Below are 288358 nucleotides of genomic sequence, written 5' to 3'. Positions count from 1 at the left end.
CAGTTGTCCCAGTGGAGAATTGGTGGTGTAGAAGTGTCCAGAGGAGAGTTGTGTCGTGGAGAGTTGTCCAGCAGCGGAGAGTTGGTGGTGGAGAGTTGTCCTAAGCCTTCTGCTGAGGAGCAGTGCTAACATCTGCTTGAATGACAAGTTCTCTATACCTTCTAACTAAAGAATTTCATTCTATTAACTTGAATTTCAAAATGATATTAAGAAAAAGGGTAATTTAAAGGTGTCTTGCAGATATTGGTCTATAAGCACGTGTTTCTGAAAACATACCTTTTTCTTACTTGTGGCACTCATCCTGGCGTCTGTAATGGATTCAACTGCAGTGTTATAGACCTGATAATGCACATTTTTACCGTCTTCCGGGGATATAACTATATTATTCAATGTGTCTAATACATGCAACTGAAAATGGGAATTAAGTTAATATTTAAAGAATGGAATCTTGAAATCATATATTTCCCTAGAAATGGTACTTATGACTAAGTTAATTTGCCTGGGAATTGCCACTTTCCCTTTATAAGTTGTAGCCCATGGCATTTACATGATGCAACATTTTTGTTGCATTAATGCAGCACTAACACAAAGTAAGACTTCAACATTCAAGATTAAATAAACTTTCCATGGCAAGATCAGTCCTAAACATCCAGCAACAGTTCACAAAAATCGTGTATGTTTTTATTCTGTCCTCAGATTTAACACAATAAACCTGGAGAAAATCTCTTAAATTTATAATTGGTCCACTTAAAATGTAAAACGAGAAGAGATAATATATGACCATCTATTTGAACTGCTGGGCTTTCTGGTCTTAGAAAAGGGAACTGAAGAAACTGTTCTCTGAATATTATATTAGTACTACTGGTTGATCAAAATCTATTCTAAATTTTCCATTAGTATTCACACTAGTCACTGTTTGGCTCTTGATTGCCAGGCTGGCATTTGAGCTGAGAGTTCTGTGGTATTTCCCACTACGCTTCCCTGGCCAACAGTGGTATTTGCTGTGCCTTATATTGTAATCTCTCTTTTTCCATGTAAACAAAAAAACCAACCAACCAAACATCTCCTTTTTAGTGATTCCGCCTTTGTGTTCCCAAGCAGAGAAAGAAATTCTTATTTTCTCTTTACTGGATCTTTAAGATAATGGTGTAAATGTTTCCCATCTTATCTGCTTATTTGCTGCTCCCTTTAGTTTCAGGATGAAATGAATGAAAATCTGCCTGCAAATACTTTATAAGAAAGTGAAGTTTTCTGCACAGAAACGTGCTCTCTATGTATGGTAGGATGAAGATGATAACCTCATCTTACAGGAGCTTACTCCTGTATTCTAGCTCCTAAAGGAAGTAAGAGTCACACAACCCATTTCTGATGTGTTTCTTTTCAGGTCAGGAAGCAGCAAGAGCAGGCTTCTCTGCAAGGGGAGGTGAGCTGAAGTTGACAGCAAGGCAGGTAAGCAGCAAGAGCAGGCTGCTCTGCAAGGGGAGGTGAGCTGAAGTTGACAGCAAGGCAGGTACAGTGCCATGACTTCACCCACAAGGGCTGCAGTTCCCTGAGTACCTGAACAAAAAGATCAGAGATGGTCTGGTGATGTTAGTCAGGGTCAGCCAACGGTTGAGTGGTTGTCAAACAAGCACATAATGATGAGGTGGGTCATGACATCAAGCCAGAAAACAGGTTTACCTGCAACATAGCTCTCCAAGGTAGAAGCTTAAAGGCCTCAGCTTACATGTAGCTCTCAAGCAAAGTGGGAGTGTGAGGCTTCTCACAACTCTTTCTCATACTGCTCTCTTCCCTGCAGCCTAATCACAGAGCTGTATTATACAAAAAATTATCTTGAACACAGGCAGTGAAACCTCTGAGCTGGGAAGAGGTAGGGGGGCAGAGCTTGAGGAGTCTTTTGGTGCACATAGGACCCTGACATTTCTAGATGGCTGCCTCCCTCTTTTGTCTCACCAGTTCTCTGAATACCAGTCAGCTAGTTCAGTAGTTTTCTTCCCCAGTCAATCTCCCAATACTGTCCTAGTGCCAGTCAATTGTATGAGCTCATGATAAGAAGGAAAGAAGAATGACTGCAACACTGGGGGCTTTATCGTACCCCATCTTCTCTTTCTTTCCACATCTTCATCAGGTATGGAGAATGAAAAATTTCTGGATGTTAGAAAAAGTTCAAAGGTAGACAAACAAACTGTCTGAACTTCCAAGATAGAGCTTATACACGTTTGACAAATAAGGTTGGGTTCAGCTTTTACACTGTAGTAGTGTTTCAACATTTTTGAACCAGCTGGTTACTATGAAGCGTATTTCAAGTGGAACCAGCTAAATGGGTGCTAGTTTTTTTAAAAAAATATCTATTCCAGATGCCAATATCTTTAAAAATAATTCAGGCTAATCAGATTAGATCAATCAACTATAACAGAATTAAAATATTGATAAAAATATTTCTAAAAAGAATTATCTTACTATTGCTTAAAGAAGCAGATTATCTTTTTACAAGCTTCCTCAAATTTTAGATGCACTTACAAGGGGATTTTTTATTTGTTTGTTTGGTTTTTGATGGATAAAATGCTAGGTTTCTCACGATGGAAAGATATGGAGTAGGTAGATTTATACTCCACTACAACAGTGACACCTATGCTTTGCACAGCATTTTAGGTGTATCACTCTGAATATTCTATTTTACTTTTAAGCAGTTAATTCCCTATGTAGATTTGACAGGTTTTTTGATAACTGGAAATTGCATCACACTCTTTCTGATCATGGATTAATAAGGAAAAAAATGAACTTGAATATATCCTGCAAAAATAAGATTTTTTTTTTAATATTGTCAATTCCTATCAAGTAAAGTAAACTTTCTATTGATAAATAGTACACTTGCTGCATTGTATGAGACTGGATAGTCACAGTGTAAGTGGTCCGACTCATGTTCATTAAAATATGGATCTAGTTCACGCACAGACTTCCTCTGGTGTCCTTTAATTGACATTTGAGTTTAAATTTAACTGCCAGAAATCATCCCACTCATTGAATAAAGCTGGCAATGCTGTAAAGAACTGTGACCTCAGATCCTAAGTCATACGGAAATTGCTTTGGACTGCAGTTATTCGTGTAAAAAAACAATACAGCAGAACTGACTGAACTGTTCACTGGCATGCACTGAGCCTCGAGAGATACTTTCACTTGCAAATGTTTACTGAACTATGTATTACACTCAACAGTGAAAGAATTCCTTTCTTCTGGTTAATTTTTGCCATACTACACTCTTATCCCCAGTCCTCAAAGAAACAAAACAGGCAAATCTCAGTAATTTCAAGCCCTGGTAAGAACACTGAAATCTTAATCAAGTGAATAAATAGATATGAATATGAGCCTTTCAGGTCTCTCTCATAAACACCCACTAGAAATCAGCACAACAGAGGAGTAGAAATGAGAAGGCATTTTAAAGTAATGACCTTCAGGGAAAAAAGACTGATGGTTGGAAAAAGTCAGAGAAAACATATTTCTGAATAAAATGAAAAATAGACAATACTTTATTGTGTAAGAATCACATAACTCGTAGTACCAAGTACTTTTGGAAAAATAATAGCTAAATACTGAGGTATACATGAAACATTCATTGATAAAAACTGGAAGAGATGTTTTATGTCCAAAATTAAGGGTAAAGAAAAATAAAAGTAGAGCCATAAAAGGCAGAGGAGATGCAATTCAGGGAACGCTGATAATCTGTGCACAGTAATACCATGTACCTGAAATTTGCTATGTACAGATACAGCATTACATTTATCTAGTATTAGTACAGACCCAGTATGGATGGTTCAGCATTATCATCAGTAAAATCAGAGCTAAAAAAAGCGCAGTGTTTTCTAAAACAAAAACACCACCAAAAAACCCAACAAAACCATCCATTTTCTAGACTATCCATTCATAATTTGGCATAATAATGAATAGTGTGGATTATTTTTATTGAATTTGAAGTGTTTATATGTGCTCTTTAAGACTAGTCAAATCTACTTAGTGCTTAACAGTGTTTAATCCACTTTGCAATCTTCCGTATTAATGATTTTCACTTTATGCTGTTGTCACTCAACTGACTTTGGGGTTGACAGCTGTGCCTATCAGACATCTCAGATAGCCATTCTATCTTGAAAATACTCCTGAGGGCTTCAAGATTGCATTCATAATCCAAGATACAGAATCTTAAATTAGGCATGCAATTACCATGCTTGTGGGCCCAACTAGCTTTGTTTGAGCCGCTTACCCAATTTTTCCCCCTATATTTACAATTCTAATTGTAAAGCCACTTTACTATTTTTATGAAATTAGTGAGTTAACAGTGCTCTTGACCAATACTGCCTTTATTTCTTCATATGATACTAGCATTTTTCAGATAGAATTAGCCTTGTGTACTGGAGTTCACTGCATATGAAGTCGGTGATCTTAAGTATATCAGTAACATTTCACAGAATCACAGAATCTTAGGGGTTGGAAGAGACCTTGAAAGACCATCTAGTCCAACCCACCTGCCAGGCAGGATCACCTAGAGCACATCACACAGGAACATGTCCAGGCAGGTTTTGAATGTCTCCAGAGGAGACTCCACAACCTCTCTAGGCAGCCTGTTCCAGTGCTCTGTCACTCTCACAATAAAGAAGTTTTTTCTGATGTTTCATATTTAAATAACCTCCTCCTTATTATGTGAAGGAAAAGAAAAATTATACATCATAGAAAAGTAAAAGAAATGGTTTATTTTTATAAATCCACTAAATCTTCAGGCAGTACCTCCAAATTTGTCATGGCTTACCATACACTTGAAAGTCTAAGAATTCTGCAATACTTAAGTAGAATGTGCTTGTTTCTAATGACAGACATTTAAGGCTGTTTACCTGCTCTCATCCAAGACATCCCAAAGGGTTGAAATGGCCCATGTTGCATGAGCCCATGGAAATGTCAGCAGGTGTGGTAGGTTGACCCCAGCCAGCAGGCAAGCACCCACGTAGTCGCTTGCTCACTCCCAACCCCCAGCAGGACGGGGGAGAGAATAGGAAGAGCATAAGTGAGAAAATTCGTGGGCTGAGATAACGACAGTTTAATAAGTGAAAGAAAGAGAAAAATCAATTGATGCAAAGGCAATTACTCAGCACCTCCCACAACCAGACTAACACTGAGCTGGTGTCCAAGCAACAGCCTTCTTGGAAGACAAAATGTCCCTCCTTCCTCCTCTACCTCCAGTTTTTATCATGGAGAAGGTAGTTAAATGATATAGAAAATATTCATAGAATCATAGAATGGTTTGGGTTGGAAAGGATCTTAAAGTTCATCTAGTTCCAGTGGCCCTGGATGAGCAGGGGCACCTCTCACTAGACCAGGTTGCTCAAGCCCCATCCAACCTGCACTTGAACACTTTCAGGGATAGGGCTTCCACAACTTCCCTGGGCGACCTGTTCTGACCTCACCACCTTCACACCAAAGAATTTCTTACAAATATCTAAACTAAATCTACTCTTTTCTGTTTAAAGCCATTCCTTTTGCTCTATCACTACATGTCCTCCTAAAAAGCCCCTCCCCAGCTTTCCTGTAGGCCCCTTCAGGTACTGGCAGGCCACTAAAAGGTCTCCCTGGAGCCTTCTCTTTTCCAGGCTGAATAGCCTCAGCTGTCTCAGACTCTTTCATAAAAGAGGTGCTCCAGCCCTCTGATCATCTTTGTAACCTTCCTCTGGACTTGCTCCAACATCTCCATGTCCTTTTAATGCTGGGGTTTCTTTGGCCAGTTTGGATTAGCTGAGTCTCATCCCAGCTTCTTGCCCATCTCCACCCAAATCACTGTGGGAAGCAGAGTGCTGATACAAAAAACATTGGTGTACAAATATTGTTTTAGCCACAAAATGAAAATACAGCACCCAAAGGGCTACTATGAAGAAATTTCCCTGGGCTGCCAGTGGATGAACTCAAGTGACCCCAAGGTGCTGTTGGATGACCTCAAGTGACCCCAAGGTGCTGGTGGATGACCTCAAATAACCCCGGGGTACTGTTGGATGACCTCAAGTGACCCCGTGGCGCCGGTGGGTGACCTCTAGTGACCCCAAATCCTAATTGATGACCTCTAGTAACCCCAGACTGAAATTTTGGGGTAAAATTGACCTCTAGTAACCCCAAAAATGACAATTGATGACCTCTAGTAAGCCCATATGCTAACTGACGAGCTCTAGTAACCCCAAATGCTAATTGATGACCTCTAGTATCCCCAGACTGAAATTTTGGGGTAAAGTTGACCTCTAGTAACCCCACGATGTCAGTTGACGACCTCTAGTAACCCCAAAATGGCAATTGATGACCTCTAGTAATCCACCGGCACCTCGGGGTCATGTGAGGTCATCCACTGGCAACCCAGAGTCACTCTATCCCCACCAGACTCAGCAGAGCTGGGAGTGTGGTGTTTTGTTTTTGGTTTTTTGTTTGTTTGTTTGTTTGTTTGTTTTGGTTTTTTGTTTTGTTTTGTTTTGTTTTGTTTTGTTTTGTTTAAACATCTCTCATGTAAAAAGGCCTGCTTCAATAGTAAGCTCCAGGCTATGAGGCTATATTCCAACCTTAAATATTCCTCAGCTGCAACAATGCATGCTAGAATGGGGCAAGAAATTGCCAGCGATGAGCAATGCAGTGAGAGGAAAACAGATACTGTTGCAGGATGAGAGCACTCAGAAAAAAATTGTTGAAATTGTTTGGTTTGTAGCAGTAGCTGTAATGATGTGGGAGGTAATAATTTTTCAATTTAAATGACATTTTGTACTTAGTAAGACATTCATTCATGGAATGTAATGCATTTTAAGAGCTGATTTTTTTAGGACAAGCCTTTATTTAACAAATATAAAACTAAACAAGTTGCTTATTTTTAAATATTGATGTTGTCACTATTACAGGAAACACTGAGTAAGAATTCACACATAGAAAGTGATATTTGAATGTGTCAGTTGAGTATCAAAACAGCTACCATGAGAAGTATCTCAGTTTGATAGGTTAAAGAGAAAGATGTAAAATAAATGATCTCATGATCTGGATTTAGGCCTTGGAGCAGGAATTACATCTCAGGTCTAATCACAGACTCCTTCAATTATCTCAAGGAGATCACAACTTCCCTCTTTGTTTCCCCACAGCTAACAAAGGATATCTCTCCCTACTCTATATGGATGTGCATATATTTTTTGAATAATGCTGATCCTGAGGACAGCTCTTTGGGCCTACTGTTTGCAGAGTAACAAGCATAGCAGCAGTACATTTTCTAGCCAAGTAAAAACTATTTTAAAGAGCTTTTTGAACAGTAGTAAAGGAAACTAATTAAAATACATCAGCCTGCCAACTTCCTTAAAAGATGTAGTCCAAGTCAAGTCAAAGTATTAAAGCAAATACTCTGAATGTGAATCTACTAGAATAGTTGAACTGTTTTTAAAATTCAAGGGTAATAAAGTATGAGTTAATTCCTACAGAACTAACTTGTTCCTGTAAACTCAATGCTTCCGTTTTCCCTTCAATGCCAATCCCACCTCATTATTCAAAGCCTGAAAGCAATTGTTATTTATATGCATAGGAGTCCCCACATAAGTCTGAAAACAGAAAATCTTACGCCAATCTTCTCTTACTCCATCTCTCACTATTCTACTACAGCTTCTCTTTGAATCTTGAACGCACCCCACTGGATACTGTGAACCAGAGAAGAGCCATGCATTACTTTTGGAGAGTGTAACTGGCATGAAGACAATTGGGCTGGGTCTATTCATGTTGTATAAGGCAAAGAAAGTTGGGTCCTTAGCATGTTGTCCAATGAGGAAAACAATGCTCTGTTTCTCAGTTCACATATGGAAAGCATTTCCATGAATAATATGAGTTAGGTGGGAAAAACCATTGAGATAAATACCCTTCTGTTATCTGACGTAATGGCAACCAATTAAACGTCTGTTCTTCTTATCTAATCTTTCAATTTTTTATTGGCATTTGGAGTGTTCCTGTCACCCAGATACCTCTGCTCTAAATATAGAATTGATACCTTCACAGAATGTACTCTGTAATCTGCCTTGTGTCATTACTGAATGTAGCTCCTTAATTAGCGCTATTGCGTCACAGGTTTTTGAGTGCACTGGATAAAATAATATTGACTGAAAATTCACACTAGACTTTCTGTTGAAATAATTTGATCTTTACATTTAACACTTTCTGAAATAATCTCTCCAGATGAATAAGTTGCTTTATACATACTAAATAGTTCTTTAGTTTTGTTTTGTTTTGCTTTGTTTCCTGTTATATTTATAACATTTCCATGCTCTTGGGAGTCATAAGGTCATCTGCACATAGAATGAAATTTGCAAACCCTTATTCAGGAGCACCAATAGGTAATGGAAGACCTATAACTCATATTTATCATTATTTACCTAATAGCATTTTGTGCAAAATTTTGTCAGTATCTAATAAATTGTTCAATGCCACTTGTAATACATAGAGTCAATTGCAATTTCTTAATCTATTTGTTTTGCTATTTGATTAAAGAAGTAATCAATTTGGTAATATTTTTCCTTAAGAAAATGAATTACTTTTATTGCTCATAATTCAATTAACAGTCACATTATTTTTCTCTTAATATTTGATTTTTCTTATAAATTAACATGGCATTAGATTACTTGGCAACAAGTGTCAGGATTACTGTATTTCCAACAAAACCACTCTAAACATGGATTAGCAAAGGAGGTTAACAGATGTCAAAAGCTATATTCTTTTTCATGCATTCTGAAGGCTTTATTTTTTTTCACACAGTTCCAGTTCTATGTACTCTAGTCTCTTCCCTCAAAGAGTACAAATCATTAAACCATCAGGAATTGTGAAAACAACTCAGTAACTAAATTCATTTAGCTACTTACTACCTCCACATTTGTCTACACAGCCGAGTTTTCCTACTTTTTACAGTTTGTCAGCATCTTAATGACTTGGTGACTCTTCTTGGTGATACTGGCCTTGCAATGAATTCCAGTAGAGGACTTAGAAACACAAAAGTTTTCAAGCCCATCCTAAATTAATATTAGATTTACATCTCTAGTACATTTTTCTCTGTGATATATTTTCAAAAACTTTCTTTGTATCCTTTAAACTCAGTATTAATTAATTTTACCTTGAGATATGACAGGAGACAGTTCAGCAGATACAGAACTAAATCAAGCCACATAATTCACATTCTGTTTTGGATAGTACTTCTGAGTGAAAAAAAAAAAAAAGGAAATGGAATGGAATGGGGAAAGGAAAGAAATGGGAAGGGGGAAGTAGAAGGGGAAAAAAGGATAAAGGAGAAGGAAGAAGGGAAAAGAGAAAAAGAAAAGGAAAGGGAAGGGGAGAGAAGGGAAGAGAAATGCAGAGTTCAGAATTGTAGCAAATGTTCTTGTTTCTACAACATCAATTAAACTGTTATATGTGAAATTTGGTGTGATCCACATTGTGATCAGTTGCATCAGTAAAGCACCAAACCTTATTTTGGACAGAATAGTAATAGAACAAAATGCAACTCTGTGGTAGCGTGAGTGGGCCTAACTATGCTCACTTTATCCTATCTAGGATTGAAAACATTTGCAAATATCAGGTACACCAAGGAAGCCACCACTACAATCTGTCTCTAGAAATCTACAGTGCATATTACAATACCACTTTGCTCTTTGTTCCCTATGCTGATTAGTTGAAACTGGCACAAATTATTACCTATATGATAGCACTAATTCTACCTTTTTGCCCATTTGTGTGTAGAAAGTCTATGGCTATCTTGTAACACAAACCAATCCACAACACTTTTACTACTACAGCAACCGTGATTTGCTATTGAGCCAGTTTTGCTCATCTTATAGGAGAGTAATCTGCAGAAAAAAATTAACTGTCACAGTCAGGTAGACCACATAGTTATGAAATATGTGACAGAGAAAATTCATACAACCAAACACTGCAAAGAGGCAACACAGGATTTTGGATTAAGTGCCTACATACTTTTTTCTTGTAAGGACAGATTAGCCTGTTACATCTGCTCTGATGCCCAGTGTAAATGCAAGAACATTCTTAGAACTAGAACCAAATAGGTACTAGAAATAGAATGGTCTAATATTACTTTTCATTTCAGAACATTTCGAACACGACTGCCTACTGACATGTTGAGTATAGGAAACTTTAGGAAATGCTTCTCCTGAGTCATCAGTTACTGTACTGCTTGCCATATGAGCTCCTGTTTTCTGTTAAGCCTACTTGCTGGGTAGCTTTAGAAACCAAATTAAGTAGTTCATTCCACTTGTATTTATGCAAGACTTGATTTTGAACCCAGTTTTCCAGATGCTGTGCATGAAATTCTCTTTGATTTTCTGACTTTTCTTCATTGTCCATGTATGTTCTTTAGGTGCTCCTGCTTTCTTAAATTTTTCAGTCTCAACAGAACTGTAGCCTATTAAAAGAACCACACCAAACAGTCCAATGGATGGGGCATTTGTCAGCCAGTGAGACACCAGAATTCATTTTTTTACAGTGTTAAAGACTGCCTGTGTGTCAGAACCAAAATTCAGCAGAGGACTTCAGTGCAGCCTTAGGCATCATGCCACTCTGCAAAATTCAGTGTTGCAAGTTCTAATTAATTCCATGTGAGTGACAAATTCTTCATCAGGAGAGAAGCAAGTACCACAGATATGTGACAAACTTCAGCCTTCTCCTAAACTTTAGTCAGATCTATGAGAAAATCTTCTCTGAGTGTCTTCTTGCCATGCCTACTTGTCTAGGAGACTTTAATGAACACTTTGATGATAGTGTAAGAATTCTGGGAACCTAAATGTTAGGTTTAGGTATCTAAAGTCTCCTTGTAATTAATACTGAGACTGTTGATCATATTCTATGTCTGAAAAATAATGCAGATACTTTTTCCAAATAATTTAGGATTATTTTAATGAAGTGTCCCTTGAATTATAATGAAAGCAAAAATATAACATATAAGATAGACTGACTATACAGTATGATTGTTTCAATCTAGAGACTTACATCCCCGCTAGATCCAAGCATCTTGGGTATGGAAAGTATCTGTACAGAAGGAATGTGTTTGTGTGTCCTGGTTCGAGCCAGGATGAAGCCAATTTCTTTTTACTGATTTTTTAATTCAGTTAACTATCTTTTAAGCAGCACACTTGCTGAAACTAGTAGCAAGTTTTCCAGCTAGTGGACTGATAACACCCAAATGTTTACACTTACTGCAAAGACACCAATGGCACTTTGGTCCACTCGTTGAATCTGCTACTTTGGACAGTAAAGGAGCAGAAGACTCATCTCTCTGGGTAAATAAGAATTGTAGGTAGAAACAGACTAGTCAGAATGCAAAATTGGCCAGACAAATTATTCCATACATATGTATGTGACTCTCGGTATAACTTCAGAGATCATGGAAGTCAAGCCTTTCTTTTTCTTTCCTTTTTTTTCAGTCTATGGTTGGTGTTCATCTGTCTGTCACCATTGATCCCTAGGCCCTTGCATTCCTGAACCTCATAACTCTCCTCTCAGCTCCTGTCTGCTCTGCTGCTCTCTCTGGCAGTGCTCCGGGACATTTCAAAACTGCTCACAGTTCAGGAGGGTGCCACGGGAGTTGCTGAGGGTGGGGGAAGGTGATAGCTGTTTTGCACATTCCTGCACATATTTGTATATAATTGTACATATTATTTTTTCTATTATTAGTATGTAATTAAAGCTTTCTAGTTTAGTTTCCAATCTGGAAAGTCTCTGTCCTTTCCCTCCCTAGGTGGAGGTGATCATGAGTTAAACCATGACAATATGTGTAGAAGTTAGGCTGAAGTCTATGTCACTATTTAATACACTGTTATGGTAACATACGACAGCTTGAACTACATGTTGAAACGAAAATACTAAGAGGCGCTTCTTAATTTGAAAATCTTAGTGCCATTGCGTTGCATTTCTAGACCTGAACAAATGTTATATTTAGACCTAAGACATAACAGGGTATGAATAGTTGCACACTAATTCACAACTAATGTGTTGCTGCGAATGAAGCTAAAGGCTGAGTGCAATCAACTCCACTCCATCAGTGCAACATTATTTCACACACCAGAAGATCGTATTGTATTTGTAAAAATAATATTTCAAAAGGTTACAGATTCTAAAAATATGTGGTAATGCAACCAGGGTCAACTTCCAATAATTCTTATCAAGCAACAGGCCGCTCTCTTATCTTTTCAAAATAATCACATATATCAGATAGAACTCGCACGAGGATTACACAAACCTAAGCAAATTCCTGATTTCAGTAATAACATTGCATGTAAGACCACTGAATACAGTTTACGGTCATACTTGGAAAAAAATAAAAGAAGGGTTATAGTTGTGCTACATATGTTCAGATAAACCGGTATAAATCAAACTTATGTACCACAATATTTTAAACAGAAATATTTGTGAAGGACACATCTATATATACTTCCAGACATTATGGACAATCCATCTTCCTCATATCTAGACCTAAGGAAAATTTTGGTTTTGTTTGGTATTTCATCTGTAACTTTTGAGATTAAATACCTGTGGACTTTCAGGACAGTGTTTACTTGCATCCTATGCTGTATTAATTAGGCTCTCCAAGCTAAATATTTTATGGGGATTAAATGTGTTTTTATGGAACCTAGTAGTACTTTCTAATAATGTTTAATAATAGAGTATGTATTGATTATAGCACTGTCAAGCATTTACACACTTCTAAACAGGTTTGCAGAATATTTTGATTCTTATTTACCCATGTCGAGGTTCCACTTACTGAACAGACCCGGAATTGGTAAAGAAGAAGCAGTGAGAGATCTTTTACCAAAGGATAGCTGGGGTTATGACTTTCCTGCAGCTGGAGAGCCTGTCTTCTCTTTCTTCTCTTTTATTGGGACTGACAAGACACAGGCTGTGGATGTGTTCCATTTGGAGGTCTGTCCGAAGAACTGGTAGCTCTGAAAAAATAGCCTATAGGGAGAGAAAAGATTTGAATAAGCTTAGGGTGCATCAATGATGAAGAAAGTAAAGGTTTGTAAAGTACAATTCGGCAATTAAATGGAGTTTTGAGACCTCAGAATGTAGCTTTATCCAGGAAAAGAAATGAGATACTTCAGGACTCATGTGAACATTTTTATCTGTTTCACTGCAGTACATTTGCACTTCAATATATTTTCAATGCAGATGAACATGAATCTCAGTACTAATGCAAAAAATTAATCCAATTTTTAATATTCCTTCTGAGCCTAAAAGATTCACACTGATAATTTAATTTTCACTAATAAACCTGTACCTGTTGAGAACTGTTTGAAAAATTTTTTTGTGTGTGTGTTGGAATTTCATTAAGACTACTGGGGAGATTTCTGATTTAAAACTAATAAGATTTCATTCTACAAGAGGAAAACGGCAAATTTTAAGCAGTTCTTATAAGGAATTTTGATTTATCAAAATTGAATTTTTACATTGAGTCTTCTCCACCACAATTCACATCTTTTAGAAGAGAAATATTTTATTATGGGCAGGGATTTACACTGGAAACACTCCACACAAAACCAGATTTATTTTGCTAAGTTTCTTTAATAAACTGAAACAAGTTCATATCAAACATAAAAAATTTAAGAAATTACTATAGTCTTTAAAGAATGAGACATAGTAGTAGAAAATAATGCTAAACAGAATGTTCTTGTGATAGCTTAAGTACTGTACTCACATTTGTGAAACTAAGGTTTCTTAAGTGCCTTTCAGTGTGATAAAGAAATCAGGTGTCCTACATAGTTTAAAAACGTCTTGGGTACAGAATAACTCACTCTATCCTCCATAAAAATGTTGTGTTCACTGTTAAATAGGTAGGAAATTCCTAAAGACAAACTATAGACAAAATTGTGTTAGTATTACACTAAGGAAAATTATTGCCTTGCTGACAAGAGAATAGATATGTCAGAAGATGGCAGAGCTGTGCCACATGAGTCAAAGGGCTGAGATGCTGTCTAGGGCCCTTGGTGAGTTAATATCAGGTCTCTTCAGAGATGAAAAATAATAATTAAACACTGCTTGTCAATTAATGCCAACTTAAAGAAATGTCCTACACTTAGATTAAGTGAGGAGATTGAGTTGCTTGAAAACAGCAAGAAAGGAGGAAGAAAAAGACTACAAAATAATGAAAGATGTAAGGTAAAAAGGGAAAACAATTAAACATACATGCACTTATGCAAAGTTGGAGCACTCATATTTCTAATTAGAATTTCAGTGCCAGAGCTCAATTTAACCTTAGGGAGTCTTTATAGTCATGTCAGTGTTGTGCACAGCACTCAATCTAATGCTGATATACCAGGTTACATTTTCATATCACATTTAGCAGAATGCTAATACTTACACATGAAACAAATATTTCACTTTTAAGGGGAATTTTGAGGATATTTGTAATATCTGCTTGTGAGAAGTGTCATACTCTGGAAACCTGAAAGCTGACAGTTAATTACTTTCTAATAACTTTTTCTCAATCTTATTCCATTAATGAATGCATGTAGTGGATTCCTACATTATTTTAACTGACAGTGACCTCATATTTTTGAGTTATTACACTGTGTTGGCACTACTTCAGAGGCAAGTTTTTGTCGGTATATAACATATCCAGAGAAAGAAGATACAAAACTACTCAAGCATTTAACAGGTGAAGAATGTGCCAAAGTGGAATAGCCATACTGATACTAGAATAACTGCACTTCAGTGTATATTCCAATCTCTGATGATGCCTGTGAACCTAAAGAGAGATGTTTTCTTTATTTTGAGTCTTATCTCACACTTAAACAGATGTGCCTCACATTGAAAGAGCAATCAGTAGAGCAGGAAGCTAATCAGAAAGACAAAAATGTTCTGGAAAATATTATGTTCCACAAAATATTCCTTAGAAGTTGTAGATAAAACTTTTATTAGCAGTTTTTAGGTCTGTCAGAAATCCATCTCTCATTCCTGAAATCTGTTTTCTTCAAAATACTTGAGAGAAACTTAAACATTTTAAATATAACAAAAAATGTACATTTCACAAATAGTATTTGGGTTTTATAATAATTTAGATTAACAACACCCTTACTCCCTCCTGTATAGTGTAATTTATCATGAATGCATCATTCCTGTTCAGCAAAATGTCTCCTAGTTACTTTTACTACTTAGACAAATTTTATTCAAGTTTCATGGATGGCAGCTAGGGATATGCTGGAAGGGTTAATTCTCCATCCCTCCACCAACAGACCTCAAAGGGGCATATGTGCTTTTGGTCATGTGATGCAATTACAGCTGACAGCCTGTCCTGCCCCTGAACAGCTGGGTCTGATCCTCAGATTAACATACTTAAAACAGTAAAATCTTTGTAAGTTGCAATAATTAAGAATGACAACACTTTCTAGAGTATATTCCGTATTCTTGCGGACCAGTAACTTTCATGAGAAATTACTGGCACATGCTCAGACAAAACAGAGAAAAGTAACTTGTGAAATACTTATTACCTGTAAATTTTATGCAAATATTTGCTTTGCAGTTTCATGTGTCTTTTTTTCCTATTGATAAAATTTTAAAATTACTCTTCTTTAAGCACCCGGAATGTTTACACGGTTCTTGCCCACTAACATCTGCTAAGCCTTCTTTTGCTCAAGAGGAATAATTCATGCTTCTTGAGTTTGCACACGTTTCCCATATGTCTAGAAAATCATATGCTCTCACTCTTTTCTTGTCAAAGGTTTTCATTCTCTGTACCTTTATCAAGGAAGAAAAACTGCAAAGGAACTTTTAATTTTACAAGTTTTTTACCAACTGCTTTACATTTTGAATCCTTACACACTTACAAAAGTTCCCACAGAAACCAGAAATAATTTTTCTCTACAATATGGGTGAATAAAATGCAAGTAAAAATGTATTTAAGAAATTTAGCAGAAACTTTTACTGATTTAGTTCTACCTCAGATTCTTAAGACTATATTTTGAGTGCTGTGTCAGGGGATTAATGAAAAAAAGGGAACTTTTATGACTTTCATAAAAAGTTTCAGATGCTAGCATACATACTTCTGTGGGTTCAATGTAGACATACCATGACTTTTCTGCCAAAGGTATGGTGGTAACATTAAAAACTCAAAAGATTTCTTTCATGCCCCTGGTCTGAAGATTTAAAATCAGCCATTTAGTGGCAGGGGACAGTCACTGGAAAGGGAAATACATCACCTGATGTTTGCATTGGAAGTGGTGTCACATGACTGGAAGACACATAATCAGTGCCCCTGACTGGCTGATTTTGAATGAATGAGCTTTTGAAATTCACCTCAACAAAAAGTGAAAAAAATACCATGTATGCTTTATTAAGTCAACAGTTTATTCAACAATAACAAGAGAAATGTAAAACCATAAGATGGTTACAATGGTTTAGCCAGGTATTATGTTCCAAACATGCAGGACTCATGATCATCACCATCATCAAGAGCAAACTGCAACACCGTTTGCTGGTCATAATTGCTCATTAATTGATTGTCTGGATTCTAATGCTTGCTGCTCTCTTTCATTAGTTCTGAATTGATTCTAACTGGCACTTGACCCATATACTACTGCTTTGAAGGTCAAGATCTGGACCACAGACCTTAAATTTTTGAAACAAGTGATAACTTCTATACATCAAGCTCAGATCAGAGGAAAAGTTATAATGCAGAAGCTCTAGTGAACTTATTTAGGCCCTAAATGATGAGAACAAAAAGTCATAAGTCATATGACTTTTCTTTTTTTGCAACTTTCAGTTTCCATGCAGTCAAGAAGTTACATGTGACTAGCTAGGTAGATGAGGTGAGAGCAACAGATATTGCTCTACCTAGACTTCAGTAGGCTTTTCTAAACTGTTTCCCTTAAGATCCTCATAGAGAAGCTGATGACATATGAGCTGGATGAGTAGACAGAGAGTTGGATTGAAAACTACCTAAGCAGATCGACCCAGAGGGTAAGAATCAGTGGTACAATGTCTTGTTGGAGGCCACTAACCACTGGCATACCTCAGGGGTCAATATTTGGTCTGATTCTTTTCAACATCTTCATTAATGATCTGGACGATGGGGCAGAGCGCACCCTTAGAAGGTTTGCTGATAACACAAAGCTGGGAGGAGTGCCTGATGCATCAGAGGGTTGTGCTGCCATTTAGAGGCACCTCAATAGGCTGGAGAAATAGGCTAACAGGAACCTTGTGCAGTTCCATGAAGGCAAGTGTGAAGTTCTGCACTTGAGGAGGAACAACCTCATGCATGAGTATTATGCTAGGGGCCAGGCAACTGGAACACAGCTTTGCAGAAAAGGATTTGGGGGTCCTAGTGAATACTAAGTTGAACATGAGCCAGCAATGTGCCCTTGAGGCAAAGATGGTTAATAGTACCCTGGGCTGCATTGGGGGGAGTGTTTCCAGCAGGCTGAGGGATGTGATCATTCCCCTTTATCAAAAAACGTTCAGGCCATCTCTTGATTATTTTGTCCAGTTCTGGTCTCCCAATTAAAAGAGAGACATGGAGTTACTGGAGACACTCCAGCAAAGGGTCATTAAGATGATTAGGGACCAGAGTACCTATCTTATGAGGAGAGGTGGAGATAGCTGGGACTGTTCAGCCTAGAGAAGAGAAGACTAGGAGGGATCTTGTCAATGTTTATAAATACCTGAAGGGAGACTGTAAAGAAGACAGTCAGGCTCTCTTCAGCAGTGTGTGATGACAGGGCAATGGGCTTGAACTGAAACACAAGAAGTTCCATATGAGCACAACAAAATGCTTCTTTCTACTGTAAGGGTGACTGGGCACTTATGCAGGTTGCCCATAGAAGCTGGTGAGTCTCCATTTGTGGAGATATTCAAAAGCTGTTTGGACATGGTCCTGGGTAACCTGCTGTACATATCTCTGCTTGAACATGGCAGTTGGACCAGATGACCTCCACAGGTCCCTTCCAACCTCAACCATTTTGTGATTCTGTGATTCTGTAACTCTATGATCTGACAGCTTCACTGCTACAATCTGCCTATTGTGTTTTCTGAGTGTACACACAATTTACTTCAGAAATAGCTTAAAAAAAACTGCTGTCAATACCTCAAGTATACCTAACTTCTGCTCCTAGAAGTCTGAGATCAGATTCTGTAAAACCAGGTCAACCTAGATACTTAGATGCATGACAGAAAAGTACTGGGATAACATGTTATTGTGACCATAAAGTCAAAAGATAATGTTCCTTTAATACATAGTTATGATCTCTATGCCTTTTAAAAGGAGTAAACCACAAATAACTTCTGACAACAAATAAGCAAGAGTAGGGGTTCAGAGTGAAGCTTAAGGTACTTAAATGATTTCACATTTATGAGACAAAAAAACCTGATGTTACTAACAGGTATTCCACCAAGAAGACTTCTGAAAAGCCTCTTCCTCTATAGTAACATTTTTTCCAACCAATGTATGATTTCTCAGGTTGCAATGAGTCATGTCATGTAACTGAATGTGTCATATCCAACTGCGATATGATGAGAAACAACATAACAAAAAGTGACAAGATTTAAGGTGACACATAAGAATGAAATGCTACAGTGGTAAACACCAGTTTTCAGCAGTTTGGTATGTCATGTTTTTTAAAAAGAACAACCTAACAGTATGGTTCTCATATAATAATCACAGCTCCTGACATACCGAATTATTTTGTTTTCAATATTTCATGTTTTCAGACACCCCAGTGGTTATTATCTTTTGATATTCAGTGGAAAGATGTATTTTGGGCTCAATTAACACTCATAGTCAAGAAAATTATCCATCAGTGTGAGTTTAAAACAAAGGTGTTTACTGTGATGAGCTGAAATTGGGAAAATCCTTTTAACCTATAATTGCAATTTATATTATTGATAAGGAGAACTGCTTAGAAGAATTAAGGCTGGAACTGAAAGGGAAAAGATATCTAGCCAGGAAGATGGGAAGGGAAAAAATTGACAAACTGGGCAGGACCAGCAGCTGGCTCGGAAATAAGTAGTTAATTCTCACCGTAGAAATTCTGATTTTGGAAGGCTTCAATATGGGTTTAGCTTTTTTTTGTTGTTCTTTTTACAGCATAAACCATTTTCATTACTTAGGTTTATTATTTAGGTTATATAGTAGGCAATAATATCACTGCTGATATGTCATACTGTGAAACAGTGCAGTTTAAATACCTACATATTTTATTTTAAAATTAATAAGGAAAGTGTTTCTGGATCAAAATTTATCCTGTCCATGTTTTACTGAGACAGTTTCTTTTAGAAATTAAAACTGTAAAAAAAAGACTTAAATTGAAAAATCAGCTCTAAATTATTCCTTCAAATTTGAATGGAATTTTCACAGTCATCTAGTTAATGACAGAGAAATCTTTGCAAACGCTGTCTATCCCATACTTGTCTTACAAATTTTTGATCACTTTAAAGAGTTATATGTTTCATTAACATGATATTTTAAAAAATAAATAATGATTTTCATTACATTTTATATTATCAGAAGCAAATAGTTTGGATTACTTGACTAGCTAGATCTTCAAATGTTAGTATGTCTAGTTCTCCATTGTTCCAAGATCAAGATTTCAAGTTCCCCAGTGTTATTAAGTTTGTCAGAACTAGAAGAAATTTCTAGTTCTCTCTATGAGATCCAAAATAGATAAGTCCTTCTTGTTTTGCAAAATAAAAGGCTATCAGCACTTGCTATCAGGGAGGAATATCAGCAAGAAACAACCAGGTGCTTCTGGAGCTAATTCTCAGGTGGTTATTACATTGAAGTCTAGGAGACTGCCTGACTGTAAAAGTCTTCAGTTGGTATCTCTGATATTATTGCTTTGGTACATGAAAGCTTCACATAGCAGACTTTCTGAAAATAAAACAAAACTACCACATTTTGGGGACCATGACTCTCTGGATAGGCAGGATGTCTAAAGCTATTTTCTGGAAGAGGAATATGCCTCTGGTAAGCTTTCCTGGATATCTTTAGCAGAAATCAAAATCTCCAGAGGTTGGACAGCAGTCACTGAAATTGCTATCAGTTAAAAGCCTTGTGAGCAGAAAAATGGTGTGAACATGAAGAAGAGAAAAAAGTATATGCCCAACAGTGCTCAGGAAGTGTGGGGTAGAAGAGTGGACAGTGAGATGGATTAAGAACTGGCTAAACAACAGAGCCCAGGGGGCTGAATGGTGCAGAATCCAGCTGGAGATCTGTAACCTGTGGAGTTCTCCAGGTATCAGTGCTGGGTCCAGTCCTGTTCAACATCTTCATCAACAACTTGAATGAGGGGACAGAGTGAATCCTCAGAAAGTTTGCTGATGATATGAAACTAGGAAGATTGGCTGATTCACCAGAAGGCTGTGTGGCCATTCAGCAACGTTTCATAGAATCATAGAATCCTAGGAGTTGGAAGGGACCTCAAAAGATCTTCTAGTCCAAGTCCCCTGCCAGAGCAGGGTCATCTAGAGTACATCACACAGGAACACATCCAGGTGGGTTTTGAATGTCTCCAGAGAAGGAGACTCCACAACCTCTCTGGGCAGCCTGTTCCAGTGCTCTATCACTCTCACTGTAAAAAAAATTTTCCTGATATTCACATTGAACCACCTATGCTCCAGTTTGCATCCATTACCCCTCGTCCTATCACTAGACATGACTGAAAAAAGCCTAAATCCATCTCCCTGACACTCACCCCTTACATATTTGTAAACACTGATGAGGTCACCCCTCAGTCTCCTTTTCTCCAAGCTAAAGAGACCCAGCTCCCTCAGCCTTTCCTCATAAGGGAGATGTTCCACTCCCTTAATCATCTTTGTGGCTCTGCGCTGGACTCTTTCAAGCAGTTCCCTGTCCTTCTTGAACTGAGGGGCCCAGAACTGGACACAATACTCCAGATGCGGCCTCACCAATGCACAATAGAGGGGGAGGAAAACCTCTCTTGACCAACTAACCACACCCTTTCTAATGCACCCCAAGATGCCATTGGCCTTCTTAGCCACAAGGGCACATTGCTGGCTCATGGTCATCCTCCTGTCTACCAGGACCCCCAGGTCCCTTTCACCTACACTGCTCTCCAGCAGGTCAGCCCCCAACCTGTAATGGTACATGGGGTTTCTCTTCCCCAAATGCAAAACTCTACACTTCCCCTTGTTGAACTTCATCAGGTTTCTCCCCGCCCAACTCTCCAGCCTGTCCAAGTCCCTCTGAATGGCAGCACAGCCCTCCAGTGTGTCAGCCACTCCTCCCAGCTTTGTGTCATCAGCAAACTTGCTGAGAGTACATTCTATACCCTCATCCAGGTCGTTGATGAAGATGTTGAACAACACCGGTCCCAGTACCAACCCCTGAGGGACTCCACTAGTCACAGGCCTCCAACTAGATTCTGCCCCATTGACTACAACTCTCTGACTTCTACCTTTCAACCAGTTCTTGATCCACCTCACTGCCTGATCATCAAACCCATACTTGATCAACTCATTTACAAGGATGCTGTGGGAGACGGTGTCAAATGCTTTACTGAAATCAAGATAGACCACATCTACCGCTCTACCATCATCTATCCACCTAGTAATTTCCTCATAGAAGGCTATGAGGTTAGTCAAACATGATTTACCCTTGATAAAACCATGCTGACTGCTCCTGATGACCCCCATGTCCTTGATATGCCTAGAGATAGCGACAAGAACAAGTTGTTCCATCACCTTTCCAGGGATGGAGGTGAGGCTGACCGGTCTATAGTTACCCGGGTCCTCCTTCTTGCCCTTCTTGTAGACTGGTGTGACATTTGCTATCCTCCAGTCCTCAGGCACCTCTCCTGTTACCCACGACTTGCCAAAGATGATGGAGAGTGGCCTAGCAATGACCTCCGCCAGCTCCCTCAGCACCCTTGGATGCATTCCATCTGGACCCATCGATTTATGGCTGTCCAGATTACTCAACTGATCCCTAACCCAATCCTCATCTATCATGTCAAACTCCTCCTCTATCTTGACTTCTTCTGGGGCTATATGAATCTGGGACTCATGGGGAAATCCTGCAGGAGTAAAGACAGAGGCAAAGAAGGCGTTCAGCACCTCTGCCTTCTTTATATCCTCTGTCACCAGGGCTCCCACCTCATTCATCAGAGGGCCAATATTGCCTTTAGTGTTACTTTTGTTAGCTATGTATTTGAAAACGCTCTTTCTATTATCCTTAACCTGGCTTGCAAGGTTAAGTTCCAAGGAGGCCTTAGCTTTCCTAATTGCCTCCCTACATTCTCTGACAACAGTCCTATATTCCTCCCAAGTGACCAGCCCCTCCTTCCATGATCTGTAGATTTTCTTTTTCCACTTGAGTTTGCCCAGCAGTTCCTTTTTTAACCATGCAGGTCTCGTAGCTCCCTTACTAGATTTCCTAACCATTGGGATGCTCTGATCCTGTGCTTGCAAGAAGTGGTCCCTGAATGTTGATCAGCTATCTTGAGCCCCTTTACCTTCTGGCACCTTGTCCCATGGGATTTCCCTTAACAGTTGATTAAGGAGGCCAAAGTTTGCCCTTCAGAGGTCCAGGGTTCTGGTCCTGCTGGGTATTCTGTTCCTTCCACACAGGATCCTGAACTCCACCATCTCATGATCACTGCAGCCAAGGCTGCCATTGATCACCACTGCTTCAACAAGGCCCTCCTTGTTGGTAAGTACAAGATCCAGCAACGCTCCTCTTCTAGTTGGCCTGTCCACCATTTGCATTAAGAAGTTATCATCAATGCACTGGAGGAACCTCCTAGACTGTGAAAGGCTGGCTGTGTAAGTCTTCCAGCAGATATCAGGGTAGTTAAAATCTCCCATAAGGACTAGGGACTGTAGTTGTGAGGCTGCTTTCAGCTGCCTGTAGAAAGCCTCATCAACTTCCTCATCTTGATCAGGAGGTCTGTAGTAGACCCCCACAACTGTATCACCCACACCAGCCTGCCCCTTAATTCTTACCCACAGACTTTCAACTTGCCCCTCATCAGCCCCTGCACAAAACTCAATACATTCTAGCTGCTGTCTCACATAAAGAGCAACTCCACCACCTCGCTTCCCCACCCTATCTTTCCTAAAAAGCACATAACCATCCATGGCCACATTCCAGTCATGTGACCTGTCCCACCATGTCTCTGTTATTGCTACCAGATCATAACCCTTAGACCGCACACAGACCTCTAACTCTTCCTGCTTATTCCCCATGCTGCGTGCATTGGTGTACAGGCATTTCAGGAAGCAAGCAGAGCACAGTGGTGGGACCAAAACCTCCTTAGACCACCTGCCTTCGGGCCCTGGTATGTTCCTCTTGGGCTTGTCCCTAACAGACCCAGTTTTCTCCCCTTCCCCCTTCACATCTAGTTTAAAGCTCTCTCAATGAGCCCTGCTAAATCCTGCCCCAAAAACCTCTTCCCCGTCTGGGACAGGTGCATCCCACCTGCCACCATCAGGCCAGGTGTCCCATACAGCAGCCCACGATTAAAAAAACCAAAACCCTGTCTTTGGCACCAGTCTCTTAGCCATTCATTGACCTGTAGCCTCTTCCTATTTACCTCCCCACCCATTCTTGCAGGAGGTATGGAGGCAAACACGACTTGCGCTCCAGACCCCCTAACTAGCCGTCCCAGGGCCCTGAAGTCTCTCTTCATTGCCCTTACATTTCTTGTAATAATTTCATCACTGCCAACCTGAAAAATCATCAGCAGGTCGTAATCAGAGGAATCTACTAGATTAGGGAGTTTCCATTTAACATCTCGAATCCGAGCCCCAGGGAGGCAACAGACCTCCCTGTGGGATGGGTCTGGTCGACAGATGGGCCCTTCTGTTCCCCTCAGAAGGGAGTCACCCACCACAATTACCCTTCTTTTCTTCCTGATTGAAGAAGTCCTAAGGACTCGGGGTGACTGATGAGTCCTAGGTACTTCGCTAGGTAAGTCTACCCCTCCAACTTCATTTTCCTGTCCCTGAATTTCCAAGGCCTCATATCTATTCTTCAAGGGCAATTGGGAGGGTGGAGGGGGTTGGGAGGGTTTTTTCTTGCCTCTCCGAGGTTGGACCTCCCTCCATTCCTTCATATCTCTTAAGTCCTCTTCTTCTGTCTGGTGACAGGAGGGGAGGGGATCCATCACTTTCTCAACCTCTTCCATCTGCCCCTGCCTCAGGGTACGACTCCACCAATCTATTTCACTCTCACATTCTCTAATGGTTCTTAATCTTTCAACCTCCTCTGTCAGTTCAACCACCTGCCTGAGGAGATCATTTACTTGCTCACACAGCACACATGTGGTGTCACTGACTCCCTCTGGTACCAGTGCCAGGCTCAGGCATTCACTGCAGCCAGAGACCTGCACAGCTGCGTGTCTGCTTGGAAGCTCCGTCTGGGTTCCCACATTCTTTTTCACTATGGTTTTTGGGCGCGTTGTGACCATGATCTATCTAGCTAGCTAGTTTACCTGTCCTGCTATGAGAAAGCCACCACTGCTCCCTGCCCGCCCTCGCGCCTGCCCTCTGGAGGCCGCTGCCGCTCCCTGCTCTGCGCTGCCGCGTGCTCGGAGGAGCTGCCAAATGGCCGCTTTTAAACCTGCCGCCGTTCTCGGCCGCACCCCCTGCACGTCAGCCTTCCTGCTCCTCGCAGGCTTCCCGCTCAGACTCGGGTCTCCTGGCTCTGCCCCGGCTTCACCGTCTCCGGGAAGCCCGGCTGCTTCTCAAATCCTCAGCAATTTAAAGGAACAGCTTTGGACTGGAGAACTGGGCAAAGAGGAACCTAATGAGGTTCAACAAGAATAAGTTTAGAAACCTGCACCTGGGAAAGAATAACTATATACACCAGTATAGATTAGGAGCTGACCTGCTAGAAAGCAGCTCCGTGGAGAAGGACCTTGGAATCCTGGTGGACAACAAGTTATCCATGGGGCAGCAATGTGCCCTTGTGTTCAAGAAAGCCAATGGTATGCTGGGGTGCAACTAAGAAGAGTGTGTCCAGCAGGTTGAGGGAGGTTCTCCTCCCCCTCTACTCTGCTCTAGTGAGACCCCACCTAGTGTATTGTGTCCAGTTCTGGGCTCCCCAGCTCAAGAGGGACAGGGATTTACTTGAGAGAGTCCAATGGTGGGCTACAAGGATGATTAAGGGACTGGAGCACCTGTCCTATGAGGAAAGGCTGAGAGACCTGGGGCTGTTTAGTCTAGAGAAGAGAAGACTGAGAGGGGATCTTGTTAATGTATATAAATATCTGAAAGGTGGCTGTCAAGAAGGAGGGGCCAGTCTCTTTTCAGTCATGCCCTGTGATAGTATGAGGGGCAACGGATGCAAAATAGAACACAGGAAGTTCCACCTCAACATGAGGAAAAACTTCTTTACTGTAAGGGTTACAGAAAACTGAAACAGGCTGCCCATAGAGGTTGTGGAGTCTTCTTCTCTGGAGCCTTTGAAGACCTGTCTGGATGCCTTTCTGGGTGACCTGCCCCTAGGTGGTCCTGCTCGGGCAGGGGGGTTGGACTCAATGATCTCCAGAGGTCCCTTTAAAACCCTACCATTCTGTGATTCTGTGAACAGGTTCACTGACAGTGACACTACAGTATCTCTGAGCAACCTGTTTTGCAAAAGAACCAGCTCTGCAGATATGTGATTGTTCTGAGGTGGTGAATGAGGCAGAGAAAAGATGCTTACTAAATGGTGAGAAAGATGCAGTATACAAGCAATACTGATTTAACTTGGGGAGTGTAGACATGCATGAGTTGGGCATGCTAATGACATCCATGTCCTTTAAAAGGATGGGTCAGAGCCTGTCACTCTTTAAACTGTGCTAGAGGGTGCTCATGCTGCAGGTCTAGATAGTTATTTACTTTGCAAATTACATCTCAAAGATGAGTGTTTTTGACTGAGATGCTGCTGCATGAGTTTACATGATTCTACCTGTGTTGGTTTATATATGTCATCTCATAATTCTGGAGATGTGTTTATTTTACTTAAAATATTGGTAATTTATGCTCACAGATGGACTGCAAAATATTTTCATACAAGGCAGCTGAATCTCAGTGGAACCTGGAGTTCTGGAAATCTCCTTCCAAAGTGGAATTTTCTGCTACTCAAGTGTAGGGAAAGCAAAAATGATTTTTCTCATTTCAGTAGTAAACACCCAAACTTCAGTATGATATGAGAGAGAACAAGGAAGTAAATATGGAAAATAATGTAAATGTTGTGATGTTTTCAAATTTGAGGTTAAGTAATTTCACTGTTATCTAAAATCCTGTTTCTCAGTCTGTGTTATATTTCCAAGTAAATCTATGAATCCTTCATAACTGATGAGTGTCGTAAAGCTGGACAGTGACCTCTATTTTTTGAAAAACTGAAAAAAATCTTCTCTCTTTCTGCATTTTTCGATTTTTATTTGTATTTATTAGTAGAATTACATGTAAGTACTAAGACAAAATTATTGTATTCTCTAAACCTTTATGTTTTCATTACATCTACAAAGAGAAAGAAACTGGGAAAATACCCATGAATCACAACTGCAATCTTCCCTGCATGCCTTGATGTCTCTGAAGATGATGAGTGTATTACCATCAGTGAACATTCACCTGTCTGTTTTTTCTGTCTATTTTGCATTGACAACAATATGAAAGCCCCAGGAAAGGATTCATTGCAGCAGAATAACTTACTCCCACATGATGCTTGGTAAAATGTGCAAAAGCGAAGTGACAAAAAAAGGAATTACTTCCAACTTCAGAAGAAAATAATGAAGCTTACTTTCATTATCAGAAAGGAGATAATGAAACCTTTGAACAACAACAATTATCAAGACACAAGCAATTGTTACTTAGATCTTGACTATAATTTTTCTCGTAGCAGATCACAAAATGCTTCAACAGTGTACCGAGTTTATAATAGACCTATATTATACAAGCCACAGAGGCTAGTAACAGTGCCTCACTGACAATCAAAGCAGAGAAATATTGTAAGCAGAAGTCCCTTGGGAACTTGAGCATTAGTAAACTGAGAAAATAATTCCTGGTGCATGTGGTCTTTAAAGTTCTGACATTACAATATTTGCCTGCAAAGAAAATAAATGCAGACTAAAACTTTGCCAGACTTAGAAAACAGAAAAACCTGTAAATACTATTATCCCTTCCTGTTACACATTCAGGAATTCTGAAGCTCTCTCAGGCTTATTATTGGAAGTGAAGTGCGTCAGAAAGATCAGCAATAGCTCTCACGTTTTCAGAAATATCTATCTCATACAGCTAGACAGTCACACATGCTAGCAACAGTATTACTGCTGTGATTACAATAAATTGAAATGCCACAGGTCACTAAGCCAAAAGGTATTAAAGCTTTTTTGCCCTTCATTTTGAATTTATGTCTTTAGGATAGACACATGCTAGAATGAAAATCTGACTGTGATCCACCAGTCTGTGAGCAATGTTTAGGTCTAAAAAAGATGTTCCATTTAGATGACACCATTTTCAAGTATGCACAGCGCCTACCACAGATGGAGAACTGCCATGGCAATAGCTCTCATCAGCTACAGCTTTCATTGCTGTCTCCTCATACTCATTGCCAGAATTGCTTCTGCTGACATAGTGCAGTTGTGTTGTTATTGCTGCTTTTCAGACTGATTTTGGAGTAAGAGCTCACATCAGAATATTTATTTAGTTTTCTTCTTGAGAAAAGGTCTAGCATGTGTTGTCAGTATCTGTTCGCTTCTTAAGAGGTTTTCCAAAGAATTATGGTAAGTTCTTTTATCTACTCATAATTTCCTTGAGCTGCCAGAAAGTCTTTGGCACTCTCCCAGAAGTATGCTTCCACAAGTTCTGTTAAGATGCTCAGAGCAGATTTGTCTACCTAGAGCAGAATATCAGAACATGAGCTGAAGTTGTACAGCTGATGTGGAAACAGTGAGCTACTGGCTCCTAAATATCAAAGTACACCAAATTTAAAAGCTCTGCAACAAAAGTCCAAGATAACTTATCTTTTCAACAGACTTATTAGGGAATATTTTACAACTTTCCTAAAGCTGTTCTGCCATGCAGGAAAGAATACAAACTTCCTACGTGTCTAAAGAGCATGGAAATGGGAGTGGGGTTCTCTGGCTGAGTGATTTGCTTGTGTGGGATGAAGGACTCTGGCACTTACAGTTAGCTCTCTGTATTTTCTATGGACCTGTCATTTATTAAAATGCATGGAAGAAAGGGGAATTAGCATACTATTTAAATTAATTTTAAATGGGAACTGAAGTTTCAGCATTAGTGCACTCACCATGAAAAAACTTAATTCAAGATCAGATATCAAATGATTAAGAGTTAAAAATATTATATATATTTTAACTTTGCAAAAAGCATATGTGGACATTCTCTGCTATCTTGGAATTTAAAATTCGATGCAACTACAGAAATATAAGACCATGAAATGGCCAGTTCCTTGATGGAATTTTATATACAGTTTTAGAATACTCTTAAAAGTCCTTGAAAAAGGAGAAAGAATTAAACACTTTCAAGAGATCTAGAAGGACACTTCTTAGAAGGGCTAATTTATCATTATCTTTTCCTGTCTTGCCCTTTCCACGCAGACAGGAAGAGAATACAGAATGAGGATGCGATCATTCTAAGTAACACTGCAGTATTGAAGCAAAACTGTTTATTGCCTGTATTTGCTCAGTCTGGGTAATAAAGTTAAACCAGTGATCAATAGAATTTCTGAGTTTAACCCAGCCATATGAGATTCAGAGGTAGTTCCTCAGCCAAGTCTGCTTTAAAGGAAAATTCTGTGCAGATGAGAGTACCATAATTAGTGCACTCTGTATGTGCCCATAACATCATGCAAATACTTAGGACTGATAAATTAGAATTCTTAATAATAAATTTGTCAAACAATATCTATACACAAGGGCTTATTCCAAATAAATATTTATTTATTTATTTGTTTGTTTGTTTGTTTATTTTCTGATGTTTTCTCTTCGAATTGAAATGCTGTAAAATACAGAAATTATGATCTCAGAAGGACTGCCAAAAGAGTATTGAGTCAAAACACTCCTAAATGACTGAAGAAAATGAAAATGAACCTTCTTTTAAATGATGCAAACACTTATGAACCCTTTAGTATCCTTCAGGAACAAATTTGCAAAATGTGGCTGTAATGTAATGTTCATTACAGGTCCCACTTTTATATAGGTTGATTTTGAGAAACATGTTTATAAACATGCTGCCACACTAAAAGGGAAGCCAGTACTAAGGACTGAAAATTCATACTAATTATTTAAAACATCAATTACAATGCGTAAGACATTGGTATTATGTCCAGTTCTTTGAGTGCTCTGCATTCTTCTAAATCTCTACTAGTACATTATTTATAATCTTGGGAAATGTTTAGAAAAAGATTAATCTGCAGGGACTTATTTATCTTTTTCATTTTATAACCTATAGTGAAAAGAATGTTTTTAAATAAGAAGTAATATACAAAGTCCTTTGTTGGTTGTCTTCTCATATTTCCTTAAGTGATTTAAATAATTGGGCTATTTTCTAACAAACTGTTTGAAGTGGTTAAAGCTCTCTGACATGTCATTCTTTTATTTTTTTCAAGATGATTTGCTTTCCTCTCTATTTCATGAGGTTTTCATTGTAGACTTACACTCGTAATGCAGACACATTTAGACAGTTCTTGGGTAACCTGTGTCTGACTCGTGGATGGGGAGTAAATCAGAAAATTCCAAGTGGAAGCTCTGGCTTAAAACAGTTAGAGAAATGTATCTTTATTTTTTGCCCTTTTAAAGATTATTCTAACTAGAAAAGGATAATATGTATTCTATAGTTTGTAGGAATATTTCTCAATTATGAATCAAGTTAAAACTGTAAGACCTGTTTTCATATGTTTAAACAGAAAGAATATAAATCTAATTTTGTCCACTCCTGCGATAATAGAGATTTTTTTTTTTCATTTTCTATTTCAACTGGATCGCCTAAGCATTTTTATGATTATATAAAACCTGAACTTTTCTCTTTGAGTCATGTACATAATTTTTAATCACTCACTGTAGCTCAGGCAAAAAAAGCAACAGCTTGTTACTTGTATGAGTCAGAATCTAAACAGAGATATTTAAAAATAATTTTGAAGATGTCTTATTAGCTAATTAGAATAGCAGTTGTAGAGAAGATACTAAATCTAATGCATTTCACTGAATCAGTTAATAAACAAAAACTGTAATTAAGTAGTATTTCCTATGCATTATTATGTTCCTAGAGATTCTCTAATATGGCCAAGCCAACCTAAGAATGCTGTCAAACAGATTTCAGATCTGAAATGATATGCTACAATCTTGCTCCAAAACAGGTTAGCTGCAACCATTTGTTCATCACTGGATTCAGGGTGAACTAATAGCCGACAATGGTCCAGAGCTCAGGCCTGACTGATTTCAGAAATCTACTTTCATATATTAGTTTTAGCATAACTTACAATGCTTGGCCATATACTCCTTAACATTGGTGAAGACTGCAAGATATTTCCTTTCCTCTAGAATGCTTAAGCTCAACAGTAAAGCAGTAAGGCCAGAGAGATTTCAGGGATAATTTAATAATATTCATAGACTACCTCTACGTCATAGTTCCATTAAGGTTCCAGACCTTTGGAGAAAAAAGATGACATGCATTTAGCTTTTATCTAAAATTTCCTGATCCAAACAGAATTCTGAAATAGTCACAGAAGAACCAGTAGAGAAACCAGCATAGGGAAAAAAAAGGAAAGACAAGCTAGTTACATTATAAATGTAAAATAATTTTGAGTTTTGAAAAGAGAGTTTGTAACAGTGTACAACAGTGATACCATCTGTGATCAGGGTGAATAGCACATACATTTCCAAGAAAAAGGACAAATTTATATTTAAAAAATCTCAAGGAGATGCTGACTGAGGTGTCAGTTATATTTAATATGCTACTGGCGAGGCCAAAGTTCAACTAATTTTAGACTACAGAAGCATCAGGAACATCTAACAACATTTGTCTGAACTTCTGTAAAGTGAAAAACAGCATTTGCAAAAAAAATAGCATAATTAGGAAAGCTATTTTAGATTAGAATACTACCTGTCACCGGGCATCTGTGGATATTAAACTGTTCCCAACATGTCATCTTTTGTGACTATGGCTTACGAAAACAGAAAATAATTAGGTTTTTTATCAGAGTTCATAAGTATTTAATCTTGCAAATATCTGGACTTCCTGGTCTTGTGCCTTGTGTTCAGTGACAGTGCTGCAGATGGTCTTGGTAACCTCACAGAGAAAGTTCTAACTGAGATCTTACTCTGATTCTTCAGATTCCTTCCCAAAGGCATACTAATGCTTATTATGAGAGCCTTTCAGTATCTCCCAAATGAAAGACAACATCATACATCAGCTGATCACAATAAAAATAAAACTGGACTCTCATTTTACTTATTTTTAGATAAAATTCTAAGACAGCATTTTGCAAGCTTCGATATTAGTAGAAATGGACATTACAGACAAGAAAAATGCTAACTCAATATCCATTTAAAAGAAAAATTACATTTACTTTAACAAACCTTACACAAATACTTAGAAGTGACAAAGCAAATAGGAAAAAAAAAATATCAACAGCTACTGAGGAAGACTCATAACTAAACTGAACTGACATAAAAGGACTGAGGGAATATTAGGGTAAACTTCTACAGTTTAGTAATTAATGATCATCATTGTTCATAACTTTCTTCCTTTTTCAAGGTTTGTTGTGAAGAAGGAAGATTTTTCAGTGCACAGAAATTAATATTTTAACCTTGGCATTACCTAGCCTTCAAATTCAGTCTGCATGATAGGAAAAACCAAGTAGAAAGTTCCTTGGCAAGTCAGTCTTTCTTTAAGCCGCAGTACAGGAGAGCTGAAGGAGAGCCACAAGGGTAAAAAGAAAATTGACCAGAAGTATGATTTATCAGTTAGGAATACAATCTAATCTGGTTGCAGTTACTTTCTAACTATATATTTAAATAACATGGCTTTGAGTTATCCTGGCCAAAGTTGATTCAGCATATTCATGTTAGAGGAAGTAGACCATAATTTCCAAGAAGAATCCCAAAAGCTTATCCTGCTCTTGTCCTCTCCCTGGATCTTTTTTATGTGTTCCCCAAAGAGTGGTCTCTCAAGGAGCCCCATGGTATCCAGCCACAGAACTCTTACTGACGAAGTGCTAGGACTGTGAAAACCACCCTCCCTCAAACTTATTGCCATCCAAAAAAAGGTCATGTTCCTCAAAGACAAAAAAGGTTGCATTTGAGAATACCACTGTGTAAATCAACTAATTAATAGCATCCCCAAACTACATAAAAGTAGACCACTCCAAAATATAACCATAGCTTTTCTTGGATATTTCAGAATTTCAGCTTGGACATACTGTCAGTCTTATATCTGTCACCACAACCTAGCCTATAATGTAGCTTTTTCAGCCCCTTTTTGAGGAACAGATTTTAAGTAATTTTATCAGTGAGCCTATCATATGACAGGAAATGTAGATTCCCTCAGTGATTTCCATCAAAATCCAAAGAATCACTGCTTTCTTTCACCAATACAACTTCATTTGGCATTACTGTAATTATTATTATAGTAATTTGAAAAATATCTATGAAGACCACAGATCAGTGCAGCTACTGCCATAAGATTATCAACAATCCAACTGAATCACATCAGATAAACTTGTTTCTTAGCTAAAAACTTATTTGTTTTGAAGATGCCCCAGCATTTTACAGCACATTCCCCAAGGGAGACAGCCAGCCCTTTTTAAGGAGCCATTTGAGTACAATGTAAGAATTTACATAAAAGAACCCCCAAACTCTGCTCTCATATATAATGGAAAAACAATTACAAGTATTCAATCTACCTTGGAATATGAACAGAAGGCCACACTTTGTATGTAAAGTCAGGAAGCCAGTTTCCATAATTTTCCATGCATAGGCAATGGAGAGAGCCTGGCCCCTTTGAGAATTCCTACCAGTCCACTGAGTTATCTTCTGAACTAGTATCTCTTACATTTGCTATGCACAGAACATATGGAAACTATAAGTAGCAATTTTGTCATCAGATGGTATAGCGTACCTGCCCTCTTCCAGATAAGTAAAGCCCATAGTGGTACGTTCTGGAGAACATTTCAGGCAGTGATGATTTCTAGTAATTGGCTTATTTCACTTTTGTCTGCAAACACACCTTGGAAGAGAGTGTTTGTCTCACAGTTATATTTCACTTAGAGGGCATAGATGGGACACTGCTACTACTATATAATTGCTCTTCAAAGGCTCATTACCTGTGGGTGCAAGGAAAAGCAACCCCAAGCCTAGTTTGTGACCCATGTCAGAGTAGTATTATCTAGACGTAAGGTTGTGATCTGTTTCAGAGAAAGGTTAATTTCAGTGTGATCTCTCTAACTCTGCAGATCCTGTGTTCACTGGACCAGTGAATTAAGACTTTTATATAAAGTGAATCCGTATTTGTACAGGGACAGCTTTTTCATGATTTAGGAAACCCAGGTAAGTATCCTTCATTCTTTGTTAATGTTTAAAAAACTAATTCAATATGACCTAAACTACCGTCTAGGTCAAGTTATTTTGCACAGAAGTTCTCTAGCTTCACATAGCTAATGTTTTTTAAATACAGCTGCTTTTGAAGCTATTAAATCTCAATGACTATGACTCTGGATATGTTCCTTTTCAAAGTTACCCATTTCTAATGCTTCATTTTTATTTAGAAAAAAAAACCACCAGAGACAATTATAGCAATAAAAAGAATTAATGGAAATTTTGTCTAAAAATAGCTGTAACCTGGAAAAGATGCAGTCATTTTGAAATTAAGGCAAACACGAGACATGACAAGATAATGGTGATAGATGATTCTCACCAACTACACAATAGGAGACAAGGATGGTGAGGTTCATAACAAGTAATACTGAAGTACGTTTTGTATCCTGTTTGCTTTCCTTCCAAAATCCTCACAGAAAAAAACAGAGTACTTAATTAATGAATGGTAAAGCAAGACAGAAGGATAACAATGCTACAAAATCATAACCAGTTTCTGACTGCCCTTTAGGGCAGGATTTTGTTCTTCAGTCTTTACTGATCAAATCCAGTAAATTATCATTATGTTAACTGCCCAGATTATTTTGAAGAGCTGTAAAGCAGAAACAAAACATAAAAAAAATATTTGGAGCTCCTCAGAAGATGTTTGTTGGGGAGATGCCATGCAGAGACTCAAAGCCTGAGACATTTAGGAAGCAAGATGTATTTCAGAAGAAGTAGTTTTATTAGTTGTAGTTTAACTCACCTGATAATTTTTTACCTAACTCATGAAATGTATATTCTCTTGCCTACTTATCTACAAACCCTCCTTCCTATATCTAGTACCCTAATACTGTTAGGGATTTGAAACTGTTGGGTTTTTTTGTTTATTTTGTTTTGTTGTGTTTTGTTTGTTTGTTTGTTTTTCAATTAATGAACACGAGAGGTCCTAAGTCTGTTATCCAGGTTTTTTCAGGTGGAAAAGCCTCCTTATGTTCCTCTGCCAGCATTGCCAATGAACAGGCTCATTCATAGTAACCCAGGACAAAGTGGGTTACTGAAAGAAATCTGTATAATCTTTCCTCAATTATTCAAGAACCAAGAGCACATCTTAATTTCACTTTTGGCACCTTCTTAGATGGTAACTCCTTCACACTCCTGCAACATCAGCAAGTGCAAAAGAAAGAGGGAGCTTACAGGCGTTTTTTTTATTTTGGTGGAAGGGCACCAAACCCTGGCAGTTTGGAGATGTTAGCTTTTTCCTATGGCTGCAGTTCTTGTAGTGTCTGGGACTGTACCTAATGTTCTGGAATGAACCCCAGCTCTTCTAATCTCTCAGGGTGATCCATGTGCACCAGAAGAGGTAATGAAGCACTTATCTGCAGGGTATGTATATAAAAATAAGGTAAAATAAGGTATTCCCAAAGGTAATGTCACTGCCTTATAGCCAAGTCTCAGAAATACTATTCCATACATCTGAAAAAACAAATACAATTGCAGAAAATTCTCCAAACATGGAAAACTGTGGAAATAATAACTCAATTTAGATAAGACTGTGATGACAAGGATTATATACACACCAATAAAGCCTCTATTGACTACACATTTCTGTCTGGAAAATGAATCTTAAGTTTTCTTTCTGCAATAACATACATTTGTATCTAGAATTTGTTCTTGACTTGGATTTTTTTTCAAATTAAACTAAAATTTTGCAATATTAATTCTCAGTGTCCTAAGGATTTGTATTTCTAGATGAAGTCAGTTACACTAGACATGTTACATGAAAAATGACAATGCTTTGACAAGAATATAAAATCAAGGTCAAATAATTATGTCTAAATTCACACATGAACATAGATGTATGTTTTGCTAATATTTACTTACATATATAAACAAATTTACTTATATATATTGAATCTGAACCTGCAAGTGCAATGCAAGCAGTCAAAACTCCCCATGAAAATATACAAAGATAAAAAATAAGCACAGCCTAAAAAAAAATATATATATAAAAAATTCCTGCTACTTTAATTATTATATAAGACATACATTGGGTTTTAGATTATACTGTACACATTGCAGCCAGATAGACTGAACCTAAAGTTTGTAAGATTTAATTTTCTGTTGCTATTAATGAATATTACAACAGCAGCTGCCCCCTGTGGCTCGGTATAAAAAGCAGTGTATATACCTAGCACAACATTTGCAGACCTCCTCAGTTTTGTGTTTTTAATGTGACGAAAAATTGTACAAGTAACAAAGGAAAAATGTCATGGTAACTAAAACATTTCCTATACATGTATTTTAGAGGGAAGCTAAATCAAAGGTCTTCAAAGAATTACTAGGGTTCTTTCTAGGAGGTTATTGACAAATATGTAGTTTGTCTTCTGAGTTTGTGCCTCTTTCACAGATTGGTGTATTTGTGATCCCACAGGCAGGAATAAGTGTCTGTAATTCATTTCTCCTTGTTAACTAGTGTGCTTTTGTGTGTGGGATGATTGACAGCAAACTCGGCTTAGTCCCAATGGATGAGCTTGTTAGCAAAACCCTAGCATCCTATCTCTAATAAAGCATATCAGCAGTACATTTTGTCCTATCTATTAGCCTCTCTGTTTCTTTTTTGTGAAAAGCTGAGTGTCCCTTTGAAGCAATGACAAATAAACCCCTGAACTGAAGTGCTAGGCTGCCTTATGGACAGCTGGATAGTAAATGTCACACCGTGTATAGAATGCCTATTATCAGAGTGAGCCATTTGTTCCATTCCTTTCAGTATCTTAATGTAATACAAAATTGCTAAATCAAGCCCCATGTCTGTGACAGAACATAATTAATGAGAAAGCAGGAGCCAATTCAACACTCTTTATTGGGACCTAATTGGCTCAGGCAACAGAGTTGTCACTCAACAAGAGACTTCCTTTAAAGCAATTTTGTTCTTGGTTGTATTACAGAGCCTATTAAATTGTCCCCTCCTTGATCACACAAAGAAGTATCTGCATGCAATAATTAGCTTTTCCAAGGGTTTTTTTTTTAACTCTTTCAATAATAGCACATTTTCAAGCACTGTTGGAGGAAACAGACAACACAGGGAGATGTGCAGCCTCTGGACTGAATCATTGTAGTGCATGGATTTTGTGAAAGCCTATGAGGAGTATATCAAAGCTACAGCTAATACATAATGGGGTGGCCTAACTTCAGAGCAGGTTGCAGGTCAAGCTGGGCATATAATATTTGCACTCTGTGCGAACTATTTAGCTAAAGGAGCAAGTGAAATTGTAGAGGTATGGGTTGTTTAACTGCGTGCTTCCTTTCTGACATAATATTAAAGATCACCATGAGGAATGAGAGGTCCTATTTCCCAGTGCCAGTACCTGGAACTTCCAATGCCAGGATGAGCAGCAGTTCATTTTAAGTAGCAATCAAAGCCTAGTAATCTTTTTCTTGCAAATGTCCATCAGAGCTTCATGGGCTGTGTCTTTTTCTTAATCAGTAGTTTGCTATGACAGAGTAAGCTGGCAAGTTCTTGCCAACCAAAGAACAAACTTCACATTTTGGAATTAAATAGTACTTAAATTGTACATAAGTAAGAAGGAAGTCCAGAATCTGCTTCTGTAATCTCCAAAATAAATCTCTATGACTAGGTAAAAGGTAACCTATTCAAAACTAAAATACATGACTTATCTCCTTGAAGTCCAGTGATTTATCACCACCAAAAAGGTTCAGATGTGTTCACATGTGCCTGTAGCTTGCAATATTTTCCAGCAAATTTCATCTGCAGATACTAGGCCTCATAAGAACTTATCTGAAAGCCAGATAACAAAAATGAAAGGGCCCTGAAACAGTTGAATATACCTGTGTTTAGAAAGGCTTATCGCAATGTCATAAGTTGAACTCTACATTTTCTGTTCAGTCCAAAATTAAAGCTAGTATTGCATGTTTTTCTTGAAATTGTGACATATTCTATTTGTTACAGTTTTCTGATAGCTGCACAGGACTCAGAATTCAGGGCACCTGTTGAAAGTTGTTTGGGAAATACAATGATAGAAAACTGTATTTTATTTGTTTATCTTTTAATAGATGTCTAATATTGCTGTATTAGGTGTTACTTTTTGAGAATCCTACATGAAAGAATCATATTTGATGTTTAAAAATCTGTAGATTTTAGTACTTCCCTCTTTTATTTCCCAAAGACTAAAATGATTGGACTGATCATATGGATAAGAGTGTGTTATCACATTATTGTTTTCTTGAAGGTAAAAATTCCAGAGATTTCAAAGGGAATGATAAAAACAGAACTGAAAGAGTGCAGAACATTGTGGGTTTTTTTCAAAATCCCCATGTTTAATGGCTCTTGGCATATGATATATCTGCAGTTATATTGGTTGTTATGAATGTATTTTGATTTGCATATTTTATGTAGCTTTTTAGTGGTACAAGTTCATTGACATCTACTCTAATATGGATGCAAACTACAGCATTTCTAATATTCACCCCTTTGAAGACTGAGCTATAATAGAATACATAAATATATAAAAAAATCTCTTTTTTCCCCCCAGATTTAATAAAGTGCAAGACAGTATCCTACATGCAAATGTTAATCAACAATGTCCTTTCCCAGCTGACTCATAAAGCCTATGAAAGCATATATTCTGAGCACGTTTTTATTAGCTTACTCAAGTAAAAAGTGAAAACCATTAAAAAACCTGATATAATCTGATTTTCTTTAATTAATAATTTACAATCAATATCATAAAAATACAATAGTATGTTATTAGTAACTCTATAGGGTCTAGAATACTGAAGGACACTGAAGAATTTTCAAGAATATGCCATAAGCATCTACTGAGAACATTTTTGACAAGGCAAATTAGAACGTTAAAAAAATAAACATTTAAACCGAAATAATGTAAAGACATTTACCAAACAAATATTATGTGGAAAAATAGCCACGAAGAAGATATTTTGGGGATATATTTAAAACAGCATGGATTTAAATGTTTTCTCAAATAAAACAGTTCTCTGATATTAAACTCTTACCCAAAAAATACTTGTCTTCGTAAGTGAATTGCCAAGCTTCTGTTGTTTTGGCCATCATAACTGTGTAACTTGAGTTAGATGCCATGCTGTTTGAATCTAACATAAGATCAAAAGGCTGCTTCTCCTTTTTCAGAAAAACTTGGGCTTCAGATATTGGTAACAGCCTCCTGATAATACATAGCCAGAAGTTATGTATCCCTGGGTGCTTGAAAGGTTGCTGTCACTGATGACACAAAAGTGAGGTCTAATCAAGAGAGAAATACAACATCATTTGGTTGTCATTGCAAACATAACTAGAATGTGTGAATCCAGGACTGTTGGTTATTAATATTTCAGTAACAGTAAAACAGACAATCCAGATTACTTATGAATTGTGTCTCCATTTACTGCATAAGGACATCTTGCATCTACATTAGCTGACAGTGGCTAGCAATAAGACAATTAGACATTTATTTTGTGTATTATACAAATAAAGTTATGATGATGCATAAAGAACATGGTTTAGGTCTTTAAGTTTTTCCTTCAAACATATGCAAGGACCCCATAACAGATGTCTCAGTAAGGACTGGTTTACGTAATGGCTTTGAACTGTTTCCTTGTTTTGATAAACAAAGGACTGTTATTACTAGTAAATCTGGCAGAAAAAAAGTCTGAGTCAGGACAGAAAACCTTCCATCATTTCTTTCTGTCTAGTATTATCCTGTAATAACCCACAATTTTACCCTGAGAAAATGATGACAAAATCTTCAGCATACAATCTTCCATGATATTATGAAAATGTCACATTTTTCATGTAAATACTATCTGCTTTCTTCATCTAATACACAAATGTAATAGTATGTGACCTAGTAGCTTTGTCCCCAGTGTCATAATTTTACGTAGGTCATTATATTCCAGAAACAAAAACACCGAACACTCTAAGCAATCTTGGATTTCTAGGCACTAACTCTGACGGAGTCTGCAACCTCTGAAGCTGTCATGCAACCAGACTTTTCTTCAGCACAAAGTATGATTAAAAGTAATAACACATGTCATACCACTGTGGCAATGCCAACACCGAGGATGCGTTTCTACAGAACAGATGGTACTTGCAATGCTAAGAAGTCTATTCTCTTCATTTTACCTCATTGTTGCTTGGCTTCTGTGCCTTCTCACACACGTCACACATTTGAAAGTGTGCACAATGTCCTCTTTCTAAAGGGCGTGAGCATATGAACTCATATAAACAAGATCAGAATGCAGATTAATTTATCTAGATCACAATTCAAAATAGGCTTAAAAGAAAATAATAATATTATGCTAGCAGATGAATTCCATAGCTATTATTTTAGAAACTAAGGAATTTGTAATTTTGCAAAGCTGGAAAAGGTAGTATTCATATAAAACATAACCAGGATCAGTTCACCTGCTATGTTACTGATACTAGTGTGAAGTATAGCAGTTTCTAGAAGTGCTGAGTAAACGAGATGGTATTTTAAGACTGAATATAATGAAGAATAATTTTAAATAAAAAAAGAAGCATGAGGCAGGCAAAATTCCAGCTGACCTTCATCCAAAATTGACAGTCTTGTGAAAAAATGGGACACTTAATGACTTTAAGAGTTTTCTAATTATCACAAACGTGCATGTCTAGTATGTCAGCAATTAACAGTATGATACCAAGACAAGAAGTTACATCTATAAGGAACCAGAGAAAAAAGCACCATTATATTCTGTAATCAACACCATATATGAAAGTCTTGATGTTTCTTTACAGATGTGTAATACCTCAAAATTAATGTTTCTGCAGATTTTGCAGATCACAAACTGAGGGAGAAAGGCTTCAACATGTACAGAAGGCAGAAAGTTCTTACTGACACTGTTCTGGACTATAGCTCAGTAGGTCTTGGTCTGGCTCCAACAGATACTGTTCTTCATGTTTATTTCTCAGCTGCACAAGAAGTGAGGTTTAGTCCATGAACGTAATACTCTCAGATATAGTACCAAGAAACAGTGAGAATTACAGACACTTCAGTGAGCCAACAGGAATGATCTCCTGTGGAGATACCAGAACTAGTCCATTAAGGAATGAGTCTATATATAGTGTAATAATAAAATGTGGTTGCTTTCTTGATCAGCAAGAGGATGAATAATGAATGGCACTGCATCCAGTTTACACATGCCTTTGGCAGCCTGAAAATGACACATGAGAAACTGGGCAATATTAACTGCCATGGTCTAACCATGTGTTATCTAAAAAAATTCTGACAGCCTGCTCAAACCTCTTGTATGGCTGCCTATGGGGTCCCCTATACTGGCAGATATGTAACATTCAGCATGAATAAAGACCTGGAAAAATGCTAGCATATGTAACATCTATCTTTTAATGTCATCTGCAACATTTTCTGTAGCTTCTTCTGCAATCAGTCTTTTCTGCAACCAGTCTAGTCTAAAAAAACCTGTTATAATAAATTGGTCATCCTGTTACGTCTGCCTATCTTGGTGACTAGATAGAGAAGACTGCTAATTGCATGGCATGTGATATGGTTTTCACAATGGCTGGTACAGCATAGTGATTCTCAAATCAAATATAAATAAGTTCCTTCATTTTTATTTCTGCTAATTAGCTTTGTTTTCTTTCTCTCTGATTCATATGCTCAGGAAGAAAATTTTTTTAAAATCACTAGTCTTCACTGGATTATGTCTGAAATGTATTTAGGAAACGAAGATGGAATGAATAATAAATTATTCTGCCCTTTCTTATCTACTCAGTTAAGGCATCTTAACAGTTGTGAATTTCTCTGCTCTCGCCAATAGATGCTGAAAGAATAGGTAGCAATTTGTATGAATATTTAAAGGAAAAAGAATAAATTTTTGTTGTTAATCAATTCAAAATTTTTGTTAAAGCATTCAGGCTTACTGCAGCCTATCTTAATCTTGAAGCTGTATATTACATGTTATGATCTTTGTAAATAGAAGGTGCTTTGTTTTGTTCACTCTCCATTGCCTTTCTTACTGAGACATTTTAAAGAGACTCTGCTGGGACCTGTTGGCAAATGCAAAGCATTATTGGTGATTCTTTTCTGTTAGATCCTTCCTATCAGACAGGGAACAAAAAATCATCATAGAAACATAAATAAAATGCATTCAAAAGCTGACATAGGCTTTGACTATGGTTTAAAAGTCTTCACACATCTCATCTGAGGAGAAATAGAATGACTGAGGCACTGTACTTCTTCAAGACTTTTGGGTACACATCTCATTTTGGCTCAGAATTCTATGTGAAATGTATTTTATCATCTCAACAGTTTTAAAAATAACTATGTAAACAGTTCATCCCCAGACAACACATAAGGCTTTATTTGGAGGAGAGAATTAGTATGATAAAGTTGACAATCACTCTTTATTCAGGATAGAAGCAGCAAGCTGTTACTACTTCTTTTTTGAACAAGAAACAAAAAAAAATTACACCTCACTGAGATAAAAGGCTGCTTAGACAGAGGAGCAAGGAGTTTCTTTGGTGCTAGTAAGTGGAAGTGGGTGTATCTGTGTACAAATCATCTCAGAAAAGATAAATAAAGTTGGAGAAACAGTTAAAATGCCATAGAGACATAAAACCACAGTGTCCCTGGGGCAAAAGAAAGAGCGGAAATGTCTCTGAGGGGAGGAATCCTGGGAAAGTGCTGAGAAATGTGAGAAGACAAATTGTCTCCAGTTACTTGATTCCTACTGTGTTTATATAAAGAAGATTTTGTAAATTCTTTTTAAATGATCAAGTTCTATCAAATAATTTTTCTCCTCTAACGGAAATAGTTCAAAGCATTCTATCTGCTTCTGACTTAAAATCAAAATGAGGCAATTGTTATTAGATTCTGTGTTGCTATTCCAGAAAAGCCATATATAAAACTACCTAGTGAAAACAGCCAGGGGACAGAGCCTAAGATAATCTCACTTATTTAAATATTTTAAAAATAATTACATTATAAAACTGAAAATTTCAAGGCCCACTTAATGATATTTGTGCTTATAGTTTTAATAAAGTGTATGTAAAATACCGAGCCAAGCCCCCAGACAGTTACTAGGTTTTGTGGATTTAGAAGCCATTATGAGAATAATTCCCATTATGCAATGGAAAGTATTAGAAAATAGTGTTTCCTATGATTTCTGATTAACTATTACTAAAAAACTCTAATGATATGTTTTTAAAGTTTTCAGCTGCCTTAGATTTTCCACTAAGTTTCCTCATTTCTTGAGTAAAGTGGAAGAAATAAATTCATTGGTAGAAACCAAATTAAAAAAATTTTTAGTCACACCAGAAATTTGATTTATATGGAAATGTGGTGCCTACACAGTCACCATCCTATATACAGATATGCACTTCAGTATTCTAAATACATGATGACTGAGATTTGTTGAGGTGACATTTTTATTTCATATTTACTTATTTTTGATTAAAATTAACTAGATCTGTGGTGCTATTAAATATGAAACATATAATACCCCATAGCTGGACTATTTTAGATTTCTCTGATGCAGGTCATATAGCCCATGGGGATGGGCTATGGATGGGGCTCTGATGAACTTGATCTAGTTTAAGATGTCCCTGCTCACTGCAAGGGAGTAATGGACTCTAATGGCCTCTTCCAACCAAGACCATTTTATGATTCTGTGATTCTATGGCACTAAAAACATAGCAAAGCTGAACATTATGTTTGTAACAGAATCCTGTCCACCAACCTTTAGTCCCACTGTCTGTGCTGATTGCTGTAGAAAGAAAAATATGCTCATTGAATTAAAAAAATCAGTATTTTTATTAAACCCTATTTCATTTATGCTTGAATTCACTTGCTTTGGAGTACTGTAGATCCTTACAATCAAGGGACTTCAGCTGCAGAGAAAACTGTAGAACCTTAGTCTAGGGTGACACTGATGCACTAACAGCATCAAGAGTTCCAAAGGCTGTTCTGTTTATTAGAGAGAGACTGAGAGATGTTTATAGTTTAGATAAAATAGGACAATACAGTTGGCAGACCACTGAATGTAATGTAGATGTGATACCTATATTATCAATATTAAATACATATACTCTTACAAATAAGTCATTCTAGTAGTACATTTTGCTGATGCCAGGTTAAAACTTTTCCACATTTATTTAAGTAGCAGCCAAAACAACTAAGTATTTTTTAAAATACTATGTCTTTCTCATTTTTTCTATTCTAGCATTCAAGATAACCGAACAGAAACCTCCAGATTTCTCTGTTTTTTAGAGTATCAGTACCAAAGAGAAAATGACTGTATGATGATTAAGAAAGATTACTACCTGCTCAGGTAAAAGAGTTTATGTAAAGAAATAATGCTTCAAATTTTTATAATGATTCTGGATACACTATTCTCAAATTTCTTAGTATAAATCAGGCTGTTACAAATATTTATATAGTTTTGATATGCAGTTATACAAACAATTATTATTTAAAGAGGCATGAGAATAAAAGAATTCAGAAAATAAACCAAGGAATGTTAAGTACTGCCACTTATGAAATCCACAAAGCAACTGAAATAAGTTTGTCATTAATTTCTCACTCTGTTGCCCTCAAATATTGCCTCTTTCATTTTATGTTTGCCACTCCTTTTATATACCACAGTTTGTCCTTATCTTCAATCTAAATTAAACTTAGGAGTTTACACTATCATAATGATGTGTAGAAGTACTACAAAGATGTACTTCCCAATCCATATAGAGACCCCGACAGCAAACATCTTGGCCCAAATTATGGCATTACAATATTTGCCATTCTGAACCGAAACAAGGAACATCAAGAGTTTCCTACCTTTCTTAGTATGCCACTAGAAAGAGTTAAAGTTTCTTACAGTGTCTTTGTATTTCTAGACCTTAAATTAGAATTTTCAAAGTAATAATTTTGCGTACTTTGTCACTTGACTGCATCATTTTCATCTGAAAAAGGACAGTGGTCCTCTTTAATAACTGATGCCAAAGCCACATAACTTTCAAGGGAGCCTTAGGAAGACTGGATTGGCAGCTCCTGAGACATTAGTTTATTCTTCCTCATACCATTAATTTACGCAGCCAATATGGTTTGAGACATGTAAATTAGCATCTAAGAAAGAAGATTAGCTGCTGAGATTACAAATGATCTCCTCTTAAAATTATTTAGTATTTTGTCTTAACTTTGGTTTTAGGCTCAGAAAAGTGAAGGTACAGATTTTTAATGTCTTTTTTTCAGATGGATGTCGATACTTCTTATAATAGGCCAAATTTTCTGAAAATTCTGATTTCCTGTGCAACTATATTAGGTGAAGGTTTAATGAGATGGACAGATGGAAGAACTAACAGAGCTGTAATCTGTCCTCTGTATAGTCACAGTGCACTGATTAGCACACTTTTCCCACAAGCGGTGAGTTCTTTTACCTCTTCCTTTTTAGGGCAGCTTCTTTCCCTATTTGGGACCAGTATCTATTGTCCTATTTATTACATTTCTGCTTATTTCCTACTAAAGAAGATAGTGGCATTTCAAAATTGTAAAATAAGATGGAAATAATAAGTACCATATTTCAGTTTTTACATTATCAGCTAAATAGGCGAAATATAATGCAAAAAAACTTCAACCTGGAAAAATCCAATTTCAAGGCCTCACTTCAAAAATCTTTCAAATATATCAATTTACAGTTTATGACCATCAATAAACAAATACTGCCACATTTTCTCAAAAAAATTATAAAGAGCATTTTGATGTGAACATGTGAGTCTTTAAGGCTGCTATAAGGTTCATCAGTTATCTGTTATAATGACACAATAAAGGTCATTAGTACTTTCATTACTATTTTTTACAGTGCAAGACAGAGTATCCTTGAAACCCTATCCGTTCTTCCAAACAGCTCTTTATCGGAAAAGACATTTATAAGTGCCATATCTGTGCTACCTGAACTTTGAGAAAACTATTTAATGCATTCCTGCTAGTCTGTAATAACAATATCACTTTCTAGAAAGCCTGCTGGGTTGAGTTGCAGGGCTCAAAATGGGCTGTTTCCTATTTGGTTCTAATCACCAGTGTAGTATTACATACACAGTCACTTTTATCTGAACATCTCTACTTCCAAAAATCTTTTATATAGTTCAACTCATTTCTGAAGTCCCAAGCATTTCCTGAAGCTATTTAATCTTTGAATTAATCACATTTCTTATTCACATCTACTTCAGACTTTGCAACATTGTCTGTTGAGGACAGTATTAAAATAAACGTCTGCCTTTATTTTCTGGTGGGAAAAATGAAAACAAAAGATAAAATACATAGTTTTATCTCAATGAATTTTTAACTTAACACAAAAAGAAAAAGCATAGATACTGAATAGGAATAATTATAACAGAATCCTGCTGCTATGGTATTAGCACCATGTTTTGAGACCAGACTTTATCACTGGATCTGCAGGAATTTCTGCAGTTCAAGCTAGGAAACCATAATATAACTGCTTAAGCAGCTGTAATGCTTAGATCCTGATTTAAGTTCCATTTCTCTTGGAAAGAAGTACTTTGTGTTTAAAGAATGAACAGAAAAATAGCGATGCAAGTGGAAGAAGAAATCAGTGAAGAATCCTAAAGTATACAGAATAAAGCTAGTAGTGTTACAATCCATTAACTATTTCATTTTGAGATTAATGCATTATGAAATATCTGTATCTGAATGACTGTGAGGAATAACAGATTTTTTTGAATAAGATACATCCTCATAGTAGAGACTAAGTAGAGGTAATAGAATTTACCTGGTCTTTTCTTACTGACTCATCTGGAATGGGTGACTTTAACCATCTTCTACTTATCTCAACAGTATTGCTGGAAAATTGTGACATTGATTGTGTGTCATCACTGCAGAGAAGAGAAAAAAATTATCATATGGATCCGTCAAAAATTACAAAGTGTTTGTAACAATACTTTAATCAACAATCAATGCTTTAATAATATATTCTTCTGTGTGTTATTTGAAGTAAACTGATCAGCCCTTGGCAAAAGAATTTGCACCTTCTAATCGTGGAGGTTAATCAAAATTGAAAGAATAAATTAAAGTGCATAAACACATGATAAAGAATTTTTTATGAGAGGATACACATGTTAAACAATTATTTTGTAATACGAAAAATGGTAACTCATACTGATTTTCTAAGCAAAACTCCCTACAATATTAAAGTTAGAACTACAGAACACTGGAAGAACAATGTGCCAACTTTCATGGAAAAAGTTTCAAATTAGTTGATTTTCATTCCTTTTTGCTTTAATGCGGTGCTTTTATGGGCCATGAAATTCCTTATTGAAGGGTTTCTTTAAATACATAATTAAATGCTCTATTCTCTCTTCAGAGAGATTCTCTACCAGCATTATTAATGAGTTCTGGAACAGCCCTGTAACAATTTTACTGAATCTACATGACAAAGAAAAATAATATCCTAAAGAAAAGGTCAGACTTTTTACAGACTTCTACTAAGTGGACAAAACCATTACAATAACATCAGTTTTTATTTACTCAGCTATAACAGCAAAAAAGTTTTGTTTGTTTGTTTGTTTGTTTTTAAAAAAGGAAACTAGCTGGTTACTGAAGACATTCCTACCACAGCCCCACCTGAAAGATGCTGCACTGAAGTACAAAGGCAAGAATTAAATGATGTCAGAAGATGATTTGCTACAGTACATAGCATAAGAGTTCTTGTCACAGTTCCCATCCATGGGAACTGAGACCTGTTGTGCTCTATAATTTGGCACTTTGGTTTTAAAAGAATTTTGTCCTTTCTGAGAATTGATTGATAGAAACACTGACACACTATCCAAGTTGAAAAACCCTTTCAAAAACATAGACTGGAGATTGCTCAATTAAGTGAGCTGTATTTTCAAAGCATGAATTTCTGCTGAAAAAATTCCTACTATGAAGAGGGAGTGAAGGTAAAATCAAAATATTGCAAATTACAGAGGCTGTTATGGAGCAGAAGATGACAGATCATTCTCTGCCAAGATGTGCCTCAGTTTTCACAAATCTTCCATCCCCATACTAAAAGTTATACTGATATCAGTTCAAGCTATGACCTAAATTTTGAGGGAACTGTATTGAACTCCACTGTGGGAGTCATTCTAGATTTCTAACTGTTTTGAAGAAAAATACACGGCCACTCTCTACAATATACAAATAGACCAGTTTCTCAGAAAAATGGATTTGTAATCTGACTCTGTTAGAAAGTCATATTTCTCAAAAAAATAGAATACATGTTTGCAGTTTGAGAGGATGACAGTAACAGTTTCTCTTGAATTTGGATGCTGCTAGGACATAAAACCATAAGCAGTTTTCCAGAAAAGCAAAAAAATCCTTTGTACACTTTATAATTTGTTGGGTTTTTTTGTTTGTTTGTTTGTTTTTTTAAATCAAACTGTCCCTCAGTTACCTTAATACAGAATTCAGCAAAGTAAGTGTCTTACCTGGAAGTATTAGATAAAAAGAAAGAGCTGGTCCAGTATAGAATCATAGAATCACTAAGGTTGGAAGGGTATTGGTTAAGTCAATATACAAAGGGACAGAATCACAGAACTGTAGCTTCTTCAGATTCTGTTAACCATTGCTAGACACTAGCTGAGTATAGTACCTGCATGGGTCTACAGTAAAGTCTGAGACTGTCTGTGTTTTACAAAACCCAAGAAATTGAAAGTATTAAAGGGAATCTGACTGCAAAAATTATTCCACCTGGTATTTACGAGGAAGGCACAACTCAAAAAAGGGTGTGCTACGAGAGAGACCATCACCAGAGAGAAAAGGTTAAGCAAGATTAACAACATAAAATGGTGGATAAACTGAAATCTATTTCAGTAACAGAAGAGCTTCAGTGTTCATGTTTGTCATAATCTGTTGAAGCATATAGCTACACTGGAAGGAGTAGGACATTAAATGGGTTGTACTGAGAGGCCAAGCTCCAATGCCCAGCTTTCTGGAACAATTACAAAAAAATGCATTTTCTAGAACAATTACTTGACTTGCCCTAGAACACTGCATTCATTGGAGGGTCATGCCTGAGTGTGTGATCATAATTAAGATTCTGCAAGGATGCATGGGCAGTAATTCCAAAATTAGTAACATTACCAAAGAAGTAACAGTAGCTGTTCTTTCTCTTGAAGAGTATCAGGATTAAGGAATGCAACTGGCCTTCAGTGATGATGCCAGTTCAGTAATTAATCTAATTGATTGGATCAAGAAATGCAATTGGCCTTCAGTAATCATAGAATCATAGAATCCTAGGGGTTGGAAGGGACCTCGAAAGATCATCTAGTCCAACCCCCCTGCCAGAGCAGGGTCACCTAGAGTACATCACACAGGAAGGCATCCAGGCGGGTTTTGAATGTCTCCAGTGAAGAAGACTCCACAACCTCTCTGGGCAGCCTGTTCCAGTGCTCTGTCACTCTCACAGTAAAAAATTTTTTTCTGGTATTCACCTTAAACCTCCTATGCTCCAATTTGTATCCATTACTCCTTGTCCTATCACTGGTCATCACTGAGAAAAGCTTAACTCCATCTTCTTGACACTCACCCTTTACGTATTTGTAAACATTGATGAGGTCACCCCTCAGTCTCCTTTTCTCCAAACTAAAGAGACCCAGCTCTCTCAGCCTTTCCTCATAAGGGAGATGTTCCACTCCCTTAATCATCTTTGTGGCTCTGCGCTGGACTCCTTCAAGCACTTTCCTGTCCTTCTTGAACTGAGGGGCCCAGAACTGGACACAATACTCCAGATGCGGCCTCACCAATGCACAATAGAGGGGGAGGAGAACCTCTCTTGACCTACTAACCACACCCTTTCTAATGCACCCCAGGATGCCATTGGCCTTCTTAGCCACAAGGGCACATTGCTGGCTCATGGTCATCCTCCTGTCCACCAGGACCCCCAGGTCCCTTTCTCCTACACTGCTCTCCAGCAGGTCAGCCCCCAGCCTGTACTGGTACATGGGGTTGTTCTTCCCCAAATGCAAAACTCTACACTTGCCCTTGTTGAACTTCATCAGGTTTCTCCCCGCCCAACTCTCCAGCCTGTCTAGGTCTCTCTGAATGGCAGCACAGCCTTCTGGTGTGTCAGCCACTCCTGCCAGCTTGGTGTCATCAGCAGACTTGCTGAGGGTACTTTCTGTACCCTCATCCAGGTCGTTGATGAAGATGTTGAACAATACCGGTCCCAGTACCAACCCCTGAGGGACTCCACTAGTCACAGGCCTCCAACTAGATTCTGCCCCATTGACTACAACTCTCTGGCTTCTTCCTTTCAACCAGTTCTTGATCCACCTCACTGCCTGATCATCAAACCCATACTTGATCAACTCATTTACAAGGATGCTGTGGGAGACGGTGTCAAATGCTTTACTGAAATCAAGATAGACCACATCTACCGCTCTACCATCATCTATCCACCTAGTATTTTTTTCATAGAAGGCTATAAGGTTAGTCAAACATGACTTACCCTTGGTAAAACCATGTTGACTGCTCTTGATGACCCCTATGTCCTTGATATGTCTAGAGATAGTGCCAAGGACAAGTTGTTCCATCACCTTTCCAGGGATGGAGGTGAGGCTGACCGGTCTATAGTTACCCGGGTCCTCCTTGTCCTTGCATCTGATTTCAGACCATAGGATATCTACTAAGACATTTTCATCTTCTTTTGTCTGTACCAGTACTAAACATTTCTGGCTAAATCAAGAATTTAATTTATCTTTCATGACTCTGAGATTAACATGCTTATAATAATCTTGGTTTTACACTAACAAAAACAGAGTGGCACATGATACTGGGAATAATGAAGGTTATGGTAGAAGATCCTAATATTATTTTACAAAAGGGGGGTAAAAGACAATGATGTAAGTACCAGATTTTCACTTTTGAAACTAGATTCAGACTCTTTCTAAGGTGAATATGATCTCATACTAATTTCCAACAGTTCTTATAAAAACCCCCACTATTCAGCTGGCATGATTTATTGTTGAAAAAGCCAGAGCTGACTAAAAGGGATAGCAGAGCTAGTATTCAGAAGTATTGGCAGGATGGCAGGAGAGTGCCTGCAATTGGCTTGAGACAGTGTTTTTCTTCAGTTTAATACCACAAAATTTAGTGTGATTATCTAACCTAAAGGAAATCCCATATAAATTTGGATTAGCACAACCCAAATGAATAAAACTGAAAATCTGCCAATCAACTATTAATAACTGTCAGACCTGGATAATAACCATTGTTAATAGTTTTCTCAGATTGTTTTGAGGAGACAGCATGTCACCAAACTTCTAGGTAAGGCTAGTTTACAAGCTAAACTAAATGGAAGGCTTTTTCAGTGGAAGCAACACACAATACTGTCATTATCAAAGCTCCATGTTTGGCAGAACAATCATTTTTCCCCTTGATCCTTCATTCTGGGATCTATAAGACCCTGCAATTTTCAGATAGCAATGGCACAAGATCAAGGTTATTACTATTTTTTTAAGATAGCACTTTTTAACAAAAGGAGAGAAGCACAGAAACAGCCAGGCAGCAGTTGCACATGTGGCATTCATGTTTTGTAATAATTTCAGTCTGAATCCTGCCAATATCACTTCATCTCAAGCCACTTGCTGGGACGCTGAGCACATCCATCCTCTCCTGTAGGCTTTATTTCTACCCAACAAAGAGACTATACTTGGCTCCAGAGACTGTTAGTCTTCAGTTTCATGGGCACAAAACCAGCTCAAAATCTAGTATGAATAGTGAATAGCAAAAAACCCAACACCCTTAACAGTGAGTAGCAGGCACAGTATCATGGAGGGCCTCTCCATTAGTAGAGAGCTGCTTTGTAAAAATAATCCTTGGCAGAACCAGAATTTGCTGCACATTTGAGAAAGGCAACTTTCTAGAAAGATTTCATGATTTTCCATAGTTTATTCCAAGTTTTTTCCCTAATATCCAATCTTTTTTAAGCACTGGCCGTATCACTGGCATCTTACAAAATTCCAGATGCTGCCTACAGTTAGCTTTGCTAGTACAATAGCTATAGTCATTAACATTTATAACATTTATAAAATGCAAAATAATATATCCGAATAGGAAAAGGCACTACTTTAGAGCTACTGCTGTTCTTAAAAAAGCCAGTATATATAAAGAAGTACAGATTTGTAAAAATTGTTCTGTGACAAAAGTGCAGGTACTGTGACTAAAATATGAATATAAAATACTTTAGAAGACATGTTAAACGTACTTTTTACTTTACATTTTGTATAGATTAGAGTTTATGCCTAATACTGCTGTTACTGGTATTGTCATACTATTGCTGGGGTTGCAGGACATTTTGTGACATGGAAGATGGGGGGTTTCATCCATGTAGACCATTAAAATCTTTACTTTTAGACTCACTGCATCAGACTTTTTTTCTTGCTGAGGTCATGTGTAATTTGAGGGTTGTTGTTAGACCACCCTAAACACAGTTGCCTGAATTTTTGTTGTACACAGGAACCAGCATGTGGTAGGACACCCTTCTGAAAGATCACACAGTGCAGATAAGAGGAAGCCTCTGTCAGGGCTCTGAGTGCCCAGTGGCCTTCATGGGCTTGACTAGACTCACCCGGGGTGTCCACCCACACTCTCTGTCCATGGGCCCAGCAGCTCTATTTCAATTCAGGCCTGTGCCTTCACTCCCTGCCTGAGCTGTGCTGTAGGACTGCTGGGCCTACCCTTGGAATGCTGGACTGTGTCCTCACCAGCCCTGATCCTGACATGTGGACTGGCTTCCTGGCTTGACCTTGGACCTGCCTTGTCAGCACACATTTACCTGGTGACCTTAGGCTCCAGCTGCCCTCTCTGGTTCTGCCCTGCATGCCCCGCTCCAGTTCCGCGAGGCTGGCCCCGGCTGGCGAGGCGCCGGCCCTGCCTGCTGTGGGACTGTGCTTGGCATCCTGCCCCAGAGGGACCGGCAGGCCTTGCTGCTCTCTGGTGGCCTCTGTTGTGGTGGTGCCTTTGGTACCCCTGGAGATACAGAAATTGGACAACAAAGAAGCCCTGTTTTTCAGTCAAGGTCCTTAAAGCGTACAGCTTCAGCAGTTTGGGCATTCTTTGGTCTTTAGGTACCACCACATATCACATGCTTCTGTAATACGTATAGTGAGCTGGAGTAGGAGGGTGATCTTCCCAGAGACAAAAACTTCACTAGTCCAATGCAAAGCTGTAATATAAATTCTCAAGAAATATTTCTCTCTCAAAAGAGCACCTTGGAGGAGGAGGCAACATTCTTCAATTTTAACAGAAGCTTGTCTTTGGTGTAATTACACTTATACTTTTTGCTCTATTCCCAGGAAGAACACCTGAAAGAAAAATACCTAAAAAAGAAGGAGTCATGTTGTGGTGTGTGTTAGGCTATGTCTACAGAACATATGGTGTGCATCAAGTTAGATCAGAATGTGCTTTGAGACATTAAAAAAACCCAAACCACTTCAAGACTTTACAATATACCCTTGCCTATAGTCAACACTTTCTAAGTTGAGAGTGCCAAACTGGACATCCCAGGAACTACTGCAGCAAGTATGGCACTCTCAGTACAATCTGGATGCAAATGACTCAGATAACTTCCAGCACTGTAGAAAAGAAAAGGTTACACATTTGTTTAAATTCATTCTTGGCTCCACAAATAATGTATTATCAGCATGCACTTCATCAGTACGCATATCCTTCTACTCAGGATATCCTTGCAGGGACATTTTGACGACATATCTCTTGCTGAAAGATTACTCAGTGAAAAACCTGTTACTACTTTTGTGTTCAGTGATACAATGCACTATGCTCAACACAATAATGGGCCATTTTATCTTGTTTCCTAAGATGCTTTGAACTGTAGGTAGAAACATCTCATTACAGCACTTGCTATGCTATATGTTAAGAAAGCAAAACTGTGATGTGTCTGCTGGAAAGCGGATTTTTCATTTTAGGTTTGTCCACTTCTTAAAGCACACTTAAAAGCCAAGATTTTTTCTTTCAAAATAACTTCAGTAACATGGTTGAAAGATTATACTTAAGCTTCTATCAATGAAAGCATGCATAGCTTATATGCAAGTACAATGCAGTTATGTTCCAGTTATATTTAATTTACTCCTAGACTTTAAGTTTCCTGCTATGCTTCTTATTATTCAAGTTATTGAGTAGCTAAAAGTGAAAGAAACTATTTTAACAATAATGGACCTTTATACTTCTAGTCCAAGATAAAACAAGATCTTTGAATGAGGAGGTTAATGAGGAATGTATATCAAATCAAAAATCACTCAGCCAATAATCCTGTGAAGTACAGTTTGTTTTAAGTATTCATTCTATGGTGTTTAGTCAGTTCCTTTGGTATGCAAAACAAATCAAAATGACATACGTACATACAGATTAGAGTGTAACTCATGAAGATATGGCTTTTTACAGCATGTAGGAAGTGAGTTTTCTTGTCTTGCAAGTATAATCATTAAGAGGCATTCTTTTTTTTTTTTTTAAATAAATTAGGAGGTGTAATTATCAGATGAGGATCACATTCAAAAAATCCAAATACATTAGCTCTCCTTTGAAATTGGCATAAGCCACTTCTGTGGCTTAAGCTAGCATACTGATGCATAAATTATAAGGAAGAAGCCTATCCTATCTGTAAGTACTGAATTTGATTCCTCTGTTTAGAATTTCTGAGTCACTCAAGTAGACATATTTGATAGGACTATGATCTAATTATTTTACTGCTGAACCTGAAACAGTTGCTATTAGCAGCAAATTAGCAATAGACCTTTGGATAATTCTACCCCTCAAATCAAAGTCTCAGTCAATTAGCCGTCTTAATAAATAACTGTTTCCTAAGAAGAGACAGGAAAAGCAGATTAAACAAATATACAAAAAAACCCTGGAGAATGAAAAATTTAACAATTTCCTAAAAGTCAGGAAGCGAGCCAGGATCTAAGTTAGATTAGAAGTTTTATTTTTCTATTATTTTGTCTTTATTCAGACACATTTAAACCAAAATAAAACCATGTTAGTGTAATGATTTTTTCGTTGTGATCACAGGCCATATCTTTAATGAATTCAGTTCAGCTTCATGTAATTAAAGTCTGGGGGGTAGCCTGGAGCTAACAATTTGATCAGAAGCAATCACCAGGTAACCAGAGGCTTTTGGCTTTTTGTGACCCTTTAGCTGCCTTGACTATGTCATTGAAGTGAGAGTGGGTGCCCTGTGCACGGATGGTTGACTTCTTCACGGCATTAGTGCTTCCCTATGCAGACAATGCACATTATCACCTACTTGTATGCATAGCAGATCTGTCTGTCCCCTGTTTTTATTTTGCCTAAGTTGTTCCAGCTATTTACTTAATGTATTTTGCTGTAGGTCTTAAACTCATCGCAAGTGACAGGTTGGTAACAAACTGACTGTGCATTCCATTGCTGTAGAGCATGTCTCTATTCTAAGAGTGTCTTTTGGTAGACATGACGCTGTATGTATATATACTTGTTATTTTTGTAGGGAAAGATATGTAGAATGAATATCTTGAAATGACACCCTAACCTTTAAAAATAATAAAAAAGAGGTATGGAAAAATATGCCTTGCAATCATGCAACAGTGATCGAGTTGATGGTACAGGTTCTTATAATTTGGAACTGAATCCATATGAAGCTCCCTCATACACAGAAGAGAAACAGCACTTAGGCCACTGTTCCTTCACTGTGTTGTTGCTGAATAAAGCATTTTATACTTGCATTTTGAAAAATCTACATTTAAAATACTGACTTGGCTGTCAAAAAATGCCCAGCATAGAGTGGCTATCTTTCAGCAAAAGAGAGCTTTGTAAGAACAGACTAAAGGGGAAAATCCTGTTATAAATCACTGCACATATGGCTACTGGCACTGGCAATATAGAGAGAATTAACTCACCTGATAACCTAATTCTGCTTCTGTTAAGGACAACAGCAAAACTCCTACAGTCTAACACAGAAACAGAAGAAAACTCATAATATGCTGAGGAACTGAGAGTACTATCCTTTACAGATAATAATGCTGCACCCTTTTTTTTCTTAGCTGATCATAATTTACACTTTAACACTGTGATTAAATAAATTAAAATAAATACGAATATTTTTAACAATATAGGCTCTGACAAAGTGGTCTTTGCATCTGAATATATAATTGTTTACCCTCATTTATCACACATAAGTGCACAATATCTGGTCATATCAGTTTTTCTTCACATGTAGGATATTATTCATAATATATGTTTCATTCACACTACAATACAAACAAGTTCTATAAAAAAAAATTAATTTGAAGTTTCAGTTTTATATACCTTTACTATAACTGGTATAAATCTATAAAGAGCTATTTATTAAAAAGTCTTGAATCGATTCTATTAAAATAAGCAAAATTTATGATGTTTAGAATTACACATTATACAATTTATTTTTTCCTCACTTGATCACACTGTGAAAAATTCATGAATATTTAGCTATTAAATGAAATGCAAAATTTTCATTACCATTTTATTGAAAACTTGACATCTTAAAATACCATACATACCATTAGTATTCTAGTGCATTGTCACCTTATTGCAAAATGCTGCTAAAAAACAATACCACCATTCAGAGAAAAAAAAAAAAAATCCGCCCAAGGCTATTAACTATAGTTCTACACATACATTAGTGACAAATAAGTGAAGCAGCCAATGCTCACAAAAGATGTCACTAAAATGCTAGGAAACAACTGTAACCATAGAAACCATCTCACACTGCAATCTGAACATCTTTTGTCAGTGTTTGACTAGAAATGAGATGCTTAAAATCATTAGGCTATCAAAAAATCTGAAGTCTCTTCATTGAAATTTACATATTTAAATATTTTGAAATCTGCAAAAACTTCAACATGATACTTCCATAAAATATTGTTTCAACCTAGCCCTCAACTATCACTTTAGATACAATAACAAGGATTATACAAATGATTACTCGTCCCCTAAAGTCTCCCCCACCCGACCTTATCTTTAGTGTACATACACCAGAAGAAGAACCTAGGCATAAACCCCCTCCCCACAATACTATTAAAAAATGGGGTGAGAAGTGAGGACAATATACCCAACTCTCCTAAATTCAAGATATTCACAGACATGTCACTGTCTCTACTTACTGCTTTGGAATTTTAAAAAATATCTCCATAAACACTATAGACAGTACTGATGGGATTAGTCATACTGTATACCCTTTGTGACATTAGGTTCAAAATTGTCTACAGACAACAAAAAACTGGAATAAAAAATGTTCTCAACTGAGTTTAAAAAGTTTTAGACCTTTTGAAGATTAAAGTATCTCTCCGTTAGGTTAGTGGTTTATTATTAACAGTACCTGATAAAAATGGCCTATATAACTTCTGGCCTCTAGAGTAATAGTACAGCCCAGCCTTTCTGTACAGTGACTGATCCTGTTCAGAAGGGCTGGAGGAATATGCCAGAAGACAGCCTTGGTTAATTTTGCACTAGGAATCTGTGTTACACCAAATATATGTTAGTCAGAAAATCTACTGTAGAAAGGCAAACTGAAGGCATAAATTATCATTAATCCTTTAAACAGCAAAACTCAATGGTACAAAGGACAGCTAATAACAGATATGCTGTTGTTTGCAAGAAAGGCTTGCTGATACAAAATAGAAAAAAAAAACATTTCTGATTCTGTATGTGCTAATTTGCCATGAATGAACTTTGAAATTTTGGAGTTACAGATCAAAGACATTTTTAATGGAAAAGCCAAGGACTGAAATAACTTCTACAACTTCCTTCCATTTTCTTTTCCACAGGTCCTGGACCTTCAAGGGCAGTACTACTTAACCAAGATTCTGTTATGCAATACATTGTTTAATTTATCTATTTCAATTTTTCATGGCTTTAAGCAATATTCAGTGGTCTTATAAACAACAGATTGGCAAGGATCAAAGACTATGAGATTGTCCTTTAAAGCATTGTTTGTCAATGCATTGCAATTGAACACTTGGAGGAGAATGTGGAGAATTTTGAATTCCCCCTCTTCCCACTTCTCCTCCCCATCCTCCCCCTGGCTTTCTTTGGTGGTATAAAAGATCAGATTTTGAGATCACCGGCCTGATGCTTTCACAAATAGGGTAAGATACTTTAGAACTTTTAAGAAAGTCTTTCTTATGATTGGCAAGCAAGTTGTTACTATTTGCAAACTCGGAATCTGTTGTTTTTATCAGCACAATAGAATGCAAGTGGAAAAAGGGAAAAGAAGAATGAAGAAATATGTCATAGAATTAATTAAAAAGTGGTTTTATTATGTGTTTTTTACCAACGAGATTCACAGAATTAAACAGAAGAGAACTGATGATATATTTTAAATATTGTCAAACTCATTCTGTAATTAGTTATTGACTGACTTAATATATATTTCAGGGAGGTTTTTTCTGCCTAGAGATTGTGCTGCAAAGCTAAAAGAAAACACAGAAAAGGAAATGCAAGACTTCAGGTCTGTAGTTTCTAGAAGGAGTGTAATAAACAGAAGCACAAAGGTTAAAATATTATTTTCTTAAGAGATTATCTTGCAACATTTTAAAGAGAATAAAGCAACCCTATTCAAGTAATGGGATGAAATATTCTACACAAGCACCCAACAATTTTGGTCTAAATTCGTAATAAGCCTTGTCCTTTATTGTATGCACATGTACATTTAAACTGTATGTTAATACTAATTGTTTCCTTGTAATTAATTTTCTTCTTATTACATAAACCTGTTGTAAGATTAATCTCTTACAGAAGGGAAAGAAATGGAAAAAAATAATAATTAGAACAACAACTTTTCTAATCAATTATTGTTCTAGTAGTTTTTTTGCTGTATTTAGTATTCTGATGTTGAAATAGCAGGTATCTTGGTTTCAGCAAATAATTTTTACAAAATTGCTCCTGTGGACACCTCATTCATTCACTGAAGAAATTTTTCTACTTCATATGTTTTACAGAAAGATTATAGAAGTAGGAGCAATTTTCCTTACCCACATTAGTAAGTCTTGTTCTAGTCTTAAATGAATTATATACACTGTAATAAAAGAACATATATATATGTAAATGTATGGATAATATCAATATATATTTTTAACGAAGACATCAGTTTATACAGTGTTGACAAAAGCATGAGAACTTCCCACTTTCAGAACCCCTGGCATTACAGGCATGCCAACATAACCCAGAATTGGAAATTAGATAGTTCTACATCAACTGCTGATCGCAGAATTTACATTAATTCTTTTATTTTGAGGTAATTCAACAGTTTTCCTGAAAATAATTGACACATAGACTCATTCACACACACAATCTCTTGCTTAAACTCATATCTGATAGCTATCCCAGGGAAAATAAAATAATATTTAAACAACCTCTACATTCATCACCACTTTCCTGCAGCTAACTGGAAGGTATTTCTTGATTTGTTTTGGTTTGTTTCACTAAACAACACAATTTTCAAAACTAAAACTGAAAGATGTGGAATAAATTGAGTTTCTTGCATTTTTGATCTACCTTGAATCATACCTTGTCACATATACTAACATTTTTCATCAAACTGAATTCCACATTCAGTAAATTCACTCAAGAAGGAGGTAACAATTTGTTTATTTCTGTGTATTGTCACTCAAGTATTTTTCCATGAGTGTTTAGTACAAAGTTGTACATAATCCTCAGTGTTTGTATACTCCCACTACTTCCTTTGTCAACTGCAAAGTGCAACAGCATAACATCCTCCCACGGTTCTGGATCTTTTCACATATTTGCTAGTCTGACCCCAGCAGTGCATGTCTTGAGTATGTATCTTAACGAATTCAAGGCCTCCTGCCTATAAGGCCCACTTGCAAGTCCATTTATTTATTTATTTTATCAAGGTTGGCTAAGACAGATTGAACATTAGCAAGGATGTCAGGCTTATTAGTTTCAGTTATGCATTTGTAATGCATCGTTTACTTTGTTTGCACACTTGAATGTTCAGTAATTAAATGATAATTCAGTTCTTTCAGCAAACTGATCAATGGCATCGCCTCATATTCGTAAGTTCTATATAACTGCAACAGTCAAGCAATATATGAATGTCTATTCATATAAATAGCTCATGTCTCAAAAATATCCAGCAAAATGTAGCAATCGGTATTTTCCCTAAAATTGTTGTTAGTGGGCCTAATATTTTAATATAAAGGAGTATTGTTCAGAAGTCAGTATTTTTGTTTCTTTTGTAGCTTTGAGTAGGAAGGAAAAAAAACACAACAAAACAGAAACTTACAGTCAGTGCTTTTGTGTTTAGATTTGCAATAAACTGATGTTTCATATTTTTCTTTCTTCATTAATTATATAATTAAACACTTTGCTTAAAGATTAATGCCATCTTGAGAGTTAGATCATGTATGAGTAGCATTTCAGATCTTTATACTCATAACCGTTTGATATTTCACACTTCAAAGTTCATATTCTTTTGTGTCATTGAACAGCAACTTGGTCATATACCTGACAACTACTCTGAATTGCAACAAAGTTTTGCAGCCTCTGTCGGTGGGCCTGTCTTCGCATTCAGAATCATGAGCCCCACTTGTAGGCACAGTTGTTAGGAAACCAGAAGACCACATATATCCCTCATTGTCTGTGATAGGAAACTTGCACAAATGCTTTCTGGTGTACATTGCAGGTTGCTGCAATTTCTCCTCATGTCAATCTTTTTAATTACTGTTACTGTTCCTCACTATTCTACCACAATCACACTTCAAGAAATATTTTCTGCTTGATTAAGGTAGAATGTCATTATCCAGACACCAAACATTTCAGACATGTACTATTATCTCCAAAGAAGGGAGAAAGGATTTTGGTTAAAATCCCAATCCAGTCAAGATTATTTAAAAAATGCCACATTTGCCTTCATCAGATTTACATCTGTCCATGTAAAACAATGTGTTGCATCTATATTTCTTGTATTCTTTTAAGCAGATCATTGATATTAGAGTCATTAACTGTATATCAACATCATGCTATGAAACGATGTTCATAAATGCTTAAATCAGAAAAAATAGTTAGAGGATATGACTTGCCAATGTAATGTTTTGTTTATAAACAAACTGTAAAAGGATACATATGACTAAGATATAAAATGAACATATAATGATTTATTTGCAACATATATTCATTTGGAATTCTATCACCAGCCTGATTTATAATGGAATTTTTTTTTCAGCAAAACAAAGAAAAAAGAAGGAAAAAGTAATTATTTTGTCTCCTCAATCAGGGAGTAAGTGATCCTCCCTTTTATGAAGAACAGCTACATTGTTACTGCCAAGTCAATGTTGAAGATGTGTAGGGCTCTGATTTTGTACCCATAAATGTGAAGTATTGCACCTAAATGAAGTATTATCTTTAGACACAGTTCAGCATAGTGTCTTAGCCTACACAAAATTGGCCTTTAGAAAGTCATCTGGAACATCTGAAATAAAATGCTGCTAGGCTTCTTCCCCTACACTTGATCTGTGATTTATCAGTACTGAACGCTATCTGTCTCCAAATGAGGCAGTACAATGTAGCAGTTTTCTCTGCCATTATTTTATGTGTAAACAAACAAAACAACTCAGAGCCCCTGTCTTATTATTACTGATCTCCTCCAGGATCCTTAGAATAGTTCTGCTTTTGGGATATGCGAAGCTTTGAGACTGACATCTTTTTCACAAAAGTAAATTCCTTGTCATCACAGTTCTGGAAAAGGGAGGGAAGGACAGAGGATAGAAAGAAAATGGTGCTATTCCCTGCATTTTTAATATCTTCTAGATCTGCCATATCCATAATATCCAGTGTTCAAGACTGCTTAGGGAACAAAATCATACTAAAATGAAAATGCCCTTTCTCACTGGCAAGGGTGTAGTCCTTCATCTTTACTTCAGCCTTACAGTTGTATAAATACAGAACCCAGAGGGGTTTATAAAGTAAAGATTAGAATCTTTTAAATTTGAGTCTGCCACTGACTCTCGTGATTTACGGACTATTGCTTAAACCGGTACACACACTGATCTACTACTTCAAAACTTCTCATTTAATGCCACACAGCCACTTTCTTCTGTAAGCCATTCTGTTTTTTATTATGTTAAGAATAGCTCCACGGCAGTTAGATTTGTATTGCAATTGTCTCCTACACTGGGATAGGTTAAAGTATATTCTCAATTTCTCATACATTTGGTGAAGGCTGTAGCCAGAAACCTGCTAGACTAAAAAAAGCTCTCTTTTCTGTTGTCTTTTGTGTGGCTTGCTCTGAGTAACTAAAATAAGGCCCCATGCCTCAAAACAAAAACAAAGCACCCAACTAATCAATCTATTTTCAAAGGTTTAGGTGTTACACTGATTGGTGACCTCAAGATTTAAGTGACCTGTATGTTTAGAAGAATTTAGGTTATTCAGAGTTGATTAAGCAATGAGTGGGGTTTCTGAAGCTTTCAGTGGAGCTTAAGTGTTAAACCTGCAGTTTAAATATATTTGGGGAATCTCATCCTACATGTTTTTAATAAGCATAATTCAGAGGACCCATGGCTGTGTGCCAGGAAGTTCTCAGAATGGCATTTTCAAAACCAGTAAGGCCTAACAATGAACAGAGCATTGCTAATGGCGTTTCAGAGTCTGAGACCTTCAAATTGCACCACAAAATGTTAGAATATGCCTAAATTAATTGTTTTGCTATCAGTGCTCTGAATCCAACCTTCCTGCCACTGGCTTAAAAAGCAGTGTCTCAAAGTGAAATCTAATTCCATCACTAGGGAACAGATTGTCCTAAGAAGCTGGATTAGAGCAGCATCAGCATGAATTTCAAAAACTTGCATGGAGCTATAAATATAACGTGCAATATTTTGCAATATCTAATGTGTTTTGGTCTAATGTTGAACATGCCCCATTGTTAAAACCAGCTGTGTTCTTTCACTTTTCATTTCTATAAAGCTATGATAAAGGCTGTCAAAGCAAACCCTGCAGCACCAGCCTTTCTTGATAAAAGTTCTGTGTACACAGTACATAGCAATCTCAAGATGGAACTTTGTTTCAAACCAGAACAAAATCTTCAGCTAATTATAAGTGAACTATATTAAGCACAAAAGGCAATTTCAATTTATACTGAACAAAGTTGCATTTTACTCTTTCCTTTCAAAGTGCATTTGTCGTGGTTTCTGAAACTAATTGAAAATTCTTTTTGCTTAATTTTCGAAGGTTATTTCTTTTATTGCTTTTAAGCAGTCTGTGTATTACTCTAACATCTAAATCCCCACCAAAAGAAGATTAGTGGAGCTTTTTTTGGTGTTAATTTGTATTTAAAGCTTTAGAATAAGAAATGAATAATTCTTTTCATTCCTTACATCACATTAGTGCAGCGATCTCTAAACTAACACTCTTATTATGAACACATTGAAAGCACTTGGAGGAAAATCGCCAGCAGAAGTACTACATAAATATAGGTCTGCTGTTTAAACAGAAGAGGATTAAAAGTAAAATTGTAGCCTGTCGGTGACCAGTTAAAGAAAAAAGTGTGCACTTTTATTTGTTTTGACTTTTCTGTATTTGAAAAAAAACCCACAAACCTGAGGAACATTTTTTTTTAACTTATTTTATTTTAAATATCTTAGTTATTTTTTAGGCTACATTTTACAGAAAACCTATGGAGTAGTCTCTTTCCCTTTTCCAGAAAGCTTTATGGCCACAGGATAATTCACACCTCCCTTTGTAGTCAGTTACAGCACTTGGCTGGATCCAGGCAAAGGTTGAAGGTTAAAATAGACTAGCTGTATTACCTCAGCTCTACTTCTTTGAGAGCCTTTGGCCATTTTTCTTCTCAAGAAAACTACAGTTAAGTTCAAAAGCCAGAATTCAGTCCAGATTTAGGTCTGGTAGGAATGATCATGCTGACAAGAAGACAGATATGTAACTACACGGGAGGTAACTGCATAGGAGGGGTACTCAGCTGATGCAACACAGCAGCTGGGGTGGGTTCACGACCCCACCAAGGAACCTGGAAAAGATGAGATGACATGCTGGAAGAGCTAGTTAACTCCTTATAGAAACTACAGTCCTGGCATGTGGCTTTCTCCAGGGATGTAGGAACTCACTTGCCAATGACCCAGTACTGCATGATGTGGCACCAACTCAGGACATGCAGGAGTTTTCTACTAGTTCTTCAAGACAAGGACTGAGTTCTTATATTCAGCTGTAATCCAACAGCAACCTTTCCGGAGCCCAGGTGGCAGTGCTGATGAGTAATTCAAAGTTCCAGTCATTCCCTCTTTCCTCTCTGATCAAACGAAATTTTTGGAATAAACATTTTGAACACAAGTTAGGAAAGAAGCATAATGACTGGAGAAGCAGAGGAAGTTTATTTTAAATGCATCACATCATCACTGCAGTTTCATCTTCCTACTCTGGGGTCTGTAATGTTTCTAAAAAAATAGGCTTACTGTCAGTGGGGACTTGCTGAACAGAATTCAGAGAGGTTGGCAGAAGTGATTCAGAGCCAGCTCAAGACTTCTCAACAGTGTTAACTGATTTTAGTTCCTTAATGCTAAAGATAAAACTATACAACTGAGGCTGTGAGGTAGGATGAGAGACACAGAAAGCTGTGATTTCTCCTTCTTGTATTAAAGGACTAGAAGAGTTGTTTAGTTTTGATTACTACTTCAGCTTCAGGGACTATGGAACAGCCATGTTAATATTATCTGAACGTGCATGTAGGAGGCAGAGATTAATTGGATGTTTTGCTACTTTTACCAAAGAGGCAGAGTTTCAAACCTATTATTTGAGCCAACCTGGTGTTCTAGAAAAACATACTTAAATATGTAAACCTAACTCTGGTTTGGCATATTCAGTACACTGTTAAAAGAAAACTGTGAGAGAAGAAAGGAAAGGCGTAGGAATTGGGCAGAACTGGATAGAAAAATATTCATGTTCTGTTTAAAAGTTCTTTTGTAACCTTGTACCTGGCAATGGCACCTGCTAGGGCATCTTGTGACATAATATTGGTGACTCTTGCTTTTGAAAGAGGTCCTTACTATGTCAGAATGATGAAAGTGAAGAGGATAAGTTTGAACAGCAGCTTTCCTTCGTTACTTTAACAGAATTGTACTTTGGCATTTAGGTTTAAGCAAGCAAGAAAACCATAAAGTGATCTCAGATATATCAGAAAGGGCATTTTTTCATTTCTATATGCATTTCCAAGTAGATCAGATGTTTAGAAATGCCTGAGACCATAGCAAATGTGGACATTAATGAGCAGGAAGGTTTACTAAGAGCCAGATTAAATTTTCTCTGTGACAGCAGTCAGATAATTTTGTTGGTCTTTCAGTCAACTCAAGCTTTTGTGGTTCACTATCTAATCTTACACATTTTCTTCTTGGGTGATATGACAGCACAGCAGGAACTCTGTGACACTTAGATGATGACAGATTCAGTAAATTCTCACACAGTGAAGACCCCACCTAGGGAGGTAAGAGTTAATGAAGGGGAATCAGCATTTGAGCCAAAGATGCTGGATGTATGGAAGTCTGACCTTTGTGTGTTCTAGAATGTAGTATGGGTAGATGTCTTCACTCTTAGGGATGGTATGCCATGTCACACACTTCAGGGGAATGGCAGCATTCACACTGTTCAGCTGGTTAGACCCCTAAGTTTTGGGTTGGATGAACAGGAATTTAGGACAGGTACCAGGACAAGAAACAAAAATTTTCAGTTGAAGCTGTCAAACTGAGTAAAGGAATGCACTGATAGAGTTTTTAAAGACCCTTACTACTTAATTCAACTATGCCAGCATTTATCATAAACGTCTGAAAAACAGGTGAAAGAAAAAAACTTTGTTGCTTTCTTCACATTCCCTGAACCTGAAAGAAGAGATGCCATTTCTCTTTCCTTTGGTAATGAGAAGACTGTTTCCCTTCAGCTGTACAGAAAAAGACAAACCAAACAATTGTAAAGCTATAGAAGAACGTTAACAGAAGACACACACAGGAAATTACTGTTGTGATGCTCTTAACCGTGAAGTTGTCATTGCTACAGATTTATTATTGTTTTAAAGTACACATTAAGATCAACAAGATTACTTCTTAATGTAGCACTGGTCTTTTTTCCTGTCTGCTAAATAAACAAGAATTCTGAATTGCCTGTGGCCATAGATGCTATTGAAAAAGAGCATCAGAATGGATGCTCTTCTACAGATGCTACATGTTTTAGGTGTTTGGGGATACATTTGATTATAGGTCTATGACTCATTGATATATGCTTAATTTTAAACACATGAAAAGTTTAACTGATTTTAATGGGATTATCCAGATGTTTATTAAAAGTGTTTTGCTCGATTGGCAAAATTAATAGATTGAACTATACACGTGAAGTAAAAGCACCTTTGCAAATTTCCTTTTTCTGCCTTGATTAGCTCTGCCTATAGTCTCTAAAATTTTCCAAACCAAATATATTCCTGTGTTTCTTATGGTTCTTAAGTCTACTGAAAATGGGATATTATAAACTAGGTTGTCTATATATTTTATTTTTTAAAAATTTAATTGTGATTAATCTTTTCACATATTTCTAAGGAATTTCTATATATAAAGTTAAAAATATATTCCTTTTTACAAGAAAGAACCTTCGTCTTTGTCTCTGGAGGCACTAATATGGCTATGTGATAGATAGATGGATAGATAAATGGAAACCTCTTATATATTCCTTCACTTGAGAGAAAATACACAATTCATTTTCCTCTCCAGCTGTTTCACTTCTGTTCATGTCTTCTTTGGATATAGAAGTAAAATATCATAACTGTAGCTTCCCATTATATGTAATCTAATTTGAGCCTGATGACACATTTTATTAAGACTTCTAAAGGATTGCTTAGATCTTAAAAGACATTTATATTTTCATTTAATCTGTGGAAGTCATAAATGCTAATCGTCAATTCATATACCTAATCTTTAGCCTTGCTATGTAAGAATTGTCTTCTTTATAAAGCTTGCTTCACCAAATATTCCATTGCATCTTTCTAAAGAGTTATAAAATGGATGGTACACTTAGCAATAAAGTAAATACATTTTATCTAAAATATATTTAAAATGCCTGGGTAATTTCTACCACTTTTAAATATAGAAGGTATCACTTCGCTATGGGAGACATAGCTAGATAAAGAACTACTAGTGATTCACGAATCTGTAAGAAACAGCTTAAAGCTGGAGATGCAGTCGTCGATCCAGGTGAGAAAGCTCATGTTAAGAGTCACATCGCAGAACTCACCTGCACAGATGAATCTTTGACAAGAGAAGAAGCACTCAAAGAAGAAGCACATCAGGTCTGTGAAGGGTAAATACAAAAGAAGGAAACAATCTGCCAGTCATATTACTTTAGGCAATAGACTTCTGCATTTAACCTGTCACTCTACCCATTTAGGTGGTGATCTCTAGGTATACCTGGATTTCTAGGTATATAATGAATGGCCAGGCCATAGATGCATAAAGGCTATAATAATCTCGGATTCAGTAATTTTGGAGAACACACTAATAGTTTGAGCAGTCTGGTACCACAGCCCTGAGTAGGAGCACAGCACGGTAACCCAATAGTAACTCAGGTGTACCCTTTCTCTTCAGAATGTTCTCTGGGGCACCGCTGAATTCCTTCACAGAAGAATGGAGGTTTCTGCTGTCCTTTCTTCACTTCGATCTCTGTCAGCTTTAACGCTTGGCACATCAAGAGTCATGCTTTCAGCCTTTGGTCTCCATGTGTGATGCCATGAAACAAACACCAGCAGCACCACAGAGATTCTTTGTAACTTGAGACCACTTTGCCTGATGTAGCTCCTCCCAAATATTATATTAATAATATGGAAACTTGGAGAGAGGTTGTGGCACCATGTAGCAGCAAAACTGAGAACGTGGAAAACAGTGTTCTCCCCAGCTTCATTCTAGACCCTGCAAGCACTTTTATGTTAAGCAAATGGAGCTGGTTATCCTTCTCCAATTAGCGAGGCACCTTACTACTGAGAAATACAAAAGTTAAGGATTTTGTACCTCTCAAAAGTTGCAACTACTGAAGTAGAGTATACGAAGAGTTTTCCTGGCTCTGATCCTTCTTATGAGCTGACACTTGCATGGTGCTTAGTCAAGAGATATATATTAACTTGAACAACTCTGTTATGTAGGGCAGCATACTACTAGATGAGTGACAAAATTCGTGGAAGGTAGATAAAACTAATCAGCCAGAGGAAGAGAGAAAATATTTAGGTTGTTCATAAGAAAAGTTCCCTGACAAAATGATACACTATCAAGTTGAGTGATTTCCTGAGGGCAATGATAGAAATGCCATCAGAAGAGAATTTTTAAACTGAACTTGACAAAAAGAACAGTGCTCCAGGAAAAGTCCTTTATGTATCCTGTGCCAAAGAAATGTGCTGAGGATATTTCTGTTTCTTAGATTTCTGTGATTCTGCATCAGTTTATGCTATGTATTAGAAAAATAAGTGCTTTAAATATATAAGTTGACTATGTAAACATGAGTAAAATTATATTCATCATTCTTAGATCTTAGATCTTAATCTTTCTAAACCACTTCTGATGGCAAGAAAGAATCAGGGAATCTGTTCAAATTACAGACAACTATTTTTGAGAGGTTTTGTATTAATAGCATATATTTTAATATATGTGTTGGAACCTTAAATTTATCTGGTTTTTTATTCTGTTCCAAATCAAAACTCGTTATTCTTTGCTTCTTGCTTTAACTTACTTTTCCCATATTGCAAAAAAAGCTTCATTCCGTGTGCATCATTATTACATTATTCCAATACTCTGAAATCTACTATAATTAATAACAATAACGTGGCGTAAAGTTTCTCAGAAAATATTCAGAGCCAAATAACAGCTAGATCAAAGATAATACAACATATGTGACCCATCACTACACAGCGCAAATTTTCTGTCATTTCAGATTGTATTGAAACATCACACCACAGAGAAACAGAACCAGAATTATTCTTCAGTGATTACCTTGCTCCTCGCCTTCGCTCTGCCATTTTCCATATATTTTCTTCTTTTTTTTTGTAATTTAAAAATTATCTGTACTCTAACGGAATTAAAATCCCTGCATCATTAGATTGTCAATTTATGGGAAGATTACTGAGACTCTGCTTAGGTCTTCACAATTTGTTTGTATTCTGTGAACTAGAATAATATTTCAAGGATATAGGTGATGGAGGTAATTTGGGTTTTGAGTAAATACCCATGGTTTCCAAATAGTGCACACTGAAAAAGATTAATAGAATACTAGAGTATGTTTCAGGTATGTTACTCATATCTGCTAAGCCAGTTCTGCTGCGGTCTCAACAGAACGTCTTTCAGAAAAAATATGTTACAGAAATGCTCATAAAAATTAAAGCTTTTCATTTTGCAACACTATATTACAGAAGCAAAGTGGTAGCTTTTTCATATTTAACAGACACTGTTTTACAAACATGCAGAATAACAAATACATCTCCAGAGAGCCAAGTACAAAACTCAGGAATTTATCTGAGAGGAGGCTGAGATACATATTTTTAGAAAATTGCTACATAAGTTACTGGCTGTAATAGTTTTTACAGACATGACAATGCCTGACACTAAAGAGCTTTCTTTTGTTAAATAAAAGGAAGCTTATGTGTTCATGTTCCTGTGAGCCTGTTCTGTTACAGTAGCTTGCGAGTTTTTCTCCGAGGAGTTGGCTCACTGCGTTAAGAGTGGAGAGAGGGTGGAAGGAAAATAGAGCAAAATTAAAGGCTCTCCCCGACGTGAATAATCCCTTTAGCGCAAGGTGGAATTGTGTTTACCTTGCTGGATTTTAAAAGCCTTTCCATTTTACATCCTCTGCTGGGGGTTAGCAAAGTACGGGACCCAAATCCAGAGTCATACGTGATGAACAAACTTTCAAACCTGGCCAAACTAATTTGGGCTTCTGATTAAACATAAAAATTACTTAAATCTAATTGAACTAATGTAGATTGCAATTAATTCAACATTTATTTTTAGGGTTAGATCTTAACATTGTTCACATGAAGTAAGAGTGATCTTTACAAATAACATACAAACCCAATTATTTATTGATAAAATACAACAGTGGTGGTGTTTTATTATTATTTTTAGAAACAGTCTTTGTTTTTCAGAAGAATATCCGCCCTGCCAGGGGTCGGTGGGCGCAGCCCCAGCAGTTCGGAAGCCAAGGCTCCACCCAGCGCGTGGGACGCGCCAGGACGCGGGTTCCCGGCCGCCACCAGATGTCGCTGCCGGCCCTGCCAGCCGCAGCCGCGGGATGGGGGGCGGACCGAACCGCAGCCGCGGAGCCGACACCGGGTGAGCAGCCCTCCCAGCACATGCAGCACCAGGCGGCTTGCTGAACAGCAGCTCCCAAGGAGTACCTGTTTACCTTTCGGAGCATCAGGCCAAGCCCCAGCCATTCTTACAGCACACTCCTCTAGGTAACTTGTTATTTAGAACTAGTCGTTTAACACTAAGCATGATAGAAGCTCACAAAAATTGTTCGCTGAAATAGCGGCAGCTGCATGTTTAATCGGTTATGACAAAACACAAGGGTTTTGCTCTATGAAGTACTCTCACTTTTTACAATTAATTTAATCAGGAATTAATAAATGGAGGTCTACAAATCAATTCAAAAGAACTTTATTTTGCATGCGGTATTCAAGTTTCCAAACTGCATGTTCAGATGGCACAATTTGTCTCAGTGGTCTACAAATACAATAAAAATAGTTTGGTATTCATGTTGTTCAATAATATATACACATTCATGATTTAAACAGCTGTAATGTTATTTCAGAAGTTTTTAAAATAATTATTGGATAGCACTCTGCACTTTTATTACAAATACAACATTTACTGACTAGTGTTTCCATACAAACAGTAAAATTTGGATTTTTTTATGTTCACAGAATTATTTCTCCTGTATTCTTTCGGCAAGCTGTGGTACGTTTATGGGATGTGCACATGTGTGGAAAAGGGCTAGACAAGTGGTAAACAATGACAAGCACTCCATGTATCTGCAGAAAGAAACCAAATATAAGCCAGCAATTTTGCATGCTATAGAGAAAAAAGTTTTTTTTCCCTCTGAAAGTCTTGGGAACACAAGCCCTGCTTAGAGATTTATGTGCCCCCAAATGTGGCTGCAGTAAAAGTAACAGGTAATTCTACAGGGCCTGTGGACCAATAAGGGCAGAGAGCGATACACAAAATGTACTAGCAACATAGCAGCAAATGCCTCTCTATGAAGGAAGGACAGCATGGAGTAAGGGGAAGAGTAAGCTGTTTAGTATTATTGTATATGTACCTGAAAAAGAGTAACTGAGACAAGTGAATCTTGGAAGAATCATAGAATCATCAATGTCTTTTCCTCACCAGTGCTGAATAAAGGGGACAACCACTTCCTCAGTCCTGCTGGCCACACTATTTTTGATACTAGCCAGGATGCTGTTGGCCCTCGTGGCCACCTGGACACACTGCTGGCTCGTATTCAGCTGGCTGTCAACCGGGTCCTTCTCCTCTAGGTAGCTTTACAGCCACTCTTTCCCCAGCCTGTAGTGTTGCACGGGTTGTTGAGACCCAAGTGCAAGACCCGGCACTTTGTGTTGAAACTCATACACTTTGGCCTCAGCCTCTTGATCCAGCCTCTCCAGGTCCCTCTGTAGAGCCTTCCTACCCTCAGGCAGATCAACAGTCCTTCCCAGCTTGGCGTTGTCTGCAAACTTACTGAGGTTGAAAACTTAAGACGTCTTTTTAAGATGCAAAGAGACACATAGACAAATTGCAGTTCAGAAGTGTGTGAGACATAGATGTGTATATTCAAGAATTAATTGTAAGGTATAACAAAATCAGGTTCCTACATAATGTTGTCTGTGTATGTGGAAGACAGAGAGGGATTTTTGAGGCAGTGAAGGCCTTTTACAGAGGTTAAATAATTTAAAATTCAGGTAATAATCTGATAGAAATTAATATTCTTCTAAGGAAACCAGGCAAAAACTAAAAAAATTTCTGATTGTTCCTGGCACTGTTCTGCTGTGTCAGGCAGGACAATTCACATATCTCTGCACACCTCACCTTTTCATGGCTGAAATATTACCTGTGTTTTCAGTCCTTTGACTAAAAACCACTTTTAAGATCTAGTACAATGGATGAATTTCTGTGTCAGAACTTTATGAAAACTGTAGTAACTGGATTTCCTATTGCTATGCAAATTAATTTTAAAACCAATATCGATTACAAATGCTACTGCATGGTCAAATCACAGAATCAGAGAATCACAGAATCCTAGGGGTTGGAAGGGACCTCGAAAGATCATCTAGTCCAAGTCCCCTGCCAGAGCAGGATCACCTAGAGTACAACACACAGAAATGCATCCAGGTGGGTCTTGAATGTCTCCAGTGAAGGAGACTCCACAACCTCCCTGGGCAGCCTGTTCCAGTGCTCTATCACTCTCACAGTAAAAAAAATTTTCCTGATATTCACATTGAACCTCCTATGCTCCAGTTTGCATCCATTACCCCTTGTCCTATCACTAGACATGACTGAAAAAAGCTTAACTCCATCTTCCTGACACTCACCCTTTACATATTTATAAACACTGATGAGGTCACCCCTCAGTCTCCTTTTCTCCAAGCTAAAGAGACCCAGCTCTCTCAGCCTTTCCTCATAAGGGAGATACTCCCTTAATCATCTTTGTGGCTCTGCGCTGGACTCTTTCAAGCACTTCCCTGTCCTTCTTGAACTGAGGGGCCCAGAACTGGACACAATATTCCAGATGGGCCTCACCAGGGCAAAATAGAGGGGGAGGAGAACCTCTCTTGACCGCACTCTTTCTAATGCACCCCAGGATGCCATTGGCCTTCTTGGCCACAAGGGCACATTGCTGGCTCATGGTCATCCTCCTGTCTACCAGGAGCCCCAGGTCCCTTTCCCCTACACTGCTCTCCAGCAGGTCAACCCCCAACCTGTACTGGTGCATGGTGTTTTTCTTCCCCAAATGCAGAACTCTACACTTGCCCTTGTTGAACTTCATCATGTTTCTCCCCGCCCAACTCTCCAGCCTGTCTAAGTCCCTCTGAATGGCAGCACAGCCTTCTGGTGTGTCAGCCACTCCTCCCAGCTTGGTGTCATCAGCAAACTTGCTGAGGGTACATTCTATACCCTCATCCAGGTCGTTGATGAAGATGTTGAACAACATCGGTCCCAGTACCGACCCCTGAGGGACTCCACTGGTCACACACCTCCAACCAGATTCTGCCCCATTGACTACAACCCTCTGACTCCTTCCTTTCAACCAGTTCTTGATCCATCTCACTACCTGATCACCAAACCCATACCTGATCAACTTACCTACAAGGATGCTGTGGGAGACGGTGTCAAATGCTTTACTGAAATCAAGATAAACCACATCTACCGCTCTACCATCATCTATCCACCTAGTAATTTCCTCATAGAAGGCTATGAGGTTAGTCAAACATGACTTACCCTTGGTAAAACCACGTTGACTGCTCTTGATGACCCCCTCATCCTTGATATGCCTAGAGAATGCTTGGAGTTACGTAATAGTAATATGAAGCTTTCAGTTAACAGAGTGCAATGTCTGTAATATGACCTTTTCCTAGATACATATTTTATATGGAAATGCATAAGATTAAATCAAATTTAAGTATTATCAAGTTAGATTTGTTTTGGAGAAATGTAGCAGGTATTTGGTGATATACGGTATCACATGTTGGTCACTGGTAATTATCATCATATCGAGCACGCGGCAGCGCAGAGCAGAGAGTGGCAGCAGCTTCCAGAGGGGAGACACGAGGACAGGCGCGAGGGCAGGCGCGAGGGCAGGCAGGGAGCAGTGGGTGCCTTCTCATAGCAAGACAGGCAAACTAGTAGCTAGATAGATCATGGTCGCAACGCGCCCGAAAACCATAGTGAAGAAGAATGTGGGGACTCAGATGGAGCTCCCAAGCAGGCACACAGCCGTGCAGGTCTCTGGCTGCAGTGAATGCCTGAGCCTGGCACTGGTATCGGAGGGAGACAGTGAGAACACATGTGTGCGGTGTGAACAAGTAAACGATCTCCTCAGGCAGGTGGTTGAACTGACAGAGGAGGTTGAAAGACTACGGACCATTAGAGAATGTGAGAGAGAAATAGATTGGTGGAGTTGTACCCTGAGGCAGGGGCAGATGCAAGAGGTTGAGGAGGTTGAGAAAGCGACGGATCCCCTCCCCTCCTGTCACCAGACAGAAGCAGAGGACTTAAGAGATATGAAGGAATGGAAGGAGGTCCGACCTCGTAGAGGCAAGAAAAAATCCTCCCAACCTCTTCCGCCCTCCCAATTGCCCTTGAACAATAGATATGAGGCCTTAGAAATTCAGGGATAGGAAAATGAAGTTGAAGGAGTAGACTTATCTAATGAAGCACCTAGGACACGTCAGTCGCCCCGAGTCCTTAGGACTTCTTCAATCAAGAAGGAAAGGAGAGTAATTGTGGTGGGCGACTCCCTTCTGAGGGGAACAGAAGGGCCCATCTGTTGACCGGACCCATCCCACAGGGAGGTCTGTTGCCTCCCTGGGGCTCGGATTAGGGATGTTAAAAGGAAACTCCCTAATCTTGTAGAGTCCTCCGATTACTACCCACTGCTGATTTTTCAGGTTGGCAGTGACGAAATCATTACACGAAACGTAAGGGCAATGAAGAGAGACTTCAGGGCCCTGGGACGGCTAGTTAGGGGGTCTGGAGCGCAAGTCGTGTTTGCCTCCATACCTCCTGCAAGAATGGGTGGGGAGGTAAATAGGAAGAGTTTACAGGTCAACGAATGGCTAAGAGACTGGTGCCAAAGACAGGGTTTTGGTTTTTTTGATCATGGGCTGATATATGAGACACCTGGCCTGATGGTGGCAGGTGGGATGCACTTGTCCCAGACGGGGAAGAGGCTTTTGGGGCAGGACTTAGCAGGGCTCATCGAGAGGGCTTTAAACTAGGCGTGATGGGGGAAGGGGAGAAAACTGGGTCTGTTAGGGACAAGCCCAAGAGGAACACACCAGGGCCCGAAGGCAGGTGGTCTGAGGAGGATTTGGTCCTACCACTGTGCTCTGCTTGCTTCCTGAAATGCCTGTACACCAATGCACGCAGCATGGGGAATAAGCAGGAAGAGTTAGAAGTCTGTGTACGGGCTAAGGGTTATGATCTGGTAGCAATAACAGAGACATGGTGGGACAGCTCACATGACTGGAATGTGGCCATGGATGGTTATGTGCTTTTTAGGAAAGATAGGGCGGGGAAGCGAGGTGGTGGAGTTGCTCTTTATGTGAGAGAGCAACTAGAATGCATTGAGTTTTGTGCAGGGGCCGATGAGGGGCAAGTTGAAAGTCTGTGGGTAAGAATTAAGGGGCAGGCTGGTGTGGGTGATACAGTTGTGGGGGTCTACTACAGACCTCCTGATCAAGATGAGGAAGTTGATGAGGCTTTCTACAGGCAGCTGAAAGCAGCCTCACAACTACAGGCCCTAGTCCTCATGGGAGATTTTAACTACCCCGATATCTGCTGGAAGAATTACACAGCCAGCCTTTCACAGTCTAGGAGGTTCCTCCAGTGCATTGATGATAACTTCTTAATGCAAATGGTGGACAAGCCAACTAGAAGAGGAGCGCTCCTGGATCTTGTATTAACTAACAAGGAGGGCCTTGTTGAAGCAGTGGTGGTCAATGGCAGCCTTGGCTGCAGTGATCACGAGATGGTGGAGTTCAGGATCCTGTGTGGAAGGAACAGAATACCCAGCAGGATCAGAACCCTGGACTTCCACAAGGCAAACTTTGGCCTCCTTAATCAACTGTTAAGGGAAATCCCATGGGACAGGGTGCTAGAAGGTAAAGGGGCTCAAGATAGCTGGTCAACATTCAAGGACCTCTTCTTGCGAGCACAGGATCAGAGCATCCCAATGGTTAGGAAATCTAGTAAGGGAGCTAGGAGACCTGCATGGTTAAAAAAGGAACTACTGGGCAAACTCAAGTGGAAGAGGAAAATCTACAGATCATGGAAGGAGGGGCTGGTCACTTGGGAGGAATATAGGTCTGTTGTCAGAGGATGTAGGGAGGCAATTAGGAAAGCTAAGGCCTCCTTGGAACTTAACCTTGCAAGTCAGGTTAAGGATAATAGAAAGGGCTTTTTCAAATACATAGCTAACAAATCTAACACTAGAGGCAATATCGGCCCTCTGATGAATGAGGTGGGAGCCCTGGTGACAGAGGATATAAAGAAGGCAGAGGTGCTGAACGCCTTCTTTGCCTCTGTCTTTACTCCTGCAGGATTTCCCCATGAGCCCCAGATTCATATAGCCCCAGAAGAAGTCAAGATAGAGGAGGAGTTTGCCATGGTAGATGAGGATTGGGTTAGGGATCAGTTGAGTAATCTGGACAGCCATAAATCGATGGGTCCAGATGGAATGCATCCAAGGGTGCTGAGGGAGCTGGCGGAGGTCATTGCTAGGCCACTCTCCATCATCTTTGGCAAGTCGTGGGTAACAGGAGAGGTGCCTGAGGACTGGAGGATAGCAAATGTCACACCAGTCTACAAGAAGGGCAAGAAGGAGGACCCGGGTAACTATAGACCAGTCAGCCTCACCTCCATCCCTGGAAAGGTGATGGAACAACTTGTCCTTGGCACTATCTCTAGACATATAAAGGAGATGGGGGTCATCAGGAGCAGTCAGCATGGTTTTATCAAGGGTAAATCATGTTTGACTAACCTCATAGCCTTCTATGAGGAAATTACTAGGTGGATAGATGATGGCAGAGCGGTAGATGTGGTTTATCTTGATTTCAGTAAAGCATTTGACACCGTCTCCCACAGCATCCTTGTAGGTAAGTTGATCAGGTATGGGTTTGGTGATCAGGTAGTGAGATGGATCAAGAACTGGTTGAAAGGAAGGAGTCAGAGGGTTGTAGTCAATGGGGCAGAATCTGGTTGGAGGTGTGTGACCAGTGGAGTCCCTCAGGGGTCGGTACTGGGACCGATGTTGTTCAACATCTTCATTAACGACCTGGATGAGGGTATAGAATGTACCCTCAGCAAGTTTGCTGATGACACCAAGCTGGGAGGAGTGGCTGACACACCAGAAGGCTGTGCTGCCATTCAGAGGGACTTAGACAGGCTGGAGAGTTGGGCGGGGAGAAACATGATGAAGTTCAACAAGGGCAAGTGTAGAGTTCTGCATTTGGGGAAGAAAAACACCATGCACCAGTACAGGTTGGGGGTTGACCTGCTGGAGAGCAGTGTAGGAGAAAGGGACCTGGGGCTCCTGGTAGACAGGAGGATGACCATGAGCCAGCAATGTGCCCTTGTGGCTAAGAAGGCCAATGGCATCTTGGGGTGCATTAGAAAGGGTGTGGTTAGTAGGTCAAGAGAGGTTCTCCTACCTCTTTATTCTGCATTGGTGAGGCCGCATCTGGAGTATTGTGTCCAGTTCTGGGCCCCTCAGTTCAAGAAGGACAGGGAACTGCTTGAGAGAGTCCAGTGCAGAGCTACAAAGATGATTAAGGGAGCAGAACATCTCCCTTATGAGGAAAGGCTGAGGGAGCTGGGTCTCTTTAGCTTGGACAAAAGGAGACTGAGGGGCGACCTCATTAATGTTTACAAATACGTAAGGGGTGAGTGTCAGGGAGATGGAGTTAGGCTCTTCTCAGTGATGACCAGTGATAGGACAAGGGGTAATGGGTGGAAATTGGAGCATAGGAGTTTCAAGGTGAATATACGAAAAAATTTTTTTACTGTGAGAGTGACAGAGCACTGGAACAGGCTGCCCAGAGAGGTTGTGGAGTCTCCTTCACTGGAGACATTCAAAACCCACCTGGATGCGTTCTTGTGTGATGTGCTCTAGGTGACCCTGCTCTAGCAGGGGGGGTTGGACTAGATGATCTTTCGAGGTCCCTTCCAACCCCTAGGATTCTATGATTCTATGATTCTATGATCATCACTTTTCCCTCTCTCCCATTATATTAAATTTTACCAGAAATTGCTTTAGAGACAATGCCAGCCTAAACAACATTAAAATGATTGTCTATAAGAATCCAAGATTATGTGCCCATGTGTGTAAATATAGCAAATGCCAATAAGGGGGTATTAGTAGTGTTGTTAAACAATATCAGTTATCTAATATTCTACCCGTGGTAACCACACATAGTACACATTACAATGAATAGGACCTGCACATGCATACTGAAAAGAAACAAAATAAGTAGTATTTAAAACATTTAAATTGGCTACTTACAGGAATATTCTAAATAGAGACAAGAGCATATATATACACTGTGGGTCTAGCAGATTATATTGTCAGCTATGGTGGAAAGTCCCCAGACAAGATTGTAGATTTAAATTACTGTTTAATCAACTACCAAAACTAAGGGAGTAATTTCAGTTGTCTTTACTAAGGTTTTCTAGCAGCTGGAACTGTACGTCATGGAGGAATGTGCAGTCATGGTAAAGCTAATGTGTTGAAAAAAATATTGCAACAGTGAGTCCTAGAGGAGACACGGGCATGTTTCCAGTGCCTCTAAAAAGTGTATACTGTCCACACTTAGCAGCAGCAAAACATGCTGTGTGATGCAAAGTTTCAGTGGAATGGGACCTCTCACTATAGGAGCTATTTCTTGTTTAAAGAATTGTGAACAACCATTTGGAAGGCAAGAAGATATCATGGCTATGTGGACAAGCCAATTGGCTACTTGGCATCCAAGCTTTCTTTTTTAATAGGTCTTTAGAGAAAACAGGTGTGAAGGAACCAATAAAGTGCACCTCAGTATAAATCACAATGCCCTCCTGAGTTAGCAGAGAGGTGAAGCAATAGCTGTGAGATGTGAACTGCCTGTTTGCATTTAGTAAAGAAAATAAGCCTCGGAATTACAATAAATTACATTGACTCTCAGAGATGAGCTGCTATTGTTCAGATTCCTGCAGCTGTACCAGCTGATAATTGCCAATTAGAATGAAATTATTTATATAACAAAAACGCGGTCCATGAAATCCCTAAGTTCCAATGTAAAGTGAAACAAGAGTAGAGGAAACAGAAGTACATTAAAAACCCCCTACACAAAACAAAGCACTTCATCTCAAAAGACAAGGTGATCCATCTTCCCTAAAAAGCCCTACAAAGGCTGAGCTCCAGTATGACAGAGGTTTCAGTCTAACTATTTCGCCCTCCAAGTATTTGGCCATACATGTTCAATGCTAGAAGTGTTAGGCTGTTAGTGTTCATTCACTGTTTTAGCTGTTTCTTAATATCTCAGAATGAAAGGCAGCAGTCAGATGGAGTCATCCTGTGGGCTACATTCAGTGAACTGTTCACTTCTGTTAGAAACTGAACACTATGAACACATTTGACTCAAGAACACACATGACAATTTATGTAATTCCTTTCTGTTTTATTACTAGCATTTATGATTACAAATTTCCAGGTGAAGGAAACAGTGCAATCTGCAGATGGAAGCAGAGCCTTCTTGAATCTATCAATGTGGAAGGCTAGTAGAATAATGTGGGTGTTTCAGGCAGTACTGCTGAACAGACTGCCCTCCTCTATTAATGGGTGGGGCTTCCAAAGCTTTCCTGGGCAACCTGTGCCAGTATCTCACCAACCTCACACTAAGGAATTTCTTCCTAATGTCTAATCTAAATCTCCCCTCTTCCAGTTTAAAGCCATTACCCTTTGTCCTCTCACTACAAGCCCTTGTAAAAAGTCCTTCCCCAGCTTTCCTGTAGGCCCCATTCAGATACTGGAAGGCTGTTATGAGGTCTGTCTGGAGTCTTCTCTTCTCCAGGCTGAACAACCCCAGCTCTCTCAATCAGTCTTTGTAGGAGAAGTGCTCCAGCCCTTGGATCATCTTCATGGCCCTCCTGTGGACTTTCTCCAGGAGCTCCATGTCTTTCTTATGTTGGGGGCTGCAGAACTGGACACAGTACTCCAGGTAGGGTCTCAAAAGAGTTGACCTGCTGGCTGCACTTCTTTTGATGCAGCCCAGGACATGATTGGCTTTCTGGGCTGCAAGCACACATTGCTGGCTCATGTTGAGTTTCTCGTCCACCATCACCCCCAAGTCTTTCTCTGGACAGTTTTCCATCCATTCTCCACCAGCCTGTATTTGTGCTTGGGATTGCCCCAACCCAGGTAAAGAACCTTACACTTGGCCTTGTTGAATTTCATGCATTTTGCACGAGCCCACTTCTCATGCCTGTCAAGGTCCCTCTGGATGGCATCCCTCCCTTCCAGTGTTTCGACATCACCACACACTTTGGTGTTGTTGGCAAACTTGCTGAGGGTGCACTCAATGCCACTGTCCACCTCACTGATAAATATGTTAAATAGCACTGGTCCCAGTACTGACCCTTGAGGAATATCACTGATCACAGGTCTCCATCGGGACATCAAGCCACTGATCACCAGTCTTTGAGTGCAACCATCCAGTCAGTTCCTTACCCAATGAATGGTTCATCCATAGAATCCATATTGTTCCAGTTTTGGTACCAGGATGTCTATCCTAGGCTGCATCAAGGTGTTGTTTTGCTTATATCCCTCATTATTTTTTACTTCCTAACATCTGAGCATATATTCAAGACTTACATTTCTCATTTTATGTGCAACTTACCTTTAAAATTACACCTTGCAATATTACAAGAAATAATATTAAATATAATGTCTGCTTTCTAACACTGTGTTAGAGAGGCTAGAATTAGAACATACTCTGGAGCATGTTGAATTCTACCCAGCTTGACAAGGCACAAGTGTTCCCAAGGTTAGGTCCAGTTAAAAAGAATGTGAGCAACGTTTCCTGGGAGACTTGTCCAACATGTAATTACCGTAACTGTGGGCTTAATTCAATGAGAAAGTGACTATATTACTATTCCTTACGGGTATGCCAGATTTTTTTCCCCTTCTTTAGACAGGGCCTAATTAACCATGTTAGAATTTGTAAGTAATACAAGTTGCTGTGACTTAAAATTTTATTTCTCCCCTCAGATATCAAAACAACCTAATAACAGGGAAGATTTTTAAAGTTACTTCAAAAGTTTAAGAGCATACTTACTCCTTCTTTGTAGAAAGGATGGAGGCATCTTTAAACCTGACAAAATGCTACAGAGCTCACACGGGAAAAAATCTGTTTTATCAAATACAAGAAAAACTTCCTGTAGCATTGTACTTTTTCTCAAAAAGATAACCTCAAGCAATTACTCAATGAATAATTTTTAATAATTATCAATCAGTTAATAATTAATAATACTCTATATCAGAGACTTGACAGGGGATTTCATTTGTAGAAAGGAATAAATGTTGGTTGTATGCTCTACTTTTCATAGTACAGATACAGCGCCTTTGCCAGCAGTGCCTAAAAGGAGAGAAAATGTGGGTATTCCACAACTGCTAAGCAGAGAGGACAATTTCCCCAAATTAAAAAAATACATTTTGGTAAAAGATATAGGCTGTCCTTTTTATTATTGTGCATCGTCTTCTGTCAGCCTAAGAAAAAAAGGGGGATAGGAGTCCATTAAATTATTTGAGTCAATAGATCACAGGAGTTGAGCTTTTGAAAAACAGAACCTATGTATGCTCTATTGATTTAAGCAGTAATATATTATCAGTTCTCCAGGCTTTACTGTAGTGTTATTTACATTGGTGATGTTCTAACAAAAGCCTCCCAAAAGGTGAGTGCAAAACATTATCAAACTTATCAATATGCAAATAAAGTAGATTTATTTTTCATGTTAAGAAAAATTATCTCATCTAGTCAGCTGACTGATTTTCTCCATCATCACTTCTTCCATGGTTTATTTGATATATACAATATCCAAGTTTCTATTGGCTCAACCAATGTAATGATTTAAGTATGAATCCACTTTCTTATAAATCCTTGGTTAGCACCAGAAGGTTTAAAGAAACTTCAGTAAAATGCCAGGAGAAGCACTGTGGGAGCGTATAATCCATATTGCATAGTCATTGTTTCCTGTCTAACACTAGTTAACTTTTGCTAACTTTTAGAGAAATGAGCAAATATTGAAGCCAATCACCTGCAGGCAACAGTTACTGAGTGTCTATTTCTGACAATTTTGCTTCCTTGGGAAACCAATCTTTATGCTCAAATAATGCTCATACAACACTCAAACAACATAGCCTACACTCTCTGCTTACTGGACCAGTATAATTTAAGTAAATGACCTGCAAAACATGAAGTGGTACAAAGCATGGTATTAGAAAGAAATCTTACAGAGGCATTCATGTTCTCTGTCTTTTATTGTTATAGCTCCCCTCTTCAAAGATGCACTATATACTAAAACATTAATCCATGAACTATATAGTGTAGGGACGTGGAATTAGTCTGCCAGAAAGGATTAAAAAAAAAAGAAATAAATGTTCCAGTTAGGATCAAGAAAGGAGTAAGTCAAGAATGTGCCTGTCAGGAGGACCCTTGGTCAGAAGCTTAGCAGGAACTGAGGTTGCAGTGTGGCCAGCAGATTAAGAGAGGTGATTCTGCCCCTTTACTCTGCCCTGGTGAGACCCCACCTGGATTACTGTGTCCAGCTCTGGAGTCCGCAACACAAGAAGGATGTGGACGTGTTGGAGTGTGTCCAGAGGAGGGCAGAAAAATGATCAGAGGGCTGGAGCACCTCTCTTATGAAGACAGGCTGAGGGAGTTGGGGTTGATTGGCCTGAAGAAGAGAAAACTCCGGGGGGACTTTATGGAGGCCTTCCAATATCTGAAAAGAGCCTATGAGAAGGCTGGGGAAGACCTGTTCACAAGGGCATGTAACAATAGGACAAGGGATAATAGTTTTAAGCTAGAAAAGGGTAGATTTAGGAAAAAGGGGGGTCATGTAACTGATGCAGCCTTAAAGTATATGATCTATATAAAGCTTAAACTGAGACATGAGAAATATTTGTTGTAATGTAGAGTAATAATTCACATATAACTTGATGTGATCTTTCCTAAGAGCAACTGATGCTTCAGAATTATCAGTACTCCAGCCAATGAGACAACTGGGCAGTTTAGTTTCAGCAGGTACTCACTGGCTTGGCTTTCATCATCCTAGTCTGGTATTTTTTTTAAGGTACCAAAACTCTCTCATAAAATAGGGACACTTCCTACTGAGCACAGAAGATTATCTCTCTGTCATTATTCAGCTGCAACAGTCCTTGAGAAGTGTTATGATAGGGTGGACCCAGAGGGGTGAATAAAGCAAAACATTTTATATTTTATTTTACAAAAATTATGATGTGTGTATTATGGCAGGGCCTGTAGTTCTTAATGGAACACCTTCCATTTCTTTTCCTTCTTCCATCTACTTTTCAAAGGGCAATGTTTTATGTAGAAGCAATTCTACCTGGAATTATAAGATGAGTAACATTTGCCATAAAATCATGTACCACGTATATAGAATTTTCCCATGTCACCCTAAATTATAACATATGTACCATTTTCACTCTTGTCTAAAGAACACTTAATGCTGCATCTACCTTACCTTTCCAGCACAGATACACAATGTATTTCATTATAGATCAACATCTATGCTGGTTTAGTGATTTCCAGTGTGAGCATGATCAGGAAAAACTAATTTGAATTTGTTTAAGGTGTCTACATTACTGGTACACTTAAGATGCTTAAACTGCATTGTGTAAAGATGTTAAGAAAATATTTGTAGCATTTCACACACCGACAGACAAAAACAGCTCTTGTTGCTTCTACAGCGATGACACAATTTAGCCTTAAATAAAGCTTAATCTGATTTTTTCTTTATACCACAGTTGCAAAATACTGCTGAAGTATCATTAGAGGTGAGTTTAGTGTCCTGATAATTAACTCTTGCTTCCTCTTCTATTTGTCACATTTGGAACTTTTTTCTATTCTCAGGGAAGGACAATTTTTATCACATTTTAAACTTGCAGTCCTTGGTGGAATTGTTACCCATAAATTTGCACAGCATACACAAAATATTGAGCCATCACCATTTTATATGACACACATGAGAGGAGAACAGGACAGTGCAGAAGAACTGTTGTTGAAGAAAAATGGAGGCATGAGACAACATATTGGAGTTTTGAAAGAGTATGGGAAAAGCATACAGAATCAAAATACAATTTTTCCAGTGTTTTGTGTATCAGAGATTGTAATCAATAATCTTGTGAAAGAAGTAGCTTACAGGTGTGAAATTTCATTTAGATTAAACTGTGTTTTCTTTCTAACAGTTTGAAAGGAAAAGTTTTGACTAAATATTTCTGACAACTTTTACTAATTAACCCCTTCATCCTGCTGTTTGATCATTAATTCCCAGCCAACACCTTGCTCTGAATTTGTTATATTTTTATGTCAATTACATTTGAACAGTAGCCTGTCTGACCGTATCGTATTTATTATCTTTTAAAACTGATTCAAATCCTTTTGGAAAAGAATTAGAACCATTTAGAATGTCAAGATTTAAACAACAGGATTCTGTCTATATTCCCTTGACCAGAGGCACATTTACATCACTGATTATTTTACTGAAGAAAAGGAACTAGAAAGATCAGACAGAGCACATATTTAAATAAAAATAACATTAAAAATAATAAAAAACCCTAAAAATAAAACAAATAAAATAAAATAAAAATAATGTTCACAGCCCTGGACCCAAGCATCTTTTGTTCTGCTTTCTTATTTGCTCCTTGCACAAATGTCTTAGTTTAGAAAAAAATCAGTTCTTTATTTTTGAATATTAAAAAGCTTTTAAAGTTCTACTTTCTGTTCCATTTTCACGTATAACTAGAACAAAAACCAAGGTTCCACCAGAACAAGTTTTTTACCAGCCAAGATATAACCACCCCTTTTAAGAACCAACTGACGTGTTTCCATCTGCATTGAGTGCTGCACCTGAAGCCTGTGTTGGAGGTTTTATCCTGCCAACATTTATATGCTGATTACTCCTACAAAACTTGAGAGTCATTTTCACAGCAGCACCTGGAATAATTGCAGAGCAACTGGCAAATAAATCATGAAGATACTGTTAAGTGTTCCCATCACTGTGCAGCTAATAATTCTCCAGAATCAACATGAAATGTCAGCACATGGCCTTTTGCTTCATTGCAGGCTTTTTTTTTAATCCCTTTTCCCAAGATTTGTTGCTGCATGTAACGACAACAAAAGGAGTCACCATCCACAGTAGATTCCTTTCCATTAAAATGAACTTTGTTCATTAAAATGAAGAATGAGGGTAAACGCTGCTAAATCCAAAGGGCCTTTTATTAAAATAGGTGACTACATGTTGGCTTTTGTTTTTCTGCTTAACAGCAGTTAAAAGTGTAATGTACTGTTAAAAAACAGGTAACAACTCCTCATTGTATAAAATGGGGATCCTAAGTTCTCAAAGAACAGACAGACTGAGAGAGTTAGGAAGAAATTCCTTACTAGGAGGCTGGTAAGACACTGGAACTGGTTGTCCAGGAAGTTGTGGATGCTTCATCCCTGGAAAAGTTCAAGGACAGACTGGATGGGGCATTGAGCAACTTGGGCTAGTGGGAGGTGTCCTTGCTCATGGCAGGGGGAGTGGAACTGAATCTTTAAGGTCATTTCCAACTCAAACCAGTCTGTGATTTACAGAACACATTCATCACAGTTGCTTTTCTGATTAACTTTTTAAAAAAGTTGTCAACATAAGTACTACCTTGCATCTGTTTTTTTTTTCATCTGAGAAGGATAAATTCTTTCAAAGCTATCTTTACATCCCTTCATGCCGACAACTCTCTCTCAAAAGAAAAATCAGGCTACTTATTCAGTTTAAGATGCTAGTCGTTTGTGATAGTTAACTTTTTAGGGTTAATAATGTGAAACGCTCCAGGACAATCACCTGACATGAAGAATCCTTAACCAGAGATGTTATGGAATATTTAGACATGTTTATAATCAGAAAACTGTTTCACCGAAAATAGAGATGTAATATAATCTTCAATATCTTCAATATACATTATTTCATAACTGCATTATTTCTTTGGGAGAGTTAAGTATGAGATTTTCCATAAGGACTCCCATATCCATACAGGATTTCTATTTCCTTTCTGCTGTACATCTTCATCTCACATTATGTTTTTCATGCTATTTCTGAAAGGTTTTGCTTTCATTCTGATTCAGAATAAAATCATTTTATAAGCCTCAAAGATACCTGAAAAATAAAAGTTTGGTTTTCTGATTTAAAATAATATTACAGAAACAGCCAAAAAATAATGTGGACAATCACTTGTGATGACCACACAAATAAATTATAGTAAATTTTGATCCCCATTCTGTAAGTCTTGCTGTATTTTAATAGGATTAAGAGCAAAAGGTTTGGTGATTAGAGCAATACAACCAATATTAGATGTAGGATACACTTGAATGCTCTCCAGGAGAACAGTTTCCACCTGTTCTCTATCTGTAATGAGACTCTGTGGATTCTGAATATGTATAGCATATAGTTACCTTGAAAGTGCAGGATGATCATAGTAGGAATATATAAATTATGTAGAATATTGTTTTTTTTTTCTTCTGTTAATCTCAATTAAAATTATGCCTAAGAATACTGGAGTTACTACAACCACAATGAAACGATCTTCCTTTTTTTTTTCTGGGCTGATAGCTGCCAACGTATAAAGTAGAGAATAAATATTCTAATAAAGTGGTAATCCTGGAAAGCTCAATATTCTTTGTATTTTCACCACTTTATTTCAAAATACTTCCTCCCCCCTTCCTTTTCCAAATGTCTGCTTCCTGATGCTCTTCTCCCATTTCCTCTTCACCCACCATAGGGTCCTTTGGAAGAATTCTTTTTCATGCCAGATCTGAAGTTTATCTGCCACCTAACATTCTTTACTAAGAAGTAGCCATGGAAGGACAGTAGCCACTGCTAGGCAGTCCCTACTGTCCAGGTAGTCCCTACTTTCCAGGTCACTGATCACGCATGTTACATCCCACCCCACAGATAGAGGAGGAAGGTAACACTGAATTGTGAATTCCCTCAGTTAGGTGAAATGACACACAAGGTCCCTATTTAAACATTACGTTTAACTAGAATTATAGAAGGACATTATATATCCTCATAAAGACTGATACTTTTATTATTAAAGTCATGATACATATATGGTCAAGCTGTGCAACCTAGGAAAAATTACAATAGGCCTTACGTTACTTGCTGATTTCAGGGAGGAAAAAAAAGGAGAGAGAGAGATTAGAAGAAAAGTTAGAGAGATCACCAGTCCTGGATCCAGCACTGGGCCAGCCAACAGGATTGTTTGGCATGAAGAAACAGAACCCCATCCCAGCTTTATTGTGTGCCCCTATTTATTTGCCCCAGCACTTCTGGAACCTTGTCTCTTAATTACCACATAATTTACTGTTGGTTTGTTTGTCTCCACTTACTATGCAAATTAGCATGTCTGCTCCTTATGGGTGGGGAAGGGGCAAGCCTTTCAGTCCCAAACCAGGTCGGTGGTTGTAGTCTCCTGCAATCTGAACCTTTTCCCCAATTACTGAAGGTTTTGCTGACTTCATGCCTTCTAGTACGATGTATCTCTTGTTATCTCTAGGATTTTCTTCAGGAGATTAATGGTTATTAAGGTTGTAGTGTAGACTTCTGGTATTCCTCCTTTTTGAGAGGTTTTGTTTCAGGAAAAAGTTTCTGTGATTGTTTCAGATATTAATCAGTAGAGCCTAGGAAGTCTCTCCCTGCCCTTGCTCTCACCAAGTTCCTTACTGCCACATGCACCCTTCCCAGTTAAGAGTTCTTTGTCTTGGGAGGCCACAAGTCAACGGGAATGTCAGGACCACTACCTGGATGGACCGGTCCCTTCATTTGGTCTCTTACAGTGCACTATAAAGGCACCTCAGATAAGTGCACCACAATCCTGGAGTTAGTTTTTAAAATATGTAACTGTAATTCTCAACTTACTCTTCATAGATTCTCCTTTATTGTGCAAATGCTCCTACCTTCCTAAGCCTTGGGCCAGCAGGATTAAGGTCAGTACTCAAAAGCCAGAGACATTTGTGTGTGTCTTTTGAGTTGAATTAACAGTGTTTGCCTTGTATGAAGTTGTATAGAGCAATTCTCGCACAGTAAAGAGCAGATACTTTCACAATATCATATATTCTTGGAATTGTAACTACTGGGTTTTATCCTGCTTCTATCATGTTATTTAAATCATCAAGTTTATGAAGTTCATTAATTACTCTGTAGGTTAGGAATTGCTTGTCTGGTGCATGGCTTTTCAGCTTTCTGAGAGGCAAGACGTATCTTTAAGATCAATATTTATTTCCTCTTGAATGCTTTTTCTTTCAGCAACATCAAGTGAAAAGTGGTTCTAATAACGTTTTGTAGAAAAACTCTCCTGAACTACACAGGAAACAAAACCAAAAAAAAATCTGAACTTCGTTGATAAAAAATGGGAAGAGTATATGAGTGGCCTTTTGACCAACATAAGCAGACTAAGTATAAATTCCACAGCAATGAAATTGAGAATTTTTTTAAATGAGACTAAGTCAGAAAATGGAGGAAGATGTACCGAAACCAACAGCAGACAAGTGCTTACAGCTTAGTATATGTGTGAGGCTGGAGGTAAGAAAAGGGTAAGGTAAAAAATAAAGGGTAATGTGTAAAAAACAAGGTAAGACATATGCTCTACCTATCCCTGAGACATTTCCCTGTTTGAAAACTCATTTGCAGGACATTTGGATGGGACATACAGGCTGTAGTTGGCACACAGTTTACTGCCCGAAACACCTTGCTTTAAAAAGTGCCAGTGGGAATATAACTGTCAGTTCATATTTCCTCTTTTACTAGTAAATTATATATGCTGCTAACAATCAGTCTTATACGACTGATTTATCATGCTGCCTATGAATGTTGCCAAATCTATAAAGCTTCCTCTTCACAGTTAAATTTTTAAATTTAGTACCTAACTAAAGTCTACTAGTAGCATGAATAGCAAGGTATGCATTTTCTTTCTCAGTTCATTAAGTACAATATTTATGTATTCGTGTAGTTGCCTGGTTTAAGAGGTTGCCATAAATGAGCTGAAGATACTTACGAGAACCAGTCATTTATAGAAGCTTTAGAAGCTCTTCTGTCTTCCATGAACAATCTCCCAATTAACTGCTTCCACATGAAATCGTGGAATTCCTAACATGGTATTACCAAGAAGCACAACATTTGGCGAAGATATTTTGATATGAACAGAGCTGGTAGCTGTAATACAGCAATAATTACTGGCTCATTTACGGACTATTTAGCTCGTGCAGTGAACCAGATGAGAACAGCTAATGAGCACGGCTCCTTACTGTAATTAGTAGAACAGTAGTGGCTCACAGATGATTTACAGTTTGCAAAAGTCAGTATATTTACTGAAAAGCTTGTGTTCTCTGTGAAGTTGTACCCATATGATGACCTAAGGATACTATATTTTACTTTCTAATAAGCCTTAAGACTGATTTATAGTGACTGAATTAATGTGAATCTTACAGAAATGCAAGATTGACTCTTTGTGCTCTTTCTTAGCCTGCATCCTAAACTATTAGAATGTGTTTTGCCAGTTGACATATTTTCATTCATATCTGTTGTTGCAGAAATAAGTTAAAAACAAATAGTGTAATTCTTGCCCTACTGACAGAAAAAAGACCATTCTCTGTAGTGATCAGTCACAGAAACATGAGCTCTGCAGAGCTAGATTCAAACTGTCCTATGGTCAAGAAGGGATAGCAAAATAGGGAAGTAAAATGTTTGCAAAAGAGCACTTGATCAAAATTCTCATCAGTGCAATACTGATATTTATAGACCTCTAAGTGAACAAATTGATATTTTAAAGAAAGGTTTAATTATCTTCCTTAGCTCAACTTCTGTAGAGGCTACTTACAGCCATGATTGCAAACAGAAATATCAGCCAGATATACCAAAGTTATATCTACTAAATCTATACAGAAGCATTTCATGTTCTTATCAAATGTCCAGCTCAGTGTTGCAGATTCACAGAATTTTACCAGAACTGAGACTGATTCTCAAGTTTCTAGAATTCTATCTGCACTATTATTATTTCATCACTGTGAGTTACACTGTTTTTTTGGAAGGATAACAAAATATTACTGAACCTGTGAAACTACTCAGATCAGATATAACCATAGCAGAGGCTTTCCTCTAGTTTAACTCTGTGCATTTGAAATCATACCTCTAAGCCTAACAAAAAAAAATGCAGTGGGGAAACAGCAATAAATTATGAAGGTAACATAATTATGAAACATATATTAAAAATATGTTGTTAAACTTTTTAATTAGGGGACAATATAACTTCTGAACAAAATATGCTTCTGCTTCAAAATTCAATCAAGACAAACAAGTTATTCAGCAAATTCAATTCAAATTTACTGGTCAAGTTCAGATCAAACAGAAGAGACACAAGACTTACATTTGAAACGAGCAAAATAACTTTCAAAAACATTTCATTTTCTGAGTGGAATAAATATTACAGGATAGTCTTATTTGATTGCTGGTAGTTTGCTATTTATTTAACTGTCCAATGACTAGATCTCTTAAACGCAGGATGGAGAACCTCAAGCTTTCATGGGAGTTTCCAAGTCTTCATCTGTATGTTCTGTACTATACGGTGTATACTGTACTGTGAGGACACACTCATCTCATTTGCTCATGCTGACCTCTTTGCTCTGTCTTGCATGTACTACTTAATTATTTACAGAGTTAGAAAAAGGCAATTCAAATGTAGACATTTGACATACTAGGAATGTATCAGGTTTGCTGCCTTAATGAATTATACTCAATAGCTCAAAAAATTTTAATGGTGATGAACAGACCACTCAGGCCATAAGAGACACTGGTAGTATCCCTAAGTCAAATCTAGGTACTTACAGTACTGTTTTAGAAAGTCAGTAAAGTGGCTTCGAACAACTTCATGAGGGGAGACCAGAACATACTTCTTCCAGACTTCTGCTTGCATGTGGGAGGTTGGACAAGGTGACCTCAACCATTCTGTGATTCTGTGAAGAGATAGATATATTATTAAAAAAAAAAATAATTAATTGTTGCAAACCAAGAACAAGTCTTTGTTTACAAAGCTCTGACACATAATGTTTTATTTGTCAGCTTGCTGGCTGGAGAATTATAAATCAAGTAGCTATATATGGCAATGCACAAAATAGACTAAATCAAATTAACTAGTGTAGCATCCTAAACAGTAAAAAAATCAGTACATTCTGGTTTTGTTCTTTATATTTCCTATCCACTCTTTTTTACTAAATGTTTTATGTTTTTATTCTATTGTATGCTGGAGGTGAATTCTGAAGCATGAAAAAAACATTATTAAAATGCTTCAGCAGCAACTCTTCAGCAAAATGATATGTAGGAAGTAATGATATACACAAGGTTCACTCATATTAGGGAGGTATTATCAGTGCCCAGGTATGCTATTACAAATATGCTCCAGATCATTGTACTTGCCCATTTGCAGTTGGAAAGAGTGTGCAGGAAATCTAGCAGCTACTTAATGCAGAGAAGTTGAATGGTTTGGCTAGTGAAGCAGCTATCCGTAGGAACACAGGGACTTCTCCTGCTTTTAAATATTTTTTGATCTTACACCAGTTTCATTTTCTTGCCTACAGCCCTTCATCATAATGGTTTCTTCCCCATTTTTGTGTTTTTTAAAATGAGGAACAATATATTTATCTTTCTTTGCATAATTACTTTCCATTTCTATTTGGAAACATGGGTCCATTTGTGTCTGTTTGTATAATGAAAAAGGCTGTCACAGTCAGAACTCAGAAATCTCACTTTTAGCTGCTGGAAGCAACTATCTCAGTCCCAAACACAAGTGAAGATTTTGGCTACAGAGCGTGACTAGTCTCTCCGGTCTGACCTAGCTTACTCAGATGCATTGATTATGTCCTGAAAGGTAAACAAGGGAGAACAGTAATTTTCTACAAAACCTGGACAGTGGCAGCTTCCTGTTTACCTGGGTTTGCTTTGTCAATTTTTCTTTTCCTGTCATGGCTTTTAATTTATCTTAGACATGAAACTGTTCATTTAGAAAGTGAATACAGAAGTTCTTCTTGTACAGGACAACTTTAAGAACTCCTTCATTAGGAAGAAATTCTTTACTATGAGGGTGGTGAGACACTGGAACAGGTTGCCCAGGGAAGCTGTGGAAGCCCCATCCCTGAAAAGGTTCAAGGCCAGATTGGATGGGTCTTTGAGCAACCTGGTTAGTGGGAGGTGTCCTTGCACATGCAGGGGGGTTGGAACTAGATGATTTTAAGGTTCCTTCCAATCCAGACCATTCTGTGATTCTATGAACTTTTCTTTGCTGAATCTCTATGACTAATTTTTCTCCCAGATTTATCCACTGCCTGAATTTTGGTACATTCATATATGGATGGTGAATGTCACATGTCTTTTACCACATTGACTCATTATTGGTAAGTTCAGGCTCAGGAAATCCCCTAAGGATTTGCAGCCTGGGAAAATATAAGCAGGGAATTATGAATATATATACTTGACCTGTTTTTTTGTTCGGTTGGTTTTGGTTTTGGTTTTGCTTGTTTTGTTTGTTTTGTTTTGTTTTTCCCCAGACATCCATTTATAGCCAGTCCTTTTTCCCCTTCAGTTCAGTGAGCCTCCATCAGCACAGGACAAATGACCCTGGGACTAAAGATTCCCACCCTGCTCCTGAAGGAGCCCCTCAGTTCAGTCTTGTTCTAAGGGTTGATATTAATTGGTTACAGCTTTTGATAGGTGACTGAGATCTATCAGTCTGGCCTAGACTCAGCAGCAGGCTGGCTGTGTCTGGAACCCCAGTTGCTGTGCAGGTCTCAGAAGAAGCAGGTAAACAGGACTAAATGAAAATTGGAATCACTCCGATCAGACTTCCAATATTGTTATGAACTGTGTCAATAAGTTCTGTGCATGGAATCCAGTATATAAAAAAGAAATCTACCTTTTGTCTCAAAAAGCATATGGTGGATAAGAAATGATCACCTAAATACACCTGAGTGTGTATCTCATAGGGGAGGAAGTAGAGGGAAATCTGTTTAGTAAGAATATTCACATTTTGCATGAAGTCTTCATTCACCTTAGGTAATTTTTAAAGGTAAACTTTAGAATTCTAAAGAGTAATAAATAGTCTTTCAAATAATTGCAAGATTGTTTTCTGATTCACCACTGAAATATAAGTATATATTACATTTAACCCACCATCATAAAAAAACCTAAATGTGAGCTCTTCAAAGTGTGACTTACTTCCCAACATTTAAGTCATACATATTGTATCTTTGGCATTATCAAACCGGTATATAAAATAAAATGTGAGGCTATTAATGAGCATAATGCTTATCTCTAACTACATAGATGTAGATCACCAGTATCTCTGCATTATTTGGAAAATTTTAAAATTAATTATAAAGAAAAAGTTTTATGTAATCCATAGTTGGAGTTGTACAATGAAAATTTAGTTACAAACACTGAACATGAAATTTTAAAGAATTAAATATTTAAAAGTTTTATACAGTTGCTGAATATGAAATGAAAAAACAAAGAAATGTAATACATTTGCATATTTGTAACACTGTGTCTTTTATTTGAATTACAAACTCATTCTAAAGAAATTTCTGCAAGGAAACAGCAAGAACTTAAGAGGCAACAAAATATTTTCTTCAGACTTCTGAGCTTGAATATAATTTTAGTAGCTATTGTATTTTCCAGGTGTTCTTCAAGCAAGGATTTTTAGTGCTGGAACAGCACAGTTAAAAATATACTGTGTACAGATGTGTCAGTACCCACTCTTCAAAACTAGATGCTCATTAATCTAATAAAAGTAGGCAAGAAGAGTCCCCACTTTAAAAAAAAATAGACTTTTTGAGAGGAGGAAAAGTGTATTTCACATGAGTTCCCATAAACTCTGTGGTCTTTCTATCACATACAATTTAAAGTGTTATCCTAGTTAGGGATGTATCATATTATAGAATCATACCATGTCATAGAATGGTTTTCAGTTGGAAGGGACTTTAAAGATCATCCAGATCCAACTCCCTTGCATAGTCAGGGACACCTCCCACTAGATCAAGTTGCTCAGAACAACATCCCACCTGGCCTTGCACACTTCCAGGGATGGGGCTTCCACAGCTTCCCTGGGCAATCTGTGCCAGTATCTCACCAACCTCACACTAAAGAATTTCTTCCTAATGTCTAACCTAAATCTCCTCTTTTCCTGTTTAAAGCCATTACCTGTTTATCCTCTCAGTACAAGCCCTTGTAAAAAGTCCTTCCCAGCTTTCCTGTAGGCCCCCTTCAGGTACTGGAAGGCTGTTATGAGGTCTGCCTGGAGCCTTCTCTTCTCCAGGCTGAACAACCCCAGCTCTCTCAATCAGTCTTTGTAGGAGAAGTGCTCCAGCCCTTGGATCATCTTCATGGCCCTCCTGTGGACTTTCTCCAGGAGCTCCATGTCTTTCTTATGTTGGGGGCTGCAGAACTGGACACAGTACTCCAGGTAGGGTCTCAAAAGAGTTGACCTGCTGGCTGCACTTCTTTTGATGCAGCCCAGGACATGATTGGCTTTCTGGGCTGCAAGCACACATTGCTGGCTCATGTTGAGTTTCTTGTCCACCATCACCCCCAAGTCCTTCTCTGGACAGTTTTCTATCCATTCTCCACCAGCCTGTATTTGTGCTTGGGATTGCCCCAACCCAGGTAAAGAACCTTACACTTGGCCTTGTTGAATTTCATGCATTTTGCACGAGCCCACTTCTCATGCCTGTCAAGGTCCCTCTGGATGGCATCCCCCCCTTCTAGTGTTTCGACATCACCACATGCTTTGGTGTCATCAGCAAACTTGCTGAGGGTGCACTCGATGCCACTGTCCATGTCACTGACAAATATGTTAAACAGCACCACTCTGGGTACTGACCCTTGGGGAACACCACTTGTTGCAGGTCTCCATCTGGACATTGAGCCATTGACCACCCCTCTTTGAGTGCAATGATCCAGCCAGTACCTTACGCAATAAGTGGTCCGTCCATCAAATTCATACAGTTCCAGTTTGAATACCAGGATGTCGCACGGGACAGTGTCAAAAGCTTTGTGCAGGTCCAGGTAGATAATGTTGGTTCCTCTTCCTTTGTTCATCAATGCTGGGACCCCATTGTAGAAGGCCACCAAACTAGTCAGGCAGGATTTGTCCTTGGTGAAGCTGTGTTGGTTGTCACCAATCACCCCTTTGTTTTCCACGTGCCTTAGCAGAGCCTCCAGGAGGATCTGCTCCATGACCTTGCCAGGCACAAAGGTAAGACTGACTGATCTATAGTTTCCTGGGTCTTCCTTTTTTCCCTTCTTGAAAATGGGCGTTATGCTTCCCCTTTTCCAGGGAGCGAGAACTTCACCAGACTGCTAAGACTTTAAAAATATGATAGACAGAGGCTTTGCAACTTTATTGGCCAATTCTTTCAGGACCCGTGGAGGAATGCTGTCAGGTCCCACAGAATTGTGCACCTTTAGGTCCTTCAGGTCCTGCTCTTCTCTTACAGTGAGGAGATCTATCTTTTCACAGTCCATGCCTTTGCCTCTCTAACTTGGATGGTGTGACCAGAGCCTTTGCCAGTGAAGACTGAGGCAAAGTGGTAATTGAGTACCTCAGCCTTCTTTATGTCCTGCATGACCAGGTCTCCAATTTCATTCTGAATATTTCCCTCATCTTCCTCTTATTGCTGAAATTACCTGTAGAAACTTTCCTTGTTCTTAACATCTCTGGCCCAGTCCAGCTTTATCTGTGCTCTGGCTTTCCTTACCTGATCCCTTGCTTCTCTGACAACTTGTCTGTACTCCCTGAGGTTACCTGTCCCGTGCTTCCACTCTCTCTATACCTTGTTTTTACATTTAACTGTGTCCAGGAGCACCTTGTTCATCCATGCAGGCCTCCTGGCTCTTCTGCCTGCCTTCCTGTTCAATGGGACACGTAGCTCCTGGGCATGGAGGAGGTGATAATGGACCAGCTTTCCTGGACTCCCCTTTCCTCCAGGGCTTTGTCCCATGGTACCCTACCAAGCAGATCCTTGAAGAGACCAAAATCTGCTCTCTTGAAATCGAGGGTAATGAGTTTGCTTCGCTCCTTCCTTGCTGCCCTAAGGATCGTGTCATAGTCGCTACAGCCTAGTCTCCCATTAAGTCTTGATGGTGTAACAACCAGCCTGTCTCTGTTGTTGAGAACAAGGTCCAGCAGAGCACCTTTTTTTGTTGGTTTCTCTGCCATATGGAGGAGGAAGTTGTCATCAATGTACTCCAGGAACTTCCTGGATTGCTGGTGCTTTGCTGTGTTGTCCTTCCAGCAGATATGGGAGTGATTAAATCTCTCATGAGGACCAGGGCCTGTGAGCATGTGGAAGGCGTCACTCATTTGGCCATCCTGGTCTGGTGTCCCATAGCAAACCCCCACTAGGATATCTTCTGCCTCTGTGCACCCTTTAACTCTGACCAGGTTTCAGTCAACTCCTCCTCCCTAGGTGGAGCTCCATGGACTCCAGCTGGTCACTGATGTAGAGGGCTATACCTCCTCCTCTTCTGCCCTGCCTGTCCTTCCTGAAGAGCTTATACCCAACCATCCACAAACTCCATTGATAGGAGTCATCCCACCATGTCTCAGTGATGCCAATAACATCACAGCCCTGCAGGCATGGACACATTTGCAATTCCTCTTGTTTATTCCCCATCCCCTCTGCATTTGCATAGAGTCATTTAAGTTGGGCCCCCTTCAAAGCAGTTGTGCTGGCAGGGATAACATTTTGCAGACCAGATGCTTTCCTGTTGGCCTGCAATCCTCCGGTTTTATCTATGTGAATCATTTTTTGGAAAGAAAAGAAACTTGTAGGATTCAGAGTCAAGTATATCTTTGAAGAAAATTATGCAAGTGAAGAGACAGCATGATTTACTGCTAGTGAAGGATCATAGTTCTCAAGCTATAAGATAGCAAAGTAGATATGGTTGTTACCAGGGCACTGCTACTTTTTTCCTATATATTTAGTATCTATTTTAATGCTTATAATACATTACATTGTGAAAGATAATTTTTATGAACTTAGAAAAAAGGTTAAATATATGGCTTTTACATTTTGTGTCTGCATGCTGTCTTTCTTGGTTCATTCTGAAAAGAAGACATAATCAAGGAAATTTCTACTAGCAATGGTATGTCCTTTTTTAACATTCTTAGATTGCTATCATTTAGACAACACTGCTGTTAAGATGTCGCATTGGGTCCTTTTCAGAAGAGAACTACAGGGATGAATGAGTTAGGGCTTAAAAAAGAAATCAATTTTTTAAATTGTGTCAAAAGGTGAACTTGTTCAGATGGAGGTATTTTCCTCCCAGAAATGTGCTTGCTAACACCTGCATTTCAAATCCGGAGATACCCGAATCCTAAAATGAGTGGCTTTGGTATGTCTTACTTGGATTGGAAAAAAACTTCAGAAAGAAGCTGGCAGAACTTTAAGAAGCAGCTTTCATTCCTGGAGCTGCAGAATAATGTGCATAATAATTTCACAAGTGTTGCACAATATGCAACTTGTATTCTACATGAGTACATTCAACTTAAAGTCACATATACAAAACAAAACAAATAATGAATAACGAGATGCTGAAACTGAACTGTCACTGAGGTAGCAATTCTTTGTATCTCATTTTTGCTTCAGTGACTCCTTCCTTTTAGCCTCAGAAACAAACAGAACAAACAATTAGTGCAGTAATTGATGATCTGTGCCTTCAAAGCTTTGGTGACCATGGTCATGCTTTATAAGTCTAATAATGCAAACACCTCTTCCTTGTGATTAGCATGTTGCCTGCTGTTCTCTGATAGTGCTTGGGAGGTACATCTATATTAGACAAAAGATTTTTATGTGCCTTTTTTCATTAGTGAACCTGTAATAAACAGATCTTTTGTTCCTTGCTGGTTTTAGATTCCAATTACACTTGTTTATGGAATTGGTGAAATTGTTACATATGTACTTAATTTTCTAGATTCTAATCTTGCCTTCTGATCCGTTTGAGAGGAAGTTGATTGTGATATGTAAAATAATTCTTTAGCTATTAAGAAAATACCTCATTCTATATGTTTGTGTTTGTTTTCCTCACCTTATTGAACACTGATGTTTTTTGAGTCAGATTTTATCCACAACTGCCGTAGTGAATTTTTTTTATGATTTTAAAAGTCCTTTATTTTTAAAAAGCCAGCAAAAAACAAAGATCTGTAATCTTAGGTTGCAGCTTGCATCAGTAAATTCTAGGGTGTGATAAGATTAAATTATATAGTATGAAAGAAGTATTAAACTGATAAATAGCATGTCCTTTTAGAAGCTTTACAAGAAGGTATCTTTCATAGCATATTAAATTTCTTGATTAATAGATTAAGGTCAGGTAGGAGTTATGTCTGAAACCATTCTACAATTATTAGAAATTACAATTAATAGAAATGCAACACACTCCATGCAGACAACTTTTCATCAGTGATTTCAAGACTCCAGCACATATGCCTTTTTACTAAGCTGGCTTGGCAAGCTTCCTATAATTACTTGCTTCTATACTTCCGCTAATAGGTAAAACAAATCTTAAATATAGTCTACATTGCCCAAATTAAGGTGTCCTTGTGATCTTATTACAGTTTTCTGGAATCTACAAAACAAAATTGAAACTGTTTCACATAGATCAGTTTTGACCTTTTGTGCATGAGTAAACTAAAAAGAAGAAACCAAGGAAAAAAATCTGCACTTTTGCATTATTAGGGGAATCTCCCCACTGAACCCAAGGAAATGCCTAAAAATGCTTTATTTATTTGCTGGTATCTAGTTTTCATACTTCTGTAGAACTGGAAAGACAGCAGGAAGCCTCAAAGACAAAAGACTGAGATTCTGTTGTATTCTGTTTTCAATTCTACAAGATTTCATTCCAATAGAAAGTATCACAGCTCTAAAATATCCTTTGTTGATAGTGGTAACACAGGCAATTCAGAAATTTAGAGTTCTCTTATAATTTTGCCACCACATAACACTCACTGTTCATGAAGCACTCTGCAGTTACTGGATAGCACACTGAGTAAAGTTGTCCACAGTGACTGCAGATCAGTGACTGCTGGATAGCGGAGCATCTGTACTGGAGGTTCATTTTCTTCCCTCTGTCTTTTACAGATGAGAACTTCAGCATCCTTGATCTACATGCACACCATAAATTCCAGTTCTACTCTGAAAACACAAACAGTGTTTAAGCTATTAGAGATTCAAAAAAGCCTGTGCAGGATTCAGATGCAAATATGGCACATTTACTGCACAAAACTATGCATGATCATGCTGGGTTCATATTGGCTGTGACATGGAGGACAACTGGTAAAACAACAGCTTAACAAATATGTCAGCTTAATGCAATGGTCAGAGATTCTGTTGTTATCCATTACTTGTAACAGTAGCAAACACGTATCACCTAGTCTATACAGCTTCAGAGAATCCACAGCAGTTACTCATAACTGCATACACTCATTATCAAGCTTGTAATGTGTTTAGCTGTGTCTCAAAGCTTTTGTTTTGACAGATGCACTTTGGTCTCACAATTTTGAAATCCTAACTCAAATTTTCTGATGTTTCAATTATTCTTTGCATTTTGTATGCCTTGCAGAGGAGAAAAAGTTGGTGACACAAAAGGAAAATGAACAGATGTCAAGCTGTGACATTTTGAATACAAAGAACTATATAAGGCACAAAAGTTTGAACAAAAACTTCCTAACGCTATTTCAAGGCCAAAGCGAGATTCATACTTTTCCACTGACAAGCTGAAAGTATCCTTGAAACCCATCAAAGCTAAAGCCTCTCACACAGATTGAATTTGAACCTACTCTATTAACCTTTGACAAGAATGAATATTCAATTGAATAGAGGCGATTTTATTTTGCTTGGTGCACAGTTACAGAGAAGGACTCAAAGACCCCACAATAAACCAACAGAAAAAAACTCACCAGCAAACTCCTCCCACCAGCAAACTCTAACTGCAGCATAATAACTTTTTATAATAAAAATTCAAATGTCCTAATATTTTATACTTTTTCTTAAATTTAATAAAACAGTATACCAGAACTATATTTGTTACTGCTTTGTCAAGATTTTTACTAAAAAAAACCTTATAGATAAAGTGAGCACAAATTAAAAAAACCTGTATAGTTTGGTTGCCGAGTGAACATAATTTACTAGACCTTTAGACTTCCTATTCACAGTCAGATTGGATAGTTTCAACATAAATCAGAACATTCAAATTATGTTGCGAGATTTTGTACCACTTTTTGGACTCTTTTCTGAAAATCTACTGCAATTACTCTTCTGCAATGCATATGAAACACTAAAAGACAAGAAACATAAGAAGCAAATGGTGAGTTGTCATCTGTTTTGCCTAATGGCCAGAAGTTACAGAAGTCTATAATACTGCTTGCTTGCATCCCTTTAAATGACACCCTGTGCCAGCACCCATAACTTAGTGTTCCCATCCAGGGTCAAGTTAAACAACTTGGGGGATGAAGGCACTGAGAGAAGCAGCCCTGTAGAGAGAACTCAGGGGTACTGGTGGATGAAAAGCTGGACAGGAGCCAACAACATGTGCCAGCAGCCCAGAAAGCCGACTTTACTCTGGGCTGCAGCAAAAGCAGCATGGCCAGTGGGTCAAGGGAGGTGATTCTGCCCCTCTACTTCATTCTTGTGAGACTCCACCTGGAGTACTGCATGCAGCTCTGGAGTCCTCAGCACAAGAAAGACATGGACCTGTTGGAGCAAGACCAGAGGAGGGCCATGAAGACGATCAGAGGGTTGGAGCACTTCTCTTATGGAGACAGGCTTTTCAGCCTGAATAAGAGAAGGCTCTGGGGAGACCTTATAGCAGCCTTCCAGTACCTGAAAGGGGCCTACAAGAAAGATGGGGAGGGACCCTTTATTAGGGACTGTAGTGATAGGACAAGGTAAAGATTTTAAGCTGAAAAAAGGTAAATTTGGACTAGATATTAGGATGAAATTTTTTACAATTAAGGTGGTGAAACACTGGAACAGGTTGTCCAGAGAGGTTTTAGATGCCCCATCCCTGGAAACATTCAAGGTCAGGTTGGATGGGGCTTTGAGCAATCTAATCGAAGATGTCCCTTCTTACTAAAGGGAGGTTGGACTAGATGACCTTTAAAGGTATCATCCAACCTAAACTAGTCTATGATTCTACAAATGGGGACTATTTAATAGAGCACTGTCTCTCAGATGGCTTAAGGGAGAGTCAGTCAACCTCAAAAACTTCTAGTTCTTGGCTCACCTGGTAGGTTAAATTTTGTGGAACAACCGTATATAAAGGAAAAGGACAGCAAAGGAAACTAATAAGGAAAGGAGTGAAACTGGACAGAACAATAAAGGAACTTGAGTTTTATTAGTCCTCATTCTGTAGCAAAAAAGAAAATATTAGTGGTTACGTTACTTGCAGTTCTCATCCTGCAAGCTAGCAGGTGTCCCTATGAATGACAGCCTGAGAAAGAATTTTGTTCTTTGCTGTCCTCCTATTGTATTTTTCTCTTCTGTGACAATTAAGTCTTGTCTTTTTGAGTTCTTCACTAAACTTGCAATTGCTCTCATCTCCAGAAGAGCCTTCTCCCTGAAGACAAGAATCAGTGAGCCACACAGACCTAGTCTTGGTTAGGTGGAAAAAAAAGCCATGTTCCTATATGATAAACTGCTGAATTCAGCTGCCACACTATGCTATTGCATAAAAATATGTAAAGAATAAATATAAAATATGGTGGAGTTTTTAATTAGAATAAGTTCTGGAGAAAAAAAAAAAAAAAAAGGCATACCTACATTTAAGATCTCCTCCAATTATAAAACCCAGCTCCTGAACTGGGTAGTCAAAAACTTGCCAAGACCAAGGAAAAGATATTCCTGATTTTAACAGGTTCTGAATTGTAAATATCTGCAGATGTGAGAGCTGCTGGGTGTTTAACAAGGTAGCTTCTATTCCTCACTTTTTATGAAAGACCCCACATCTTACCAACTGCGGTGGTTAGCAATTCGTAATGGCAGAGTACCTACAATTTTACATTTCAGATTGACTTAGCAACAACAGATTATCTGGCCTGTTTTTCACCAGTCTCCTGACACAAACCAAGAATTTAAACCTAAAATGTAAGAACCACAGTATAAATCATTACAACCAAGGAAAATCAATTTATCTTTCCTAAAGGACAGTGCATGTGCTGAACACCTAATCCTGCCAGTGAGCATCTCTTTAAACCTTGCAGAAAATCACAGAATCATAGAATGGTTTGGGTTGGAAGGGACCTTAGAGATTATCTAGTTCCAACCCCCCTGCATACGGAGGGACACCCCCCACTAGATCAGATTGCTCAAAGCCTCATCCATCTTGGCCTTGAACACTTCCAGGGAGCCAGTAACCACAAATTCCCTGGGCAACCTGTTCCAGTGTCTCACCATCCTCACACCAAATAACTTATTCCTAAAATTAATGATTCATTTGCTGGACCTGTTGCTACTTACCAGCTCTGCCCTCATGCTGCAACAGCCAAGGAGATGTCCACCTGGCTGGGCAGCAGGGACACAGGGAAGGCAAGCTGACCTCACTGGAAGGGATTTGTGGCAGGTTTTGGTTTGTTTTAAAGTTGTTTTAATGTCCTACCCAGGAAGTATGAGTCTTCTCTGTTTCAAAAGCTAGTTCAAATTATCTAACAAAACATAGTTTTACTGTATACAAAAATGACCATCCTCAGTGGGCTGAAGGGTTCTAAGAAAATGTGTGGCAGAATCTAAAGACTAGAGTCAATTTGGTGTCCTGTCACAGATGCACAATTGAAATCATGAAAGTGCATAATGAGTAGATAAGTTTTCACTTTTGTCTGAAGTAATAATTTCTTAAATAAATAGTAACAGAATGCTTTGCATATATCTGCAGTTTCACAATTTAAATGTCCTTTTTAAGCAGTATGTATAAATATATTTGTCTGTCTATTCACACACACATATATATGTAATTGTTTAGTAGGTTCCAGGACAGGTTTATTGGCTGATGCAGAAGGAAGAAGGAGAGACAAGTGAGGAAAGGGTTTATGACCTTGCCTGTTTTTTTTCTTTTGCAGTAATCATTAGTGTGATGATGTCTCATTAGAGACTTATCACTTAGCTGTTTAAATGCACAGGCACTAGAACTCACACATAAAGTACATTTCAAAACAAGTTATTAAAAAAAAGTTTTCAGTTATAGTAAATTAGTTTAGTGAGAAGGTGTTAGAAAAAGATACGTAATATATTTGATTGTGTACTTTTACTCCTGCAGTACTTTGGCAGATGGCATCTTCAGGATGGCAACAAATTCATTAGAGTTTGGAAACAAAAAGTGTTCGAATTGAAATATGGAATAAAGACACAGATTTTTGGTCACACCTTTATTTTGATTCTGCTTCTCCAGGTTGACCTGTATTGCAAAGATAAGCTGTAATGTCAAATGAGAAAACTAAAAGCCTTCCCCATCTTTTATAAACTTTTGCCCAGTAGAAAAAGTACAATGAAAACTGATCACTTAAATACTGTGTTATTAAACCACTGTGTATGCATGGTCACACTTGAGGCTAATACATTGAAAATGGATGGATGTCAATATTTATGGTCTTATATAGGTAAACTGATATAGTTGTATTTATTTCAGTACTATGAACAAAGTTGAATTTAGGAATTCTAACAATCATTTACAGAGAAAATAAGGAATGTCTCAGAAAAAAGAGAACAGAAAAACAAAAAATAAAAAGGATGGACTTCATCCTCACTTTTTAAGCTTTCTTCAGTGTTGTTTAAATAATGTGGCTGTGTGTCTTTCCCAGGTGGGTGGAATTCTATGATGTGACAGATCTGTCCAGATATGCAGGATAAAAGCATTTGATAAATACATCTGCATAGAAGCAATTGATAGTATAAGTATTTAAGTAATCATAATCAGAGTTCACAAAACATCACACTAAATTGTACAGGGAAAACATAAAACTTGTTGCAGTGCTATTGTTTCAGATAGAGCAGGACAGCACTGTTAAAGTTTTTCTAAGGGGATAGTTGAGTTTCCTGTCAGCTGGGGGTGAAGTCAGGTTTGCTCTCAATTCTTTGTGAAATGCTTTCTGGTATCAGCAATAAGCCTAGTGATTAAGGAAGATATCAGACTTTGACTTTTTGTTTTTACCTGCTTTCAGCATCTTTATCAAGATCCCTGTGAGAAAAGGGTTCATTTTTAGTTACAGTTTCCTCTGTTTTTTCTTTTCCTGCCATTATCTTTTCTCAGTTCTTTCGTATTTGTTTCTGTCCCAATTCAGTCCATCCCTCTATATTTTATTTGATTAAAAAGTCCCAATATCTCCAAGTAGTTTGATTGTCTTTCTTTCTGGAGTATGTACATTAAAATAATCACTCCTAAGACAGTGACTACAGTTGGTAACACAACATCATCAGGCTTTAGAGCCTAAATATCACAGTAAGATTAATGACAGATGGGAAATGCTCGTACATTGCAGCCATGGTTTCAGTTTGTCTGCAAACACAGTTTGCATTACTTCATGTTTTGTTTTGAAAGAACCTCAAAAGCTTGGGCTTCTTTTTAAGGTAAAGGTTAAAACCTATGTAATCCAAATATACCATTGTGTCAATATTGAGGCAAAGCAAAGAAGCATGTATGTTCTGTGGGACGGGTTTCTGGTTTTAATCAGCTGAAAGCTCATACCAAAGATGTAGAGTTTGGGTGGTTTTTTTTCAGTCAGTAACTGTCAAAAATCCTTGGTTAAGCACACCCATATCAGATATAGAACATTCTTATTTTTCTGAAACACTGGCACAATCCATCAGAGGCAACCCTGATCTCCCTTAAAATACTTAATCTGGAACTGGTAGGGAAAGAGGTCAGGTGTGATCCTAGTAGAAGGTGTGTGCCTAGTAGAAGGAAGGCAGGTCCTCAGGGAAGGCTTTGGCACTATTGTACTCAAAGCCAGCTGTATTGCTTGGCCTGCTGTGCTCTCCACAACTTGTCTCAAGAAAGCTTTTTTACCATGCATAGATGCAGAATCACAATCTTCTAGGCCACCATCACAAAGGTAACATCTTTTTTTCTGCATGCTGTGTAGATGCCTGTCCACTCCTGTCTCTGTTGCCCCCATCCTTCCTATCCTGAATGAGAAAGATTTTTCTTGCTCTTTCCTTGTTCTGTCATCAGGTCTTACAGTGGCATCCTACTAATGCAAAATCCTGCATTTTACTGTAAAAGTTAGTCTTAAAACAGTCAGATCGCAACTCTCTACACTGTCAGTAAGTAGAGTTAAAACAAACACATACACCAATTCTGGGCAGTGTTTGGTGACACATGATATGCCTGTTAGCACTGCTGTTCAGATAGCAATGTGTGTGACATGCAACAGATGCCCAAACTCAACCCTGAGTAAACTTTGTTAATGTCTAGGTGGCTGATCAGGTATATCTATTCTTTGCAGCCTTTGAGAAGAATTACTATAGAGCTCCAAGATGACAAAGCAGCTACTGGCAAGTGTGGACGGACTTTTGTGCAGAGCTCTGCTGGACTGCAGGAAAAGAGAGTACTGATGAGATGAAGAGGAAAAGAAGCAGCCAATCTGTCTCCTGTAGTAAGCTGCTAAAAGGTCTTCCTTGCTGGGGCTGCTGGAGTTTTATTCTCATAACATTATACAGGGAATGGGCATATGGGTTTAATAGTCTTAGAAAGAACAAAAGATCTCTCCAAAGTTGTAAGAAGAGGTCTTTTGAGGGGAGCTAGCATATCTTACTTTCTTAATGCATCCTGTGAGATTAAGAAACCAGTACACTCTATCATTTATGGCTACAGAGATCACGTGGGAGCTTTGCCCCTCAAGAGAAATATTTAGTTCAACCCCTAATGGAGGTTTTGTGCATATTAACATCTATGTAGCATGAACAATAGTGGATTAGGACCCTGGCATTAAACAGGGAGTGTGTCAATGTGACAGTATAAACATATCTTTTGAGTCTGCAACGTTCAGTAACATTCTACAATTCTTCTCTTCCATCTTGTCCAAACTAGCTTTTCCTGGCTTGAAGCCATTTCTCCATGATAATGTCAACAGCTTTAGCAATGCTAAAGAGGCTGTGCCTGTTATCTTCACATCTTTTTTTTTTTCCAGTTTTTCATTGTTACAGCTGCTCACCCAAACCGTCAACAATTTATTTCCCACAAACTAAATTGAGCCAATAACATTGTAATCCAGTATAAATAGAGAAGCAATTTATTCCAATTAGGCAAAAGTTTCAGTGTTTCCAGGCTTGCAGCCAGTTTGTGGTTTATGAAATTTAACTAAGTTTCAGCTTAATCAGTTTGCCACCAAAAAAAAAAAAAAAAAAGAAATTCTAGCCAAAACTACCCTGATGATAAAGGAAGAGCGTGAGAAATGGATAAGAAGATCTTAGCAATGATTTTTTATAACAGCCATACCCAGCCATAGATTGTAGGGAATCACAAAAATAAGAACTCTACCATTCTCTAGGTGAACAGAGGGTTGCATGACCAAAAAGAAATATGAAGCTTAAACAGCTATAGACACCCACGAGCAAGGTGTGCAAGGAGAACATGTACCAGCAGCATACAGTGGATACCACAAGAAGACAACTAGTGTTTGCAGTGGGTGACTGTCTGTTGAGAGGCACTGAGGTGCCCATCTGCCAACCTGACAAGAGGTATAGATGACACAGAAAGCCAGAACCTGGAAAGAATCAAGGAAAACTATGAAGTTCTGGTGGTTTCAGAGAAAAATATTGGTACTCAAGTTATCTTTTCCTCCATCTCACCAGCTGGAGGAAAGGGTGCAACCAGAAATAGGCTTATGATGCAAACAACTTCTGGCTAAGGGGCTGGTGCCATTATGTTTTGGCTTTTATGACAAAAGGACGTTCTTTGATGACTATAACCTGTTAGGGAGGGATGGGATCCACCTGTATAGATAAGGTAAGGGAATCTTTGGCAGTAGGCCGGCCAACCTAGTGAAGTGGGCTTTAAACTGAAGGACCTGGGGCCAGGGTCCAAAGCAACAATGGTCACACCATCACATCCAATGATGGATCCTGGAATAAGCCAGGCCAACCAGCGTAGCACCAAATGTTCCTTAGTTGTCTCTTAAATGAGAAGCAGAAGGCCAGCCACCTCAAGTATGTGTATGGCTATTGCTATGGTGGATCCTTTCCCACCCCTCCAGGGAAACCTGCATGCTTGATTACCTCTCTAAAATGCCTGTATACCAGTGCACATAAACAGAAAGAACTGGAGATCTGTGTGCAGTCACTGGGCCAAAATCCCATTGCAGTTACAGAGACATGGTGAGATAGCTTGCATGACTGTAATGCTGTCATGGATGGGTATGTACCCTTTAGAAAAGAAAGGTCTGCAAGGCAAGGTGGTGGAGTTGCTCTTTTTGTGAGAGAGCAACTGGAATGTATCAAGCTCTGCTTAGGGGTAGACAAAAAACAAGTCAAGAGCTAACAGATAAGTATTAAGGGGTAGGCTAATATGGGTAACACTGTTGTGGGTGTTTACTACAGGCCACCTGATCAGGAAGAGGCAGTCAATGAGGCCTTCTGCAGTCAGGTGAAAGTAGCCTCATGATCACAGGTCCTGGTTTTCATGGGGGACTTCAGCCACCCTGATATTTGCTGCAAAGGCAACACAGCTTGACCCACACAGTCCAGGACATTTCTGAAGAGCATTGGTGATAACTTTTTGACACGGTGGTGGAGGAGTCAGCAAAAAGAGGTGTGCTGCTGGACCTTGTACTAACAAAGACAGACTTTATTGGGATGTGAAGGCTGGGAGCAGCCTTGGCTGCAGTGACCATGAGATAGTGGAGCTCAGGGTTCTGTGTGGAAGAAACAGCATTAGGTAGGATTACAATCCTGAACTTCAGGAGAGCTAAATTTGGCCTCTTCAAAGACATACTTGGAGGAAATCCATGGGTTAGGGCTCTAGAAGGTAGAAGGGTCTAAGAGATCTGATTAATATTCAAGCACCGTTTCCCCCAAGTTCAAGATTGGTGCATTCCTATGAGTAAAGAATCAAGCAAAAGAGGCAAAGAGACCTGCATGGATGAGTAAGTAGCTTCTGGAAAAAATGAAGAATAAGTTCATAGCATGTGGAAAAAAGGGACTGGCCACTTGGGAGGAATATAGGAACATAGAGTATGCAGGCATGCAAAGAGGAAGACTAAGACTCACTTAGAATTAAATCTGGCAATGGACATCAAGGACAACAAGTAGGTCTTCTTCAAGTACCCCAATAGCAAAGACTAGGGAAAATGAGGGACTGCTGCTGAATGAGGACACGTTTTCTTTGAGCCAAGAATTCATGTTCACTGTGGGGTCCTGGTGGTAAGAATGACACCATCAGTACTCTCACCTCAATATGACATTCTTTTTTAGGAGTGGGTGGTCCAAACTGAAAAGCAGCACGACACTTGGTAAGAGGATGGTGTGTTTGGATAGGAGTGTGTTTGGACAATCTGCAATTCTTGGACTCAGCAGCCAAGTTAACTCTCAAGGGATGACAAACCTTAGCTAGGTCTGTTAAAAGGTACAGAAAGCAAATTCAGTTTCTTATTGAATAAGCTTACAATGTGAAAGGAGGAACAGTGTTTTAAAGCAAGTTTAATTCTTCTTTTATTAGGACACAAAGCTGCTGGTGTAGATTACGGCATTTTAGGGGCAGCTCTAGTTTACTTTCGGCTGGCCTTGCTGCAGGAAACTCTTGACACCAGGAAATAAAAAGAAGCTATGTTTTAGTAATTCTGACATGACATTTGCCTCTTTTTTTGTTTAGTACATAGTAAAATACATTCTGGAGTATTCACAATATGTTCCATTTTTATCTGTATCACAGTCTCATTATATTGAAATAGCAATAGAAGGTGTCATGCAACTGAGATTCAGATTTCTTTTTATATGTCCTCCACCTGTAACTACAGATTCAATGGAAAGGAACACAGAAGAAAAGAGACTAAACGATGCTGGTATGAATTATTATTGTTTCCATGCCATTCAGAGCCCTTTTTGAGAAAGGTAATGTAAAATTGCCATGTTCAGCAAGAAGCTGTACAGAAGCCTCTTTGCCAACTACCGTAATGTAATATTTATCTAACTCAAATACTGTGCCTGAGATAAGGCCTGATTAATTAAGGGCTTTCTAATCCTTCCATAAAAGGCACTAAAAAAGTAAAATGGTAGCAGAAAAAAGCTTGTATCTGTACTTTAATTTAAAGTTTGTGTCTGCATAATGGCTTCAACTGTGCATCAGCAATTTTGTAAAAGCAGTTTGAGTAAATGTTATAAACCTAAAAAGAGCAGCTGTTAAATCTCTCTACAACATCTGTAACACTTCTTTTAAACACTGGGAAAGTTGCTCTCTCTCATGATTAACTTCTTGTTGGGTAATGTTATATAGGACTGATATGCCAACTGTTGTGGACTTTCTGTTTTCAGTAGTTATTTGCTTTCAACTTCAGTTTAAAAGTTTTTTTTTTTCCTTTTGTGTGGCCATAAGGACTGCAGGGCTAGCAGGGGTACAGACATTTTTCTTCCCCAGAGAAGTAAAAATCATGCTTAAAATATATGATCAGCCTTACTTAACATTTTATGTAATCATAATTATTATAAATATTAAAAAAACCCAAACATCTGGAGAACCAGTGAATATATGGAAATAACAAACAGGACTATACCAGTGTATTAATATTGCTTTTAGTAATGCTTTAGATAAAATTACTGTTTATTTCCAAACAAAAAACTGTGTACCTTGAAAAACAGGAAATCAGAGCCCTTTTTGGCACAGTAAGTCAACACCAGAGTCAATAGCTTTGTTCTTAATTTATCAAGACCTACCTCTCAACAGTGAATTATGAGACAATATAATAACTCTACATCAAACTGTCTTTACTTTTATACAAACGGAGTTTTCCTGTGTCAGTCTTGTCAACACTGCTGAATATTAATGTGAATAAAGTTAATTGCTGGGTGGATAAAGGTGTGATGCAGTCAAAGTGAAAGAAAGCACCTAACAGAAATCTGTCATTTATGACAAGCTGTAATTTATTTCTCCTTCATGATATGTACTGACAGGTTTCAAACCTTACTCTAGTCTTTACCATAAATTGCAATTATTATAATTCACAGTGACATTTGACCCAGAGGTTGGGACCTAGTTCACCACATATCAAAGGCTTCACATCTCAGGGAATTCATCTGCAAACTCCAGCATGTATTTCTCATTGTAAATCCAATTGTTTGCACTCAACACTGAACATGCACAGTAAATTTTGTGACTTGCACTGCTTAAAAAAGAAATAGCACATTTCCTTTAGCTGAAACATGAAGTGTTTATGACAAAATATTTATAGATATTTAACTACTAAGATTAAATTTCAGTATGACTACAATTATTACTAAGTTTTACTATATTAGGTGCTGGTGACATATTAGCCTAGTGAATTTTGCTGAGCATTTTTATAATCAATTGTCAATTGTTTTAATAAATGTTGTTCCTGGTATCATCAACAAAATAGGTGAAGTTAACTCAGCTTGGTCCCTGCTGGTTTTTTATCTGCTACTCAGTACAGTTTATCAAAAAACTGTTGATAAACATTCAATTTTTGGACCCATGCAAAATTTCCATTTGGGCTGAGTTTACGGTGAATGCAAATAGACCTATAAAACTAGTTTTGAAGCCTGTGTTTATTATGAATCTTGTAATTTCTTAAGCTTTATAAATGTAACATGCACATACAAAAAAATCTCTCTTTAAAATTATATTAATTTGGAAAAGATCACAAAGATTTTTAAGTTAATCAGATGATGGAGGTTATGAGAAGAAATGTGCTACCTGACTTTTCAAGAGATTTAAAATTGTTCAGAAGACACTTTAGTGAATAATGGTAATTTTATTCCTATATATATGTTTATTTCATATTACATTAGGGCCCTACCAAATTAAAATATTTGCTATTTGATTTTTTTAAAGTGCAAAAATAAGGATGTACTACAGATACCTATCAGAAACATGACACTTCATTTACTTAGCTTTTTTTTGGGGTGGCACACTTGCCCTTAGGAGAAAGAACCAGAACATACTGATCTGTATGTGTTATGTGCCCTTCACATCTGAAATACAGAAGAGCAGTTAGCAGCCTTTTTGATGTCTGCCTCTCTGGTTCATCCTTATATTTTATTTCTTATACCTGATTTCTGATACAAGCAGTAGCACCTGGGAAAGAGGGAGTGTGAATCATGATTGTTGAGTACATTTTTAATTAACTACAAAGCTTTATTTATCTTAACTGTACCTTTGCCTTCTCAGGCCCACAGTCTGTCACTAAGCAACCACCAATGTTCTTCTCTCCATAAATGCATCCTTTTTTGCTGAATGCAATAATTGGCATTTCTGAAAACCTCCAGATTCCCATTGTTTTCACTGAGATCTGAATTAGTGTTGTCATCCGAATTCTCCACACAATTGTGTTAACAGTCCAGAGAAAACCCCTGGAGAACAATAAACAGAGAAAATAATAATTTTTAAAGCCCTGATAATATTGCTTAGAATAGCAGAGAGATACCTAATTCTCTCAACATACTACATTTTCAGTTGCTTCTAAATCAACAGCTTGCTTTTGAGAAACTGGTAGAGAGGTCTGCAGCATTACACCAGTACAAGGAACACTAGTTTAAGCTGAGCTATGACATGGTTTTTGTTAGCAAGATTTTGGGCTTTCTGCAGATTCCTATTTCAGTGGAGCACAGACTTGTAAGCTGAAACTATTACCAACTGAGTGCATAAATTGGTGATGAATGACAAGGAATGGTGTCTGAGGAGAGAGGAGTACCATTCTACCAACAATGTGGACTAAATACAGAGAAGATAAGGGATAGCAGAGGGAGGGAAAAATATGGAACAGTTCACACTGTTTTAAATAGAACTTTGCTCAATAGAAGCTCTAAAAGATATGCTTATGAAACTAAGCATTGTCTCAGTCTTGAAAATTATTGTTAGCCAGCACTCTTTCTGCCATCCATTTCTTAGGTAGATACTTGTTCTTTATTGATACAAGAAAAGTGAAAAATAATGCTTTAAATGTTTAAATGCTCTACAAACATTTAGATATATACATAAAGAGGGTCTTGATTTGTTTTCTCCAGGTGCATGATAAAAAATACTAACTTTTGACAAAAACATTATGGATTAACAATGTCGTGAAATTATTTTCCTTTAGTGACCATCTCTATTGTGCTTTACTTCACGAATTTTATTTGAAATACTGAAAATGTCTTACAACAAAAGGCATTTGAATGCTTTTTTGCACATACTCTTTTTCTAAGTGGTGCTAGAACTATTAAGAATGAAAAATTGCATATTGAAGATGTTCAAGGTTTACACCATTATTTGTAGACATACAGAAATACTGTAACAAAGACAGTAGGAGAAAATCTGTATCTGAAAACTCAGATTCATGTAGTACCTTTTAAAAATAATCAGGTATTTTAGGGAGTATTCTACATTTCATTTTACACATCCCAATTATTTGCAGTACTACAATCCATCTACAAGTTTACCAAATGAGCAAAAAGTAGTGACTTGGGTAGCAATGTGAAAGAATTAATATATAAAAGCATTTTTTATTTGGTCTTTACTCAATCAAAAGTAATCTACAAATTAATCTCCGATTTCCTGAATAATATTAAACCTGCAATTTAGAGCTGTAGCGAACCATCAGTGCTAGATACATTATCTCCTTTTTAACATGTCATTTTGAGTATCTTTTGTCACAAGCCAACATTTAACCATGTGACTAAGCCTATGTTTCCACAACCTTTACCAAAGATATTAGTGAAAAGTTCCCCAAGGCAAACAGGTCAAAGCAGCACATCGCAGGAGTAACACATTTCACATACTCTCCCTTTCTGAATTACTTCACTTAAACATGCATATACTTTCTGATATCCAGATTACTTAGAGTCCAGTTCCCTGAAGTATTGTTCTTCTTAGCTAAAGGCAACTGGAACAAATGTTTATAGCTGATTCTGGGCTAATTACTATTACCTAAAAACATTTTGGCAGAGACTTGTTATAAATCCCTGCCTATAATAAAGCTGGTTATGAGAGCTACATGTCTGGAATTCATGATCTTATCCCATTGCCTAGTAAGCATATGTCTAAATAAAAAATGAAGATAAATTATATGTTAGATAGATCAATAGCACGTCAAACTTAAAACAGACGCAGTGTGTAACCCATCCATTCCTCGCTGGTTGGCCTTTCTAACTGTGGTTGTGAACCATGGTTATTGTATTACATTTATTGTAATAAATGTACCACCTTCTTTGGTCCTGAAAAGTGTCATTACTAAGAATTAAATCTCATTACTAAGAACTTCTTTTAATCAGAATTTCTGAACACTTATGAAATTAAATAAAGGCTTCAGCACTTGTCCATGGGATCAAATCTACTATACATAAACATCTTATAAATCTGCCAAAAGACAAATCTGAACAGCAAGACCTTTTTTTCCTAGACATATGCTATGCTATTAAAAATAAGGACCTGGCTCGTTTTCAGGCTTATCTTTTTGTTAAGACAGAACTGAAAGTAAAAGCCCTGGAAGTAGTTAGAAAAACAGTGTAATCACTAAGATACCATTATCCTGTCTCTTGCAGCTTTTGTATTTGAGCTTTTCAAAGCTATGGACACCAAATTACTCATTTGATACCTGAGCTGCATAAAGAAGATTGAAATCTGGGCTGTTAATGATCTTTTCACTCTGTTTGGGAGATTCTCTTTAAGAGCTCATATGCAGCACAGATGCTGCCTGTCTATATTATTCCTAGACACCCAACAAAATACAGAAGTGGAAAGTGTCATTTATCCTAGATACACTGATGCTGAAAGAAATCTTATTTCTGTATGAAAGCTGTTCTAAAGAAGGAAATGGTTTTCTAGGAGACCAGATATGACTTGGAGAAAAACATTCGGTTCCTTTTAATATGTTTTTATAGTATGTGACCCACATTCCTTGATACCTTAAGCGAATAATCAACTTAAATGAAACAGAAATTTTGACTAGCAATTAAGATGGTGATTAATAACAGTACAGAAAAGCAAATTATTTATTTGAAACAAAATTATCCAGGTGGTATTTTTATGCCATATGTTTAAAAAATGCTTTAGATTGAAATGAAATATATATGATAAAAGTGCACTATTTCATATTTGGCTAAAGCCACAAAGCAATATTTTAATTTTGGTTTGTCATTCCTAGATCAAACTTGTTACCACAAAGTTCCCCAGGAGCTCTGGGGGAAAATATTGTCATCACGGATGGTACAAAGCTGGAGCATATAAAAGATTAACTGACATGTTCAAAGTCACACAAGTGTGAGAGATCAGGAAATTCAGTTTGGGCATACAGTCTTCATGCTGTAATCAAAACACAACCATCTGCCTTCTTTCCACTTCTCTTATGCTCTTTTATTAACCAGGTAAATGCAGCTGTTCCAAAACAATTTAGGATGTCATTAACTTTCTTCGATCTTTTATCACCTACTTAAGTTGGTGAAATGTGTACATAGAATTAATGTGATTTTTCCCTTTTTATCATCTTATCGATAGCTCATACCAGAAAGAAATGCAATTCTCAGCATCTGGTTTTGAATGTCCTCAGCAGGGGAAATAATACTAATCTTTTCTGTAATGTCAGTCCAGAATGCTTATTCTACAGGCATAACTGAAAGGCCAAAGTCTGATTTAAGATATTACAGATCCATTTAATCTATGTCTCACTCTGTTACACACAAGTTTCTCACCCATTTATGACTTTTTGAATGCTTATCCAACTCTTCAGGGAATACTTTAAAAATAGCATTTTTTAATTTTTTTTTTTAAATGTATTACACCAATCTTAGTTTTAAGTATCTTTTTGTATTTTCTTAATTTTTAGAGAAGTCTTCAGATCTTCAGTCAAGGATGAGAAAAGATGTCAGGCTATGCAGGTAGCAGGGATCTTAACACCGTGCTCTTAAGGTTCCTTCAAGCATTCCAGTTTATAAAAATAGTGTGATCATACATTCCAGCAAATAAATAGCTCCTTCTAGTAGAAAACCTTGATGAATAAATAACATTTCCATTTTTAACTTCCTTTATTAAAAAGCCCACTAATTACATAATTTATTATTTTTCTATCCTTCAAAGATTGAAGGCAGAAAATCTGTGCGAAACAGAGGTGGATTTTCACTAACTGAAATGGTTAAGCTAAAGTCCTGTTACACTGCCTCAAATTCTTTCTCCAACAAAATAAGGTTAGCATTGAAAACCTTTGTGCTGTGTTGACAGTTATGTTAAGTAATCACAACATTAATTCAGTAAGTGCTTTTAGCCATTCAAAATAAAATTTAAAAAAGTTAATCTATGACAAAAGCAACTTTAAGAAATCATATATATATATACTTAAAGTAGACATAAAGTGACAGCCAAACCCATTGATAGAATTGCAGTGTTAAAGGGTGTCAGCTTAAAAAAGACAACCGACCCTTTGCATTTTCTAACTGATTATTTTTTCTAGAATCCAAATCTAAAGTTACTGAAGAAGTGAACTTGGGATACTGAAAGGAAAGCAATCATTCAATTAATGAATAGAGGCTTATTCAGTTTAATTTACTTTAGTTTAGTTCAGAATAAATAAAAATGTAAAAGTAACTTCAGAGATAAAGGGATTAGAGAACCTCCAAGTACCATTTGGGGGAACTGATTGGGTAGATAGCAGTGAGATTTTTTCTATTGGGTGGCAGTAGATGAACATCTGTGGGAAGTCAATAGCACAGAAATTTGCCTGATATAAAGGAAAAGAGCAATGCTGACGGGGAAATGCAGAATGAGCATATGTCTGCTCCACATGGATATTAAACTTTGGATGATATTTTCATTAAAAAAAACCATCTTTTAATATTTCCTCTTTTGCTGTGGACTATCTGCTCCACTGTTTGTAATAATTTGCGAATCCTCCTTCAGGCACCACTTAACCTATCTAAATGCAAAAAAGATTAATTTGGAATACTATCAAAGCACATATTGAATAAAAAGGGCCATTCTGCTTCAGCAGCAACACAAGAGACCTGTTTTTTATTATGCATGTGAGGTGTTTAATTTAAAATGTTAATAGTTAACCAGATCTGGCCTCCAGCTATGCAGATCTGGGAAAAAAATCCATAAAGAAAAAACTCTCTACATGCCTGTGATTCCTTCTTCTCCAAAGTCAGAGAGAGAGAAAAAAATATTTCTGGGACATACAGTTTATGTGAACTATCTTTTTCCCAATATGTGAAGAGAAAGAAGACATAAAGTTACATTAGGGTTACATGTATTGACATGTCTGGAAAACAGGAATACCTCATAACAAGAGTTTGAAGTTGAGCTAGAGGTTGCCAGGGAGGATAAGCAAAACATTTATGAAAAAGGTATTCTAGGTGCCTACAGTTTTCAGATGCTTAGGTGTGTGTGGTTAGCTTTGTGCAGAGGAATCCCAGCCTCAGCATGAAGCCTAAATCCATCTCTCAGATTAAGCAAATTTTTCATTATTGAAAAGTGTTTTTACATATTTATTTAATAAGTGACACCAACGAAGTATATTTCTCATTAATGATGAATAAGTTTATTTTAATAAGCAAATAATTATGTCTGTATTTAAAGTTTTCAATAAAATTCCATTTTGGGGAAAAAAGAATTATGTCATTTTTTACTCTGCTTTCAAAAGATTGCAAAAATTTTCTGTTTTTAGACTTGACATTTGATTAGTTAGAAAGATGGGAAAATACCAACTTGATATCCTCAGCATAGTCAATCAATCCTATATTAAATATTATAGAATCCAGACAGTGAGTACTCTTCCATAATTAAGATAGCATATATACAGTTCAAACAAAAGGCAAAAGTTAAGGATGTACTTTGCCTTAAGAATTTTTATTTTCCACTGAAAGTAACTTTGTCCAAGGTTGTCTGTTTTTGGCATATAGATTTCAAATTATCCCTAGCCCAGTGTGAGAAAGAAGATACTCAATTTTAAAGAGAGTGCAAAGGAACTTAACTGCCTAATCATTCTTTCTCTAGTAAAGTGATAAAATATGTACTAATAGGTATTTATAAATGAAAAACAGAGAAGAATAAATGTATAATTTCTTGTTCAGTAACAATTCTAGAAAAGGATAACAATTATAGCCATAAATTATTCAGAATATAATACTCTGAGATTGTCTAATAATAGACAATAAAAGTGTATCCAGAATTACAATCTTGTAAAAAAACTTTCCCAGGGCTGATAAAGTTTATTTCCACAATAATCTCTTAGGAATTCAGCAATACTTCCTTGATGACAACTGCTGACTTTGTTTTCCTCTTAGGCCTGTTTTGGTTTGGTTAAAGATAAATTTTAAAAAGGTAAAGATACACTTAATTATTTCTCTCCCTTTTTGCAGTTTGATCTGGTGGAAACCTAGCTTACCAAAGAATCTATATTAAACTTTGATGTTAATATTCAGATGAAGTATTGTTTCTTATATCAAAATGGATACTTCAGATCCTGTGCAACCTTGGGAATTCATATCTAATGGCAGCCACAACTATTTTTTTTTTCCATTGCCAAGTACTTTGGGATTAATAAACCAAATCAAACTATATTTAAGTTGGACTGTTCCAAATCCGGTGGCAATGTAAGACTAATGGACTTCTTCACCTTTATATGCCTTTGTCTGATTGTTAATCAGCCAACGTGACCACGCTTGAATGAAATTACTGTGGTTTATGGGACCATAAATGAGAGTCAAGAAGAGATAAAAATGGACCTAACATAATCTACCAGTCTCTTAAAAATATGCCCCACGCTAAGAAGGAAAAAAACCCCTTATTTTAAGATATTTTAACTATTCTTTTATAAAGAACATGTAAATAAGTGTCTGAAAATTTATTTGTCCCTATAGAGCTGTACAGATCCCTAAAAATGAATTGTCATGCAGAATGGGGCTGAATAACAAAACAAATTAATTCTTACACTTGATTTTTAACACCTTTTTAGATTCTACTGTGGGTTAATAAAAAATCTATGAAAGTTGAGGAGCTGAAAACTTGAGTTAAAATCTAAGAATGCAATTTTTAAATAAAATAATAAATGAAATAATGCAGGTAAAGGTGTTTGTTTGTTTGCTTTGTTTTGTTTTGTTTTAACTGGAAAAAGTAGAATAAACGATTAGGATGACAAATGTTATTGTCTGAACAGTTACCATAATACAGCTTAAATGCATCATCCTTGTACTTCCAGCAGATGGCAGGTATAGTACTTCAAACTTTAAAAACTCAACAAAACTCTATTTTTTTTTTTTCTTTTTAACAATAAGATTGCATTATCTGGGAAATTTTGCTTCTTGTCTTTTGATATACATGTATTTTTATGTTTCATATCTTTACAGAAGATATATCAAGAAGAAAAGTTCAATATGTATTATATACTAACAGCAACTTACAAAGTAATAAAAATAGAAAAAACACACTGAAAAACACTCACTGACACCTGGAATACTCAGAATAATTTCACAATAAAATAAACCCCACAACTGGCGATCTTAAAAGAGGAAATTGAAATACGAAACTTTGTATTTATTTCTCTTTTTCATAAATTCACCTCTTTTTAAGGCAGTGGATATTTTCTCCATTAAGGAACTTTCCATTTTCCGGTATGTGTCACTGAAAATCTAAGAACCATGAAATGACAGTTAAGCATTTATAGACTCCAAGATTCCAGCAGTAAGACTGTCAGCTTAACCAAGATCAATATACACAGGAAATTGTAAGGTGTTTTTTTTTTACTGTCAGTTTGAGTAATAAAATCCTACTTGCAGCTGAAGAGGCCCTCTCTCTCAGAGAACAGGATAGCTAATATGTTCAGTTACAGATTAGGGACAAAACCTTTCATTTTCTTTCCACTTTTCAGTATGTGACCTGATGCCTTGTACACTGCACACGGCTACAAATTCAAACTACTCTGAAGTCTATCTTATTAATTTCTGTAATTTTTTGAGTGTTCATCAGTTTCATAATGTCATGAATGCCACTTTATCTCGACCAAGATTTGGTGAGTTTACTTTCTGGTATCATCCCTGTATTAGAAAGGGAAAAATTGAGATATTTTGAGAATAAGGTAAAAAGTACTCACTACGTTCATTGAATTGTGTGATGTTTTTTGGGGATGGGGCTGCATGCTACGTGTTAAAGTATCACAAATATGTTAAAAACAATTGGTTTTAATTTTCATTTCAGGAATGAACGCAAGTCAAATGTAAAAAAAGACCATTTCTGAGATCAATAGTTTAAAGGAAAAGCCTAAACTCATACACAAAGTGCCACTAAATTCACCATCTAAATACAATTTTCCAGGAAGGTTACCCCATTTTCATCATGAAAACACATCTTGTGTTCTTTCTATTCCACAACTTATGCCAGTTTCTGCACTAAACAGAATAGTGCCTACTTTCTAGTTGGTTTCCCTAGATACCTGCTGTTTGGTCAGACAGCACTGAAAGTAAAGGGTGGAGTCATCCCACAAGCATGTTTACTGTGCTTGGTTTCTCTGCTGAAACTCATGATAGCATTATTAACTATTCCGCTCATTAACTATGCAGCTCATATCCGCCTACCACCTCTCATTAAACTCCAGATGGTTTACCTTTGTCCTTAGTTAACCCTTCTGTCCTCTAACCAATACTGGCATTCATTGCTTTTCCTTTCTGTTTTCTTTCCATCCAACCTTGTCCCTGGCTTCGCATGTCCATATATCGGACAGACTATTTCACTTCATCCTCCACATTCAAAGTCAGGTCAAAACTTGCTCTGTAGCTCCTATTCCTTCCCAACTTGCCTTGAAAACAATACACTAGTGTTTTGTTTCAATCTTCCTACACAGGTTTTGATTTAATGGCTATTCATTGCTCACCTTCAATGTTGCAGTTAGACACCTGACTCCCTTCTTCTGCCTTCACTGTTTCTCCTAGACTCAGATGCTATCAGTCCCTTCACTCCAGTACTAAGACACCAGCCTTGAATGAGAAGCTTTCCTTTTTTTTTCTGTTGTCTGAAAATCACAAAACAAGGTATTATGTCATATCATGAAAAAAACAAATCCAAACCAGATGATCATGAACACATCAATATCTATTATGCTCTTCAGTCCAGTGCCTAATATTGACTCTCTCCGTAAATGAAGAAGCTTGTGCAAGGAAGCTTAGCTTTTGTCATGTACTCCAAAGTTCGCATGTTCAGTCCCACTGTGAAGATGGCAAACGTCCAACTTTTTCAGTAATAAGAGGCTTGAGAGATGCAGGCGATGATGGAATTATGAAGCACGTATTGAGCATGTACAAACAGAATTTTCCTAAGGGGCTGAGCAAATGTTGAGATTTTAAGGAAATGGGAAGACTCCCATATGAATAAGAAACCTGCCAAATCCCCCTTTTTCTGCTTATAAATATGTGAATAGGAGAGTTTTCCAAGGAAAAGTGAAAGGGTTTTTTGTTTTTGTTTGGGTTTTTTTGGGTTTTTTTTGCATGCAAATTTATTTACCCCAGCTTCTTGGAATAATTTGGCTGAATTAAAAAATAAACCAAAACAAATTCTCATGCAAGGGCCAAACATGAAAGATTGCAGTGAAAGTGAGAAATTACAGTTGTATGCAAGAGAAAATAGAAAACTATGCTTAATAAAAAGCAGGAAAATTTAACAAGTCATGATACCAGCTCTGCATTTAATACATCTACATACAAAGCACATGAGGCAGTAACAGCCACACAGAAAAAAGCAACTCTTATAACTTTCCCAGTGTTTCATCTGCACTCTGCTTATTTCCCACTTTGGTCATGGCACTGAGGTCATAGTTTGTATCACAAGGATTGGTTTCCTCTGAGCGGAAGAGAAATTTCTAGTGAAGCCAACTATGTCTTTACTGTGATTTTATTTATTTATCAAAAAAGTACAAACACATCTTTTTTGTACACACATGGAATAAAATAGGAGATCTTATCTTTGTGTATGTTGCCGTGCCTCAGTTATTAATCAGACCAAAAAAGCTGTTCCCAAGATTATTTTTTTTTAAGGATTAAGCTCCCAGGATTTATTTGGAAATCTGCAGCATTCCGTTCTTTGTGGTACTTTTTGCTGCTCTCACACACATAGATATAACATGCAATACAATATTTTAATTCATCCACCTTCAGATTCACTTAAAGAAACATCAAGAGGTTTCCTCTAATTATAAATAAAAAATCGAGACATGAATTTTAGATCAGACTGAACTGTTTAAGTCTTTAGACAGTGGCCACTTTCACAACAAACGTGTCACTAATATTTAGGGCTTTTAAAAAGCGGAACTCCTTTAAAAAACTGACTTTGCACAAATCATTAAAAACTCTAATCAGTTTTCAATTTAAATGGATTACTGCAAGTACATGTTAGACACATACCTGTAATGCAAGATAAAAAAATTACACTTACCATACAAATGTGAGAAGAAAATTTGTATTTTTGAATACTAAAGATGCTTAAGGCTAATGAAAAACCATAATTTTTCACTAGAACCAAGTAACACTACTAACCTCAGCCACCTTCCATATTTTTGGCTACGTTTTTCACATGGAAAAAATAATATTTCCCAAAAATATATATATAAAAAAGGTAAGCTATAAAAGAATAAAAAAATTCAGGAAGTAGGCCAAAGCAAACATTCACTACTCAATAATACTGCAAGACTTTGTCAGCCTGATTCAGTCCAGAGTCTTGAATCTATTCCCTGTGAACATATTACTGTTAAAAAAAAGACAACGAACAGAGAATGGAGTTTAATATGGCACTCTGTAGTCAGTTTATTTCACAAGTGTTGAAGGCTAGTTGAGAAAGTGGAAAATTTTTGAAGATCTTGTCACACGCTCCAAATATGTCAAACAGATCTAGAACTAAAGCTTTCAATGTATATTTAAAGATAACACTATACAACAATAACTGCTTTTACACTTCTCTTACAGCATGATAGCAGTGAATTTATCCTGAATGCTCCTCCTTTGTTTCATCAAAATCGACTGTGGAATATTCTTGAGGAATTAATTTCCATCAAGTCTCATTCTTTGTTCCATTACCACTCAGCAGGACCACAGCACAGAAAACTGCAGAAGGATTTTCCTATAATGCAAATCTTCAATATGCCACCACTATATACAGCAGCAAGCCCCCCAAAAGATACCCAGTAATACATGACAAAGACTAACACAAAAGAGATGAACAGGGATATCTGAATTCAAATTAATTTATGGAATATCCTGAGTAGTTCAAATTCAGTGTAAATATCCTGCCATGTGGAATTATCAGTAAATATTATCAGATTAAATTATTTAAATACTGTTCTAGAAATACAAAGTTCTTGAAAATAAAAAAATAAAAAACAAACAAACAACTCACCATAAAGACACAGAAATTACCTAGTCTGTGCAGTTTGAATAAACTGCACTGGGAAACTGTCCTTTGCTACTAGCAGTCTAGGAAAAAAACCCCAAACACCACCAAAACCCCAAAAGCAGATCTAAATGCCAAAATAAAAATCCCCCCTAAATCATGGTTGTCAGTATTTTGAGTGATTTCACTGAAAAGCTCCACAAATGGTTGTAATACCTGCTTTCCCCCACCTCATTCAGTTTTGTCACCTGTTGTGTCAGCAGAGGATAAAAATAACATTTTTTCTCCAAACAAGATCTGCTTTAACTGAAATGCTCTAAGCTGCTACACACGTGAAGCAGCAGATGAGGCTGGGCCTAATCAGTTTTTCTCCTTGCTCAGCGACAAATGCAGCAGAGTATCGCCCCCTCTGGAGGCTCTGCCTAGACAAGCTCTAAAGCAGCTCAGCGCTTCTTGTTTACTTGTAGATGTCAAAAGCAAGTTTCCTGTTCTCTAGATGCTTAGGCCAAAAATTTAATCATCAACACATGCATGGAAGTGGGAGCCATTAGTCTTAGGAAATTAAGTCATTGAACTACGAGGAAAAAAACTGAAGTAGACAATTACTGCATTTTTCAAAATCATTCTTTGAAATACAGCAGCTAGCTCTCTCAGAAATTGAGAGTGTGAATCGTCTAACAAAACCATTTTGAAAACACTATTCAAACTTTTTAAAAGCATGAATACTGGCACAAATTTCCCAAATAATGATAGCTGAACATAGGACTGGAGAACACTTACTTCAGTGTCCCTGTATATAAAATGCAGAGACAAGCAGCTCCGGAGGGTGGATCAGTTCATAAAACATGGAGGTGCCTATCTCTCACCATTGACTATCTAAGGATCTTCAAATAATTCATTTATAGGAGCCTCTGCTAAGTGCTTTAAGAAACATGTGATTAATCTGAACTAATGGACAGGAAGATCTGTAGTTTCATGCGTTTAAAAAGTTCATGGGGGCAGCATATACAGTTATTCAGCATTAGGGCGGAACAGATGTAGGATTTGGATGACTTCAATATAAATGGAACAGAGAAGGAACAGTGAAGCAAAAAATTTAAGACAAACTAGCTTGATGTGCATGGACTTAGATATCTGGCATCTTATTAATCCAATTGTTCCTGAAGTCACTGTCAATCTTTTTCAGAATAGAGTAAATTTTAAAAGGGAGAAAAAGAAAATAATAATTTTCCTGATACTACAAAGACTGGAATTTTAAATGTGAGCATTAAATGAGAACAAATATTCTCAGCCCTGTTGAAAGGTTTCTGTGGTTTTTTTTCATGTGAAAGAAAGATAACAGAATGAAGAAAGCAGTGTACATTTGAAGTGATGGTGTTACAATCACCAAAAATGATCCTGGCCATGAATTTATTCTTCTGAGCAGAGAAAGTCTACTTGCTTTAGTAATCAAATCACCATGAATCCATTACTGTTGTGGAAAACACATTGGTTTAACTGGCTCCTGAGTACTGAGTAAAAGTACTCTAATTAAGGAGGTGATCCTGGTAAGAAGTCCTGGAGCAGTAGAAAGAGAAAAATAAGTTTTAATTTTGAATTTATTGCATGTGAAATATCGCTAATGGAACTATTTCTTTTCTTACATTGGAGTCAAATAAATTGTAGGTCATACTACTCTGAAATAAACCTGGAATCTGCAGGTTTTGCACATAAACTAACCTATGAAATTTGCCTTCACCTCATTGTGGCCAATTTCCCAGTTTTTCCAGGATAGTTATATCTAGCTCCCATGCCTTCTCTTACATTAAGATAATTCTTGGAGTGTAGCTTGTTAACAAATTACCCTGTGTCTACAATAGAGTGTCAAGTGTCAGATACTCGGATGTGACATAGCTGCATATTTTTAATAAAATTATTGTCAATCCATATGTTTCAATGCTGAATTTTTAATTACATTTCAGAACTGGGCCAGATCACAATTCATATCTTCTGTTTTGGTCAGGTTGTAGTCAGAAAGAATAAAAAAAGTCCCATGCATGTTAATTAAGAACTGCATGTAATAAAGAGCTAAATGTTGCAAACCAGGTGACTAATTGGCCTTCATTATTATGTCTTCTTATTCCTAACCACCATTTTCCCCAAGGCAGAACTATGCTGGCATCATGAAGATTTTTGATGGAAAGCAACCCATGTATCAAGCTTTGATCAGGATACATGGTGGATCTTCCTTATATTCTATCTCTCTGATGTTTAAGGCACTGCAAATTAAGTAGTGGCTTTAAAGGAGGACAAAGTGCCAGACAAATGCAACCCTGAGCAGGCTGTTCTTAGCAATATGCATATCCGAATTAGAAAAAAAGGAAAACTGCATTCCAGAGAGAATGTTTCAGAAGGTTTTAATGTAAAAATAAAACCGTATGATGTTCGCAAATACCAGAAACTCATTAAAGAAGAATCATGTTGGTATAAAAGGTGCTGTTTTCAAATGTAGAATATCTACAAGACCTCAAAGTCCTTAGTTAAGATGCCTGCAGAAGTATATACTGAAATTCACATTTTTATTGTTTTTTTTCCCCAAAAAAAAGCTTTGGGAAATGTCTTTATGCAGAATATATTTAAGTCAAATATATTCTTCAGCCAAGATCACCTAATGATTCTTTTCAAACTACTTTTGAAACTACTGTTTGTCATGAACAGATATTAAAATTTGTTATCCAAATTTCTTCAGGGGTATCTGAGAAAAACCCTAATTGGCTGAATTTATTGTAATATATATTACATGCACATGTGACTGATTGCTGAACTTTATTGATTTTCTGTGAACATTTTTGTCATGAAAAATATGTAGCATTGTGGAAAAAGAACAAAATATGCAAGCATAAAAGTGAAAATTTGTTTATTTAAATTTTAAATATATTTAAGAAATATTTTTTAAGTCCCTGTCAAATATTTATGTAGAGCTTTCAAACTTTTAATAAAATGAAGCGAGACTTAAAAACAGTGATTGAATGCAAAAAGAAAAATAATTCTATAGACCCAGCTAATACTTTGATAATACATTTTCAAAATGTTCAAAAAATCCTCTATCTCTTCTGCAAATAGCAAGCTGTGGGATAATGTTTATGAATATCGTAGGATTCCTGCAGTTTTACTGTATTCCTGAAAGAAATAAGGGAAGCAGATTCAGATCTTTGCCATGAAAAACTTCAGTCACAGCAGCTGAACTTTATTCCAGGCAGAATAAACTTTTGACAAAGAGTTCTGGCGGAAATGTTGAACATCTATCTTCATGAATGGTATAGAGGATAAATGATCCAAGTGATCTTATTTCAAGAAGCACTTTGCAAGTGTTAACTACAGAACTGAGAGCTTAATCCAGCTTCTTACCATATATTCAACAGAAATATTTAATTTAATCTAGTGTTATAGATGAAAATTTAAATATGTCAGACTCAGGAAATTAAAAATGCAGGTTTTCTCAGTCATTGGCATTGAGCCCCTTAGCAGAGACATAATAGAGAGAACAATGCTGCGAGTATATGCCACTGTGGCTATAATGCAGTTAAGCGTCAGTTGCTGTGAAAAACATAAAATTCAGTTTCCCAACTCCTGCACACTGTTCACATCCTCTTGAATGAACATAAATATTTGAAACGAATATAACATTTTGCATTCCACGCTGAATTGTTTTGGCTTTTGGAAAAACAGATGATTATTTATTGGAAAGGATGTATGTCATCTATCAATTACTGACTCATTTTAATGAAGTGTTATATTTTAAAGGTACTTCAAATCTTTAAAAATATTTAAATAGCTGATTTTTTTCATTCATGGCATGTATATTTTGTCTATCACAAACTGTCTAAAAAACTAACATAATCGAGATTTTAACTGAAATTTCTGGAGGAGAGGGAATTCATTGAAATGAGTAAAAAATGTTTTCTGACAATTTGCTCCTCTCTTTTCCCTCCACAATCTCTAAAGAGTTTCCAGTACAGCTTTGTACTAGTAAGATTTTTATTTGCTTACTTTAAGATACTGCATTGGTGGTTAAAGCAGCACATAATTTATGTAATTTAACTGAATGTATTTGACTATTCTGGTGAATACAGAGAAAGAAGCTTATGATGAGGAACAGCTGCAAGGGCCTACAAAGCATAAAGATCAATCACCCTCATATTAAAGATTTGAGTCACTGGAGTGCTGATAAATATAATTAACTATTTCCTAGACTACATCACCTGAGATTAGGTCAAAGTAATACAGACCGGCTGTTCCATGATCCCCTGACCCCAGCTGTCATTGCTACAATTAATATGGACCACCTAGGATTTTAATGAGTCAAGCTTTAGACAACTGTGTGCTCTTTGCTACATCTGTGAGAACTTTAACTTCTCAGTATCTGAAAGAAAGAAGAGAAAAACTTATCTAAAACTATTATTTGCATCAAATTTATTCACAGAAATCACATTTATTAAAAACTTGTAATACATTTCTCTGGATATTTATAAAGTGCTCCCCATATGCTATATACTCAAGTGTGAACTGAAAGAAGCAGCTGGAGGTTTGCACCAACATATATGCATGCACAGTCTCCTCTTCAGAGAAGAGCATATTTATTCTTTCTTGGCAGGAGGCAGGTGGGGGGCAAGTGGTTATTGAGCTAGTTTAATATTGGTGACACCTGAATTCAATTCCCTGCTCTATCACAGACCAGTATCTTCTGTAATTTATGAGAAACTGTCTCAGCTGTAAGGCACTATACACTGGTCTGAAATTAAGCTTTAAAAAAATTAGTGTCCCTGTAGCTGGCTAACTGCAAAGTATAAAGCTTATATTTATACTAGTTCAAAGTGAGACTACATATCTTTGTTTTCACAACATAATGTGAATTACAAATGTGATTCATTCCATGACTCTCAACACAGGGATAATAGCTCTGTTCTGTTTTGCAAAGCTGCTGTAAAATATACTTCATAAACAGTGACTTAGTGAGATAGCATGGGGTGAACACCTAAAAAAATTGTGAAACACATTGCTACCCTAATACCTTCAAAGTGGTCAGTGGAAGTCTACTGCTCTGTGTCCTTAGCAAATAATTGTATTTGAAGTAGGTATGAAAAACATGAAGAACATTTGTAATTTTCTTACTTTTAGAAACATTAAAAACAAGTCTTCACCCTGACCTATAACTACAATATGAAAATAACATGGTTACAAAGGTAAAAACAGTATTTAAAAAATGCGTACAGCGTATAGGCTGGATTAAATCACAAAGATGTTATCTGCCCACAGCACAGAAAAGCTTGAATCTGTAAATTCAGGTTGTCCCGCTTCCAGTCCTTCTGAAAGCAAAAATCCTTTTCCAGCTGTAGAATTCTAATAATTCAACAGTTGCTGAATTAAACTGAAATAGGAAGTGGCTTTTCTTCAGAAGTTATGGAGCAGCTTCCTGAAGCTGTATTGTGTATTGCTTTCATAATGCATGCAGCCTAACCCTAACATCACAAAGGTTATTGAAGACTCTCATTAGTCATGACCAGTAACACAGGGAAAAGCTAAGTCCTTCTTTGTGCTGTATGCCACAAAGTTGGCTGCAGTTTGCTCACTAAAACAAATCATCTTTAACAAATAAATAGTATTTTCTTGTGCTAGTGCAACTGACACCTATGCACCACACCATTTCTCTGCAAGTGCAGCATTCCATCATTGTGTTTTTGGTATTAGGGATCTATATTTACAGATACAGAACTGTTGATTCAGGTGCATTATCAGATTTTAACTGTTGTTTGTTGTTGTTGTTTTGTTTTTTCCCATTTTTAAGTGACTAATAGTATATATATATTTTTAAAACCAATATTATTCAGAAACAGGTTAAAAATGAAACAGAAAGAAATTTGAGATCCTAAAGTGAAATATTTAGCAACCTTTTCTTCACCTCTACTCTCTTACTACACAGTTGTACCGGGACTATCAAGGTATGGTGAAACTGGTGGTACCCTAAAGACCAGATTTTCTGACTGTCCATAGACATTCACCAAGTTTCAGCTCCTAGAACCTACAGAAAGTTAACTGCCTGACTTGGGGAGATACCAACTAAGAAAAGGACTAGAATAGCCTGTATCAGGAGCTTAAGTTTTGTCATTGTTAGTTCTGTATATATATACCCTGGTAAGCCACAGAATTTCACCAAAGAAAGGCCTATTATTTATTTGCCTTACCGGCTAAGCATCACAGTGAAGACTGGAATAGTTCCAGTAACTGTTGTACACAGAAAGATGCGTGCTGCAGCTGGTCAATGTCATCTCAGGATCTGAGGACACTGGTTACTATTCCAGCATTATCTCTGTCTGGAAAAGGTATGGCCTTCTTGAAATAAAGGTTGCTCTTGCTTCAGGTGAACACTAAAACACACCTCTTAGAATCATAAATTCAGATTAAATTCTTTACTCTGTTTCACTTTAGGGTTGCTTGGAAAATTCTCTAGGTTCTACAGGCTCCTTTTTATGCTTCCTTCTCTAGGAGGTGTGATCCTCAAAGTATTGTCAAGTCTACAACTGGCTCTTTGTGCTCACAAAGAATCCAACAAAGGTCTTTGCTAGTTTTGCTACCTATGCAAAATCAATTAGAGGTCTAGGTTCTATGCTTGGAATATAGAAACACTTGGGTTTTTTTGTATTTCAAAGATGAAATGGGTGGTTAGAAAGATACAAATAATCAACTGCTTGATATTCACAAAGATGATCATCTGAAGTTGCTCATTTTTCTCTCCTGGTTCTGGAGTGGACAGAATATTGTTGATATTGAGAAATGAGAAAAAAATCTGCCTTAGACCTCTAAGAGATTTCAGAGACAAATATAATGTGTTTCAACATAGACCCAGAATGTTAGCCTGATACTTTCTTGTTGAATGTAATAATGTATAGTACAAAATGTACAACTTTTAGAAAATCACCCACTCGTGTTTGGGAGATATCCACACATTAATTTCTCTGCTTTGAAAGAATCCAAAAAGAAAGATGAAAAATTTTGCCTTTTTCTGAAAGTTTGCTTTCAACTTTCAGGATTTTTTCCTATGTCAACTTCTAAACTAAAAACTATGTTATTGGTACTATGTAGCATGATTCAGATCAGATTACTTATGTCTATCTTTTTATCCTCCTATTTTTCTACCTATATTTCTAGCTAACATCACATTCTTATATTCTCTTATATACCTACAAGAAATTATTCTGATCAAGTTATTATTAAGACTCTCTTCACATGCTTCATTGTGTCAAGATCAATTAAACTGAAGCATAATCAAACACAGTTAATCTATTTGAAATGTCTTCTTATTCTATCTTATGTTTTTCTTGTTTATATAAGCCAGGATGACAATGCTGCAGCACTGTGTAGGTTTTCATGTTGAGGTATTTTGTCTATCATAACAGGGAAAATAAACACTTTTTTCCCCCCTGTGATTAAGCCTAAATTGTGGTTTAAATGAAAGGGCATTTTCTGTTGTTACTTAAGGAAGTATTCAGCAATTAAGTCTTTTTTTATGTGCAGTTATTTTTGCTATCTTGGAGTAAGACACAGGAACATAGAATTAAATACACACAGAAAAAAGCCCCTATGAGGTTATCCTAAATAAACATATAATACAATTGGTGTAAGAGTAAACTTTCAAGTTATTCACAAGACTTATATGGAACAACTTTTAGTGTTCATATAGTATGTGGTATGTTGTTACATGGTTTACCAGCCTTTTATTTATTGCATATGAAAATGAAATTTAATGTTTCTTAATTTGAATTCCAAACTGCAAAGCTACGATAAGATGAACTTAAGGTAGTAAGACAGTGACTGTAAATGAAAGGAAAACATAGTTCTAATTCTCATAAAACCCAGACTGCTGAATTGTCAAGGTTAAATTTTTAAATCCAAATATTTGCAAGTAGGAAACTGTGATGACAATTGTAGCACTCCTTGCAATAAATTCCTTTTGTGTTAATCTTCCCCCTTTCCATTTTTTTGTCCTGCAGGTTGCTTGGGATCCCCTGCACCATTCTGTCCCTTCATCCTCTTTCCTCCTGTGTGAAACACTAGGTTCCCCCATAATGTTATTCTTAGCTCTGGCTTTTCAGTTTCATGCAGTGAAACCAAAGCAGCGGCAGTTACAAACTCCTGTTAACATTAAAAGATCAATGTCAATTTAGGTAAGGAATCTATTGATTCCCTGTTCCTATGGGCAGTCTCTCTAAACTCATTAAATCATTACAAGTAAGAAAACTCACACAAAGGAAAAGAGGAGTAGTGTTTATTGAGTAGTGTCTTATATCCATTGTCTCAATAATCCCACCTAAGTATTACCTGGGCCTGCATGTGATCTTAGTATTCATGCAGCAATCATTAAAAAACTTAGGTTAACCATAATTTAATTTATTCAAATTATATTGTATACCAAATTTTGTGTATAAAATAGCAAACCACTTAAAAGTATGGTAAACTCAATTAGATTTTTAAATACCAGAGCAGAAAGTCAGCAGTAGTTTCAGAAATATCTAGCTCCCAAATAAATTTCTAGTTCAATTTTAAAACTGACAGTAAACCTGTCTTTTGAATACTACCAGACGTTGCTTAGATCACAAACAAAACTCTTGTCATCTTTACTTTCCTGTGGCCATTCTGCATGTTCTCTACTTTGATGTGTTCCATAAGCTTTGGAGACAACTGTTGATGGATAGTTAACAGCTTATACCTCTTTCTTTAGGCTGTATCCATTCACAGAAATAGTATGACACCCATTCTTACAGGTCAAAATCATGCATAAATTACAACACACTGATTCTGCATGGGCAGTACTCACAATCCCAGGACCTGTATTATTTTTTGAACTGCCAAAGAATTTCAGTGGAAGTGACATGGAGGGCTGGACAGCAGCCACAAAAATATTAGTGCTAAGTAACAATATAACAGGTTCCTGATGTGTAAAAGAATGAAGTTTGTAAATCAGTTATGCTTGTATGTATTAGTATGTGAACAAGAACTTTGCTATAATAAAAACCAAACTTAACTAAAATACAACTGATTTTCAGCAGCATATATATTTTACTAACTGAATTACCAATCTAGCTTCAAGAAAATTACCAATATATAGCAAACATACTAGCTGCTTGTTGAAAACTATCCCCAGCTAAATTATTAAAATAATCTAATCATTTCTGAAGAGGAAACAGGTGTTATATACTATTACAAAGTCTGACTCTCAAGCCTAGAAATTTCAGGTCACTGCATCTTGGAATTCTATAAAATTTTATGACAGTGACCTTCAGGAGACTGTTTAGTGAAATAGTGCTATGTAAGCCATAAAAAGTACAGAATATACTATTCAGAAATAATCTAAGAAGTAGCATTAAGAAATTTCTGAATAAAACCTGTACTGTGTCTTTCTTTAAGGTACAAGAACCACTTCATTTTCAGTATCCACAAAATGGGAAGCATGTCCCTCAGACAGTAGTTTTAAGCAGCAATGACCATCTTGTTTCAGAAGTACTGTGCTCCCAAGAACCAGAGATCTAGTGAGGACCATTTGCACAAATACGCACAAGCAAAGCCAAGATACTTGTACTTATCTGAACGCATTAGTTACTCTATCATCAAGCCAGAACAAACATCCTCAAAGCATACTGGGGATAAATGGAGCCCGTCCTATCCTAGAATTTTTCAAGTATAGGGAGGTCAGTTTGGAGCACAAAGAAAAAAACACCAGAAAAAAACCTCTTCTCTCCCAAACCAGCACACTTTTTTGCTCAAAGAAACAAAACAGAAATGGAAACATTTGACAAAAGAAAGCTTTGTCCTGCAATCCTTCAGATTCTATTTTAATATCTACCTTTAACTCCATGCTCAGTTTGCCCAGAGATATGCTCACACAGGCAGAAAAGTTTCACCAGCCTCAATCAGATTTTAACTTTCATTATGCAGATATTAAAAAAAATAAAATCATTTTTGTGATCTATTTATAAAAATACTACATTTGAATTGTTTCACATTTTTAACTTGAGTTTTGAATTTTTAAGTTTAATGTTTTAAAATGTTTTGTCCTAATTATTTAAAACATTAGCAGAAAGTAACGGAAGATAATACTCCAAGGTTTTCCTTTTAGAAATGTTGAGTCAATTTTAACAATTGGGAACACTTTTTTTAAAAAAAGCCGAAACATGAAAAAATAGAAAAACAAAAACAATTTGGAAGATTCACTTATAGTATTCTCATCAACCATTTTAATCTTAAAATGTTATTATTTTCTCATGGAAATAAGTAGCTCACTGGGTCTACAGCTACCATCTGCTTCTTCTCTCCAAATAAATAGCCTAGAGCTTATCTGTAAAACTATTTCATCACTATTTCAGATATCAGCTCCATTTAACCTACCAGTTCAGTCTGTAAGACAGTATCAATCCCAGATCCAGTACCATTTGCATTTCCAACTCCAGTGTCCTTTTACTATCCATAACAGTCTCCAAATTTCTTCCCAAATTTCATTCCATTGTATTTACCAGCCTGCTTTTCTCTCTCTTCCTTGGTTTCTGCTTTTGAACTGAAGAACTTCCTCCCCAATGCTGTCTGCTTCAGGAGAGAAATTACAGGAGCATGCAGCCCACTTTAAACATAATTTCTGCATCTGAAAACAGCAGAAAGAAAAAATGGTTTCACTTCTGTAGACCTGTCTTTAATAAAATACATTTTCCTGTTTAGTAAGAATGCACATACCAGAGTCTACATTCAACAGCAAAACCAGGAAAAGTTCACATATTCTTAACATAAACAGATTTGGCTGAGTGTTCAGTGTTAAAATCTAAGTCTATGTAAAGAATATATAAACCACATCTAGATGCAAGAGCTAGTCCTTGTAAAAATTGTGGTTTCTGCTCAATTTTTGTTAGCTGGAGTAGACAATACTTTAACTGCATTTTAAAGATCATAATATAGTAAAAAATAACTTCTGGAAATACTGATCCACTGCCAACAGAAAAGATGCATTGGATAATGCTGTAAATCCATAATGCCTCTTTTTCAAGCAGGTGGGTAGCACAGTTACATTGTCAGTAACAATGAAAAGAACAAACCCAATAGGGAGCAAAAGAAGTTACGAAGTATTTAGATAATTCTTCAGTGTCTGTAAACCCAGCATATCAGGTTTAATATCTCACTGAAGTGAGATATTAAGATCATGAGATCTTAAATACCTCACTGAAGCAATCACAAAATGAGAAATACTTACCATTGAAGATTAGTGGATGAGGATGATGCTGAAAGATTCAGAGTAGAAAAAAGTATTTAGGGCATTACTGATGTGTGAAAGTAGTCTAGAACAATAACAAAAATGTAAACACTGGAAGATAACAGTGAAATTAGGATCAGGCCAGCACTGTTTTATTGTAAAAGATATCATGGCAAATAAGCCAAATTTCCTTCTATTACAGAGCATAAACAATAGGTGTGATGTATTTTGACTGATGAATTTTTTGGCACAGTCTCATAAACCATTCCTCTGAGCAAAGAAAACAAACCAGGCGGGGAAGAAAATACTGAGTCGACAAAAACTAGTTGCATAACAACACCCAAAGAGTTTTGGTGCAATAGAATTCCATGAGATTCTGTACGTAATCCTGTTTTATTCAATCCTTTATTAATGACCTGAAAAATAACTATACCTTTTAACTTAGGGATTATACAAAAAAAGGATATGGTCTGCAAATGCCATGGAAACACTTGTCATTCACATTAAAATTATCTCAACAAATTGGTATAACAGCCAAGAAAAAATTGCCCAGCATATTTTTGAAAGCCCCATCCCTGGAATTACCTGAGGGCAAGTTGGATGGAGCTCTGAGCAAACTGATCTAGTAGCAGGCATCCCTGCCAATGCAGGGGGGTTGGATCTAGATGATCTTTAAGGTCCCTTCCAACCTTAGTCATTCTATGATTCTATGAATAGGAAGGGTTTCCATACAGAATGAAGGATGTTTGTGCAGGAAAGTATCATCTTTAGATATACAGAAATAAGAACAAAATAATTACTTAGCAGGAAGAGATCTGGAGCTTATAGTGGACTGGATGCAAGTCAATATGCCGAGAAGCTGGACTGTTTGATAAAAACGGCAGTGCGATGCCTTTTCAAAGCAGTAAGCCCAGAGGTGTGTGTGGTTCAGTGATGTGTGAGATGAGAGAAACAGAGAAATGTTTGTGGTAGAAGGCAAAAACAGGTATTAGCCTGATTCAGCAACGAACAGTGTCTTTGTCCATGTTTACCTTTGATCTGTTGTTGCAGGCTGAGGAGGTAAATTTTAAAGGATTAAAATCTGTTGTTCTCCTGGGCAGTAGCTTGAAGAAGATCCTCTTCCACAGGCTCCTGCTCTATGTGGAATAGCCTATGGAGTCCAGCAAAGGTGAACAAGTGCAAGTGACCTAAGGAACAAAGGGTTTATGCCAGCTCTCTTACTTCCTGGACAGATGATGCCTTCCTTCTGGGGCAGAAAAGATACACTTATCTCAAGGGAGAAAGATGACTATCTTTACATCCTTGAATTTGTGTGTTCCATCACAGACAACAAAATCTGCCTTCTTTTTTTTTGATCCTATTAAGAATACAATGAGTAGACAAAGTTCAGTATCTTTCACTCTAACCTTGAGAAACAAAGAAGTTACCACTGTAGTGAGCCCAAAAGCTTGTGTGTAAGTAAACTCAGTCTGAATTGGAAAATATTAAAAAGGTTATCTATCACTTTATTTGCTTATTCATTCTAATGACTAAAAATTATTATGGCTAAATCTGAACTTTTTTTCCAGTCTCACTTTCTATCCAGCTTCCCGAGATGGCTGATAGTTCCTTCTTTCTCTGCTTTAGTCCTAGTATTTTCTCCTTGACAAGACACACTATACAATTGAGTATACTGCCAAGCAACCTATTTTTCAATATATTGACCCCAGAACTGGATATGATATTTCACTATCTGTCTCACAAAACCAGTAGTAATCATCTCATCATAATCACCTGTGTGCTACTCTCTATGTAAACATATCAGAACTAAACTTTAGGTCAACAGGTTTGATCTAAAAACTAACACCATCTATGTCCAAGAAACTGTCTTATAGAATATTCTCCATTGTTTAGCCATATCCTGTATTATTCTTTTCCAGGTGTTTGATCTTAAATTATAAAAATTAAAACATGCACAATGTAATTGTTTGTGTTAAAAAGCAGAAAGACAAATGGATAGCTGGCTGTTAAAAAAAGGATCAGTTATATCACACATGGAGAAAAGCATCATGAAGGGGATTATTTGTATTTCCAACAAATAGAAGAGAATTACATCTATGCAATGTAACAAGCCAAAAAAAAAGAAGATAATTTCAGCGGAAGAACAAGTATACATGAAAACATACACGGATCACTACTCACTCTTCATACTGCAGTGATATAGAGCAATTTGAAGTAACATTACAGCAACTGCACCTTAAGGCGAATTGGGAAAGGTTTTTATAATGTAATAATACAATGACATCCCCTGCTGACTGCCCTTTTCTACTCACCCAGATGCATAAAATGTGTAGCCATGTGCAACACACTCATTTTTTTCCCTGCAAGTTCAAGTACTGCTTAATTGATCTGTACAGGTGCAGTGAAACCTAACCTTCCAGAGATTTTTCCAACTATGCATGTATAGATTGGCTCAACCAGGTATGCAGACTGTATCAGGTCACAGGGAAGCGAACAGACTGCTGTGGACGGTCTTTTCTCCTCCCTGGCATCAGCGCAGTAATTCGTCCATCTGGAAGGATCATGAAATAGATGACATTTCAGTCAGTACAACAGGTGAGGTTGTACTCAAGATCACATCATATGATTTCACCAAATCCTTTTATAAATAGCATGTGTATATGACTGGCTGACTGAGTGTTGAAAAGTTCTGTCCTCATCTATTCCAGTTACAAAGGTGTATTCAACATGGCTGATACACTAATCAAAAGACTCAGCAACCTACAACTTTTAAAAAATGCTGTGATCTTTTTGGGTGCCCATGTCTGCACAGAGGATGTGGATCAGTGGGTGAGACACAACCTATGAGGTGTATCACTACCTTTCACACAGATGAGAAAACCAACGATATATAATTCTTAACATTGCTACTGCTACCTCTCTGGTTATTTTAAGAATTGCAGAGGAGCTGTAACACAGTTGATAGCAGCTAAGGTCATATACAACTGTCATTTTTCCACTCTTTCCCTTGAAAGCAAATGTCATCATGTGATTTATGTTGTAAAACACTCAATTAATGTGACCCTATAATTAAATACGCCCAGGGCAGAAGAAAGGGGGACAATTCATCACCCCTACTGCCATCAGAGCCACATCTACTTTTGCCACAGTGAGCTGTAAGGAAGAAGCATTCTGAGAATGGTTGATGACACTTACAGCACTTCACTGCATTCAAGGATCACCTGAACAAAGAGGCAGGGCTGCAGGGTCTTCTAGTATGCTTCTTTCAACAGCGGCGAAGTGGGAATTACAGTGCTCAGAAAAAAACTACCCCCAGCTACCTGATGTGGCTCTGGCTTTGCTTTTGAATTTGAACTTAAGACAGCCATTCAGGGATGGCACCTGGACCTCACATGCCGTTCGTACTACAGATTCATAGATGGACCTCATAGTCCTATTGTGTTGGCTCCTATACAGAATAACTAGCTGGGCCATGGGATCATGGGAAGTTTGCACGAGTTATAATGCCTCAACAGGCTCTGACCTGAGAGTATAAACCTATATGCTCCAAAATATCCAAGCACCAAAACATCTAGTATATGGGGAGCTGTTAGGAAACAGCTTGTCACAATGCTACCCAGCATAGCCAGGGTACACTACTGTACTGAAACTGATTCATTCCTAAAGAGATACTGAAGAAAACAGCAAAATTAAGTATGATTTTCAACACCAAAGCCTAAGAATATAGTTAAATATTATTACTCCTCATGTGACAGAAAAAAGTCTACTATGTAGACTTGGTCAAAAAAGCAGTTTGTAAAGAAACTGTCTGTAAAATTCATCAACCACTGCACTTAAAAACATACATTTAGTTCTGCCATCCTTATACCTACCATATATATAGCTAAAGAGTTTCTCCATTGGTACCTAAAATATTTACAGTTCACCTTTCCATTGCCTTCACAGATTTCCAAGTGGAGACTAGGGACGGACTTTTTAGCTTAAACATTGCTTGCCATCATTGTGGCTTGAGCAAATGGATGGGTCTTGCACCAATCCCGAGGACTAGGAAGAGTAACACGTCCTGGTTTTAGGTGGCAGGGAGCTCCTCCTTAGCACAAAGCGTACCTGAAACTGGAAGCAGTTTGAGAGAGGAGATAGGTGGGAGCTGTTCCTTGTTTCTTCCCCCAAACTTACGGAGGCTGCTGAAGCAGGCGGCACAGCGCTGACCGGCCAGGAAGAGGAGCCGGAACCAAGTCGGAATTCCCGCTGCCCTGGCCCTTCTTTCCGTCCTCAGGGGCAGCTGCTGCCACCCTGCCCGGGAGAGGCTGCCTGCCGGCCAGGGAACACCCCGACTCTCCCCAGGCTCTGCCTCCACCTGCGTCCCGGGAGGGCGCAGAGGACCGGGCGAGGCGGGATGAATGCAACTTCGAGGTCACCGTCGCGGGTGACCACGGAAGGGAGGCTCTCCTTTCCCCAACACCACAGCCCGCTGACTGGGCCGGGTGGCAAGACCAGAGGCGGCTGAGGCGAAGCCCCGCCGCGGGGGGACCAGCCGGCCCCGCGTGGGCTGGGCGGCCCGGGAGCCCCAGCGCCGAGGTCGGCCCCTGCCGCCTGTCCGGACGCGGCCGCCGTTTGGTGGCGTGGCGGAGCGGAGCGGCTCGGCCCGTCCCGGCCCGGCTGGGCGGCGGACCGGGCCCGTCCCCGGCAGAGGGCGCGGCCCGTCCCGCCCCCGCGCCGCGCACAGCGCCAACAGCCGGAGCGGCGGCACCACCTCGGCGGCGCTGGGCCGGGCTCCCCCCTCGCGTCTCTCTCACCGCCTTTTCCTGTCTGCATCCTCCCCGGTCCTCCGCCTCCCTCCCCCCCTCGCCATTTTCACCCGGGAGGAGCTCGGCGGGACTTCCCTGAAACTTCGCGGGGGAACTCGCCCGGCGCCTTCGGGGCGGCCGCAAACTTTTCACCGCGGCGCCCGCCTCTCCCCCTCTGCCCTGACCGCTGCGCTCCGGCGGCTGCTCCGGCGGGAAGCTTTCGATGAGCGCCCCTCCGCTGATCCGGCCGCCCAGCCCGCTGCTGCCGCCGGGGGCTGTTACCGGCGGCGGCGGCGGCGTCGCCTTCCACCTCCAGATCGGGCTGAGCCGGGAGCCGGTGTTGCTGCTGCAGGACTCCTCGGGGGACCTCAGCCTGGCGCACGTCCGGGAAATGGCTTGCTCCATCGTCGACCAGAAGGTAAGAAGGAATCCCACCCCAACCGAGCCCTCTCCCGCCGCCCCCAGACCCGCTGCCCGCAGGTGCTGTTGCTGGCTGTGAACTTTCCTCTCCCCGGTGCCCCGGCTGCTCGGCTCCGGGGCTATGGAGTCCAATCGCAACTTTCTTGCGCCTCCCCTGCCGCCCGCCCCGCTTCTCTCACCCGGGCCCCCAGCTCTTCCTCTGCCGCACTCCCCCTCCCCGTCCCGATGCCGACGAGGCACCGTGTGGGATGCTCGCATGCCAGCTTGACTTTTATTTTGTTGGCAATGGATGCAATTAGCTGCACTAATAGCTGTTACTAAAAACAACCCCCGGCCGGATCTCTGCTAGCTTTTTAACGCTGCGGAAGGAGGGAGGGGGGAGGCAGAAACCTGTCAGCTGTGATGGCAGCGCGGCGCCCTGGGGCAGTTTGCGCGTTGTCCCGGCCTCTGCTGGGAGAGGAAACTTTCCACTGGGGAAAAAAAAAAAAAAAAAAAAAAAAAAAAAGCAGCAACAAGGAAAAACCAAGCCCGAGAGCCCAGGATTCAAAGCGGCGCGAAGCTCCTCGTACGCCTTCTCCCGTGCTGGGCAGCGGCGGAGCCATGAGCCGGGGAGCAGCGCGACGCCCCAGCCCCGCTTGCTGACGGGAGGGGCCGGGCCGCGGAGGTGGGCGCCGCGCCGGGGGAGGGGGGGGCCGCGGTGCTGGCGGGCTGGTGCTCCGCGGCCGCGGGAGCTGGCGGGTGGCGGCGCGGGACGGGACGGAGGCAGCCCTGCCGGGCCGCTGCTGGGGGCGGCGGCGCGTCCCGCGGCGGCTGCGGTGGCTCCGGCAACAAAGGTGGCACTGCCCGTGGGGGCGGCACTCGCCGCTGCTCCTCTGAAGCGGTAGCATCTCTAGGCACAGTTCACCAAAAGTGCGGTGAGATTCTCGCAACGCGCTAAAATACACCTGGCTTGCGTCTGAACTTCCGCCGGCCTGTGCCTTTTCTGATTTCCGTGTTTCGACAATCACGGGTACTAAAATAAAGCTTTACTTTTAAGAATGTAGCATTGTATAAAGAAAACTAAATGCGCTGGCTTATTATCGAAGAGTGAGATTTAGTTGAGTAAGTACAGGCGTACAAATTATGAGCACTTTAATTCATTGCAGTTTCCTGACTAAGTAAAAGCATATAATTTAGCTGCTTCTTTACACACCACACTTGTATGAGGAACTTTATTCTAGTTAGTCTTTCAGAGTGCCAATGTCTGCTTTTACGAGGTTGTTGAGAAGGAAGTGGCTCAAAGAAAGGGAAAACTGGAAGAAAGATATGCTTTGGTTTTGTTTCTCTTCAGGTAGCGGCTTCTGCTTCCTTCACTCTACAGATTAATTTTATGTTATGCAGTTTTCAGAATATTTTAAGTGTAAACCTGTAGGTATGTTTGTACACATGACTTTGCTAACATTTCACTAAATGTGATGAGGTGTTTTGCATAAACAAAGTTACTTGGCATAGTGGCAGAGACCCTATTTTCAAAAAAATTACATGGTATCTAGAATTATAAGGTACATGTAGCGCTGTGTTGTAAAGAGTATTTCATTGAAGTGTAACACTATTTTCACCTTTCATTGGGTCTGTAAAGTAGCGGCCTACCAGGTAACAGTTTTGTCCCAAAGTTGTTTAAGGGGTATATAAGGAAGAGAAAACCTCATTATGTTTTCCTCTTTGGCTGTCATGTTAGACTGCTAAAATCAACTCTGTCTCCATGGTGTGGTATTAAGTATTTAAATAGTCCTCTTGTACACAACTTTATTTTTAGGATTGTGCAAAATTCTCTTCATTATCAGTGTCAGATGATCTGTTTATAGAGAGCCTTTTTCAAGGTAATGTGGGCATTACCTGAGTCAAGATATTTGTGGCCCTTTTCCTGCACAGATTTAGAATCCAACTTAACTTAGTGCTACTCAAAATTTATCATAGAGTGAACTAAGTGTCTCAAAGTTTGCAATGGAACATACTTAGGCCTGAGTATAATGTTAATGTAGAGGGGGGTGTATGTGTATATATACACATATTTATGTATGCATGTGTGTTTATATGTAAACCAACCATATTTCCATACCTTTATATGGTGGTTTTATTTATAAATAGTGTACAATAAACCTGTGCATGAACATACAGAAAACAGTTATTGCTATGTATAACTTAGAAGTTTATGTTCGCATGTATTCATGCTAGTGGACTTTAAACAGCATCTGAAGTACAGAGGCTAGGTTTTATAATTTTAGTAGAGTATAATTACATTAATAATCTAATGTATATGATGTGAAAAATTGAATGAATGAAATGTGGGGTTTTTTTCTTCATTTTCCATGAGCGGCGTTCTTTGAGGAATTTCCTCCTAAGATAGCAGAATGGAAATTTTCTTAGTGATCTGAAGATGAAGTGGTACATACCAGTTTCAGGCAAAAATTCAAACATATTTAAATCTCTTAAGAACTGCTCTGAAGAAAACTAAATTTGATTCCTTTGAATTTGTGTATTTTGTTTGCCTTTCTTAAAACCAGTGACACTAAAACACTGGGACTTGTGCATGTGGGGTTATGTTTCCTTTAGTTGAAATGGAATTTTAGCATTTAAATTATTATATGGTTGACAAAAAATGAGGATCAACTGCAAAATATGTGTCAGTGTTTGACTTCTAGGCTGACTCCCCCACAAGAACAGTGGGAGGATATTGTAAAACACAGTCTTTGTTTTCTGAAGAGAAATGGTTTGAATTATTGCCGTTTCTGTGCTAGCTGCACATAGCAGAACCACTCCTTCAGGGCAAAAGCATAATGCAGAATGCACTAAGTAGGGATGTTGCATATTTTTAATTGCCTGGTATGATTATGTTATCAAAGACTTTACTAGGAAAAGACGAAGGAATCTTTAAAGAAATTTTTAAACAAACTAATACACTTTTAATTCAAATGGTAAACTAATTATTATGCCTATTTTCCGTTTTTTAAAATTGTTTGTTATTGTTATACCTCACCTAATTTGTGTGGGGCAACTGTAGTGACATTGCCAAGTTTTTAAAACTTTGAGTTCTCAAGTAAATACGTGATGACTTGAGAATGTGTGTTTTATAGCATAGCCCTTAGATCAGCCGTGAAGATCAGATGTTAGCTAGGCTTGCAGCACTTGAAGGTAGAGAACTTGCAAGCAATAAAAAACACAGCAAATAGAAGAAAGAAAATCTGATCTGAAATGGAGCTAAAAAAAAAGATCTGCATAGGCTGTGTATAGTTCAGAATGTTTTATAAAAGTAGTGTTGTAGATGTTTCACTGGTTTGGGTAATTCTGAAATTTCACAGTAGAAAAAAACCCACAATGTAATAAACAGAAAATAGGCCACTTTGGGAAGGGGAAAGGGCAAAAAGAAAAGTAATAAAAAGGTGGTTCAGGTGGCACACTGTAGCTGGAATACTGTGCCCAGTTTGTCTTTATGTAAGGTTAAATTGTAAGTGTTAAATTAGGAGAATTGTCACAAATCCAACCAAGAACCTTTTAAAGCATTCCTGAGGATCACTCCAGACATGTTCAGGAACAGCCACGCATCCAGTTGTACTTCTGGTTCTCCTTGGTAAGGGAAATCTAATGCATTCTTAAATAAACAAAATGGGAAAACAAAACAAAACAAAAGCTTAGTTTCGTTTTCTTGGGCCAGAATCCCTAAACTTGTGGTCTGAGCAAAGAAATGAACTTTTCCAAAGGTTGACATGAAAATATATTTAACCTTTCCTTCAAGAGTTTCAAGCAGCCGTGAAAACATATGGGGTTTGTTTATATGGGTAATGTATTTCTTCTTTCGTGATTTTGTTGTTTTTCTCCCTGAAATCTATGAACTTTCCTAAAATAAAAAAGAGCTTGTTGGTAATGAAATAATTTCCTTTGAAGTGGGTTATGAACTCAGGGTAAATAGTATACTAGAAAGCAAGATTTGTAGCCTCAGGATAAACAGAGAAACTGAGAGGTTTTTACAGCGCTGACCAAAACTTATATACCGTCAGTGAAACACACGGATTTAGACATTTCATGTATTTGCTACATTTTAGGCTGTAGTCACAGTCTTCCTATGTTCTGGAAAAGTTTTTAGCTGTTTATCTGTTAAAGTTACGGTCTCATGGAGTCTTTAATTGGTACACAGTGGTAACACAATGTTAAACTTTATTCCCTGAAGTGAGCCTTTTTCTGCACTTAATGCTTCCTGCTGCCTGTGTTGTGAAAACACTAAGTTGTTAAGTTTCATTTTAGGAATGTGAGGTGCCTTGTCATTAGGCATATAAGCATATTCCAATGTGAGAGTAATTTTCTAATCTTGCTCTTATAAACTTAAGTGAGACTTCTGATGTTTACCATTTAATCTTCTATTTACTTTGCCTTCATTATTCTCCACCATGGAAACTGTAAGTCAGTGTATGTAGGTTATTTGAAACTACTTTTGGTGCATGTGTGAGAAAACGCTAGGGAAAGCATAACTTTGAAAGGAAGTAAGTTTGAATTTGTTTAAAGAAACTGTGGGGTTTTTAAGAAATGCTTTATTATATATTCTGTCTGACCCAGATGAGGAGAATTGGTCTAATGCCACAAACTTATCTAGAGCATTTTAGAAATTCCTTGCCAAAGATAAAAGGCTATCGAATGAATTCTCATAGCATAAGAAACAGGATGGAGCTTTGAGTAGAGAACAGACTTGTAACCAAAACAGCTGACATTTTAATTTTTAAGGCAATTATTGAAGGAGTCTTCTGTGGTTCTTGTGTTAGTCCTACTGATGGTTGTCCCAGGAAATACATAATTTCCATAATGATCTTTAAAGAGTAGAAGAATAAGCATATGAGATGCTTCTCTGATGGCAGATGAGGTGAAGCTCTATTGCCAGAGAAAGGATAGAATTTATTAATGAAGTTGCAGCATTTCCCAGACAGACAGAAGTTGCCTGTATCAACGTGTGCTCAGTGAATGTGAAACACCCGAGGTCTGATAAGCCACAGAGATGACCTGAGAAAGAAGAGTAAACCCAGTGTGTCCTGAAGGTGCGGTGGTTTTACTGCTTGTATGCAGGTGATCTGAGCTGTGGATTGTGTGTGAAATACTTGAAGTGTCTGATCCTTGTATGGATTTGTGCAGATCTTGTCACAGGTATTTTCCCGTGATTTCTGGAAATCCCTCACAAATATCCAAAACTATTGGCTCTTCTTATCTAGATTTTTTTTTTTTGTCTCCCCCTCTGTGTTTGAAGAAATCTGGCTGTATGGTTACCATGTGTGTTATACTGTGGCTATAAGGAAACAAGCATGCTTCTTGAAGTCTGCATATTGTTATTTTTGGTTTCTTATTTAACTTAATTCTGTATATGAAACTATTTAGATTAAAAAGCTTTTGCTAAATATATGTTTGGTTTTGGGGATTTTTTGTGACTCTATGTTAGCAATAATTTTAAAGACAGTTATGTGAAATTAAAAATTAAAACTGATAAAGACCAGTTCAGCATAGTGAGACTGACAGTCCAGCAACCAATGATAAGCACATGCATTGTTTGTAGGTTGTTTTTTGTCTTTTTTTTTTTTTTTTTACATTTGTGCAATGGTACAACTTCTTCGCTTAGCCCTCTCGTTGACAAGTTTATGTTGACATTATATGATACCGCTGCAGTTACACAGATGCAATTAATGATATAAATAAAATCTCTCTCCCAAGTGTTTATGCAAAGTGTAGGTGAATTCAGTTTAGCTGCCCAGTGCAGATTTCTAAATGCTCAGTAGCTGTTGGCAAATGTTTTGTTTCTGCCTCTACACAGAAACATGTGCCACAGGTCAATGTATTCTCTAGAAATATTTGATTAATTTTCCCAATACAACAGTGTTGCTGTATTTTTGTCTTTAGTTAGTGGTAGCAATTGACTTATATTTGGCTCAAGCCTCTTGGAGGAAGACTTCTCTTTCAAATTGTCTTCTGGAACTATTGTATGCTTCTCACATAATGTCAAGTTGTCAGTTTTGGGATAGATGTGAAATCTGTTCTAGTAAAATACTTGTTGCATTTTTTCATGTCAGACTTCAGTGTATCTTACATAGGATTCATTGTAGAGATTCTGCTAGAAAGGCTACCTGAATTTTGTTATGTGTCATAACTCCAAAAGAGTGAGGTTTATATAAGAGTAAAAGAAAAAATAATCCTCATTTTGTTGATATCTTTTTTTACCCCATCTTTGACAGTTATTTTCTTTCCACAAGTAACATTCATTGTGTTTTACTGCTTCATGAGAGGAGATTTTTTGATACAATGCCTCTCTATGCTTGGCTGTTAGGGCCCTTACCTAGGGTAAGCACGGATGTTCAGCTTGAAATTCTCAGTGCTCTTCCCAGAGACCACCTTTATTTAAATTCTTCTGGCTTTTGGAGGCCCTGTGAATGTCCAGGATTTTGCAGACCAAACCAAATTTCTTTCATAGGCTTTCAACTTCTGTCTTCCTCTTACAAAACTTCTAGTACTGCCAAATGATTTCTTGCTTTCTGGTACTTTTCTTTTTTAGATGTTTCTATTCATGTAACAGTCTAAGATGATGACAAACTTGATGTCACTTCAAAACTCTGTATAAAGATTAAAATAACTTGCACATATCTGTCTTAAACTTTTGAGGTATAAATGCTTGAAGTATTCATTTCAAGTCAGCTACTTCCTGAAGCAGATTTTTGCTTTCCAAATCCTCTTCAGGTTTTAACTGCTTGCAACAACATGTGAAGGTTAGAGAAGTAGTGTAGGGTATCACACTATAATGTAGATGTAATAGTGTGGACATATTACAGTGATATATGCATAAAGTTATATGTAAATTTCAGTGTATATTGCTGTCTTTTAATTTATCTTCCTCCACATTTTTGTGGGGTCCTTTTGCTTGTTTCTTCTAATTCTGTTTTCTTCAGCCGAGGAAAACTTGGGTCAAGAGATAAGCTTTCACTTTTCCCCTCATGCAAAATGTATTTTGGCATTGTACTTTTCTCTGTTAGATATAGTCATAGCCTGTGGTGTGTTCTGCAGTCAGAATCAGTTATGACATTAAAGCTGGGTATTTTGATCAAAATTTGTAAGATGTCCAATTTTATTCTTTTTTTTAAGAAAGTAAGAATCATGAATGTACTTCAGCTCATCTAGATCTTTGCTGTTTCCTGAATGAAGAAAGGAGGCATTTAGAGGCTTTTATTAGTGGTCAACATAAAAAGGTCTTTTCAATGTGATTTTAAGCACAACGTGTACAAAGGTATATGAAAAGAAGCTGCAAACCATGACCACAGTTACCAGCTCTATAACCTCTATGTTGTATGCATTAAGAGAACCATATCTGAACATGTCCTGTGCAGACTGAAAACATGTTGTTTCTTCTCTTCTCAAGTTATAAAAAACCCCCATCAACCTTGAGAAATATATTTATTTTTTGCAAGTGTTAGAAATAGTTTTTGTTAGCATCTTGTCACTTGCAGAAGCACAGACAAGACACAGCTGGGACTGGGAACAACATTCTGGCTATGAGGCAATTTGCCTGAAAGAGGCTCATGCTTAAACCCAGCAACTTTCATATCTTTTTTGTACCACCTGACAAATAATTTAACGTACATTAGAAATTACTAATGTATGTGGACCGTCATGATAAAGTAAACTGTAGTCTCCCTCTTTGCAGCGTGAAATGTCCTTATGTAATGTATGCTAGGGGTCTGTATTCAGACTGCAACAGTCCTGAAAGCCCCATAGATTCTTGGGCCACAAAAGGTTGTTTATATGATTTTGAGCTTTTTAAATTGTGGTGTTGATCCATGAGGTGGGGTGAAGGAAACCTCACTGATAAAGAGGACAGTATGAGTTACTGACAGTTTTCAGGCTAGCTGTAATAGCTTTCACATTTTGCTCTGGAGTTCAGTCCTCCTCTGCATCAGCTTTAAAGGGCTGCATTACAGGTTTGCTGCCTGTTTACATAATGTGACCCTGGGTGTGCTGACCCTAATTAATGTTGTAAGTGCGGATCTTATCTGTCTGAGTATTTCATATTGCCACCCAAAATCAACTACATCTAGGAAAATGGGAAAACAGTACACCAGAATCATAAAATGGAACTTTTCAGATGTTTGCAATATGTGTGAATTTCTTTATGTGTTCAGGTACACTTCTTATACCATGTTATAAGGGGTACGGCCAAATATGTAGAATATGTGTTGGAAGCAGTCCAGTTCCAAACCCACATAGTTTTCAGTGTGTTTTTTCTAAAGACTTGGCTGTCCTATACAACAAATTTAGGGGGGGTGATAAAAAAACAAAATTAAGTGAACATTGAAAGAACTTGGGTAAGAGTCTGTATGTGCTTGTGTGGGAGTGGGGAATTAGATGAAGGGAAAGGCTTTCTTGAATCTAGACTATATGTTTTTATCTTCATTTCCCAAGGAAAATTAAACCTTGCAGTCTCTATTGTCCTTCTCATATAACAGTATTTATATGTTTGGCCTGTTCGTCACAAAAGGCTTAATAAGTCATTGTAGCAGAAAGAGTTCAGATAACCAGCTAACAGATTGATTTTACCATAGTTCGTGCCTAACAAACAATTTGGAAAATAAATATTTGTGCTTTACATCTAGAAACTTATCTCTGCTCTGTCTTCAATCTGTTTGTGTTCATGCTTTTTGTTTTTATGCCATCTGAACTTGACCCAGAGAATGACACATTTCAAACCTACAAACAAATGCCAGTGTTCTCCCTTTCAGTTCTTAATCTAGGTTAAATTACCACCTAGTATAAACTTCCTCTTTCTTCCTTCCATTTGAGTTATTTTATTTGGCAACTGTCACAGAGCTGAGGAGATTTTGAACTGTATTCTAGTGTTGAATTAGTTATTGATGTGAACTAAGTTCTTTAAGGGAAGGTGGAAAGGTAATGGAACTTCTAGCTAGTTACAGAGGCTGAAAGAGCAAAGACTGCAAATTGTGGTTTGAAAATTATTCAGACTGGATATTATACAAAAAATCCCCACCTTTTTTTCTAGGAGAGAGTGCAGTGCTGGAACAGGTATCTAGAAAGGCTGTTGAAATGTTGTCCTTTGGTTTTGGTCTTGGGTAAACAAAAACTTGTGTTGGAATTAGTCCTGCTGTAAGTGAGAAGTCTAGATAACTTCCAGAGTTTCCAATGTTTCTGTGAACCCTGGAATCTGCAAGGTGTGGTCTAAATAATGCATATTTTTTTTCCTGTGGAACATCTGTAACGTGCACATGTCCTCCCTGTGAAGACAGATGAATCAAGCACGTCCTCATCAGTTCACTTCTCAAGCAGTATATTGTCTTCCTGCCTTGAAAAATTACACAATGTTCCACTTACAGCAATCTTGACAGCAGATGAATGTACTACTTCATTTTATCATTCCTTCCTTTCATCTCTGCACAAACTGACCCTTCACCATTCCACAAGGACAGATAATTTGGCAGGCCACTTCCCAGTGTGACACTATTTTTTATTTGTAATCCAAAAGATCTGAGGTCTTTAGTTCATATTGAAAGGGCTGGTGATTTTTACTAATAATTTTTGCTAACCACAGGTTTCCACGACAAATTTTTGGTTACAATCTAGGATAGATTTCTCATAGGGTTTTTTTCAAAGATACTGCTGTCAAGCTGCTGTTTTTAACACTAAGATATTCCACATGGCTTAAGATGTGATGTAATAGCCATATTTATTTAGAAAAAGAAGATTCCTCCACTTTTTTTTTTTTTTTTTTTTAAATCCTTCTAATTAATTCTTCATTTTAAGGAGAGATATTTTTTTTCAGTCTTCTTCAACTGTTTGTGCCCTGGAAATGTGTAGTTTTCTGATTTTAAAGGAGCCAGAAATTGCTTTCATATTTTCAGAGTAAAATGTTACTGAAGTTTTTGTAGCAAAATACAGAAACGTTAGCACAATAAGGGGAGATGTCTTCTTTTTGATCTGTGTTCCATGAAACATTCTATTTTGAAGTGTGTCAGGGAATATTTTATTGAAAAGTTTGTATCCCAGAGATTGTTTTGTTCATTGAAACAAGGAGTTTGCTGTGTCTTCTCTAAGTAAGCAGGATGGGAAAAGAAAAGTAGAAATCACCATTTCTGATGCCATCACATTGTCAGTGAAACAAAAAAAGGTGGCCAATACAATTTTTTATTTTTTTTTAAGATTTACATTTCTTATTGCTTCAACTGCTGTGTAAGTAAGGAAATACATATAGTTGTTAAACATCACTGGAGGATTATTTTTAGCAGCCCATTATTATCAAAAAGGGATGTACAGTTGTCTTGGTCATCAGAAAGATGCTGCTGTAAACTCTTAATGTTGTGGTTGACTCAGCTTTTTGGACTTACAAACTTAGTTTTCTAATTTGGAGCTTTCTAATTCATCTGAATTCAGTGTTGACCCTGCTTTAAGTAGCAGATTGAACTAGGTGACCTCCCAAGGTCTCTTCCAACCTGAATGATTCTGCAGCTACAAGGGATAAAAATTGAGGAGAAAAAGAGTGCACTTTCCATTATTAAGTAAACTATACAACTTCTGCTTAGCCGTCTAGTTTTGTGCAATAAAATACTTTAAATTTAATCCTTTGCAGTTTCTTAGGTAGCAATATTGGGGACTACCACTTGAAAATTGGTACTGAAAACTGTTTTTTCTGTTTTGTATTGAATTTACATCAAGTTGCAAATAGTTGCAGTTTCCCTGCATGCTTTGCTATGCCATTCATTCTTTCTTTTTCTCTTGGAAATAATGCTATTTTTCTATAGTATTTTATGGGTGTTTTTTGTGTGGTTTTTTTTGTTTGTTTTAATTAAATGTTATATTTTAAACCTCCAGAGAAAGTCTAGAAGTAAAACTGTTGTTAAGGAAGTTACTTTCATCTTCATGCTTTGATGATAGGGAAGAAAAAATTTAAAAAAGAGAAATTATAATCTTCTGTTATTTATAAAGATAATTCTGTTTCCTGAGCTACTGTACTGTTCTCTATTGCTTACAATTTTTCTTAGTATTTAAAAATTCCACAGCAAAAGCTTTTCAGTTCAGTAAGTTAGAATTTCTGTTTAACTATATGTACTATATATGGAGATTAATAATTGAATCTGGACAGTCTTTTTTGATCCGATTCAAACATTATTCAGTTTCTCATTATCTCATACAATAGTGATTAGAATAATTGCTCAGTATGTAAATGTTTGGGGTTTCAGAGTGTGTACTTTTTCTTTTGAACTGAATATTGTGTATGTAGCATTTAAGCATGTATTTACCTTCTATCAGTTATCTGATCCTGCTTACTGCCCAGCTGCTATGAAAGGTCAGCAGGGGAATGGGAACAAATGACAGGCAGATGGAGTGGACTCTATTGAAAGAAACTAGATCTTGGTTTCCTTAAGTCTAAGACTTCACATGCTCATTGTTCTGTCATCTCTGCTCTCCCACCCCCTCCTTTTTTTTTTTTTTTTTTTCCTTCCTATTGGCTGGATTCAGTTACATTTAATGGAAGACTAGCAATATCAAAGAGAATTTAGTTCTGTTTTTTTGAAGAGACCAAAATCTGAGTAGAACAAAGATCCAGGTAACCTGGCTGAAGGTAGGCTGCCCTGGAGCTCAGGCTTATCAGGTTGCAGAGAATTCATATGGGAGACAGGCATTTCAACTTGCTGAAGCGTAAAAAAATTTACATCAGAATTTACAGTTGTAAGATTAATTATTGCTAGGTTAAATGGATGCAAATCATTGTGCATCCTTAGATTCTCTTTTGCCTTCTAATTTGCCTTAGCAGACAAAATTAAAGAAGCTATTTGTTCTCCAGTTATATGTAAATTCCTAAGTATTGATAGAATATTAATGAACTTTCCTAAATTAGTTAGTTGCTTTAAATTTCTTTCATCACACTCCTCCCTCCTAGCATCTCAAGATCTGGGCTGTCACTGTTACAGGACAGGCAGATCCTAACTAGCATTTTTCTTAGTAAGACAACTAACATTCTTCTTGAGCAAGATCACATTTCTTGTCTCTTTTCATGACAGATTGATATATTGGCATCTTTTGTATTTTTCTAACATGCAGTTTTTAGACAAAACACAATTTGTGTTGGCTTGCTTTTTTATTTATTTATTTTTTAATAAATTATAAAAGAAGCCCCTCAAAACAGGGTTCCATGGAGGCCTTGTCACAGCCTTCCAGTACCTGAATAGTTTCTACAGGAAAGATGGAGAGGGACCTTTTTCAGGGGCATGTAGTGAAAAGGTTAATGGATCAAAACTGGAAGAGGAAAGATTTAGGTTAGACATTAGGAAGAATTTCTTTACTGTGAGGGTGGTGAGGCACTGGAACAGGTTGCCTAGAGGAACTGTGGCTGCCCCATCCCTGGCAGTGTTCAAGGACAAGTTTGTTTGTTGGTGTTGCTTTTTTTTTTTTTTTTTTTTTTTAAGTTTTAAGAAAGCTACTTTTATTTTCTTGTATACTTTAAGCGGATATCACAGAATCACACAACCATGGAGGTTGGACATGAATTTTTTTTAGCTGACATATGATAAGAGATTTTTGTGATTACTAGTTGAAGACACTTGACAAATGGTTTTTCATGATGTAGCAGATGATTAGCTAGATACCGAGAAATATGTCTTGTAAGACATGGGCTTAAAAAATTGATAAAATGCGTGAAATAAGAATTTTCATGGGGACCTCTGTTTAAAGACAAATCCACCTAACACTTGACCTCTAGGGATAATTTGTTACTGATACCTGTACATTCACAAGAAAATGTATTTCTTATAAGAAAAGGGTTTGGTTGGTGAAGTCACAAAAAGACTTAAAAACAGGAATATACTTTTGACTACCTAGTATATGCTGATTTGCACTGTAGCAACTGTTAGATGGAGCTGTTCTTCAGCTTTTTTTTTTTTTTTTGTGAGAAATGAAAGAGGGATTTAGTGCTGCATGAAATTGAACTTTTTTAATATTATGGAATAGTTTTGAACATGCAAACTCTTAACAAGGTGCAATTGGCTGATATGCTGAATAAATAAAATTCTTAGAGAGTTGGTTTTACCCTCCCTGGAACCCCATGTCCCTATCCATGAACTAACAAAGTATCTGCATACTTGTCAGGGAAATGAACCGAAGGCCAAAAATGAGAGGAAATCCAACTGACTTTTGTAATGCTCTCAGCTCCGAAGAGGGAATTAATATATTCTAAAGGTACCTTTTCCCATGTAAAATTTTCATCTGTGTAATTTGTCTTTGCCAGTCTGCTGTAGAGTACAGGATTAAGATCTCTGTTAAACAAGCCTATGCCAATAAGGTAACATAATAGTTGCCCTCCAGACATGAGCCTGCATCTGTTTCTTTAATGATTATTTTAGAGGTGGAGTGAGTTGACAAGACGTTTTTTAGAGAAGCAATCAGTTTTTCTACCATTATTCTTCATATTTTAAAAATTTATGTCTTCATTCATATGCAGCATATAACCCCTGAATTTTTTTCTGAAGAAGTGCTAGATAAACAGTTGTCCTTCATGCTTCCTTTTTACACTGTTTCTCAGTAACACATCCTTGTAAAACTTAATCCTCTTTTATTCAAGTCACTTCTTTTTTTTCTTGAGATGCTCTTGAATTCCTACCCTGTCTCTTAATGAGCTTGCTGTCTGACTGTTTCATATGTGGTGAGAATTTTCTGACCCATCATTCGCATAGTCAATGAAATAACTGTAAAGAACTGGACCACAACCAGGTTCCCCTTTGGAATCTGCCCTTCTCTGCAGTCTTCAGCACATCCTTTATGACAGTGCTAAATAATCCATATGGGTGAAGTTATGCTATTAGTTCTGTCTCTGTTTTAAGACAATTTTGGACAAGTAATGTCAAATTTACTTCTAAGAATACTGTGTCAAACAATATCTGAAGATGTGTCAAAGTTAAAATACATGGCTTGTGCTGCTTCCTCTCTAACTCTACAGCTCACGTTATCCTGTCAGCACTTAGATTTGGTTTGTTATAGCTTGTTCTTAGGATATTTCATTTGTTTACTACCTAACTATTGTCTTCCATGTTCATATAAGTAATCTCAATAGTTAAGAGCCAGTACTTTTAGCATGAAAACTGTAACATATAGCCAGACTCCTCTTTTTTAACCAGATTTTTACATCTAATGGTCTTCCATGAAGCCTCACCTTACTGCTTATATCTGAGTTTTCAAATGCAGTTGCCAAGGGTACTAAAATGCCTTTGAATTGTTTTATGAAATGCTAGGTGAAATTCTTCGGAGTCATCCTTTTTTGGAAACATCTACGTTGTGTGACTACTCTGTTTTCTTTTTCTCTGGCCTGGGTTAGTCAACTTTGTTTTGGTATTGCTTTTAATGAAACTTTGATCAAGAAAAACATTTGAAAATGTAGTCTTTTTAATCACTGATGTCTCCACAGAATGCAGTCCCTTTTTTTTTTTTTTTTTTTTTTTTTTTGTCTGGCCTTAGATGTTTGTAGTGTTGTTTTGTACTCAACCTTCTTAATTAAACTTAGGTTTTCCCTTTGTGAACATATTTTTAAATTTGAAGTTCACTTCATGATTTATCTGGTTCAGTCTTTTGGTAGACTTACTGTTTTTTCTTCAGTTGTTTTTTTTTTATGGAACTAGAGATTTAGGTTTCTCCTTAGGCTCTTCTCAGCTCTGAGATTATTAAGGACTGCAAGGCAATTGCCTTCATTTTATTCTTCTAATTCCTGTCTTCTCTGAGGAATGTGTACTTTTTCATGCTGTAGGTACTCTGCCAAAGTGCTTTTCACCTTCTCATTCTCATTACTTTCCTTTCTGTTGGTTGTATTCACAATTTGAAGAGCCTTTAACTACTTTGGTAAACATTCTTATAAGGTGAATAAAGCGTTCCAAGAATTTAAGGAACAATCTAGTGCCTTAGTGACTAGTAAAACAAAGAGAAAGTAAAGAGAAAGGAACTAGGATTTTATTTATGCAGTCTGTTACAGGTTTAGGAGCATATATTCACATGGTGTGTTTATCACCTGTGAGAGATTTGCTCCAGGTGTTGGTCCTAGGTGTGTACCACATCTGTGAGTGATGCAGAGCAGATTTCTGTACAGATTTGGGTACATACACAGGGATGATAGTGCTCAGAGAGCTTTGAGAAGATACCATTTTCTTTCTGGTATAGTAGATACCTTTTGTCTGCCTTGCATGTACAGTCCTTCTGTGCATGACTTAAACTTTGGTTTCACTGGAGGGGAAATTGTGCTGAATGCACCAGTGATGTGCTTCACTGTGTACTGTGTAACTGCAAGAATGGATGCAACGTGATTTGCAGCTGAAAGAATCCCTTCAGTAGTTATAGCCACAAATGTCTGTCTGAATGTCCTGCTGTGTTTTCCACATAAATCCATAAGAAATTAAAGTTTTGTGCTTTGAGTTAATCTGCTGACTATTTAGAAGACTTGTACAGTTCATTTTTAAGAGTCGTATGAGCCATTTCACTGGCTCATTAAGTCTCAATTATGTATTAGAACATCCGTGTCCTCTGTTTTATTCTCCATACTTTGTGTATTGAGCTGCTTTTTGTGAGGTTTCCATGTGATTTTCCTCCTGTAATGTTACTATCAGTAGCCATCTCTCTATGTAGTGTGTTTTGTACATGTTTCTGTGTTTAATCTCTACAGTGGAGTGTTGTCACTACTTCCTCATTTATTTCTAAACAGAAATGAGCCATCACTGTACCCCTGCCACAAAGGAGATGAATGGTATTCTGGGCTGCATTAGATAAAGCATTGTCAGCATCCTTCATCTCTATTCGGCACTGGTGAGACCACACCTGGAGTACTGTCTTCAGTTCTAGGCTCCCCAGCACAAGAGACATGGACATACTGGAGAGAGTTCAGTGAAGGACTACAACTATGATTAAGGGACTGGAGCATCTCTCATATGGGGGAAGGCTGAGAGAGCTGGAACTCTTCAGCCTGGAGAAGAGAAGGCTCAGGGGGATCTTGTAAGTGTATATAATCAGAGCCAGGCTCTATTCAGCAGTGACCAGTGACAGGACCAGAGGCAATGAGCACAAACTGAAGCATGGGAGGTTCCCTCTGAACATCAGGAAACACTTTTTTTAATTGTGAGGGTGACTGAGCATTAGCACAGGTTGCCCAGAGAAGTTGCGGAGTCTCCTTCCTTGGAGGTACTCAGAAGCCACCTGGACATGATGTTGGACAGCTATTTCTTGGTAGCTTTGCTTGAGCAGGGGGTTGGACCAGATGACCTCCAGAGGTCCCTTCCAACCTCAACCATTCTGTGAAATAAGCTAATGAATGCAATAGAAAACTGTGGCTTTTGCCAGCCTAGTAGACTGTGTCAACTGTTGAAGTACAGTCATGCTCCTGGAGTTTTAACCATTTTGCCTGGACTCCTGAGCTGAGAATTTTTTAAGTGTTTCAGGGAATTATTTGTGGCAGGTACCCACAAATTTAATGGATTAATTTGATTTATTTTCATGGGATCCAAAATGCTTGGACTGGCACTTGCTTGTCTGCTTGTATTTTAATTTATGCAAAGCTTACAACCATTTTCTAAATTCTGTCAAAGAAAATTGTCCAAAAACGAATTCTGGGTCATGCTACTGAGGAGTCATGTTACCGAGGGGTCATGCTGCCATTGTACCCAACAGTGCATCTTTCGTCAGCTTGTAGGACCAGCTGTGTGAATAGTACACTGATACATAGACAGAAGATAACTTGCTGCAGCTTTCAGTAGAGTTTTTGAGGTTTCTTATAACACCTGCAATATTTTTCTGAAATTATTTTATACCAATTTGAGATATAGAAATAATACTTCATCAAATTAATAAACTATCTAAAAATAAACTAATGCAGTTCATTCAACATGTAGTCTTCACTCTCAATAACTTTATCTGTTCACTGGAAGAAAAGTAGCTGAAGGCAATGTTTTCTACCTGTGGTTGCACTCCAATAAACGTTTCTAAGTGTTTTAATGGTTATGTCAGGAATGGTTTCAATCAGAAAATTGTTTTTCCTTATTTCTGCTTGCAGAAACAAATTTTGAATTTTATTAACTGTGTTTCCAGCTGCATGCCTGATTTACTGAAGATCTCATTTAGTGATTTACTGAAGATTTACTGTGCAAGGAAGTGTAAGAGAGAGGCACAAAAAATTTTAAATGTCACTTATAAAAGTAGGAACAATGTACATATGTATGCTGAGTTATATCAAGATTAAGGAAAGCTTTCTGTTCTACACTTGTGTAATTTCTTTTAATTTAGCCCAAGGTAAGATCACAGAAACATAGGCGTCCATTTCCTGAAAAAATGAAAAAGGACTTTAAATTCTGTTCCTCACTTGACATTCCTTCTCTTGTCTCTTAACTTTGTGTAGTGTTCTAGGCAACATTCTCGGTTGTTACAATCTTACTTTTAGACTTTCCTTGCTAGTATATTAGGTGTCTGTAGTCTGAAGTTCACAAAGTTTTGATTTTTTCAGCTGTGATGTCAAAGATTTCTGAGGAGTGTTCAAGTAGTGGCCAGGTCCAGGGCCTTCAAGTGCGAGTGAGATCTGGTGCCTTAAGTCCAGGAAGGCTCTGAGCAGCAGTTGCATGGAGAAAGTTTAATGGTTGGTTGCAGACTAGCTGTGTTAACTAGAGGTGAGCAGCAAATTGGCAACCATTCATTGTCCATGCTTTTAGAACATGATAAACTAATAATGTTTGTTAAATACAAGAAAAAAAAACACAAAACAACCATGAATACACTTGTGGAAGCAAATGTTATGGGGGAAAAAGGTTTCTGAATTCCTTGGTTGATTGGTTGTTTTTTTAAAAAGTGTGGTCTTCATGGAATATATATATATATTTAGTGCTATGTCTTAAATTATGTGCCAGTTGTAGTACAGCTAGGTAAGTGAGCCACTATTGCTACAAAGACTAATTTCAGCTAGAAGCTGTAGAAACAAGAACATGATTTTCAAGGCGTTATCTTTGTTATTTGTATTTGTTCTCTTCTGCAAGGGGAGAAACATAAAAAAGTAAATATCTCTTTCCAACCACTTCATCTGTATTTATTTTCACATCTCAGTTTCTTTGGGTGCAGACTCGTATCCCAGAGTTTCAAACTTTTGTTTATCTTCCACCCACTGCTTTCTGAAACTACATTTATGTGCCTCAGCTGTCTTTTGTTCTGTCAAATCCATAACTAATGACAAAATGGTATTTTGAATATTATTGAGACTGTTTCTGGGAGAGTGAAAGAGTCATCTGCATGTAATCATTTTATCCAAAGAGAAAAATATTCTAACATGCAAATTCATAATATGTAAAAAAGCATAAGGCTTAGAAACGTGTGCATGGCTATATTTTGTTAGAAGTTCCTACAGCTCCTCAGTTCATCCTCCAGTCCATTTAAAAAATTGACTGATATAAGTGAATCAAATGTGACTCGTAAATCTGAAGACATCTTGGGTGTAGTTGTAATAGAGTATTAAAAAATGTCTTTAAATTCAAGTAATGAATTTCAGACTACGTATAAAGTTACGCAACATCATGACTTTTGAAATGAAATTTTCTCATTTTCCACTTTTCTTGGTCTCACTTAAAGATTTGAAAATTAAACATATGTTTTTCTCTTACCAGCAAACACAAGCTTGCTTATTAGGAAATAAATGTGTAGTTTATTTTGCATTATTTTTAATCCTGAATATATGTTTTACATATATTCAATTTTTTAAATTGTCACAATGGCATAGCTGACTCCTTTTCCTAAAAGAAATGAAAACTCCTGTATTTCAACTCTAGCTGGTGAAGAAGAGAGTCAAATAAATAAGAGGATGATTTTATATTTATCCACATGAGTTTCCTATACTTGGTTTTACATTATGGGTTTGAGTGACGTTCCAGGTCTAGTTTAGATGCAGACTATTTGAGCATATTGTTTTTTCTGTGTTGTAGTCTTTATGAAGAAGGGGCTGTAGAAGAAAAATTCTGCAACAATATTAAAGATTCAACTTAATCAGTTTAGGTCAACAAACCTTTAAAACTCAAGCTGAGGAACCTAATACGAGATTGTCAGTTACAGGTTTATTTACAGCTCCTTGTTAAGAAGGTGCAGTTTACTCCAATAAACAAGCATAAATATTAAGTTTCACAGAATGTACAAGCTATAATTACACTCAGAAATAGTATGCTAAACACCATGCAAGTAAATGCTGCACAGTTTTAGTTCTGAATGTATGTTAAGTTGTAATCTTAACTACCTTTTTCCATAGAGAACAAATTTGGTTTAAGCTGATATAGGAAAGGCTGCACTTCTACCTTGGATAGAGTTTGAAACTATGTAACTTTTCTGTGGCTTGACTATAAGTCTTAAAAATACAATTATTTTTAGAACAATTGTTTTGCTGGTTGTAAACAAGCTAATGAACTTCCTCAGCGCTCTCTGTAACTGGTACATATTTTCTACGTTTCTGTCAGGATGAGTATGGTCTCCTGCATTCCTTAAAATACTTGAGACCGGGTGGAAGTGGTCATTGAGATATGATCTTCAACCCTGGTGAAACAGTTGTCTGTGAAAGTATTAATTTGCCACACACATCCAGTGTTGGGCTATTCTGTTTGGTTTTCCATCTGCTGTATGCTGTGCTCGCACATGCATGCTTCTTGCAAAGCTCCCTGAATGTCAGCCAGTACTTGAGGGGACTTCAGATTGTGTATGCACAAAAGGAACCTGTCTTCTGGGGAACCTGAAGTTTTTGCTTCCTTTATCTTCAGGACTCTTTTCAAGGAAGCCCAACAGTTCTTTCAGAGCTATAGAACTAATTAGGTGATCAGATATAGGAGGCACAAGTAACATGAGTAAATTTTTACTAGTCAGTGAATATGCTAATGTAGCTGCAGGAGACAACCATGATACCTCACCTCTCTCCAGCACCTGATGAGTGACTAGGCTTTTTTGACGGAAATGTAGGGAACGAGAACATAGTGGAATTTAGTGATTGGAATCAAGCATGAAGAAGTGTAGGCAGCCCCCCCCCCTTTTAATTTTTTTTTAAATATATATTTTTTAACCTGAGCTGTTCTGTAAAACGTGCAAACTGAGGTTGATCCCTACAAAAGTAGAACATACAATTAGGATGGAGCTGTAGAATTGTCAACATCTGGTTCTCTATGCAACCCCTTTATCTGGAACCACTTATATGCTAAGTCCTAATTTATTTGCAATAGTAGAGCAGGAAATCATGTTTGTACAGCTCACTGCACAAATACCTTGGAAGTAGTGAAGTTCTAGTAGATCTAAAGCAATAGGTCCATGCCATCTGTTCCACTGCTAAGGAAAGCATTTCCCATTTCTTTTTTTGTAATGAATAGAAGATGAGCAGAAATGTCTCCAGAAGAAAGGTATCATGTACCCCAGTACTAAACAACCAAAACGTGGAATGCACCCAGACAAATACTTATGTGTTTGAACTTCTGGGCTGTACCTCTGGGGTTAAAGTGGGATAGAGAGCAGGATAGAATAGTTCAGTTGCATGAGAGGTCATGCATGGTGCACCCTTGTGCAAAAAGTCTTTGCTTTTAAATCAGCTTTTCAAAGGAAATGGTATTTACTGACATACTAAGGAGAAATTGAAGAAGTCATTAATGAGGGAGACAGTTGCCAGTGGGAAATCATCTTCAGTTGTTAAAGATTTTGAAGTCTACGTAGTGAATGAGGGCAGGAAAAAAGTGGAAAAAGCAGTTATGGGCATGAATGCAGTACCTCCAGATGGCATGCAGATTTATAAACTATGCCATCTTGGAGGACTGTATTTATCCCCATACCGACTCCCAAATTCCTTTGTGGAGCAAGTCAAATAACTTTTCACTAATTCTGCACCTTCACCTTATGTATCCGATCTCAAACCATGAGACCTGGCCTGCAGAAGTGTAGGAGCTTGCAGTGGCAACTACACAAAGTGCTTTATTTTGAATGAACTGAACACCATGTAACAAATACAGCCTTGTTTTTGGGTAGAGGGAATGCGCAAAAGGGAGGAAACTTTTGTAGCTTTTTATCTTGGTTACTTGTCACTACTTCTAACTTGCAGTGCTGTGAAAAGCCTTTTCTCCCACTGTTCATGTTGTGGCTCTGATCACATCCTTTCTTTATATTTTGTGACAAAGAGGTTGTGCTGCTTTCATTTCTGGGTTTGCATTATGAGTATCAACCACATGTAGTGGGAAGTACTTTGAAAAAAAAAACCCAAAAGCAGATACATTGTAAGATCAAACTGGTCACAGACAACTCCTTTCTCCTTACTATTCCTTTGACTAAGTTCCTGATAATTCAAACAGACCTAATCTTATTTCACATTACAGTTATCACAGTAAATTTTTTTAAAGATTAGTACACTATAGCAATGAGTATCATACAGAAGTTGAGAAAATGTATTCAAACATTAAAAAAAAAATATTTAAAAAATCAACATCTTAAAATAAAGTTCTCCATCCTGTATCTGAACAGCAAGGAGAAGGCAAACCATTTTGTCGCAGGCTTGGAGTGATGGAGGGGTCAGAATTAGTATAATTACAAGTGTAACTATGATCAGAATTAGGGTCTTGCAAAACAGATGAAGTTTCCGTAGGCAGACTTAATTCTGAACTTTAAAATATCAGGTTTTGCAAACTTAAAAATCTTCTTGTGTATGTTCAAATGTTTAATGAGTTACTCTAAAAATTATACTGAAATCTGTGTGCTTTATTGTTAGGCTAGGGAAACTTAAATCCCTTTTGACAATTTTACCTTTTGATCTGGTAAACTAGACAAACACATTTAATTTTCATCCTGCAGTATGTCATGTAATCACATTTAGTGATGAAATACTATTTGTTTAGAAAATACGTGCAGGCTAAACAACCTTAGTTCCCTCAGCAGCTCCTCATAAGACTTGGCCTGTACACCCATTCTCCAGGTTCACTTCCTTTCCTTGTACTCAAATCCTCTAATTTAAACATATAAAGTATGCATTCAGTTTTAGAACACCAATACTCTATAAGAATGCATTCTATATTGGGGACCAAATTATATCCGGTAACTAATGCTAATGAGCAGCCTCATAAATTGAATTCAACCCCATAATCTCACATCAAATCCATTCATCACTTTTCCAATCCAATGACCTGGAACTTCGTGGTGCAATTAACTTTACTTCTTCTAGGCAACTGAATATGTTGTCCATTCTGCAAATGTGTACAGGGCTTGGAACGTGATTTTATTTGGATCCCCTGAGACAAGTACTTTCTCTACAAGGCAGAAAGTTTGAAAAATCGCCTGCTTCGTGAAAAACAAAAAATGCACATGCCATTACTGACATTCCTCTTCTTAAAATAAAACACTTGCAGTAGAAAGTTGGTTTCATTGCTCCTCACTTGTCATCACTTGTTTTTGCTAAAGGGAGTGAATGTAGGAAATGGATTGAAATGGCTGCAGCATTTGTAGCCTTGGTGGTGAATAATTAAAAGTTTGGGGTTTTTTTTAAATTTTTATAGAATTATACCTGATTTTTCTTCTAGCATCCATACTGCACCAGTCTATCTTGGTTGTAAGGACTTCAGCACATCAGAAATCTGAAGAGCCAGACCAGTTGTCTAGCCAAGGAAGGCAGCTCAAACCTCGCCCCTTGTATGAACTTATTTCCTATGTCCCCCACCAACTCTGTATCACTGATTAGGGATTTTAGAGGGCAAATACATTCTTTTAGGATCTGTTTTGGACCTGTGGTCTGTTGATTTGTCTAATGCCATTTTGATCCTGCTGCATTTGCTTCCATACTTGCCTGCCATGAATTCCAGCAGATCCCTATATGCTCTATAAAAAGAGCTTACAGAATACTTATAAGTCCGTGTACTCTGTGCGTAAGGAACTTGAGGCGTTTCTTGCTAGTGATATTTCCAGTTACAGTGGAAGGGTCATCTGTACTTGACAGCTGGGACAACTAAGAGCTGTGTGTGTACATCTTGCTCTGTCAAGGGATAGTTTTCTCATATCTTGTAGTTATCTTCAGTCTTTTTACACAGTGTTCTGAGAATACACCAAAAGATTTTGCAACTATGGGCCTGAACAAAGATAGTGGTGAATGTGGCTGTATCAGCTGTTCTGTTAAATTGTACACCTGTCTTGCACCCTCTTCCATGAGATCCTTACAGCTATTCAACAGTAGCATGGACTGTTTTCATGTAAGGAAAAATGCATTCGTCCTCTGCCTCAGGATGGACACAACCTGGTCTAGTGGAAGGTGTCCCTGAAAACAGAAAAACTGTTGTTTTCTTGTGTGACAGATACTCCCAGCTAGCCAAAATTGTAATGAGGCTTTTCATATTCTGTTCAGAAGTGACAATAACAGCAAATATACAGAAGGTTTTTATATACATTATTGCAGTGAGGCATCCCAACTATTCAATTTTTTCAAGCTTCCTGAAAAAAAACAACTTCTGAAAAATCTACTACTCTTGCAATATTCAATGCATACACAAGCAATGATGAATTTTGATTGATGGATAAACAAATGATCCAAGTTTACATTTGGCTTAAACAAAATGTTTTACTTTGCAACAGGGATGGATTAAAAATAGACCAAAGTATTAGTTACAGCATCAAACATGACTGAGATAATTTAACCATGCTTCATTATCTTTCTACGCTTTAGCTAGCTTAAACTAAATTAACGTAGGCAGACTTCAAGTGAGCAGTATCTAATACTCAGATATATATGTTCATTATCTTACATGGTCTCTCAGGGCTTTAGCTTTCCTAACCTGATTCCTGGCTGCTCAGACAATTCCTCTGTATTCCTCCCAGGCTACCTGTCCTTGCATCCATTCTCTGTAAGCTGCCTTTTTATGTCTGAGTTTGTCCAGGAGCTTGTTTTTCATCCATGCAGGCCTCCTGGCATTCTTCCTGACTTCTTTGTTGGGATGCATTGCTCCTGAGCTTGAAGGAGGTGATCCTTGAATACTAACCAGCTTTCTTGGGCTCCTCTTCTCTTCAGGGCTTTATTCTGTGATTCTCTACTAAGCAGGTCCCTGAAGAGGCCCAGGTCTCCTCTCCTCAGGTCCAGGGTAGTGAGCTTGCTGTGCGCCCTCCCCGCTGTCCTGATGATCTTGAATTCCACCATTTCATTGTCACTGCAGCCAAGGCTGCCCTTGAGCTTCACATTCCCCACCAACTGCTCTGTGTTGGTGAGAGCAAGGTCCAGCATAGCACCTCTCATCATTTGCTCTTATGTTACTTGGAGAAGGAAGTTATCATCAAAACATTCCAGGAACATCTTGGGTTTTTTATGCTGTGCTGTCCTTCCAGCAGATGTCAGGATGATTGAAGTCCCTCATTAGGACCAGGGGTAGAGAATGTGAGACTACTTCTATCTGTCTATAAAGAACCTCATCTGCTTGGTCTATCTGGTCAGGTGGCCTGTAGCAGACCCCTCCCCTGTAACATCCACTGCTCCTGCCCTCCTTTTAATCCTGACCCATAACCTCTTGGTCAGCTACTTACCCATCCTCAGGCTGAGCTCCATGCACTTCTGCTGGTCAGTGAAACAGAGGGCCGCACCCCATCCTTATGTCCGTTGTCTTTGAGATACTGCTCTGGTGCTTCCCTGTTGTTTCCTATTACTTCAGGAGCCCCTGGCTCATCTGTGTGTGTGCTGTAGTGTATCAGGCACATCTCTGAGCAACAGGCTGAGGACCTTTTCAAGCACCCTGTCCCTCTAATCTTGGCATGTCACCCCACAGCTTGTCACAGAGAAGCCTGATATTACTATCCTTCCCCTTCAAATCTAGTTGAAAGCTCTGTCAATGAACCCTGCAAGCTTCTGAGCAGAGACACTCTTCCCCCTTAGAGAAAGGTGAATTCCATCTGTTTCCAGCAAGCTTAGTGTATATAGGCCATCCTGTTGTCAAAACCCCCCAAATTTTGGTGGTAACACCAGCCATGGAGCCATGTATTAATAGATTGTGTTGATCTGTTTCTTTCAATATTGCTGTGTGTAACTGGAATGAGAGAGGCAAAAATAACATGTGCCCCAGCTTCCCTCACCAACTGTCTCAAAGCCCTGAACTGACTTGATTTCTCTTGCACTACACATTGCGACTCCATCGCTGCCCACATAGAAGAGCAGTAAAGGGTAGTAGTCCAAAGGCTGCACCAGGCTAGGAAGTTTCCTGGCAGTGTCCTTAACCTGGGCCCCAAGGGGGCAGCAGACTTTACTAAGAGGGTGGTCTGTCCTACGTATTGGACCCTCTCTCAGAATAGAGTTGCCTACAACAATAACCTGTCTTTTCTTCTGGTTGGAGGTGGTAATGATGCATTTAATAATTATTATAGGAATGTAATTAACTTCTTTTATGATGGTGCTTATCAAGAAAATAAAATTATTTTGAATTTTGTTTCATACCAAATCCCAAGTCAGGAAAGGGAAAGACTCCTGCTTTAAACATTTCTATTCTATAAAGAAGAATTTACTTTTCTGTTTGGATTTTGGAATTTTAACACATATCTGTATGCTTCTATGTTGCTGTTCTACTTACAGATCATATACCTGACACTTCGCATTCACACCTCTTTCAGTGACGCACGTTTAATTTTATGTAAATTTCACCAGGGGCCAATGTCACTATTTCTGCTATTTTCATATGGTATATTGCTATGCAAGATGTGTACAAATGACAGTGTTTGCTTTAGTTTTCTTTCTTTCATGTCCCTCTCCAGCCTCCCTGTTCCATAAAAAGTGAAACCAGTTTGAAAAGTGAGTATTAGCTTGTCAGGCAAAACGGTATTTCACTTCATATCCTATGAATTATGGAAGATGCAGCAGGTAGTGCGGATTTTCGATGTTCTTCAGTTTCATTACTTGTGTATTGATGACTCTCCCAGCACTTGTTTTTTCTTATAAGTACTGTTTTTTTCTTTTGGAAGCAATGATTCATCAGTATTGTTTTTTTAAACCTCCTGGGCCATATTCACCTTTGAAAATAGTTTTGAAAATCTGTTTTTCTTATGTGCAGACCTATTATACTGTGCCTATGCGAAGTATGGGTAAATTATAGATCTGAGTATTCATTTCAGGTTTTGCTGAGGACATGTCATTCCAGAACTGTAAAAGTACAATGGTGGAACGTTATAGAAATGTGTATATATATTATACATATACATATATATATATATAAAAGTAGAGACAGGATTTCCTGTAGCTGGAGTTCATAGAGTGTATGACTTTTTTACATTTACAGCATACCACATTCTGGTGTAAATTCTGGGGAGATACAGGAAAAAGATAAGTCACCAAGTTCCTTAGAGTCCTTGTAGTCCTGGTTTCTTAATGAATTTAAGCAAAGGAATTATTACGTTGATACAGTAACTTCTCTGTCGCATTCCTTAAGCTTAAATACATTTCAATATGGAAGGTTGTTCAGTATTGAAGTTGTCTTCAAGGTTTGGTGTGTCCATTAACGTACCTCCAAAAAATAGACTTGCTATTCCTATACCTTCATTGAACTAAGGACCAAGTTTGTGTGGAAAAATGGAAGTAGAAGGCATGTTTCCTTGCCTGAACTACCACTGATGCCAAAACTCAGGAAAAAAATATGTATATATTTTATCAATTTTGGTTTTATTTTTCAGACAATAAACTTTTTTTCTTTCAACATTAATTTTACTTGTACAGTGCAAAATTTCCTCTTTATGAAAAGATTTTCCAAGATGTTTTGCTGTTTCCTGGATAATGTTCTCCTCTTCTTCCAGTTGCAGGGAATGATGAGAGAAGAAACAGGAAGAGCCAGCAGGTCAATACCTGGCCCAAGCCTGGTGTCACTAGCAGAATTTCGGGGTTTTGATCATGGGGTGGTTTATATGACAACTAGACCTTGCTGCTAAGAGATGGATTACATGTGTCTGAGAGGGGAAAAAAGGATATTTGCACAGGAGTTAGCAGGGTTCATGGAAAGAGCTTTAAACTAGTTTTGAAACAGGAAAGGGCTAAAACCAGGCTTGCTGGAGATAAGCCTAGGAGCAGCATGCCAATATTTGAGGGATGGTGAGCTAGCGAGGTCCTTTGATCTGCTGTTCGGTGAAGGTAGGGAATGGAGAGCCATGCGATAGCAAAGCCACAAGTGTGTTAGATCATGTGTTAGAAACCATGGAAAAGCCTGAGGATGGTCATGTAAGAATTAGGGCTTCTCCCCCCTCCAAATGTTATGAGATCAGTAGCCCCACCAAGGTGTATCTACATCAATGCACACAGCATAGGCAACATACAGGAGGAGCTGGAAGCCATTGTGTAGTGGGAAAACTATGATATAGTTGCCATCATGGAAGCATGGTGGGATGACTCACACTGCTGGAGTGCTGCCATGGATGGCTGCAAATTTTTCAGAAGGGATAGGTGAGAAAGGAGGTGGTGGGGTAGCCCTGTAAGTTAGGGGGTGCTTTGATTGTCTGGAGTTTAATGATGGTGACAACAGAGTTGAGTGTTTATGGGTAAAAATTAGGGGAAGGCCAACAAGGCAGATACCATGGTGGGAGTCAGTTAGAGATCATCGAACCAAGATGAAGATATAAGATGAAATATACCCAGGGATATGGTTGAGTCACCATCCCTGCATGTGTTTAAAAGTCATCTAGATGTGGTGCTTGGGAATATGGCTTAGTGCTGGACTTGGTAGAGTAGGGTTAATGGTTGGACTCAGTGATCTTTAAGGTCTTTTCCAACCTAAGTGATTCTGTGATTCTGGGAGAGGTCTTAAAATTGCTAGCCTTTGTTCTCATGGGGGACTTCAACTTAACAGATTTTATCACAATTTCCTGGCACAGCTGGTGAGGGAGCCAACTAGGGATGGTGCCCTGCTGTACCTGTTGTTTGCAAACAGAGAAGAACTTGTGGGTGATGTGATGGTTGGAGGCACAATGATCATGAAATGATAGCATTTTTGGTTCTCGGAGAACTAAGGGTGTCAATCAGCAGAACTGCCACCTTGGACTTCTGGAAGGCAGACTTTATTCTGTTTAGGGGCCACATTGACAAGAGTCGCTTGGGAAGCAGTGGTGAAGGGCAAAGGAGTCCAGGAGGGCTAGACATTATTCAAGAAGGAGATCTTAAAGATACAGGAGCAGGCTATCCCCATATGCTGAAAGATGAGCTAATGGGAAAGAAGACCTGCCCAGCTGAACAGAGAGCTTTGGTTGGAACTCAAGAAAAAAAGTGTTCATGGCCTTTGGAAGAAGGGGCAGGCCATTCAGGGGGACTGCAGGCGTGTTGGGCCATGCATGGAGAAAATAAGGGCCAGAGCCCAGCTAGAACTTAATCTGGTTACATCTGTAAAAGACAATAAAAATGTTTCTTTACATTTATTAGCAACAAAACAAGGGTGAAGGAAAATCTCCATCCTTTATTGTATGTGGGGAGGAAACATAGTGACAAAGGATGAGGAAGAGGCTGAGGTACTAAATGCATTCTTTGCCTCAGTCTTTAAAAATAGTAAGACCAGTTGTTCTCATGGTACCCAGTCCCCTTTCCTAGAAGACAGGAACGGGGAACAGAATGAAGCCTGAATAATCCAAGGGGAAATGGTCATTGACCTGCTACACCACTTGGACACACACAAGTCTATAGAGCCAGATCGTTTATCAGCAGTCCTTGCTAACTGGAGAGGTCCCAGTTGACTGGAGGTAAGCAGATGTGACACCCATCTACAAGAATGGCCATAAGGAGGTTCTGTGGAACTGCAGGCCTGTTAGCCTTACCTGGGTGCTGGGGAAGGTTATGAAGCAGATCATTTTGAGTGCCATGACTCAATACGTACAGTCCAATCAGGCAATCAGACTCAGTCAGCATGGGTTTCTGGGAGGCAGGTCCTGCTTGACTTGATCCCCTTCTGTGACAGTTTTGGGGCCAGTCTTGTCCAGTATCTTTATCAATATTCCAGATGAGGGGATTGAGTGCTTCCTCGCTAATTTGGCAGACAACACTAAATTGGATGGGAGAGCTGATCTGCTTGAGTATAGGAAGGCTCTGCAGAGGGACCTGGACAGACTGGATCCATGGGCCGAGGCCAGTTGTATGAGGTTTAACGAGGCCAAGTGCTGGGTCCTGCACTTTGGTCACAACAACTCCATGCAACACTACAGGCTTGGGGAAGAATGGCTGGAGAGCTGCCCAGAGGAAAAAGACCTGAGGGTGCTGGTTGACAGCAGGCTGAAAATGAGCCAGCAGTGTGCCCACATGACCAGCATCCTGGGTTGTATCAGAAGTAGTGTGACCAGAAGGAGTAGGAAAGTGATTGTGACCCTGTACTCAGCACTGGTGAGGCTGCACCTACAAGTACTGTTTTCAGTTGTGGACCCCTCACTACAACAAGGACATTGAGTTGCTCGAGCATGTCCAGAGAAGAGCTACCAAGCTGTTGAAGGGTCTAGAGAACAAGTCATATGAGGAGAAGCTAAGGGAAGTGGGATTGTTTAGTTTGGAGAAGAGGAGGATAAGGAGAGACCTTATTATTCTTTACAACTACCTGAAAGAACGTTGTAGTGAGATGAATGTTGGCCTTTTCTCCCAAGTAAATAATGGTAGGACTAGAGGAAATGGCCTGTAGTTGTGCAAGGGGAAGTTTAGACTAGATATTCAGAAGGATTTCTATACTGAAAGAGTGGTCAGGCACTGGAACGGGCTGCCCAGAGAAGTGGTTGAGTCACCATCCCTGGAGGTATTCAGAAAAACATGTAAATGTGGCACTTCAATGCATGCTGTAGTGGGCATGGTGTTTTTTTTCTGGGTTGATGGTTGGACTCGGTGATCTTAGAGATCTTTTCCAACTGTGATGATTCTGTGACAAGGTGATCCACTCTGTGGATAAGGGAAAGGCTGTGGATATTGTCTATCTAGGATTAGGAGCATTTGAATATACGGTTTACTGACAGGTTGCCTTGTAAATATACTGAATTTTAAATCTGTTACTAAGAATCTGAACCACTTTCTCGGGTTTTGCCATGAAAATTAAAGGTATTTTACATAACTCAAATTTTCTACGTTTGTTACTATAATTTGAAAATAACATATAGCTAAAGGCAGTAAATGTATTTAATTTTTTTTAATCTATATTGGTGGAGTGATGGTAGCCTTATTTCTATGTTGTCTTTCTTTTTTTCCATTTTCAAGGAGAGAAAAAGTACTTTCCATAATGTTTGATTACATAAAGGTGAACTCCATTATTTTTGTCATTTGATATTAATCAATTTGCATATTAGTGTTTTCAATGGAAATGAAAAATGCTAATTTCACATCGTCTTAGCAAATACCTTAATCATGAGTATATTTGTATGTTTAAAAAGAAATGAGGTAAACCGCAGCATTGGTTCATAAAATTATATACAGGTCAACCTGAAAATAATGTATTTTTCAGGGGCCTCATCTCCATGGGGAATATAACCAGCTGCCACTGAATTTGAAGTTAACCTATAAATGAACATATTTGTGTTTTGGGTTGGTTGTTCCCTCTGCCTTTTGCCCCTGGTTTATGTAAACAGTCAAGCTAATGTTCAATCAGCAAATCAGCAGGTCTTCCAATCTTTTTGTATACATTCTTTAAAAATGTTTGTACACATATTAAATATAGATAGCCTCTTTACCCTCAATTATGATTAGATGGATAAGGATTTCTATGCTTTCGTATGTTGTAACGTGGACTTGTTGTAACAAAAAAACTCTGTTCTAGAATTAAAATACATAGGAAAACCTAAAAAGGTGTTCTTAAGACTTTCAGAACTATTACTGCTAATTTAGGCTAGTTTTTTTTTTCTTAGTGTGAAATTAATTCATTCCATGTCTGAAGTGATTATATTATAATGTCAAGTTGCAGTAAACTGAAATACACATAAATGGTAGTATAAGTAACAGAATTTCTATGCCAGTGAAGTAGAAATGTAGCACTCTAAGCAGGCCAGCTGTAGGGTTGTTGGGGATATCCAAGAGACATACTTAAACAACCTAGGGTCTTCTGTATAGTGATGGGGAAAATAAGCTTAAGAGCAGTGGATTTAATGAACACCTAAGTTAGGGCTTGCCCTAATAGCCTGTGTGACCTCTAGTCACCTTCCTGGGGCAGGGGGCTGAGCCATATCAAGTGATTAGGAACTCTCTTAAGTATGTTGACAAATTTTTCAATACATATTAGATCATAGAGCACTTTAGTTTGTAGTGTTCACAGAATATTATTTGTAACACTTGCTGGATGTAATTTGTATCTTCTCACTTCGTTTTCTTATACTGTATTGTATGTACTAAATCATTATGTCTGTAAGTTCATGCAAGTTAGAGCTTAGTCATTACATTTCATAGTCAGATTTTACAATTGTCATCCAAATGTCCTCATTTAAATGAAATATGCATCTCATGAGGCTGTACCAGTGAGCAAAATTTAAATAAAATGCATGTCATCTTGTTAATTATCAACTCTCCAAAGAGATTTTTCTCGTCAGCTGTATTTCAATGTTACCCCAATTCTTCATAGTAATTTAAGTAACATTGTTGCTTAAAATGAATAAAACATTTAATTATACCTTTTTCCTTAAAAAACCCAAACCACTTTAAAACAATCTACATGTAATGTGTTGTTATTATTACAATAATAACAGTGACTAAAACTAGTTGAACTGTGACAACAGGCTGCAGTTTGGAAACTGATATTCCGTCCCCCTCAAATGGCATGTAATTCAAATGTTGCACAAAGACATTACTGAGACAGACTGATATCAAATGATCTCTTGGAGCTAAATTAATCTTAACAAATCACATTTCCTAAACAGTTTCTCAACAGGAATAATTTACAGTTTCAGTAAGTCAATTTGATGAGGTAAATGTCCTTTTCCAGATCAGATTTCAATTAAGACTAAGTAAAACCAATACTTTAGAAAACTATATTCATCAAAAATAAGTACAGTTTGTGATATATACTATTTCAAGTCATTTCTACCAACAGATCTAAGACAGATTTTTTCATTCTCTAATCGTATGTTTAGGGGATTGGCTATTTAGTAGGTTTTTAGCTTTCCAGATGCTCAAACAATGCAATTTAAGTACAGTATCCATAGATTATCCCCAGAATGCTTTAGATTAGCTATTTTGAGATGTAAATTGTGATAAAAGCTGGAGAAAACACAACAGTAGTTGCAAATGTGTTCTCTCAATTAGCTCATTTAAAATGTATTTACAGGTGAAACAGACCAAGTAGGCACTGTCTGCATGTAACACTGTTACTTCATTAATATTTTATGTACATATGTGTATGTCTATAAATAAAAGGTTTATGTGAATTCTGTCAACAGCAAAGACTATCTAAATCAGAGGCCTTTTTTGTTCATTTCACTAGGCGGGCAGTACAAGTCATTATCACCAAGGACTGATTAGAAAATTTTGGACAATAACATAGTTAAATTTTAAGTAGAACTTTCTGTTTAGATACTAAAAATTTTACAGTTTTGGCAGAAAGGTTGCTTCATTGCCAGTTGGAATGGCATTTTTAATTTGCTTTAATAATTGTAACTCTTACAAAAATATACATTTATGGATTAATTTGTAACATGTATTTGTTAGTCTTTAAAAATAAGGATAAAATGTTTAGTTTCATTTCAAATAATTGCCTTAAAATGCTTTTCTTATTACTTGTTGGATGTGTGTCTTCCTGCATTACCTGATTTAGCTAAGTTAAAGCAAACTAAGTTCAAAGCCGTGTGTGTTTCTTCTTCATATGTTTAGGTTGAAGAAGTACTGAAGTTTGGCTCTCGTAATGACAGGCATTTGCCTCCAACAAGATAAGTAAGTTGCCGTAGGTACTTTGTTGAGAAATCAATAAGGCATTTTAAGAAGTTCTATACACAGCTAACTCAAACCAGCTTTTTTATGGTTTGTGTCTGAATTGCTAACAGTGCAAAGTGATACAGACCTTACTTTCACTGTAGAAGCTATCTATACTGCAGTTAAGTATGTTACAAACTATTTCTTAAAATCAAGAATGACAAGCCATTCAGTAATGGTTTAATTTGCTGACTTAGGTTAAATACAGATTGTTTCTCCGTGACCCTCTCCTGCAACGTACATGGTCAAGAGAGTCTGCATACTTCACTACAATATTACAGCCTTGCTGAATGAAAGTATACTTTGAGTGAGTTCCTGCAGACCATGATGGCTCCAGTGCATTTCAAATTGATGGAAAACAGCTACAGAGCAGACTTGCAGGCAGAAAAGAACCAGTGTACATAAACACAAAAGAGCAGTGAAGTGACGCTGTTATATTAAAATTTTATCCTACTCCAGTGGCAAAGGAAATATGAAAAATTGCTTTATTTGTTAGTTTCCCTTAACTGATCACATGATTTCAAAATTGTTACTGGTTGTTTGTTAGCAGTAGTGACTATTTTGTTTATTTTTGTTTTATTTTTTTTTTCTGATGGCCAGAGTTTTATATAATAGAATCATAGAAGAACCCATGTTGGAAGCGATCTCAAGGGACCATCAGGTCCAGCCTTTCATAGGAAGGGGAGCTCATATGTAATTATCTAGCACCCTGTCCAGATGTTTCTCAAGAAACCTCCTGTTTTGGGGTCTCTACCACATCCCTGCAGAGGTTGTTCCACTGTTTCATTGTTCTCAGTGTACAACCTTTCTTTCTTGTATTCAGGTAAAACATCTCCTGGTGCAACTTGTACCCCTTGCTCCTTGTCTTTTCCATGTGGCTCATTGTGAAGGGGGAGCCCCTGGGCAATTTGTAGCCATGCTTTAAGTACTGGAACACTCTTTGAGCACTGGAGAGTAATTATATATGAGTATGAAATTGTTAGTACCATTAACATTTTTGCCTGCATTGACTTCTTAAGAGAATTGTCCCCTAGATATCTGGAATACTGCAAGATGTTTTCTTAAAAAATTGAAACCCCTGAACGACAACAAAAGAAGGTGAATATTTTTCATTAGTTCCAACTTACATTATGTAATATCAGCATCCTGAAAACTAAGCTGCTCTGTTTGTTGAGCACTCCAGTGTTTTCATGGCTGCAGTTATTTGAACCAGTGATACAGATATACCAGATTTGTATAGTCAACCTGTAAGGGTCTTAATAACTTGTAGTAGCTACAGGCTTCTGATTGCTGGAACTTCACATCCTGCACAGACCATAAGTTACATGCACAGAGGAACTGCAGGCAAGGAAGTGTCAGTGGGTCACTGATACCCACCTAAAGAATACCCCCCCAAAAATAATTAAATAATTGATTGTGTAATATTTTTTTTTCATACCTCACATTTTCTTAATGTGAAAACATTTTTTTGCCTTTATTGTTTGCTTAGAATAAGACTAACCACTGCTGAGAATATACCACCATTCTTGTTGCAGATAACTCACTTAAAATGCACATGGATTGATTAAATGACTGAAGTGCCTCGAGCGCTGACTTCCAGCTGTGCATGTTCTGATTGCTGCTTGCGGTGCACGCTGGGAAGTTCGCTTGTGGAGAGCAGGCGGACATTTGGTGCTGCGCCGCTCAATACTAATTGCGTAAAAAAATCGTCATGGGAAAGAATGTGCTTAATGTTCTCAGGTGCGAATGGGCTTTTGAAGAAAAAAGAAAAAACCTGGCATTACTGTATAGTTAATAGTGCAGATGTTCAATGTTCATATGCTTTCTGTATGTAACTACTAACACAGACTAGACAGTTTACTGAATTCTGTCGTCATAGCTAAATTTTTGCCCAATTTTGCCTACTGAGGATAATTTTTTGTGAGGTCTTGTGAGATTTCTGTATCCTTTTTTACTGGAATGATCTTATTTGCACTCCTACTTGTTTATTGAAGGATCATCGATGTGACAGTAATTTCTGAAGGAGGATTAGTTCTTTTTAGAAGTACTTATTACAGTGGAATTGGAAATTATTGAAGGAATCCTGTTACAGATTATCATATTTCCTATTAAGGTGCAAACTGCATAGCGGATATTTAAGTTGGATGGGTGACTGTCAATAAATGGTACCAGATCACGTTCTTAAACTTATGGGGGCAAAAAGGTGATGTGAATAAAGCCACTGTGTTAGTTGTTGAAATTACTGCATTTGATCTGCTGCTGACTGAGCTCTTCATCTTGAGTGAAACGAATACTTTGAGTTAAACAACTTTGCATTATTAATTCAAATCTTTAATCCAGAAAAGCAGATCACTTTCTGTGCTGATGGGAGAATAGTGACTGTGAGTGTGATCTGTGAGCTAGATGCTGGAAGATGCAGAGTCAATGAATTACCAGTCCTTAGATGTAGAATGAATTAGATTCATTGAGTTGTTTTTCAGCACTGGTTCACAGTTACTGATTACATGTATGGTCATTTTGTATAAATATGGATTATGACACTAAATTGTTGTGAGTTGTGAGTGGAGAAAACTAAGAGCAGTTCTTTATCCTATGGTATGTTTCTTTATGTTTATAAATGTGGTTTGTTTCCAGATTATAATTTTTTGGTTTCTTAATTTTTACAGGGCATACATATTTTAGATTTTGCACTGCTAAGACAGAAACTCTGTTCAAACTGAATAGGCTTTCTTTTTTAAGAAAATCTAGCTATTGGCTAGAGTCACTGTTTTGAAATGTAAAAGATTTCTCACCAACAATAGATTTGATTTTTTATTTAAATAAGGTTTTCAATGTTATTAGTGAATTAATATTTAACTTAGAATCTAAAATCTGGTAACTATTTTGTGACCATTTTTACTTATAAATGTATTTAACATTGAGGTTAAAATAATTAAAATTAGGTTTATGTTCAGTTAAAGAACTGTTTTGCCAACCCTCTTGCTAGCAAATGTCTGACGGTACAGTTCAGGTTTCCTCATTAGCTCTTGAGGAAATTAAATGGCGAATGAAATTACTAATGAAAACAACTCCCGAAACCTCTCATATTCACAATGGCTTAAATTTTTTTGTACCTAAACCCAAGTTGGAGACTAGCAGGATTTCGGTAAAATCGCTTGCTGTGTCCTAATTAATAGATTAACTTAATGGAGGAGATCAGCCTTGTTTCTAGTAGGCCTAAAACTGTAGAATGAAAGATGTCTCTGATTTCACTAAAGCTTTGCTATCATACCTTTCAACTTTAGAGCCTGCCAGTGTGTGTGACAGAAGCCATCAAAATGTGTGAAAAATGACCCAAAAGCAGAACTGTTGTTTGCCGTTATCAATACAAACTGTTATTGTGCCATAATTGACAGATGGTTTTGCACTCTAATATCTGTTTTTAAGGATATTTTTACAGATTTAGACAGAGTTGGGTTGTGGGGGTTTTTTTGTTGTTTTTGTTTGTTTGTTTGTTTTGTTTTTTTTAAAGTGAAAACAGCTAGGAATTATATGGTGCTCAACAAGAAGGAATAGCACTGTAGAAAAGTTGTGAGAATATAGTAATAAATTGAAAATTTTTATTTGAGTTGGGGAACAGTAGGGCCAAAACATGGGCTCTCAAGGTTCCTCAAAGTGTGCTGACGAGTTGGCTGTTTTAGTGTGAAATATATTTTTCTTTCTGTAAAATTCTGAGGTTTATTCTGATGGAAGGAGGGAGAATATTTGAGAGTTCATAAAGCTGGATAAAGTGAAAACTGATTCTATTTTGATTTCATTGGAGAGCACATTGAGCTAAAGCAGTGACCAAGTCTGCTGTTAAAGTAGCTTTATGCAGTTTGCCCCTCCAGTCCAGTCATTTGCTTGGAGTGAATTAATGTTGATGGTAATTCTAACTCTGCCTGAACACTAGCATTAAAATTAATGTGTTCTTAGAAAGTTCTTGTTTTCATACAGGTCATGTCTGGTTTTCCTTAGGTATACAACTTCAAGATTAGTGTGTGGACGAAACACTGATTTCTCTCTAAACTGATATATTTTCTACCTGATGTTTCTCAGAACATTGAACTGCATGTGATTAAAGTAAATTAGGTTTTCTTAACTGAAAATCAACAGGCTGGCAGTTCTTTGGTTGAGAACAGCAGTAGCTAGTTGTTTGCAATATAGAAAAGATCTTCAGTCAGTATGGAGGTGTATGTTAAGGCAGACTTACGTTTCAATATGTTGAAGTAGTGTATGGTTATTTGGGGAACTGTATAAAAACTGTACCACTTGCAATTATGTTACACAGTTTGTGACTATGATTGTGCTCCGTGGAAGGACTAATAGTCCCTTCTGACTCATGCCTCAGCTATTGCCATATGAGAAGATAACATAAGCAGTAGAACAGTGTTTCTATAATATAATAATATTTCTGTAGATGCTTTTCTCACGTTAATTACAGCAGAATTCTCCTAGGAGAAAAATGTACGTGACTGACTAGAAGCATCTTCAATTTCACCATCAGCAAGGCTTCCTTCTGATGATTAGTTTTGCAAAGTGGAAGTGCAGGAAGCGATGTTGGTTGTGGGAGCTGTGGTGATGCTGCATCTCTCTTTGATGAAATGATGATGGGATTAGAGAGTCTAGGGATAGTATGAGGACCTACCTGCATCTAGAGCTTGGCAGTTCATAGTTCAGCTCGCGCACAAATACACAAAGTAGAAATAAATGATGGTGGTTGCTTGTTTGTGGGGTTTTTTTATTATTATTATTTTGTCTGGGAAATAAGCCATATTAGATGTGGAAAAAAAACAGAACCCAAAACCCCAGAAGTAGAGGGGCATAAGAGGCATGAAGGCAAACCATTTGAGAATATTGGCTTGTCCAGTTTTATTTCCACACTCCACATGTTCACAATTCTCTTTTTTTCCTAATATGGCCTTCTTGGATAATTGCTGGTCCGAAGTTGTTTATATGTAGATCTCCTCAGGCACTGCTGTGTGTCATAACAGCCATTTCTTGAATTAGAAAATGTGGGAAACTAGTGTTTGAATACACTCATCTCTCTGTCCATATTCTAAGTCGGCAGATTAGCATACTCCTGTGGGTTTCAGGGCATTTCTTCAGCATTTGCTGAAGGTAAATGTTAGTGTGTATTGGTGATAGCTGCATGGAACATGTTCATAGCACCCACCTTTAAGCACCAACTTGAAGTTAATACTACAACTTTGCCTGAAATTGAGTAGAAAACTATCACCCAAGATACTTCTTCTCCAGGTATTTTTATTGTCTTTAAATCCAGTGTAAAGTTAACTTGGGGCTGTCACAGGAGGTTGCTTTATCTCCTGCCTGTTGCTATATTTCTGTCGTAATCTTAAAAAAAAATCCTGAAGTGATACCAAATTTGCCAGTTTGAAAAAGTGTTCTTCAGCTATAGACTTAATGATGAGTTTGGCATTAAAAGAAAGAACAAGCCCCAGCATAGCTTATTTGTGATCCTAGTACCAGTTCCTGCCCATATATGCATGGATATGTTTATGGGGTTTTTTTTTCCTTTGTTTTATATACCTCACAGGGAACTACTGGAACCTTTATACAAGGATTAAAAAAGACATAAAAGCAAAAGTCAGGTATGTCACTGCTTTATGTAGAGTGTGAATATGATAAGCAGCAACACCTAGCCTTTAGACCTGAATGTTCAGCTGCTGAGAGCTTCAGCATCAAGTACTAATGTGGGCATTCATACCCACTGCCCTATCCTGTAGTGATTCCCTGTAGCTTATTTATTAAAGACACCTACTCTAACCTGAGAGCATTTGCAATCTGCCAAAGTGTAAAAATGTCACAAGATACATCTACATTTATAGCAGAATTTGCATAGCTGTGCAGGAGGTGAAAATAAATCGATATAAACCTATGTCAGTGAAGATGGGATTTTGTGTACAAAACCAGGCAAAACAGTTTATCAGATTTTGAGCTGTGCTTGGTGCCAGGTGAGAAATGGAAAATTTTATGAGGGAATAAATGACAAACTTTTGAGTCAGTTTATTATAGGATGAAGTGCAGGCAGTAAGCTAGCCACTCAAGTGCTGAAAACTTAAAGTAAATCGATATTAACCACACCTAGAACATGTGCTTTGCTGTCTTGATATAATTGTTGATATAAAAAAATGAAGCAAGTGAAGAATCCCAAACAATTCTATGAAATACAAAGATCACATTTGTGATTTGGATTTGGTTTTCTTAGATTTTATTTTTTTTTAGTTGTTTTAATTTTGGGGTATGTTTAGTTTTGTGGATTTTTTTTTCTGATACCTTTACTAATGATGAATCCTAAATTTTTGTCACATGCAGTAATAAATGAATTAAATAATAATACATGCACTTCAAATATGGGATGGTATAAGGAAGATAAGTGAGATATAAACCTCTGGAAACTAAGAAATAAAACATAAGGCTATAAATTGCATGGACATACATTGTTTATGTAATGTAATGCAGAAACTGCTTGGCAGAACGTTTAGTTGGTTGAGGCACATATCAGGAGGGAGGAAGATATGGACATGCCTGAATAATATAAGCTGTAAAGATGAGGGCAGTTCTGGCAAACTGTATTACAGTGTGGCATATAATGATAAATTGGCAAGAGCAGCTCTGCCTAATTGTTAATCAATTGGCAATGGACTCATAAGAAGGATGATATTGGGGGAAGTGGAAGTAGTGGCCTGATGTTGCAGGCAAGAAAATGGAAGATGTGACACAGGTTTCCTCTCACATACTTAAAATTATTATGCATACTGTGCAATAAAATGCTTCAGATATTAGAATACAGAGCATATCTGTGTATCTTCTGTCTGATAATATTAGCAAGTATAAACTGAGTTTTGCAGTGTTGGGCCATAAGTCCCAATGCATTGTGAGAAACTGTCCTGGTTGAAGGAGTGACGTGGTAATTACATAGCATGACGGCAGCTTTTTAAATGTAAACTTGTGAAAATTGTAGCTAATAAAATAATAATAATTTGCTAAAATTACCTTTTCTGTCAAAAGATGTTGAATTCACTGGCAGTTTTTTCTTGGTGTATAGCTGGTTTTGCTAGATAGGATTGTGAGTCTTTTCAGAAGATACAGTGTCAGGAAACTGAAACTTTGGAAAACAGAAGGTAAAGCATTAACCACCATGCTGACAGAGGGTCGCCAAACTTATCCACAGTTCTTTACTTAGAAGGTTGAGATAAATTTGCTTCATATTGTAATGAAAATTTGTGTAAATGTGTTCCAGACTACTAATTAAGTACCACTTGAAATTAATGATTGTTTTATGCTGAAAGCATATTTATGGGTTGTTTGTTTTTGTTTCTTTTTGTTGTGGCAAAGGATAGTCTAACATGAGTATTTATTAAAACTTTTCAGGTTACTTAACATTTTCCACAGTGCTTCTTTATTAATGTGTTATAGCAATTTGTTTTTCTCTTACCAGTTTTATAGCAGGAATGCAAGATAAGTTTATTGTTATGATACTATGATTGTTTGAACAAAAACTTTAAATCATGGGTCCCTAAGAAAGCAGTGTGAGTTGGGTTTTTTTAGATGAATGGATTACATATGTAATTTTTTGGAGTAGACTTTTTTAGTAGGTGTGGGTTGTTTGCTGACTTATTTTCAGAAGTCTCTTATGTCAGACCATAAGCCATCAGTGCTTTTTGATATATGGGTAGATACAGGATTTATTCACACTTTCAAGTTAGCAGTAGTTAGCCTCTAAATTTGCAACCCTTTTCATGACTTGAGGCATTTAATGACATCTACATTGCCTGTGGGGATTATGAGAGTATATTCTTCAGGTATGCATGAAAACACTCCGATACTGCTGCTGATTTTTCCGTAACACATACCTAAGGAGTGGGGTGACTAATAATAAAACATTCCTATTTGGTACGTGGCCACCTTAAATTTAATAAACCTGAAAATTTAGGCAAGTACTAGAATTGATAGTGTAACATACTTCCCAAGACAGTGTAGGCTTTTTTCAAGACTGGTAGGAGAAAAGATACATTTTAATCCCTGTCCATCACTTGAGGATAATGATTTATATGTTTTCAGTGACTGGATTTTGTTAGAATAGTAGGTTAAAATCTGTAAGCAAAGAAATACAGTGTGAAAGATTGCATGGGAGTTAGTCAATTTAATACATAATTTATGTTGGCCTGTGCTTTTAAACATGAAAATAAAACACTTTATCATTCATGAGAGCATTGAGAGAGGACTTAGGTAAGTGAAGAAAATCAGAATTGTATCTTTTTTCTTTCTTCCCTGTCCAGAGTGCAAAGCATTTACATTGTGTTGCCCATGTATTCAGCTTTAAAAGCTTGTTTTCAAGGTCCATCTTTTGTGCTATTGGCTAATAGAACCGGTTTTACTTTTCCAAGCTATTTCTTACTATTATGAGTCACTTGCAGCTGAGATGTGTAATCGATTTCATCAACACAAAAAAGGTGTAAGAAGTGCATTCCCCAGCTACTTATGCCATCAGAAATGTCATAATGGAAAAGTGACTTGGAGTGAAATCTAGTGTTATACAGATACGTCATTGTCTTAACAAAATACATGTTAAGAATATGCTAGATTTCTATTTTAAAATTATCTAAATGTAAAGTAATATGTGGGTCTACTGCAGTTATTTTGGATCAGGTGGTCTAGCAGGTGGTTCTGAGAGTATGTCAATACTATCAGGGTTTGAGAGGATACTGGGATAGATGAGCTCCAAAGGTATTTTCCAACCTGACTGATTCTGTCTTGGTGCGTTGCACGCTTCGTGCCATCATTCCCTCTCACTGATTGTTCACACGGTGTTGTAAATAGTTCCCTTAGGAATGAAAATGGAGAATAGAGTTCAATAACTAGTTTCACCTCTAGATGAAGCATAGAAGTGATCCTGCCTACATCAGATACAGCCTACATAGTCGAGTCTTCAAAAGGGGTTACCAGCAAGGCTCCCAGCTTAGTATTCTCATGTCATATCTCCATTGTGCTATTAGAAGGTGCCTCTAGTAATGCCAAGCAGCATAAATCACTGCAGAAACTTAAGTATACTGTAGGAAGATATATGATGTAAGGCTGTGAACACTATAGTATTGGACCATGCGCTCTTTTATGGTTTTAAATTTGGAAGAATTTCTTGGATGTAATAGTATGAAATACTGGTGATCTAGCTGCATGAGCATTGCATTGAAGCATAGCTTCAGCGAGTGTCTTTATGTGGCCACTTGCTTTGGTGGTTGGGACAGGTGAAAAAGAACTGGACTGCAAGATGTATATTGACTGAAACTGTGGAGTCTCAAGTAGCTGGTGGATGTGTCATCAGCAGAACTTGGGGGTGGTAGTCGATGAGAAGCTTGACATGAGCTGTCAGAGTGCACTCGCAGGCCAGAGAGCCAACTGCATCCTGGGCTGCATCAAAAGAAGTGTGGCCTGCAGGGCCAGGGAGGTGATTCTGCCCCTTTGCTCTGGTGAGGCTGTACCTGGAGTACTGTGTACAGCTCTGGAGCCCTCAGCACAAGAAAGATACAGACCTGTTGGATAGGGTCCAGAGAAGGGCCATGAAGATGATCAAAGGACTGGAGCACCTCTGCTATGAAGACAGGCTGAGGGAGTTGGGGCTGTTCAGCCTGGGGAAGAGAAGGCTCCAGGAAGACCTTATATTGTAGAAGCTTTGCAGTACCTGAAGGGGCCTGCAGGAAAGCTGGGGAGGGGCTTTTCACCAGAGAGGGCAGTGACAGGACAAGGGGTGATGGTTTTAAACTGAAAGAGGGTAGATTTAGTTTAGACATCAGGAAGAAATTCTTCACCATGAGGGTAGTAGGGCACTGGAATAGGTTGCTGAGGGACGTAGTTGATGCCCCCTCCTTCGAGGTGTTTAAGGCCAGGTTGGATGAGGCTTTGAGCAGCCTGGTCTAATGTGAGGTGTCTCTACTCATTGCAGGGAGGTTGGGACCTGATGATCTTTAAGGTCCCTTCCAACCTTAACCATTCTATGATTCTATGATTCTATGAAAATATTGTGCCCAGGTAACACAGATGCTATCACACAGACTTTGACTTTCTCCTTTCCACTAATTGTTGATACAGTGTAAGAGCCATTGGCTGTACAATGGAGAGGATGCTGTCAAGCTGGTTAAAAAGATGTGGCAAGCAAGAGAAAACAGGAAATGCTGTTAACATTTTGAAATAACATTTTGTACAAGTGATGGCTTACCAAAGGAAAATGTTAGTCCTGTGATACTGTAATATCTTTAATTCATCCTTCTCTTCATGCTTACAAATATTAAGCATTAGTTATTTTTTTATGTGTATGCATACAAAAATATATAGCTATATATGTGTGTATGTATATCTGTGTAACCACACGTTTACCTTTTTTTCAGCCACAAGAAAGGGCTGAATAGAGCGATGTTAAAACTTACTGCAGATACACTGCAGGGCTTGTTTGCTGTTAAATAAAGTCAAGACTGACTATGTGTGGTACATCCACTGGGTCTTTAACTCCGAGAGGCAAAAGCATGTAGTCACTCACCTGAAGTTCTGATTGAATCGCTTTTACTTTTCGTAAAACTCTTTGTCTGCTGACTTTTAAATTACTAGAAATTACTGTCCTCAGACTTTGTTCTACAGTGGCATACATTGATTTTGTTCACTGCTGTGTAGATGTTAACTTTCTACTGTGGTAGCTCAGTTCTGAGGAGTAGGAGACAAGAACTGGGAGGACTTTGCGTAACTGGTTTCCAGTTACCAAGCAAAATTAATATTCCTTAATATTAATTATTAATATTAAGGAATTAATATTAATTATTATATTATAAATTACTATATATAAAATAATTACTATTAATTATTAATTTTAATGTGTTGGTATTAATATCCCACTGATAGCCTAGGGATTGTATTAATTTAAAAGAGAAATGGAAATTTGACTTTCTAGAAATTAAAACTGGATTTTGGTTTTCAGTTTCTTAGACTTAAACACAATACTACTTTGTCTTTTGCTTCCTTAGAAACTGATGTTTCCACGGAGGAACTTCTGGCAACAAGTCGTTAGATATTGTGTTGGGTAGACTTAGTGGGCAAATACACTATTCAGTCAGAAGGCAATTAAAAAAAAAAAAAAATGTTACTGCAAATTCTTTAGCTAGAGGTGCTTAAAAACTTGCTCCTCAAGTTGACAAAATACTGCTTGCCTTCTGGGCATTTGTAATACTAAACACTTATATTTGCATCCATTGTGGTGTAAATGAAGGACATGTTAGTGCTATTGTAATCTCTTTTGTTAAGTTTGGTTTTTATTTTTTTCGAAGATAGTGCTGAATATAATACAGAAAGCTGCCTTTTAAAAAATGAACACTTGGTCATTCTTTCATAATGCATGCATTTCTCAAGTATAAGGTTAAGACCTGATTCTGCAGATAGATGTGACTAAATGTGGTGATGCAGTTCTGTCAGCCCTCAGTCCCAGTGAAATTGGTTCGTATTGGTTTACTTTGAGTCTTTTTAGATTGAAGTGGATAAGCATGTGGGGGGAGTTGACATAAGACTTCTGGGAGATGCAAGATGTGTGGGTATGAAACTAATTACATATAAATAAATTATTTAAAAATAAATGTAATTTTAAAAAGTACAAAATATTAAAATTATAAATAACCCCAAACAATTAGATTAATTAAAATTGTATAAACAGATGAAGTAACTCACAAGATGCAGAATGCAGAAGAAAGAAGAGAGCATTAATCAGAAGGAGTCTTCTAGCAATTGCTTACATAGATATGGGAAGTTGCAATGCCCTGTCCATTGAAAAAGCTGTAAGACTGAAATACTGTCAAACTAGAAGAGTATAAAACTTAAAGCAGGAGATAATGACAATTTGAATTATATTTGAAACACCACAGAAGGTACGGAGGCCAGTGACAGCATAAGGCATTATTGGAAAGAAATACTTAACACTGGAAAAAGTAGCCTGTGTTGTAGGGGTGGCTGAAGGCTTTCCAAAGCATGAGGAAAGATTTATATTATTTAATTATAAAAATGAAAAACAAGACAGAAAATATTTAAAGCTGTGGCCTTCGACTTCTGTCATAGGAAGAGGTCTCTTTTTTTTGTTAACATGCATTTGAAAAAGTCATGGGAGCCCTTCATTAACACTAAACCAGAAGCTCTACATCTAAGTACAGCTGAGAACAGTTGTTCTGACTTTCCTTAGTTATGTTAATCTGTGTTGCATTTTCAGTGAAAAGGAGGTTGAAACCTGGGGACAGAGAGAGATACTGGCAAAGGGAGTGGTGACGGGTTTGTTAGCTCCTGTAAGAGAGAAAGACAGGTAGTTATTGCTTGGGCAACAGTGAGGTTTGATTGAATTCCTACATCATTGCAGCTGCAGCAGTATTAATTTTTATCTTCTTTTTGTCAGTAGCTCATCTGCCAACACTGAAAGGTTAATCTAGATTGTAATTCCAGTGTACCTGTGAGACAGTACCTCAGAAGTAAATCTGTGTACAAAAAAATTCACTTGGACATTTTACATTGACAGAAGCCACTTGTTATGCAAAGATCTAAACTAAATTTCCATAATGTGTATAGATATTAGAACAGCAGAGAGGTGCTGTAGTAATATAGATAGATAGATTATGTAGGAAAATATTACAAAAAGTTCTCAGGTCAATAGGAAAAAAATTCTGGGCTGATGAAAATAGACTTAATGAGATTGGTTTCATATTTCTGTTAATCTTTAAGAATTTTCTGCAGGAAAACTTGGATTATTTGAATTATATTATTTATTATATGTATTAAAAATTGCACATTAGTGAAAGTTAATGCTTTCTACACTATTTTTAAATCACAAGATAGATTTCAGCTTTCATATCGACTTGATTCCAAAGATTTTGCCTTGCTTCAGCAGCTTACTCATTATGCCTACTTCTAAGAGGATAAAACTGATTAACAGATTAGTAATATTTTAGTATTTTGGTAAGATTTGTAGCAATGTGGACATGTTTTATCCGTTACATTCAAATAGAATTCTAGGACTGAAAAGGATCTCCTGTGTTATTGTCTGCTGTTGCAGGCAATTGTATCATTTAAATTGTGTCATGAAATTGCCAAACTTGATTTTAAAATTTGGCTTTCTGCCTCAAGGGCTTTAGTTGGAAAAGCTATCCAAAAGATAAATTTCTTTGAAGCTAAGGAATCCTTTTTAAATATTCAGCATGACTCTTCCTAGTCACCTGATATTCACTTCTGTTAGGTTGTATCTTGCTTTTCCATGTTCTTTTCCTTCTGTTCTAGATCTTGAAATGTGTGATGGCTGCTGTTATTTTCTTTGTCAGGTTTTTTTAGACAGAATCTAGCAAGACTTAGTCTCATCCCATAAGTGTCTCTACATATTTCCTTCATCACATTAATTTTATCTTCTTTCCAAAGAATCAATTTCCTTATTTATTTATTTGACAGTGGATTGTAGGGATTGTGCATCATGCCCACGTTGAAGCCTTACTAGTGCTTTTTACTATGGCATGTACAAATCCCTCTCTATTAAATATGCCTGGATCCTAAGCTATAGATTTCTTTCATTTTTTTCCAAGGGCATACCTCAGTTATACCTTGTGTCCTCATATAACACATTTTAAGAGGTATTTCTATCTGGGCCCTGCTTTGCTATAAATTAGCACAAATCTTTTTATTTTAGTAGAAATCATCTTTATTAATTTACTTCTAAAATCTAGTTCTTTGTTCTTTGTTCCTTTATGATCCAGTTTCTGTTGAATGTGAGGTCAGCTGGCCATTGTTTAATGATGTAACAGTATGTTTGCACCGGATGTGATGAGGCAGACTGTCAATGTCTAATTTCATAAGCACTTGTGAACACAAGAGTTGTTTCTGAAGGAGGTTATGGTGAGTTCAAAAGAGGGTAAAAGAAGTTTTTTGGCATGATAGGCTCCTCTTAGGCTGGTAATTCATAAAAATCAGTATTTTATGACTCCTGTTTGACCTGATGGGGAGGTTGTTGATGCACCATCCCTGGAGGTTTTTAAGGCTAGGCTGGACGAGGTTTTGTGCAACCCTGATCTAGTGGTAGGGTCCCCTGCTCATGGCAGGAGGGTTGGAACTTGATGATCTTTAAGGTCCCTTCCAACCTTAATGATTTTATTATTCTATGAAATAATTAAAAGGCTATCCTGGATATATAATTGGTGTCAGAAAATCCTGATAAACAGGGCAATTGTGCCCTGAGATAAGGTGGCTTTGACCCAAAAACCGGATTCAGACCATGATACCAGGTCTGTTGTGCTAGAATTTTATCAGTATATTTGGGGAAAAAAAAAAAAAAGAAAAAATTTTTGGTCTTTTAGTACTAAGAGGGGTATTATCTGTTATACTTGATAGTAATGATCTTTAAAAAAAGTAAACACGACACATGAAACAAGTCAATAAAAGTAACAATCTAAGAAGGGATTGAATTTCAGCTGCTTTCAGTGGCCTTTCATATACTGTACTTGTGGATGTAAAGTAAAGTACATGTCCTTTTTCACTCTCAGGCCTTGCAAAGAGCCCTAGTTGGAAGACAGAGTCTAAAATGGGCTCCTCTTTGCTCTTAAGGAGTAGGAGAGATTGAAGTAGTTGCTGGGTATGAGACCCAGGTCCCTCCTTCATTGTAATTCTGAAATCTATGTTCAGGTTTGAATTTTTGCCTCCTTCTCCTCTCATCACACTTATTCACTGGCATTGGCTAAGCATATTGTTCTTGGTATTTGAATTCATGCTACGTATTCCCTCCCAGTTATTCTCCCTCTAATGATAGTTTTGAAGGGTAAACTAATAGAATCTATTAGTAAAAATCTATGTGGCAAGTTTGCTCTTTTTGATCATTAGGGGAAAAAGCCCTCTAATGATCTACCCAAGCCACTGCAGAGCAATGCATTGTATACTAGTATAAAGACATAAACTCACATTTTCCAGTAAAGAATAATTAATTGCTAAAAGACCTAGATTTTAAAATATTCAGAATGTAATTTAACTTAATTTTGCTATGTACATTTTTTTATTTCCAAATCTCAAGGGAAGGCATTCGTGTAAAATTATGCTGTTGCATGGCGAGTTATTTAGCCATTGCGGTTGGCAGGCGTAGGACTTCGTGGTTTAGTGGCTTCTTGTATCTTTGTGCAGGCACAGACTTTAGAGGAAGAAGAAGGGGGGATGGGCAGAGGTGCATTTGTTTCCTGGTGATTATGTTTTTATTCAAAATACAGTTGATAAGTTTTTTTACCACTAATTTGCTTCTTGCTGTTTTAAAATTTTCTTAAAGACCCTGTTTCAAAGATGACTGCTGCATTTGAAATAGAGGATTGGATGTCTCTTTGAAATGCCATTCTGTTTAGAAGGAACACCTACCATTTAAGTAAAATTATAGTGTTCTGAAAGCAAAAAAATAGTCTTTTGTCACTCCTGTATATTTATGCATATTTCATTTGAACCAGAAGGATTTTTTTTTTCAGTTTGGCAGAAGTAATCATTGGCAGAATGATTTTTTTACTTTTTTAAATACCAGTGTGAAGACTTCTCTTTCTGTTTAAAAAATTCCTCTTAACAGGATAGTTAATTTGGGTTTTTTATTGGATTTTTGGTTGTGTTTTTTTTTTTCCTTTCAGCTTTTTCATAAATACAACCAGTTTCATTCAGGATCAGATTATTCCATTGTTTTGCAGTTTGGGTTTTTTGGATGAAATCAAGTGCTTTTCTCCAAAAGCCAGCTGTAGCCCAGGGGCAAGGGAGGAGGAGGCTGCTGTGGTGTGGGGAAGTTGGCGTGGGCTCTTTGGTTCATATACCCAGTGGGCAGACTAAGCTACTGGTGATTTGTTGTCAACCAGACCTTTTTCTTGTGAGGCAACCATTTCAGAATGGTTATTTGCCTCTGCTTCTGTGTTTGTAAAAACTTTAGAACAAAAATACAAATAAATGGTTGCAAAGAAGATTTCTACCCTACTCCTGATTTAATTGTCTTTTAAATGGTTGAAATTAGAAGCCCAGCCTTGCAGATCTGTATGTTGTGCTGTATCATTAGAAATAATAGGTTACTATGAGTTTCTCTCTAACTTTTTCTGAGTGGTGAATTTTTTGTCTTTCTGAAGATTATCTGCACAGACTTATGCAGGCTGTAAACAGAGGTTCTTGCTACAACCAGGTTTGTGGTTGTGGTCTAAGATTTCTTCAGTCTCTAATCAGATAGGTCCAAAGAAAGACCAGTGGGCGGGAACAAGGGAATGGTGAGAAACCAATAAGCACAATGTGAACTGGCAAGTGCCTTGACTGTGCACCTGTCTCTGGATACAAAATCCGCATGCAAATTGTTTCTGGCCCCAGTAATTTGATCTATATTCAGATTTGACTCTCTATGATAATGCAGACATTTTGTTTCTACTTCACTTCAGCTTTTTGCTACTAGTTTATTATTTTTGTGTTCTCATTTTACTAGATTTAGTTTATTTGTGAATAATAAAAAAACCCTTTCTCTTCTATGCATAAGTGACACAATGGTGAGGAAAATATAATGGATTGTACAGAACAGAACTTCTGCTTGCATGCATCCTCTTAACAGACAGTTGCCTATTTCATTCTGTCAATTTAACTTTTTTTTAGCTTTCTTCTCACATTGTAGGTTTTGCTGTTGTACAGGTTACAGCTGTTCAGCACAATAAGAAATTAATGTGAAACAAGAGCATCTAGTTCTTAAAAGTAAATTTTAGCTTACCATGCATAAGATTAATTACAAGATGCTTTTAAACATTATGCCCTTAGTCATGTCACTGTTGAAAATTCAAAAAAGTCAGATTAGTGTGCATTATATTCAGTTTCAAGTGCCTCTTTACCTTGTTGAGGCATAGCAATTAAGGATCAACATATGCTTCTAATGATACACTGTGTAAAGTGAATAAAAGTGACATAATCCATGAAGTGTTCTGTGGTGATTGCTTCAGGCTTCTGAAATGTCATTTGTTGTTGTTCAAGCCATACGTGTTGGCAGTTCCAGATAGCATACTGGATCACTGTGCTATTTATAGCTTTTTTCTCACACAGTTGTGCACTCTGGTTTTAGAGGCAAGAAATAGCTGAGATGCAGTTACCTGCTGATGAAACATAATTAGTTGAGTATTCGTTGCTGTGAGGAAAAAAGAGGAGACATTCAAGAAGACAAATATTATCTCCAAAGTACTTTCATAAACATTGCAAGCGAAAAACTCCACATTTTCTCATTGTAGTTTGAGGATCTGATACTATTAAAGGGATGTGTTTATCATAATATTAATAATACAGCCATGCCTTATTTCGTGGCTTAATGATCTTTGGTAAGAACATCAGCACTTGGAAAGAATCAAAACAGTTGAGCATACAATGGGAAAATACTTAGTATTTCTGAATAATCATTAGATGTTTTTTATGATCACAGTGACCCCTTCATTGCTTGTGGAGCGGATAAAAATGTTGGGAGCTGGGTGGAGCGAAGGGTGTTAGGTGGCATGTTGGTCTCAAGTGTGAGGTAGTTGATGTTTGCGTATGGAGCACCTTGAATGTTCAGTACTGGGCATGGGAAATGCTGAGTAAATATCACACATAAAAGATATAGAGCAGAAGGACCCAGCTACAACTGCTCAGGCTTGATTTTAACTCTGGCATATTCTCTGGATCCTGCCCTGATCAGGAGTCTTTCCCTGGTGGGGAACACTGAGAATTCCGGCTCACTGTGACACTCAAGAAAAATGCATGTGGTCAAAGCTAAATTTGTTAACCACTGTTTTTGAATGAAAAGGATTTTTCATCTTGCTAAAAAAGATGACTGTCTTAGCTGTGAGCAGAAAATTCAAAGAGCTTAAGTAAGTTAAAATAGTGATGAATGTGGCTGTCCATGTCATTCCCTCTATTTTCCTTTCATCAGAGGTCTCCTAAAATTTTTACTCCACGTATGTAGGGTCGTGCAGTTTACGTGACATAACTTTTCTGCATCGTTTGGTTCTTAATCTTTCTGCCTATCTTCCCACTTGTCATCTACTGCAAAAGACTAAGAAGGCCCACAAAAACTTAATTGTATGTATTCCTGTGTAATATCTGAGATCTTGTTCACTCAGCTGCTGGTAATAAAATCTCCTGCTCCCAACAGACTTCTAGTTGCTAGGAACTTTGTGTATTAAGTGTCTGCCTCTTCATGCCCGGCTGGCTGGGTGCCACATGGCTGAGACTTCAAGCAAATGAGATTATTTTACAATGACTCGTTTGTTATTGGAACTTAGAAGGGTTTCTTTACATGTTAGATGAAGGTCTGAAAAGTTTTCTTAGTTTAATGTGACAGCTGCCTATCCCCTGGCAGGATCAGGATTTTGACTTTGCTTGTAGCGCTCTTCAAAATATTGTGGTTTGTGCCAAAGACTTCAGTTTCTCTATGAAAGGCAGGAAGCCATATTTTTTAATATGATATTCTGTATGAAATTACCTTGTGAAGAAGTAGCTTCAAGGAGTTGATTTTATCATTTTGCCCTCAGTATAAATTTCTTTTCTGCAATAATTTGTAAGTTAATGGTTCTGACTTTAAATAAGGAAAAATAAAATCAAATGTGGTATCTTTTATGGCCATATTTTTTAAGCCATTGTTTAAAGACCCTAAAAAATCCAATATGTTTTCTTAAAATTCCAGCATCAATTGTGGAACACTGCACAATGAATAAAGCATACATTTTAAAAGTGTTTTGTTTTTTTTTTTTCAATACATGGAGTGATGCGGTGTTTTCAAGAAGGCAGGAGCTATCACTGGAAATTAAATATTCAGAGAGATGATTAAGTCAGTATATATTCACAGAAACATTTACGATTGTTTTAGCACCAGGAAAGTTTCAGTCCCATCAAAACCAATAGGGGACCTATTTAAAGTGCAGTATCAGAACAGCAAAGCCGTGAGAAAAATTCCAGACAGTCATTGATCCTGAGAACAATACTGTCGAGTATTGATCCTGCTCTATAAGAGATGAGATTTAGTGAGTATGAAATTCTGTACTGGACCATCCCTGGAGGTGTTTAAGGAAAGACTGGATGTGGCACTTAGTGCCATGGTCTAGTCAGTGTGGTGCTGTTAGGTCTTAGGTTGGACTTGATGATCTCTTTTCCAGGTCTTTTCCAGCCTTGATAATTCTGTGATTCTGTGAAGTATTGAAAGATGAGAGTGGATAGTGGAAGATGTGCAAAATCGTGCAGGAATTTAGGAATGACAGTGTGTTAATTTGATCTCTTAGAGATACGGTTTCTAAGAGGCACATCCCAGACATTAAACTCTAAGGCAACTTTTGTCTTGATGTTTAAAAATATTCTTGAAGCAGATAGGTCTGACTGAAATTAAACTGTCAAATAATCTGTCAGTACTAGTTGGATGGGGGTGGACATGTATTCACCCACACTGAGATGCAAAAGATTCCCTTGTGAAATGTGGCAGCTACATAATGTTACAGAGGAGCTCTGCACAACAATTCAGGATAAAAAACGGGCAAGTATTTATCCAGTTGAATTTACAGTGGGAATTTTAGATAATCAGAAAGTTACAGACATGTGACTTAAAGAAAGGAACATTAAACTGTAGGAATGTGACTTATGTAGTTTATTTGTCTTACTCTGAACTTCAAGTAATTTTATTTTTTTCTTATGTCTTCTAGAAGAGTTGTAGATACAGTAATAGAAAGACCCAAAAGGTTTTTCTCCTGTTTCAAGTAAGGGTCGCTATATCTGTACCCTTATTCCCTGTCTAACTTGTTCTGAGAACCTCCAGTGACAGAGGTGCTGCAGCCTCCCCATAAAGTCATTGCCAGTTTTTAAACTATCCTTATTTCTTAATATTTAACTTAAATCCCCTTTGTATAAACTCTTTACTACCTTACTAACAGAATTAAAGACTGTAAAAGGTTCCTTTGATCTACTTTCTTTCCCCTAATCATCCTGTTTTGTCATCCTGAAACTAAAAAATAAAGATGCTTTGAGAAGAATCCCAAGAAAGCTGTTAGCTTTCTCCAGTTAGCCTGTGAGTGTTGCTGCTGATTAAAAAAGTATGATGTTAAGGTAATTTGTTCTAATACTGTATTTTTATAATAAAAGCCATGGAAGTTATCTGAATTAATTCCTTTTCAAACAGAGCATCCCTTTTAGAAACAAAAATCCAATAATATGGAAACCATATTTTTTTTTTTATTGAGCACTTGTTTTAGTCACTTCAAATACGCAAAAAGAAAGAAATTGGACCAGCGAAATAATTGTTATGTAGTCTAGTTTTCTATGTAGCCTCAGCTGTCAGAAATTGGAACTTGCTGTTTCTTTGTCTGCAAGGCAGATGCATCAATAGATAATCAGATTTCACTTTCTCATACTAATGCCTATCAAAAATTAGCAAATCACATCCTGACCTTCCCTTAGAAATTAAACGGTTTAATCTCCTGCTGCCATGTACAGGAGAGAACGTCTTTCAGTTCCGTAATTATTCTATCATTCTACCTAGAATCCTTTCTCTCATGTCCTAGTTTTTTTTAATGTTAGTGCTAGGTATGAGTTCAGACTTCCAGTTCTATATACTTCTTTGATATTCCTCAGTTTCTGGTAAAAGCAGTTCACTTAAGAGTGCATGTTCGTCTAATTATCCACTACATTAGCTAGATTTCATCATTACTTTTCAGGTAGAGTCCCTGTTACACCAGAGCAGCTTGCATTCAGTGTTTCCAGGGGCCTGACATAGTGTTTTGCAGTCTGTGCTGCTGTTAACTTGTGCTTCTGCAGTCCCCTCATTACATTACCAAGTTATCTAGTTTTTTCCATAAGCCATAAGTGGTAGTTAAATAGTCCTTCTCTCCTTCATGTGTTCATTTCTTGAGCTGTGTATCTTTTGCTCCATTATTTTGAGAAGCCAACAGTTATGCAGATAGTTCCATTTCCACTTTTTAAAATTTTTTAGTCTATTAACTGTCCTATTTCTGTTGAGTGCCCATTATGTTTCTGGAACAGAAATATCATACATCTTTCAGTCTTTTTTGTTAGTTAGGTGATCTTGTCCTAGCCCAATGATTAGGATTGTGTTTAAAAAGTTGTAGAGTCCAGCTTGGGAACCTTCTGAAACTAGGTTGGAAGGCCTAGAAACCCAAATGACCTCTTCCTGAGCGACTTACTATCTAGAAGTCTGTATATATGCCTAGGGTTACTACATAAAAGCTGCCAAATTTTTTTTTGTCATGTTAAAAAATAAAATCATGCTGTTTTTCTATCCCCAAACTGGTTGATGGCAAGGAAAGTCTTTTTGGGGGTTGTGGACAAGGAATCCCAAACCTCCTATGACATGCCTTACACAGATCTGCAAAGAGATACTGTTTGTGTAAACCAATCCTTTACAGACATTTCTGTCCTGATGTTCATTACTGGCTGTTTTAGACAGGTGCTTCTTAGTATTTTGGCTTTTCTAAGCCACATTTTGAATGGGGAATAACATGATATGGATTCTTACTTATAAATTAATCATGTGACTGTGTGCAGAACTGGTTCTAGGTATGTATGCTCATGCTGAACTGGTGTCCAGCATAAGCACCCTCAACCTCCTATTGCTGTAATCTACTGATTATATTCATTACAGGATTAGGGAGCCCAGTAATCTTGCTATTTGGTGTTGTCTCTTTATTAATAAGGATCCTAGTTATTAATAAATAGAAGTAAAACAGACGACTGACTTAGGAGCAAATTAGTTATTAGTACTAAAAGTTGAACCAACATGCTTCTTATGCGTAAAAAATATATAAATCACATTTCTATCAAATTCAGTAGAAGAAAGCCCATTAGAAGTACTTTTAAAATGGCTCTTACCGTATTTCCTGGAATCCTTGTGAGTGGATAAAAGAGTAATTTTTAAAATCTCTCTTAACACATTACTCAAGGTGTAAGGGAGTTATGCTTTTTCAGGAGGAAACCACATATTGGGAAATACTTTAATTAGAACATTAGTCTGGATCAGAGCTGTTTTGTTTTCTATTTCTTTGCAAATAAATAAATAAATCAGGTAAAAAAAAGAAAGTTTTAAATTTATCTTTAAACAATTACCTAAACTGGTATCTGTCTTGAAGGAAGTGTATTTTGGAAACAGAGTAGAGGCATAAACAAATGAGAGAATCACCTTTAGATCTCTTACCTCATACACAGACTGCATCTAAGTAGTTTATATGTTGTGCAGTCTGTAAAAAGATGAAAGTCACTTCTGTGTCTGTGAAGTCTATTGAGTTACATACCTGACTGAATCTCCTGAATTAGTGTAGTGCTTGTTCAGAGATAGCTAAAAGACATCATAGTAAACTCTCACAGAAAGGAGGGAGCTTGAGGGGTTTTGTTTGTTTGTTTTTTAAATAATGTGTAGAATTGAATTAGTGTATTTTCATCTTGCTTAAATTAGAAGTTTGTTTTCCCAGATGTAGTGTATAGCATAGAATTAGTAAGACTACAGCTTCAGAAATAGTGAATGCTTGGGAGCAAGGGACTCTTTAGTCACTGTCTTTTTTTTTTTTTTTTTTTTAATTAAGGAACTAGAAAAAATACTTGATATTGCTAGTGATTTGACATCCTTTTTCTGCCTATTCCCTGAAGGACATGAAAGTTTCTGCTCCAGTTCTCAGCCTCCTTGGTGAGAATTGCAATCTGTTCATGAAGCATCTACATAAATGGATGCCTGTCAACAATCTGACACCATTGTTGTCATGTTCTTCTCCTAAACATTTCACAGGAAGCTCCATAATTCTGTACTGGGGTGGACAGTGTTGAGCTGCACAGAGAAGGTATACAGGAGCTGTGAGAGCCTTTCTGCTGAGGTCCCTGTGTTACTTTAGAAAGAGGAATGTGTCATTAATTAATCTGTATTAGCAGAACAGTGCTCCAAAACTCTCAGTGTGAAGTAATGGGGAAGACACAAACTGTTAATGCTCACCCTCAGTACTTCTGCCTGTGAAAATTTTCAGGGACATTGTGCAGCATATGCAGGTGTGGTATATGTGATTATAGTTTTGTCTGCAACAGGATGGGAAGAGCAGTTTCTCTTTTGAGATTCATTGTTTTGTGTTTATTATTAATACTTTTTCTAAATACTTCTATTGAATTAACCTCTTATTCTACCGGATAGAGAAGTCAGCCTCACAAATGTGTTTTGATTTGCACACATGAACTATTAGAATACTACTAGAAGACTCAATGTCTTGAGTTATTTGACTTACTCTTTCTTTACATCTGCTTGACTGTGTCATTTCTATTGCATTGGAAGTTGTAATAGAATATTCACAAAATGCTGCAGAAGTAACAGTAAGAAAGCTATTACTGGGATAAGACAAATTATATTCAAGAGTCAGAAGTTATTTTACCTTAAGGTAGTCTTTACACGAAATTAGTGTAATAAATTTCCGAGCCATAATCAACATATTTTTAGTAACACGACATGCAGTAATTTAGGATTATGTACTTCCACAGAAATCTTAATCTTTTTAATGGAAATAGATAAAGTTATATTAGTGCCCTGTGATAGTACAAATGGTGTTACACTAATTATGCTAAAGATTTCTTTGTTTTTTCAAGAAGAGTTATTATTTAAGAATTTTCATGTTTAATTGCATTGAGCTGTGGTGGGTTCACCCCAGCCAGCAGCCACTTGCCAGATTCAGTTCAGGAGCAATGAGAGAAAACTTTTTTTCAACCCCTTCAGTCTTTAAATTTCTCAAAATCACTAAAGCAACATTACTAGGAATCAGGATCTACAGTCACTGTCATTTTGCTGAAATTTTCAATTTCAACCACACAAGTAAAATTTAACCACCTTTTGAGCTGTGTTTCTGATGTATCAACTTTGCTTTCTGTTTGCTGTTGGGTGGGAGTCTAGATTTTAAAAATATTATCATGTGGATTGTTAAGATGCCTTTAATTTGATTCTCTGCCTATGTTTCTTGCTGCTTGCCCTGAACTGGGAGTTTATAAAGTAGCTTGAGTAATGTGGTGTGTACTCAATATTTTTGGCAGTGAGCAATTTGAGTGACAGAAGGCAAGCCGACATGCAGTGGCAGGAGGCATAGGTAGCAAGTGAACATATTTGTTTGAAGATACTAAATAAAGGAACCAACTCCTGGACTGAACCGCCACAGAGAACAATGTGTACTGAAAGAGGCTGGCAACAATGTTGCTCCGAGGTCAGCCTTTCTCCAAAATTATGATGTTCCTATGTTTTACCATGGCCATGTTTCATCTGTTTCATGGATATTTCTGTGAGGGAGCTAAGCTGTGTTTTTCCTCTGACATCATCATTGTTCCATGGATGGCAGCTACAGAAAAAGTTGTAGTAAAAAGTAGAATAAATACTTTACATAGGGAATGACACCCTCCATATTTTAAAGTGTTAAGAGTACCAGAGTAGAAGGGGAGAATCACCTGCCTTGACTTGCTGGCCATGCTTCTTCTGATGCAGCCCAGAACACGGTTGGTTTTCTGGGCTGTGAGTTCACATTGTCAGTGCATGGTCAGTTTTTCATCACAAAGCATCCCCAAGTCATTTGCTTCAGGGCTGTTCTCAGTTAAGTCTCTGCCCATTTTCTTCAAGCCCTGAGGAATGCCACTTCTTACTGATCTCCACTTGGACATCGAGTAGTTGATTTCAATTCTAGGAATGCAACCACCCAGCCAATTCCTTATCCACCAAGTGGTCATGTCAAGTCTATGTCTCTCTAATTTAAAGAAAAGGATGTTGTGCAAGACAGTGTCAATTGCATTTCACTAGTCCAGGTAGATGACCTCAGTTGCTCTTCCTTTATCCACCAGTGTTGTAACCCCATCATGAGGGTACAGGCTCAAGCACTGACCCAGAATCACCTGAACTTTTTAGTTATTTAATTGCATTCTACTTGATACAGTTTGAACCATCAGCCAAATCACACTCTTTCCGATGGTGCCCAGATGGTTTGGGTGCTGGCATATGTAAGGAACTGTTTAAAAGAAGCAGTGGGAATGTTGTCACCCTGCTTCTGGGGAAAGAAGTCATCTATATGGCAGCGACCCATTTCCATGGCACTTTGCCTTGGATGCAGAGAATGGTTCCTGACTGGTTTAGTGGGTATAATCTTAGAAACTTTTTTTAGTTTCACGTAGCAATTGGATCAGAACCAAACCTTCTAATACTTTTTTGGAAACACAAAAAAGAAGCAAGGACCTGTACTGCTGTTCTCATTCACTGCTTTAACCCTTGTAAACCTTGTTCCTCGCTGCTGTCCTGAAGGCTCTTAAGACATCAAGGTCTTTCCTGTGCCTCTATTCCAAGCATATTTTCCTTGCTCTGGTCATCTGTTTTCCAACTTTTCAAGATTTCTTTGGTTATTTATTTACCTTTCCAATGCAAAATCTTTGTTCACCAATCATTTGTCTTTCTTTCTGTATCTGTGAGAAATGGGCTTGACCTAAAGCTGGCTTTCGTAGTACTGCAGTGTAGGTGGTATGAAGATGGTCAGTACTACTCTGTATTTTCTGACACTTTTCTTTCCTGTAGAAGTGCAAGCTGATTGCCTGGGGCAAATAACAAAGAAAGAAGGAAAGAAAGTAAAGGAAATAAGTGGGTTTTGCCTATCCTTGCTGTTTGGCTGCCTGGCAAGTGCAAATGCAATTGCTTGAAAGGTCTAGAGAGAGTCACCCTTTCTGAGATATTTGAAGTGCAGCATGGAATATCCTGGAATGAGGTGGGGATACCACTGCTGCTGGAGCAGGCACCAGCTCCTGTTCTTACTCAGATGTTACTACATATATTCTGTATAGCCATAGTGTGAACCTCTGTTTAGATATCAGAGTTTGTATTGGTTTGTTGTAAATGTAGTGGTGTATGTGAAGAAAGTCTTTGAATACTACCTGATGTTTTTTACAGCAAAATCATTAAGTCTTGTCGTATTTTGTTTATGCATAAAGGAAAGACTAAAATTTTCATTTTAGCTTTGTACCTGGTAAATAGAGCTTTCGAAAAGTCTCTTGAGGTTTGCAAGTGAGTTAATAGTGACTGCCACAAGTAAATGAGAATTTAGGCAGTCTTCTTGGCCAAAAATTCAATGCTTTTCAGTGTTGTGAATTTGTTGTGTTACAACCTCTGTAGAGAAAGGAAATCCTGACTTCTAAAAATAAAATGCATTGTTATTTTAAGAATGTAAAAGAAGAATGTTTGAGTTGCGTTATTAGGAGTATTTAAAAAAAGTTGTGCATTTATATCTTTATTTTAAAACAGTTTTATCAGTGTAAGACTTACTTACAAGTTAGGGTTAGATCAACAACCTTGTTTAAGTTACTTGAAGTAACTTGTGTTTTAGCAAGTTAGGTTAGGTTAACAAACATTTAACCTGACTAAACTTCTCCACATGCTGTGAAGCCATTGTTTAGCCCACAGTCCTTATGTGTACTGGATCACTACCTTTTTGCTGTGAAAGTTTTCCAGGTTTTATTGAGGTTCTTGTTGCTGTTACACTAATCACTAAGGACTTCTCTAAGAGGAAGGCTTGTAAATTAACTAATTTAGGAGGAAAAAATAGTTATCACTAAAAATGACATGGTTCAATTTAATATTAAGAGAAGGTCAATAAGGACTGAAAAAAATAAAAAAGACAACTCTTCCTACAATATAGCAACAATGGCAATTTATGCAAAATTGTATTAACATTAAAAAAGCCAGAAACCTGAAGAGAACTTTTTTTTCGTTTGCACCTATAGCACTGAGAATTTATCTACTTGTTCGGTTACAAAAACATGACAATTTTAGTATGTTGGAAAAAGTGTTTTTGCAAAATGGTCACAGCAACATTCTTTTTTGACTATTGGATTACCTTAGTAATTACACTGAAACCAGTGTCAGTGTTTAGAGTATGTGTTTTCCAGCTCTTGTATGCTCTTGTAAGTTCTTTATGTGTAAGAAATTTATTTCTTACTGGCTTTTCATTTGAGAAGCTACTTCCAAATATGTAATTATTCAACCAAAATGGTGAGAGAGTTGTCTCACCTTAGACAGTTTGACCTTTCCTTAAGTTATTTCTGTTAGAAATTGTGCTTTACTTCAGCTAAGAGGAAGGTTGTACAAGTTCTCCATTCAGGAAACTATTTATATTATTATTTTTTTTTTTAGAAAACATTTCCAGTTCATATTGGAACTTTATTAACATTTAGATGTATCAGGTCTTTTGAAGTTCTTTTTCTGTAATAATAAAACCACTTGATTGTCACAGTAATTGGATAGATTTTTTTTCAGCAGTTTGTCTTTGAGGCTTGTATTGACAACAATCATCAATAAAACAGCACAGTTATGGATGTTTGTGGTTCAGTTTGTGTCTGCATGTAGATGGACATATGCCATTGAAAATATTGACTGATACAATGGATAATGGTTTAAACTAATCACTGAGTACTTAGAGGTTCTAGATACTGAAAATACGAGTCTGCAATTTTTTGTAGTATCACTTGAGGTCTTTTTACATGAAAACCCAGAATTTACATAATAATTTGGCTTCTGGACAGTTACTGGTAGCATATTTTGGTGGATTTTCTTGAGATGTTTACAGTTGCTAAAGGTAAAAACACATTAAATGGTTGCTTCTGCTTTAGTATCTGCTGAGGAGTGATTAGTGCCAAGCTTCCTTTAGCCCTGTGTTTTACAGATAATCTGCTGCCTTAGTACCCACAAACTGGGCAATATCAAATGATTGCTGGAGATCCTGACCAACCAGGTTTTTTTAATCTGCAAAATAATTTATATATCTATCTGTCTGTCAAATCTTATGGGTAGATTAAGTTGTGTAATATTTTCAGGAAGTGAAAGCCACACAGAACTTCAGTCTGCTTACTAGTGACTTCAAATGCCAGTAGTGTTTCCTGTTTTTTACCATAAAGCTGCTACAATATAATATAAAACATGTTTTATATAAATGTTTAGAATGCAGTTTTTAAGTCTTAATGTTTGAAATAAAAGTCTGTTATGCTTTTCCCAAATAATAGACTTTTGTTGTGGTTAATATTACAGTATGTGTAGGGAGAAACCATTGGCATAATGCAAGACAAGCGTTGTTGAAAAGAGTGGGAATGCTTAAAACTGACATTCAGGTCTTTGTTGAAACTTTTGGAAGTAAACCTTAGGGTAATCACGTCTTGAGGGCTGTGTATATGCATTTTATTTCCTATGGGGTTGTAATTGATTAAAGTAGTACTGAAGTGGTATTCACAGTCTGTGATGTGTATACATTCAGTAAACATTAATAGTTTAAAAGCTAATAAACTAGCAAATTCAAATTATTTTCCAACAATAAACACATTGTATTGAGAAGTTTTAATACATTTGAAATACCTGCAAGCAACAGTAATGAATGCTATATTGTTAATGGAATATTTAATTTTCCTTTTTGAAGTGGAAAAGAAGGAAATAACTTGCACCTTGATCGAGAAACACCATCTTCCTAAACCTTCAAACGGTCTTCCTCTGCCATCTCTGAAAGCTAATTTTTAAACAGGGATGATCTCTAAATTACATGTTTTCCTCATCAGGCTATCTGAAGTCAATTTGACTCTACTGTGACATCGTTGTCTACAGGAATGTTATTTTACAGTAATGACTGAAACTTTTTGTCCTGTGAACTTTATAAATAGTTACATTATTAAGTAGTAGTGGAATTGTAATTATTTTGCTAATGGTCTTGCACCTCTCTCATAAATTGATATGAAGTAGCAAAGTTGGAAATACAGGTTCAGAGAAGAGATATACAAGGATTCACATTGAACACTGAATATTCTCTTCAATCATATTCTTTTCTTTTTTTTTTTTTTAAAGGGGCTTTTCCAGAACTTCACTGCCTATGGCAAACCAAATTTTTTCTTATTTTCATATGTGCTGAACCTTTCATTCTTAGACTGAATACATTTTGTACTTTTAAGTGTCTTAGAAACATGCTGCACAGTATTTCTTCTCTTTCAACTGGACAACACCTCATGAATTACAAGAGAGTAGGAATATACTTACATTAATACAGAAATTTTGCTAAATTTCAAATCTGAAGCCAAAAATGGTTTGTAAATGATAAAAATAATGTTAGAGAGCTGATCTTCCTTTTCATTAAAAAAAAAAAAAGTTTCAGGGGGGAGAGGGAGGCTCACTTGAAACACACAGCTGAACTGTGGCAGCTTAACAAGTTGTTACACTGTGAAGGTCAGTTATCCTGTTTCAGTTGTAAACTAATGCACCATCGATTAAACCATACTGAAAGCAGTTTATGCATTTTATATCACACTTTGAGTAGATAAACAATGTGTATATGGACAGTTGTGATGTCTTAATGACTACTGATGCCTTGTTAAGCATCTAAAAATAGATTCTTTTTTTTAAAACCCCATGCAAACAATTTTCCACTCTCTTGATTCTTGCAGAAATACTGGATTTCCTCATTATAGAAATTACCTGACGTGGTAATTCCGCTTTAAACAGCTATTATACCAAAACAAAGACTTTTATTGAAGAATGGCCCCATCAAAGTGGCTTTCTTGGCATGAGGGTAGTTTATCTGATTAAAACTAACTCAACCCCAGATGATACTTTTTGTGTATAATTTATTAAAAAATGTTGTGATGGAATTTATTTTTCTCTAAATATATAATAAATGATACCTCAAAATACAAATATTTATATACAAAGATATAATACATGTAATATAGCGAATACTTTTAAAGGTAGAAAAAAGCTAATTTGAAAAGAGCAAATGGAAAGGGAATATAGAGAGACAACAACCAATTTTAATCATAATGACTTTAGAGGGGAATGCCTGTACTATCTCTGAAATCCAGTGAAATGAGAAAATTCTTTTGGTGTTTGAAAAAGGTCTCTAGGGTCTGTTTTGAAAGATACTTTCAATTTTTCATGACTTCTGTAAAAGAAAGTCCTCACTCTTACACTGTGCCATCAAGCTGGTATGCTGTAGCAAGGTAGGAATCTGTTTAATTAAAATTATAATCCCAGTGGGATTACTTTCTTATGCATGTTCTAAATTTAAAACATGAGAAGAGTGACTCTTCCCGCTGCCAGCTCAAGTGCTGGAGTGAGGGCAGAAGAGCTTCTCTAGCCATGGAGCACCATGACTTGGGCATTCAAGTGGCTTCAGCAATCTTTGAGGTTCAGCTCAGTGCTTCTTGGTCAGATGTTAAATGGCTCTGTAAAACATCTGGGTGTGTGTTAGTGCCTGTGTCATCTGCTTTTCTGTTACCTGGGCTTCAGTAGCACCTCTGTGGATGAAAGGAGTAATTGCAGTTCAGATTTGCATTTCTTCAAAGCTTTGATTCACTCCCACTTAATGAAAAGGAAATATCTTTAAATCTAGAGTAACTATTTCACATCTAAGACATTAATTTAATTCATTCTTGATCTAGAAAAATATTGAATAATTTATTATTTTAATGAGATACCTTGAGAATTAAGGTCCTTCACCATTCTTTGATTTATTCTTACAGTTTTAATCCTTAATATTTACTGCATATTAAGTACGTGATACATGAAATATTCTGTCTTCGCATTTGGGATTGTGGGAGAAAATGTCATCTAGGTTATGTTGTCTTAATGCAAGATTAAGAATATTCCATGCAAAAGAATTTTTTTAGGGTTTGCAGTGTTTTTTAGAAATTACTCCCTTAGATGAAAATTACTGTTGTTATTATATTTAGGAGTTTCTTTCAGATACAATGAAACTTAAGTCTCTTCTGCCCCTTCTCCTTTAGTTAAAATGATAGAGGATATTAGTTTAATATTAAAATACAGCTATAGAGTAACAGACATTAAGATGCACAGGTTCATATTCTTTGGTAATGGAAATTGGTTTTGTCTGTGTTCTCTTTACCTTCTTGGTAAACTTTTAAAATAAATTAGATTTAATATGGTTCTTTAATAGGCACCTGATTTGGTAATTGAAGAAAAATGGAATGTTTTTTTATGTATAGGCACCAATAATAATGCTTGTGTGCAGTCAAGAATGGTTCCTGGTTTCCCAGCAAAAGGCACTTTTCTAAGGAGAGTATGAATCAAGTAGAAGGTACCTGCATGATGGAATCATCCAAAAGTGGCAGCATTTCATTACTTCACTTGCTGTTTTGTGAGAAAATGTGACTTTTGGCTGGCTAACAACTCCATTGGAAGTGTGGCCTATATGACAGTTGTATTTTAAATAAACAAAAAATTAGTATCCATCTTTACTAATTTTATTCTACCTGGTGTTGATTCTGTAAGTTTTAAATGTGTTAACTCTTATCTTCTACAGAACAAAGTCATTCAGTGTTCATTATTTTACAGAGAAATGCGAAAATGGAAAACACCATTTTGGTCATCTTACCAAGAATAAAACCATGCCCACCAATTTTAGAAGGCAACTGACCAAATTTTTAGAGAGAAAGTTTCCACATAGAGATGGTAATCATTAGTGAGAAACGTTTTGAAAATGTGAATTGAACATGACATAGTAAGCCCTTTTCAGCTTTATCAGCAATTAATAGCTTGATAAAGGCGCTCAAGGAAATTGCCTTTAAATAGGATCTCGTATCATACAGACAAGTGATCTAAGATTTTTTATGTGGGGCACAGTGCGCATGAGCAAAATTATGCATCTTTAAACACCTCTAGCAGAATTTTGCAGGTATTCTGTGAGAATGTTTTATGTTTCAGAGACTGGAAATTGCTTTCTTTCATTATAAAACCTGTATGAAAAACTATATACAACAACTTTTTTGTTTTTTTTCAGGTAGGTAATCTGCCTGATTAAGAATTAGCAGGGGGCTGGTACTTACGGTATAATCTGGAATAAAACAGAATAAACTTCAGAGATTTAGATGCATTTAATTTAAACAAAATCTGACCATTTTCTGTCTCTCTCTTGAGTGCACATGTTAGAACTTTCATCTTGGACTGCTGGCATAAATTCCAAAGTTTCCAGTAATCAGTAAAGAATATACTGTTTTACAGTACTTTTTGTTGGGTTCCTTTGATTCTGCATTCTTTTAAAAGTGATTGTAACCTCAAAACCTGCAGGTTTATCTCTCAGGCCGTGCTTATCATTATGTTTATTTCACTGCATGTTGATAAAACTCCCACATAATACATGGAGTGTTCAGTAATGTAAAGTTGAATTGAATCTTTTGTATCAGATAAAGGGTTTCCTGGCTATGTTATCAAAACAAATTCTTAGCTCTTTAAGCTGGGAGTGTGAAAAAAAATAAATGCCATTTTTGTGCTGCAGCAAAAGAGGCGGATAAAAATGTTGCTTAGATAAAAATGTCAAGTTTAATTTGTAACCTCAGAATTTTTTTTATATCTGGTTTTAAAGCTTCAACCCCTTTGCATCAAAATAGATGATTAAGTTTGTAAACATTGTTTTATTTATCTAGTAATATAAGATACTGTACACCTAGTAACTTTAGTCTCAAGAAGTTAATGTTTCCTAATGAGCTTTCATTTGGGCGTTGCGCCTTAGGCAGAGCTGAAAGATATTTCTTCCAGCCTCAAGGCATCTTTTTTGGCACTAATCTGGGGTGAGGTCATAGAAGCATGGAGTAATATAGAATAGAGGAGACCTCCACAGATCTTCTAGTCTGAACACCACCTCCAGGAGGGTCTAATTATATCACCTTGCCAAGGAACTTGTCTTTGAGAGGTTATCAGCAGTGACTAAGGCTGCTTGTCTCTCATTTTCTAGTGAACACCACATTTCTCAGAGAGGAAGAAAAGGGCAAATGATCTTTCTTGCTTGAGGGAAAAACTATTTTCAGAATATAGTGACAAATATTGTCATACATGAAAAAAATATATATCCTGTTTGGTACTAGTCTCAGGAATGGACCACTGTGCCCTAAAAAATAATTACATGAATTGTATTTTACAGTTATGTATTTTACAGTGTAGTAAATTCTCATGGGTTTGTGTTTGCAGTTTCCTGAATGTGGCTTCTATGGAATGTACGACAAAATTCTGCTCTTCCGCCATGACCCTACCTCTGAAAACATTCTCCAGTTGGTGAAATCAGCTGCAGATATTCAAGAAGGGGACCTAGTTGAAGTTGTCTTGTCAGGTAACTTAAAAAACAGCGAAAATTACTGCCGTGCTTTTGCAACTGAAAAGATCCACAGTATTTATATCCCAATTAGGATTCAAGAAAAAGGAGATTTTTTTTGTATGAACTTTCACCTACGTTGGGTCAAAATCTTTCTGAACATAAGCCAGCTCAGGTGGCCAAGGTGTAGCCCGGGTGGCCAAGAAAGCAAATGGCATCCTAGCTTGCATCACAGATAGTGTGACGAGTTGGACCAGGGATATGATATAGATTAGATTATTATTTAGAGTAAGTCTATGTCTCTTTTAGACTAGGGGAGGCCAGAACTGAACACAGTACAAAACTAAATACAGTGCATCATACTCAAAAGTGGCCATGCAGTGACACTGGGTCAGCACTTGCACATGCAACTGTCAGACCCCATGAGTTTTAGTATGTCCAGTTTGCTTAACTGTTCCTTAATCTGATTCTCCTCTGCTGAGGGTAAGTCTTCCTTGCTGCAGGCTTTCCCTCTGGTCTTACAGATCTGGGATTGCTGAAGGTTAGTCTTCGGTAATGACTGAGGCAAAGGAAGTGTTGAGTACCTTGGCTTTTTCCCTGTCCTTTGTCACTAGGTTGCCTGTCCATTCAGCAGTGGGACCACATTTTCTCTCGTCTTTCTTTACTTCTGTAGTTAAGAAGGTGAAACTTACTGTTCCTTTATATTTAATCAAATTGTATTCTCTCTTAATCTTGTGGAAATCATCATATCACAATATGGTTATTTGTACCACTTTTTAGATTACTTGACTTTATGCCTCAGGAATTTTGGAACGTCACTATGTAAATTCTTCTACAAGTTATTAGAACTTTGCATTAAAATGAAATTTCTTGCACATGACCTGAATGGATGCCAGGGATTTTACAGCAGGTAGCAGTTTGTAAATATTAGAAAGACCATTAAGATTGAATGGACTAAAGCAGTTATAAAACAATATTTAAATTATTTCGTTTTCTTGCCTCAAAACTATTATGGTATTTTAGTATCAAATGAAGTAAGTATTTAATAGCAGATCTGTCAGTCTAAGAGAAAATATTTTCATTTAACATATATGCACCTTAAATACTGATAGCAGATGTAAGAAATTACTGCATTAGTACAAGCAATCAGAAAATGTTGTTTTCTCTTACTTTATGACCTTTAGATACTCAAGAAAAGCATAATGCATTTTTGAACATTGTTCTATAAATCTAAGTAGGTTTAATTTTCACTGTCTTTTCTGGCATGTGAGATTGTTAGGTAATACAAACAAAACACCCCCCAAAAATTGTAGGAGGAGTTTTATGATTTTGTTATTTCAAGAATGAATACATTAAAAGATTACCCAAATTTGAGCTTTGGAGGCAAACAGTTCTATTGTTCATTACTTTACTAAGTTATTGGAAAAGAAAATGTGAGATGTTGCAACTCCTTTTTTAGACTAGTAAACTTTATCTGCAAATCTTCCCTTTTTTTCTCCAAAAATGACAAGTGTTTTCGCCTGGTACTACTTTGATAATCCAAAAATTTTATGGGGCTTAATGGAAAATCACTGCTTAAATAATAATATAATTTCATTCCTCATGCCTCTTCATGCAACTTATCTTTGTAGATTCCACACGCATAAAAGTCTTTCTGCTACTACAGTTGCCATTACGAGGTTTTAAAGTGATACAGTTTATTGTTGCAAGGTGCTTCATAGACCAATGGCTGCGATTTTTTAATAAAACACTGAAATCAACTTTTTAAAACAATCCAAACAAAACCAAATCAAACCAGTTGTTCCTAACCTAGCTATGTAAAGATATCTTACTATGAAACCTTGACAACAACATGAGGTTTGCCAGAGGAGCAGAGACCACTTAGTCATCACTTGGTGATATCTCAATGAGTTTAACAGTCAAAACCCAAGAAAGGGGTCAGTTGTTTACACCTTTTCAGTTGTGCTGTCATGCCAGATTCCTCAGCGTGGTTTCCTGAAGCTGGAATCTCAGCCTTCATCAACTTGAGTCTGCTTTCAATCTTCCTCCTGTCCTACTGCAGGAGCTTCCTGTGAAGAGTAGTTGCTAAGACATGTTTTCTGTATTGACATGGTGTAATATCAGCTCCTAAACACTACAGCAAAAGTAAATAAAAAATCAGCCACTCAGTGCCTGTGCTAATATTACAGAATTAGGAATAGTTTCCTCCCCCAGTTGCACATGAACTTTACATTGCAGAAATTGCTGGATTTATTTAGACTCATCTGCTAACAGTTCAGTGGTTTTTTTGCTAGACAATGCTGTGCACAGGAGACTTTCTCTCTAAATGCAAAGAACAGCAAATGAAACTTGTAATATGTCAGGGCCTGACTGCTGATAACATTATTGCAAATGAAAACTTTCAGTCAGTTGTCTCAAGTTATACACAAAATACATTCCCTCTCTAAACAATCAAGAGCATTAGTGTCCTCCCACAGATTAGATGAGCCTTAACTAAATGCAGCAATTAATTTTTGCAAGGTTAAAGTTACTGTGTTATGGAGGGAAGGAAAGTATGCCCAGTTCCACAACAGTGGAGAAGAGAAAAAAATATATAAATAGTCGGTAATGTTTGGGGAAATAGTCAAATGAATTCAGGCAGTGTTTTTATTAAAATAGGTTCAGGCATAGTTTCAAATTATTATAGATTTTGGAAACAGTGCATCACAAATTAGCTGAAGATGAATAATCTCTCCATTTTAATTAAAAAAAAAAATTACCTTTATAAAGTGCCATAAGAATTATTTTTTTTTGTGATACTTAATAATGTGAATAAGCCTTGAAAATTTATTTTGAAGGGAGGAAAAACCCCTCTAAAAACAGGAGAAATTGGCCTTGAGTAATGTAATGGATGATATTGAGCACTTGAGCAGTGGGAAGGACAAAAGCAATGCAATGTATGTTCAGATGTTTATGTTGAGCTGCTTGAAGTGTTTAATTTCTAGCCTACGTTATAAATATCTAAACAGAATATACATTCTAAAGTTCTGTAAATTCAAGCTATATTATGGCAGTTATTTTTGAATAGCATATGTGAAAGAGGCAGTAGAACAAAGTATCACTGCTGCAGCTTTGCTGCTGAAAACTGTGTGCTGTGGGTAAACATCCCCTGAGGCACTGATATCTGATGTCAAATGCTATACTGATCCACTGCATTAATTTTTTATTGCACATGTCAATATTGGTCAGGGTAGAGAAAGCTGAACTAACAGTCCTAGTACTATGGAATTATGCAATCATTTCATATCCCAATGCTATGCATTTTCTAATTTTCGTTGTCCTTTACTTAATTAAAGGTCCTTCATAAAGGCTGGACAACCTGTGATTATTTTTTTTTTCTTATTGTACTTATATTCTTGGCTGTTTAAGGATAGTAATAATTATTATAATCTTCTGCTTTAGAGCTTATATTGCAGGTTCTTGAAATATATGAATATTTATCTAGAAAAATGTATAGTTAAGAGGAGTTGCTTATTGTATCTGTAGCACTTTGCTCCATTTTATGGAAGAAAATTATACCTGTGGATATCATACAATGTAACCAAAACAGTTTGTGGAAGATCTAGAAGTTCCTGGTGAAACAAAAGAAATCTCAGCTGCTCAGAATGCAGCACCTGATATGCTTTTATATTCATAATGAACATTATGTTTTGCATTTTGCATTGATGAATTATGCAGTAGGATTTTAATGCAGTGTAAGAGTTGTGTAACCCACTGAACAAATGTTATGTGTCGATCTGCTGACTGGTACAGGGGAGATAAGCACAGGAGATTGCAGTCAGCCAGAGGAATTGTTGTTCAGTGCCAATATAGATTCTGGCATTTTGGAAGTGAAAGGTCAGGCATTATTATGAGGGTGGAAGCAAAAGGGTGTTCTGAGCTACAGAGTCAGTTAACTGCAGATCAGAAGAGGAAAAGGGAACTTTCATTATGAATATTAGTAGCTGTCATAAGTACAGTTTTATTTTCACCTCTTACCATTTCTTCCTTTGATGCATTTTTTTAAAGATTACCTCTTTTAATGCTTAATTTCAGTTGACTACATGGGATTTGGACACTGGAACAGACTGCCCAGGGAGGTGGTGGAGTCACCATTCCTGGAAGTGTTTGAAAGAAATGTTTATGTAGTGCTTAGGGACATGATTTAAGCACTGAATGGGTAGATGAGGTTAGGATTGGTGGATTTAGGTTATGGCTGGACTTGATGATCTTCAAGATCCCTTCTAACCAGGATGACTCTGTGATTCTGTGATTTAAATAGTGTTTGTATAGGAGTTATGGGTATATGTAAAAATATGTATTGCTTAAACCTACAAATTAGTATATTGAACCCAATTGATATTGATATTGATATTCAAGATATTGAATCTATTAGTCAGCACTCCTGGGTGTTCATGGAACAGTATCACTAATATAATTCTGTCTGTAACGTCCTGTTTGCTATGTTGCTGTTTTCTTAGCTGTGTATTTTCTATTTAATTTCTTCAAAATGTTAGAAACGAGCATCTGATCTCCTGATGCACAAAATAAGAAAGTACTTTATTAGAGCTGTTTAAATCTCCACTAATGTTTGTTCATTCTGACATTGACTTAATTAAATTGCATTTCTCCAAATCTTTGGAGAAAGGTTTTTTTTTATCAAGGGTTCCTTTTGATTACTCTCAAAAATTAGTAGGCAGCCCAAACCAGGAAGCAAGGTACAGAAGTTGCAGTCAAAGTTATAATCAAAAGTGGCTGTAAATGAGCAGTCATTCATAAACACTGAAAGGAAGCGAAACCAAAAGTTGCATCTTTGTAGGTCTCCCTCTAAAATTCAGTCTCTTTGCTCAGAAAAGGAAGTTTGTGTAAGGTGACCTTGAGTTGAAAAGTGTCTTCCAGTCTTGATGTGATGAAGTAGTATTTGCTACAAGCTTCAGCTGGATCTGTGAAAAGGTGACTTTGATGTTCCCCTCATGAGATAAAGCATGCAAATATGAATCCCTAAAACAACATGCTGTAAAATATACAGTAGATTTTAACAGAATGGAATATGCTTGCTCTGATAAACTGCCTTCCTTAAGCTCAACTCCTAGTTTTTAAAGCTCTTTGGTATTCATTGGTATAGGACAACCAAGGAGAGTGTAGACCCTCTCCTGAAGGAAATGGGTGAGGTAGCAACACAGGATATTGAGAAGGCTGAGGTCCTCAGTGACTTGTTTGCTTCAGTCTTCTCTGGCAAGTGCTCCAGCCTCAACACAATGGCCACAACAGGTGAAAGCAGGGACTGGGAGAGTGAATTACCCCCCACTAGGAGTAGAGCAGGTTCGTGACCATCTAAAGAACCTGAAGGTGCATAAATCTATGGGACCTGATGGGATTCACCCATGGGTCCTGAGGGAGCTGGCGGATGCAATTGCTAAGCCTCTGTCCATCATATTTGAGAGGTCATGGCAGTCTGGTGAGGTTCCTGCTGGTTGGAAAAAAGGGAACATAGCTGCTATTTTTAAAAAGGGGAAAAAGGAACACCCAGGGAACTTGAGGCTGGTCACCCCTGTGCCTGTCAAGATCATGGAGCAAATCCTCCTGGAAAGTCTGCTAAGACACATGGAAAATAAAGAGGTGATTGGTGACAGCCAACATGTTTTCACTAAGGGCAAGTCATGCCTGACCTATCTGGTGGCCTTCTACAACAAGGCTACAGAGATGGTGGATGGTGGCAGAACAACTGACGTCATCTACCTGGATTTGTGCAAGGCTTTTGACACTGTCCCACATGAAACCCTGGTCTTCAAACTGACAAGGCATGGATTTGACAGATGCACCACTCGATGGATAAGAGATTGGCTGGCAGGTGATGAGTGGTGTCCCTCAGGGGTCAGTATTGGGACCAGTGCTGTTTAACATCTTTGTTGGAGACATGGACAGTGGGATTGAGTGTATCCTCAGCAAGTTTGCTGATGATACCAAGCTGTGTGGTGTGGTTGACACCTTGGAAGGAAGAGATGCCATCCAGAGGCACCTTGACAGGCTGGAGAGGTGGGCCAATACCAACCTCATGAAGTTCAACAAGGCCAAGTGCAAGGTCCTGCACCTGGGTCTGCACAACCCCAGGCACAAATGCAGGCTGAGGGGAGAATGGCTAGAGAGCAGTCCTGAGGAAAAGGACTTTGTGGTGGTAGTAGATGAGAAGCTTGACATGAGCCGCCAGTGTGTGCTCACAGCCCAGAGAGCCAACCCCATCCTGGGCTGCATCATAAGAAGTGTGGCCAGCAGGGCCAGGGAGGTGATTCTGCCCCTCTGCTCTGGTGAGGCCACACCTGGAGTACTGTGTACAGTTCTGGTGCTCTCAGCACAAGAAAGATATGCACCTGTTGGAGAGGGTCCAGAGAAAGGCCATGAAGATGATCAAAGGGCTGGAGCACCCCTGCTATGAAGACAAGGTAGGAGAACAGGGGCTGTTCAGCCTAGAGAAGAGAAGGCTCCTAGGAGACCTTATAGCAGCTTTGCAGTACCTGAAGGGGCCTGCAGGAAAGCTGGGGAGGGGATTTTTGTCCGAGAAGATAGTGATAGGACAAGGGGTAATGGTTTTAAACTGAGAGAGGGGAGATCTAGGTTAGATATTAGGAAGAAATGCTTCACTACAAGGGTGGTGAGGAACTAGAATGGGTTGCCCAGGGAGGTTGTTGGTGCCCCATCCCTAGAGGTTTTTAAGGCCAGGTTGGATGAGGTTTTGTGCAACTTGGTCTAGTGGTAGAGTTCCCTGCTCATGGCAGGGGGTTGAAACTTGATGATCTTTAAGGTCCCTTCCAACCTTAATCATTCTGATTCTTTTGACTAACCTTTAAAAATTACTTATTTCAAGTGCCTTTTGTTAACGCCACTAAAGTGATATTAATGATTGAGAGGTACAGTCCTTTATACACAGCCTCTATAGAAGAAGCTGACAAATGAGAGTTGCTGTGGCTCTGTATTTTGATACTCTGACTCTTTTTAAGGTCTGTTTTTTGAGGCTTCCAAAGAACTCATTACTTTAGATGCCTTCAGACTTTTGTACTTGCCAGGGTAGTTCATGTCCTATGCTATATGTTGTCCATGAAAGTTTATTAAAAGACTACTGTGTAAATTTGCCAAGTCTTTTCATGTTATATAGAGAAAAAAACAGTTTTACAGTTTTAATATAAGTTTGTTTATAAAAGTTCTATCTATTTTTGCTGGGGCAAAATTACATTGGGATGTAAGAGATCTTTGCCAGCAACTGGAAGGCAGATGATAAAATATTAGCATCTTGGGCAAATTAGTAGAATGTACTTCATCTGCTCGTTGTTAGCAGTTGTGCTTAGCTTGGTGGGATTCCTGAAGCATGAAAGTGAAAAAGCTGCTCTTTTCTGTTCCCTTGCTGAGCTGATAAGGGTAGAAATTGATCCACAGCTTTTGTTAAGAAGCAGTTTCTGGTTCAATATCACATAGATGGTACACCATCTGATCATTAGATGATGGCATTTTATTTGGATTCGGTGCAGTTTATACTGTCTTGTATATGATAAAATATATTGAACTGAATAAAAGCTGGGGATAACTATGCAATTACAGTAAATGCCATATATCAACATATAACTGGATTCTAATGCTAACTTGACTGCCAGATCCTTGAGACAAATGTTATGAAGTTGTATCTTTGAACATAATTTTATAGCACTTAAATACTTGGTTGCAGTTTGTGACTTTGCTGTGACTGAAAAACATTTCCCTGGTGTCTTCAAGGCTATGTTAACATCCTCTTTTTCTAGTGTCTTTGAGAAATACAACTATATTTTCTCCATCCTGTCCAAGATGATACCCTTGAAAATTATTCTTCCTTATGACCTTTTAATTGTTTCTAGCTGTCCTATTTTTTCTTATTTCTGTGGAGGTAGGGCTCACTACAGATTAGGTTAAAGTGGGTTGATTTTTCTGTTTTTCACTGTTCATTAGCCTACATCGTTCTTGGATCATGAATTTCAGATAGAAGAATTTTGTTGTAAGTTCTTCAAATACTCTTTCCTTCTTTGTTTATGCTTTGCCTCATTAACTTTTCTTCAGCTTGTAAATATAATAATTGCTACCTTCTGGATACAGACTTCAAGATTTGTATTTGTTCTGCATCAGCAGAATCTTTCTGAACTCCCTGCTTATCTTGCCTTACCATTCTTTTCTTTCTGCTGCAAGAGGGACTAGGTAAAAATAGGAAGAAAAAAAAAATAGATATCCTATCCACATCACTTCCTAAAATTCTCTGCCTGCATCATCAACAGTACACACTGAGTAAAATGATATGTGACAGGCAAGTATTAGTAAGGAAGCAGTTAATGTGCTAACTTTGCTTCTAGCGCTCTTACAGACATAAAGGCCGTGCTACTTATTCTTCCTTGGGTCTTTCTGTGGTTTTTTTAGTATTTAGTTATTTCGATAACAGAAAACCTGAAGTAATTAAAAGATTTTGTGAACATACATTGCAAGAAAGCAAGCATTGTATTTCTTCATAAGAACAAAATTACCTTTAAGTTTTTAGATAAGCTTTTTGAACTTGTTTCTCACTCATGTTGAGATTTTATATGTCACTTTAAAGCTGAATTAATCATAAACAATGTCGTTTTGTATTTGTAAAAAAAATGTACATTTTAGAAAAAATACTGTTGGTATTTTCTTTGAGTTTGCCTTGAGAGAAGCTTCAAATGCACACACATTCTTCTCTCAGGACAGGACCTGTATATGAGAGTTTACTGTTCCACCTCTAGCTAATAGATCAGACATCCTACATTGTACACCTTTAATTGTCCAATTCTCAGAGATAATACATTTTCAATTTATTGTGCATTTTATATGAAAACATGGGTACAAATATATGCTGTTTTCACAGTGGAAGCAGGTCACTAGCAGAGTTTCTTACGTCTGTGCTGTTAAAAATTTTCATGAATGATCTGGAAAGCATGACTAGTGAAGTGTCAGTGTCACTGCAGATGAAATTCAGTATGGATCAATATAAAGTGTCAGGGAAATTTCTTTTTTTTTATCTATGTAACAAGGAGCTTGGAGTTAGCTGGGACTGCCAAAAATTGAAAAGTTCAAGTTCTATGAAAATGTCATCCTAGTGCTAAGTACAAATAAAGAAAAGCAAGTACAAGTATAACAGGGGTAACCTCAATGGCTGCAATTTTTCTCTATTGTTATGACTAAGGTAGAATAAGTAATTACATTCTTATTAATTATGCATCAGTAAGTTGTATAGCCAGCTTTCCAGGAAAGGTGGTATTGAAGTTTATTATACTTCATTACATTTACATTTATTTCAGTTAATGCATTAAAAAAAAAAAAGCCTATCAGCTTCTCAATGATTCTTGGTGTTAATTTTATGTTATACAGTACCTATGTATGTTAAAACCTCTGAACTTTAAAAACCCCTCTATTTTCCTTAAAGTACCTCATTGGAGGCAACTTTTCTTCTTTTTTTTTTTAAAAAAATTTTTACGCAATTTTCCTGATATGATACACGTCACATTTAGCCTTCTTTAAAAGGTTTTAGATTTATCATTTTGGTGGAGTCTAACACAACCCACTTAGTAACTGTAGCTCAATCGATTATTCAAGTGTTTTACTGGAGCAGCCTCCACTTCAGCTGATCCTTTCTTAAAGGACTTGAAGTGATGAATGAAATTTGGACTCCAAGGTATATTTTCCTATATTGCAACAGGCATTTCTATCCATTTGAACTTGTAATGTCATGGTATCACCTAATTAGCATGCTGAATCAATATGAAATGGTTGCAATTAAAAAGGCGTTAATAGAGAAGACAGAAGTGCATGGTGATACAAAACGTTTCCTTACTCCATGGTGTGTGAAACTTGGACATGGATTTCACTGGGTCTTTCTTTAATAGCACTTGAGCTTTTCTTGAAGTCCTGTAAATCAGTGGTCTCCAAATTTTTTTAGTGTGTACCTCATCACTAAAAATTTGTGAGCATACACCCCCAATATATCTATTTTTATCTATAACTCACGTGTTGCTGAAGTTCTAATATTTTCTTCCTGCACACTAATGGATTGTCTTGTGCACAACCTGGACTATGTGTGCCCTGCCTTGGAGACCTCTGCTATAGGTCCATTTAAAAGTGTATGTTTGAAAAAAAATCTATCACCTATTTAAAAAAATTTTCATATTTTTTATTATGTGAGTAATGAAACTTCAGTTAAAATGTCCCTCTACTTTTCTGAGTTTTTCATATTCTTTCAGTTGTTTCTGCTGCTAACACAGATTCTAATTATAGAACTTGTGTTGGATCAGTGTGGAAGGGTTTCGGTACTGAGGGTGGGGCACACAGTGGTGGCTCCTGTGAGAAACTGCTGGAAGCTCCGCAGCTCCAAAATCTCCAAAATCTGGCCCTGCCTATGGCCCTGCAAGAGCTCATCAGGAAAGCCGGATGTGCCTCTTGCAGGGCAGGGGAGAAGGGGTGGTGAGAACACCAGAGCAGAGGTATTAAGGTCAGGGAGGAAGGAGGGGGAGGAGGTGCCCAAGCAGAGGTTCCCCTGCAGCCTGTTTTGGGACGGCAGGCTGCCCCTGCAGCCCAAGGAGGACCACAGTGGGGCAGATGTGGACCTGCAGCCATGGAGAATCCTGTATGAGGGGAGGTGGCTGTTCCTGAAGCACGCCATGACTGTGGGTAGACCATGCTAAAGCAGTCTGTTCCGGATGGACTGCATCTCATGGGAGGGACTCATGTTGGAGGGGTTTGTGAAGGACTCTCTCCCATTGGAGGGACCCTGCGTTGAAGCAGGGAAAGACTGGAAGGATTCCACTGACAGAGGAGGAAGTAGTGGCACAAAGCAATGTGTGATGAACCAACTGTAAACCCCATTACCTTAATCCCCCCCCTGCCAGTGGTGGAAGGAAGTAGAGAAATTGGGAGCAAAGTAGTTTGGGCCTGGGAAAAATGGAGGGGTAGGGTAAGGTGTTTAAAGTCTGATTTTGTTTGTTCTGCTCTGATTTGATTGGTGATAAATTAAATAGATTTTCTCCCCCCCGAGTCGAGTGCATTTTGCCCCTGACTTTAATTGGTGAGTGTTCCCTCCTTGTCCTTGTCTTGACCCATGAGCTTTTGTTGGATTTTCTCTTTCCCATTCCACAGTGGGAAGAGGAGTGAGCATATGTGGTTCTTTGTTGCCAGCTAGCCCTTAACCACAACAACTGTCAAAGCTTGAGTATTTCTCTTTTCCTCACTAGACTCTATCCTCTTCCATCAAATAACTACCTCTCCACATCATTTTCACTAGCTGCAACATGTAATAAGGAACAAGCTTTTCTTAGGCTAAGCAGAAAACTCTGTTGTCATATATGTTTTAATTGATACATTTATTTTATAGTTTCTTTGACCACTACATGCTTAACCAAACATTTGTATCCCTGTATTTGGTAACTGATAGTAGTGAGTCTTGAATGAAGGGTAGCTGTAAATGATTCAGCGAGAAGCATAAATGCAAAATATAAGGTAGCGCACTTGGAATAACTTGCCCATCAGATGAGTGGAGTTGTTAAGCTGTCAGCAGTGTATTCTACACTGCTTGGATGTACATCAGGGGAAAAAAATCTACTATTGGAAGAATCACTCTGCTTTTTCACTCTCTCTGAATTGATGGCCTCAATAACTTCTTGCTCCAGTAGTTTTCAAATGAAATACTGTTTATGTAAAAAATATGTCTTTCAATATCACTGTTAAACTCATCACTTTTTGCTTTCATTGGCTGGCTGCTGGCTTTGATATTTTAAAAGAGCAAATAGCAATACACGTTCTCCTGTTTATTTCCAATAAATTATGTTTGCATCCCTTTGTGGAAAGATACACTTCTTATTTAGGAAGTGCTTGTGGCTTGTAGCTAAAGCAGGTTGGAGTACAAACAAGCAAACCTCCTTCCCTTGGGGAATATAACAGTTTAAAATGGAAACTAAGGAGGAAGAGGCTCAGGAACTGCCACAGGTTGCAATGTGCTGTTTTTATATCTGAAGGGTAGTGTGACTCAAGCCTGAAGACGCTGTCATTCTGGCTCAAGTCTGTCTCACTTCAGCTCTTAAAAAGGATCCAATAATGTTTCTGTTAGCCTAGTTGAGGTGTAACTAGTTGCCAAAAAACAAGTCTGGAGAGCTTGCTGCTTCTCAGGACGTCAAGACTGCCATCGCTGTAATTTGTTGTTGTAGAAGGTTATACTACAGGGGTTATGCTTGTTTCCTGTTTTGTTTTTTTGGGTTTCCTCCTCTTCTTTAATCCAGTAAACTCTTACTCATTTCCTCTTCAAATGAAACAATTCCAGTATTTTAATCTCTCCTTATATGGAAGTCTCTTCCATTGCCTCCACTGGTTTCTTTCATCTCTCAATTCTTCTCTCTTACCAAACTTCTTAATGAGTCTGTCTCACAGAAACTGAAGGCAGAATGTCAAGTGAGGAATATTAGTATCACAATTTCCCAATGTTAATTTAAATGCCGTGTATTTGTGTTCATGGGTGAAATCCTGGGTAAACTTACTAAGTCACTTATGTTATCTTCAGTGGAGCAACAATATATTCTTCAAATATTTTGCTTATCTTTTTGACCTTCAGATCTACTTTGCCAGGCACTGGAGATGTTTCTATGATGAGTCATTCTTCAATTGTTGGAATCCATTTTTAAAAATCAACCACAATTCAGAGCAGTAATTAATTTCTGTCTTTCAAGGTATGTCATCTTGGCATTTCATGTGCAAGTTGTGCAGTTCCTTAGCATTGTTAGGCTCCCTTCTTCCCTTTCTAGTGTCACCCTAGAGGGATTAAAATGGGACTGAGAAAATGCAATGGTTATATACAGTTGTGCTTCAGTTCCTTGTCTCTGATGATCCCGTGTCAAAGATTTGAGACCTGAAGAATGCATTATTTAGCAGACACTAAAGCATGTTTCAGAAGTAGTTGTGTATTTCCAGGATTATTTGTTTCATCACCTTCCTAGGGCTTGAGATGAGGCTGTCTGGCCTGTAGTTTCCTGGGTTCTTCTTGAAGGTAGAAGTGAGATTTGCTTTCCTCCAGTCTTAGAGCACTTGTCCTAATCACCATGATTGTTCAAAGTCTGTTGAGAGTGGGCCTTGCATTGACATCAGCCAGATCCCTCAGAATTTCTGGCATGCATTCTGGCAGGGCCCATGCACATCAACTGATACCATGCAAAAAAACCTGTGTCTATCTGTAAGTAATAATACATATTTATGAATTTTAGGGTAATTTTAATAGATATCTAAACTTTTTGTTCACATTAAAAAGTGTTTAAAATAGTTTATGCACAGGTTACTTAGTGAGTTCAGTGTAAAATCATGTTTTTAATTCCATTATGCTTTTGGCCATCAGCATTTATTGACCATATAAAAAACAATTTTCTTGACCTTTAATGAAAGAAACTTGAAGATACTATGTAAGTTTTACAAATGATGCTAATTCTTTTTTGAGTACCTATTCTTTTTGAGATGTATAATTCTGACAGTGACCATGTAATCTGTCAGTTGATTTTTTTCAGAAACCTTGGAAAATTATTGTTAAGAACTTACCAAACAAAATCAAGGTGTAAAAGACTCATAGTGTTTATTATATTAATTTTGATCAGTGTGAGCAAAGACAAGGAGCAAGAGGCTGCTCCATATTGCCAGTAGAGTAATTCTCAAATGAATAGAAGTACATTAAAATTGAACTTTAAAAATTCAGAATGTACAGATGAATCAAGCATGTTGTGTCGTGAACATTAGTCTTTTATGAAAACTCTCCATAAAAGTCTGAGCTACCGCTGGACAAATGATTGCAAATGGTTTATTGTCTCCTACAGTTTATTGCTTAAATCTCACGTCATGGGTGAAACAATGTAAACAACAACCCACTGTGAATCTGGATACCAGGTTTTATTTAGGAACCAAGGAAATAATCAGGGTTTTTACCTTACTTGAATGCCTTCTACACTGGCTCATTTGCTCCTTTCCAGCCTTGCATTCACTAACTCCCCAATGCCTGTACCAGTAAGGAGATAGCAGCTGGCCAGGGAAGGCTGGCCACAAAGTCATGTTCATTCTTGCTGTGTCACTGCTTGCAGTCCCCTGGCCTCCATCCCCCATTTCCAGCATGTTACCTCTAAGTAGAATCTTCACCTTCATCTTTCCAGCCCCCTCTTCTTTCTGATAAAACTTTTATTGGGATCTTTCTTTTCCATCTCCTCTTCTTTCTAGACCCCTAACCTTACAGTATTTCCAGTCTAAATAGGCCATGTGCAGAAACACAATGAGTAATCAGCCTTATAGTTGGTGGTTCACTTTCCTTTTCTCTCTATCACTGGAAGATTGAAGGTGTTCCACTTTTACTTAGTCTGGGTGTTATAAAAAATGGCAACAAACCAGTACCAGTTGCAGTTAGCAAGTAGCAGGCTTCTGCCAACTGTTAGCATTCAGAATTATAGCTATTTTTCACCTAAAACATTGGGATAAAGCAATAATAGATAAGGAAAACAAAACAAACCTCATTGAATTACAAAGTTTTTCCTGCTTGTAAAATTTAGAGTGCTGAACTACTTGCATACATATCCAGAAAGCTCATCAATTCCAAATTGTCCATATTCAAGTTTCCTTATTTCAGAGCAGAATAAAGAAAGAAACAGAGTCATTATAAATCTATACATGTCTAGATTTTATGAAGTTGTAACTTCTATTATATGTTAGTGTCCTGACAACCTGAGTTTAATTTTAAAATCAGATGTCAAGATAGAGATCAGAGATGAAATCTTTGGCTTATATGCACTGCCCTAGCTCTGAGGACTTGGATAGGACTCTGAAAATTCAGACTGTCTTTGATTGCCAGGATAGAATAGCAAAAATAATAAAATGCTTTCCTTTCTCTTAACCCGATGAAGTTGTATACACAGTCATTAGTTGTTATGGTTTGATCAGTGCCTGAAGGTGAGTAATGTATAATGGTGTATTTATTTTTTAAGTGGTGAATGCCAACAGTTCTTGTAGGGAAGGACTCTGTTAGGAGTACCTGCAGCAAGTCAATGGGATACATTACTCTTAAAGGCATTCCAAATGGGAGAGGGTAGCAAGAGAATGTCTCAAGATACTGCTAATTATGTGGTTGATGGTTTCTTATGCTATGAAAGGCATGGGTGCTAGATGACAGCTCCCATTATGTGAAGCTCAGTTGCTCATAATGGTAGGATCTCACCTCCTGTAATAGTTCAAATCCCTTATGGACTTCGAACTCAAAACAATCAGTAAATCATTTGCCTCTTTTTGAAAGCAGGACATTGCCTCTGTGAGTTGCAATAGCTTCTTGTTCTCATTTCCAGCTGTGCTGAATGATAGATCTGCTCCTGAGCCCAGAACAAGGAGCACTGGCCATTAACAGCTAAGTCAGTAACGACTCGATGAAATATTAATGTCAGAAATGTTGTAGTTCAGTATCTCTATTTCATGCAAAGTTGAACTAGGGACAATAGCAAAGTGTACATTGCTGTTCTGTTGGAAGCTGTTAGGGTATGGTGTTCCAATTTTGGTGCTTTTCCTTGAGAAAGGTCCCAGACAGGGAGTGTTTCCATGATCAGTTTATTATGTGAATAAGTGGAGATGTTAATATTGTTCATAAAGCTGTTGGAAGATATGCTATGGAAAATCCAAAATAAGAATTCCTGAACAGAAGAGCTGAGGCTCTGAATTTAGATTGAAACTCTGAAAGAAGTAAGTAGAGAGAGGTTCGAAGGCTTAGTGATGTGTTTATAGTGGTCTGCATGGCTGAGGAGTTTCCAAAATTCCGAAGACTGTGTCTTCACATGTGTGTCACAGTTCCATAGATTAGATGAGAAGAGAGGAAAATGTGAATTACCAAGGCCCAAAATTACTCCTTGATAGTCTTTAGGACAGCAAGAGGACAGACAATATCCCTGTCAGGTACTTCCATATGAGACAACAGCAAGGAATCCAGGCTTCTCACCTGTAGGCTGACCAGCACAGATGCTACCATGTATTTTCTATGCAGAGAGGTTACAGCATGGCTTTTTACTCCAGAAAATGTTTTCCTTGCTCCTCCTTTTCCAGTCCACCTTTTCTTTAGGTTCAGTATGGTTTTCATCAGTAATTTGATAGAATCATAGAGTGGCTAAGGTTGGAAAGGACCTTAAAGATCATCAGGTTCCAACCTCCCAGCAGGGGACACCTCACACTAGACAAGGCTGCACGAAGCCTCACCCTTTAGATACTGGAAGGCTGCTGTAAGGTCTCCGTGAAGCCTTCTCTTCTCCAGGCTTGATATCATCAAACAGCTGGGCTATTGTAGCTCAGTCGGTGTCTATGTGTGGTAGGATCGCAGAGGTGTCTGTTGTCTGACTGTGGCACCTTTTCCTCTTGGTGGCTGCATGGTGGTGATATAGAAGCCCAGAAAAATGAATCCTTCTTGAATTCCACAAAGCAATGATCTACTGAGGAGGTGTTGTCCTAACTCCTATGATACAACTTCAATATGAAATTAAATGATAAAGTTAATATGCTTGTATTTTTTTTCTGTTTGTACAAGTGGAGAATGAATACTTGTTTTTTAAATAACATTAAAGTATTCTGTAAAGTTTGAGTGTTTGATCTTTCAAACTTCTTTGATTTGCTTGGAATTGCAGAAAAACGTGTGTGGTTATGTTGCACAGAAAAGATGGTTGACTTTAAATCCTAGACAAAGTAAAATCACAAGAATTCTGTTTAGCACCTAAAATGTGTTACAAGGACTTGTTTCCTACTACACCAAGGACAGCATTACTACTTCAGAGCAAGCATTGCCGTAATGGTAGTGAACTTGACTGCTGTTGTCTGGAAAGTAAACAAACAAATAAATGAAAGTAACATATTTTAACAAGTATCCTTATGTGTTTGGAAGCCCTTGAGGTGGAAAAAAATGATTGGCCTAACATTGTTAAGTAAATATAAAATTACTTTATTTCAGTTTCGGCGTGTTCTAACATGTCAGACTTTTAGGAAGCCTTAATTTTATGAATGAAGTAAACTTTCTAACATGACTTCTTATGGAAACTAGGAACATAATAATTCTGGGAAAATAAATGAAATTGTGAATTAAACAAACTGTTAGATAATTTGGATTTCTTTAATAAAAAAATTTAAAAAATAAAAATAATTGGCGTAATTTAATCCTACTTCTGTGAAGATATTCCACATACCTTTGTTAAAAGACCCCCAGACTGGAAATTGGTTGAGACTGGAAACATGATTTTCTGTAAACATTTTTGGAAGAGTTTTTCCTAAAAGAATTTTGTGCACAGAAGGAACTGCATCCAGGGCACAGGTCTTTGTTGGTACTCCTTTCTAATTAGTTAAAAACCTTTTATTCATTGGTATGCAGATTTTTGGTCCTCTTTTCATTAATATACAAGAAATAAGTTAAGGATTAAGCTTATCTGGGTCTTTCAGGAATTAATTTGAACTGAACCATTAAAAAAGATGTGGTTTTTTTCTCATAATTGCAAATTCGGAATGTATTGCTATGGAGAGACAAAGCATTTCTATTAAGTGGCTGCATACCTGTTCACTCATACTGATAACCTGTAAACACACATTTAAATCACCTGTTTAAATGTCATTCTGAATGAGATTGGATGTTTGAATATGTGCTTAATGTTTAACGACATTTCACAGGTACTGTTTTCCATTACAGTATATGATCTATAACACATTTAATAAGAAAAAGAAAATATTTCATTAAAGGATGTATTTTTAAAGTATTGTGGTAGTGACTGCCTCTGTATACTTAATAGTTTCTTAAAACACTGTCATTGTTTATAGTGTACACTAGAGCCTTTAACTAGCCCTTGTAACCTTTGCAACTGATGCAGTAGTTGCAGACTCACATAATTTTGAAGGATTGGTACTTCAGGAAATGTACAGCAGCCTTCCAGACTGCTCTGCAAGGTTTCTGTCCTTTTTGGTGGTTGGGTGTATAATTACATGTTTCCTTTTTAAACTCTAATGTGTGTTTTCAACTTGAGCGGTCAGTTTATCGATGCCAAGAGAGGCTGCTGAATAAGGTACACCAGATAGTCACCTGAAATGGTCCATTTTTTATACACTTTACTTGTCTAAAAAAAGTATGTTTCTTTACTGGTTGTATTGAGTTTATCTAATGTATGTCTGTAAAAGACTATATTGAAAAACTTTCAACATTTGATTGAACTGTGCCCATTTCTGATAGCTGTTTAATATGCTATTATCCTCCTATGCTTAATTGGAAAAATATTATCAGAGGAGTTATTGCTGCAAATTTATAAAAGAAGCTTAATTCTTTTTCCGTGCCTTGTGATGTATGGTATACCATTGGTTGATGGTATATCATCAGTCTTTTAATATTCAAAATATGATGACCAGTACATAATTCCAAGTTCGTGATCGTAGTGACCAAAAGGTGCTTTGCTTTGTTTATGATGATGAAGCATATTAGCTGTGTTACTAATCTTACTCATTTCTTGAATGGTCTTGTTGTTACAGCTTCTGCTACATTTGAAGACTTTCAAATCCGTCCCCATGCTCTTTTTGTTCATTCGTATCGAGCACCAGCCTTCTGTGACCATTGTGGAGAAATGCTGTGGGGGCTGGTGCGTCAGGGACTCAAATGTGAAGGTAAGCTGCACTGAGATGTGATTTTCAGTCTTGGGAGGAGAACTGTCCATTCTACTTATACATGTTGTCTCTGATGCTGCTTTTAAATTGGTTAGGCATCAGAAAAAAATCACAGTAGGTAGAGAGAGTAAGAACTATCAAATTAATTAACTGATTATGAAGCTAATCCTTTTGACTGCTCTGAAGCCTCCCTAGACATGGCTTTGTAACCTGAAGTGCAAAAAAATTGTCAATAACCATTTTTAAGAAAAGGATTTCTGTGTCTTACATGTCCCTTATGAGCCTGAACCTGTATCTAATTCTGTATCACATTAATTAAAGTCATTTTACTGAAAAGACTGTCAGTCCATATGAGGTTGTAATAATTATCTTTTCTCATTTTGCCACAACTATTTCACTTGTGGCAGACTGTATCCACAGAATATACCATTTCCAGTGGAAGATTTCCTTGCCTCCCAAATGTGGATCACAGAAATTTCTTGCACTGTGAGTCCATAGATTTTTTAAAAATCAAAGAAAAAACACTGATTATAGATACATCTATTCAGAGCTCATAACACTATCTCCCTAAAAATCTGTAGAACTTAGGAATTAAACGAGCAGAGTAGAGGAAGAAAGTTGTAATTGAAAATACCGGTGGTGATTTTTAACCCATGTTGTTTTTTATTTGAAAATGTTCTTTGCTTTTTCCAGGAATAAACCATAATCAGGTTGTTCTAACTTTGTATTTTCAGGATGTGGTCTAAATTACCACAAGAGATGTGCATTTAAAATCCCTAACAACTGCAGTGGTGTGCGGAAAAGGCGCCTCTCAAATGTTTCCCTAACAGGACTCAGCACCGTTCGGACAGTTTCTGCAGAACCCTCGACCAGCATGCCGGATGAAGCCCTTCTGGTATGGGATTCTCTAGCTATAGAGGCCATGGGTGTTGCTGCTAAGAAACAATGACATTTAGTGCTATAGGACCTGGTTTTGCCTGTTAGAGACTGCAGAGGAGGGTGGTGTGTAAATTATAAACTGTTGCTGTGAGAAAAGACACCTTGACATAAAAGGGAGGTCACCATCTTACGGTATGTGGGTTTAAGGTATGTGACACTTCTGATACTCCCTGTACTCTCCTCCCTTTGGCAGGAATTAGGTTATTTTGAAGTGCATCTTGGAGGAGGTCTGAAACTGGAAGTTGATTTTTGTCTGTATCAGACCATTGTATCCATTGGTTTATGACATAGGAAAGATTTGCCTCTGGACAACACTGTGATCCAAACACCACTATATCAAACAGAGTATCCATAACTATTAAGGCTATGCTTAATTAGTTGTAGCCTGTGTATTTACAGTATTTCTTTGTGTTAAGAAGAAAGCAGGAGAAATCTCCGTTATTTCCTTAAAACAGATCTTTGTGGTGAATGCATGTATATATTCTTATAGATGTGTAGATGTTTATGTACAGTATACACACAGGCATGCATGACTCACGATCATAATACACTTGAATAGTTAAGAATTTACACTGTGTGTAAAGGAATCCACTCCTAAATGAAAGTTTTGAAAACCTTAAGGTTTAAAAGAGAGGAAAGAATTTATAAGTACACACAACAATTATCATGTTTTCCTCTCAATTAAAATATTAAACTTATTAAACTTGACATACTAAAAGGACACTATTGCAAATGATGTAGACCTGGTGTTATATGCAGTGCCATCTACGAAGCATAATTATGTCCTTATGCTACTGATTATCATTAGCCTAAAGCTACTTGGAAATTAAGGTTAACATTACGAATCTGTATTTTTGATTGAAAAGCTGCATAAATCAGTAAGGTACTTACGTTCTGCAAAAACTGCAGCAAGAAATCTTTATATATTATTCGTAATTCTCTGTAGGTTGTGTCAGAAATGCTGACTTACTCTGACCAAGACAGAAAATTTTGGCCTCAGCTGAGAATTGTTTCTGGAATTTTGGTAAAGCAAATTCTATGAGTGACATCCTGGTGTACTCTCTATAAATATTCACTTCACTGTACAGTTAGAAGACAGCAAAAAAAAAAAATTCAATTTGAAAACATTTTTAATTATATGACTTCGTTGTTTGCCGAAATATTCTGAAATGAAATACCTGTTTTGCAAACTTGCATATTTTAAAACTGTTGAAAATATTAAAATTGCCAGTGAAGAAATAAGTAAGTTTCATATACAGTGCAGGCTATACTTGTCTAAGAACTTGTAATTATTAGTGTACCCATGCTGATGATTCAGAACATCACACATGCGCACACACGTGCCTGCACAAAGAAAATATGTTTACAGTAGATACGGGGTGGGCATTAGCCTAGATAAATGAAATAGCTTTCCAATTTCACCTTTATTTCATGAAATCATGGCATCATTTACCAGTTCTTAAGAAGTTCTCTCACATATGGCTTCTATATGTCTTTTCTTTTGGTTTGGGTTGGGTTATTTGCATTTAACGTGTTTCGATTTTTTTCCCCTTTTTTTAAAGTGTGCATAATCTTTGTCAGTTCTCCTGTATCAGATCTGTCCTTTGGACTCCATTCTTCTGAAGTACTTGTGAGATAAGTTTTATGGCGGTTTATACTATGTTCCCTCTCAAAGCATGCACTTCGGAATGTGTTTGATTTTTCTACAGCCTGTGTGAATAGGATAAGAAATGTCATCCTTGTTCACAAAATGGTATCATTCGTCATTGGTATTAGTGTGGCACTTGAATCACTGGTAACAAAATATAATTTCTGTTTGGGACCACTGAATTCAACCAGGTATGTCAATTCGGTGATTCTTCTTATGTGGAATCAGAGCAGTTGAGAGAAAAGAAGTTCCTGGAAACCTCTCATAGATGGAATTATTAACGAAGTTATTATTTCAGAACCTTTTTGTCTAGGTTGTGTGAATCAAAGAGAAGCCAACTTTCACTCACAGTGTTAAATTTAGCTTGTAAGTCTGGCTTCTGGAAAAAACGCCACTTATAAATTGAAGAAGTTATGCCCTAACTTATGAAACTGTGGCATTCAAAAAATTTTTGCGACAGGACTTGATGATCTTAAAGGTCTTTTCCAACCAAAACAATTCTACGACTCTAGGATAATGTGGATCCTGCAAAGGGTACTTTAATTATCCTTTCATAGGGAACCACCACACACAGAGACAGTTTCAGTTTGGGTATAAATGTTCTTATTTGCCACTAAAGCATTTAATTTGAGCTGAAAATTTACTGGGAGCAATATTTAAATACAGCTTTTTAAATTTACCTCTAAAGAATAAAATCTGAGCAAAATCCGTTTTTTGGTTCTTCATTTAGTAGTGTAAAACTTATCAAACAGAAATGCTAAAAATATGTAGAACTAGAAGGATGCTATGTAACCAGATTTTTACCTGCCATAGCTCAAATGCAATTCTTTTGCATTCTATTCTATAATGTAGAATGGAAGTATTTCACTTCATGCTTGCTTCTAAAGTAACATTTTCTGCCTTTTCCTCCCCTTTTTTCCTTTGTTCTGTTTTTAATTCTTTCCAAACTCCTGTCTCAGTCTCCTGTCAGCCCTGGCTATGAGGTATGTACTGAATTTACCCTACTGCCTGTCATACTATCAGGAACATCCTCTTTTATGGTTGTCAATGTTTAGTGTGAAGACATGCAGGAATTTAATCAGGTTGGTATTTTATGATGTTTAGAACTCTACAGCATTTCTTTTAGTTTTAGAAAGAGTATGTGCAGTGCAAAACCCCAAAGTCTGGATTGCAAAGTCAGGGTCATAATTCTTATATTAAACAGTAAAATGAGCTAACATTAAAATATTTTTATGTAAAACTGGCATTTTCATTTCTTGGGCATAATAGAGGTCAATGGTTGGGACTGTAGCCTTGTGGGAGAAAAATTTCAACCTACATTTTGGAACACTAGGAATTTGCTGGAGTACTGTAGAAAATAAACATTTTATTTCAAGCTGAACAAACCTTACCTTTATGTGCTCACCAGCAATAAACTTTTAAAACCATAATGCACTGTAGTAGCTTTTTTTCAGAATATCGTTGCATTAAAAATAGCCAATCAGGATTCTGCATTTCTATGGAAATAAACATGAGCTGTGTACAGCCAAGTTACAGCTAAATATAAAGAATAACAAATGTATCTTAATGACAAGACAGTTTATGTGTTTTGTGTTTTTTTAAAATAGGTACTTTATGTCAAAATTTGTCCTCTTTGACTTTCCATATGGATTTTCCAAATAAATTTGTTTCATGATTGAAGTTTCAAAAGGTTTTGAAACAATGAACTCTTGGCATCTTCCCCTTGCCACATGCATTTGAGGTGCAGCCAAAGAAGAGCAGGCTTTGTAGATGTTTTCCTTTTTGGATAGTTAATCTGAGGAATATTTTGTTATGCTGAAGTTAAGATTATTATGGCCAAACATGTATCTCTTTAAAAGGAATAACTTCATTTCTTAAAGCACATATATTCTTATTGTAGTGTGCCTACATATCACAGTGCGCCCCAGAAATACAGTTTCGCAGAACACCCATAAAATAATGCATACAAGCATATATAAAAAAAGATTTATGTAATATCTAAAATTATTTTATTCTACATACGTGCTATCTGAAAAATCTAGAAATCCAGATAGTGATAGATTGCTCTACATTAACAGTTATTGAAATTAGTAATGAAAAAAGGTAAGGTATTTAGAAGAAAAATAAAATTGTCTTTCTTTTCTAAAAAGTATGTTAATCATCTGTTTTTAATTTAAAATACATTTATGCAACACAAATGAACTTCTATTTGTTTCTACGTATTTCCATTATTTTGGTAAGTTTTATTAATTCTTCTAGAAGCAATGAATACTGATGTATTAAAGTAATTTTTTAGACACATTGGCAGTGATTTCTTAGAAAAAGCCTAGCTGAGCTTTGCATTTTAAATAGGAATGCTGTATTTTATGGGGCACAGATAAGTGGAACAGAACAGAGTAGAATAGACTAGACTATTTCAGTTGAAAGGAACCTGCAGTGATCATCTAGTCCAACTGTCTGACCACTTCAGGGCTGACCAAAACTTAAAGCATGTTATTAAGGGCATTGTCCAACTCCCTCTTAAACACGGACAGGCTTGGGGCATCGACCATCTCTCTAGGCAAACTGTTCCACTGTTTGACCAGCATCTTGGTAAAGAAATGCTTCCTGATGTCCAGTCTAAACCTCACCTGATGCAGCTTTGAATTGTTCCCACAAGTCCTGTCACTGGGAGAAGAGAGCAGACCTCCCTCTCTACTTCCCCTCCTCATGAAGCTGTAGAGGGCAAAAAGGTTGCCCTTTGGCCTCCTTTTCTTCAAACTAGGCAAACCAGAGTCATTAGCTGCTCCTCACAGAACATGCCTTCCAGCACTTTCACCAGCTTTTTTTTCCTCCTCTGTACACATTCAAGGCCTTGCACACCCTTCTTAAATTGTGGGGCCCAGAACTGCTCAGGGTACTCAAGGTGAGGCTGCACCAATGCTGAATACAGCAATAACCACCTCTTTGACTGACTGGTCATGCTGTGTTTGATGCTCTCGTGGCTGCCAGGGCACACGGCTGCCTCACTTGGAGCCTGCTGCAGACCAGCACCCTCAGATCCCTTTCAGCAGGGCTGCTCTCCAGCTACTCCTCCCAATTTACATTTGTACCTAGCATTACTCCATGCTAGGTACATACTTGTTAAGTTTCATTCCATTAATCATAGCCCAGTGCTCTAATCTATCTAGATCTCTTTGTAAGGCATCTTGTCCCTCAAGAGAGTCAACAGCACCTCCCAGTTTCGTATCATCGAGTTTGGTAATAGCGCATTCAGCTTCTGCATCCAGATTATTGATAAATATATTGAAGCGGAATGGCCCTAGAAGTGGACCCTGAGGAACAGCACTGTCACCAGCCAGATGTAGCACAAATCACTACAGCCCTTTGAGCTCTGCCCTGCAGCCAGTTCTTCAACCAGTGCACTATGAACCTGTTCATCCCACAGTCAGACAACTTGTCCAGGTGGATGCTCTGAGGAGGCAGTACTAAAAACCTTACTAAAATCTGGAAAAACTACATTCCTTATCCACTAGGCAGGTGACCTTATAGAAAGATATAAAAATATTTAAACAGGACTTTCCTTTTGTGAACTCATGTTGATTGTGCCTGATGATTGTATTATTTGAATGCCTTTCAGTAGTATGTGGTCATCTCCATAATTTTTCCAGGAATTGAAGTGAGACTAACAGATTTGTAGTTCCCTGGGTCTTCTCTCATGCCATTTTTGTAGACTGGAAAAATAATTGGCTAACTACGAGTCAGTAGGGACCTCCCCAGACTCCCAAGAATTGGCAGATTTTTACAGATTTACTTACTATCTTTTGAGGGAGAATAGGGAGTTATGTTTTCCTAAATAATTGACTTCATTTTAGCTTAAGACAACCATTTAAATATCACTGACAGAATACAAAGCATCAGGTGTTGCCTGCCTCTGTAGATTTGTTATAAGCAGAGCTGGCTTGAGGCATGTCAGCTATATATAGGAGAGTGATTTTGCAGAACTACGACAGTAGAGACTGTAGGAGGGAATTGTCTTGAGCTCTTGATAGCCATTTTCTCTTTCTCTTGTATCTAGCTCTTAATACAGCTGTTCTTATTTCTTACTTCACTGAAATGAGTCCCTGTTTCACCTGAGTAAAAAATTACCACTCTACTGAACCTTCCTTTTCAAACTCAGACAGAAGACAAATCTTTTCCCAGTTCCAGTCTCTGTAGAACCTGATATGCCTCCCCAACTCACTGGACTGGAAAAAAGGAGCTCTTGAGGGAAGGGTTAAAAACAACCTAGAGTGTTGCAGCTGAGAGCAGTTTCATGCCTTATGCCAGCTGTGATTAGTAAGAGTCCTTTTCTAATGGTTAGAGTTCATTAGACCAGGGATCCTCAGAGGCAAAAATTAGTATTTCCTCTTGAATGAAGACACTCAAGTCAACTCTGAAATAATACCACTCGTGGTTATGTTCTGCTCTTGTCACCCTCAAGCTATCCCGCCATGCTCCGGTGATGTACACTGCACATTCCTCTCTCTTACAAGGACTTACTTCCAGTGTGCTCATTTGTTTAATAAAAATCCTATGCTATTTTTGGGAGTGCTCCTGGAATTTTCTTGAGGTCCAAAATCTAGATGTTATTTAAAAATAATAAAAGTGTAAAATATAGCCTATGAACTAAATGAATCCTAAGTAAAGTTTACATTGATCTAGTGCCAGATTCACCAGGTGAATCTAGGGTTATGCACTGAACAGAACTGAGAATCAAGATCTCGGTGCATCTGACACTACAGGTTAAGTATTTAAATAGGAGTTTAGGTTAATTCCACAGTCTTTAAGGTATGTTTTTTTTGTTTTGTTTTGTACAGTTATTTAAAATATCAAAACATATTAAAGGTAAAAGACAACTCAACAAAAACTACAAAAATGTAGTTCCTGTTTTCTTAAAGCATTTCATGTCTGTGACATTCAAAGTCCCACTGAACCCTGAACTGAAACATTCTAGGATACAGAAAATAAATTTGGAATGGTTTACCTCCTACACTCCTGTGCCATAAAATAGTAGTAGTCCCTGTACTAGCTGCCATGCACTAAATACTGCAGTACTGAATTTCTTGTGACTAATTTACATTACAGTAGGGCTTTTCTGGCCTCATTTGGCCCCATATTATTGTTTTAGGAGTTCAGCACAGCCAGATGAGACCTAAAAGAGGATCAAGCCAATTATTTTAAGTTAAAATATGTTTCTTTAGGAAAGTGTCAAATGTTGTATCAATTTTGCACCTAATATTTTCCAAATACCTAGGAAAATACGTAGAAAATGGTAAAGAGCTGAAGGTGTACATGTCCTGAAATTCCATATGTGCCATGCCAGCTGATGTTCTTGAATGCAACTTGTTTGTGATCCCTTGGAGAGATTTTATGGGTATTTGATTCTTCAGCTTGGAAGAGGAAAGAGGTTCAGGTTGTTCTTGTGTTCAGGGGATTGCCACTTGCTTTTAGATCCCCTATTTTGTTTTTAGGAAAGACATACAGTAATAATATTTGGCAGACTATGATCCTCCATATAAGCCTCCACAGCTTAAACTGAGGACCTGTAGATGCTCTGTGACTGTGGCAGAAGGAATGCTTTAGGAATGCATGATACATGTAAGCAAACACACTCAAGTGCTAAGGTTTTGTAGTGTCTTAAGTACTAACACAAGGGTTTCCATGTATTTAAAATTAATCAAAGTGGCAGAACCTGCAGTACACGTTTTACTTTCCTATAGCATCTCTGAAACATATTCATGTTGGCACTGTGTCTTCTGAAATGGTACAATTCTTATGTGCTATTTGTATTCTCAGGAATTGAGGCAATCAGTGCAACCTTTTATTTCTACTAACCTGGCCCAAACCTGTGCAATGGTGTTTTCCCTTTATTTTGTGCATTGTGACATCCTTCTGTCCCCAAACTCCCTCTCTTTAGACAAGTCTCGTCAAGCTGGTTTGTCTACACCTCCTCTCTCCTTTGCCAAATCTTTTACCCAAAGCAGTGACTGTTCGTTAAGCCCAAAGGCCTGCTGGTTTTCCCTGATTTGGTTAGAATGGTGTGGAGACAGTGTCAGATGGGATGCATTTACAGAGATACTGGGGAAAACAAACAATATTCATATGTGATGGTGTGAACCAGGATTGTTCCCTGAAGGGTTTTATCTTGAATTATAACTTGGCTACACCACCTTTGCATCCTGCTATGTGTCTTGTTTCCTTTTTTATTAGTTTTTCACAGTGGACATAACTGAGTCTGGCTTATGATGTAGACATTCTAGTAGTGCAAGAGACTTACATATTATATATAATAATTTATCACTTAAAGTTATTATACTTAAAATTATGAAGCACATACTAGAATGTCAAACTAAACCTAATATTTTGAAGGAATTTGAATCTGTAAGATGCAGGAAAAAAGCTTGGTTCTCCAAGAGCCCCATTATGCCTGCTGTCACTAGTAAATACTTCGCCAGCAAAGGGTTTTGTTTTGGGAAATCCTGGACTCCGAGAAGTCAGTGTAGTCACACAACTACTGCTGAAACCCAGTAATCTTCTCTCACTACTTTACAAAATAAGGCCAGTTAGAGACAGAGCATTCAAACCACTGTTTGCTAGCATTGATGTCTGGGTGGAGAAACAGGATACATAATAATTTTCCTCTGTGGATAGTTTAATATTAACAGCTTGTACTGAAGTCTGTTCTTCAGTGTGTTTACACATGTAATACTGAAGTGTTTTTCAGACCATAGCTATTTAACTGTGATGCTTGTAGCATTAAATCATACACTTGACTTAAAGAGAAGAGTGCAATAAGCCTTGAAAGACAACACAGTTGATTGCATTCTAAGTGTGGTATTTCAGTATATTTAACTGAAGATTTATTTCCTTGAATTCACTTAATTACAGTCACATAGTTTAATTTGTAAAAGAAAGTCAACATTTGCATTGCATTAAAAACATACTAGTTCCTGTGGTTACAGAGATACCTATCACCTCATTTGACAGTAGCTTCCTGTGAAGAAATTGTATATGAACTTAGAAAGGCTTCATCTTCTGTCTTCAATATAGGAAGGAAATTCATGTTTCAATGAGTATGCTTCAACACTGAAAATGAAATTTCATGCGGACAGTTATGGCTGTTAGGTGCTTTTTTAAATATACATCACTTTGCTCAGTTGTCCAAGTAAATAAAAAAAAGCATGCAATAATTTGTTTCTTTTGTTAAGGCAAGCACTTCAGATGTGTATGAATATCTGTAATTTTTAATTGAATATTTCATTGTAAAGCATGGGAATAATGTCACAATTCTTGTGAATACTGTTGAAAAATTATATATTTAGGGGAGTATAGGATGTGTAGCCTGTTCTCATCTGAATTAAGTTTACAGACACTAATGTGTTTCTGCAAGCATGATTTAAATGTCAAAACTGAAGTATTTCTTATCTGACTCTTCTGAAACATGAAGCTCTTCAGTAAATTTTGTCAGAGTCTCTGGGACATTTTTAGTCAGACTGTTGAAACCTTTCAAAAGAACTGAGACAAAGAGCAGTCTATTTTATGTTTTAGGCTAGTCTGTGCAGTTGGATTGTGGGAGTGTTCCTTGTCTTTGCTCCCAAGAGGCCAACTCCATATCCAGTCAGTCAGCTTTTTATTGCTTTCCATTAGTCCTTTCAGGATCTCCCTGAAGTTTGGTTTCTGTGCCTGGAAGAGATAGATGTGGTGCTAGAAGACAGCCAAACTCACACAGGTAATGAGAACAGCTGAATCCATTGACAGGAAATCAGTATTTATTTCAGTTTTTTACGTTTATTTTGCCATGGATTTGGACAAGGTAAAAAGGGGGGATCTCGGGAGGGATTTTGACCTTTGTGGTAGCAGTTGTGTGGATGACGTTCTCCTTCCTGTAATGACAGGATTATAGACAATGACTTTGTCCTTCTGGCTACTGTAGACAAGTTGTTGTCTCTGTGAATAGCTTTTAACAAAGCTCACTAGATAAACCATGAGTAGTAACTTCAGTATATTCAAAAAATTCAAAGACATTGAACAAGGAGAGGCAAGGCATCAGCTAACACGGAATGCCCCATGTTGGGGAAAAGCTTGGCATCTCTCACTTCTGGGAATAAAACAAAAATAGAAACGTTTTTCAAAATTAAGGAGTAAACAAACAGTGGATTCTATTAAATATTTTCATAATTTAAGGTGTAATTGAATTGAAGTCTCTGCATTTGATCAGTGTCACTGGCTTGGCTGGACATCCCTACAGTTGAATATCTGCATGTTTCTTTGTGTTTCCTGTCACTTGGAAAATCATATTCTGAGCTGTGAAAGTATAGATTACCTTGCTGGGATGATTGTTCTAAAAATCTGTTTAGTCTTTGGAGCCACACTGGCTGTTAGTTTCCATGGTGTAATCCAGTTAAGCAATCATTTCCTGGGAAGTTTCCAGATTTGCTGAGTCAGTATTCTGGCTGATTACCAGGAAAAAATAATTTATCTTTCTAACAAACTAGGCACACCAGCTGAAAAAAGAAGGTGCTTTGTGGAAGAGATTCTTGCTTTTGCAGTGTAAATGGGATGATTCCTAGTTTCCATTTCTTTCAGGGACTTTAAATTGTGACTTCTGTCTGATGCTAGAAGTGCTGAAAGTTAAAGTTGAGGAATATTGACAGGAGTTTTGGAAGTTATTGGAAAGAGAAGCTCATTGTTGACAGGAGGGAGGATGTATATGTCCTAATTGGTCAGTCATCAGAGAGGTGATGATCAGGACTACTGATGTCTCTTCTAGAATATGGGAGAAGTTACAACCCAACTTAACCTCTTACTTGACCCTAAGCCACTGTAAATTAATATATATTACTCTGTGCTATGCTGCTATTGCATAACAGCCCAGTGCTTGCAGAATGGCAAAGAAAAGTTGAAATATTTTTTTTGTAAACAGAAAAGGCTGAAAGGTCTTTTCTACAATTTGTTTGAGTGAGCTTAGGCCTACCTCTTTCTTTTCACTTGTTTTGAGGTAAATGTGGTGAAATTGTGTTTATTTATTCTTGAGCTTACTCTTCACTCTAAGTGTATTATTTTTAACAGAAATGTAAGCAGCACTTTGAATACTAATATCATGTTAAAAAAGTAAAGTAAGGGCCAGTCATGAACATGTGACTTTCTGAAGTAGGTATTCCAAAAAGGTAAATATTGTTTAGTAACTACTACAGCTTCTAAATTACTAGCAAAACTGTAGTTGTTTACAAAAATGTGAAGGGAGACTAGAAGTAAATCCATCAGAAATTATAGAATCATAGAATGTATTGGGTTGGAAGGGACCTCTAAAGGTCATCTAGTCCAATCCCCCTACAATAAGCAGGACATCTCACACTAGAACAGATTGCTCAGAGCCCCATCAAGCCTGACCTTGAATGTCTCTGGGGATGTCCCCAGCACCTCTCTAGACAACCTGTTGCAGTGATCCACCACCCTCATATTAAAGAACTTTTGTCCTAATGTCCAACCTAAATCTACCCTTTTCTAGTTTGAAACCATCATCCTTTGTCCTATTGTTACATGCATTTGTGAACAGCTCTTCCCCAGGCTTCCTATAGGCCCCTTTCAGGTTGCAATAAGGTCCCCCCAGAGTCTTCTCTTCTTCAGGCTGAACAACCCCAACTCCCTCAGCCTGTCTGCATAAGAGGGGTGCTCCAGCCCTCTGATAATTTTTATAGCCCTTTTCTGGTCATGCCCCAACAGGTCCACATCCTTCTTGTGTTAGGGGCTCCAGAACTGGATGCAGTAACTGTCTCTTTGTTAATAGAAGTTTTTAAAAACAAGTTTAATAAACAACAGTGCAAAGCTTATCAGGGGTAACTCAGTTTTTGATCAAAGCTCATGGTATGAGAGACTGTTGCAGAGTTAGCTTTCAAAAAGGATTTTGTCAATGTAGAGCACATAGAATTCACTGCTTGTCTAACCTGATGTTTCCTCAGAACAAACCAGAAACATATACTAGCACATTAAAGCTGAAAAACTTGCCATCAAACTTAAAAAGCAAAAAATATAGCAAAGAATTTGTCCCACACTCATACTGTACCACACCCAAGGTTTGACCAGAGATCATCTATACAGCACATCTCAGTGGTTAGAGACAAAGTTGTAGAGAACCCTATTTCTCCCTGTTAATCACGTAAGAGCCTAAGATTAGCCTCAGTATATATATTTCAGCGATGCTACTGATGTTTCTAAAACCTACAAGGCATTTTTTGAGAAAAACCGGGCCACACCAGCTTTCTAAAATCCTTTGAGCATGAGTTTAACTATATATAAGTAATTTGGACTTATAAAAAGCTCTTAGCAGTGTTCAGTTGCCAAAATAGTGTTTGATTTGTCAGTAATTTGGAAAACAAGGGCAAATAATGACAATACAAACTAGATTTAGTTTAGATAATATTACAGAGGGTTCTAAGAGAGATCATATGTTAGGAGATATTTGGATCACTTATATTTCAGACAAGAGTGAGATTGTAATAAATAGCTCTAGTGGTAAGAACAGTAAGCTGACATACTAATTAGTGCAGTGACATAATGAAAGCAAACAATAAAACTTTCCTTGTAGAAATTCTTACTCCTTTTCAGTTAAAGTACATCTTGAGAGAATAGTGTCACTACTTGTGAGTGTCAAGACAAAGGCAGCAAAGTGTTGTAACTAATGCATTACAGGTAGTCATTAGAATTAAGGCAAACCTTTAAATAATTGCTTTCTTCAAAAAGAAAATACTTATATTAAAAATGTTGTGTGTCACATGTTCTACTTGTGAGCACTGAAGAACAAATTCAGAGCTAGATTATCTGGCCACAGCATCAGGTTGCCTTGTAAGGCACTGCACTAAGACCAAAGTAGCATCAGTCTGGACCCAAACTGGCCTGTTCTACACACAAGACGGAGATGATTTCATCGCTATTTCTGGCTCCTTGTGTGAGCTTTCTCTTGTCCACAAGTGTCGAGGGCTGTCATTTGCAGGTAGCTTGCACAAGCTGGGCAGTGCAGCTTAGGCTGCAAATGTGGGCTCATTCTTTCCTTCCTGCTGGGCTTCCATTCTCCCTTCCAAAGCCCTGTTCATGTTGATGTCATAAGGCTTAATGCCTTCTGCCTTGGAAATATTAGGCAAGCAATATTGCTAACTAACAAATAGGATTAAATACATTTAATCCTAAACTGAAACTAGTTTGAGGTGGGGTTTTTTGTATGCGTAAGAGCTTTACAGAGCATGAAGATGTAAAACTCAGGAAGTAAACATGTAATATCAAGGTGTGTAATCATACTTTTTCCACTATTATTTGTGATGAAGAGAGATGCTTTCTTACTCTTGTTTCAGTCTAGTTTGCCTATGGTGACCACATATACCTGGCTTATACAACATATAGTGCATATTTCTCCTGCATTTATACAGTCCATAAGCTTGTGATGGTGACGGTGTTGTCAATTGCAGGGCAGCTCTGATGTTCAGCAAATCTGTTGCATGTACATCTTTGGGAAGACTGATAGTTCTGCAATATAACAAAAAGAAAAATATTGGTCTTCACAGTAAGAAACCTATCTGATCTTTGGAAGGAAGAAACTTTTTTTTCCCCCCTGCAATGGCAAATACACTATGAAGGCAAAGCCTGGACCTTGTTTGCTTCTTCTGCCATCAAAATTCCTCTTTACTCCAAGATTTTCAGACAGGAGCATACATAAATATATTTCTTTTTTTTTTTGGTGACTAGGAAATAATAATCAATCAGCTTTCTCAGATGCAGAATTTCCTACAACATTATTAGTTTGAAACAAAACAGTTTTTCAAGTTAGGCCAATCTGAAATTTCAGCTACTACAACTTTTTAGGCAGCGCAGGCTCACTAGGGAATGACTCCTTTTCTAGCCTTCATTTATCAGATTATTTGCAGATGATGGCAAGAAGATGATGAGTTTTAAATGATCTAGCTGCATCTTGTCACTTTTTTTCTTCTTTCCATATTAACTGCAAGTGTAGTTTGGTTGTTTCTCAAGGGCAATTCTTAGAAGAAGGTAGTTTTCTGAGTCAGTTGTTTTCTGGGATAGTTACCACAAGTACATCTAAATGAATTTAGTAGAGGAAAATAAGGTAACTTTTTTTTTTTTGGAAATCCTTTTTATTCCATACCCTAGACTATGTGTCGCACTCCATACATATTTGTATAAATGCATTTAAATACCTATTGTGTTCTGTTGTGCATAATCCAAAAGTGGTAAGGTTAGCAACAGCAAAAAAGATAAATAAAGGAGATGGAAAATACTAATCTGTTTTCTATCAAAAACCTGCATGCACATACAGTTGGGTAATAATTTTCTTAATATTTATACAAAAAAATGCAACCTTTCAAAGCTACCCTTGACATAAAACAGAATATACAAGAGATAAAAATGCTTGTGTTTTTATTGGAACACAAAATGCTTTTCTGAGAAATCTTTAGTGAATTATTTTCATTTTGATAAGAATTTATTTTTTTAATTCACCTGTTTCAGCCCTAATGTGAAATGTATGATAGTAGTATTGGTAAAGATTTTGTTTGATACTGTTTCAGTTTTTCAAAAGCAGTCTTAGAGAGGGTATGTTGCCTTTTCCATTAGTATTTTAAAGCACTTACAATACTTTTTATGAAATATGCTTAAATTTCTTGAAGTGAGTATATGTGAATGTGATATTCTTTTAAAAATGAATACATTGTGATTATTTCAAATGTTCTTTTTATGTATTTCACAGCAAAAGACACAGTCAGAATCATTCACTGGACGAGAGAAGAGATCAAATTCACAGTCCTACATTGGACGACCTATTCAGCTAGACAAGATCTTATTGTCCAAAGTTAAAGTGCCTCACACATTTGTCATCCACTCCTACACACGGCCAACAGTTTGCCAGTACTGTAAGAAGCTTCTCAAAGGGCTTTTTAGACAGGGTTTGCAGTGCAAAGGTGAGTAAACACCCTTTAGGAACATAAAAGCTAAGCATAATGAAATTAGTAAATTATCATTTAAGTAGTTACTATGTAGCCTTACTCATGATTTATTCATTAAACTATCTGGGTGTGGGCACTGGTACAATTACATTGGATTGAAGTGGAGTTAAAGTTACAGTAATTGCTGTTCTGCAGGAGCTGGCTGCATGGCTGTTGTTTCTTACCTTGTGGTAGAGCTGCAGTAGCTCGCATCTCTTTCATTCAGGTGTAAATTATCTTATATTTGGCACTAAGTGAGCATGTGCTCACAGGCACTTACAGCAGGATAGTTAACCCAAACAGGACTGCATTCTTATTTTGATTGGCTTTGATCTACAAAATCTTATACTTGAATTAAAGAATGTGCCTGAGTCCTAGCAGTTCAGGGTTTTGGGGGAAGTTGTAATAGAAATAGAATAAGATGAGCTTATATGAAAATTTAAACCCAGTTTTTCAGTGTGACTAATGTGTCCCCAAGTCTTGTGCTGTTGTACCTTAACAGGTGCTGAGGTGAATCAGGCCCCTTGGATTGTAGCCTAGATTACTGGCTCACGTTAGCCAAGTAAAGTGCCCATAAATACAGAGCATTGTGCATGCTATGATGTTAGATTAATATTGGCTAACAGATCCTTAAAATCACCTTGAACAATAACTAAAATAGAATTAATCAGTATACTTTGTGTTTTTTCTTTGAGCTAACACCCTGCAAAGACTAAAAAGTAGCATATATTTAACTTAGGATGTAATTCCGATGTGATACTAACTAAACCAAAATCTCTATGAAGGTATCACCTTTCAGTTTATTTTGAATCCCAGTGACATAATAGTAACCTGATTTTTAAAAGAAGATTTACCTACATTTTGGCACTGCTGTACCTCAGTTGGGTTTTGTATCAATCTGCAGTTAAACAGTTACAAGGATATAGACATCCTTAGTATATTTCTTCCTTCCTGACTCTGCTTTTTCAGGTGTGTTAGTAAGTTACAGCTGTTAGCTTATGTGGAATGTGTTCCATAAGCCAAAAGAAAGCAGTAAAGAGGACATCTAAGAAGGTGCTACTTACAGATGGGAAAAAAGTAAACATAGAGTGAAATAAAAATATCTAGCAAATAAGGAAGGTATTGAAGGAACCCTCCACTTAAAGCTGTCTAGAAGTTGCTTTGCAATACAAAGCCAAATACTTTCTTGCTTTAAATTGTTGGCTCGAGTTCTGCTGTTTCAGTTTTCAGTCTTCAGCATTTGATTTGTAGTCGGTCATTTAAGCTGCAGTGAATATACTGCAGCCCTATGTTCTTCTTTCACTGGAAAAGCAGCTCTGGCTTTACAAGCTGAGCACACAGGCCTTCCCATTGCTCCCCTGGATGACGAGCATGAGCTTCAGCTGCAGGTAGTGCCTCCTCCCAGCTGCCCTTGGTCATGCTTTCCTTCCCCCTCAGGGTAACACGCTTCTAGCATTTTCATCCTGTCCCTTCTACTGGCAAGTAGCCTTCAGCCAGGATAAGGAATGCTCCCTGGACACATTAACTTTGTACTAGGGAAATTATAGGGCTCAACATTTATAGGCTGGGTAGCAGAAAAAATATAGAAGAGAAATAATTTTACTGTTTCCCTTTTTGTCTTAACAGACTGTAGGTTCAACTGTCATAAACGCTGTGCTCCTAAAGTGCCAAATAACTGCCTGGGGGAAGTTGCCATTAATGGAGGTAAGTTGCCTTAAAGTTTCTGTCATTCTTTAAACCACCAATTAAATAAAAGAGAAATGTAAAACTGTGGTATATACAAAGACGTGTTTTTCCGTTGCTTGGGAGTGGCCTTTCCTCCACAGTGTTTCTATTGTACATCAAAGATGAAGTGTGGGAGGAACCCCATGAATGGAGGTTCAGCTCCAAGAGTGTGTCTTCCACATAGGTGGCACTGACAGGCAGGCTGCCACAGAAATGGTGTCAGCAGCAAAATGGCCAGGTGATCATGGCCTGATGAATGCAGAAAGCCAGAAGAAAGCAAAAAGCTGCACCTGTGAGAAGTAGGTATTCACCTGTCAGATACAAGCACAAAATTGCTTTTTTTAATTTGGGGGCAGGGAAAAAGTGTTTGCTTTAGGATAATCTTCCTGAGAAGGAAAAGAATACCTAGAACTGGGAAGGACCCCAGGAAAAAATTGCACTGCTCACTGTTGGTGAAAAACTAATTGTATCAATTGCCAGAAATAAAGGCATCAGTATCTGCCGATTTCCCATACATGTGCTATCAGTTTTGCATGAAGTATAGGAATGTATGGGAAAGCTTGACTGGAGAAAAAAAAGGGTCATTGTAGATGAGTTGTTGATTCCCTTGAAAATGTCACTTTTCTGTGTGAAAAAGGAATGAGAAGTGTGGCAAAGTGTTCAGTTTCTAACGCATACTACCATCTGAAGTTGTCAGCCTAAAATACTTCTTATGTTAATAAAGCATTGCCTTTTTAGGTATCTTTTTCTTATTTTTATCTTATTAGGTACCTTTTGCAAACTTCAAATTGAGATCTACTTTACTGAAGAGATATCAAGAATTCCCAAAATAGGAATGTTTAGTTTACTCATTGAAGCTCTCCATCTTAAAATTTATAGAATTTAGCTTTTTCCCCTGAAATAATATCCGTAGTATGGTTTCCATAGCATCGTAGTAGAACTCTTGTGTGTCCTAAGTGATTGATAACAGGGTCCGTGGGATTATCAAAGGCATTTTCAACATGTTATCTGATTTCTATTTTTACAGTAATTTGGTTCACATTATTTTCAAAGTTAATAAATACATACAGTATCTGTCACTCTGTCCATCTGCTGTGTGATGAATCTTCCCCAAAATAGTAAGTGAAGGAAGAGCTGAAGCAGTAAAATTCCAAGTATAGTCTCATTAATGAACACATTCAACACTAAATGTGGGAGGTTATTTTTAACTGATCTTGGGTTTATTAGAAATAGAGATTTAGAAAGTGTTATAGGAATAGCAAAGAATGAGCCTTGCATTGTAAAGTGTCATTCATGACTGGATGACTGTTTCTGCTAGAGATGAAGTATTATGTGTCTCTTAAACACATCAGTAACTTATATTCAAGCATTTTAAGACTGCTGTACATGGAAACAAACCTTTCAGTTGTGCACTTTCAATTTGAGTGAAATGCTATCAATTCAAACATTTTCCTGTCAGCCAGTTTGTTCAGCGTGCTTTTTCTTATGTGGCATCTTCTACATTGCCTATCAAGAACCTTCTTCCACATAATCAGGCAAAAGTTTCACGATGAGAATATTTGGTGTCATCTGTGTGATTTGACTTTACTTCAAATTCCTGAAAAACTGCAAATTTCCCAGAAAAAACTCCGACCTTTTCTGTATGTTTAGTTTTTTTCTTTGATTTGGTTTTGTTGGGTTTTTTTTTGTAAAGTAAGTCCTTAGGTAAACAAGTTTAAAGTTTTCTCTTCCTTTCTGTCTTCCAGATAAAGTCATTCACAAGCAGCTATACAACAAAAAGTTATTACTTAGTTTGATCTCACTTAGGCATATCTAATATTGAAATTGTAAAGTTAACATAAGTTAAATATAAGTTGGAAGATACTGTTGATACTATGCTATAGTCAAATAAGTTAAATCCTAAGTCTTTCTTTTTTTCTGTGCTACCTCATGTTAGACTTTTTGGTATTTATTTCTTTTCTAGAGGCAAGAAGTCTTATTTCAGTAGTATGGATTACTGTGCCATATTGTGCAGCCTTCACAGAGAACACCAGTGCAAATGAAATATCTTTTTTTCCCAAAAAATATAGTTCACATTATAAGTAATTTTCTTGAAAGTTATTTCAGTAGTTCGTCATCATGTCATCACCATATTACAAAACTCCTAGTTTTGAAAATACTGCTCTTCTAGCATCAGTTTGCAGCTGTAACCTGCCAACAGCTGTCAAGACAGTGCACAACATTCAAGCTGTATAGAAAACTGCCAGATCTAAATAAAACTCATAATGGTAGAATGTTTGATAGAAGTCCATGGATAAAAAAATTCTGCCTTGACATTGACATTTTTTAATAGGAAGTTATATACACCTTTACAGTTTTCTGTTGTGATTTTCTCAGTGACTGGTTACAGACCACGCTTCACCAGTACACACTGAGTAGAGATAGAGCCAAGCTATCTCTGAAGCTCAAAATATGTCAGGATGTTGTGATTGACATATGTTTTCAGATAATAACTTCAGAAATTATATTCCAGATCTCCTTAGTCCTGGGGCCGAGTCTGACGTGGTCATGGAAGAAGGGAGTGATGACAACGACAGTGAAAGAAACAGTGGTTTTATAGATGACATGGAAGAATCTATAGCTCATGATTCTGAGATGTCAATGACAGGATGCCATAGTGACATTGGGGAAATGCAGGATGCTGATCCAGATCATGATGAATCAAACAGGATGATCAGGTGAACTGGGGAGTGTACCTTCCATCTTCTTTTGTATTTATTGGCCACAACCATCCCCAGCAGTGTAAAAGGTCTGGGGAGGGGTGTCTGGAGAGCTGCCCAACAGAGAGGGGACAGGGGGTGCTGACTGACAGCTGGCTGAACATGAGCCAGCAGTGCCCAGGTGGCCAAGAAGGCTGACACCATCCTGGCTTGTATCAGGATTAGTGTGACCAGCAGGACCAGGGAGGTGATCCTGCCCCTCTCCTCTGCCTTGGTGAGGCTGCTCCTCAAACACTGTGTGCAGGTTTGGGCACCACAGTGTAGGAAGGACATTGAGGTGCTGGAGACGGTGCAGAGAATGAAGAGAGCTAGTGATATGTGGTGGTTCTGAAATAGCAGTGAGATGACTTCACTGAATATATGCATTTGTAATTTAAGAGAAACTTTAAAATTATTGTCAAACTGAAGTTGCAATTGAAAATTATGCACAAGTAATTGTCACAGGTGTACTCTCTCACAGAAGTTACATTATGAAACTGAAAAGTGCAATGTCTGGTCATTTACATTTTAAAAAAATAAAATAAAGGAAGTAATGTAAGTGGCTATGGGGTAACCAGCTCTAGATTAATTGCTTGCATTTTTAGATACCTTTAGAAGGAAAGAAAGTCTGACGAACTTGAAGTGGTTTCAAGCAAGTTACAAAATAGATTAGTGGTTTGAAATAACTAATCAGGAAGGAAAATAGGAATTGAGTTGTGCAACTTGCCATAGAAATGTCTGAAGAGAAGAAAGTGTTACTCCCTTATTGGAACTGGACAGACTTGTAGGGAAAAAAGTAGGGATTATTCATTGTCAGGGAACCTAAAATTAATTAAGATCCTTTCAGCTGTAATTTCCTTGATGCAAGGGATCTGTTTCATGACAAACTATAGAATATTTTTATTTCACAGTTCCCAGTTCAGCCTGCAATTTCCTCTTTTATTTTGCTTACTAGGAGTCTGTTTCAGTAAAATGTTCCATTTAGATCTCTGTTACTAACAGATACCTATTGTGCTGATGGAAAGCAATCAATTTCAACAACATGCAGTTTTACCTCCCACAGCAGTGAGCTGTTCTTTCGACAGTCATGTTCACCTGCATAGACACTATATACAGACACCTTGTATGATTGGAATAGACACCTGTGCTGTAGTCACAAAATCAGTGTCATAAGAGATTTTGAATGTCCAAGTTACATTAAATAGCATTGCAGGTTTTCAAAATACAGATACCCAATTATAACTAATAAAAGTATTGATAACCAAGGTACATGTTTTACTTAGTTAAGGGACATCACTGTATTGCCAGTAATACCTTTGTAATGGATGCAGTAATACATTTGTAAGGGTAGTCTCCATATCCATGGATTATTTTAAAGGGATCTGTTAAAAGCAAATAAAAAATAAGTACCTTTTAAGTATAGCCAAGAATAGTTATGTAAGGACTGCAGCTTATTTGATAATTTTTAGGCAAAAGAGAGATGTTAACTGTATGTTACAGTCATCATGAAACTTCAGGACAGCTCACCTTTTGCATTTTGATTGGAAACTGTAAATTCAGAACATGTTTTCTTTCCCTGATATGTAACAGTGAAGCAAGGCCACCTGCAGACATCCACAGTCAGTACTATTGTGGAAACTCAAGAGATTCTTTTCCTAGGTGGTTTCTGCTATTTTTTCTTGGAGTTGTTGCTTTGCCATCAGGACAGAACAGCTGAGTTCTCTGTGCTGTGTTTTCTCATGCAGTGCAGCATCTCTGTTTGCAAGTTCTGCCAGAAATAACTAAGCATTTAGGTTTAGGATTCAACAGATTATAAATCCATATTACGTTATGCAGAATCTGCTCTAGGAATTATTAACACCAACAGCAAGGAAAGTGAGAAGATGGGCTTGGCTTCTTAAAGCTCTCCAGCAAGATATTCCAGATTTTATCTGAGGTGCTGTCAGGCATACTGTCAAGTTCCCATGCCTTCCTGACTTACTGTATCAGCTGAGTCATGGAAAGTTGCAGAGGCATACCCCAGAGTGCAAGGCAATGGGATGTTGCTTTAGGTCTTTGAGGATAAAATGTATTAGCTTAAACATCTTTCTCTGAGAAGTTCCAGCAGATTCCCTGCTATTCCCTGCCAGAGTACACACAGCTGGCCTGCTGCCACATTTTCTACTCTGTAAACCATCATAACTCCACTCTGTTTGAACCCAAGAAAGATCACAGGACAGTAATCTGATGGACAATGTTTACTTAGGTTATGAGAGATTCAAGATCAAATACTGGTCTGAATCACATATAGCACAGGCTGGAGCTGTTTCCCACACCGCAGTTGAGGCCCTAGTACTTTGCTCATCTTGTTAGCTCATCTTTAGGAATATTTTTGGCAGAGTGTGTGTGTGTGTGTGTGTGTGTGAATCTTCAGAAGGTCTCTGACATTCTCCTGGTATAGAATTACATTTTTTTTCTTTGTAATCTCAAGATACTTGGAATGACAAAACAGCATACTGTCCAGTGACTGATAGTGAGAATAAGTATAAATGTGGATATTGGATATATATTTTTTTATTTTAAAATATTTTTTCTTCCTTTTGGCCCAAGTTATCTTCTTTTAAAAAGCCTTTATTGATTTATTCTTAAGCCCTTCAACCAGCAACAATATTCCATTAATGAGAGTGGTACAATCTGTGAAGCACACGAAAAGGAGAAGTAGCACAGTCATGAAGGAGGGTTGGATGGTTCACTATACAAACAAGGACTCACTGGTAAGAAATGTAAAGGAAGACCTGCCTTACTGTACATACTGTGTGATAGTACAGAATAAAATCCTAACAATATTTGAGAATTTACAGTCACTCATTTTAAGGCATTTTTTATAGTATTGATGATTCCTAAAGTTCTGGCTCTTGTCATACATGAAGATTGACACTGCTTATAACAAACAGGAGACAGCTGAAACACTCCAAAAAATCAGAATGTGTCAGTCGCATTATCATAGGCAGTCCAACGTGAAGATATTCTGAAGGAAGTAAAAAATAATATTAGCATATTAGATGTTCTGGAAAGTAGCTTTACCTTCAAGCTGCAGTCCTGGATATCTTATGCTAGGTGAATTGAGAGTTTTTAAAAATAGATTAAGAATGGAAACAAGTTGTTATCATTCTGATCTACTGAAACAGACTTCAGTATGTGGCTTTCTAAAGTGAACTGCACTATGATAACAGATAGAAAAAGGAAGTTTATTGTTTTAGCAGCACACCTGTAGCAAATTGTGCTGATTATAATACAGAATATGCAAAATGCAAAGACATATTTTGAATTTTTTAAGCCTGGAAACATTTGAGCAGAGATAGGTTATTACCAAAATATAAATCCTAATCTTAAATATAAAGTCCTCATAAAAATATTGTAATAGGAAATAATTCACAATGCATCTCTTCAGGCTTAAGTGGAACATTTGGAAGTGATGCTTTTGAGAAATGAACATTTTATTAATTTATTTGGAAAATGCTAGAAAGATTTTTCCCTTGTTTTTTATTGCAGAGGAAACGACACTACTGGAGACTGGACAGCAAATGTATAACACTTTTTCAAAATGATACTGGAAGCAAATATTACAAAGTAAGGAATATTTTTCATTCTCTTTTTGTACCAGCAGAATATAATGACTGAATTTTGCTGGATTAGTAGGTGCTTACTAAACGTACTCTAGTAGGATAATTTTGATCTATGTTTTCGTTATTTAAGCTGCCTGTGTGTGTTTGCCTTTCACAAACAAGTCTCAGATCAGAAAGGTGTTGGCTAGCAAGGACCTGTAAAATACATGTTATGGAAATGGAAGGTTTTTATAGTGAGGCATTTCAGTACCAGCGACAAATTCTGGCACAAAACTCATCTGAAATTCTGTCATTCGTAATAGAAATTATTTCCAAACAATTTAGTATAGTATATATTATTTTAATTTTACCCTTTGGGCATTATGTTGTGATTTTGATTATAAAATATTATTTTAATGCTCATTATCTTTTTACCTGAGGCAGTTAAACCCCTTAGGCTTTACTGCAATAAGTTAATAAGTTAATACTGGGAAGTATTTTTTTCAGGTGGCTTCCTCACAGGGAAATAGTGTCAGTGAAATGTGCCCTATGTGTTATATATGATGAAGCAAACTTTACTCCTATGTGGAAGGTAGATTTGGAATCTTAATGTTGAATAGATTTATTCTGCAAATAATTTATTGCAAATAAGTTTTGTTAAATAAGGAGTAAACAGGTTTTAATTTTCTAATAGAGTTCTGTTGATTTGTGGATGGTCCTGTTCTTTTCTGATGGCACCTGACTCCTCTCTTTGATAAGTTTAGTTATATAAGTAAAGTTGTACTTGGTCTTGGAAAGAGATGTTTAGTATTTTTACCATCAACAATCCTCTGTGTCATGGAGTTTCAGGTTACAAGAGCCTTTCTGTTTGTACAAGAAGCACATGGTTAAATGCAACAGCTAATAAAATGAATTACTTAAATGAACTTCATGCTTTAGTCTTTTCATGTTGATAATCTTTGCATAGAAAATAAAACACTTTTTCATTTCAGGAAATCCCATTGTCTGAAATTTTGTCTTTGGAACCTGCAAAAACTTTTACTTTACTGCCTCAAGGAGCCAGTCCTCATTGTTTTGAAATAAGCACAGCAAATATAGTCTATTATGTTGGAGAAAACATAGAAAACCTCTCAAGTCTTCCACTGAATAACAGTGTTATCACCAGTGGTATTGGCATCGATGTGGCACGAATGTGGGAGATGGCAATACAGCATGCCCTGATGCCTGTCATCCCCAAAGGTGCATCAACTGGGTCGGGACCCAGCCTACACAGTAAGTTTCTTCCTTTCCACCATTTCAGATAAGTAAGAGTCATATCACAAACTATGTTGCTTAATCTTCTGCACATGTTGAAAGAGACTGTAGTAAAGGCTGTTATGTCATGGATTACCACCTGTCTACATACTATTTTAAATGCCAGTTTCTCATCCGTGTGTTTCCAGTTTATAGTAGGACATCTGTATTAATATACAAGATGCAGATTAGTTTGTGAGCAAATAATTGTTCTGTTTGTAAGGTATCTTATCCACATTTGTATTGCTGATGTGTAATAACCTCTTTGGGCAGAGGCATGAAGTTTTCTGAGCTCTAGTTGGGAACTGATAGATTTTTCTCATCATGACTTTAATTCACATTTCTAACTGTCAGCAGAAGCAGCTCTGAACTCTTTAGGTCACTGCAGCATAGGTTATATGCTCCCTTTCATCACATTTGGCTGTACAGCTGCCACAAACCTTGTCCCATATTGAGATGATGTGATCTCAAATATGAAGAGCATTTATGTTACCCAGGACCGAAAGGACTGAATATAAATTTGCCTCTAATTTATGTACCTTTGGGTAATTCCCTAGCAACGATGACAGCTTATGTAAACCAAACATGAAACTCATTTAAATCTAGCTCAGGTACTGATGATAAAGTAGCACACAGCAAACAATTCCCCATTCCTAGGCATGTGCTGCTGTGGTTGCTCTGCAACTTGTACTCAGACTAGTTAGAGTAAAGCAAATTTGGGTATGTCTACACAATTTGAATTAGACCTTTTGTTGTGATATAAACCCGCTTTAGCACTTGACATCTGGATGCTATTAATGCAGCTCCAAATGCTAATGAGACTGTAAGCCCTTCAGAAACCAAGTGATACAAAAGGCTATGGCATTACATCTCCAGGCACAACAGCTCACATATCAGATTAGATCAGCTTTGTCATTTGCTTTCTCAACTGAGTTCCCACATAAAGTAGTGTCAAATTCTGGGTGTCATTTCAATCAGACTAGTTGCCTAGTGCCCCCAGTTTGAGCCCAGCAGAGCTAAACAAATCACCTAAACTGCTGGACTGGGAATGACAGCTGTCTTCTGTCCTGGGAAGTTTGAAAATTTTATTTACAAGTTGGTAGTTATCTTTGGATTTTTCATGCAAAAAATGAAGGTCATCTGAGATCTTTAGAAGAAACTCCTGTGGGAACTAAGGATGGTAGCAACCTTCTGTCTTCTGCTCCAAGCCTTTGTCTGTGCTCTTTTTCATGTAAACACAAAGCAGCACATAAAATTAAAAACAAATTGGCAATGGTAAAAGCCTTCTATGTCGCTGGAACAGTCCATTCCAAAACCACTCCATTCCTAGAGAAAGGAGGAGGGAATCATTCACAAGGGGCAGAAGTTAGTCATGCTACTTACTGCAACTAGGAAAGGTACTGATGGACAGTAGTGAGTGTCTTCAATATATAACACAGGCTGTATAATAGAGAAGGTTAGTTTTGATGAGGCTGAAATCCATACTAAGAAATTCTAGGCAGAGCTAGGAGACAGAGATGGTGATGCTCCAAAGAACCATTCTTTCCTCCTCAAAATGACGTCTTTGTGTAACGCACTTAGCAATAGACATAGTCTCAAGTTTTACTGAACTCCGACAATTATGCAGTTTGAAATGCTCATGGTAACATCCTAATCTCTGAATCTGCAGAGGTTATATCTGATATTTGGGCTATTGAAGCAGAAGTGTCATTTTTTTTTTTTCCATTATGTGTTTTAATAACATCTCTTAAGCCAGTTGAAATGTGTGTTACTTTAAACAGTACACCTACCAATTTGAATGTGTATTGGCATGAATAACATCAAGTACATTGTAGGTAACACTATAAATAAAATTATTATTAAATCCTCTAAATAAAGACAGTTTACTGTAGTTGCCATTAGGTATTTGCATGAGGCATAAAGCCCCAAAAAAGAATGCACAAAAAGCAATAATAAGCTTAAAAATAGGAATGATGAGATTTTACTATTAAAAATTCATAATGAATGTATAATTCTGTTCTTTAACATGCACTGCAAAATGTTGTTCAAGTCACATATTTGTGGGCTGCTGTAATTTTATATTGGTTGGTAGATGAACAAGCTGACCTAATTGGTCCAGTTTCTAGAGCTGTCAGTAGATTCTGATGTAATGTAAATGTCATTTCCTATTACTACATGTCTGAACTAAAAGCACAGGAACCTAAAGGATATTTTACTTTCTTCCCCAGGGGATATATCCATCAGTATTTCTGTGTCAAACAGCCAAGTTCAAGAAAATGTGGTGAGTGTTCTCTGGATGCTGGTGCTATGATGTGCTATGATGAAGCATGCAAAGTCATTGATCTGTTCTGCAAAGAGGAATGTTGGAGAGGAGTTCCCATCAGCCATTTTTTGCTTTCTTGTAGAAATTGACAAAAAATAAGGGTTGCTAGCTGCCTAGAAAAGTAATGTTTGTGGAACCTTGTCTTGACACACAAACATTACATATGGGTGATTTCTCTTCACGCAGAATTTACCTACATATACTTGCAGGATGTTCATTACCAAAAGGAAAAGTGAACTGTAGAAGTTAATATTTCATGAGATTTCTGACAGCTGAACTTTGTAAAGCTAATCACAAGCCTTCATAAATACACTGTTCCCTGTCATCACTGAGAGATCATATATTCTCTGCTCTACAATGAAGCTCTGTCAGAAGGAAGAGTTACAGATGTTGTTATACATATGTAAAGAAGTCTGGGTTTCTTTCACCTGGGACTTTTAGACACAGGACATGCAGTTAAGGTAAACAGGCACACCACTGATTTTCTGTTGCATGGGTAGAGGAAATAAACAGGACTGCCTGTGGCTGAGTAAACCTTTGGGATAGTTCTGGTATTTGCCAGAAAAATGCTAGGGAAGGATGTGTCCATTTGTTTCCTAAGAAAAAACAAGACAGTCTTTATTATCAACCCCTCGGTGTTCTTTTACTCTTCTGCTGATATCTCCTGCTGGTTAAGTACCAGGAAAATAAAACTGAGCTCGAAGATTGGTGGTTTGTTTGAGTCTCCCAAAGGAATCCACTAACAGGTCTTGGTTTAACCTGTGTTTAGGCACTAAGACGTAGTGAGATGTGACACTCCCTCCCTGGCACAAGTGGAATATTTTACCTCCTCAGTGGTTGAACACAAACAACCAAAGGCCAGACCAGCTGATACAAAACTTCCTATAAACTAAGAAACTACTTGGATTTCTGTGACTGACATGAGCTGACATAGGAACTTTTTCAAGAAAATTTTGAATTTGTAATTTCTCCATTTTCAGAAAAAAACACAGTGATTCTAGATCTAGATCTGTGACCCTGGGACATCTGGGTAGATCGTTGCTAACAATACCCTCTTTATTTCCATTTATACTTTTGTTTTCAAATTTCACAAAGGTAAACTGTGATGTTGTGCACTGAGAGCTACTTGCCTGGAAATGGCAGCAGCTGAAACCTGTTGAAGATGCAGCAGCTTTCACAGCAATTGCAGTTAATGTGGCTATTGAGAAAACTTGAGTGAATTTTTTTTGGCCAATAACACATTTTGATATGTACTATAATAAATTTGTGCCACTTCCCATTAGCAAATGCAAATTAAATAAAAATTTTGTGTCCGTGTCTCAGGGCTTAATGTTTGTTATGTTTATCTAAACAGGATATTAGTACTGTATACCAAATCTTCCCAGATGAAGTGTTGGGATCAGGACAGTTTGGAATTGTTTATGGAGGTAAGGCTTAGATATGCTGTAGCCTTATGCTTAAGATAGAAAATTTCTGGAATGGTGAAATTATTTGGACTCAGAAATATTTTGTTACAGAAATTAGGTACCCATTGTTACATATAACTAGTATTCATTAAACAATGGAACTGCTTTTTCTTGACAAAGTAATTTCAAGTTTTCTACCCAGCCAGTGTATATGAATAGCTAAATATTCTCTGTAAGTTCTAGTAAAGAAAACCCTGAAATGCAGAAAACTGTTCTTTTTGAGAAATGTAATTGAAGATGAAAAAAAAGGATAATTTCTTCTCACTGTTTGTCTTGGCATGTTTTTGTGAGCTTTTTTCTTTTTTCAAAATGATACTTTTTTCAGTAGTTTGTTAGACTCACATGCCTAAAGGCAAATACCTATTTCAGTACTCGCTGATCAGGAACCACTATAGAAGGACTAAGCCTGCAGCTTGCAAATTGTAGAGAATGCAGCTGAAGTATATGAACAAGCATATATATGTGTGTGTGTGTATATATGTATGTCAGAAAGTTACCTTTGCAACTGTATTCTTGAAATGCAGAGCTGTATTTCTCATGTGTGTACATTTCTTACATGTTTAAAAAGTTATGTCAGATGATAATAAAAAAAGTTGTCAAAGGGTAGAAAGAAGAGAAATTACAGAGAAATTTTAATTATTTACTTGACTTAATTTGCTGCAAACTTGCTCTGAGAATGACTTGGTTGTGATTATTTGTACAATCCAGTGAAAGTGGAACATTTTTCAGTATTAATCATGTTCATTGATAGAGGCCTTTTGTTTTATTAATGTAGGAAAACATCGTAAAACAGGAAGAGATGTTGCCATTAAAATAATTGACAAACTAAGGTTTCCAACGAAACAGGAAAGTCAACTTCGTAATGAAGTTGCAATTTTACAGGTATTTTTCTATTTTGTCTGTATTAACTCCATTTATACATTACTATAAAAATCAGATAATATTAAAATTGCTTCAATTGATAATCATGAGTATTTTGCAAAAATACTGGTATTTTTGCTACTTAATCTGCTAAGTAGCCAAAACCAAATGTATTGAAAATGTAACATTAGGAATTAGAGTTTCTGCAGTTTTATGCACCAGGCACAATAAAGAAAATTAATGTTTGTTAAAGTGAAGTTCATCCATTCTTCTGTAGTGTCCCTAGAAATTTCATGCCTCTTGCCTACAGATTATGCACACAGTTTAAATTATGAAAAGCAAAACTGTTGTCTGATTTAGGGGGGTCTGAAGACTGGCTATGTAATGCTAAAACCCACTAATCATATTGGGAAATGTATGTTATTCAAGTGCTGTATTTACCTTTTAACAGAATCTTCATCATCCTGGGGTTGTAAATCTGGAGTGTATGTTTGAGACAGCGGAAAGAGTGTTTGTTGTTATGGAAAAACTCCATGGAGACATGCTGGAGATGATCTTATCAAGTGAAAAGGGCAGATTGCCAGAGAGAATAACAAAGTTTTTAATTACTCAGGTAAGAAATTATTTACAGACCTAGAAGGAGATTTGAAGTCTATTATTATTACTGTTTTTTATGTTTTGCATTTGGCATAATCTATCAGTTTGATTTATGAAAGCCTGAATTGTAATATCCAGGATGGTACAGACACCTCTTTGTATATTATGTGATAGGTAGTAAACCATTAAGAGGACCTAGAACTAGACACATGTAGATCTGGCTGGCTGCTAGGCCATCAAGCTACAGTTTCTCGTATGCTTGAAGAATTAAGCACAAGAGCTGGATGCAAAGCACTAACAGCAAATTGTTGAAGACCTGCGTAAAGAAATTTGAGCCTCTTGAACTGCTCCGTGCCTAACCATTGCAGTTTGATCTGTGGACTTTTGTGCATATTTTCTGTGCTGAGGTTGTGTTTCAGCATTACCTCTGATTAAATTAGTCTGGTTTCCTGTATGACTTCTGTTAACAGTGGTTGGGGTTTTTTTATATTCTTCCTGTTGTGATATTATCGTATTGCTTCTTTGGCTGCCCATAATACTGATTTAAATTTTAGTAGGAGACTAAGGAGTGAGCCACCTCACAGTCAGCCAGTCTGTCTTTCAGCAGTCAGCAAGAAGAAAAGAGCAAGAACAATGGTGTTACAATAGAAGTTTGTTATTTAGTAGGTTCCCTAGTTTCCAGACTTTCATGAGTGAAACTCCCACCAGGTTCTGAATTTGGTTTCTTGCCTTCACAGGTTCATTCAAGCCTCCTTGTCATTCTCTGCCCTAATGTAGTGAAAAATTCCACCAGCCCCTACCAGGCACAAGAAAAGGAGTTAAAGCCACAGGAATAGGATAAAAATTTCTGTTGCCATGTTCTTGTGTGTGGAATGGAATAAAAATGCACACAGGGCTCCTTATGCTTTTTCGTCTCAAGAATATCTTGAAAATTAATCATGTCATATTTCTGTAAAATTTTTTAATTAATTTAGATCTGAAAGATCATTTTGTTCCTACATACAATGATTCACCAAAGAAAGAAAAGCAAACAAGTACTTAGAACCCAGTTTTTTTTAAAAAAATGTAGAATATGAAATCTTTGAAGAGGGAAAAATAATATTTAATACAGTGAAACATCAAGAAAAGTTGAAGCACAGAAAATAATAACTGACATTTTGTGTTTTGGTTTGGGTTTTTTTCCATTTTCGACGTTGTTGTAAAAGGTACTTTCTTTTTTAATTGTTTCACTCTACACTGGTCCTTGATTCTCTGATCACGAATATTGACTGAACAGTACAAAACAAACAAAAAAAGACAACATTTAAAACTTAATCTGCTTCTGATTTGTTTCTTCATAGATCCTTGTTGCTTTAAGACATCTTCATTTCAAAAATATTGTTCATTGTGACCTCAAGCCAGAAAATGTGTTATTGGCATCAGCTGATCCTTTCCCACAGGCAAGTAGATAATACCCTTTATTAAGATAAATTGTTCCAGTTAGTAAGTGTTAGCAATGATTTTTTTAATGACAAACAAAAAAGTGACTAGTGACCTTTCTGTATTTTCTCCAGGAACTACACAGAAACTTTAGATATTAAAAAACTGGTGACTTACTAAAAAATCTTTGTAAAGAAGACATGTTTGAAAATCCTTGCCTTTTGTCATTTGCCTAGAATATTCAGCTGGATTTTGAAGTGTGACATAACTACTTGTGCAGTTGTTTTATTTTGCTCACCATTACAGAACAAATTACTTTCCTCATTGATTCAGTCCAGAAAAATGAAAAACTGCAAGCAGCCACCAGAAAGTCAGTTATTTTTCTGAAAGTTAGGGAAGAGCTCATGAAGAACAAGAGCTTCTTCTTTAATTTTATGGATTTTAATGCCAGATAGATTGCAGAATATTTAAGTACACTATCTGGTTCACTGTCGTATTTCTCATTAGAAGGTGTTCGTATCAGCTCCTGTTACCTTTGATCTACAGAGTTGATTCAAAAGGACCAGTACTGATAATTTGTAAATAGTACCAATATCAATAGTTGGAAGGGAAGCATCTATACTGAGGCATTAAGTGAGAATTCTTAAGCAGCTAAATCTCTTCATTTGAAGAAATCAGACAAGGAGGTTTTCAGAGAGGCAAGATGTAACTAAGTCCACAATAAAGGGAAGTTGGATCTAGATGATCTTTAAGGTCCCTTCCAACCCAAACCATTCTCTGATAAAATGAAAGTGAAAGTTCAAAACCTAAATTCTATCAACTTGCTTGATTTAGGAAAAAGCCATAGGTAAAATGATTATTCTGTTTACTGTGTTTTTATGTTATGAATGATTAAGTATTATTTTATATTACTGCTTTCACGAGAAGCTTGAGCTGCCAGGCCTGTCCAAAACTACATTTCTTTCATTCTAAGATGTCCTGTGTTACAACTTTTACTGTGATTTATTAATGGAGTGAAGGCATAGAGGAGATGCAGTGAACTGGTAATTCAGTCTCAGTGAATTAAAGGTATTCCTTGCAAAGAGGACTTTAAAAAAAGTACCCTTGAAGAAACAGTTGGAGATATATCTTGCAACTAAGCCATGATAAAATTTCTCAAGTGTGTATTTGATAATAAAAATAGTCTCTGTCTTACTATAGCACTTCTCTTTAAACAGGTAAAACTTTGTGATTTTGGCTTTGCCCGAATCATTGGAGAGAAATCATTTAGGCGTTCAGTTGTAGGAACACCAGCCTACCTTGCTCCAGAAGTGCTAAGAAACAAAGGCTATAACAGATCTCTGGACATGTGGTCTGTGGGTGTCATCATTTATGTAAGCCTCAGTGGGACCTTTCCATTCAATGAAGATGAAGACATACATGACCAAATCCAGAATGCTGCTTTCATGTATCCACCTAATCCATGGAAGGAAATTTCTCATGAAGGTAACACCCTTTTGTGGCTGTGTTAATAGAAAAGCTAAAAAGAAGTAGTTGTGTTTTGCTTTTGTGTTTTATTCCCCCCTGTACATGCCAGTGGAAAAAAAATAATGGTTTGTTCTGTCAGCTGCTTTAGACATTTCTGGCTGAGCATGTACAGACTACATATGGTGTAATCCTTCAACATGGGACCTCTCCAGGAGGTGCTAAAGGAGACACATAACCACCTACAGATGGAGTTTCTATAGAATCTTGTGGGGAACCTCAGCTGCTGGAACTGATGTTGCTTGTATTTACTTCTGTGCATCTTCTTTCAGCTCTGTTGACTCTGCGGTCTTTTTCTCATTCTACTTTTGCCTGTACTTTAGTTTCCATTCAGTAGGATGCTGTACCCTTATAGTCTTTCTGTGGAGAAGATAAAAAAGATAGTGAACAATTCCGAGCAGATGATGTTTCAAGAACAGTGTGGGAAAGTGCTGTTGAAGAAGCTTTCTGCTGGGGGGGAAGGCTTGGAGATAACCAGTGAGACTCTTGAAACTAGAATTCTAGTCAAGGACATCAATGATTTTTGATAGTAGAAAAGCAATGTGAAAAATTCACTATACACATCTTTAAAGAAGGCAAATGAATTGTATTAAAGATGTCTGAACACAACGAAGCAGAGCATTTAACAAATATATCAGTTCTGGTTTCATCAACATTTCTCGTACGTAACATTTTCAGGCAGCTTGATTATAGTTGGGGTTTGGTGGGTTTTCTGGGTTGTTTGATTTTTTTTTAATCATTATGTCCTTAACTTTTTGCAAGATTGCTTCGTAAGTCCTAAAGCAAAGGAGACAACATAAACATAAGATTCTTTTTTTTCTTTTTTTTTTCTTTTTTTTTTTTTTTTTTCTGAATTGTAGTATGTACCAACTTGAATTAAAAGATTAGCAAAATAATTTCCACTTTTACAGCACAGGTGACCCATGTAACTTACACATTAATGGTAGCTTAGAGAAGTGTACCTACTGGTTACTAATATATCTATTATAACCATATGATATTCTCAGCTGAAAAATGCTTTGAGAGCATTGCCTGTTGTTTTATCTCAGTGGCGGATGAAGTTTGGTGAAATCTGCTGGGGGGGGCGGGGAAACAGCCATAAATCTGTACAATTACTTACTGAAGTCTTCCTGAACCTCAGCACAGTCCTGATATGTAAGATGACAGAATCTGTTGGCAGCAATGCTTTATCTGGTGCTAGAGATAAGCAAAGAGCAATCAACACAGAAGAGGCTGCAATAAATTGTCTCCCACAAGTTCCTACTGTGGTAGACAGAAGATCAATCTCTACATTCAGAGGTGAAGATTCAGTAGAGCACCTACAGAAAAGTTACCTACTGGGGTGTTCTCTCTCCTTTCATAGTATCAGAGCCTTCATTAAGAGTTAATGGATATCAGGCTGCAAGCATGCAGAAGGCTGGGAAGGAACACAAACATAATACTAAGTTAAAATCTGCTTATGCATTGTGATTTTATTATATGTTTTGAATTCCTAGCTGATGAGCCACTATTGTGCTAAATGAAAACCTGAAAAAAAGTCTGAACAGATCCATTATGTTTAATATAGGGAGCTGAAGTCTGGATCTCTGTCCAGGTATTACTTGATAATGCTGATTTTTAGAGTTCAAAATATAACTCAAACTCCAGGCTAGCCAGGAAAATAAAGGAAAGGTTTTCTCATGTCAGCTCCTCTGGACTACACTTCTGCACAGGTCACGGGAAGGCAGGTGCATGGGCCCTCTACTCCTGCTGGCCCCATCCAGTTTGTGCAAATCTGCACCTGGTGTCCTAACACACCTAATCTGGATTACAGTTCTGAACAGTGCCATGATAATCAGTGCTATAAATCATTGCAGCGTCTGAGGGGGAAACACAGATGATTATTTAAGGATTTTATTAAATTGCTTACTCAACATTACACAAACCTTTTCAAATACCTTATATTTGCAATTAAATGTGGACTATGGTAAGATGAAGCCCATTTCAAGCTAAAATACACTCCAGGGCTTATAAACTTTTCTGTACTGAATGGTATAAATCTACAAAGTTCAAACAAATAATTAGTTTCAATTCAAACAGGTATTTGCCTCCCATATCTTTTCCATTATTCTTTTTGCAAGGTATTGATCATTGAAGATTTTTCAACAGAACTTTTAGAATACGTGACTACAATTACTTTTTAAAATGTTTTAATTTTCATCTAAAAAGGTCCATAATAGATTTATTTTAAAGGCACAATAGATTTCTCATTTTAACTATTTCCCAGAATTTGTACCATAGCGATATTTCTTCAAAGAGGACATTTGTTATCATCAGCTAGTTCTTCCACTCAAGCTTGTAAGGTAATTATGTCACAGGATGGAATGTAATGCTGCAGCAGAATCCAGCAAGATCTTTAAATCTCTTTCAAGCTGGTATGAAGCTGTTTTCTCTTGAGGGATCTACACAGATATTTTCTTGCAAGGAGCATTATTCTTTGCTTTAAATTAAAAAATAAAGTTATATTTTTAATGTAAGAAGGAAAAAATATTGAGAAAAAATGTTGAAGATCCAGCATTTAGTTCTATTTATTGATATTTAAAAACTTCTGCAAATATTTAATAGATCTTTGACACATAATAAACAACCAGTCTTCACAGAGCCTTCAACCAAAATTTTGCTGCACTGCTATAGCATTAAAAATTTTAAACCAAAGTTGATTAGACAAGTATCACTGTCACAGATAAAATAAATTAAAATTAATATTATCTGTATTGCAGGTAAGAAGGATCTTTTTAAAGTGTTTTGCTGTGAGGATTTGAAAAATATTTGTCAAAAGATTACCATAAATGAAAGTAATGTAAATATTCTTTTTTACTACTTTGTTACCTACAGCATTCTTTTCATATGTTCAAAAGACATGCTGGATACAAGCACTCTTTAACAATGGACTCTATCAATTGTACATTACAGCAAGATTTTGAAAGCGGTACATTCATGCAGAGACTTTATTACATGCCTCAGTACAGTATTAGCAGATGGAGACATAGAATTTAGTGAACTTAGAATAGCTAGGCTACCATCTATGATAATTAATATATTCTGATTTATGCATGCAAATAAAAATATTGTGGTTCTCTGACTGTATGAAATGTAATATGCATGACTGTTTCTTCTTTTTTTTACTGCCGAAATATGACAGTACTGGTTGCTATAATCGTTCATAATATGATAAGACTAGAAACACTGTTGTAGAACAGTGAGAAGTAGTAGAAGGATTCCGTATCAAGTTGAGCTTAAATAAATAAATAAATAAATGGATGTTTATTTAAACCCATGGCTGTCTGTGTCAACAATCCTGCTTGATATCTATGGCAAATGATTGCAGATAAGACAGCCTAAAACAATAGATAAGGGGGGTTTACTTCACACCTGTACCAGATTAGGAGCACAAAGATATGCAGCTGATAGACCTGAGCCAGTTAGTCCTTAAACGGCAGCAACTTGTTTGCATGAGATTCTATGCATGTACTTCTATTGGAACCATAATAGTTTCAAAAGTTGTGAGGTTTTTGCTTTGTGATGCAATTTTCAGTTTAGATTAAGGGAAACTATCATCAACCAAGTATATTGCCAGTGTCTGAGACAAGAATTTTATTAAAGGGCATATAACTTGTTGTGGAAAGGCTAACAAAAGCAATGTTAGGAATTTTTGCTGACCTATTTATCAAAAGACAGAATGAAGTCTTACTGTAATTCTGCTGAATTTAAGTGGTTAAGGACTATGTTCTCTTCCAAGCATCAGATGGCCACTACTTCCTCCCAGGTTTTATGAGAAGTCACTCTATAACTGGACTGTGGACTATGACTGACTTTCCTGTCTCTTCCTCATTGCTCCTTGGAACTCAAGGACTTCTAATAATAGAGAGGAAAAAATATTAACTCCACTGCTTTGGAAAACAAATGAGTTTTCAGATTTCTGTCGTCCATCCCTAGTGGGCCTATTGGCTAGCAACTGGCTTTCTGATCTCACATCTGCTTTGCAGACATTTTCAGAGGGAACAAAATGAATACAAGTCAGGGAATTTTGAGTCAACTGTATACTAAAATGAGACAGTAGCTAAAAATCTGGTTGTCCATTACAGAAAGAGTAAGATTAGGACCACCTGAACCAGGACAAGCATGTCTAAGAAGCTCTCCTGAGATTTGTTTTATTTCATTTGCACTATTGCTTTGATTTTGGAAGGTGCTGCTGTCAGTCATCTAAAAGTGATACTGAGAGTCTCAGAGAAATATAAACTTTTGTTTCTTTGTTTGTTTAATATGTGTATGTTTACTGTGGTACGTGAAGAATACTGCAGTCCTCATTTACATGACATTTTTTTCACTTGAGTATGAACTGAGTGAGAATTCTCTTCAAGACTTTCCTGCATGCCTGCAAATGAAAACACAGAGGTAGACTATTTAGAGGCTAGCAGGCAACTGTTCACTAAAACAGTCGTAATCCCACTAGGAAGGCTTGCATGGGTACCTTCAGGGACAGAAACATTGACTGCAGTTTGTAAAATAGCTGTCCACTTCTTACAAGTACCATGTCTGTCTGTCTCTGTTTGTATGCCTTAGCTGAAGCAAATGAACGTAAAATGTTGTTTTCCAATGTTCTTTCCAGCTATTGATCTCATAAATAATTTGTTGCAAGTGAAAATGAGGAAGCGTTACAGCGTGGACAAAACTTTAAGCCACCCGTGGTTACAGGTATTGCTATGAATTCCATGTTTTTTCTTACATATTTAGGCTTTAAGTATATAAAAACTTTTCATCTTTAAGCACAATAGAATCTAAGCAGAACTACAAACCTGAAGATGTTTGCAGATCCTGAGAACCTTATACTCCCCCACCAGTTTGCATATATATTCTAATTAATTTTTAAAGTATTAGGTTTCAATAGTCAACTCTCATGTTTTCAAAATACCCTACAAAAAGGTTTTAACTTATTTGTCCACTGAAAACATTATATATATAAAAAACCTTCTTATAGTAAGTTAATTTTTTCGTGGCATGGAGTCTGCCCTGATTCACTTCTTATTAAAACTAATCAATGGGCTGCCGCTTCACAGTCATCAGAACTCTTGAAGTTGCATGCTTTCCAGGAAAATACATTAGCCCCATTCATTTGAAATCTTCAGATGAAAACTGAATGTTACGAATTTCTGAGATGCTAGCAGCCTCTGTCTTCTGCTCCTTGTATGTTGTTTTTTTTGTCCTGACAGTAGCCAAATCACTACATGTCGAAAGCCCTAAACAGAATCAATGCAGTGAGCAGCCAAGGCCTGTCCCACCACCCCCAGCCAGGGAGCAGGGCAGGCTGGGAATTACCGCAGGCCAAGGTATTGGACACCTCTGTGGGGACAGGCTGAGGCCAGGCTGGGATATCAGCTTGTGGGATCTCCTGAGGGATCCACATTTGCATGTAGGAAAGTAATGATGGCACAGAGCATGGCACAGACCAGATGGGTGGTCCACAGTCCCAAAGGAATCTTTATCTAAACTAAGAACTGACTCCTCCTCTAGTACCTTGTTTACAACTGTTTGTCAGAGTAGAGAGTCACCTGCTGGTATTGGAAGAAAAGGGCTGTACCCTGCCTTGCCCGGGGACAATTCTCCTGGGCTCACTTTATTCCTCCCAGGTTTCCTGTTACTCTCTAGTCTTTTCCTGCCAAGACTGCTCATCTCCCTGGCAATCATTTTGGAATGGATTGTCTGAGCCTTTGAGGACGAGAGAGGTGACCTGAGCTAAGGCCTTTGGCAAGGAAGCTGGCTGCTTTACATGGTGGGACTGAGTCCTTCAGCTCTCTACATCAACTTCTATTGCTTTTGCAATAATGAGTGGAGATGAACTAAGGTGAGGCAGCATAGCAGCAGCTCTAGCACCATGAATAAGATGAGTCCTCTTTCCAGCAGAGCCCAACCTGGTGGGCTAAGGAAAGATAACAGTGGTGCAGGGCAGTGAGACTCAGACATGATTTCTGAGAGGATATCTGTTTGAGAAGTGGGCCAAAGGATGTGAGATACTAAGAATGAAGGCTTTCATTCACTCAGAGTGTGTGGGCTTCCTGGTGCTTTGGCTGTGTCTTAAGTTGAGAAAAAGTGAAGGAGAAAAAAGAAAACTGGATACAGGATTGTGAGCAGAAGTTAGTTTGCATGAGACTAGTATTGGCTTTATTATTGCAGCTTTATGTATGCTTTGGGTGGGAATAAAAGAAGAAATTATTAAACCTGAGACATATGTTAGGCAGACCAAAGGCTGCAGAGCCTGATGGTCTAAACAGTATGAGAAACAAACAAGTCTCCCGCCTTACTGTTGGCTGTCAACATGGAGTTCCAAAGTGCCTTGGTGTTTAGAAGTATATGTTTCTTTGAGCACACCAGTAATTGCCTAAGTTTGGAAAAGCAGATTTTTTTCTAGCCCAAGCTGAATTCATAGCCTGCACAGTTATACTGAGATGGAGCAACTGTCTTGACTAGCTGATATGGGTGACTAGGAAGTACATGTATGATTTAAATGTCTTTTTCATTATTCATCTTGTAACTTAGGCAAAGAATTGTTTTACCACCCATGCCTCATGTCATGGAAATCTGTAGATTATTGATACATTTGACAAAATATCCTGTAACATGTTCATACTATAGTTATGATAGAGTTTAATAAAATCAAATAAAGCTCTAGAAATGAAGTCTACCTCTATAGACAGATTTCATATTTATTAATTATAAGATTTTTCTATTCATGAGCAATAGGGATGCATTACCTTTAGATTGACGAGTTGACAGCACTGCGTAGTATTATTAGTAGTAGAAGGGAATGTAATTTATTTTAGGAATGTTAAAACTAATACTGTCTTTTGTTTCAGGACTATCAAACGTGGTTAGACTTAAGGGAACTTGAATGTAAAATGGGGGAACGTTACATCACCCATGAAAGTGATGACTCCCGATGGGAACAGTATTCAGGAGAACATGGATTGCAGTATCCAGCACACCTTATCAGTCCAAGTGCTAACCATAATGAAAACACCAAGCTAGAAGAAACAGAAATGAAAGCCCTTAGTGAGCGTGTCAGCATCCTTTAAGATGCATCCCTTATAATCTGTCAAAACACTGTGGAATTAATAAATACATACGGTCAGGTTTAACGTTTGCCTTGCAGAACTGCCATTATTTTCTGTCAGATGGGAACAAAGCTGTTATGCTGTTACACTGTTGATGTATCTGAGTTGCCAAGACAAATCAACAGAAACATTTTTGTGTGACCAACTGTGTTGTATTTACAAAAGTTCCCAGAAACACTAAACTTGTTATTGTGAATGATTCATGTTGTATTTAATGTATTAAAACCTGTCTCCACGGTGCCTTTGCAAACTAGTGTTTTTCTTACTTGAGCCTCATTTTGGTAAGAGAGAACTTCCCATGAAGATCTGGGGGTTTTATTTGTGCATCGTTAGTATTGTAATTGTATGCAAACTCTTGAAGAGTAGATTATAACTGCTGTTCTGTGAACAACTTCTACCATTTGGGTAAGAGCTTTATTTAGTGTCAAAAAAATAGAAAAAGCAAAAAAACCCCAATTGCATAGCACTGTACAGTTTCAAATCAGATAACCTGTACGTATATGTTTGTGTATATAGATACATGTACACAAACACTATAACTTGCTCTTAAACCTAAATGCCTTAATGTACACTGCAGCATATGATGGTTGTATTTCCCCTTTTCTTAAAATATTCTTCTCTAATACTAGTATTCTCTAATATGTACATTCAGAAGCTTTATAACTTGTTGACATTGTGTATGTTTTCAATAAAAGTCTTGTTAAAATAGGTTCATTTGATTAATCTTTCTGTTTAAAATATCCCTGAAATTGTATCAGAAGTAAGCGGAGAAAAGTAGTTCATCATTAAGAGGCTCATGTGGTAGGTGAGAAAATGCTGCCAGCTATCCTGTGTACCTATAAAACACACTTTGTTAGAACCTACTTGCACCGAGTTTGAATCATAAGTTTAATATTGAAACATAGTGAGGAAGTGGAGATGTTGACTACACTGACTTTGTACCGGTGACATTTGTGGGAATTAATTTTTTTAGAAAAATATTATGGGTCTGCTTTTCACTGACTTCCAATGACCTGACAAGGTAATATGGATCCCTCCTGCTCTCCTTCCCCTGAAAACTTTTAAAATATTACTTTTATTTCTAGCAATTACTTGGTGTTCCAACACTAACTCATTTAGCTTTAACTGTGAGAAAAGTTCAGGCTGCACTGTAAAACATGTACCAGAGTAGCTCAGTGGCAAGCTGAAAATTATTTTATGCCACAGACTATCTGAATAAAGCAGTTGATACACAGGTACTGAAGAGAGGTTAAAAAAAGAAGAGCTACATGGAATGAGGGGCAGAAGTGTGCAATGATAAGGGTCACATATAATAAACCTCTGCTGATCAGTTCTTGGGTTCTTCTCCATTCACCCTCATTCTTTCTCTTAAATGAGCTGTAACATTAGCATAGACTCAGGCTGGTTATCAAATTCTGTAAGTAAAAGTGTATACATGTTTATATATATATTTAAAAGCAAGTCCACTGAAAGGTGCAGTGGTGTACTCATGGATATATAAAAATTATGTTCTGTTCTTTAACAACTCCAGAAGTCAATCAAAATTAAGTAGCTTTTCTAAAAGGAAATTGAAGGTATTTATCAGAATCATATAGACTTTGTTCAGATGTCGGTATCATGACAGGTCATAAGGAGCTGTGACTTAAGAGAACTGCCTTAGTTTTGTTGTCTCATTCTCTTGTGTTAACTAGTAACAGATTTAGAGCTCTGGTTTTGAGTTGATCAATTTAGGTGAGTCACGATTTTATTAGTGGCTTGGTTTTGTTTACAGTTAGTGTACCAACCCTTGAGCAAAGGTAATTTGGAGCAACAGTTAAATTCTGAAAAATATCCAATAGCGTGCTGACAATGTTCTCAAGCATGGACACTAGTCAGGAGATTAAAAGAGAAAGCAAACTACTTTGCAGTTTATAAAGGCATCTCTAAGAAGCTGGATGACAAAACTCAAACCAACACAACTTTTAACAACGGAAGGATGTTGAGTACTTACACTAAGACCCATCATCTGCTGATTTCTACCATTACAATGTTTAGCATGCACAAGGGTTTGCTAAGCACAGACCTATTTTGACAAAGGTATTTAATGTCGTGGGGCATTCTTGATAAACGGTTTGCCAACAGAGACAAAAGTACTACTTTGAGAAACTTTCTGACTAGCTACTAAACATGATTTCAAAGGAACTCTTGTTTTATTACTAGAGGCATATTTTTTTTCCTCCCCATCGCTGTTTGGGGGGATTTTTTGAGCACTGAAGCTTGCTTTGTTGCTTTAAGGAATTGAGCAAATATTGCTTTTCAAAAAAGAATGTGCTGTTAGCCAATATAATAAATTAAAATTTTCCCTGCTGCTGTTCAAAAATGTTGCACTATGAAATTTGAACTGTTTGCAGTTCAGCCAGAGAGATGAATTCACTAATTCCTAACCCAAAGCCTGAATGGAAACTTGCTCTTCCAGATACATCAGCATCAAAGTGTACTGAGGCAAATCTGGGATTGTGTCATCCTACATGATTTTCCCTCACTTGTTTTACTCAGAGAAAAGGAATGGTAGGCTGCTCTGTAGCAATGTAACCATGGGTTTTACATTTTCCATTAGGCCAACAGTTGCTGTTCATGCATCACGGAAGCAAAACCTACAGTAGTTATGCTGCACATAAATACTGACCTGAGGATCTTCTGATGGTATTTCCTTTTCTGCTGTGAAACTGCATATCATATGCACATCAAGCACATGGATACACATAATCTTAGTTCTGTAGTTGTGCTTATTGTGTCAAAGCTTAGCTGTGGAGTGCAGAGAAGTAGCCAACACATACTTGGAAGCTATAACTTCAGATTTTGGTTAAGTTGCCCTTTTCACTCCTGCCATCTTTTTTCATTCAGATACACTTTTTTTATCTGCTGTCTTGTCCAGGCTGTTTAGCTAACTCAGCAAATCAAGTGAGCAAAAAACCACATGTGACCATCCATCCGCACCTACATATCCTAGGACAGATGGGAACTGCTGTCAGTGGGCCTTGTGTCCCATTGTCTCAGATCCTACATCATCCTTGTTCTCAGTTTACCAGGATCTCTTCAAAATGAGTTGGATATTCTGCCTTCCCCTTCCTCCTTCCTCCTCTTTCCTCTCCTCACTACTGAAAATCCTTCCTAGAATCTCACCTCTCCAGTAGTTAGAAAGTTGCAAATCCTGACGTCATGGCAACACAATAACCACCTGGTTTTTGTGTCAACAGCCTTTTTTTTTTTGTTTGAGAGGTTAAACAAACCAGGTTATTTAATTTACATTACTCCATAAATCATCACTTCTTCTCACACCTGAAACGAGAAACGTGACATGTAAAATGCTGATAAGCTGAAAAAAAGCAGCAAACCCTTACTGGACTAATGGGAACAGATACTTAGCATCCCATTAAATTAGGGAGAAAGGAGAAAAAAGAAAACTAGGGAAATTTTAAGAATTAATCACTAGGCAAGTTAACCCCTATCTACTACTTCAGTCCGTAAGACACAGGGAGAAAGATCAGAGTTGAGTAATTATGAATTATGGTGTAGTTTTATTCAGATAGAGCTATCAAAATATTGACATCCTGGAAAAGCTCTGCTTCCTGCAGATAAAACAGAGCTCTGCCACTCTATCTGTTCGGCACCCCATATTTTGCTCAACTTATCACTTTCCCTGAGATACTAGATTTTCTATTTATTTATCTACCACAAATATAGGCTAAAATTTATTCTAGCAACAAAGGGAGCCAGCCACATACTGCACTGGGGACCTTCCACCTCATCACCAGACCTATGGCATCCTAACCAAAACTATCATTTTCCTGGGGTTTACTGTGAATGTGCAAGATGGGAAAGAGCTCTCCAAATCAAATGTAAACCAGAGGAACTGTCTTGGAAGATCAGACACTTTTCAGTGGTTACAAATTTGACACCCAAATGGGATGCAGAGTTTCACCTTGCTTTTTGCTTCGCTTGTTCCTAGCAAATGGAGCAAGTGAATGCTGAAACTGAGGTCTACTGGGTGAGCTGGTACTTGTCTGTGCTTCTCACTGAACCTTTGCTTTACCTAGGTGAAGAACAGAGAGCATACACTATAGAAGTGTAAATTATTTTGCTACCTTACTAAGCACACCTACGAACTTGAACATCAGCTGTTCATAAATTAGAATTTAAGAAAAGTCTGCTTATGTTCTGGACTGAAAAGCTGCTATTTTGAAAGGTCTCATAGAATGAAATATTTTTCTTGGGCATCCAAGCACTAAGGTCCTACGCCCTAGAGCGTCTAGCTCTGCTGTGAGCTGGGGGAGCCTGAGGCCTCACGCTGCAGAAGTCTGCCAGGCAGGGTGCCAACCGGGGGAGCTACAAGGAAAATAGGCACAATGAAAATGTGCCTTTAAGGCAAATACCAAAATCTGCAAGCATGCGTGTGCTGCCAAAGTTTGACAAAAATTGGCAGATTCTGTTGAAGTATTTCTATCCAGACAAACTACACTCCAATATGAATTTAAGATACCTTTGCCAACTATAACTTCAATGGTTTCCTATACAGCTTCCAAAATGAATAGTGACTTATTGGTGATGACCTGTTTTAATGGGGATTGATTTTTCAGAAAATCCTAATAACTGCCCTTTGAAAAGCAAGTAGTTAATTTTGATTCCACTGTTGACTTAGGCACAAAAAGCATGAGTTAATTTTGAGCAGTTAGGTCACTAAATTTAATAAGTGGAAAGTGTACTGACATATTCTTAAGAAAAAATAAAAATTTACTTGAGGGACCTGGCTCACATTTACCAAGTAAACAGCTGCAGCAGTTTAAGATATTGTCTCAGCCCCCAGCTGTTTGTTACTGGCCTTGTAACAGAGCAAAAATAGACAATTTCAACTTTTCTAGTTGACAGTCAAAAGTATCTGAGCACAATTTTTATCCTAATATTCAAGTTAATTTGCCTGACTGTGATTTAGAGCTGTGATGTTCCATTCTGACAGCTCTGCCACAGAGAGATAACTGGAAAAGGGGTAGGAGGAAGAGTGTGGCAAAACTGTAGCCAGGTTTGCCAGAAGTCACCTGCCTAAGTCCTTAATTGCATTTCTCAACAGTGAATTAGAAGCATGCAAGTCTGAACCCCTGAGGATTTATAGGTGTCTCAGTCTTCATGATTTCTTCTGAAATAGGATTAAAGTCCTCAGTGAGTAACTGAGGACTGCTGAGGTCTCTAAACCTGACACTTTGGATCATGGCATTGTATCTCTACATTGTGCTCACCACAGATGATCACTACAGGTGTTATGAATTGGAATCTTAGTAAAAACACTAATTAAGGTGGTTATGAACCTATGCTTGTGTAAAATATATGTATCCCACAGGTCTTATTCTGTAATCTCTCAAAAGGAAGTATGTTCAGTCAAGAATATTCATGGCATAAATTGGTGAAAGCTTAGAGTAGGCATTTGGCTCACTGCCCCAGACTGGAAAACTTTTAATAGGCAGAATGAGACCTGCTAGTAGAAACATAATGACTGTAGTCTTTCATAGTCAAATAAGGAGCTCCTAATAAGAATCACTTTTTACGTTCCTGGGCTGAAGTCAACTTTACCTTAATCCTAACGGGAAGCTTTGTACATGAAGTTCCATCTGGAAGATGGGTCAGTTCAAGATTAACTGCTTTGAGTTTGCTATTGGCTTTATCATATTCACTGTGGCCTGAAAACAGCTTCTCTTGCCTAAAAATTATGTATGTGTGTACATGCATCTACATTAATGAAAAATTTGAAGAATTTCTATTAAACAAGAAAAGCATCATCAGAAAGTATTACATATTTAAAACTGAAATACCCCATCTCACTCTCAGAACTCAGTAAAACACAAAGGAAAAATTTCACACTATTGGTTTTAAAGGTCACAACATTTCAGGAAATTCAGGGAAAGCGGTAGGATTAGGACAATGAACCCATACTTAGAAAGTGGAAAGAACACAAAACAAAACTGCTGGATATCCAGAATTCTGTTCCCTTTTTGCAGCTACTGAGATGTACAATACTTTTACCTTTGCTACAAATGTATCACTAGAAGCCAGTTGCCTGTGAGACCGTAGGCAAGTACCACTGTTCATGCTTCCCAGCTGTTGTAATGTAGATTTAAATACATTAACTGGCTTGCTAAAAAACAAGCTTATATTAAAAATAAAAAAATAAAAAAATTCACCTGAAAGGCAGTCTCAAGAGTACCTTCACAGTCAGACATTATCCCAGTTTATTTTTAAGTTTTCATATGGAATTAATGACATTTGGAAAACATAACATTCAAAAATATGCAGGAATGTACAATATTCTCAGTCAACCCTCATTATGTTTCTATATTTAACTCAATTTGTAGATGACAAACTGACCAAAAAAGTAAACAAATTATTTGGAAACAGAGAACAGTAATCTGGAACTGAAAGCCAAGAGAAGGCAGGCATACTAGGTGATGTTTTCTCACTTTTCCAGGTCAACTTGGACCATCCAAAGAATATGCACCTTTAGATGAGATGTTCTGTGGGAGGCAAAGGCTATACTGTGTGCATTAAGTGGGAACAGCAATCCATTTACAAAGAAAACTTTTTGTCAGAAATTTAAGGAATTCGTAAACACACAGACTTCCTGCAACTGCAACCACAGTTGCCTCAAACGTCACAGTGTCCACATGCTAGATGTTGAGTAAAGGCAAGACCCTTGAAGTCCTCATAACAGGCAGTAGCTAGGCATGGCAGATCCATGGCTTTCTGTCCTCGTTCAGCACAAAAATCTTAGCATGCAACTTAGAGAGTACCATGACAAAGTAGGATATAGTTTCCTAGTATATTACATTAAGCTGCACCCATGCATCTCCTATACCTGTGCAAAATGCAGAGCACCTCTCAATTATTATCGGGAAACCAATCTTGCGTTTCAATGTAATAAAGAATGCACATACAAATACACTGAAGGGTGTTAGCACTCAAATTGTTCACAGTGCTATATGAAAAAATGTGTGGTTCCATGATAAAATTTACTTCTTTTTTAAGAGGATGGAGGTATCAGTGACTGTAATGGGACTATAATTTCTTCTGCTTCTTTTTTCCCAGTCTTCCAGCCAAAGCTGACCTTTCTTGTCCCTGGATGCATCTTGTGGCTGAGGCTCTAGTGCCTGGAGCAGGGGACACTCCTTCCCTTTTCTTTAAAAGCCTCCGGGTCCTTTGCCCTTGAACAACCCCTTCCAAACACCCAGTTCCTTTTGCATCTCAGAGACCTCCACTTATTCCAGATTTGCTGCAGATCTGCTAGATGCTTTTGCTTGAAAGGAGGCTTAGGCAGCTTTTGGACAGAAGGAAGAAGACAGTATTCCAGCTCTTGCACTGTCACAGCAGACAGGCTATGTCTGCCTGACATAATGCTCCCTTGGCTCTGGGAAAGGAGAAAAAATTGTGGGAAAGCTCGGTAGTGCAGAGGTGCAGGACTAGTATAATAAATATTGACACATTTTTCATGCCTAATAACTCTACTATCACAGATATTGAAAATCACCATCCATGTACTCCATGTCTAATTTGATTTGCACAGACTTATTCATGTATTTATAGCATTAAAGGTGACAAAATTATTAATTTTTTACTGTAATCCTCTCTCAATATTTGTACTCTTTTGTTAGCAAATCTGGGGCTTTTTACTAGTAAAATTATATCAGTACAACCTCTGGAGTAGACATATTTATGTAAGTACAAAAGTTGCTTATAGCTATAGAGGCTAAATCCCTACTCACACAGAAATATGTATGCAAGAATGACTAGAGCCAGTCAATAATATCACTTTAACTAAACCCACATAAGTAGCACAATTTCACTGTTCAGACAAAGCCTTAGCCTCCCTTTTTAAATCACTTTGCCAAGTATCTGTCATCATTTTATGATGTAGACAATCATGCATTAGCCTGAAACCACCAAAGCTCCCTCTTTTGCGCCAAGTGAGTAACTATTACCATCCTAGATTGCATTTAAACTAGTGATCAAAGACAGAACTGCCAGGGTATTGCCAATTTTCTGAGCCATCCAGTAAGCAGACCTTGTGTTGTCTGATTTGCATGACAACTGTGAAACAAGGGACTGTGTGATTTTACTCCATTCCCAAGATCTTTTAATACTTTGTCTTTTGTAGTAGATACTTATTAACAACTTCTTATTTCCAACTCAGTGCAGTCTTTATCATTAGACGGTAGTATTCAGTAAGGAACTATCCTTAGAGAAGACTGAAAATCCTGAAATCCCATAGCACATCTTTCAGTAGATAGATGGCGTTTGCTTTTACAGTCCTTTCAGGCTTATTGCTAAGTAATTATCATACAATTTGCAGTCTTTCAGTCATAGAAGCAGCTTTGTGTATTTGTGTACCTTGCCACCTCCTGGCCATCTTGGATATCTGCATAAATGAGTTCGTTAACTGAGATGCTTAACAAGGCCTGAGGCTTTTCTCAAATGAATCAGTGTTCTTTCTGTTTTTACAAAGCAGTAGGCATATACGAATATGCCAGTCTCCTGTGGCATTTTTAACGTGAAAAAACAATAATTTGTTATGAGATAGGTACTAAGTCTCCTCCTGTCTGATGTTAAAATGTTTCAGAGTTTCCACTGCTGCTGCTAGTTACTCTGTTTTAGAACCATAAGGTTCCCCCTGCCTTCAATTTCCATAAAAAAGCAATAGCTTATTTTTAAATATAGAAGCAGATGCCCAACAGCTAGGAATCAATACAGTATTTCTGGCAGCTACTAGTCAGCAGGGTTCACAGTGCAAAGCTGCCAAGCTACTTACAGGCAACCAGTTCCAGATAAATTTTGAAATAATGCTGCATGGAAAGAGTGCCGAATACCCTACTTTCAGTTCAAAAGCATTAGTTGAGAAGACATATAACTAAGGTACATTCATTGAAATTATTAGCCCTTCAATTGATAATTAACCTATTGTGCAAAGAATAAAAAGCAGAAGTAAAGTAGTAAAGTGAAAAGGTTATCTTGCATAAAAATCTATAAATTACTGGAATATAAACAGGATCCTGAAAGTTCCTTAGAACAATTGGTTAAAGAAAAATGTACTCATAGAGGTAAAAAATTAATCCAGTCTAGTTATATCCACAGAAGCCAAATGCAATGTTTTTATCTCTACGTCTAAGTGATTTTTCTCTGAAATACAGACCGCACAGTGGAAAAACGAATCAAAAACCACAACTAAACTGTAACAAGATACACTTGGGGATAAAAAATAAATGTAAGATACAAAACAACCTAAAAATTGATGTAACCTGATTATTGCTCTTAGACTCCTTTCTCCTGTTTACTTTATGTTTATTGATATTCCTGTTGGGTCTCACCATGTTTTTGCTTTCAAACTGCTCCATGTCTGGCCTTTAATATATTGAAAACTGGCAGTTTCCTTTGTTATTTACCGTTTTTATTTTAATCACCTCCTAATTCTGTGTTTTTGAAGTCTATCTTCAGCCAAGATTTTTGTACAAACAGGTAGGTACCCAGCTCTATGGAGCAGTTCAGTGTGTAGCTCATGTCTATCAACCTTTAGAGTTCACCAAGTAAATACTCTGCCATTTACATAATTTGACCTTTTTCAGTAGATGTGCAATTCAATCTTCCACTCCCCCGTAAACTGCTGTGTTGTAGTCCACACACTACTTGTGGTAACATTTCCCCTATTTTCCAAGCTACCAGTTCAGCTTGTCTGCACATCAGGCATCACATGCGAACAGAAATGATCTCCTGCCCTGGAATAACCTCCTGTGTGATTCTTGCATGACTTCTTCCCATACTGGTAGTGGTTGGGCTCCTTTCAGTATTTTTGAAGTAAGAAACATTTCCAACAAAGCTTTTCTGCTAGAAGGTCTTTACATTTGTCAGCTGTGGTTCTGAAGTAGCCAGTTTGGTATTGGATCACTTTTGCATCCCCCTTGTCTTTTCAGCTGGGAAGACTGAGATGATGCTATATGGCAACAGGGTGAACATGGAAAAATACGGGCAAATAGGTGGCAAAATGGAAGTACAAGACTGCTTTCCTCCAGTTGAAGAGGCACACTTGGGAAAAGACAGAGGTGGTGGCTGATTACACTTTGAAGTACAATAACAATGCTCAACTGCAGAGTAGAGCAAGTTTGGTGCTGGTTTCCAAGCATAGTAATGTAAGAAAAACAAATATTGCATCAAAAAAGAACCTGCAGCAGCAAAGTCCTTACACAAAATGCATGTCCATTCCATCTTGTAAGTAAGGCGTTCAGGAGACTATGTATGTTTCTGCAAAGGTAGCTGCCTTGTTATCCTCCAGAAATGTGTGTATCAACTCTAAGTATAGCAAGAGCCAAATTTGGCATCACTAAGAAGTTTTCCTATTTACGGGAGCTGTATTACAAGTCAGATAAGCTACTGTGTTATTCTGAACTTTCTAGTATACTAGATTTTTGGGGGGGGGGGAGGGAAATATTTTTTTTTCTTTTTTATTGATCTTCTGAAGGACACACTACCATCACTCCTGTTCAAAATTTTGCTGTTGATAAAAAACATTGAGGTGTATCTCAGTTAAGCAATTTTTTCCCAGTAACAACAAAGTCTGTGGAAGAACCAGAACAGAAACGGAATTAGCTCCAGAAAATTAGTTTACAATACCTTTGACAGAATACAAAGACACTAATCCTTTTGTATCAGTGAAATAAATTATTGGATAAGTTCAGGAAAATATTTTTCCTCAGTGTAATATCAGGTAATTAGATCCACTACTTGGGTATTTTACTTGTTCCACTGTGATGTCTTAGTACTTCCAAATTCAACAGCAAGTTATTTCTTAGATCTCCTGAAAAGTGAACTCTTCCAAGGCTCTGCATGACATTCAAACATTACTAGTCCCATTCAAAATTTGAAGACAGATTTCTTACTGACTTAGCTATTCCATCCGTCTCCTCCAGTGTACAGTTCCTTTGTTCGTTTGTCAAACATTCTTCAAACCACTCTGAACTCCACTATTGTTTTCCACAAAATGTGCTGGGTTAGGATGTGCACTGGTATGCAGATCCATTGCCTTCTGTGGGTATCATCTACCTTTACTCCATTTAATATTGTTTGATACTTATGAAAGCAAGAAGTGAAAGACACCTGAGTAGGAAAAAACTCTTTCTTTTCAAAAAGCACTGCATCTCTACCCTGCAAGCTGTTTTCTAAAATCCACCACTGTTTAATAAGAGCTTGTTTCCTGTTTGAAAATGCCTTATTAAATTTGTTTAAAACAAATTGGCAGACAAAGCAATCTAAATTATTTTATTTACCTTTCTTCAGTGTTAAGGTATTCAAATACAAAGTATAAGTATTTAACAAGTTGGGGGGGGCAAAGATTAGCTTACTGATTTGCTACCAGGAGATGGCACCATTAACAAAATAATTTGAATGCCACGTGCATGTTTCTCTCAACCATCTGTATGTGGGAACGCTTTGACAATTCCAGGTGTTATCTGAGCCAGATCCTGCAAGTCATTTATCCAGGCAATCCTCACATGTGAGTGATCCAAGGCTTGGGGAAGGGATCCTGCATGATATGTGACTGGTGGCTTATTTGCTTGAGTTGGCAGATCGGGACTTGTGATGACTTATCAAATGCAGGAAGAGACTAGTAGTTACTGGCTGGTATTTTCCTACCTGAGACATACATATTGATTTTGATAGGCGACTGAAGCTATATATCCCTATTTATTTATTTAGTACCTTACTCTGCCATATACAGGCTGCAACTATGTTGCATGAAGAACTGAATAAAAATTCTTGTAGAAGGCCTGATGGACTGGCTCTGATTAGAATTGTAAGAGGCAAATGTGAGTACTAAAACACTCCTACCAGGAGACTGAAGGTATGACTTTCTTTGTCATTTTTCCAGCATCTCCAAAGCATAACATTAAATAAATTAATATTTACAAGCCTGTAGGGAATCCAATTTAAAATAACAAGAACTTAAAGGCTGTGAGACTTTACCCTACCCTGCTTAGAGAACATCCCTGTGGTCAAATCAGTCCTGTGGAAAGAGGAGAGATTTTGGTTGATTACAATAATGTCAGAATTTCACCTGTTGATGGCAAACTAGCTGGAGCTTTGTACTCACACAGCTTGCAGAATCGGTTCCTTTGTGTGACAGGAAGCAAAATATTTGCCATGTGTTTCATTTCAGTTTCAAGCATGTCAGGTTTTGAATCCTCTCGGTTAAGTAATTGATGTTTGAATGCCCTGTCCCCTGCTTGGTATTTTAAAATAAACCTTGCTATAGCACAGATTATGAATCAAAACAGCTGCTGTAGCTGAAAGTGTACTTTAACAGCAAGATGGCTCTTTGTGAATCATAGTAACTAGTCTCATATATATTGCTTCAGCACCCAGGGAGCTAAATTTCATGAATTTTGGTTTAAAGTGTTCATTATATAGATCTTACATTTATAGCTTTCTTTTGTGGTGTTTTTTTTTTTTTGTTGTTGTTTGTTGTGGGGGTTTTTTTTTTGGAGTTGTTTTGCTTTTTGTTTTTGTGGGTTTTTTTAAGTCTCCCATATCACTTCCTGCCAAAACAGAGCTGAATGAAAAAACCCCTTTGTTACCAATATCTGTTGTCAAACTTGCATTTCTCATATGCTACAGCATATGAGATTATGAATAAATCTTTTGTCTTCTGCACATGCAACCAGAAACAGTTGAAAGTAGATTTTTACAGGCATGGCAGTAAGCTGTTTGTAGAACAGTCAAGCGCAGGCACAGGTAGTGCCTCTAGGCATGGTTAAACATAGAATCACAGAATCTAGATTAATATTTTTCATTTGTTCATTGGGTTTCTGGTTAACTTTTGGGGGGCCAAAAAAAGAAAAGAAAAAATTACCTTGACATTTTACTTCCTGATAGGGTTAGGACAGGAGCTGCATAAGTGTAGGATTGTAAACAAGGATGCGAAAACATGCAGTGGATATTCAATTAGTCTACACTAAAAATTGTGATAAAAAAGGTGTTGTAGGAAAGACTGCATACAATTTTTTTTGATGCATGCTAGTGCCCATGTAGGATCTAGGTATCAGGACTTTGATCCTGTACTAATACAGAAAGCAAAGATTATAGAAACCATTGCTCAAAACATGCAAAACCACTCACAAGGTAAAATATATGGGCACAGTGATTGAAAAAAAACCACAAGGGACTGTAAGTAAACTAGTGTATAGATCATCAGCAGACCAGGAGGCAAATTTGCAGTATGGTGCTATTTTATTCATCACAGAAACAGCTTAAATAAAATAAATGTAGTGTAATGTTATCAAAAAAGAAAGAACTAGGGAAAAATCCACAGTTGGCAAAACACAGGGAATTGTGAACAAAGATGTTATTACCTTCTTGTTTTCTACAATGGAAAGGAGGAAAAAAAATTGTGTGTGATCTTTGTAAAAAAACAGAACTCAGAATATATATTGCCTAGCTTCTTGGGGTCATTAATAAATATGGTATTAATCAGTCTCTCTAATGTGGAATGATTGTTGCAACAGCTCTCCTCATCTTTCCTAACTTTCAGGCTTTCTGCTGTAACTTAGAAAGCTTCTGCTCTAGTTTAAGTAGGCACACTAAGCTACATCCTCTAAGAAACTTGAGTAAGCTATGTCCTTTAAAAAGGTATGTTTATTGCAAAATATACCTTACTGCACATAGACATGGCAAAAGATACAATAGCTCCCTGAGCAGGCATGTGTTTTACCTATGCTTCTGTTTGCAGTTCAAAATATAGGGGATTAGGCTTAGAGACAATGTGAGAAACTATGTTTTGAATTTGTCTTACCTATGACTTCTAGTAGAATTATTCTTCAATTAGTATCTCAATTTAAATGAATGAGGGTGGGTGACAAGTTACACTGAGGTGAAAGCAGGATCCGTTTTAGTTCCGTGTCCCTACCAGCTATTCATCTGATTGTCATGAGGGAATCCAGTCACTGAATGCTTGAATGTGTGGAGTCTCTGGAGCCGATGGGAAGCCTGAGCACTGCCCTTTAACCTTCTGGCCTCTTGGCTTACTCTTAGATTGCCTCATAAGAGCTGAACCTTGCAGTCCAACTTCCTATCCCAGCAGTATGTCCAAACTCCCATTGTCACTTAAACTCCTAGAATCTCCCTGAAAAGTGAGCTCTCTGGTTTACAGTTTAACCCTTCAAGATCCAAGGCAGCAGTGTGATCTAATTTCTGGTAGCAAAAGTTTTTTCCTCTCTTTTTTAAGATATGGTGTTTTTTACTTAATAAAATGAAGGACATAACAAGTCTCTGGAAAAAGAACAAATATCCTAATTGTAATGCTTTCTCTGTTTCTTTTCCTATTTGTGAAATTCTTGAAAGTTCATCTGACTTCAGGAGGATGGGGAAAAAATTACCTTCCTTCAGCAGGATGTTTTATTAGCTGCAAGCTTCTCATTTCAGCTCTTACAATTTGCAGGAAAACTTTCCTACCAAGACTGCTCTCCACTGCTTAGAGCAATTACAGTTCATAGACTGTGCCAGCAGTCCCTAGACACAGAAACAGAAGGGTGAAAGTAGGAAAACACAGGTTAGCCTTAGAATCAAGGTGGATTTTTCAATCTCATGCAAATAACTGTAAGTTTCACACTCAAGAAAATATGCAATAGATTCACACATTGATTGTCTTTTTTTTTCAAGGAGAATATGGGCTGAATCCAACACTCCCCCAAAGTGATAAATAATTATAACTGGACAAATAAAAAGAAACATTTTGTAGCACTCTAAAAAAGCTGGAAGGGATGTACAACACCTAGAACACACTTTAGAGGGACACCAAGGGAAGCACTGTATTAGTCTAAGTCGAGATGGAACAGAAAGGATGCAGAAAGAGCAAAGACAGGATGGTAAATTCTCTTTGATGCAATTTCCACAAATCTGGAAAATAACAGGACCAAAGAACAAGGATGAGGCTTATTAGAGACTTTTTTTTTTTTTTTTTAAGACACTCTAGTTTCTTCCACAAGATAGCTATCAATAAAACTGATCAAATATTTTCCATCCAAAGTTTTGTGTAGGTTAATGCACTTAGCTTTCTCAGCCATTAAAAAAAAAAAATTATTTTAGAAGAATCACACAGAATCACAGAATTTTCAGAGTTAGAAGGGACCTCTAGAGATCATTTGGTTCAACTGCCTGGCTAAAGCAGGATCCCCTAGAGCACATTACTCAGGACTGCATCCAGGTGGATATTGAATATCTCCAGAGAAGGGGACTCCACAACCTCCCTGGGCAGCCTGTTCCAGTGCTCTGTCACCCTCTTAGTAAAGAATTTTTTTCTCATATTTAAATGAAACTTCCTGTGTTTCAGCTTGTGCCAGTTGCTTCTCGTCCTGTCACTGGGAACTACTGAAAAGAATCTGGCTCCTTCCTCCCTGCACCCACCCTGTAGATACTTGTAGGCATTGATAAAGTCTCTCCTCAGCCTTCTCCAGGCTAAAGAGTCCCAGCTCTCTCAGCCTTTCCCCATAAGAGAGATGCTCCAATCCCCCAATCACCTTTGTTGACTTCCCCTGGACTCTCTCTAATAATTCCCTGTGTCTCTTGAACTGGGGAGCCCAGAGCTGGATGCTGTATTCCAGATGTGGCCTCATCAGGGCAGAGTAGAGGGGGATAATGACCTCTCTCCACCTACTGGCCGCACTCTTCCTTATGCACTCCAGGATTCCATTGGCCTTCTTGGTGGCAAGGGCACATTGCTGGCTTGTGGGTAATTTACAATCTACCAAGACTTCAGGATCTTTTTCCTCAGAAATGCTTTCTAGCATGTCCACCCCTAACCTATATGGGTGTGTGGTACAATATATTGAGACTTACTGGTGAATCTCACAAAATATTGAGACTTGAAACCCTACAATTTCTGACAACTGGTACTTAAACCCTCTGACGTTTAGGCTGCCATAGATTTTGTATGATTTCTTTAATCATAGTAGGCAAGTTGGTTTATTCAGAGTGAAAATATTAAGAGAGACATACTCTTTCATAGCTCTTTGAAATGGGAATGACAGGATATACCTTTCTAGTCTGTGCCTTAGTGGGACAATGAAATATCTACTTTTATCAAGGTCTACTCACAGGATAAAGTTAGAGGTGAGAAAGATAAAAACCTTTGATGTCATTAAGTACAAGTTACTAGAATTGTTGCCCTCTCATAGATAGTTCAGATACACTGAGATCTGAATAGCTTCCAGAGAAGTGATGCATTCTTGTTTTTACAAGGTTCCACAGCTGTGATTTTTTTTTCTTTCTTTCTTGTTTTGTTTTTTCCTGAAGTACAGAGACAAGCATAGAAAACAGAAGTCAAGCCACTGGGAAAAATGTTAATCTAAAACTGGATAGAAATAACTAGAATGGTGAAGATACTTATAACTGAATCATTGTTTACTAATTGCTACATTGTACCATGCATTTTTTTCTGTCCACTAGCTATGGAATATTGGCTAGTTATCTTTCTTTTTCCCTGTGACAAATACTCCTTGCTCCTTCAGGCTTTTTAACCACAGCTGGAACCATTGAAGTTCCTTCTAAACCACGAGAGAACATGTACATCATCTCACATTATTTAATTGACAACATAGATATTTAGAATTATTCATCAAATGAACGTACCTATGATGTACCTACGAGGTTTCTCAGTGATGCAGGAAAGGCAAGGCAAGACAATTGCCTTCAAAACTTGCTTCACAATTTCAAGGCCAGAATATCAGCTTTTTAATCTTAAAAAATGTGCTAGTCTGTATTATTTATATTAAAAAAACCCTTCTAGGCTACCAGTTAAGGATCAAAACTTGTAAATAATATACTAGGCTTGGGGCAGCTGATCAACAAAAAAAGGATGTTCCTTTCTAGAAGCAGTGGGAAAGCATTAATTAAGGAACTATTTAAAGTCTCCTCTGCATATTTTCTTTATGTTTGAAACATTTTGTGTGCAGCCATACTATGCAAGAGGCTGTAATCTGATTCTTACACACCAGTTTATGATATTCCCATTACTCCAGAGATTTTATGGAAACTGGAGAAATTAATGCAATGCATAACAAGCATCAGCTTTCTTACTCTTGGTGCAATTTGTTTTTACCACTTTATGCTAACAACTAAAAGTGAAGTAGGCTAATAAAACTCATCATGGACAGAATTTTGCTCACTACGGTCATTAGCATATCTGAAGTTTGTTCTGTGTATTAGCACTGCCAGTGCTAGGCTGATGTGTAGCAAAGAGCACCTGTCAAAACAAAACAGCTTCACGCCTCACATGTTTAAGCCCCAGGTAAGAAATTCAGCCTTGTGGATAGGCTGAAAAGAAGATGTTGCAACCTGAAACTAAAAAGGCTTGTAAGAGAGAAAATGAGATCCCTCTGGGTGCCAATAGGCTTCTGTTTGCCACAATTAAATCCTCTTTGTTTCATTACATACATCAGTGCAAAAACAAACAGTCAGATCAAGATAAAGAGCTTGCAACACATCTTTCTGTCTTTTTCCCTGCCCCTCACAATTGCCACCTTTTTCCTGGACAAGCTTTAAAGTACTGGCTTTGCTCAGATAAAATTGATGAGTCCTCTGAGCAGGTGTACAAGACAGCTTTTGGCTTTAAAAAAGTGTGAAGCACTTATGCCAATGACCTGATCAAATGATAAGCATGCTGGCTTCTTTTGCTCTCTAATTAATTTACTCTCTTGAAGAGGGTATCTAGAATTGCATGATGCCTAGGCTGTCTTAAAGTCTTATCCCCAGTGGAAATTCAATTAAATAATGCTTTTCCTCAAAAAAGAATTTATTGTTATATTACATGAGCTCCAGTTTGGACCCAATATTTATTTCAGCAATTTTTTTCCATGTTATTGTTAATACAGTACAAAGCTTCTTTGTCTAAACAAAACAAATGTACTGACAGCATGGTGGCTACAAAAAGCTGGTATGAACTGGGGTCAGACACACACTTTAATTATCTCTTTGGATCAAAAACTTCATTCAGAGACTTTTATTACCATCTACTGTATTGTAGGGTAATTACAATTGACTGTGCAATTTCACAAACACGAATTTCTCCCTTTAAAAGTGGTATAGAACAAGGGAGTGTCCAGATCAAATAATTACACAGTCTGCATTGAAATAATAAACAACCTTTTGCATTTTATTTTTATTAAAGTGGCATGAGTTAACAGTGCTGCTGTTCATTGGCAACATGCTTCCTATAAGGCTGAGGTGCAGAGGTGAATGGTAAGAATGAGTGCATCTTTAGCAGAGGTTGATTGTGAGAGAATAGAGAGTTAACAAGCAATTTGTTCTTAGGGCAATTATCTTCATGTTTCATGAAGTTAAAGGAGTTTGCAAATCTTCCTCCTGCCTACTCTGTTTATGTTCTACAAATGATATGGATGTACTTACCTCTAGTTAGTAGAAATACATACAGGACAAACATCACTTCAGAATTAGTATAGAACTAATTGCTGTAACAGTTTGTGTTATTGGAGTTAAACTGATACTCAGCTTACGTGTCCTTGATGAGGTGAGATAAAGGTTCGCTCAGGTGCGGATACACAATACAGTTGGAAAAAAGAGAGGCTAAGCTAGTCTGATAATTACACTTTTTTGTTGATGACTTCCTCTCCATGAAAGAATTGGATTCCTCAAATGAAGTATGCCTTACTGTGTTTATTTACACACCTACACAGACATACAAACTCCCACACCTGGGTGTAAACAGTTCTTGCTTTTTGACTTCGGAGCCTTTGCTGTCAGCACTGCTAGCTCACTGCTCTCAGCCTGTGTTGGATTTCATTCCTGTTTGCTAAAATCCCTAAGGAGCAGATAGATCTGGCTTAGCTCTTAATACCTAGGCCTTTACTGGTAGTCGTAGAAACCTCACTAACTGATTAAAACAGCAGAAAAGCATGTTGTAGCATTTTAAAAAAATATATAAATAAAGGAATAAGAATAGAAAGGGATAAAGAAATAATGACTAAGAATGAATAAGAAAATCCTCAGCAGAATAAGCTGAGCAGACTTTCTGTCTTGCATTACTGTAAATGTTCAATGACACATACATATTTTTGATCAAGATTTCTCATGTTCTGAGGACTGCATGACAACCTGAAACTTTTAAAACCATCTGCAGATACATGTTTTAAAGTAAAATAACATAGAGGACAAGACAGTGGTGAACTTCCTTATGCTCTGTAGTGCCAAGTAGTTTTTCTGGATCACACAGAGCTACTTCTGAAATGAGAATTTTACTGTCAGTTGAAGTACTGCGGTCATGCTGAATCCATTCAGATGTGCCACTTTCTTCCTTGGTATGTTTTGCAACATAGGTAGGGACTCCAGATTCAGCAGTTTGTGGCATCAAATGTTTTGAACTTCTTTTCCAGATTTCAGTTCCCAAAAAATTCTGACCCAATTTTAGAAAGTTCAGGTTTTAACCCTGCAGTGACCTGGACAGCAGACAACCACGTCATCTTAATGTTTTGAGATGTAAAGATAAGAATACTGCAGTGAAGCAAATGCAGCATAATTGCTTTTTTTTTTTTTCATTATTATAGTTTGTGGGGTTTTTAATTTTGAAGGAAATAATAGTTATAAATTTTTAAACTGAAAATACTGATCTCACACATGCAGCTTTTATTTGGATGATATCATATTCACTCACACTCGGAATTCACACTCAAGTTCTTGCAAAAAACAAAAATAAGAAGCTTACTAGCACACACATATAATGTACTGCTGTCCTGCCACAGACACTTCTAAACTGGGAGATGTTAGGTAAGAAAGAGAAAATACTTTACTGTGCATAAACCAGATGTAACTTCTGCAGTTAGGGAAGCTGGCTTTAACATGGTATGTAACACCAAGCAACTCCAGTGAAAGTCTGATGCATTATTTTGCCACCACGGGATGACCTAGTGGTCTGGTGTACCCATTTCTTTTGCGTGATTCTAAATGTGCAAGGAAGCTATGTGGTTCATTTTACAATTCCTATTTGTTTCACTGTATCTACTGAAGGGAAAACACATTTATAGAAAAGAACATCTTATTTTCCCTATAATGTTGGCATCAATATGTTCTAGAGAAAATGAAGCTTATGCACAACACACAAGGAAAAAAAAATAATTGAAATATGGTTTTAAAAATGATAGGAATGTCATTCATCTTAAAGTAGAAATAGAAATGCACCTCAGTATTTGTATTTATAACAAGAAAATGTTTTTTTCATTTTGGAAAGAGAAGATGCAGAAAAGGGCACTGTATCAGCTAAATATTGTACCTTCCAACATCAGTCATTTCCTACTCAATAATACTGAAAGGGTCTAATTTATAAGTTTTTCCATTTCCCTGTTATGCTGGTTTGTAAGTTCTGACATTGCTACTGGTATGTTAATGAGAAGCTAGTGTTCCATTAAGAGTAAACCATATGCTCTACTGCATACTGTGAAAGAGAAAGCATATAATGTGACTGTTGCCTTAGTAACACATTAATTCATTTTGTCAGTGTTGGCACAGATCATTTCATTTATAAGAAAACAAGTATAATAGTTTACCACATCTATAATATTTACAGTGTTTCTGTTACAAAACAGTGACAAAACGAGTTTAAAAAATAGAGTTGGGATAGTATTATTAAAATATGGAATTTGTGGTAAAAATGTTCCCATAGAAATTAAAAATAAGATTGGTGTAAAATTTGTTTTCACATTATAACACCAAACTGTTTGCTTTTTTGCATATTTGTATTCCACTAATAATGCTATGCGTAAAAATATAGTCCATGAAAAACCGTAAGTACATTAGCAGTTTTTAATGAATGCTAAACAAAATATTTCGTACAACAGTTTTGTTAAGTTACAACCATTGTAACCTAATCGTATGTTAGTGCGTTATAACAAAGCTAAACATTCATCTCTTTTTATCTGTTTTTCCAGATGTTTCTTAGTGTTTTAAAACCACTAAAATACTGGAATTCTGTTCTCTCAGGTGATCATATCTTACGTTTTATTCATTAAATGAGTAGGCACACACGTGTATGTAAGTACATTCTATACTTTAGACAGAAATGATACTTAATATGAATTGAGACTGCAAAGATTTGATAAGGAAAAGAAGTGGAGGAGGAAAGGTAATTGCTTTTTTTGTAGTTTGCACCTGCTGAATAGTCTCAGCCCTTCTTGTTCTTAGGACATTGTGCATCTGTAAATGCATGTTTTTAACATCAAATATTTACATCTGTAATACACACATCACTTTATACTAAAATAAATATTACATTGTAGATAAGACTGTCATGAAAAATAAAATAAAACCAAATATTTCTAGTACAACTGCTCTATTTTACCCACGTCCCAAAGAAGCACTTAAAAAGTTGTCAGCAGTGTTTACAGCTCTTTAGTTATTTGGACTAATGCACATATCCCATAAAGGTTCAGTACAATTACATTTCTTATCACTGTATAGACAGTAGGCCAATTCACTCTGTCAAAAATACAGAAGAAATCTTTCTAAAACTGTGCTGACACCATACTTAAAGAGGATTTTTAGAACTTTCTTGTGTAACACAGAAAGCATTTCCATTAAATCTTATTAAGTCTTTTGAACTACTTCTGTAAAGAAAAACTAAAAGGAAAAACTATGGTAAGATAGTTCATAGTAATGGAACGGAATGGGTCATGGAAAATAACACTAAAATATTTTATCTAACTTTTGTATCTAGTTAATTTTTTAATTTATTTCATTTTATTTATTGAAGAATAAAAATGAATACGCAATGTCTGAAAAAAGACCTCTTTTAATCGGAGGCCTTTTAACCTTTAAAATGCACTTGTTACCTGTAAAACTAAGCTCTATTTATAGACTGAGATGTTAATATTTTTTAGCTTAAATTCAAAGATTAATTAATACAATCACTCATAACGGATGGTCCTCAAGTAATGTAGATAGTACATTTAATAATCTCATTATAGCTAATAAGGCAGCTATAAATAGGAATAGCTAATAGAATACCTAAAATCTCTTGTTAGATGCACAAACACAGTTGTACATTATTGGTAACTTTTTTAATTTATAGATTTCTGTTAACATCCAATATTTGGTTAACTCAAATTCAAAGATATCTTGTCTGAGGAAATTAAATTATATTTTCTTAGCTTCTAAAATAAAATTCCATGCTGGAAGCTGGATATCATACTGATATAAGATCACATGCAAACATTGAACTCTTGGTATTTTTAAATACCATATATAATAAGAAAAAACACAATGAAGAGAAGCTTGTGAACTCAAGGGTTATGGAAGCTACATAGTTACATCTGATCCAGAGACTGTGTAGAATCCTCAACTTTCCTATCAGATCATAATCAGTCATTTCACATCACCAGTAGAAGTAAGAAGAGGATCAGATCTATTATCTCTTCATATATATACAGAAAGGATAAAATAAATAAAAAGACAGGAGTGGTGGTTTACAGAATAAACAAGGAGCTCTTTGCCTACTGTATAGTGCAAACTCAATTGCTTTCTGATGTCATCAGAACTCTCAAACTTTGGGTCTGACAGTTCTGTATTGATTTCTGAAAGCTTACTAAATTAATAAAAAATAGCTAAAATTAATTAACCATTGAATTGATCCTGTTTTTCTTTTTGACCTAAGTATTCAAAACATTTTTCATTATCAAACATAAAGCTGTGTCCTCTCTTTAAGTGTCTGTGCATATTTCCCAGCTGTTAGAGAAGTCAGATAATTAGATAATATTTGAAGAAAATTATATAATACTAAAGAAATAACATAAACCTTCTGTGCAAAAGTCATTATGTTCAAGTAAAGGCAGATGATAGCCTAAATCACATGAATGAAAATTTCACACAAAATCATAGTTAGGTTGGGGGAGGGTGTGTGTTCACTGCTATGACTGTGATGTACCTTGTACAAGCCAAAGCTACTAACTTGAAAGGTTTACATATATTTTCTGAGGATAAAGATTATTTTTCAAAAGCGGCTACTGAAGTTCAGAGCATAAACATTGTGGAAGAAACTTTTCTCCATAGATCTGCTTTTTTGAGCATGCACTTTTAACAAGCAAAGAAATCTCAGTATGGCTATATCTAATTAAATGGTAGATTCTAACCTGAACCCAGACCTGGGGTAAACTTTGCCCTGATTTTTTCAAGAGCATTTCCACTGGACATTACAGATTTCTCACCAGTCCTTTAAAGAGCAGGTAAGCACAATTTTAATATCCTACTGCTCTGAAGGCAGTGTCCAACACCTGATTGGGTGAGTAGATGGAGCAATGACTTCTGCTGAGATGCTGATTCTGATTATCCAGTGCATCTCTATGAAAATATAATGAACTAGCCCTGTCTGGACACTTCTCAAAATGTGTGTCAGAGAATTTTAATTTTACATTTCTCTTTTAGTTAATAGGAGGCAGAATTTTGACCAGGTATGGAGTACAGTGCAGATTCAGATCAATGCCATAAGGTTTATACATGCAGGTACACATTTAACTGGGTGTGCCAAGGTGGTGTTCTCTCCACTTCACATTGACAAGCTATCTCTTAAATGCATTCAGTGCTGATCAATACATCCCCTTACTTAAGACTTCATGTTCCTTGCTATTCTTTTTTTAAAACATTTTGGATCTAATACCATATTATACACTTACTCTAAGCGTGTATAAAAGACCTGGGCTAATGTTTCATCATTCCTGATTGCAAAGGATGAACAAAGAAGAACCAAGCTTTGTATTGGATTCTCCAGGGAAACATTCAAAACCTCACTCTTTAGTAATTGGCCTGAGTACTGACAGATACGAACTGATAGCTCAAATACACACAAATTGTTAAAAAGTCTTGAAAACTAAGGTAAAAGCTAGCATACTACACAATAATTATTATCTTCATTGTTGGATGCATATCAAGCCACATTCACAATAATGAAATTTAAGTGGCTTGCTCCAGTGTTAACCTTACATAATATGCCACTTTACTTACGAAGCACAGTATGAACAAACATAGTGGTCTTTTGCTCTCTTGACACTGTCCCTGCATGTCTGGGCTGGACAGAAGTGCTAATGACAGAGGCTACTGTAAAAAGAGAAACTGTACCTTAAAGGCAAATTATTTATTTTCAACCTGCCTCTACTACTGCTTTTGTCCAGAGCTCAATTATGAGCACGGCTTATGAGAAACAATAAAGAAATGTGAAACTGCTGAAAAAAGATTAAGAATATTAAGTACAACATATGATGTCAGAATCTTTAAAAGCTATTGTCCTCTAGTAAGTGGCGAAATGTTTAACCTGTGAGAAGTCTTGCAAAATGTCCATGATAGCATGTAAACACAGTACAGCTAGTTGTATCTGGCACACAAGCATTCTAACTTGCTTCTGACAGCCAGCTAACCAGAAGCTTATTTAGATTTAGGGGGTGGTGGTTGGCAGTTGTAGAAATAGTAGCCTAACAACTTCTAATACATATAATTACTCCCCCAT

The 288358-nt window shown here is 37.3% G+C and overlaps 1 protein-coding gene across 2 annotated transcripts; it reads left to right on the top strand.

Annotated features, from left to right (window-relative positions):
- The first annotated feature begins 138255 nt into the window (after positions 1-138255).
- Positions 138256-264509, top strand: PRKD1 (protein kinase D1). 2 transcript variants are annotated; one of them, XM_051621756.1, is made up of 19 exons: positions 138256-138733; positions 204693-204831; positions 223396-223527; positions 224262-224422; positions 227074-227097; positions 238887-239097; positions 240748-240825; positions 243359-243563; positions 246214-246337; positions 247116-247193; positions 248161-248440; positions 250690-250742; positions 252139-252211; positions 253026-253132; positions 253563-253724; positions 255049-255147; positions 256345-256612; positions 261300-261385; positions 263542-264509. In XM_051621756.1, exons 1-19 carry the CDS (start codon positions 138539-138541, stop codon positions 263758-263760), a joined length of 2694 nt encoding a protein of 897 aa, XP_051477716.1. In that variant the 5' UTR covers positions 138256-138538; the 3' UTR covers positions 263761-264509. The 2 variants fall into 2 exon arrangements, with proteins under 2 accessions (XP_051477716.1, XP_051477717.1); XM_051621757.1 differs by lacking the exon at positions 227074-227097.
- Positions 264510-288358: the final 23849 nt, after the last annotated feature.

This window comes from Apus apus, chromosome 5 (genome assembly GCF_020740795.1).
Source record: "Apus apus isolate bApuApu2 chromosome 5, bApuApu2.pri.cur, whole genome shotgun sequence".
In the NCBI taxonomy this organism is placed as follows: domain Eukaryota; kingdom Metazoa; phylum Chordata; class Aves; order Apodiformes; family Apodidae; genus Apus; species Apus apus.
This window is presented reverse-complemented; position numbering and strand designations above follow the sequence as displayed.

Bases quoted from the DNA above. Each gene is read 5' to 3' on its own strand.
- PRKD1 (XM_051621756.1), top strand. From the start codon at position 138,539: ATGAGCGCCCCTCCGCTGATCCGGCCGCCCAGCCCGCTGCTGCCGCCG. The intron at 243,564-246,213 runs GTGAACTGGGGA...TTTATTCTTAAG, and splicing joins GAATCAAACAGGATGATCAG to CCCTTCAACCAGCAACAATA. The intron at 261,386-263,541 runs GTATTGCTATGA...CTTTTGTTTCAG, and splicing joins TAAGCCACCCGTGGTTACAG to GACTATCAAACGTGGTTAGA.